Consider the following 246,390-nt stretch of genomic DNA (forward strand, 5'->3'; position numbering starts at 1 on the left):
TCCGTTTCTTTAAAGGCTCGTTGGCAGCGGGTCGATTCTCGGGGCCCCACGGTGGCCACACGGGAAGACATCATGAAGGTGCTGGCCAACGTGGAGGTGCTACTGATCCGGGCCTCGTTCAACTCCCGCATGCGGAGCTCAAGCCTCCGGGACGTGTCGCTCTCGACGGCGGTGCCCCACCGGTCCAGCAGCCAGGCACTGGCAGTCGAAGTGGAGCAGTGCACCTGCCCCCCCGGCTACAACGGGCTCTCCTGCGAGGTGCGCAAATCGGACCTCGTCTCGCTTGCACATTGTTTTAGTTTTTCTAGGCATCGTAGGCATGTGCCCATCTCGCAATACGCAGCTACCCCCTACTCTTTAAACATTTGTAATGCAAGTTCTCAACCCTGGGTTCCTAGGAACCCAGGGTTTTTTAGAGCACCCTCACGGGTTCCCCGAGCTCCTCGATTTTTTTTTTTAGCTGTCCCTGCCTCCCCCCCTTAAGTACACACTTTTCCAGTTCAAGCACTGCTTTAGCAGATCTGAGCAACCCATTGACGCATAGCTTTGAGCCGAACACTCCCCAGTAGGTGCATCACTGTTTACAAAGTCTGTAGTCTTCTGCAGTGCTTCGTTGCGTCGACACCGAAACCGGAAAGGAGTTTCTTGGCTGCAGTTCACGGGCACATAGCGGTTGCTCAAGATGGAAAAGTTTGAGAACTTCCGATTTGGAATGTGCGTTAAGGGCATGTAAAGTGGCCATGCCGGTGAACTTGCGAGGCCATCGAGCTAGCTTCAATAGTCCTCCACGTCGACTGCTTCTCCGAGCACTCCGGTGCAAAGTGGTGAAGCTTGGTACCAAAGTGCCAGCATAAAGTGGGCTTGATGGGAGTGGCGCAGCTGCTTCAATAATGAGGTGTTCCACCAGCTTTATACCCTTCCATTCGATCAAACGAGGCTCGGGCGAGGGCCCATCATGCCATGTGCCTCTTCTGCTTCTTTGCTCTTGGACCAGAAGGACACCCATCCTATTTTTTTTGTGGTTATCTCCAACTTTTGGGTGGGTGCTTTCTTGATATTTTACGAGAAGTTCAAACAATTGTGAATCTAGGCAAGACTGTTGTGGAGGTCTTGAATAGGAGCCCCCTTATAGGTAGGCTTGCAAATGTGGCAAAAGCATTTTTAACTTATAGGTAGGTTGTAGGCTCCTCTTTGCCATTTTATACATCTTTGAACTGCAGAGGGGTTACACAACCTGACTAAGATGCAGGCACATGCTTTTTTTTTTTCTTCAAAGATTGGTCTCTTACAATTAGTACTTGTGCATAACAGACATAATAATTTTTTTCTCCTTAACTGTTTTTGTAGCATTTGCCACTCTATTTTGTATGTTTTATTGATAGTGGTTTGTTCTATGCTTCCCAACAGAAAAAGTGTACATACATAAAGTGACACTGCTGGCACAAACCAACTGGGTCAGTTTTTTTTTTTCTCTTGGAATTGTGAGGCTTTTATGGTAACTACTGATTAGATGGAAGTGCTAATTTGAAACCCCCTCAAGTGGTAAACTCCTGTACCTGCCACTATGCTTTCAAAGTAATCTGCAAAAAAGTGCTACTATCATGTTCATGGGAGCAGAGTTGTATAGTAGTACAGTGTTCCTAAAGTCAAAGAAAATGAGTTTGTCTCTAACTTTTCATATTTCTATGCAGTGCAATCCACTTATAACGATAACGAGAAAACCCAGAATTTCGATCGTAATCTATTATTGTTGTATCTGGACTAGAAACCGATCAGTTTCTAGTCTAGAAACTGATCATTGTAAGCAATACAATGTTTTATGTGGTATCGTTATAATTGGATTGCACTATTCAAGTTGTGTTCGTAGAGTGAAATTACACCTCGCTTGACCAAGAACACTCAGCCGTACTTCGGAATTCGATTGTGCTACTTTAAGCGCATCTTGAAATGCGATTGTTATTATCCCTGCTATGCTTTTCAAGGGTGACCAATAAGATACTTTTCACGCAGGAGTGTGCCCCTGGATACATCAGGGACATTAGCGGACCCGGTCTCGGAAGGTGCACACGCTGCCGTTGCAATGGTCACTCTGAATCCTGCGACGCGGCATCTGGAAACTGCGTGGTAAGACAGCAGTTTCTTTTACTGTTGTTGTTAATTCAAAGAATTTGACGTATGCTATATACGGGTTCCCTGTGTCAAATGAAACGAGTGAATGTTCAAACGGGCTTCAATGTTTCCGTATAAATCGCCACCTTTCAGCGCTGTCGCCACAACACAGTCGGCGATTCCTGCCAGAGGTGTGCGGACGGCTTTTACGGTGATGCCACAAGGGGCACCCCGGAGGACTGCAAACCGTGCCCATGTCCCCACGCACTTCCTTCGAATCAGTGAGATGCTTACCTTTTCTTTTTTGTTCGACAGCTTTAGCTGCCCGCTTTGGGCTACGGTTTTAATGCTGCGGGCAAGTTTTCACAGTTCAAATCATGTTGCCAAAGTTTGGAATGAAAATGGCCAATGGTTTCTCTCTTCCTCCAAAGCTGTGAACTACGCTAATCACAATTCTGTTTGCTCATTGATTCTTGCCCATGGGAGATGGGACACACAGGCCCGCCATACTTCAAGTGGAGTGGTTTCTTTGCTCCTCTTTTATGAGGAGAAAGCAGATTTTTGTTTGCGATAAAGAGAAAAAAAATTCAAAAGAGATCTCGTTGCTAAACAGAAAAATGCTTGTTGGTGTAGCTGAAACTGAAATTGGAGAGGTCAAATTGTCTAGTCTAGATTTTGAGTCTTTTATTGATGAATCGGAAATGCTTGTTTCTGGCTATACAACCTGCCTGTTTTTCGCCTATTGGTACTCTGGTTGTAGTTATTTATTAAGAACCTGTTGACAAAACTCTCGAGGCATCTGAGCGTCTCCCAAAGCTTTCTCGAAGTCTCTTTGTAAGCTTCTTTTTGTCTCTTAGTGCCTTTCTTGCAACTGTTTGCCTAATAACATTGACATAAGATCTTACTATCAATAGAGATCTAGGAATATGAAACCTAACACTGCAGTAACCTGTTCTCCGAACTCGCAGGTTTTCCCCAACTTGTTTACTGGATACTGACAACAAGCCAACGTGCAACGCTTGTCCTCAGGGCTACACCGGGCGGAACTGCGAACAGTATGCATATAATTATTAATGTACAGCCTCTTAAGGAGTGGTTCATAATGAGTCGGATCGTTTGCTAATTATTTAATTTGCTAAATCGCGACAAAAGTGAACATTAATTGCATGGGCCCTTGAGGGGTTGTGCTTGAAAAAGGGTGAGTTGTAAAGAGAATTTTCCTGGCTACCCCCCCAAGGTAACCTTCATCCTCAGTGTCTTGCAGGGAGGGCCTATGAAACCTCGGTTGGATAAGCACTTATGGGAAGATCTCTCACAATCGAGAGGAGAATTAGTTATTCATTATAAAAGAGCCCACAAAAAAAAACGGACAAAAAACAAGATGAGCACTTGTCTGTTGTATGTGTCTTGTTTTGTCCCTGTTTTTGTGTGCTGTGTTATAATGACCAGTTCACTAGTTATCAACTGGTCTAGTTTGCAGCCCTTCTGAGAAGTAGTGAGCTCGCTTTCAGGGGTAAAATCTTGGCTTAGTTATCTATACCTATCCATGGTAGTAAAACTAGAGACTCGGGAACACAGAAGGGGACAAACACAACAAGTATTGTTGCCATCTATACCTACATCTGAATTGTGCATTTGTGTGGTCCATAACCTTCGTTTACAAGGAAAACGATGTTTCCATTGTTATTACAACACTGTCTCAAATTAAATAAAGGGTTTAGGTGTAAATAATTGTGAAAATGGGTACCAAAAATGAATTGTCATGTAAAACATTAATATTTTATGTTATGTGTGTGCTCAGAAATACCTTAGTTACCCTTTAAAAGTGAAGCTTTTGTAAGTTGTCATATTCATAAGTGCATCACTTTGTGTTTATTTTTATTTTTTCTATACATATTTGTGCGCTTCATTGCTCATTGACCTATGCTTCAAGAGCTTTATATGGGGCTGGAGGCCTTGTTGATCTTTGTAGCTTTTTGCCCATTCCAACAAAAAATTTAGGAGAAAAAAAAAAATTTATAAAATCATATTTTGCAACAGTTTTTGTTAAATTATCAGTATAATTACATATGCCACTGTATTATTTATAGCTCCTCAAATATTTGAGGGTGCCTTGTCCAGCCATCAAATATGTTAGGTCATGAGAAAATGTATGAAAATAAACTCTAAGTACTCACCAAGATGGTTTCAATATCTTCGCTTCTAAAACAGTAGGGTGTCTCCAAACCTTGCATGTTCTCCTTGTTTCCCCGTGCTTCATTTGTACATTTTCTTCAAGAGCATTTTGCGATGTCTCGCCTCTTCTAGGTGTGCTCCAGGTTACAATGGAAACCCTCTCCAGCTTGGTGGGAGGTGTGAGCCTTCTGGAGGTAACAGAAACACTCTGTCCTAATAGACTTGCCAAATGCTTCGCAATTCAAAGGAGGCAGAAGTAACCTCTGCCTTTAATGAAGATTGTCATGCGCTCGAGTTCCATAAAACCTGCGCGACAAACTTTCAAGCTGATGGTTTTTAGCTGAAATTCTTATTTAATATTGGGTTGTAGTGATATGTGCAAATATACTTGAGCAGCCTTTGTCTTATGAATTGCTAAAATAACTAAGGGGCTGTTTATACTCCAGCATTTGAATCGCTGCAAGTACCTTGCAGAAAGCGAAAATATGCAGGAGAGCTGTTATGAAACAACATAATTTAAACCCCGAGACGGAGAGAAATGAAATAACAAACATGACGACAAAATTTCAGTTGTGTCGTCTTGTCCATTATTTTATATCTCAGTGTCTCGGGGTTTAGGTTATGTTACGCTGCTCGTGCATTTTATGGGAAGCGTGGGCAGACACGTTAAAATAACATCGGGTCACGCTGTTACATGCATGTGTTTGGGCTACAGCTGGCTATTTTTGGGGCCTCGGTGATGGATCCAAGACGATAACGTTAATTAAGGGTCTGGTTTGCATAACTGATGATACATATGCAACTTGATTCGAATTAAAGATAGACATAAAATGGAACTAAGTATTAAAAAGTTGCAATACCCCAATAATATAGTCATGCACCAATAGTGAATTTTGAGAATAAAGCGAATAGGGTTTTTGGCGAATATCTTTGAACGTAATATGGAATAGTTTCTCAAAGTCTTTCATTACTGTTGCTCCATGCTTAAATGAAAACCCAGCCAAACTTCTGAAAATTGTTCCCAAGCTTCCACTTGTCTGTCTCTAAGATAATTTTAATCTAACTGTACTTATGGACTATGGCCTCAAAGTCCAATGCCTACTTTAAGATGGTAAGTAAACGACGAATTTAACATAAAATTACACCTATAGAGATGCCCAGCTATACCTAATCGAGGGAATTTATGAATTTTGCTATGTGCAAATACCCTTTCTTTCATCTCTAATTTAAAAAAGAAAAAGAATTGCGAAGGATGAACGCAGATTGTCAGGGCATCCCTGCCTAACATATACATGGCTTGCACGTGACGTCAGTCTGCTCTTCTGTCTAGTGGCCAGAAGCACCTCGTCAATGCTATCTTCTCATGCCCCCTTTCCCCACAAGTCCGCCTTTGTTTCTGGTGGCAAAAATTGTCTCATTAACGCAGTGGAAGCCGCCCTTTCACACGCCCTCTTCCTCAATATGTATGACTGAGTGACGTTGGTGCAAGCTGTGTATATGCCTGCATTATAGGCAAAGTTTAATTCTGAAAATTTTACTGCAATGCAGGCATCAACATTCACAAAGTTTGGTTATTTTTAAATACACATGGCGAGAGCGTGCACCATCCCACTTTGAAAGCGAGCTTTCCTCCTAAGCACGCGACTGTGAAATTCTTATTCGTTGGTTGTGGCAGGTTAGCCCCGTGTAACGGTCTGTTTGCTGATCACTTGTGCACTGCGAAAAAACAGCCGCAGGTCTCACCTCCGTGGATGTTGTTTCCCCACAGCGCACCCGCGCTCAGTGAGCACTCTCAACGGGGTTAGCCCGCCACGATCAACACCTTAAAAAAAATGTGAATATTAAAGTTTGTCTTGAGGTGAATATCGAGTAGCGTATTATTCGAAATTACTATTAAAAAAATTTCAATATTCGTACAACCCTAGTATATAACATTCGAAACATTATTAATGTGGTGCATTGTTTTTTTGCGACACTGCATCGTTCATCGCCATTGCAACCTCATCATCATTCGCGTACCAGGCATCAGCACCATCTCACACCAGCTCGTCTCGATAAACCCGAAGAGCACGCAAGCGTTCTCGGGCTCGAGGCTTGCCCTGACGTGCACGGTCAGGGGGTCCCCACCACCTGCACGCATAGATTGGATGCACGGGAGAACGCCGATCGACGCCTTCTCCTCAACTGAGTGGATCATCGAGTCGTTGTCCGGAGGACAGAGCCAGTTGGTTGTCCCAACGTTGAAGGCTGTGCACGCCGGGACATACACGTGCAGAGCCATCTGGCCAAAGCGGTCATTCCAAGAGGTGGCGCTCGTCGATGTGCTTGGTAATGGCCACTTTGCTGGCTGTGTGCCCCCGTCGGAATGTCTCTTCCTTCTTCCCCCCTCTCCGGCGTTGTCTCTTGACTTCTCCTGCTCCTCTGCTTCGTGTCGGTGTTGTGGTCGTCGACAGGTTCGCAGTCTTCCTCTCGACGGGCTTCACGGGTGGGACGAGTGTGCTCTCCTGTTTTCGTGCAGTTCTCTGGTTTCGTAAGAATTTTGAGCAAGCTGGGTACCTGACTGAATCGAAAGGAAGGTCTCACTCAGTACTTGGTTTGCTTATCTCGAGTGGTTGGAAACTTTTTGCGTGTGTGCATGGGGTGTTTGACAACTCCATGGTTCAGGAAGCATGTTCTGCTTAATAGTCGCTCATTCTGCGTACGCGTTTTCTGCCGAGGAAGTGTGCCGAGAAGAAAACATAGCATACAAGAACTTTTTCAATTTTGCATTGCTCACTCCTCTTTACCAGCCATTCTCTTCGGAGTGTTTTCCTCATCTTAATGAATAAGCTAACCCATGTCTCCATCTTTCTACCGTTATAATGTTTGGTTTATTCTCCTTTTGAATTCCTCTGTCCTATTGTTGTGCTCCCAATTTGTTGAGCCTCTTTTGCTCACTGCTTGAGAGCTAGCAGTATTGTAAATTGTGATTGGAGCATTAACTCACTCGGACATCTTGGCAGCTAGCCACTCTCAAACAGCACTTTTCAGTAGTTTTTGAGACTTCCCTGTGTCTGTTTCGTCCCTCAGAAAACACCAGTCTCGGGTAAATTCACCATGTTTACTCTTTTGTACCTGCTCTTCTGTTGAACTGAGTTGACGTTGGCATCAGTGCCCACAAAAAATGCTACGGTTTGATTCCCTTTTTCAACTATCACACTTGCATAGTACTACATTTGCCATCACAGTAATATGAAGCCGTGGTTCATGGATCTACCTTATATTAGGGTTGCATTTGGAGTATTTTCGTCTACACTGCCGGTTTTGCATCTCTGCAAGGCTTGCTTTTTCTCCCTATATTTTACGTTCAAGCTTTCCAGTCCTCAGTTCCTGCTAACAACCTTCTTCATAACATCACTAATGCCAACTTTGTAACCTTGCCCATTCAGAGTCTCATACTGCATTTTTCATTCCGATAATACCTGTAAATGTATCACGAGTATAGGATATTTTTGCTTCTGTGTCTGAAGTTTTATTGTTATGCCAGTTTGTTTGCAAGCCTTGGCTTGCTGGTAACTTTACCTTACTAGTATGTGCAGATATTCACAAATTCTTGCCATTATCACTGAAAAACACTGGCAGGATACTTAAGCTTTGCCTTTAAGAGTGGAACGCAATAGCTAAACATATAAACGCCTGCTTGTTCCCAAGCCGTGCAAGCGTTTCTGTGTGGCATATTCGGTAGCATTTTATGCTCTCAACCCAAGGGTCGTGGGTTCGAATTCCGCCTAAAATTGTTAAAATTTTTTCTTTAAAGCAAATTAATTACTTTATAAAGTGAAATCATTTGAGACATGTGGCAACCTTTAATTCAGATTATATGTGATGTTTTAATCACTTTCATTTCACACAAGACGTCACATTTCACGTGAACGTTGTGGGTTGTTTGAAATTCCCACTCAAGGCCATGTGGCCGTGACATCATGACCCTATAGGCCAATCGGGATTTTTCCATCATGACGCTGCCGGCTTTTCTGCGAGACGAGCTCCTTAAAGCTATCACGTTAAATTGATAGCCTTTGGCAATTCAAAAAGGTTCAAAATGTTTTTTGTTTTTTTCAGGTGGCTCTTCTCAGACCATGAAAGTGCGTGTTGAAGAACCGAGAGTGCAAAGAATTCCTGTGGGGTCTACTGTGACTCTGCGATGCACCGGACAGTCTCAGTCGAAGGTAGGGGCGCTATGCAGCCTGACAAAGCTGGCAGGTAGATGACTCAAATAGTTCACACAGTCCCGACAAACCTTTTCACAAAGGCTACAACTTTCACTGGAGGGTTGACATTTTGAACACCAGAGTGAATAACGTTGTTCACGAGTTCTGAGAGAATAGTCAATTTTTATGACTATATACTCAATTAGTACAGTTAAAACAACAAAGGGCATCTCTTCTTGTGGTCGTACTTCTTGCTTTGCGATTCATTGTTTGGTGCTGTCATTGGCTAATGCTGCAAACTCATTGGCCGTAGACTGTAGAGAGGTAAGACCTACAAACTTGCCACTCTGCATTTAATGAGCTGTCAGTGACTATGAACGAAGCTGCAAAAGTTCAAACTAAAAGCCTGGCATTATTATCTACATGCAATGAACCGAACACAAGACCAAATGATAACTAACATTTACCAGAGTTCTCTTTGTCCATCCTCTTGACAAAAGTGCCACAAGAAGAGGACATAAAGTTAGAGACACAGCACAAGTACTTGTGCTGTGTCTCTTACTTTATGTCCTTGTCTTGTGGTGTTTTTGTCAAAAAGATTAATGTACCAACTAGCCCATCTCTCACTATTGATCTCTTTGTTTACCATGCATGCGTGTCTTTGAATGTTTTAAACCTTATTCTCGTTTTTTTTTTATTATTATGCTGGGAATTGGAAACAAGTGCTTTAAGTATGTATGAAGTGGGGATGTGTGGAATGAGAGGATGGAACATTAGGATGCTTGCTACGGGTACTCAACAGATAGTATACAGTATTTATTTGCGTTATCGCCAGACCACTTATAAACGAAGCCTGCTCTTCCACTTTTCTGCAGAGCACGTAGACTGCTATTCGCTGCGACTGGCAGCTAGGAGTCCAGTGGCTTATGGGACAGAAGCAATGTCCTGGTGCCAAAGATGCTCTCTGCTGGTGTTTTGCGAACATTATTTTCTAATAGTGGCTTCGAATAATACGCTATTTGATATTTGCTTCGAGATGAACTGCGATCACTCTATTTTTTAAAGTGTTGATCGCAGCAGGTTAGCCCGTTGAGCGTGCTTCTTACCGAGCACCGGAGCACTGCAAAGAAGCAACGCCTGCGATGCTCGCTCCCGCGGGTGTTGCTTCTTCGCTGTGCACTGGTGCTCGGTAAGAAGCGGACTCAACGGGGCCAACCTGCCGTTATGGACGGTTAGAAGGTACAAACATTGCAGCCACGTGCTTATGAGAAAATCACACTTTTAAAGTGGGATGGCATGCGCACGCGCGCCTGGTTTATTTAAAAAGAATCAAACTTGATATCTACATTCCAGTAAAAATTTCAAAATTTATAACGCATGAGTAAATGTTACGCAGAGATGCCCTGACAACCTGTGTTAATCATTTGTGATTGAGAAAAGATATTTGCATATAGTAAGAATGTTTACAAATCCCCTTGATTATGTATAGCTGGGCATCTCTAAGTTTAGTTTTATGTCAAATGCGTTGTTTGCTTGTCATCCCAATGTATTCATTAGACTTTAAGAGGCAATAAAAAGAAATGAGAACTTAAAATTCACTATTTGCACATTACTACTGTCTGCGAAGATTGCTGTTTTTCAAAGACTAATTTTATCAACTTCTTTGTTTGTTGCATCTCTAATATAGAATATGATGATTAGCCATGTGGTGCTCTGTGGGAAATTTGATGTGCAGGACTTTGTTTATAAATAAGGTTACAATATTTTACCAAAGCTGGTCCCATGAAGAGCGGGCAAAGAATTGAAAAAATCGGAACTGGAACTGTTCTTTGATAAGAAAAATGTAAACTTTACGGGAAGAAATTTTTATCTGCAGTTTAATTTTGTGTTGACCCGAAATGCAGCTAGCCTGCACTGCTGCTGTTTTCTTCAGAAACCACACTCCTCCTTTTTCATTTTCTTCTTTTATCAATACTAGATGTTTTTAGTATTTGAGTCCCACGCATCTTCCCTGGAGCTTGTAAAGTCCCATGTCCGTATCCTGTTTCTTTCAACGTAACCCCTGATAAACGCTGAATTATTTTTGTTTGATGTCGAAAAGGGCCACTGAGAAACTCAGAATTTGTGGTAAAAAATAACCGCTCCCCCAAAAAGCGGTGGCAATCAGTTCATCAAATGACGCCTCATTGACGGCTTGTTTTATCGATAGGTTCCTGCAATCATTTTGGGAACACACTTTGCGGCGTTTCGTTGAAAGCTTCTTTCCGTGCACATTGCTTCGGTCGCGAAAATCCAGACGGTAGCCTAGCTTGCCGGACCCTTGGTGGTTCTATTGAGACCTGGTGCAAGCTCGGTCCTGGGATTAGTTTCCTCAAGTGGAGCAAGGGGTGTTCATGCATAGCATGGATTGTTTGAAAGCCTAGGATTAGGACTCAAGTATTTGTTTTTGCTTCATCAAAGCCACCTGGGCGATTCCGCTTTAGTTTCCGTATGCTTCCAGCAAACGAGATGAAGCCACAAATCCAGTCTACTTAGTAAAAAAAATATGTTGTTGACGAATTGTTGCAGTGGCATTTGTCCACGCAATGTATGTGCACAAAATGTATGTTCATAAATCGCATGTCCATGAAAAGTAGTCGATGAAACGCGTTTCGACAAAACGTTTGTGTTTCCAAGAAACAATAAGGACCCCCACAAAAAAGCGACCTCCAAATTCAGAGAACTAAACCCTGAAAATGCAGAACCCTATTTATTAAGATTCGGTCGACTACTCAAAGTAAATGCGATATTCACCCAAGCCCGTATTTTGTTCAGGCGCCGTTTTCCCTGGTCTGGACCAAGGAGGGGGGCAGCCTGCCTGCCCGAAGCACAGAGGCCAGCGGAATTCTCACCATCCCTGAGGTCCGCATGGGAGACAATGGGACGTACGTCTGCACTGGCTCGGACGTTTCCAGCGTGTTCCAAGACAGGGCCGTCCTCATCGTGGATGGTATGCAACTTGCCTCACTCGTTGTGGATGGTATGCAACTTGCTTCACTCTATCAGATTTTGGCCAAAATAAATTGTTGGGGCGCTTCTTTTCTTTAATCTTTTTTTTTTTTTTTTTTTTTTTTTTTTTTTTACTGCAGTTGTTGGTTTTAGTTCATGTTTTTGCCATTTGGGAAAGCTTGCCTAGGTTTACTTGCTGTTTCAACTGCCTTTCTACTTTTGGATTTGCCATGCGTTTCAGAAGAGGAGTGTCGGGTAGTTGCTTAAATGTGATGCTTCAATTTTTATGAATTACTTACCATCTTTGATGTATGTAAAACTTTTCATTTAGGAAAGCCTACCTACATACCTTACATTCTTTATGAATGCTTCTTTTAGCTGTGACATCTCTTTCAAAACGTTAAATCTCGAGAAATGAATACTCATTGTGTTTTGCTCTGGGCCCTGCTGCTTCAATTAATAATTATTAATTTTGGGGAGGTTATTACTAAATATCTAAGAGAGATTAAGATTTGGGCAATAAGGGTTTTGTGTCAAGAAAGTTTGTACCTTGTGAATCTGATCCAATTAAGCTAGTGATTACCAAAATTTTCTCGACTTGTATTTTTTAAATCTTTCATGAGATGGCAGACCAGGAACACCCCCAGGCTTAGTCAAAGAGTCAGGCCTCAGGTTTTTGGTCAGGCACTTGTCATTTTCCCAGAGAGGCAAAAGGTCTATTAGTGTTTGCATATGTCATACCAGGCTTTACTGTAGTGCCTACCTTCTGTGGCTCACTTTTCAAGCAAACCATCTAGCAACTTTGTGATGCTCTTTCTAGTAAAGCACGCTCAAGCGATTGTTCGGTACATTCTATAATAACCACCGTGGCCATGAGCAAGAAATAACTACGAAGACTCGATATAACTCGGCTACACTTTATTATAAATTATCAGTACATATTATTGTTTGTTGTTCAGACTGATGGCATGTTTAATTTATCTTATTTGGTGGAGTATTCATTGGGCTCACAGACTCATATATTCATGCCATCTAATGCTCGTTATAATAATTTCCGTAATATTATTATATATTGAAGACTTTGTTTGCATGACCAATTTGTTTCACAACTTATTTTGTGTTTGATTTACAAAAGATCTGAAAATTAGGTTTTCATAAATAGTGCCTTGTTTACAGCATCTATTTGCATTAGATTGTTGCATGGTCCTTGCAACTTCTAAACTGGACTTCATGATCGAACATAATTCTTCAAAGCATATATAGATCTAACAAAGCTCATGGTAAAGAACCGCATACCTCAGACTGTGGGACTATCTCTACCGAATTGCTGTATGGTTTTTGTCACTCATATACTTGCCTCAATCAATTTAGATGCCTCAAAGCAAACATATAAGAGAGTAGTTCCTGTTCACGTCATGCAGAAGAGTGTGCTCCAAAGCAATGTCGCTCTTGAAATGGCGGATTCTACGACTTCTGGGGTTTCATGTTCACAAAAAACTGCAGAACGGCACAGCGTAGTATCATCCTGTGGCTGCAGCTTTGGGTAAATGGGAGTTTTAACTTATCAACTGCCTCAGGGCAAGACCAGAAGTCTGCTCCACGGGCACGCATCGAGCCCCATTTTCTCGAGGTCAACGTCGGTCACCCCGTGGAGTTCCGCTGCCTCGCCGATGGCTTTCCGGAACCCAAGGTCTCTTGGACCGGGGGCCGGGGCGGCATCCTCAACCCGGAGTCCACCTTCATCGACGGCGTCTTCCGCATTCCAACGGCCCGCAAGACCGACGAGGCCGAGTACTTCTGCACGGCCAGCAATGCCATGGGCACAGACACTATCAGGACCGTCTTGTTCGTCAAAGGGGGCAAGTCTTCTGTCTCGTGTCATACATTCTGTTTTGACTGGGCGTGCACTTTGTGATGGGGAAAGGGTTGGAAAATAGTACGGCGAAGACTCCCAAAGAAGAATCTTGAGGGGAGAGGCACGCACTATTCAAACAACAAAAAAAGATTTTTACTTGGAGAAAAGGCTGGAAAATTGAAAAGGGTCTTCTTCATAATGTTGAAAGACCTCCAGATTATAGTTTTATGCATTTTCTTGTATTGTTTTCACAAAAGGTGTAATTGGAGCTTTTTTTTTTTTGTTTGGTTTGAATGAGCTTAACTTTATAAACTTTTCTATTTGTTTGATGCTTTGTTCAGTATATTTTACGGAGCAGTTCTGGGTGCAGTTGCAGGTTCCTGCCTAGCTACCTGGGTCCCTAGCCTAAAAGAAGATAAAACTTGTTGCAAATTTTTTAAGTTAATTGCTCATAATTGCATATTGAAGCCGCAGTGTGTGAAAGAAAAATAAAGATTGGTATTGTGAAAATTTATGCGGTTGGTAACCCGTTCATAATATATTACCTTTTTTCTGTCCACTCAGATGACTCCTCCTCTGGAGATGGTCCACACCTGACCATCCACCCTACGAGTGCGGATGCACGAAGGGGTGAAACGGTGCGCTTTGACTGTCGAGCAACTGGACACCCGACCCCCAACATCACGTGGTCCTTCTCTGGGGGACCCATGCCAGACAACGCCAATCAGGTCAGTTGGTGGCCCGTGCTCTCAGCTCGTGGGGTTCCTTGGGAACACCACGAGACACACGAGAGAGACTGCCGTTCCTAGGAAAGGTACAAATGTTTCTAATACTAAAAACTTTAGGTCAATAATGGTACTGTAAGGACAACTGTTAATTTTATATGCAAGACCAGTAGGTTGTCCACAACGTTTAAGTTGCTATAGTTGCAGAGCATTAGGATAATGTGTAAGGTTTCATCTGAAAAGTTTATTCCCAAGGTTCAGCTGCGATGTGTATGTGGCTGTGTAGAACAATATTTGTTTAGGTACTCGAGGGCACGGATTCTCCAACTGGGTTCATGGGAGGGTTCCACGGGGCACCTCCAGTTTAAGCACTATTTTAGCAGATCTGAGCCACCCACTGATGCATAGCTGCGAGCTCAACATTCCCTAGTATATGCATTATTATTTACGAGGTCACTAGCCTTCTGCACTGCTTTACTGGATCAATGTCGAAACTGGGAAAGGTTCCTCCGTTGCCATTTAGGGTAGGTAGGGGCTCCTCAAGATCAAAATGTTTAAGAACCTCTGCTCTAGAACCCCTACTTTCTCTGCACCGCTTGTGCCAAGCTTCATCGCTTTGCTTCAGAGCTGCCGTGTTAAAGGCCGACGGGCAGCCAGAAAGGAAGAAACTTTCCCCTCAATTCCTCTTCTCCATTCAAGCAAAAGGGAGATCCTCCTCTTTTCTGCAGGCAGTAGCTCAGATCCACTCCTGAGGGCAGAGGAGGAGGAGAGTGCGAGAGTGAATGGAGAGGGAAACGGGGAACCGATTATCTGCCTGGCAAAAGACTATTCTGTAGTTCGGCCTTTAAGCTGCTTTCAACCGGTGCCACATATGTCAGGCTTCACTACTTCACACCTGTGCCAGGAAAAGTAGCCATTGTGGGGGAGTTTCTCTGAAATCTTCGAGGTGTAATTTAGGCTCACTATTAAAGTTGACCTTTTTTGGTCACAATTATAGATTGACCCCTAATTTTAAAGAGGTTACAAAAACAAAATGTCAACCTATATTTGAATAAAGTATGTTACGGTAATTTTATTGCGGTGCAAAGGAAGTACAGGAATGCCTCTCTCCTGGCAAAACTGGCCTGCAATCTTCAGTGACATATTTGCATGTGCTGAAAATTTCTGGTAAATGACCGAGGGCATGAGGAAGGTGCAAAGTCCCTACATGCTCACTGAAACATAGGGTTCATGAAGGTAGGCAAAAATCTTATGCTGTGCTTAGCAATTGACCTCATCAAGATTTATTGCCTAGGTTTATATTTATTGTATCCTCATTTGATCAGTTTTTTTTATTGTTTATTTTAACAGGTTGGAGGTGTGCTTACACTGCTGAACGTCGACGAACAGAACCAAGGCAACTACATGTGTGTCGCTAGCAATCGTTATGGAACAGCCCAAGGACAGGCACCTCTGCAGCTGACAACACGTGAGTCCTGCCTTTGAGTTAAAGGGATACTGAAGCGAAACTTGAAATACACCTATTATGGTCAGAAATAGGTTCAATATGATCAATGATATTCATAAATCATAATCGCGCGTTTGTATTTTGAACGGATGGCTATATTTTTCACCCTGATGGGCCCGATTGGGCGCGCGCTCAAAAATCGGCCATCGGAGAGCGCGATGCGTCTTGGGATATTGGGCGCATTCGTGACGTCACTTGTGCCGGTCGGGAAAGGCTACGGCGTGAATGTTGTGGTTACGAGCGTTGCCACTTGGTGGCGCGTCGACGATTTACGACCTGTGACAACGTGGCCGTTTGAGATGTGCAAGGGCTGCACGCACGCTGCACCACGGGACCACGGCAAGTGGGCAACCACGGCAGCACTGACAAAACCAGCTCTGAGGCCGGATTCTCAAAGCGAATTCACGACGAAAAAAGTGCGTACGACAAATTTGAGAGAAAACCCGTGCTCTCGAAACGAAATTGTCGTAACCTTTGCGCAGGTTACGACAGAATCCTACGACAGCTCCGAAGCTGTCTTAGGCACTTTTTACGATCAAATCAACAAGGCCGACAGCGTCGCTCAGTTACTTGGTATCGGCCACCAACGGACATTTATTTTTCTTCGTGCTCTTCTCGTGCGTTCCGACTTCAACCAGCAAGAAAAAAGGAAGGAGTACTTAAAACAGACCACGACGATCAAGAACGCAGGATCCACAAACACACGAGAAGAGCTACAACAGCCACGATTCTGCCGACCGAGCGAGCTCGGCAGAATATAGTAGGCCTAGCAGCAACATCGACTCGGCGCACCGTTGCTCCGGCGGTCCTTGGCCAAGACCGTCTGTCCATGACCGGCTGGCCTGCTGAATGGAATATGCCCGCGCGACCCTTGTGGACCCTTACCGGATGAGTAGTTTGATCCCTGAACTAAATTTCAGAGGTCAATATTTTCCCCTTGTCATCTGGATCTCCTTGTTTTCCGAGACAGCGGTGACGAACGCTGTCGTCGAAAAGGGACTCTCATTGATTCTATCTCCTTGTTTTGTGTGATATAGAGCTCAAATAAACGCCATACGGATTACCTTGGCAATTCGGTATGTACACTCTGTTATTAGTATGCCATTTTTATTCTGACTCGACGCTACGTCAGTGTCGAGCTATAGCAGTTCGTGGGAGCTACGCGATGTCGGTCTAACCTTTCTTTGCCGAGTGTCATGTCAGTATCGAGTTGCAATCGTAAAAGATCGGTCCAGAAGCGCTTACCGAAACGCGGTCTAACAGAGCGAATCCAGCACTTCGATCAAACGCGCGTGTCCGCTCCGAGTGTGAACAGGTATTTGGCATTTGCGTGGCTCTTGCTGACACCCTTGTAGTTCAAACATATCCTTTTTAACGTCGGCTTGCAGCTCGCGACTCGCAGCAACTAATACCGGCCGTGCCAGAAGCATGCTCGGGCCGTGTCGTGCAAAGAGCCGCAACGAGAACGAGCTCACTGTGGCCAAATACGCTTTGGCTTTCTCCGCCAAGGCTTTGCAAACGCGTTCAGGCCTAGGCGAATTCTGCCGGCACGCCGTATTGCCGCAGAACGGCGCTGCTATTTTGGCACAAGTGATGTCACGAGAACTTCCCCCCATCCACCAGATGAGAATTTGAAATCGTTTAATTATGTTTAAAATTAGTTCTCCTGTGTTTTACAGCGCAATATTTATATTTCCGAGGTGGTGCCTGTCCCTAGCCCATATTTATGCAACAAGATCGGCGCTAAAATTTCGTTTCACTACCCCTTTAAAGTAGTTATGGTTCCTGGATATTCTGGTAGGTCATGACCTTCTCGCTTTTGAGTTAACTGCAAAATTTCTAAGCTCAAATCTGATTTTTTTTTCCAAGCTGCATTTTGGGGAATAAATGGATTATAATGCAATTACAGTGTAGACCGCATATAACGTATGTCGCGGGAGTCGCGAAAATCCGCACTATAAGCGGTACCGCGCTATAACCAAAACATCAATTTTTTCAGGCCAAAATACATGCCATGAGACAACGTACCTTTGTAAAACAATTTATTTTATATTAGATGAAAAATAAAGCTTAGTTTGAGGAAAGTCTTTATTTCACCAGACTGGTACACTTCTCTCTCAAGTGTGTCACACATTTTGAAAGAAATGAGCGACTTTTGCCTGGCGCAGCCTTTTAACGGCGTCGGGGGTTGCGGACGGACGTTGCGAGCGTTCAGGATTGCTAACCCTAATCACTTTTCTCCGGTGATGAGAATGCGTGAAAATTCGGATCCTTTATACGGTACGCGCATGAAATGCTCCAAAAAAGGCATGAAATGCTCCAAATAAGAAATCCGGGCGATGTTCGAAAACACGAATGCTTAGAAAGCACCACTGTAGTCGAAGTAAACAAACACGACGACACGGGCGTTTCTGTCGTCTTGAGAGTGCTGCCACGAGATTGCCGCACGAGTAGGTGGATCTTCCCTTCTAGTACGTGCTGGGTTATCATAGCGACACACAACGAAAATTCACAGTCAAGGATGGCGCTTTTATGCGGAACGATGAGCTTCGACTATGCCGTCGACGGCGACGATTACCACCGACGCCATTTTTCCGGATAGAAGAAGCCGGCCCGCCACCGGCATGCAACGCGCGCGAACGGCTGGTTGGGCTCGCTCCAACACCCCGCGCCGTGAACGACACTTGCGTGCGTCCCTCCGTCGCTATGGCAACTGAAGCCTCTCTCCGCTTCTCCCCACTTCTTCGAGCAACCTCCTTGCCATCCTTGTCCCCGCGAGTACCGTTGCGGCTAGCGCCATTATCTAGTCATCTAGAGTCGCACAGGGAAGCGTGCTCGCTACGCGGGTCAATCGGCGCGGTCGGCGCGCTGCTCCAGAAACCGCACTATAACCGGTATTTCCCTTCGCGCACCTGTATTTTAAGCGGTATGTAATTACATAGAGTTCTATGGGAGGCAAACCGGTGGTTTAAAAAAGCCGCGTTATACCCGGTCCTGCACTATAAGCGGTTACATTGTAAGTGGTCTATACTGTATTACAAGGGTGCGGGCGAGCTGGACTAGAATGACTATAATAATCCCTGGAGAAGGGGAACAAGGGGAACAAATCTCGAAGCACAAATCTACAAACGCAGCTGTGTGACTGGTGAGCGATCGAAAAAATCCAGCTGATCTTGGTATCGAACCAGGGACCTCTCCATTTCCAGTGGAGCACTCTACCAACTGAGCTAACCAGGGGTTAGATGTCAGTAGGCCAAACTAATTTTATCTGCTGCCACCAGACTAGGGGAACAGCCTGCATTTTTAAGGTTATGATGATAATGCAATTATTGCAAAGGTGCAAGTGAGCTGGACTAGAATGATGATAATAATTCCTGGGGAAGGAAACAAAGGACAAACATTTTTGTATTTGAAATATGGAAAAAAAGATTTGACCTTAACCAATTTGACATTTGGGGAGTTCTTTTGTTTGTATTGTCCAAGTGGAGAAATGCCTTTTTGTCACTTTTCAGGAAGGAACATTCCCTCTGTGCACATTGAGCCCGAGCGACAAACCGTGAGGCAGGGAGAGGATGCCAGGCTGCGCTGCATCGCTACTGGCACACCCACCCCCGTGATCACTTTCACCAAGGTTGGGGGAAACCTCACCCACAGGCACATTGTAAGTCTGCAAGCTTGGTGAACTTTGGTTGTATATAGGGTCATTCTCCCCAAGGGGAATCATTTAAGTTCATTAAAAGTTAATTAGGCAACATTGACTTTAGTTATCGATAGCTAAACTCATTTTTCATTTTCATAGAAAACACAGCCGAGCTCCCAGATGTTTGTTTATGTTGTTAACAACAAATGTTGTGGAACGTACTCGAGACAAAATGAGCAAAAGCTATTTCACGGCTCTTTTTGGGCTTATCAGTGTATTATTTTTATTTTGCAGTATTGATATTTGCAATAACATACCCATGCTGCAATTCACTCGTGACACAACTGATCGTTATGCCAATGGCTGTTATACAACTATTATGCAAGAATGGCCGTTATACGACTGACCACTAAACGACTGAACATTCGGGCAAATATCTTTTTTTATAAAACAACTCTCAGTTCGAATTAATAAATTTCACACCACAGAAAGGTATATATCTGTTTTTTCACTGGAAGTTATTTCTCATCGAGATATAATAAAAAAATAGCACAAAAAAGATCCGTTGCACCAAACATACCAAAAAGGTATGCCTTTATTCCTATTTATTTATAAGGTAGTAAAATTTTAGGTTTTTGCCCAGGGTGAATGGCTCTTGTTGTAAGACTTTCGATAAAACGTGTTAAACAGTCTGCATACTTACTAATTGAATGTGGTTGGCAGAAGTTTTTAAATAAATTTGAATCTATTTTGTTATAGTACCACTGACATTCAGGTCGGTCACACTTGTTTCTTTTAAAAAATTCATAAAAATACAAATACTCTAGTAGCACTGGATGCCGAGATTATATCATAAAGTGGAACTGATATAGGGGTTCGACTTTTTAAATATCAAACTTGTAAATGTTTATTTCGCTAAAACAGAAGTTCACTTCTTTGAAATTTGTGTCGTAGTTGGCAGATACAAAACAAATGCTGAAATTACACATTGGATGCAATCTAAACTCTGTTTTTTCTAAAAATAGTTACAATTATGAGAACATGCTCATAATTATGAGAACATGCAAATATTTGTTTTTAGGGCACCCAGATGCTATGCAAACTATATTTTAGGAATGATGGGAGGAAGGCATTCGAAAGTGACTTCACACTTACGTTAATGTTTAGTTTTCGGGAGGATGACCCTATAGCCTTTAAAATTTTAAATATTGTGCACGTGAGACTTTCCCAAGAGTCTGACAAGCCATAAAACCTCAAATATTTTTCGGACCTCACTGACAAACAAAATTCATTGCTTTTATTATAGTCCATTAAAGGGACACTGACAGGGTATTGATGCTTGCCGAGGTTTTGGGGGCGAAGCTCCTTGGGGTCTAGCCTTGTCCGGCGTCCGTGCTCACATCGATTGCCATCCCATCTGTCTTCTTAAAAAAAAGAAAAAATGTTTGCGCAGTCGACAGCATTCGAACCTGTGCGGGGAGACCCCAATGGATTTCTAGTCCATCGCCTTAACCACTCGGCCACGACTGCGGGACGAGTAGGGGGCTCTGAGATGTGGTAGTAACTCAAGAGCTAGGGATGTCATGGATGAAACGTTGCATGTAGCCACTCAACGTCTATACAGGATAGGGCACTGCGGTCAAATACTCAACTGCGGTGGTTAGTTTTATCGGCGCACTGGCGGCACGGATACGCAGCGCCATCTGGCGGCAATCATCGAAACTGACGCACGCAGCGGCCAATGGGAGCATCGTCGCCGTGCACTAGCCAATGGGACCTTTGGGATCAGGGAAACTAGGTGCCGTTTCCGCGCTTCCAACTGATGACGTCGGCTCGCTCCATGGGACAGTCAATGCTTTTGCATTAAAAAGTGCACGGTCGGGTGTACCCGCGTGATTTCCGCCGCTCACTCTCTCCTCTATACTTCTCTGACCTCTGTGCGCAGGTTTCAGTTTCTAGCAATTACGTTTTTTGGCTTTATTAAAAATATGCGTGACTCTGTAGCAAAATATTAATTGGGTAGTCTTCTGACACCAAAATAAATTGTCTAACAAAAAAAAAAAAATATTTCAGGAGCGTCAGTGGTTCTTTTAGTCCCTGTGTCAAGCAATCGTGTCATGCACATGTACTAAGTGCTGCTAGGCTATGGGGCTTCAGCCTGGATTGGGGAAAGGTGCATTGTATTCTTATGGTTTTATGCGATTCTAAACTGTGGTAGGATAGCAGGATGGAGAAGCGTTGCATTCATACATTTTCTATTTGTTGGTGAAGGGCCGTACACAAAAGACCAGCATGGTGTAGGCATATTGTGGTTTGCAAGGGCTTCACATTGATAATTGTAGATTCCCTAATTGTCGTGGCATGATGGACAGCCCATTCAGTTACTACTCGCTCAATTAATATAGTTAGCATCTAGGCATGTGCCTAGAACAAATTTACAATGAATTCTAAAGGCTATCAAAATGGAAGTAATCAACACTAGCCAAAACCATATTGATTTTTTTTAAGGTGCAAGACGACGTGCTAGTGATTGAACAAACCATCGTTCAAGACCGTGGCCACTACGTCTGCCGTGCTGAAAACAGGGAGGGCATGGCTCAGGCTACGGCAGTGCTGGAAGTCGATCGTAAGTTTCTTTTCGTTCGTTTAGCTGTGGCAGTTTCCCTTGGCACGAGTAGATTTCCTTGCCGTCCTCTTACTTTGCAGGCAGGGAAGTCCCCTTGGTGGAAATCTACCCCAAGACCATCCCGGAGATCCATCACGGAGACAGCGCCGTGCTTCAGTGCCGACCTACCGCCGGAATACCTACTCCGTCCGTAGAGTGGACCAGAGCCGATGGAAGTCCGTTCACACCGAGCACTGAACTGTCTAGCCCAGGAATACTTAGGTGAGACTGGATTTCGGGTTTTTCATAACAGAACCCTGATTTGTAACCAGGGGGGAGAATAAAAAGATGATTTAAAAATTGAGATTTAGATCCCAGCAGTTTTATTATGACGTTTTAAATCAAACCTTTCCTTCAAATATCATTTGCAAAAATATTGTTTTATTTAGTGTGTCTAACATTTTGTGCTTTCTGTGTGCATTTGTTTTGTACTTAAATCAAATAATCGTCAAGCGAGAATGATTTATAGTGGGTTGACCACAAACAAAAAGCGGTACTAGCAAATCGGCATTGTGCTTTTTTTGTACCTTCTTTGACTTCATTCGTCGGTTACATAATGTCCTCGGCAAACAAATCAGAATGTGAAAGAAACTAGAACATAAAAAGTAATGTCCTTTTGAAAGCAAATGAGAACATGAAAAAAAAAAAGGAAATTATAAGCTTTTTAGTTAACAAAAATGTTGTACTTCTTGTCTTTTAGATGGTGTAGTTCACATCAATAAAGTGTGTTCATTAAATTGTACTTTAAAAGTTTGATTTTACAGTCATATTTTTCCCCATAATCTCGGTATCCAGACAGGACGATCAATCAGCTTGCCATGTTTAAAAATACAGCTAGTGATAAATAATCACTTTTTTCCAGACTATGCCGATTTCAATCAAATTAATCTGATTTAAATCAAATACCCAAATCTGATTTGTTTTTCATTTTTTTTAAATCTTGATTTTTAAAAACTTTTGTTTGTAAGAAAAGTTTTGTATGTAGTATTTTAGTTAAAACGATAATGTTCAGGTCTTACTGGTGCTGCACACCCACAGTCCTTGCAACACCTTGATAATGAGGCCATATGGCACTGTACGCTGACGCAGCACTCGTTCTTGACCCGAACTGAGCGTGCACTTTTGAAAGGGGTATTATTTACTTGGCCTATTGGAGGCTCGTGTCAGCCACAGACTGGATGCGGGTGCTGCGTCGGCGTTTGGCTGAAAGTTGTGTCCTGGTTGATTGCAGACGAGTTCCAGAAAAGCGCCGATGCAACCCTTGCATTCAATCCGTGTCCCATGCTAGCATATCCGGTAGCCAACATAAAAAAATCTCTCCACTGCGTCCCTGCTGTCTAGGAGGGTCTCTGCTATCTCCACTCCCAAAGGGTAATGGAAGAGGGGGAAAAATTGAGAGGACACACTGGCTATCCAGAAAGAAGGGAGCGAGATTAAAATCTATTGGGGGAAAGGGTGAAGAGGAGAGAATTCGAGAAAAGAGGCAGTTAGCAAACGTGAGCAGTGTGAAGTGTACGCCGACTAGTACTGACGAACCATGTGAAAGTACAGTCTTTTTTTGGAGGGTTGCAGTTGGAGAAACTTGGGCCGAGATTTTGCACTGGGCATGTCTGCGTGCGCGAGGGAAGTATTGTGATCGCCGAGCCTGGGTTTCACCACAAACTCTGTACCTGCAACAACAGACACTTGAAGTGCAGTTTAAATGGCATAAAGAAACTAAGCGTTATTTTACTTGGGATCTTAAAAGAATGTTTGGCGAATTGTTTTCTTGTAGAAATGAACTTCAAGTCTCATCGCAGGTTTGATAAATGGGACAAACGAGTTATGCTTATACAAATGACCAATTTGTGATAGTGCTGTCTTTTCTATAAATATATAAAAGCCCTCGTTTGTGATGGTGCTGTCTTTTCTATAAATATATAAAAGCCTTCGTTTGAATTGTGTCAGAAAGTATGTTTTTTTTAAAGATTAAGCTTTCGGAAGCCAGTGACTGCACAGACATTTTTTGCACTTGTATGCTGTTCTACCTTAGTTTGTGCTGTTTCCTCACAGTCAGGGAGAGCAGTTCAGATTATCCCCATAGACACTGACATGAAAACTAAACCTTGCAGGCATCTGAGGGATTACAATTAGAAGCTCCATTATGAGTAATCAGACTGCCAGCTTTGTGCGCTATGTGCAAGGCAAATCATATGTAAACTTATATCTCACATTCTCAAGTGAGTGATTTACCTTATTGTAGCATTTAAGAAAAAATTAGAAGAGATGTCCGGTCCCACTCCCGAAAGATAACCCACCCTTATTTTTGGTATGATTTGCTATTTTTTTTTTTAAGAACACGAAAGATAGACCATTTCTAGTAATTGCAGGACGTTGTTCAATGGTGACCTTGGAAGAAATGGTGTTACTTCACGAAGATGGGATATAAGCGAACATTGCTGACTGTTCATTTTCCCTCCCTGCAATCACAAGTTTTGCAGGTCATAAAATCTAAAGCTAGCATTTTTTTTTGTACTTTTTTTTATTACACACTGAAAGTTTGCTTTCTCCTTATTTTCAGCCGATTTTTTTCTCGATTTTAGGTGGGATATCTCTCAGGATATTAGGGTAGCATGATGAAATTGCAAATGCAATCATGTATTTCAGGTTTAACAAGTTCACAAGAGAGGAAGAAGGCACATACATCTGTTCTGCTGAGAATGCAATGGGCAAAGTGACAGCCCAGGCGACACTGAAGATGAAAGGTAGGGCCAGCCCACCCAGTGTCTAGGAAGAATGTACTACTATAACGGTATAATATTGTTCACATGTACAAAGGAAAGCTATAAACATGGCCTTTTTATTTGAACACTTGTGCAGCACTCTATCAAGAACCATATTAAAAATGGATACAGTTTTTGAATATGCATAAAAAATAAAAGCCCTGTAAAAGAAAGCATTTTTAAAGTACTCAAATAAAACCATCGGGTGAAACAAAAAATAGAACTGTACTTTCTATTAAATTCCAGTTTTTAACTTCCTGGGAAAGAGCATTCTTATCTGAAAATATATTTTATTAATTTATAAAGTTTTATTGATCTTGCAGACTGATCCTTGATATGGTGGATGAAAAGGTGACATATTTTTAAAACTAACATTGAATTGGCCACAGGGGAATAAATGCCTATGTAATTTAACCAAGTGCAGTCTGGGGCCATACGAAAAAGCCTAAGCGAGCGCATGGCCTACAAGGCCTGCCACACTGTCGATCGGAAGAAAGCTCGACCATTATCACCGAGACTTCAGCGGCTGTTTAGCTTTTGTCGGCATTCCCCTCTTGAATGGCTGTTTCCAAGTTCATGTGAATTTCGCAGAATATAGAAACATTCTGGGGGCAACAAAAAGGCAAAATGAAGCGTGACCAAATCCACCAGGTCGACAGGTTGAGCGATCAGTTTTCGGGCATCTAATAACAAGTTTGCGGGATCAGTGACAACAAGCGTTTATTTTATTTTATCGAGCACTACTACTATTTATCAATATCAACTCGGCAATTGTTTGCCGACCAAGTGGGGAGTAAGAGCGAAAGTCGAACAGCTGCTCAAATTCCGCTTATTCGCGCAACAGCCTCGATGATGACTTTGCTTTTCCCATGTTAGACAGCACCGGGGGTCTTCAGAGCCACGCGCCTGCCTGGGCTTGTTCGTACCATCCACGGCTCTACATAATAATCGTTGCCCTTGCTTCTAATTGTGTGCCTTAAGGGGGGACATGGCCTCGGAATTCAAAATTTTCAGAAAAAAACGTTTTTTTTCAAAAATGATATGTTATATGCTTATTAACTTCCAAAGAATGGTTTCAGAAACTTTCATTTATAAAAATGCAGGATTTATCTCAGAATAAATTATTTTCAACATGTCGGCAGCTCTCCGAGTCAGCAGGGAACAAGTTTTTTGTGTTTTTTATTTAGCGCTGCTCATACTCATTTAACCTAGCCAGAACATTTTACCCTCACTGGAAGTGCCATTTACTCTAGATTTAGCCCGTAGAAGCTTTCGAAGTTTACAAGTATCAATGGCCAGGAGGACCCGATACATTGAAACAGAAAAAATTCTGAAAATTTGGTATGAGCAATTTTATTGGTTTAGATCTGAAACAAGGTTTACAATTGGTCCTTCCCGGTGACGTGATATTGTGTCGTCTTCAGTAAAGCCCCTTTACAGTATCTCCCATTTCAGATCCTATTCCTGCTTTGCTGCTCTTTCTCAGTGTGATTTGCCTCTTAGTCCTTGCCAGTTTATCTGTCAGGGAATGCCTGCTACAAAAGTTAGCGAGCCTACAAACAACACAAACTGGTAGCTATTGCCAGGGGAACAGGGAAGTCTCAAAGAGGAAGGTTCTAACAATGTGCCTGGTGAATTTTGCCTACCTCGGACCCACAGAAAAGAAAGAAACCTAAAGTTGAAACTTTAAATGCATTTTTCTCAGTTTCACTTTTTGGCAGGAAATATGGTGTGAGGAAATGTATCATTGGACGTTTTGAAAGTGTAAAGATTTCATTCAGTGCTGTCCTGGACTGAAATTTTCTAAGGTACTCATAATCTGAAAGAGGTAAATTCTTCATGACCAAAACTGAATATTTTAAAACTCAGAAATTTGTTAAAATCGTTTGTTCTTTTTGGCTGTTATTGTTTTTCTCTAGAGTTGCATTTTCTACAATTAATTTTTGCCTTAACTTGCACTATGGGTATTCTACTTCACATTAAACCAAACATTTTGTGGATTGCAATTATTTTTTTTCTTAAATACATTTCCTAATAAAGTAACTTTTTTCTGGAGCTTGTTAAGCATAGTATGTTGTAGAGTCGGCCGATAAGACTGAAACTTTAGATGTCATCACTCCTAATGGGGTTCAATTCACCCTGAAAGTTTGAATCAATTTGAGACATTGGTTCAAAAGTTGACCCTCCCAGGCCATGTCCCCCCTTAAAACCTCTCAAAATTTCCTATTACGAGAGGTCACACCTGGCGGTCCCGTACATTTCCAAATTTTTTTGCGCATCATTCTTTCTTTTTTGACTCAAAAAACTTTTGTCAATGTTATTAACGACCATTTCCAATAGGTAGTATGTACGGTTGACCTCGCAAATACAGCAAAACCTTCGCTCTAGTGAAATGCAGTTCCAGGGTCGCCGCATGGGTGGCGCCAGGGTGCCCTCTCGTCATAAAAGATTTGAAGAAGTTCTATGGCACTCACTCGGTCCTAAGAAGTTGCAAATGTGTGAATGGGCCTCAACATCTGAGCATTTGCTTCTGTAAGCAAGCGCAGTTCAGAGGCTTAAAACCTGAACATATCGGGTACAAACTTAACAGCATGGTTTCGAACGTGTTTCGTTTTGCCGACCCCATTTGCAGTGTTAAGAAACCAAATGGTGTTGGCTTAGGTAGTTCAGCGTTGGTTCCAACAAGTGTTTTATGTACCATACTTTTCCTTTTTGTAACTTCAAGTTTAATGGCTTTAATTATTATTGCTAAAACATTCCTCGAATCTGTTTTTTTTTTTTTGTTGTTTTTTGTCAGCTTTGTGCATTGACCTTAAAGGACAAAGCAAGGTTGAGACTTTTATGCACAAACAACTGGTGACAAGCAGTTACAATGCACTCACTCACACTCAAACGCAAATGTGTGAACCAAGCCTTAATTAAGCACTTACTGCTCGTGCATGTCGCATTCTTTCCTTGTGGCCGCGCCAGGTGGGCCGCCGCAGGCTGCTGCTGTCTTAGTTTTTGTGCACCGAAGTAGTTGCAGTGTCGTTTAACGTTGGAACCTTATCACTGCAGTTCAATCGCGGGTAGTTAGCACAACGTCAGTTCACTTTCGTAAGTCCCATCGCTTTTTTTTTTTTGCACGCACTTGAAATCCAGGCACACCGTTTGCACGCATCCTGCAACAAAATCCGTACACGGTGCGGGTGGGCGACCAGATTCGGCTGGACTGCATCTCGGAGGGGGACCCCAAGCCCTCGGTGTCGTGGAGGCGGCTCCAGCAGCCCATCACCACCTACTCCAGCACGGAGGAACTCCAGGGCGGAACCACCACGCTGTTCATCCGTCGCGTTGCGCCGTCAGACTCCGGCACCTACGTGTGTGAGGCTAGGAACCACGGAGGAGTTTCGGAGGAGAGGATACAGGTCGTTGGTGCGTTGTAACCACAGCTTTTGTTCGTAAAGTGTAGCTTTATGTTGCATCTTTATTTTCAATTAAATTTTTCGGTTAAAGAACTAAAGTGCATCTGCATATTGGTAGGATCTGAAAAGCATAGTACAATGATCTAATGTTGATGAGATTCACAATGACGATCGTGATAGTTTCAGTGTGCGATTGTTGCACCAAACTGCACCAAAATGCTTATCCCGCTACATCCTGCTACGTTTTGTCAGAATGTGAGCCCAGGAGGTACTTCCTAGCTGCCATTCGAGAGAAGTTCACTAAAATCAAATCATTTGAGAACTAGAACCTGAGCTAAAGTGAAGAAAGACGAAGATCTTGTGACTGGATGATTAATAAGCCTTCCTCCTGCACCTCATTTTTTTCTCACAATATCAGTCCACGGGGGCGAAGGCCATGTTCCCACATTGGTTGCAGACCAGAAGCTGGTGACTGCTTCCGTCGGAAAAGAGGCCGAACTGCGTTGCCACGTTGAAGGTGAGCACTTCCAAAACTCCGTTCGAAGTTTTCTGCTTTGCCTTGATAATCATATTAATAAAAAAATTAAAATAATGATTGAACGTTACTTTTTGAGTTACAGGTTGAGGGGGGGGGGGGGGGGGAACAAAAAATAAATTTTATCTTGACTGGGTCCCACCACCCTTGCACCATTGTAGATGCAGCTGGCTATAACGCAGGAGCGGGGGCCATTCCACGCTCCCAGTGCCACATGCTTTCCAAGAGGAATCACACTTTGCAATTCCTCTTGGAGATTAATTGTTCTTCCAGTTTGCGATCACGTGCCAACTTGGTCATCTGCGAGGCACAAGGCAGACGGCACCGAAGCACTTGGCGACGTTATAACTAGCTGTGTCCACGATAGTACATTGCTAAGCTGTAAAACAAAACAAAAAACAAGATTTAAAAAAAAAAATGGCACAAAGGACAAACACCTAGAAGTCCCCATTTTCCCCGCTAAATAAAACTGGGAAGCTGGAACTCATGGCATCCATTTTCCTGCTAAATTTAGCGGGAAAATTGTGTAACACATTTCTGATGCTTGTTTCCGACGCTCGTTTCTGACGGTCCTTCGTGACGTTCCTTTTTGAGTATTTTCTGACATGGAAACGACCCATAAAACATGCACTGTGTTATAACAACGGTATGTGCAGCTGCAATTGTTCACACACTACTCAAGGAAAGCTTTCGTAATAAAAATGCAGTTGAGCAGGCTTTCTTGCAATGCTATTTATAATTTGGTAGGAGGTAGTTTCACATTATTTTTAAGCGTAAAAAGGAAAGTAGCATATTTTGTCATTTGAATAATGGGTTGATTGTTAAAAAGTTGTGGTGTTTCATAGGCCTTTGCATGGGAACCATAATTAACTTGTATTTTGTGTTTAACATGTAATTAACTTCGCAGGTTCTGTTGCATCGTTGTTTCCCCCCTTTATTTAAACGGACCTCTCTTTGCAGCCACCGAGCGACCAATTATGATCAGCTGGGTCAAGCTGCACGACGGCAACATGTCCGAGCACACCGTTGAAAACGGGATACTGCACTTCCCGAGAGTCCAGGCATCGGACGCCGGAGAATACATGTGCTCCGGTTCCGACGAAGGCCACCCCATTTTCACCGTTCGTGTACGGCTGGCCGTCATCGGTGAGCTTGCATTACTATCTTCTGCCGATCTGTTTAGTTTTTTGGCAATGTTTCGCAGTACTAAATGTGCTGGATGCACTCTTGTTTTAACCTAGCTGAAAATATATTTATAACACTCGAATTTTGAGCCGAATAATTGTCTTCAGTCCTACAGTTCAGTTAGGTAGTAGTGGTAGTGTCCGAAACAGATATTTTACAAAACTGAGTATAAATCTTTATGGGGGATCGGTGGCCGAGCGGGCTAGCGCACACCGGCTCGAAACACGTGGAGCAAAGGCTCTCACTGTGGGTTCAATCCCCATCCCTGCCCGTTTCGATATGGAGGAGCATCGTACCGGCGTATGGTCGTGCATCACTACTGCGTGGTGCATGGTGAAGACCACAGGCTTGCTGTAGTACTGCACTTGCTAAATTCCTCTACAGCGTAAACCAGTGTCATTGCAGCTCAAAGGCAAACCGACCTTGCGTTGTATAAATGCAAACGTCATACTTTTGGGGGTATTTTTGAAGTTTACGAGGACGGACTATTAACTTGGTTGGGTACACTTTTTTGGTGGCATGGGTGCATTAAGGTGAGGCACCTACAGTAGTGGCGATAAGCGTCGCTTCCCTACGGTGCGGCGACGTTGGTAGGGACTCCCCTTTCCAAACTGGTTTGTGTGTGCGCATGCATCAGGTGTCTTAGGAAAACCAATTGCAGGTTATGTAAATGTTACAGATCTTTTATTCCAAAATGTAGAATTGCGGCCAATGTGAAGTTTTATCAGACATGCCACATTGTGCTGATGCATTGCTAGTGTAGGAACCCCAAAATTGTATTCAACACATTTAGGTGCAACTTCTGCAATTATATCTAAATAAGTTTCAGGGTGAATATGTGGGATTTAAAGCATTTTATAAATGTAACTTGGTCAGGAATAGACTACAATGTTGGCTGTATTTTTTTTTGGAAAACTATTTCAGAAACAATCGAGGGTTTGCTGCGTGTTGTGTTGTGCTGTCCTCCTTGTCCCCACTCTCCAGGGTTAAAATAATGGTTGCTATTTTAATGTGTTCTTACACGTGCAAAATACTACTATTCAATCATCAGCAAGTGAGAGGAGGTGGTTTGGGAACCTAACTAGGTAATAAATTGGAGAGGTTTTCATGCATCTTTATTGTTTGATAGAAACTATTAAATTAAATATTTAACACAAGTAAAATTGATTTGATGAGATTACTGAAAGGAATATTTTATTGATATTCAATTCTATCTCAAAGTTTTTAGTTCACACTCTTCCATTTGTTAGTCTCGATTTGGTTTTGTTAAGTCTCTACTGACCTGTGTAACCACTTTTCTCCTTGCTTACATCCAGGGATCTGGTCAAAAGGCAAGTAGATTGTTGTTTGTACGCCATTTTTAGTGTTTTTACTTTTCAGACCGATGTACATTGCCTCCTGAGCTTAGTCCCATAATGCCATTGTGATTTGTCAACTCTGCCCAGTTGCTAGAATGACTGGAATACTACCCCCCTCGAGTTGGGGACTGTGACCCAACTGGGCATGTCTTGTGACCCAACTGGGCAGTTTAAACGGTAGTTTGTGTCCTCTAACCTTTATGGTGCATGCAATGGCAGCAAGTTTGGAATGTACTCTGTGTTTGGGCAGCAAAGAGCAGCAAGCTTCACAGCTTACAGTCATTAGATTAAAAAGTTCTAAGCAATTTTCAGAAGTTTTTAATGTGGAAACGGGGCTCTTTTCTGATAGCAGACAACCTTCGCCTTCATGTATTTGCGGACTATTGCCTGCCATGTCCATTGAAAGCTTCCAAAAATTGCTCGTAACTTTTTGATTAGATAACGATGAATTCTGAAACATTGGTGTTGGGTCCCAATCGCTGTATATACTCACCTTCTGATGAAACACAGGGGACGTTGCGAGCCATAAAAGTCAATCCAATGCCATGCTAGCCTCTTGACCTTCAGAAGGGGTGCAACGATGGGGGAGGGGGGGTGTAGTTATGGGATAGATACACAACACCGAATTAGCCGGAATGGCTCATAGCATCCGCAACAATCCGTTGTAAGGCACACTGGAGTACAGCACTACATTGCGGTAGAGACTGAGTGTTCAACGACGCATAGTTCATTTTTGTAAAGAGAAACACTTTTTTTTTTCCAGGCACTTGGTAGTATACATTGCATGATAAAAAATGAAGTTAAATAAATGCTATACATGCTACACGGCACTGAAAGGGCTCTTTTTGTGTGTTTGCTGTACCTTTCCAGCTCCTCCCCGCATCCAGCTGAACCCGACCCAGCAGAATGTGAGGCCCGGCCACCGAGTGTTCATCCGCTGTTCAGCCGATGGCGAGCCCCCCATCAGCTACCACTGGTCGCGTGTCGGGGGACAGCTGCCCCCCAACACCGTGCAGACGGACGGCGTGCTCGAGTTCAGGGGCATCGCCCTCACCGATGCCGGCAGGTACATCTGCACCGCCGCCAACGCTGCCGGCAAGGCGGAGGGACACGCCGAGGTTCTAGTCAATGGTAAGTTTCCCCGTCTGGATGTGGATGGCGAAATTTAGAATCAGTACGACGGGTGTCCACATCCGAAATGAGAAAATTAACAGGCGGAGAATGAAGAAGACGAGAGGGAACTTTACGCGGTAATCGAGGTAATATCGGGTAGAAATTTAGATGTACAGTTGAACCTTGATTTAGCGAAGTCACCGGGACCCCCTAATTATTTCGTTAAATCGGGAGCTTCGTAAAGTCGAGAAAGACGTTCTTCGGGATAGGCTGCGCGGGGAATCCGAATTTGTTCGTTGCATCAGGAAAGTCGTAAAATCGGGTTTCCTTAAATTGAGGTTCAACTGTATTCTAATCCTATGGACACGGTTGAGAGACACGGAATGTGCAGGGTGTTTTGAGCTCCCCCGCCATTGGGGCGACAGAGGTTTTGCTTCAATACGAGTACAAACATACTGACACATACAATGCTTAATTAAAGCTTCTCAGCTAGCTCGGAGCTTTGGGTACTGGATCACTGAGCAAGAGGCCGGTCGTTCAATTCCCACCGAGGGAAACAATCTTTTGTCAAAACCATTGGCCATGTCATCATAATTTTCGTTGCAACATTTTCAATGCTCTAGACTTGGGTACCGGCCTTAAAACACATTTGGTATTAAAAACAAGCTGGCACAAGTACATAGCTCAATGTACGTGCAGGTCCTTTTTTCCTGTGTTAGGTTTTTGTAGATTTCTTTATAGTCTTCGATCTGGCTGGAAATTGACAGACTGCATCAATAACCCTTTCTCAACTATTAGCCAAAATCTTCTATAACGATGAAATTTTCCCTTCCTAACCCCCGAAAGTTGTATTTGTTTCCATCGGAGGGGGAAAACTCTAATCACCCTCTCGTGGCTTCCACAACGCCAGGTCAAAGACAAAAGATAAGGCAAATATTTACAGGAGGGCAAGACCCTCCTCCCGCATTGGCCGCAACGTCACTGAAATGATGGGACGCTATTGGATGCGGAGGTGGCGAAGGGATATATGAATCCCTTTGAGGGGCGTTTGCCATTACCTTCTTGACCTGTATCTTACTATAGGGAGAATGATGTTTCGGTTTCAGCAGCAAACAAAATGGCACTTTTTCAATTTACTAGACTGAATCTGGAGGAACGAGATAGCATTTCGGAATCGGGATGCCATCCACATTCAGATGATGCCTTTGGATTAGGTAGCTAAAAAAGTCTGCAGTTCCCCTTTAATTTTACTTCAAATTAGATCGAGGTGTCCAGGTATCAAATTTGAGTGCAAATGGGATATGAATACTGTTAACGACTTTATTTTCGTGGGCTCAAGATTTCGAGAATTTTCTGAAGTGTAGGTTTCGGGAGTGATTGGTAGGAATATGCTATGTTTTCGTAACAGTGGGATGACATAATGTACATGATAAGTTTTTTTAAGATATTTTTTTGTTATTTTAGACTTTGCTAAAATTAGGTCCTCATGAAAATTAAGTCATTTACAGTATACTAACATTTAACTTCAAATCTAACTCAAATTCTCTTAATATACAGATATTTTACATTGAATGTGAATTGAGCATGTATTTACGAAGGAATCTCAGCTGGAAAGTTCCTAGAAAGGATGCTCATGGAAAGCAACAGTTTTGTTAAGTGTGAAACATTTCACATACTTATATAATAATAAAATAAATTCCCTGATGAGGTAAGTTCTGTAATACATAATGCAACATGGAAAGCAAAGCAATGGCTACCTTTTTTATTTGGAGGTGAATTGAGGTTTTTCTTTCCCCCTTTTTCATTAGGTGAGAGAGCCCTCCCCTCGAAATAAATTAATTCACTTTCATCTTATTTGGCATTGTATTTTTAAGATGAGGGGTTGAACTATAATTTATAACCAAAGAAAGCTGACCTACAGTAGCAAGCAAAATTTCAGACACCATTGAGCAAACGGAGGTGGTTTTTCAAATAAGGTTGCCTTGAAGCTTGTTCGAAAAACTTGTATATTTAGAACAGTAAAGGTGCACAGTGAATTGAATCTAGTTGCAAACATACTTCTCAGTATTATTTGCAATATTGAATATTCTCACTTCTTTGTTTTAAATGTTTACAGTATTTGTTGTTAAAACAGTTCTTTCTTGAAGAAAGCCCTCACTTTGTTTTAGTTTGGTTGCCTCTCTTTGCACCAACAGCATACCTCATGGTGCTTTGCTGCATAGGAGCTGAATATCTGATGACTGGCGATCTAATGACTCTGTACTACACGGTTTTGAAGTGTTTGAGTACTGTTGGGTTCCCATGCAAAGGTACGGAATGGAATGGGAAGTTTTTGGAAACACACTTGCAGGATTCTCCAACTGGTGTCTCTTGTACATTTGTCTTCTGTGAGAAAGGTTTAGGCACTATGACCCATTTATCGTGTAGCACTTTACACGAAATTATACTTCAGCAAATGGGGTTGCTCACTCTCATTTCCTTGCTCTTTCAGAAGGCTCTGAAATTGGATCACTGCGGAAGGAAGAGACTGCCTTTGTTGGGTCCAACATTGAACTGAAATGCCCACTCACTGGATCTTCTCCTGAAAGGATAGAGTGGACCAAGGATTTCCGCCAGCTTCCCCAGAACGCCAGAGAAGTCAATGGTGAACTCTGGTAAGAGAGGCACTCGTGGCACACAAATATTTTCTAGCAGGTTTTACTTCCCTTTAAGTTGAAAGTCTTCAAATGCATATGATTATATCGGGGGTTCTCATGTGGGGCTTCATGTATTTCTTGCAAGGCATTTGTAGGAAAGGCCTCTGAGCCGTCTATCATCTTAAATGCCTTAATAACTGCTTTTCTTTAGCATGGTCATGTGCGCCATGGAACTGTGACATTGACAGATAGATGTATTGGAAAGTCGGGTAGTTGCTATATATTATTACCTTTCAGTGGCTTCTTTTGTGCGATAGTTCCACAAACTATGAATGTCACGTTTTTAAACAAGTATTTTTTTCTTGTTAAGGGAGGACACTACTTGAAATGGTCAACTATTGAACTTTTTGCGTAATATAAATTAAATTTACAGTACCTACCGTAAAATACCGGGCAAGGGCAAACGTCAACTCAAAATGTGGAAATAATCACAAAAAATGGGGGATGGGCGCTTGTCCAGTCATCAATTTTACGTATAAATGTACCATGCGTATTCACTCAGATCTTACAAATGTGGTAATGGGGTTTTAATGTGGAATGGGTGGATACGCGGTATTTTACGGTATATACCGGCAGTTGTGATGCAGAATGCAGTGCAAAGTATCAAACGAATACTTGAAAGGATAAACATCTAGGACAGGGACGAAAACGGGACTTCTTTAATTGAGCCAAAACATACGTGTTGCTGCTCAATGAGAGAAGTCATGTTTCCGTCCCCGCCCTACATGTTTTATCCTTTCAAGAATCCGTATCTATTCACCGACACGCTCGTTTTCAATTATTAAAGGTTTCATTGGTGTACATCAATTGTGAAAGAAATTATAGTTGTTTTTATCAAAAACACACTGACATAGTTTAGGAAAACTCGTTGGAAAACTAATGTAAGACCCTATATTTTTATTCACTAGACTCACAGTAGAATGCTGAAAAGTGTAACTGTGAAAACAAAATTTCCAAAAAGTATTTTATTTTATGCTAACATCACGCTGAATGGTTAAATACACTTTTTGCCTTATATGTCGTCGACAAAATCTTGTCATCTTTTATAAAATACATTTACAAAGAAAAAAAAAATGCCACAGTTGTATTGCTCATTAAATTTCAGTTAGGAAAAAAAATGAGTTTTTTTTTTTTGTCCCGTTACTAAACAATAGTTTTCCTAAAGTGAAGTTTATGCCAAAAAGTGGAATGGTGAAAACGCTTTCAAAGTGCTTCAACCTCTACCTTTTCTTTAGCATTGCTGGACCAAAAATAATTTATATAAACAACTATGCTGTGTAGACAAATGAAACTTTCTGGAAATACTCTCTAGATGTTGGTGGATATAAATATGGCATTCTCCAAAATCACCTTTTTTGGCAAAAATTTTTTTTTTTTTGTGTTTTTTTTAAACAGTGCCAAATTCATATGTACTAGCAGTAGAAACCCAAGTTTTGTCTTTGCTCATGAATGTGAAGAAGGCAATATTTTCAAGATAACCTTTGCACTTGTACAGGTCGACATACAGTTCACAGGGCATTTAAACCAGCCGTGAACTTTTAGCTCAATAGCAAGATTGTCAGTTGCTTTTTTTATATTGAAATTTACTATGACCCTTTAGTAATTGCTGAATCGGCTGTCTTTATCAAGCATGAAGACCTATGGTGTATGCAAGAGAGTACACTTTTACGTAGAAGTACCTTTCTTGGGAGTGTGCATTTTTTTTAAAAGCTCAGCCACTGATTGTAATTATTTATAAGCGAGTCTTTTGTAGACTTGTCAAGAGAATTGTTAACTTTGAAGCCCTGTTCTCTCGTGGGAAATATTTTTTATCATGAACTAACTAGAAGCCATTTAGCATCATGGCTTTTTTGGCTGGTGCAAGCTTTTAACTGAAAGTGATATTGACAATAGATTTGTAGCGGGTTCTAAGATGCAGTTATAAGTAAAGTTTAAGGATGCAAGCCTCAAAAATTTCAGGGACAGCAGCAACCGCCTACAATTCCAACGCTTTTTTCTTCCCGAGAGGCAGCCAATTGCGGCATTGTGCTTCCTAGTTGGGGGCGATGTAAACACCAACATGTGGAAGATGGGGACCTTTGCAGACCACCAGATGAGAATGCACAACTCCGTACCCTAAATTAGGGTGTTTTGCTGTTTTCAGGATCAAGGACGTTCAGCAAGGAAATCGAGGAAGGTACATTTGTGTGGCCAAGAATGGGGACAGTGTGACCTCTAGAGATGCCGTGATCCTTCACGTGAGAGGTATGAAGTTTTCTTGCATTGCTTCTAAGCTGTCCTTAGCATCTTTTAATGTCAAGTTTATAGTGGAATTCTGGCCAATTTCAGGGCAGTGGATGTAAGAAGAATGTCCTTAATTCCATATTTTGTAAATTATGCTCAATGACCTAAACTACAATTGCAGGGTTCCCGAATGCCCCATTAAGTGCAATGCAGTAGTGACTCAATGCGCACAATTTAATTGTAACGCAACCAGGGCGGACACAAGTATTTCCGGAGGGGAGAGGGTTCAGGTGTTGGTCAGCGTATCATATGTTTAAGAACTTAAATTCCCACTTTCCCATTGGCAGAGCAAAATGAGCAATAAATTCCCATTTGCTGCGATGCTTCATATTTCCAAGGAAAGCCACCCCAAAAAGAAGACCTCTTCCTGGCACTGCAGCCCGCGCGCCGGTAAAAGGGCGAGGGTGGTGCGAGTGGTGGCCGCCGCTCTTTCCACTCCCTCCCTGTGCACTACTGTATCACGTGTTGTATGCTCTGCTTTCAGCCATGTCGCGCCGCCCGGCCGGCCTCTGCAGAGGGCAGCAGGTGCGCTGCTTGTAGGAATGTGCTGCGTGTAGGAATGCGAAAGCATTTTTACACATAAGCAGTCTTAAGTGTCCTCCTGTATATTTTTTTAATCAGCGTCTCTTTTCGATAAACGGTGTTTCTCTAAACTGTGGCTCTGCTTTCTCTAAACCGAGCTTCGATCTCTAGAACATGTTTAGACGAAATGGCGTTCAATCAACCGTAGTAAACCCACATGAGACTATGGTTTTTGTAATTTCTCGCAGACGTTCCCAGCCTTTCAGTGAAAATTCAAGCGAGCAAGGAGTATGTACACATGGGAGACAGCTTGGACCTGCGCTGTCACGCGACTGGTGACGGTGCAGCGTCAGTTCGATGGACCAAGCTGTCCCACGACGGCCACTTCCCCGAGAATGTGCGGGTGCGAGGCGCCGTGCTCTCGGTGAACGGCGTTCGAGCCGAAAACGGCGGCGTCTACCGTTGCTCCATCGACAGCCCCGCCGGAACGCTGAACGACGACTACGTCCTTGCCATTGAAGGTACGACACGGCGGTCCTAGTCACAAAGGAACTACTTCTGGCAGTTGTCTTTGTTGTCCTTTGTTTGTTTGCTTTGGTTTGCTCGCTTGTGCGCTTCTTCAAAAGTAGTCAAAAAAAGATTGTGTTAAATTGTGTGGGCTTTTTCATTTTTAGGTGTTTGTCTGGTACTAGCAGATTTTTCGTTGGCATTGCTTTGTGTGTGTGTGGGGGAGACTCATGGCAGCTCGAGGTGTAGTGTAGATTTGACTTTCTTTTCTGGCTTAGTAGGACTGCTGCTTAAGTTGGATGTAGTGGAACTTTTAGATCTAGTATTTGAGGATCCCTAAAGTTTTTTCTTATGGCTTTTAATAATTATGTTTTAAGTTTTCACTGGCAGCATATTTTGTGCACCGAAATGCAGTGATGATCAAAAATCCATAAATAATGTCAGGCAGCTCGGTAGATGGCATATTTGTGTTTTGATATAATCGTCACTACAATATGAGGGGTGTTTTTATAACAAATGGTCATCTTCACTAAAGGTTATTTTTTCAAGCAAATGGGTGCAACCACATCTGGACTCGATATATTTTTTTATTTATATAAAAAGATTAGCTTAAGGTTTGTACTTCCTAGTTTGTTTTCTATGGTTTTTGCCTTGTGTTGGTCGTTGCCTTATTTATTTTCTCCGTAAGTTTGCTTCATGTTTGATTAAAAATGAATGTGCTAGCCTTGTTTTTACCGTTTGTTTAAAGAGTACATGTCATAAGCTGTGTTATCAAAAACTGTATGTCCTTGCTCTAGTCAATTTGTCATAGTTTTCTCAAGTCTAATTATTGTGCTCATTATTGTGCCAGTTTGTTACCGCACTTTTTGTTCCACTATGTGGCATTTGGAAAATGCTTCTTTCTTTGTAAAATTAAAATCATTCACATGTTGTCACTTCTGCATGTCGGATTTGCTACACCTAACATATGTACTAAACATACTAAACAGTTGCTGTTTGTCCTACCACAACATGTAACCAAAGCTTTTTTTGTGTGTGTGTGTGGATGTTTATGCTTCAAATGCTTCTGGGTTTTTTTACCATGTGCAAGGCTGGGGGGAAACCTTTCAGGAATAACCCACCTCCCAACTAACAAGACTTTGCCTTTCACGCAACTTCCGACTCTTGGCGATGCCGCCGATAACCCGTAAGTAACACGAAGGGTTCTCTGAAACAAGCCACTCCTCCTTCAGTGGATTCCCTTGTCTCGTCCTGCACAGAACCCTCTGCCCCTGCAGCAAACGAATGGTTGTGGTCCTCTTGGTCTCGGGAACTAGCGTCCCTGTTCCTGCATCTAACGACCGCATGCATCTCGCAGTGCCATTGTCACCGACGGGTCTAGACGGACTGGACGGATAAGATGTTCACTTTGCCTGCGATGCAAACGCATAATTGCAAGAGCTTGGACCAGGAATTCGTTTGACGAGTTTTTGCGCAGCTGAATCAGTCTGAAAGCAGCGTGCTCATGCTCGGCGTAGAGCCAGCTAAGCTCCGTCTTGTGCTTCTATGCCGGTCATTGACTCTGGCACTTGTTCGTAATGTCTGCACCAAACCTCCTGCAAGTTTTTCCCAGCACAAATAAGCCGCAACTTAAACTATATTTTTATGCGATGGAAGCAACACCAAATTAGAAAATTTCAGCATGTCTGTAATGAAGACCTGAATGCACCTCAAGCCAATCATTTTCACACCTGCACGAATTTCCATTTAGTATTAATGCAAGATACGTTCGTTTCTAATTACCAAGCTCACTAATATTAAAACAAATAAAAAAAATTATTCTGCATCATGTAAACGTTTGCATGGTACTAACAGCTGGAAAGAAGTGACACATGGTCTGACGAAAATTGATAAGAACTGAAAGCAGTTGGGCACTCCACAGTTAATATTTGGCAAAAGGAAAAGGGTGTAATAGGTAATATGAACTTAAATACCTAATCATTTGTAAACAGCTGTGTTTTATGGAATACTGGCCACATTGCTCCTGCAAAAAGTATGCATTGCAAATGCAAACGGTGGATGTTATATTAGACTTTGCTAAAGGGCCTATTTAGGAAAATAATGTTTGCTATAATTGAGTTCTTCATTACTTTTGAGTAATTAAACCTTTAATTGGTAAATTTAAAGATAGGGTTTCAATTAGAAACTTTCTTGGCATCGTGAGAAACCACTGAATTAGTACTCTTCACAAAAATATTAACCCTGCACAGCATTTCGTGGCATTCCAAAAAATGCACTCACTTTGGATGCACCTTTGATTTTTGGTTTCCTATCGAAACGCACCTCGACGCCAGCAGGCCTGCTCTCCTTGGCCAAAGCATGCTACTACAGCCCCTCCTCCCTTGTAGGAGAGAAAAAAGTTTTTGTGAATAGGTGAAATTAAACGGTGCTGTTTGAATGATGATACAAGAATAAGCTTAAGATTCTTGGGTTTACCTCCATCGTGCGAAAAATGTGTGGTGAACACGTTAGTCGTGTTTGGCCATTGGGGAGGGGGGGTGGCGGAACTGTTGGCATGAAAATGCATTATGATAGACGGTGCGAGGCTCGCGATTATTAAATTTTTCATTGCAAGTCTTATGTGAACATGAAATGAGTATGAAAATTTAACTGCAAATCACATTTAATGGTTATTGAGCATAGATGACGTAGTACATCAGAGCTGAGAATTTTTATTAGAAAGCTTATCTATGAAAGTAAACAGTTTTATTGCATGGGAAATATTTCACATACTTGTATAAGAACAAAAAGAAAAATGGCCTTGATGAGATGAGTTGGAGAAAACATAATGTAACATGGCAGTAAAGCAATGACTACCTTCTTTATTTGAATACTGATTGATGTTGTTTTCTTTCCAGTTCTTTTCATTAAAATTAAGAGTCAAACTATAATCGCAACCAAAACATAGGCTGACCCACAAATAGTGAGCAAAATATCGGAGAACATGAGAGTCCATCGAGATGCTCTGATCCGTAGGCCGTTCCCCCTAGCACGCCGATGCAAAGCGGCAAAGCTTGACGCAAGAAATCTGAGAATTCTAAAGACATTACAGTCAAACTTGGATATATTAAATTCAAATGGCGTCGTAAAATGGTTTGATATAGCAATAATTTGATATACAAAATTATGTTAAATTAAGCTCGAGTTGATATTTCCTGGTGTCTCTGCTAATATCAAAGGTCGCAACAAACGAGAGCTTAACAAATAGAGTATCCAAGAGCCGCTATAAATATAGTGGAGTGTAGTTGGCGGAGACTGCAAACACCACCGCGCTTACATGCACGCCTGGCTGGGACCTCCACGCAGCATAGTGACAATTTAAAAAAAAAAAATGGAAGAGCGAGACGCATAAAAAAATCTCTTGATCCATAGAAAAAAGTTAAGCAAGCAACAAAAAAGAAAGTTCACTAAATTCAGGTAGCAAAAAAAGAAGGGGGAAAAAAATGGGAAAAGCAATAATGGCAAAAGAAAAAGGTAAACAAGGAGAAGGCGGTTAAAGTGTGCTTGCACAACGATTTCAACTTGCTAAAGACTTTTTTTATTTTTTGGGGGGGGATAGGGGGTTGCGCAGCATCGGCAGTGCTCGGGGTAAGGGCGTAGGCTACCGTTCGCTTCCGACAGCGGGTACTCCCTACGCGTGCGTGACCTTTCCCTTACTTCTGCCATCCTCCACTTCTGTTTTTACAGTTAATTGTCTTTTTTTTCACACCCGTTCTTTCGCTACGTATCTTCCCACTTATCTTCCCGCATGTATAACACAAGCGATGCGGTGCCACCGGCACAATGAGATTGCGGGAAAAGCAACGGGCGGGAAATTGAATCGAATGGCAAACACTATTAGTGAATGTTTGGAGCATGGTGTAAGGTGCAAGAAACAACCGACGCAGGGAAGAAGACACGCACACAGGCACCACTCGCAACTATATTTGAAAAGTGCAGAAAGGAAAGAAATCCATATCTCTTCACCTTCCTCCCATCCATGCATGCGCTTGGCCGGGGATTACACAGCTTATGCTTCACAACAATAACCAACTAGCCCAACTACAGGTTCTTCTACTATTGGTGAATTATTCAAAATTTCAAATATTCATGCACCTCTAGTTCCAAAGTCTCGGCATGGGTCAAATTTGCAATTTACTGTACTCCACGAAAATAGGTTTGCAATATTCAGTCTCCAAGATCTCGAGTTTTTTGCATGTGCTTGTGCAGGGAGTGATTGCTATGACACATCCCCTCTCCTACACCGTGATCTTAATTTCTGCTTGCCCTCTTTACACCACCATTGTTTTTGAGAAGCCAACTGCATAATGACATGGTGGCATTGGAGCCTCTCAAAATCGTGTTTTGTGCATCATGCTAATCATACATAAGAACTTCAGTTTCGGAGTGGGCTGTTTTGTTCCCCACCTTAATAGGTCTTGAAAAAAAAAATACTTCTGACCATGAGAAATTTTAAGTTCTCCCATTCAGTCGCACAGGGTAAAGTTAAACTAAGACTACGTTTTCTTTCCGTTCCGGTGTTCTAAGAATTGGGTTTCATTTGAAGGTACACTATTTTTAAGATGAAAGCTGAGTAGTTTTTTTAAATCAAATATATCCAAATTGTGCAGTGCATAAGGTAAACGTTTTTTGTAAATTATGTTAATTAAGAAAGGGGGAAACTGGCAACTAGTCGTAGCTATTACATGAGATTTTTTTTTTTTTTTCAGAGGAGTGTGATTTTTAGCAGAAAGGAAATGGTAGATTACTCAATGTTTGGAAAAGCTGGATCCACCCTTGTGTACTATTGTTGTGCAGGTCCATGAGGCTGTTAGAGCTACAGTGTGAGCTTGAGCTGCTTAAATTTGCATAGAGCATGGAACCTCTTGCTATTAACCTCAACTTTTTAACTTTGTCTTTCGAGTTTCTTATGGCTAGAATGCATCAAAACGCGACACCAAAAAATTTACTGAAAAGTCAGCAATTCATTATGTTGTTGAATAACAAATTTTGAGAAAAGGCTGCTATAAGATGTCAAAAGGCTTTGCCTGGTCTAAATTATAGGAAGATTGAAGATGCAAGGTGGTAGCAATTTTGAAACTAGTTTATTACTAAGCATCTGGAAAGTACATAGAATAGTCATAAAATGCTTTTGATTGGGTCTTTTTGTAAATTGTATCTAATTTGGGGTGATCGTGTGGGCTTGCAGTCACAATTTTTGATTTAAGCGATTTTGAGAATTTTTAAAATTATATTACATGTATATCCCTGATATGAAATTATAGATTTTTGTTTTAAATGCAAAAGCATTTATAAGGCCAGTCTCGGGGACTTTGTGTCTGTGGCATGCAGCCTCGATGACATCAGTGTCACATGTCATAATTCCACGTGACACTGCGATGGCTTTATAAATTCACTAAACCCTCATCACGTGCCCTTCAGTAGCCTCCTCGCTTTGCCCGCAAAAGGACGAGCGCAAAGAAGCCCTTTAAATGCCACGCATTAATTAGTATGCTTTTGGGAAAGGCTAAAGAGGCAGCCAATTTTTCTAGCAAACTCCTCTATTTATGCGGTATTGGATCGAGATAAGATTAAGTAAAAAAAAAAATGAGATTCCAAGCAGGCCTCAACTTTTGAAAGTCATAAGACCATATTTAGTTTTCCCTTCTCCCCTTGTGGATAGTGAAGGGAGAAGAGGAAGGACACGAGGTGATTAGTGTTAAATGCTTGTGGCAGAGAACAGGGAAAGGGAGGAAGAGGCAACCAAAAGCTGAAAGCATACAGTATGTGCCAGTAATGGGGGACCTTTTTTTCCAGTAAGCTTCTGTACATGCATACACCCTCGTCCCTGGCTTAGCTTCCCGCTGTCCCCATTTTCGGAGTGCACCATCCTGTATGACCAACATTGTCAGCAGCTATCTTCATGCGCAATTCGTCTTTTCGACGATTCTTTTTTGAATGCGGTTAGTATGGAGCAAAACGAAACGATGCATTTGGCACAATGCCAATGTGTTTTGATAAGTGGCTGAGCATTTCCCCCCAGACAGTGCTCGTTACTCGAGAATGGTCTATTGAATGCTTTTCGAGGCAAGCTATAAAATATCTTGGCAACAAGTTATGATTACATTGCTAGTTCAGTTACAGGTGTCGATGAACCTTGTTTATGGTGCATTCTGGCTGACCTAAAGCACTGAAAAATCTCCACAGACTAGGAGAGTCGCAATGCGCGTTTATCTCGGACTTGGGGAGATGTCCGTATTAGTGTTCTCAATCATGGGCTCTGTAGGTCCTCAGTGAGTCTGGTCTAGTTTAATACTTTAGGTACTTGACTTGAGAGGTTTTACTTTATATTAGTTCACAACTTTCTTTTTATTAGGTAATTGGTTTTAATACTTGAGGAATCTTGTCTGTTAATAGCTTGCAAGAATCCAGCATGTGTTTTTTTTTTTTCTTGAGAGAAGCTTGTGGAGTGAGTGCCTGTAATTTGCCTTACCTGTTAATTTCTTTCTCTGCATGTTTAGTGGCAAAAGTTTACTTTTCATCTAGGACATTTCCAAATGCTCGCAAGGATGTACCATTCCTGAAGTGGGCAGATTTTTAGTTTCAGTTTCGATAATCAGATTTCAGTCTTTGCAGCAGAGTGAACATGTTCAAAAGGATTTTAATATTGCAACGGTTAAACCAGCTGATTTAACCGTTGTAATATGTACCACCAACTAGCTCAGCTTCTACCCCCTGCTGATTTTAATAATTTTGAACTTGTTTAATGATTTTGAAATTAGAAGTACTTCAGTTTGTTTACTCCAAATACACACAAAAGAAAATTGTTTCTTGGAGTTAAACATTTTTTATTTATTAATTAGGATTTAATGATGGCGACGTCTTTGTAGACAATTTTCTGACTTGGAAGATTTGAGACCTTTTAGTATTGGGAGATAAGCATACAAGCAACCTGATCATAAAAGGGATTTTCGCTTAATGTTACACAAAATATTGTTGAACGGCTAATTAAAAAAAAAAAGGTGTATCAACCAATGTTGAGGATTATTCCCAGTTGGGTTTATATTTTTCAAAATAGGACTGCTCATAGTTTCTTTACTTTTTTTACTTCCACTTTATTGAATTTTATATATAATAAAAAATATTAAATAAAATCAACAATATTGAATTTCATTTGTGAACAAAATAATATACAGTCGAATCTTGTTAATTCATACTCGAGGGAGACCGAAAATTTGTTGGAATAAAGCAAAGTTTGAATTACCGGGAGTTTCCTCCCATTAAGACGCATAGGCTGGGACCTGCATGTTAGTTTGAATTATCCACACGTTTGAATTAAGAGAGTTTGAATAAACGAGATTCAACTGTACTGGTGTCATCCATCGCGTAGCACTGGAACTTCCGATCTCCATATATTTTTTATGTATAACTTTTTTTAACAAGGCCTTGAAAGAATGCTGATGTTATAAGTAGATAATAGATTTTGCAATGTTTATTTATGGGGGAATGTGGCAGATGTTTTTTGGTCTGTATTTTTTAAATATCGATGGACCTCGGCGATTTGTCTCGGACAAATTCTAAAACGATAATTATTGGTGAAAAGAACATCTGAAAAGCTATGCGCTAAAGTCTAGGAAGAGAGGGCTTCAACAGAAACAGTGCTAGCTAAAAGAAATTTTCAAAAATCTGTTTTTTCGATTTTAGCTTATTTTCTATTTTTAGAACCAACAGTTACTTAACATTGTTTTTTTGGTCTTCTTTGATGTTGTGGTTTCGACACTGACATTTATTGGTGTCTTTTGGTCAAAACCATAAGGTCTACGGCCCAGTTGTTAGCAGCCATTTCCCATAGATGGTGTGCACGTTCGATCTCGTTAATATCCCGCATTACCTTCAGTCTAGTTATACGCAGGTCAGAAAGGTTAGACTGTGCCAGTACGTTTCCTCGTTACACTGAAACATGAATATATAAATTGGGGTTGAAACGCACCAATTCGGAAAGCTCGGAGAGTCCAATGCTGGACCGTAAATTCAAAGCATGGTCTCTCCTTTGGGCTGTTCCGGCACAGAAACTCCCACGGTGGCACCTAACGAAGTGGAGACGCGGACCGTCCCGTACGGGTCCACGGTGGTCCTGGACTGCAAGACGAACCTGGAGGAGCCCGTGGCGTACACTTGGACCAAGCAGACGGGCAACCTGCCCCATAAGGCCAAGGAGCACCATGGCAGCCTGACTGTCCCAGACGTCGGATCCTTGGACGCCGGCACCTACATCTGCACCGCCAAGTCCGAGCACGCCACCATCGAGATTCCGACCGTCCTCAAGGTCACAGGTGCGACCTGTCTCTTCCCGGTGTTTGTAGCCGCCTCGGTGGCTCCGACAGAGACCCATTGCCCGACCGAGATCTGACAGAGGCCTTTTGCGGAGAAGGTGCCGTATAACCGAGATTCGGGTTGTGCATCGGAAGATTTGCAGATGGTCGAAATGAGTCCTCCATTGGGGCGTGACAGATGCCCTCCGTTAATTAAGCACGCAAAAAAAAAAAAAAAAAAATTGACTTTGCTCGCAATTTGACGGAGGCTTATTGCGTAGAATGCACAGTGTAACCGAGATTTCAGTCGCGTGTAGAAAGATACCCGGGTGGGCGAAATTAATCTGCGGTCCTCTGCTGGGGCGTGCGCTAGATGCCCTTTGTTGGTTTGGCACGTAGAAGCCCAAAATTGTACTTTGTCCTCATGATTTTTTTTTATAGTCGCCCGCAGGGTGGGAAAGGCAGGGGAGTCCTTCGGCTGTACCGTCTACAACGCGAGATTCCAATCTTCAGTGATGCTGCGGCGTATTGCGAGCCTCAAGCATGCATTCGCAGCCGAAGCATGCCGGGGGGCACGAGCACATACTAGAGGTTGGGCATCCGAAGCAGTCATCCTGTTGTTGAAGGCTGTTTACGAGGGGAACCCCGGTTTTTGAAACGGCACCGCAGAAAATGCCAATTACTACACTGTGGAAACGAGAAGGACAAAAAAAAAAAAATGCGCAAGAAAAGTAGTTTTAGAATACAGGCCAATTTTATCTCGCAATCCTCGAGCTAAGATCCTTAGGCGAAGTAGTGATCCCTTGTCAAGTTCACAACTGAGGGTTTCATCCAATTTTTGCTCAGGTTGGTAGACATACTTTCGTTACCGACGAGACTGGTATGACAACAAATGTTGCATGTCTTTGATGTGTTTTGGACTGTTTGTTTGTTTTGGCAGGCTTGCTCCCGCGGTTCACCCAAGCTCCACTTTCGTACATGAAGTTGCCTACCATTGTGAATGCTTACATGGGCTTTGAAGTTGAGATCACATTCAAACCTGAAAAAGATCACGGTGAGTACCATTGTGCCTGGCGGTTCCCGGGCTAAAGCTGGCAATTCGGAGCGGCTCGTCCAATCCACCTCTTGTCCGCTCCAGGGCTACTTCTGTATAATGGCCAACAAGAGGATGGCGGTGGAGATTTCATTTCCTTGGGTCTGACCAACGGCTACCTGGAATTCCGCTTCGAACTGGGCTCTGGCGTGGGGCTCCTCAGAAGCCAGCGGCCAGTACAGATGGACACATGGCACACTGCCAAGATCAGCAGGGAGAAGAGAGACGGTGAGTGGGAATGTATGCGCTTCCCATAAACCGCCAGCATTCTCATCTTGCAGAAACCATGTGAGAGTACCGTCACGAACAATGTTAGCCGAATTGACCGAGTGACGACCGAAACCTACTGGTTGTGTTGCTTGACATGAAATGGTAAACTAGCAACGAGGTACAGCATGCAGACAACATTACGGTGGCCCTTGCAGTGCTGCTCGACCCGATCTTGCTTGAGAAGTGCGCGTTGTGCCTGCGCAGGTGCTGCTACTGTGCAAGTTTGCGGTTATTGTCCTTTTTGCTTCTTCATACATTTGAAGGAGGATTTCACCAGAGCCGGGACTATGCGCCCAGACCATGCGCCCAGATAATGAAGACAGCGTCAAACAGCAAAAAGTGGAGGCCAATCATATTAAAGTGCTCACGAAACTAAGCAAAGGAACAGGCAGAGTTGGTTAGCGGTGGCCACCGCACTCTCGTCCGCATGCCATCTTTTGTTGCTAGTTCAGCTTCTTGCATTGAGACAGTGCCACCGGTATCTTTCAGTCATCACTTGATCATTTCGGCTTCCGTTGCCCATGACTATGTATACTCGTTAAGACTTGTGGTGCAGAAGTATATGCATGTTGCTCTATGGGAATGTGTCAGGTGGATGTACTTTATATGCACATACCATATGCACACACGTGCAAATAGGGGATTTTGAGTTTAAAGTGAATAAGTGGTTTTTGGCCGCATATTTTCACTGCTGTTGTACTATGCTTAAACAAAAACCTAGCTAAACTCGTGAAGGTTGTTCCCAATCTTCCATTCCTGCACTTATAAACAAATTTTTGATCTAACTATATATATATATATACTGTATTGGATTTGTGACCTCAGAAAATCTGATACCTTTGGCTTTCAAGTAAGCGACGGATTTCACATAAAATCAAACCTATACAGATGCCCAGCTATATCTGATTAAGTGGATTTGCAAACCTTGGCTATATGCAAATATTATTTCTTCAATATCGAATATTAAAAAAAAAATCACGAATGATGAATAAAAGTTGTCTGGGCACCTCTACCTAACACATACTCTTGTATAACAGCCAGTTTAATTTTTAAAATTGTACGGCAATGTAGATAACATTAACAAAGTTTCCTCTTTTTTTTGTTTTTGGTTTTTTTTTAAGCACATTAGGTTTGCTTGTGCGCCCTCCCACTGCATATATTTATAATTTGCGAGTGTTGGTCGCACAGAGTTATTCCGTTGAGTGCACTTCTTACCGAGCACCAGTGCTCTGCGGAGAAGCAACACCCGGAAAGCTTGCTTCTATGGGGGTTGCTTCTCCACTTTGCACCCGTGCTCGATAAGCAGCACGCTCAGTGGCGTTAACCCGCCATGATTAACACTCCGAAAAATATAATTATTGTAGTTTATCTCAAAGCGAATGTTGAATAGTGTATTACCCGAAACAACTATTTGAAATTTCGAATATTTGCACAACACTAATAAATAGGATTCTCATAACTTCCACAGGCTTTCTTTGAATTTACACCAATTATTGTTTGTTTTCATGCACACTTAACTCGCTTTGTGCATTCTTTTAATGACTCACAGTGCAGAGTATTCTTTACGGTTGTAATTTTTATTAGAACAGTTTCAAAAAGCAGTGGCAGTGGATGGTGGGATAACAAGGAAATAGCCTTGTTTATTGTTGTACTACCAGTTGTATCCCTCCCAGTTTTTTTTTTTTTTTTTCTTATCTCGTTGGAATACATAAAAACCAAGGTTCATTACATTTCCTCCAAAGATTTTACTGTAAACGTTACTGGCAGAATGTTTTGACCTATTACAGGGCTTTGTGTGTTGGCCTGCAAACACTATTATATTTCAAGGTTTGCAGTATGTTCAGGGCCACCTATCTTAAAACATATCACGCTTTACTTGCAGCCAAACTTAAAGTTGACGATCAATCAGAAGTCACCGGATCATCTCAGGGAAAAATGATGGGACTGGACTTGACACAGCCTCTCTTTGTCGGAAGCGTTCCAAACTTTGACAAGGTCTCCCGAGAAAACGGCTACTCTGTTGGTTTTGTGGGTAAGTCTGATTGCCTTTTTAAGTTAATGGTATAGCTGCTAGGCTTCCGAAGAACTGTAAGAAATTTACAGGGCTTGCAGCAACAGGTAGCTTTTATTATTCGGTTTTGGGTGCCACCAATTATGCCCACGCAAAGTAAGATGGATGATGCCCCAATGCGGCTTTGGTGTTGACCACAGAAACAATAGCAGAGTAATTTTTAGAGAAACCTTCAGACATATTGCTTTCCATTTTGCCGGTAGAGGTTAGCGATGATTTAAAAAAAAGATTAGTGTGAAGTTTCAAAAGCATAAGCTTTGTATTGTTTTTTTATAATCCCTAGCTAGCACAATTTGGTGAATCCTTAGTTGTGTACAATTTTTACATTCTACCGCTTTTCTACGGTAAATGAATGTAAGTAAGAGTAGGACATGCACATACTGATCTGGGGCTGGCAAATGTAAGGTGTATAACCAACTTTTAGACAGGCATATGCCAAATATACTATAAGCATGAATAGCCATGACTATTTAATACTCAGCTGTTAGCATACCTGTAGACAGTTTGAACCATTCACACCAGGGTCACAATTTGAACATGAATATGCCAATGCTTCATTTTTTAAAAACACATGCTTCGACCACCGAAAAGAAACTGATCCTAGAGCTTTTTTTAATAATTGCACCTATTTTTTGCAGAATTTATTCTTTTAAACTTGCACAAAAAGCATGTTGCATCACTTTCCAAGCGCTTGGGGATGACGTTGCAGAATATTACAGTCTAAGCTTGTTATAACAGACCTTGATTTTGACCGAGATTTCGGTCTGTTGTAAAAGGAGTATGTTGGAGGCAGATATGAAGTTGAGTCAATCGCATATAGAGGAAACCCAACCAAACTTCACGAATGGGTATTTTATATCCAAATGTCTGTTGTAACCAGGTCTGTTGTAATGAGCTTAGACTGTAATGCCAAAAGTTGTTGCTGTCTCATGAGCAAGCCTACATTATAAGTAGGGTGTGTACTTTCCGGTGTTTATTTGTGAGAAAAATCGGCGGATGTTTTTCGGTGTTTATTTATTTTCAAAACACCGGTGTATTTCGGTGGAACGTCTTACGACGAGGCTAAAAACGGTGATTATCGGTGAAAAAAAGGCGGTTGATCACAGACAGAGAGTTCCAGTTTTATTCACATAGTTCATACACTTCTTCTCTAGGAAGCAGCTATTTCTCACACTTGGTTATTATAGTAGATGCAAGCATACTTTCATTCTTGCATCTACACGCAAGGAACGTGCTGCCGTCATGGCAGCACGTTCCTTGAGGTTTGGAACCCGCAATTATGAAAACGCACGCTCCTGTACGACACGGACGTTGGCAGTGTCTTCCAGGAACCACAGCAACCTGAATACATGGCTTGCACCAACATCACTTGGCCAGACACAATGAGGAAAAGGCACGTGAGAGCCTACCCTCCACTGTGTTAATTTTTCCGCAAAAGGGAGCCATGGGAGACACAATAGGGGAAAGGCGTATGAGAGCTTAGCTTCTACTGCGTTCACTAGACGCTTTTGACCCCCAGAAAGGAGGGCAGACTGGCGCCACCTGCAAGCCATGTATAAACACTGGAAGAATGCAGGATCCACGAGATAACACGTTTGATGAACCTCTACGGGGAAAGGGTTTCGCTAGGTCGGAAACTAGCAACGACCGGTGTTTTTCGGTTTTAACCAGGGCGAAAATATCCAACCACCGGTGTTTTTCGGTTTTAACCGATTTTATATTTTCGTCACCGACGGATGTTTATCGGTGTTTTTCGGTTAAAACCGGAGAATGCACACCCTAATTATAAGTAACACTGAGTCCCTGCAAAACCGTGCTGCTTGTTTTATTTGTTCTGACTACCCTCCATTTTCCAGTGTCACCGCATTAAAAAATCAAGCTGAGTCGCAAGACCTATCATGCCGCCGTAAACATGCTCATCTGTCATTATTTCACAGGCTCTGTCACTATGCATCACTTCACGACGATTTTTTTCAAACACCCCCGATTATCTTTTCACGTCGCACTCATTCAATCAAAGTAACGCATATCACATACAAATCATATGCTTAGCATTCTTTCTTATTCTGTTTTTATATTGCCTTTGTATGCTTGTATTTTTCTGTGTACTATATTTTGGTTGCCCCCCCCCCCCCATGTAATACCCTCCTGAGAGGGCTTTAGGGGTATTTTGAATAAATAAATATAGGCACAGCAAGCAGACAACACACTCGGTCGAAAGCAGATGATGTGATCGCCTGCTCGCTGCGCCTACAGGGAGATGGCGCCACAAGCACAACCCTCGATAACCTGGTCGTCTGCGTCGTCGTCCACCGTTGACTCTAGATTGTTAGGTTCATTCTTCTCGGGAAAGTATCTATGCCTTGAAATTTCGCAAGCTAAATACCGCTACTATAATACTCCTGTGTTGGAAATTTGTATTTCTACGTGCAGGTGCCGATTTTTCTGACCAATTTTAAAGCCAGCCTCAGGATTTTAGACACCCTGTACGTTGTGTTTATTTTTTATTTATTTTTTATTCTTTTTTTTTTTTTTTTAAGCAGGCAGTAAGTCGCAAACTAAGATGGTATATGCTTTGGCAGTGTACAGTTAACTGCGAGAAAGACTGAACTGTGAAAGGGCATTTTGTTGGAAGTTGAGATAGTAGACTGCAAATTCCTCTCGAATATAGTATGTACAAGCTTTTAATTTGAAACATTCTTTGGCTAGGTGCTTGGCATTTCGTGAAACCTAGATAAAAGCGTGGCCTCTAGGCTCGACACTGATTGGTTGACAGGTGGGAAAGGAGTGGGGTGCTCGACGATTGGTTAACGGGGAGGTCATGTGACCAGAGGTGTAGGCGAGGAGGAGATCAACCACCTGTGCGCACTGAGAGGAGCTTGCAAGTATGGAAGGCTCTGGAAAATTGCCAGGTTTATCAGCACCATTTAACGGTAGTATCTAGGGTTGTGCGAATAGCAGATTTTGATTTCGAATCGAATTCAAAGCGAATAGTGATTTTGGCCGAATATTTTCGAATTGAATATCGAATACTTGTAGTTCTAAAAATCTTGGCCGCAAAACGGCATGCAAGATAATTATTGCAGACGTGCAATTATTAAGTGGTCTGATTTGTGAGAATGAGACCCTAATTAATTTATGTGTAACTTATTTATTGGAATATATGGCACAAAGATGGCACAGGCATTGCTGGAGCTGATTGATTGGTTTCTTTTGCCCGTTTCAAACAAAGTTGATGAAATGACTACGATGAATATATTTGGCAGTTCCCTCCATAATATTTCTACCGTTTTGCTGAACGTGTGAGTATATTTTTGATTTTAGAAATCATTCCTTACGGATTTTTAGACAGTAAACAAACACGAGATACGAGGTTGTCAACACTTCGAAAAGCACGAATATTACAACTGCTCTCGAAGCGAATATTGAATAGCGTAATATTCGAAACTACTATTCGAAAATTCGAATATTCGCACAACACTAGTAGTATCGCTTCATTCTAGAAACCATCAAGTGTACTCATGCCATGCATTAAGCAATCTGATAAAGAGCGCCGTGAGCGTAGGCGTCCGACAACTCAGAGTATCGCTAAACGTTTGTGATGCTAGAACATTTCACGTATGCAACATAATTGCTTAGCAGTTTGCCATTCATTCTTTTTCTTTTTTTTTCAGATAGGCAGATAGGTGTAGCAAGCAGACGACCACCACTAAAATACACTTATGAAAATTTGAGATGGCTACGTGCAGGCACCGATTTTTTTTCTAGCAGATTTCCGAGCCGGTCCGAGCACTGAAGCCACCTTAGAGCATACGGTTCGGGACATTTATTCTTGCACTGTGGTCACTAGAAGCACCCTTGTTGCAGGTTGTGTGAGTGAGATCAAGTTTGGACCCAATGCGCTGGACCTGGCCAAGGACTCGGAGCAGGTGGGCACAACGCCGTGCGAGACGTGCTCGTTGAACCCGTGCATCCACGACGGGGTCTGCCAGGAGGCCCCCACGGAGGCCGGCTACCGCTGCATCTGTCCCCCGGGCTTCTCGGGGCGCGACTGCGAGAAGGTGGGCGAGGCCTGCTACCCCGGCCTGTGCGGCGAGGGCCGCTGCGTGAACAGGCCCGGAGGGGGCCTCGACTGCTACTGCCCCTTCGGCCGGACCGGACTCCGCTGCGAGAGGGGCAAGTCTTTCACTCTCTTTCGGTGGTATAGCCAGGGGGGAGGCTTATGGGGCTTCAGCCCTCCCCTCCCCTGAAATCCAGCTGACCCTATAATGTACACATGGATTTTGACCCCCTCTCCCCCCTCCGAGTCATGGATATTTGCAACCACCTCAGCCCCCCTCTGAAATCATTCCTGGGAACACCCCTGTTTCCCTTGGAGGGTCTCGCTGGAGTGAACTCAGTTATAAAGCATGAAATGCTTTGCAACAGAAGCCACTACTATTCACAGAAATTTGTCCGTTCGTGCGATGGCCCGACATCACACGTTGTGTGATGTCGGGCCATTTGATGTCATGGTGTGGTGTGACACAATGTTTAATGTCCCCTAAATATATTTCAACGGTCGCTCCTTAAATATTGCATTCCATGCAGGTCGCTGCCAGTTTGTCTATACTATATCGATCACCGTTTGTCTATATCGATCACCGTTAATTATTTGTTCGATTGGGATTGTGTCGCGACCTAATCTGAACATTCTTTTATTACGGTCATTAATGTTGCGTTTGGTTTAGACTGGAGACCACCATGAAAGAAGCGCAATAGACTATCTATTGGGCTTTGATACTTTGGTTTGTAATAGGGAGTTAACTTAGAGTGGGGGTCTCCAAACGTTTTGGCTTAGGGGCCGGATTGAAGATCCGTCGCAGTCTCGAGGGCAGGAAAAAAAATAACCCAATAAAAATAAATAGCTTATACAGTCGAATCTCATTACTTCAAACATGAGGGGGATCGAAAATATGTTTGAATAAAGCAAAGTTTGAATTACCGGGAGTTTCCTACTATAGAGACGCATAGAATGGGCCCTGCATGTTAGTTTGAATTATATCGGCAAGTCTGAATTAAGAGAGCTTGATTTAACGAGAATCGACTCTAATTAAAGAAACCTGATTAAGAATTTCAATGCAAAAACATAACTAGAGCGAAAATTTAAAAAAAAGGTAGCTTTACTTATAAATGTGCTTTATTTTTAATTCGACGTATTGTTAAATGTGACATCACAAAATAATTGACCCAGAAAACTCTAGGCATAAATCAAAGTGCATAGAAACTTTGGCGTATTCATATGGGCCAGAAGACTAACGAGAAGGCTAGATCTGACGATGACAATATGCAATAGTTATGGCACTCGGCACAATATGCATGCAGTGATGGAAGTGCCGCACCATTTGTGCCATATTGCGCCATGAACAGTAGTCTGCTACACCTTGCGCCAAAATGCCATTTTTGCTAAGAATGGAGTCAAACCTGCGCCGAGAGAGGCTTAAAGCAAATTAAATGAAAATATTTTATTATTGGTTCAACTTAATATTCAAAAAATTAAAAGGGATACAATGGTACAAATATGTTGTATTCCATGAAAATCAAAAAGTGCAAAGGACAAAGGCAAGTAGTAGAACAAGACAGGACAAGTGCTTGTCCTTGGTCCTGTCTTGTTCTACCATTTGTCCTTTGCGCTTTTTGATTCTTGTGATGTGTAACCAACTAGCTCAACAGTTCATTTGATTACGTTATATTTCACAGCATCTCTACTCACCATATAGTTTGTTTCATCTTAGGTCAGAGCACAGTCGAAGGCTCGAACACATACAACCACGAACGCACATACTAAAAGCGCAAGTCACGGGACATTCGCTCCACTTGATTGGTTTAGCCGATGAAAGAACATGTACAGGAAGATGGACGAATGTCGTGATGTTGCGCGTTGACACTGTTTCATTGGTCCCATTGGCTTGTAGCCTTGGCTGTAGCGTTGACTTAAGGTGAAACCAAGTATAGAGATTGCTCGTCAACTGCTCTGGTCGGTTGATGAACTGGCCAGTTGATCGCCTGCGGCGTCTAAATATCCAGACAATGTCAAGAACTAAGTCGCGAGAAAACATTGCATTGTAGTGGGATATAGCGGTTAGTGTGATAAGACAAAACCAGGGTATTTTACTCCCGATGAAATTGCTTGATCATCGTGTCTCCACCAGTGTGCACCGCCTCTTGCCAATGTGCACACATCAAGCTTCACCGCTTTGCACTGGAGTGCTAGGAGCAGTGGCCGACCCAGGGGAGCGCCTGGGTTTGCGCAATAGGCACCCAAGTTTTGCTCAGGATTATTACGGGTGGACCTTCTTTCTTGAATGTAGGTTTGTAAGTTGATCTCTGCTTCAAAAGAAAGAGCCAAGAAAGAGAGAGTAGGAAAGAAACACGTGGCTATATTTGGATACATACGGTAGTCACGGTAGTTCCCAAGCAGCTGTCGATCGAACGAGCGGCGAACTTTGACAGCACCAAGCTAAAGGCGTCATGCTGTTTGTGGGCACGTATCAAATAAATAAATAAATAAAATAAACTCTGGTTTCAACGTCGCTAAGGGGTATTCACACGGGGGAGAAATGCCCTCTTTGCTCCCCAAGATGCGCATCACGTGGTAACATCATGCTTTTGCACAGAGCCACGCTGGGACGTTGGCATCCCAGGGGGATGGGGAGCTTTTGCTCGGGCTGCAAAAACCCCTCGGCATGGGATCTCTTTGCAATTGGCGGTACTTCGTTCGCATGTCTGGCAACTGTACAGATTTTGCTCAGCGAGATATCGGCAGTGGCATCGAGATCGCCCGACTTGTTGTGGCTTGTGCTGTGGCACATGCCGTCCGAGCCACCCGAAGGAGTCTTCGATAGTCACCGATGCCATCCTGAGGCCTCTCCTCATACAACTGGTTTTTGATTTCACGTCCTTGGTGTTGGGTCTACCGATTCAAGAAGCATCTTTCTTTTAGCAGGAAGCAGTTCGTCATCTTCTGCATCTAACAGTGCTGTTGCCATAATCGCATATCACAGTTTCCTGTGTGCCTCCATTTGTCTACTTGCGTCTGGGTGCACAGAGCCCTGTTGTCGAGAGTGCAACCGCTAAATACGTCCGATAACACTGACATCCCTCTCGGCTCCCTGCCATTCGTGTGAATGCTGGGGTTGAGGAGGGGGTTCTGCTGGTACCTGCGATCACTGATGTCACGCACATCCCTCCCCGAAAAGCGTCCCTCGTGTGAATATCCCTTAAAGAGCAGTGTCACCTTTAAAGCGCAAGTCTTTCATAATATTTCTGGGTAGTTGTTTTTGCAGTTTATGATATTAGTCTTGAGTTTGTTAGGTTCATACAACTTGGGGGACGCGTTTCTATTGATGGACTTGTTAGCGGGTGTGCTGGTTCTTGCTGACATTTTACAGAAATTATATTTTCTTGTTAAATAAACTACCGAGTGTAAAATGGGGAGCGTAAAGTGGAGGGATATTTCAATCATTTCTTAATACTTATTTTAATTGGAACCTACGGTACTCTAACCAGAGCGTTTCTGTGTTCTTTTTGCTTCCTATCTATTCTTATCACAAAAGGTAATAAGTAATATGCTCCAGTATCAAAGTGGAACCCTTAATCATTACCATAGATGAACTCATTTAGAGATGCAATCACTTTTTCATTTTAAAGTGATATTCTAACAGATGTTGGCATCTGCTCCAAAAGCGTCAGTGGCTGCTCCAAACCAATATTTTGTCTACTACAGAATCTTCTACAAAAGTCAAATGTTGTGTTCTTCATGTACATGAGAACACAAAGGAATATTAGCATAGCTACATAGACTTGAAACAGGAGACTACTAATAGTGAAGCTCGTGATGACATTTAACATATATTAAATAATGGAATCTCATTAATTCAAACTCTTAATTCAAACTTGCGGATAATTCAATCTAACATGCAGGTCCCGTCCTATGCGTTTCTAGGGAGGAAACTCCTGGTAATTCAAACTATGCATTATTCAAACAAAGTTCTGGTCCCCCTCAGCTTCAAGTTAACGAGATTCCACTGTAATATGGCAAAGAACCCATGGAAAAACTGTTCAAGTGCAGGTGAGCTGGTGTAAGTTATACATGATGATTGAAACATGAGGCTGTGGTTTGTCGTGAAGGAGGAAGAAAAAGGGACAGACATCTCAAACTGAGACGTTGTCTGTCCTTTTTTCTTTCTCCTTCACGAGTTTCCGTTTTTCAAACCACAGTCGCAGCTTTCAATCATCATGAAGAACCCATGCTTTGATGCAGTTCTTTCTCACTCTTACTGACAGCTTTGTTTTCACTTTTAGAGCTAGTGCATCGTGGCACCATATTTTTGTTTTGTTTTGTTTTTGCGAGCGCTTATCTTTCCACGGGCCCGCTGGAATGCCTCTGGGCGAGGGTGTGGAGACCCTTGACATAGAGGATGGGTTAGAAACATGCGAACCTAGCTGGTTGTAAAAGTTGTTTGCTGAAGTTGGGCTTTACATGCATATAAACTAGATTTCCTTTTCTCGCTTACTACCGCTTTATGCAACAAAAGCAAAGGTGCGAGGCTGATAGTTCTAAATAAAAACATTGATTTTTTTTGTCTTTCAGAAATATCCATTGTGGAGCCTGCCTTTGCGGACGATGCCTTTGTTGCCTACCCGACACCCAACGGTTCCCTTAGTAGCTTGAAAGTGAACATGAAGATCAAGCCTAGGACCCTGGATGACTGCCTGCTTGTGTACTGTGCCCAGTACCCTGATCAGAAGGGAGACTTCACATCCATTGGCATCCGCAATGGAAGTGTGGAATTCCGTTTTGACACGGGATCGGGTATGTTCCAAAGTTTCAAAGTTACTTGAAGATGTAAACAGCCAGAGTTTACAGGGTATGCTTGATGAGCCTGGCCTCACAATTCCATTGATACTACGTTTTTGCTAGTGCAAGTGAAAATTCTGCTTTTCTCCCAGTCGAACTTGACTATTCGACTTTCTGTTTTGCATTAATGATTTGGTACTGGACACTTTTTCTTCAATTTCAAGTTTGGCAATTTCACAATCACGAGATAACCTGACATTTTTAGGTCTCATTTTGACCTTAATACATATCTGTGTGGTGATTTGTGGTTGATGAAACTAAATCCTGAAAATGTGGGTATATAGAATTGTGTGCCCAGCCTTAGTGCTAATATAACCGAGTTATGAAGCGTGGCAGAGGAGCAAGTGTGCGCTCTTCTATTGTGCTCAGTGACTTGGTGCAAGTTTCCTTTTGTGTGGAATTCGAAGTTAAGAGTCTCGAAACACAGCACGCTCGTGGTGCACACATGCATCAAGCTTCACCACTTTGCACAGTCGTGTGTGTGTGGAGCTTTTCTCTTTTGCGCCGCATCCAAACCGGTGACTGCAAAATGTGCGAAGCCACACAACCCTATGATGTGCGGCGGTCTGCTTCCATCCGTTATTTTTGCTGTGGGGAAAGCTTCTGTCTGCCGAAGTGTCCTTCACGAAGGCCTAGAGCAGTGATTCTCAACCATCGATGTTTCGCGGACCCCTTGTGGATCATTGGAGATGATGGAGGACCCTGTTCGTGTTGAAGGAAGGGGAAGGGTATAGGTTAAATATAATAATGGTTTAATAAATGGATATAACTAAGGGCTAATGCGAAGTAGACTTCTGCTATTCGCAACTCCAGCGCGCTGCTCGCCCTCCCGCGGACGAACGGAGAACCAGAGGACCGGGGACGGCAGCGGCGGCGGCGGCGCGGAAACGGTGGCAGGGACTGTCGGCCTTGATGCGCGAGGCCGTTTTAACAAACAAAAGTGAGCGCGTTAAAAAAGCAATTCTTGTGCTCCGCCTTGAAACAGCGTTGCACGAAGGACCGGGATGTCTAATTTCATTAGCGACTTTTCGTGTATCGCATACGCTGTGGATTTCTGGTCTTGTGCATGGCCGCCAGCTCAATCTGTGCTCAACGTGACTGAAGACGCTCCCGCTAATGATGAAGAACTCTATAGTACGGTCTACGAAAAGTCTATTCTTTGCCATAAGTAGGAGAAAACTCGTCGTGCAACGGTATGTCGAGCAACACAAATCGGGAATGGGTTCGTGTTTTAAGCCCGTTACAAGGAACATGACTATTTATTCCAAGCACTTTAAAAAGGCAGAATACCCGTACTTGCTTTAAGGTAATTACAAAGCGAATAAAGAAATGCTCGAAGCATTTTAAGTGCATCTGTGTTAGCCAGCCGTTCGTGACGAGAGCTTAGAACGCTCAGTTTTGGCCAGAGGGACCGCAATGTTGCAAATAACACGGTACAAAAATTTACGGTAAATTAAAATATTTATTTGTAATAGAGCAATAAATAAAACCCCTAAACACGCCGATTATGTTAATAGGCAGTATTCGCATAGCGTACGACATCCCTAAACTTCAGTTGGACGTACAGCGCACTGATGTTCAACCGGCGCTACCAACTTTCACGAGCGGCTTGAAAGCAGAGTTGTGCAACTTATTAAAATAGCTTAAGTAAGTGTAAATGACCGCAAAAAGAAAAAGTAGTCACTTTTTTTTTGCCCTACTGCAGAACCTCAGTGTTTCTTTTTGTTGTTGTTGTTTTTTTCGGTACATTTTGATGCGTACTTCAGCTGTTTAATATCTTATATTGCGCCGTCGTCAAGCCTCTCGTAAAAGTTGGGGCCGTCAGTTTGACGTCAGTGGGCTGCACGGCGACCTGAAGTTTTGAGGTGTCGAATTTGTGACAAGGGGTGTAAAAACTACAACATTTTTTTTTTAGACTAATGAGCACGGCAACGCTCCTGGAGCGCACTGAAAATAGTGTTTCAAAGGTGCAGCGTGAGCTTGCGGTGGTAATGGTACACCGCACGGTATACCGTGCGGTGTACCATTTTGTTACCGCAGGCTATAGCCCTGCGGTAACAAACTTTCTATCAATAACCATAGAGCAGCTTGATTATGTGTTGCAGTACACTAAAACCGAGACGGTGAGCAGCGAGTTGTGAGGCTGTGACGCGAAGACACCAATACAGTGAACGCTGCTCTTCCGAAGCTTGACGGTCACCGCTCGCGGCTCTCCTTTTAGAGCACTAATGGCCAGGCAAAGCGCAAACATATCTTCATCACCCACAAAAATATTTTGCCACAAACAGTAACGTGGCCGATGCCTAAAACACGCTCGCTCACCACAAAGCTTCGCAATTTGAGGTTTCTGCAACCTTTAAATAATAACATGCTCGTTTTCCTAACGTGCATTAGCATCTCCGTCACCTGTAATATGATCCCTCCCTAACCGCTTCACATTTGTGGACAAATAAAGCATTTTAAGCGCGCTGAACAGCGTCAGCGCGAGCAGGCGCCTGGGATATCCTGAAGAATCTATCCCCGTCTCGTCCGCCATCTTGGAACTACCGCCCCGCCACCTATAGGGCGTTGGAGTTGTGAATTGACATACACACTAGAAAGCTCGCCCGAAAACTGAAACATTTCTTCTCAATCTGAAAAAATGCAACTTTTATTGCCAGGCTTTACTGATGAGGCAGGGTTTTTCAGACCCCTAGAATGCCTTCGCAGACCCCCATTTGCGAACCACTAGCCTAGAGCATGCTCATCACATGGATCAAGACAGCCACTCGCACATTCTGTTGGCTGTCCGTCAATCGCTCAAGCCCTCTGCTGTTCTTGCAAGTCCTGAAAACAGGAAAGGAAAGTAAACGAGGGCGAGGCACGAGCAGAACAGGTGGACAGGCAACAGGCACACTATTGGCAGGTCACAGGTGACATAAAAAAAGAGCGGAGGAGGCAAGGAGGAAAGCCATGATGTTTGCCTGGTGGATGTCCAAACAGAAGACGGACAGCTTTCCCTTCATATGGCGGTGAAGTTTCGCTTCACGCGCTCTGAAGAATCCTGTTTGGACACCCCTTTCGGCGCAGCAGCTGACGCAGAGCAGCATCGGAGTTAGGTCGATCGGCTCTTGATTTGCGCTCACTCTTATATAAGCCAACATTCTTTGATTACGATTGTAGATAGACCCCTAATTTTAAATAGCAGTTTGCAGTGAAAAGTTTATCTGTATTTGAATAAATATATGATAATTTTTCGCTGCTGCAAAAGTCCGGATCAGTTGCTTCCTCTCTCAGCTGTAGGCCCCCAAAAGCGGTATGGCTTATTACGTTTTTCTAATCGTAGCTTCTACCGCACTTTCCTGAAAAAAAACTTTCAGCCTTTCCATTCTGGTGAAGAAGGAAGACTAGCGAAGCTGCACTATGGTGGGATGACCTCAAGGACGACGCCTAGAGGACGACATCTAGGACGACATCTAGGACGACATCTAGGACGACATCTAGGACGACATCTAGGACGACATCTAGGACGACATCTAGGACGACATCTAGGACGACATCTAGGACGACATCTAGGACGACATCTAGGACGACATCTAGGACGACATCTAGGACGACATCTAGGACGACATCTAGGACGACATCTAGGACGACATCTAGGACGACCTCAGGGACGACCTCAGGGACGACCTCAGGGACGACATCTAGGACGACCTCAGGGACGACTTCTGGGACGACTTCTGGGACGACTTCTGGGACGACTTCTGGGACGACCTCAGGGACGACCTCAGGGACGACTTCTGGGACGACTTCTGGGACGACTTCTGGGACGACTTCTGGGACGACTTCTGGGATGACCTCGAGGACGACGCCTAGGACAACCTAAAAAATGACTTCTAGGACGACCTCGAGGACAACGTCTAGGACGACCTCGAGGACAACGTCTAGGACGACCTCGAGGACAACGTCTAGGACGACCTCGAGGACAACGTCTAGAACGACCTCGAGGACAACGTCTAGGACGACTTCGAGGACAACGTCTAGGACGACTTCAAAGACATCTAGTACGACGCCTAGAGAAATTCAGCCTTTCCACTTTGGTGAAAACCAGAGTGGAAAGGCTGGAAAGGTTGCCGCCATCTATGAGCGAGGCTGGCAAGCCGGTTGTCTGGTTGCCGCCGTCGCTCATAGATGGCGGTAGCTGTCCAGGGTTTTGTGTCGACATTTGTTTGGTACCAGACACGATCCTGCAGAACCTACCCCTTAACAGCTCCGCTGTAAAACCTATCAAGGTCCTGCTCTAACTGGCATTTGGTTGCAGGTAAAAGATTCAGGGGTGGCTTAAGCTAATGTCCTTTGCTGAAGCATACCAGATGCCCTTCACTTGTTTGCAATTTGATTGGGCCATGTTTGGGTCTTAGCCCCCTAGAAAGCATGACTCGGAAAACCACTGAACGTCCCGGAGCCCGTGAAATGTCGATCCACCCTTTCTTGAGTTCCCGGTTTGAGGGTTTTTCAATATTAAAGGGACCATGAAATTACCTTTTTACTTTTTCCAGATAACTTTTACATTAAACCGTCAATGTTCACTGAATGCCGAACAGGCATCCGTTTTCGTCTCGGTTTTTTAACTTCTACACAAAAAATTAATGAAATATCGACTTTTTCTTTCTCTCACACTGACCGCAAAACAAGCCGTGACGTACGCTGTTTCCGGAACCGGAAGTTGTCTCGGCAGTAGGAGAATGGGAGCTTTGGCAACGACGAGTTGGGGTGCGCCGGTAGGTTTTACTGCGCTGATGTCGCCGACGTATTTTCTGAATCGGCGCCTAAGTGCAGCGAGTCTTCCGGTGAAGACTCCAGAAGTCAACCCGACTGTCATTGTTGGTAAAAGGCGGCTCGAGTCAGTCGTTTGCAAAGCGACGTAGATGGAAACAAAATGCCGCGGCGTTTTTTGCGGCCTCGGAGATGCAGGAGCGAGCCGACGTTAAAAAAGGTACGTTTGAACTACGAGTGTCAGCAAGAGCCACGTAAATACCTGTTCACACTCGGAGCGGACGCGTGTGTTTGATGGAAGTGCTGTATTCGCGCTGTTGGTAAGCGCTTCGGGACCGATCTTTTACGATTGCAACTCGATACTGACGCGACACTCGGTAAAGAAAGGTCGGACCGGCATTGCACGTATACCTCCCACGAACTGTTATAGCTCGACAGTGACGTGCAGTCTCTCAGAATAAAAATGGCATACCAATAACAAAGTGTACACACCGTGTTACGAAGGTAATCCATACGGCGTTTATTTCAGGTCTATATCACACAAAACAAGAAGATAGAATCGACGAGAGTCCCTTTTCGACGAGTGTTCGTCAACACTGCCTTGGAAAACAAGGGGAAGAGATTGACCTCACCTCTTAATCTAAAATTGAAGTCAACGATCACGCTATAATGCAAGAAGGGTCCACAAGGGTATCGCGCGGGCATATTCCATTCAGCACGCCAGCCGGTCGTAGGCAGACAGTCTTGCGACGAAGCAACGCTGCGCCAAGTCAGAGTGCCTGCTAGGCCTATATTCTTAGCAGCTCGCTTCATCGGAGTCGGTGGATTGGCCAGCGTTCTTGTTCGTCGTGGTCTGTTTTAAGTACTTTTTTTCTTGCTGCTTGAAGTCTGCACGCGCGAGAAGAACACATTGAAAAATAAACGTTCAGTCAGTCAGAGTTTTGAGAGGAAGGAAATCAAAGGAAATAAACGTTTGTCGGCCGTCGCGACCCAAGTAACTGAACTCGGCCCTGCCCTACTGCGCACGCGCAGTAGTTGCTTCGTTTACCACATGATAGATGGCGATTGGCTCTCAGCATTACCAAATTTGGCAATTTTCGCCACACATCTCTAATTATGCTACAAAATGTGGATCTGAATATTAACAAAACTTTTAGGAAACATTCGTCGGCTATTTATTGTTTACGATCGCGGTGCTGGTGAGGTAGGCTCTTATCCAATAGGCGACTTGGATTCGGCTGACGTGCCCCGTTTCCGCGGATGCATCGTAGTGAAAAGGCGAAGGAAAGAAGGCGCAAAAGAGTTTAGTTTTCTTTTAAAAGTTCTATAGCAAATAATTTTTCTTGGCTCCCTATTTTTGTGTTTTTGTGTTTCTTTTCACACCTTTTACGACGTGCGGTGGATGAAATTCGATTTTAAAATCATTTCATGGTCCCTTTAAGATGCGTGGGTGTAACACGAGCGGGTGCAAACATTCTTTCAAGCAAGGACACTAGATCCTGTGAGCTCTATTCAGCTACAGTCACCTAGATTCAGCTCCAGGGACACTGTTTTTGTGCCAATTGGGGCTTATGTTTCACCCGCAAGTTAGTACAAAAGAGCTTCTTCCCCCTCCTTCCTGCAGTGATTCAGTTCAGTTTTCTATCAAGGTAATCCTCCGATAGAGCGCACCACTTCTGCCAAAAGAGGTGGATCTCTTTCTCTCCAGCAAGGCTAGAATTAGTGGGGAAAACCCCTAAATCGGCAGCACTGTCTGGGCATCGGGGTTGGAGAACTGAATGTGTTGTTTTCACTTGCCAGGGCCTGCAGTGATTCGGCACCCGGAGAAGCTCCACCCAAATGAATGGATCACTGTGGCGGCATCGAGGGAAGCCCAGGACGGAGCCCTGGTTGTGAACGACGGCCACAAAGCCACGGGGCGTTCGCCGGGCCACACGCGGGGTGTCAATCTCAACATTCCCATGTACGTGGGGGGCGTCGACAAGCAGAAGATCAAGGTGCACCCAGACGCAGGCGTCTCGCACGGCTTCGAAGGGTGCGTCGCACATGTGAGTATGGCCTCTCATGCTTTTCTAGCGTTGTGGTACTGCTAAAACTTGAGATGCTATTAACTCCAGAATTCAGCTGTTCGAATGTTGTTTTTAGAGCATTGGTAGAAATGATCAATGACGTAGGCAGAGGGGGGGGTTTGGGGGGTCGGAACCCCTCCCGAAATGCCAAAGCTACCCCCTACCCCCAACGGGGCCCGCTCGCTCCCCTGCTCACGTTGTCGGTTTTGCACGAGGCACGGAGCAACGGGGGAGCATGGACCATCTCCAACGACTTTTGGAAAAATTGTTTGTGGGGTAGAAAAGGCTCAAATTATGTTCATTCGATGAGATGCAGAACTTGATCTCAGATATATATTTCAAAACATTTGTGGGGTGAAGGATGGCAATTTCAACGCAGATACAGTATGACAAACTTTCCTCACTGAAATACACTGTTCAATCAAACCAATGTGAACATGATAAAACAAACACACGGTAATAATATAAAACAATGTCAGTGATGTAAGGAATAATAAATGAATTGTAAAATAACAATCGCACTGTAAGCAACGGGTGGTGCTGCGCTCACGCACACCTTTCGTGATTAGAGATACGTGCTTTCGACTAAAAATTACCGCAAATAAAAAAGTAACTGTGACTAGTTATGTTAAAATGCAATTTACAGGTTCTCTTTATCATCTCATTTATGCCAAGCGCCTACACATTAAAATGAAGCCACCTGCGTTCACGGAAGAAATAATATCCCGGACGTCCTCCGCTAGAACTTTAATGTCGCAGTGAACATTCAAAAACGCTATACTTCGTTTCAGCTTAGGTCCAGACGTAGCCGATGCTACAAGTGCGAGCTCCGGGCTTTCAGCGTCCCTGCCACGCACACGCGCTCGTGCGGTGAAAGCACTGTTCAGGGCCACATGTTCACGTCTATAGGGGGAGTTCTAATCGAGTGGCCGTGCCTGTAGCATCGGCTGCGTCTGGAATTAAGCTGAAACGAAGTATAGATCGAGCAGTCGCTCACTCGAGGTAGAAGCTCTCGGGTATGCTTTCAACCGTCGTAGTGAAGAGAACGAGCGCTCAGCTTCCGCCGTTGTTAAGGGCAGAGCCACTAGGGTCTTGAGGAGATGATGGACGTTCTGAAATAGGGCCTCTGGACAGAGGGCGACCGCCTGCATACCGCAGACATGACGGGCGCTTCACGTTTCTCCCTCTTGCGTTGGGCGCCTAAAATTTCCCTAATTTTGGCGACGTTTCCCTCACTTTGCGAAAGTCGTCACTCACGGATGCGATGAAGTCCGTCTTGCTTTCTGCTTTGTACGTCAAAGTGGCATCCGATGCAGTCCTTTATTACTATTAGCTTAATCTCTTCGTTGCACGGAACATCAGAAACTTGAAGAGACAAGCCTTCATATTCTCACTACGCACAGGCGCAAGGCTAGTCAAGTTCCTTTCCACATTCGGCGTGTAGTTTCTTTGTGGTGCGTCATGACATTTCTTTGAGTGACAGAACGACGAGTTCGGACTGACGACTTCTCCTTACCCCGAGTATATGCTGCTGCTGCCTTTGGACCACGCTGCAAGATAAAACGGCTTAGCAAAGATAATACTCTTTCCTTCGGCATCTGGTTCTGCAGCATGAATTTGTTAAACCTTTAGTAGATAATAGATTTTGGTTTTGTGATTGTTCAGAATTACCTTCGCCCTAAATATGGGCCCCTGGTGTTTGTGCGTGGTCAGCTGCTCCAATTTTCCAGTGTCGAAAAAAAATGTTTTTCCTGCGTAATTTTGTTTGGTGTGTGTGAAAGTATAGCTATCCTTGGTGCTTTGTCTGGCCTTCACGCATTAAGAATGCAGTGCTGCTTCGAAAAGCGGAGGGAGTTGTGTGTTGTGAGGCAGATTTTAAAGTTGGTGGGCCGCAATTACGACGACAGTAGAACTGTGACCCACCCCGCCCGTATTCCTGTAAATGAAGTCTGCTCCGTTTTGAAAAATGACAATGCAGCGTTACCCGTTTCATCTTAACAGCGCCTCCCTAATTTTTGCCTGAGCATCCGTGTCTGCGAGCTGCACCCTCCGTCAATGAGGGGGGGGGGGGATATGCCGTTGAACCCCTCTCGAAATAAAATCCTGGCTACGCCACTGGAAATGATGGTTGCTTTTAAGATAACCTTTCAAATTATTAACTGAGGTTGATTTTGTTTATATGCCATCACGCATTCACTTCAAAGCAAAGCAAATTGGATATGGAATATTTAGACAATTAAGCAGGAGACACATGAGCAGTGAAACTGGGTGCCGCGCGATGCTCCGCATGACGCACCACCTGGCGAAACGCGACAACACGTGAAAGCAAAAGCCCATCGTGCGATGCACATAGTTGCCAGGTCACCATTTAGTACCAAACATAGAGCGACTGGGAGTACTTCGCTTTAAAACGCACTATTTATGCCCAAAACATAAATTAAAGTATTCAGATTAAAAATAGAACAAATAAAACTTGTACAAATGTTCTTGTGCTACCATCGTATTATTATTAAAGTAATAATTTCGAAGAAAACATTACCGTAAAACGTATGTTCACAACACTAGCAACACCGCGTTTTCTTTTCCTTTCTACCCTATCGAGCTGAAAAAAAATAAAAAATATTGAAGTTGTTTTAATGAATAATTGTGTAGACTGTACATTCATTTAAAAATTCAAATGCAACGTGTCCAACTTTGCCGAGACAACTGGAGGCGCACGGCGTGTCAGTCCTGAAGAAAACATATCGCTGAACGTATGCGGACCCCTGAACGAAGACGTTCAGGGGTCCAAAGAGGCCCACATTGAAAAGAAAAGGCTAGTGCAAATTACTTGTATGAGACGCGACCTGTTTTCATGACAGACTTGGCACTTTCGTTCCAAAGTACACGGAGATGCTTTGTCGACTTTATGCCAAGGAAGTCACACGGAACGCTATAATTATCAGGTGTTATGACATGACATTGAAATGAGCAGTGACAAAACATTATCCTCGAGCATGATAAAAACATTATGCGCGAGAGTAAATTCCTACCAACGCAGTCCAAAATACTAACCCAGCCGAGAGACTTCAAAACACGTTTCTTTGTCTCCCGGTGGCATCGAATGGCTTGCTCGACAAACCTGACTACATAAAAGGTCTCTCTGGTGCAAAGTGCACCGTGTCGGCATCCTTTTTACACCCCTCGTGTTAACTCCTTCATCGGCTGTGGCAGTAACATTCTGGCAAACAGATTTCCCACCTTGAACTCAAACCACTAACACCAAACCAATGTTGCTCTGAGTCATACCGCCATTTCTCGGCACCGTCGTTCTTGAAGACCCGCCTGTTGCTAGTTAAGATGGTTATTTCACAATGCCCTTGCCCCCCCCCCCCCCCCCCCAATCTCTGGAAATACCTGCGTCCCTCACGTGCCGCATCGTGTAGGCCGCGCGCAATGCATTGTGTGTAGCCAGCACAACATCCGTGTTTTAGAGTGCAGCTCTTAGGCGCCAGTTTTTGGGTTTCGCGGCGTCTCCATCAAGGTAAGCGCGCGAAATGTAGAGGAAAAGTTGATGTCACGTGACCTCAACACCAATTCAGTTTCCTAAATTTAGCGGGGAAATTAACGTCACATGGACTTGGTGTCACATCACTTGTGAACAGATTCAGTTTCTCCGCTGAATTTACCAGAAAAATTTTCATCACGTGACCTCAACACCACTTCAGTTTCCCCGCTAAATTTAGCAGGGAAAATGACGTCACATGGCTCTGTGTCACGTCGCCTATGAACAAATTCAGTTTCTCTGCTGGATTTAGCGGGAAAATTGATGTCGCGTGCTGAGGAGGGGGGGAAGATACGGAGGAGGAGGGGAGAGGAGGGGAAGAGCGGAAAGAAGAGGGAAAGGAGGATGGAGAGGAGAGAAGGAGGGGAGAAGGGGCATACCCTCCCCTCCTCCTCAAGAGCTGCGCTCTAGTTTTGTATTAGAGATTTGTAAATGTCTCATTTTTTCTGAATAATTCACAAAACATGCACTTCATTTTTCTGTTACCCTGTCTCCTGCAACAATCATGAACAACATCGGCGGAAGCCAGCAGTGTCTCCTTGAAGGAGAGGACTTGCTCAACTGCAATCATGTCATTAAGTGCAGCGTTGCACTAGAGCCGACGTTGGACAGTATTCACATCGTCACGTACGTGCTGCAGTCCTCCGCGCTGCATATCCCCGGTTCAAAAAGCATGCTTCGAGCAGTGCAGTACGCAGGAAGTGCGCACCATTCGATACAAACAAATATTCAGCGGGCGCGGAAACTATGCAGCATACGCTAGGTGAGTGCTGGCGTCGCAGCTGTTTGCCACACAGCAATTGTTTATGATGATGATGATGATGATAATGAAACTGCCCCCTATTGTTCAATTTCCTCGCCAATACAGGCCTACTAATCATAAGCAATTATGCAACGCATGAAACATTGGTGAAAGAGACAAATTTATTTATTTCTCAAAAATGTTCTCTATCGTGGACTTTTAGACAGCAGATGACACCTCAAAACAGAATCAAGTTTCTTCATCCAAAAAAGTTGTCTATTGTGAACTATCAGCCCCGTTCAGCGTGCTTCTGACTGAGCACCGGTGCACTGCGGATAAGCAACACCTACGGAAGCGAGCTTCGTGGATGTCACTTTTCTGCAGTACACTGGTGCTCGGTAAGAAGCACGCTCAATGGAGCCGCGAGAACAAAAAATATGAATTGCACGAAAACGCCATTCAAAGCGATTTATAAATACATTAAAAACATAGCGGGACAACCAAAACTTTTTTAATTGTTAGTATTATTGAAAGTTTACTGTATTAAGCTGCCTTAAGACATATATTCATAAATACAGAATAATAAGATTTATTAGACAATTTTTGTGACTACTGAAACACTGAAAGCGAGTCAATAATCAACTTCGAACGCAGAGTTGCTAAGACAGAAACGACTTGAGTAACTTCCACAGTCCGACGCCGCGCTTCCTCGCACTGGTCCACTGGTTTTGGTCTGAAGTGGTTTCTTTTCTAGCAAATATACAAATATGCAGTGAAAAAATAATCAGGTGCTATCTTAACACCATATTTTAACATTTTGTTCGATGAAAATTTAGATGATTTTTTTAGGGTGTCAAAGACTGTCTACTGGTTTTCTTTTCTTTTTTCTTTCTGATATAGCCTTTATCGAGAGTCAACTTCCATTTTGATATAACTGCTTTGTATACCTAACACTTGTGTTTCATTCATCGATGCACAAGCAGTGACAGGTGCGGCCTTATTTCACAACTCGGAGCATGCGAAGTGAAAGCTTGTGCTACAGAACTTGAGGATCTTGGGTTCACCCCCACCCCTGCTTGTTGCGATCTGGCTGAGCATTGTGCCGGCATGTGGTCATGTGTCACCACTGTGTAATGCGCATCAAAGAGCCGAGGCTAGCAGTCATATTGCGTCTCATCTGTAGCGTTAACTAGTGTCACCATGCCTCGAAGGTGGCCCAATTTTAAGCTGTCCAAATGCAAATGTTTTATTTCGTTTCTTTTTCTCAGATTGAGGTGAACAATGTGAAGATGGACCTGGTGGGAGCAGTGGTAGACTCATCCAATGTGGACGACTGCGGTGGCAGGGCCCCCTGCGAAAAGAATCCTTGCCAGAACCACGGCATGTGCCGAGAGAGGGGTCCCAAGACCGACGACTTCGAGTGCATCTGCAAGGCTGGATACAGTGGTAATGTGCCGAGACCAACGTGATTTCCATTCTTGCAATGCAAACCACACAGAGCTTTTGGGGGTACACTGGTCTTGGGGCTTTTTTTCCTATTTTTTTGGCCAATCCCAATGAAACAGCATAACCTTGTTCAGACTTTTGAGCTGATTTTAGATATCAGTTATTCTTTTTAATTAGCAGGTTACTCCCTAGGATAATTATAATGAACCAGAATTTGTTTCCAAAAACAGAAGAATCATTTTTAAAAAAGAATGTTTTAACATCTAGTCAGATACTACAAATGATAAAGAATTTAATGTTGGAAGTACTTTCTAGATTGAACCATTGTTAGTGACTTTACAACACATTGAAGTTCAATGCTCAGTGTGTATCTACCAAACAAAAAAACTTTATTTCAGTTAAAAATTTTCCTACACCAAATCAAAAAATCTGCTTCCAACATTGCATGCTTTGCACATTTAGTTACATACATGGTGCTAAAAAGTTATCTTTCTGTCTGCCCTGGATACTGAGACATCCCTCCTGAAAATTTGTATGGAGTCCAAAATTTGTGTTTTGAGGAAGTGTTTTAGCATCAGCTTCAGTGCAATTTCAGCTTATATAGATATTATAAAGTGATATTATGACTCAAATATTAATCTTCAAAATATGAAACTTGGCAGAATCAAAAGCAAAATACATGTAGATTTCAAGATCACTATTTTCCAAAAAACGGGGGTGGAAGCAAGCTTCAGGTTTTTGTAGCGGGTCTGAGAGCAGCAAAGATGTCCCTTTGGAGCAGCTTTGGAGCAGTAAAACCTCATTTGGAGCAGCTCGGGAGCCACAAAAGTCTACTTTCGTAGCGGCATAAGTAAATCTTGGATCTGGTCACCCAGGTCAAACTTGGGGCTATACACGTGGAGGTGTTTTTCTAAATACAAAAAAATATCAAAACAAAAAAGCATCTCAATGTAATGTTCCAGAACCATTTCCAAACATACCCTTTCCCTGAATATAAGCCATCCCATAGCAAAAAAAGTAAACAGCGTAATTGCAATTCATCTGAATAGCAGCTATTGAGAACTGTCCTGGTAGCGGGTTGGTTCCTCTTATGAATTTCCAATAGAAGGGAAAGTCAACAAAAGAAGCACAACTTAAGCCTCATGAAAACAAAACATTGTTCCTATTTAACGGTCCAAATCACAAGTTCCAGAAGTTGAAAACAAAACCATTTTAAGATGCTGTTGTATGGTACTATGTAATAAATCCCAATACTTACTGACTACATTTTTAATTTATTAGGATATACAAGTTTGTTCCAAGTCCCTGTTTAGCAAACACAAATGTATTTCAACACTCAAGTTAGCAGAATACAAATCTACTCTATCTGATAAAAGGACAAATGAAAAATATTAAAAACTTCATTGTATCATCCCTGCTCATACATATGCACTTGAATCCTTACTAGAACAAGCATGACTGAATAGAATAAAAAAAAAAAAAAAAAAAACTTGTTTAGGAGTTTGTGAGGAAAAGTGAGTGACAAAACGTGTGCTTACAAATGAAGCTGAAGAGCACAGAAGCGATCTCAGCGAAGCAAACACCCTAAAGACTAAAACAGCATAATAAAATTATGCCAAATGTTTAATTTTGTAGAAGAGTTGTCGCTCTTTCTAGAGATTGGATGATATGTGAACACATGCCAGTAAGCTTCTAGGTACCTTTATATACCGTGAAGTCCTAAAACAAAAATGCCCACTCAAAATAAAAATATATATAAACGGCAATAAATATGGGATAATATTCGGGGATGCGGCAGCAAATTTTTATTAAATTGGTGATAAGCACGCGAATTCTTTATGCACTCGGCTGTCACAGGCACGGCAGCCGATCGCGGACGCAGCTCTATCGCGCTTCACAGTGCACGCAAGGACCTGCTCCAAACTCGGATGTCACAGGAACAAACATCGCGTGCGCAAATCAGGGGGAAAAAAGTGCATTAAAAAAAATGTGGGAACGAGTTGGGAATTTTTCATTTCACAGGAACGGATGCCGCAGATTGCCAATGCTGCGGATTCACGTGTCACGGTGCGATAGACATGAGGGAACCTGCGGCGAACGTGCTTGTCACACGCGCCGATACTGAAGATCGCGCGGTTGATGTTTTGGAATATTTATGTTGTGGATATTAAGCCCGAAAAACTGGAGGGGCGATTTTTCAGGGACGGGCGTTCATACAAAACTTTACGGTATACGCGATTTAATGCATACGCTATTTCGAATACACGCGGCAAAGCTCAGCGCCACCGTGCAAAGAAAATAAGTAAATGATAAACTAATGTTTTAGTACTTCTGACAAAGCCACCTATGCATGTCTCATTTTCGGAGATCACACTTACACACCGTCTTGGGCTGAGCACTAACGGCATGCAGCAACGCGCTCAAACAAGTGCTTGAAAGGAGCTGGTACAGGGTGTGGAAATAAACGCACGACTTTTATTGTGTTGTTCATATTTGTCCAAATACAGTATATTTCTGAAAAACGATAAAATCGTTTACTTTTCCTCTCGTTTGAAACGGACACAACCAACTTGCACAATTCTCCCTCGTGCTGCTGGCTCATCAATATGAGACAGTGAAACGAAACGAAACACTGTTTATTTGCATGGTCTGGAATAAATTATAATCAGTCTCGTTGGATGAAAATGGGCACTTGGCGCCTGTTTTCATCAAACAAAGATTAACTGCTTTGATAGCCTTAAAAAAAAAGAAAAAGCCTATTTTTGGTTAGTTTTGGCGCAACGTTTGTGCTTCGGAGCAGGATGGCACAGCGAAAGTGGATTGGCACGCAATAACGCTATTAGCGCAACGCTTCCACCCCTGAAAAAAGTTTTCTGTGGATTTTTTGGTTCCAAGGACCCATGTCTCTCTTTAAGAAAAGCAGGGCCAATCTTGAGTTGGAAAATGAAACGTGACATTGTAGCACTTAGTCATCATGTTTTAACAAACTTTGTAAGCACGGACACACTTCAATGTATTCCTGTATTAATGCCGCATGCGATTCCTGAAGTTTGTCGGGTATAACTTAACCCCTTACCTGGGAAATTTTTAGACCAAAAATTATCTGTAAAATGGGGAGTTTCTTTTTGTTTTTTTTTAAGTGCTTTTAGTTTTTGAAGGTATAACAATAATCTCAAACCCTAGAACAAATTTATTTATATCAAGTTGGATGTGCACCCGGCACTTCCTATAATCCGAAATGGATCTTTCTCTGTGCTGGCGTCTTGCCAGGTTGCAGCAGGCCCCGAAGTTGACGGTGCTTCCATAAACAGTTGTTCCGCTGTGTCACCTTCAATTTTCGTGTCGGATCTTGGGGAGAATTCCATCAAATTCGAGAAATCAGCATCGCAGTCGCTGTCCTTGCGAGTATTTTGCAGCAGCTAAGAGATTCCTTCGTCGGCCAAGGGATGCTGTGGCGTTTGCTGGACGCCATTTTCCAAACAAAAAGTCAAAGGTGTCATACAGGAGTCTTCAACTTTTCTTTGTGCTACCATGTATGCATCGTTTTTAAAACTAAAAAGTTTCCGATACACGAGGATAGATGGTGCATCCTACCCACACGCTAAATTGATCGAGCGTTTAAGGACGCACTTCTCAACAGCACAGAAAGTACAGCAGTCTATAGATGCGCCCCCCAATCTGCAGTCAAAATTGACGAGTGTCTAAAGACTCGCTCCCCATTTAAGGGGTTAAGACCCTTTCACAGCGTCTTGAATTTATTCAACCCTTTTTTTAGGGGCGAAACTCCTTAGCCTTGTCCGTTTGTCCGTCCGTCCGGCGTCCGTGCTCACATGAAAAGAAAAAATGTTTGCGCAGTCGACAGCATTCGAACCTATGCGGGGAGACCCCAATGGATTTCTAGTCCATCGCCTCAACCACTCGGCCACGACTGCGGGACAAGTAGGGGGCTCTGAGATGTGGTAGTAACTCAGGAGCTGGGGTTTCTGTCATGGATGAAACGTTGCATGTAGCCGCTCAACGTCTATACAGGAGAGGGCGCTGCGGTCAATTGCGTATATAATCGCAATAAACTTTGCATGCATTGGCTCAACGTTTATAGACGAGATTGCGCTGCGGTCAGATGCTCAAATACGTATATAACCACGTTCTATACCACAGATTCTCTTTCTGACATGGACCGCTGACTTAAGTGGTGGAGATGCGTTCCCACGACTTCTAGCGGATCCAAGCTGATCCGCTAGAAGAACCACTGGCTCTGCATTTCACCGACCATAAAGCAGTAATAATGAAGTCGAAACGCAACCTTGAACTCAGCACTGCCTATGAGCAATAGAAACAAATCGGCAGCATCAGCACTACCTATGAACAATAAAATCAGCATCATCAGCACCACCAGAGCTTCGCCCCAATCAACATCATTCACCACGTGGAGATGCGGTCATTTTTTTCCCCCCATAGAAACCATTCATTTATTACCTTATTATCTAAAGGTCGATATTTTATTGCAGTTGTCCCCAGGTAAGCACACCTGTCCTATGGAAGTAGGAATGCCAGTGCTCCAAATGGCATATGTTTATGAGACCCCGTTATAAGCGTGACATGGAGAGCAACCTTGTCGAGCAAGGAGATAGAAAAACTTTAATGCATATTACATCCTTGTTTGGCAAAACTTCATGAAGAAAATTGTTTGTGACAGTAAAAGCTTCTCCACATTTACAAACTTTGTACCACACATTTTTATTCTTTGTTTGCTAAATGCTGCTTTTATGAGCGTTTTATTTAAAAAGATTAGTACTTTGACATGCTGCGTTTTGTACCTTTCTTCAGGTCGAAGATGCGAGATTGAAGAGGACTTCTGTTCGAAGATAAACCCGTGCCAGAATGGTGCCGAATGTGTGGGGCACGGCAATTCATACAGGTGCAATTGTCCCAAGGGATTCTCTGGACCGAACTGCGAATCATGTGAGTTCACTAAATGGCGCAATCCTTACGTATGTACACGCAGTCTCTCATTAACGTACAAAAGATGAGTCTACTTTTTATGTGCCTCGTCGATTGACTAGGCTATCGTAAAGTCAAAGTATAGACACTCCATTCCTCGATTGTCTCGTAGGCACTACCGTTTTGTCGCCTGCTTCAGGCGCAGCATCTGGAAGCTCGGGTGATATCCTGTAGCTCAGTCGCGGACTGCAAGCCACAAGGTGGCCGAAGTGTCATTACTTTGAACCATAGCTTATTCAGCAACTCGAGGCCGTTGTGCAGAACCGCCCGCACCTTTTCACTTGTCCATGACGTGGCATTAGGGCTTTGTGGACCGCAGTCCTCTCATGAACCGATGTCGCTCGCTGTGTCCGCAGTCGTCACCTTCGACGAGAACGCCAGCTTCCACGGAGATGGCTGGGTGGCGCTGAGCAGAGACCTGCTGCCCCACACTGCAGACAACTCGAGCGAAGTGATCAAGCTGAGCTTCTCAACAACGGAGCGCGACGGCCTGCTGCTGTTCCAAGGGCAGCCCAAGGGGGTCAATGCTCGCGGACAGGACTACATCTCCTTGGCGGTCGTCAACGGGCTGCTCGAGTTTAGGTATGATTCCTTCCTCGCCCTCGAGAGTTTAGGTCTGTTTGATTCGCCTGAACTGGCTTAACTAGTTCAGCAGTGCAGGAACTGGTGCGTTCGATTCAACCAGAAGTTGCACGGCCACTGCACTGGCGCGTTTGATTCATCCCAGTTCTGAAAGAGTTCAGAGCCAGTTCCTCAAAATCTTGCACCGGCTCCAGAGTCAATTCAGCGCCTGTGCAGAAGCATATGACGAAAGCAGACGACACTCCTTGTACGTGTCTGCTCGCTGTGGCATTTTTCGCTGCTCTTGCTCAGATGTCTGCAAAGTTTAACAATAAAACCGAGACTGAGGTTACAATTTCTCGTTCATGAAAATAACGTACTCTTGGTGGATGCGGAATCGAGAATTTAATCGAGGGTAGGAATTTGCTCGATTATAATATTCTTAAAGCGTTTTACGCATCTGCTCGCGCAGGTTTGGCTGCCTGTGGTATGCTGAAAAATTGGCTCACGTAAATTGTTCAAAGACACCCGTGTAAAGACACCGGAAAAGTATTGCCCTCGTGATAGCTCCCGCCTTCAGCTTCTCTTGGACGCATACTGACGACTCTGATACATTGCAGAGGTCTGGGATTTAGTAAATCGGCACTCGCATGCCCCGTAGGTGAACATAATACTGATGCTTTTTCTGCTAGCGTCTGTGGGCACCCCCCCTGGAAAAAATGCCGAGAATCGGCATTGGCTTGGTTGTTCCACGCGGATCTTTCTTGGGATTCGGAATAAACGCTTCAACTTGACGCCGAAGTGACGGTGAAAAACTATTTTGACCAAAACTCTCTCGTCAGGCCTTTGTCTTCGAAGTGACCGCTACTAACCGCGTGCTAACTTCCAAAGTGATTCCCAACATGAAATCATCCTGATGCTGCAAAGCTATGGTCGAAATGATATACTGAAAAGACTTGGAATGTATCTAGTGTTGCTACATGAATGTGAAGGACACGAACGCTTATGTAAATTATAGGAAGCGAACGGCCGTTTAAAATGCAGACAAACTCATTTCGTGCAGAAAACCTTTTTAGTACACTCGAATAAAGAAACATTCACAGAAAAAATTTATTTTCAATATTTTAAAACTAAAGAAACGCAAATGGTCTCATCAATGCGCAAATAATTAAATGTAGCATACGACGAGGTGTGGAGAAACAAGAGCCAGCAGACGACACCCTGCGCTTCCGCTCTGGACGCCTATCACAGCGCAGGTCCTAACGCGGTGCCTGCACTGGTTCTGTGCCGCCGCTGCACAACTCCTGCACTCCTCTGAACTCGGAAAGAACTAGTTGAGAACATTCTGGCCGAATCGAACAGACCTTATATGGTGCCGGGAGCGTGTCTCTGACCAGTGTTTACCACATCCTCGAGTGGTCCTTCGATTTTCGCCCGGCAAAGTCTCGGAAGTGTCGAGCTGTCGTCTACCGCGATCCTGGCAGTTTCACGCCGGCGGTGGTGGATGTGGCAGCTTCCCTCTTTGCTGCAGGTCGCCATCCAGCTCGACAGCCCACAGAAACTTGGGCAGCCAGGGGTTGGGACGCTTGCATTCCCTCGTGCTTTCTTTCGGACATTCTAAGCTTAACTGCCAGGACTGTGGCATCCAACAGTTTGACACTTTGGCTTTTGACAAGTCATCTGCTGGCACTTGGGGACCATTTTCGATGTAAGGGCAGAATGGAACACTAAACGCATCATTTGGAGACACATTCCAGGCACCGTAATTATAATTGGGGCTCAGTGTTTTCGGTCTCGGAACCTAAACCTAGCGTCAGAGCTGTCCTTTATTAAGAAAGACCCGAGTTTCATGAGAAGAAATGTTTGTGCGCAGCTTTATTTTGTGTGGATTCGGAACGCAGCCCGAATCTAACCGGACTGTCCCCGGGGCTACGGGAACCAAACCCTCTCTCCTTTTTTATTTTCGGTACCGGAAGGGTCTCGAAATCTGATTCACTCAAAGGTTCCCTGGAGGGTGAGGAATCCCATGCCCCCCTTCTGTTTTCTTTCAAATACGCCACCAATAAATGCAAATATATATTTTTTTTTTTTTTCCGACATTGAAAATGTAAAAATGGAACCCTCCCCCCCCCCCCCCCCCCCCTCCCCAAAAGAAACACCTCGAATTCAAAGAAAAAAGAACCCCCAAAACAAGGAACCCTAGTGATAAAACCTTGTGCTAATATTTCCTAAGTGATTTGTACGAGCAAACAGTGCTAAAACTCAAACTAAAATGGCCTTTTTTTGTTGTTTTGCAGCTATGAAATGGGGAGCGGGCCTGCCCAGATCATCTCCAAGCAGAGAGTAGATGATGGAGGTTTGCATACAGTCGAGCTGAGGAGGTGAGTTGGCTGCGGCATCTTTTTTGTAGTGCAGCCATGACAAATTAATCATGCTTTTTTCTCGCAAAGCAGTTTTAATGTTTTTTACAATTGATCAATTTTGGAAAACTGTGTGGATACGACAACGCATGTTATAGTGCCTCATGTAATTCAATATTCAAAACAAAAGGTGAACGTAATTAACCCTTTCAGTGCCTTGATATGCAGAGTTTGCCTGTATCCCATTCGGCATGTCAGCAAAAAATTTTAGTGAGTAGATAATAATAGGGATAATCTTTATCTTTTTAGAACGACCACAATGTTCTTTTGTTTGGTGTATCAACACAAAAAATGCAATAAGCGAGAAAAAAAAAAACTCGCACACATATTCAAAGTTGTTACTTCTAACCCATAAATAAATATATGATATGAGGTAAGCATGGGATTCTCTAATTGGTGGTAGTACATTGTAATTGATGCAAAGATGTCGAGGTTTTACAGACACTAGGAAAGCGGCAAAGTATGAGAAGGCAAGTGAAAGTCGAAGCAAATTAATTGTCACAATAGGTGGAATGGAACATGAAAGGTAATTTTGCTAAAGTGCCCAGAAGACTCCGCAACAGCCTTTGCAACCTTGTGCAAAAATACGAAATCAAAGTTTTTCTGGCAGACAAAACTATAAGCAAAAACATCTTTTTTAGTATATATTCAGACTTATAAAAGCACCTTTCAAAGAAACTATCGTAAATAACTTGACTCTTAACATTTTCTATGCTCATTGCATTAGCACTGAATAACAGGCCGAAGTTGAGCTAGTTGGTACATAATGCAAAAGAGAACGGTCAGCTAGGTATGTTGTCTATGTTTCTCCCTTTCTGTGTTTTCTCTATTGTTCTAGCTGACAGTTTTCTTTGCCACTGAATTCTGTAGGATGGCTCTAAAAAGAGACTCCACTGTGGATGTGCTCATGTGGCGAGGGCAGATTGTACTCACGTTTGCATATTCAAGTAGTAATGAAACCACGTTCACAAGTGTGCAGCTGTAGCATTGGAGTCTGGCAGATGACAGATTTCAATGCAAGGCACTGGTGCTATAACTTTCACTCCACACGAGGTATAAAAAGCTGAAACCTCACACTCGTAGCTTTCACTGCATTGCTACAACATTGCTCGCATATTGCTGGCAGGACTCTCTCAGACATTTTCGGGTGGTAGACGTTGCAGTGCCTGTGCGACAGCAATGCCCATCGCAGAGATTTGTACCCATTTGTGGTGCTTCGAGAGTCTGCCGGACACAGTGATCCGGCGCATTGTGCGTCCGAAAATTCGGCTTCGTCCAGTCCAGTCCAGTTGTGGCAAAATAGAGGTAGGCAGGACGTATCGTAGACGTCAGCTGGAGCTGCAGGTGGGCAGCAAAATCGCCGTCCCCCACCTTGGCAGGAACCCCCGAGTTGTTGGAGGAGCCACGCTCGTCTTTGGCAGTTTAGATCAGTGTAGAAAAATTGCATCCTTCAGTTTATCAAGTTTGTTTGTCTCTTCTCATACTCAGAACTGGAAGGCAGGGTGTTTTGAAGCTGGATGACAGAGAAGTGCACGGAGAGTCGCCGGGGATGCTCATCAGGCTCAACACCAAAAGTGACATTTACATCGGTAAGCTCTTGCACGCTGCGGGCATCGGTCCTGAAACCCCAGGAATCCAGGGGTTTTTCTAGGGTACCCCTTCCAGGGGATCCTTGGCACCTAATTTGCCTCGAGCAATCCCACCTTAGTAAAAAAAAAAAGTTGACTAGTTTCAGCTAAATTTGAAGGGAGCTGAGCTCTACATTGATGCTTGACTGTGAGCCAGGCAATGTTTCCTCCCTAATGTTTGTAGTATCTAAAGAATAGTGTGTAGGCTTCTGAACTCCTTCATTGCAAAACTGTTGAGAGAGCAGAAAATTTCTCGGCTCTTCTCACTCAAATTTCCCAAGACTGAAACGGTTGAGTTCCCATGCTGCAGGGACTTTGCACCTCTCAAGGTGCCCCAATGCCCCTTATAGAAATGACTGAAACGGTTTTAAGCTGAAAGTCTGGAAATGCATGATATGCAAAGGCAAGTAGACACAGGTTTTCAACTACACTCGTTTTAACCTCAAAAACCCTAGTAAAAAAGTCTGGCTTCTTGCAGAGCATTACTAATTTCCCCCTTTATGTAGAGAATAAGGATATAGTATGTAGGTCCATTTTAGATAAGAGAGACGTTATCTTATCAACACATACACACAATCGCATATTACTCCAACAACAGTCTTGTAAGACGTGCGGCGTACAAACAATGCGTAAAACATTCTTTTTTCTTGAAGTAAAACAAGTATAGCTACTTCAGCTGCATAATCTCCTAAAGCGAAAAAATCCATCTTTCAATGAAAACACGTAGGTATGCAGTTGCTTTTCAGCGATTATACTAAGTGATTTTCCAGGACAAAGTATGGTGTCATCTTTGGTGCAATTTTACTCTTGGTCTGCAGCAAGAAACCAAATGTTCAGCAACTGTGGGCGATAAAAAAAAAAGTCTTATGCAGAGGACATGCCCTGTGTATGTATCTTCGTAACGACCATCAGGCACAAGACAAGACAGATATTAGTGTTATCCGGACATTTCTTATAACAGACTTGATTTCGCTCGCGAGATGAGGGTGTCATATATTGCCGGATTCAAAATTTTTTGCTAAAAACTCGGTACATATGCAAAGCAAGACAGATGTGTACTTCCCATTTTGTGAACAAAATTTTATTGTGATGGACATTATATAGCTAGGGTCGGAAAAGAAAGAATACTACAGTCACTGGACAGGATGGGATCGAAAGGGCGTCTTTTTCCTATGCCTAGCCTCCAGCGCCTTCTCGTTACCTTCTTTGGTGCTTTAGCTCTGGACGCATGCTCCAGGCTCACAAGGTGCCCAAGCGATATCAAAGACAAAATGCTTGCGCTGGAGGCAAGACATCCAGAGGACGTCCCCACTGTTCTAATTCTGCCAGTGGCTGTAGCAGTGAATGCAGCACGGTCTTCATTTGGGCTGAGTCATTTCCTTTCCTTCAGGTGGTGCACCAGAACCCAGGGAAATGACTGCCAACAGGAACCACGAGGGTTTCAAGGGCTGCATCTTCAACGTCCAGATCCAGGATTCCGGCATTATTAACTTATACAAGGACTCAAACGAAGCTGTCAACACCGACCAGTGTGAACAGTGAGTTACTCAGATGAGTCTGGAAATGTTTGTAGCTTCGTTCCTCCGAGGCTTTTAATTTTATGTTATCCAAAAAGGAAGTGTGTGCTCTAATGTGACAACAGTCTGTGCAATGGAAACCTGACAAATACAGTTTAATGTATTGACATATGGGCATAGACACAAAACACCTTCAACGAGGTGTTTTCTTTTTTAGTCAGTCCAGAAAAAAAATGCAAATTGTAATACGATTTTTTTAGCACTGGGGCCAATTTGGTAGGCATTGCGGCCAATAGAAAAGTGGATAGATGGGTTAATTGGATAGCTAAATAATGAAACGGTTCTAATTAACACTATTCAATTTTCATGTTCAGGGATATAAAGTATTAAGAGAATGGATGAACCTCGGCATGATCCAGCAGTTTTGTGAAATTTTTATTAAAAAATTCATACTGGATGCTATGGGGTGAGAGATGTCGCATTGCTTCAAACATAAACGAAGTGGGCAAAACGTGGCGCTTGTACTTGTTTCAACTTAACAACTAAAGGGGAGATGTGCCAGAGGAAAACATTTTTTTTGTTTACAATATTGAAATGAAGTTTTCAGTTTATGGTGCTTATTCTCCTCTTTATAAATCTGGTGTTAACTTTAATATAGCCTGTTTTATGAGTTCTTGATGCACTGTACATGCAAAAAAAAAAAAAGATGTTCTTATGCACACATGAATTATGGCAACACACTTAAAAAAGACTAGCAAAATAAACTAATTTGTTTTTTTAAACCATTGAGTGCAGTGAACAAAAAGAATGTGTGCAATGCTTTTTTCATTCTCAAATAATTAAATATAGCAAAAAGGCCATTTCAAGGGGCTAACAAAGGTTTCTTATATTTTTTTTTATAAATAAAAAAATATACATTCTAACCAAACTTGGATAGTTGCAGTCTACATATTTTAAAGTATATACATGCCAAATTTGGTTATGATAGGACAATATTAAGAACATAAATTCTTGTGCACAAACTGTGAAGACGCCCCGAGACTGCATAAAAAGAAAAGCTCGTTCGAATGTTACCATAGATCTCTAGCTACGCTCTTTTGCGGTGTGGAAAATATTTTGTTAATAAATTTCCGTGAGAGATTGCAGTTACAGAAGAGTGCAACGGAGAGGAGATGGCTAGGCCTACTTGTCAACGTACAGGTCCCGTCAAAGTAAAACGGAGCGCCGGAGCAGCAACCGAACTGCACCGCCGCGCTATCTAGCAGCGCCGGCTGCAGCTGATAGGTGCCGTCTGCGCATGCGCGTGTGCCGTTCGCGGTGTCCTCCGTCTTTCTCGTTTGATCCTCGCATTATCGGCGTCTCGAGCTGCCAAACTCAGTTCCGATAAACACCGCTAGGTGTTCGGCTCGGGCTCATGCGGTGAGGTAACGCTGAAGGCAAGTGGGAGAGAGGGGCGAGTGTTGTTGATGAGCACCGCTCCTTGTGCTATCAGGCGTCGATTTTAGGAAGAGGGTTGCGCCGCTCGAACCACCAATAGCGTGTGGGTGGGAAGACGAAAACGCAGGCCCCAGCGGAAGGCACGTTCGCATGCGCGGATGTTGCCTATAAGTTTCAGCCGGTGCTGCTAGATAGCGCGGCGATGCAGTTCGGTCGCCGATCTGGCGCTCCGTTTTACTTTGACGGGACCTGTACATATGATAGCGGCGACGTCGCAACTTGAAAAACCACGCGGAGAAACACTACTCAAATTCATGCCGTTCTAGGTTGTGTGGAGCTTTTCAAATGTGTATTTGACTGGTTTCGCGATCATAACTGGCTCTAATTATTTTTATACATCAAATAAAGATTCAAACATATTAAAACACCATAAAACCCAAAAATCACATTTTTCTCAAAATATTGCAGTTTTTTGACCCGCATCTCCCCTCAAGTCCAGAGGCCACCGATGCTATTAGCTAATGGGACATATCAAACACCGTAAAAGGTGCAAGTCACTAGGCTTTTCTGTTCGATTGGTTGTGCAACGATAGAACACGTACAGAAACGCAATGAACTCCACAATGGTGTGCTTTTGACACTGTCCAATTGTTTCCATCAACTTCTAGTGTTGGCTGCTCTAAGTATAGTTTTGTTATGTGTGGACATTGCTTGGTTGCAATTGTAGATCGACTACCAATTTTTTAATATCGGTTCCAATAAAAAATTTTACTGATATTTGAATTTCTCCGCAACCGCGCACGTAAAATAAATTTCCGTGCAAGAGCAGCTTTCTGTCACATGTATAGACCCCTAAAGCATTGTCCGTTTTACATTTTCTGGGAATGTACCTTTTTTTTTATTGCGGTCCCCTGAAAAACACATTAGCGCGGTTTCGGTTACCTACTTGTGAAACCTTTTTGAATAATCTAAGAGATCCTTTTTTTTTTCATTTCCAGGCACTTCGGAAGTGGAGACTATCTGACAAACTTCGAAGCAATGAGCAACAAGTGACCTTCTGCAGTGCAGCAGTTTCTTTGAGCTTTCCATTTCTTTTTAAAGCCAGTCGTTTTTGTTGGTTGTTCCTGGCGCTAAAGCATTGGCTTGCCACCCAAGTAGTTGAAGAGCATGTAGTAATTTTGTTGTCCCAGAGCAGGGAATGCAGAAGCCCACAGTCATTTGCATCCTGCCTTTTTTTTTTTCATACTTTTTGCAGCTACAAGAGTTGCCATCTTTGCAAAGGCAGTCTTCTTTCTTTAGCACATTATTTTTTTCACTCTAGTCTCATTCCTTCTAATTATTGTTTGTTGAAACTGGCAGTAGCACCGCACTCGTGGCACTCTGATGTTCTTTCATTATATTTTTGTCACGTTGACTTCCGAGTGAATAGTATAGTTGGAAGATGTTACCGCCCCGTCTGACCGAGGGTTTGCTTTGTGTTTTTTGAGGGTTGCCTTGGATCTGTGCTTCATCTATGCATGTCAGTGTTGTCCCACAAACATAAAATGCATTTAATTCACTGCATACATCACACAACCCGCGAAACATGCAACTCTCGTTTGGAGAAGCTAGGCATTCAAAGGAATTTCGCATTGCCGAAAGAGTGTGTATATTTATGGTTATCTTTCGAGTAGAGTATGAAATGAGTTTACGGTTTATGTTAGTGCATCCTTCATTGGGGTTGGGGGATGAAACGACTATCATTGTCTTAGCTGCTGTAGCTTATGCGACCACACATTTTGATTTTGCACAAATGACACAGTGCCAAATTTTCTTTAGTGGAAATTTTTTGGAAACATGATGAAGCTTCTCGATTTCTTTTTTGGCACTTTGACAGTCTCACTTTGTACTTTTATCCTCGGCGAAGTGTGTACAACACGTTTGTGAAGTGAAGGAAGTGCCGGCAGCTTAAATTGCCGCACGTTGCGAGGAAGAAGTGTATAAGATGGCTTATTTATGACAGCAGAGCTTTTCTGCCTTTTTTACACAAATTTGCTACATTTGTTATAAGGTTGATAGAAACTGGTAAAAACACAGGCAGCATGTATGTTTTTCTTCTTCGTCCATTCTTGCGCTTTTTTGTGGGCATATATGGTAATACTTAGCGTAGACATGGTCCACATTTGAGGCTGCAGTCAGTTTTTGTCCTAAATGAATTGTTATCCTAGGTTTGGTATTTAAGTTTTGTAGTAGACTGGGAGCGACGGGAAGGATTTGGAGGAAAATGACCTTTATCTCACCTGGTGAATAATTTAAACATTTTCTTCTGTGCGCATGTAAATATTTCAGAGTGTTTGACTGCAGCTGTTGTGGTTTCACTGCCATTTACAATGTTTGTTTCCTGTGCTGCCTTTTCAAAAATGTGTGGCAGCTGTGCAAAAACTTAGTTGCTTATGATTTTACTGCTGCTATGGCCTCTTGAAAATCGAGATAATAAAGCTGATGTTTCTTGTTAGGCTTGGTGTGGTTGTCTGCATTCCATTTGGATCCGATTTTGTGTGCATTATGTAGATGCAGAGATTGCCAAAGCTACAAGATCCTAATAAAAGGTTTGGCAGAACACAGCCTAAAGCAAGAGTTGTAGAAAGTCTACAAGTGTTAAAGTGTTTTCAGCTAAATAGAAAGAAAATATGAAAAATCACTTGCTGGTAAAATTTTGTCAATTCCAGTTTAAATGCATAACTGAATTTAGAGGTCACAATGACAAAAAAGAAAGGCAAGGTATTTTGCAAACAAGTAAGGTTCAGTGGTCCTTAGTTGATCTCAAAAAGAGGCCACTCCAGTTTTCTTTCAAATTTCAGACTAATTGCCAAAAGGGGGTTTACTGCTTATTTAAGAACAAGCTTCCAAGGGACTAGGTCTAGGAATTGATTTTAAAGTGTCCACATTTATTGAAGCAACACTTGTTTGCAAGTTTTATAGTGGGACAGTTGTGCCAAATTCAGCTCCTGTAAGTATCCAATACAGCATACTTGGATAGTAATTCAATTACTGCAATTTAATTACTTTTACTGGTAATTTGTAATTGTAATAATTACTTTTAGCTAAAAGGAATTGTAATTTAATTCCTTTTACACGAACATTTTTGTAAACTAAAACGATTTAACGAAAAATTAGAGAAATAATTTGATAAATGAGGGCTACATTCACGTCGGTTTTCGTTCGGATTGCAGTTGAAATCTGTTTCTTCGTCTTGTTCGCTTCCTGTTGCTCGTGTTCCTTGGGGTCTCTCTTATTTCTCATTCCCATCAGGGGGCATCGGGGTTCGAAGTTGAGCTGGTTGGGCTCCGATATCACATCATCCGGTCGAGGCGGGGAGGTTGAGGTTCTCCTTACGCGTCTTCTTCGCTAGCATATTTGCTTACATATTTCAGTCAAGGTTGCGAGATTTTATTGTCCATGAAATTATTCTCTTTTCTTTATGAGTTCTTCACGCCCTTTTACTCTAGCTTGTCTGTTGATACCACTTACAGTTAGTGGTGCTACTCTAACATCGAGGCGAAGAAGCAGCAGGTCTCGTTAACACGACTCACCCCACTTTACTTCCAACAGTTGTTGCTACATTGCTCTTCCCTCCCCCAATCCTCGTCTACCTTTCTGTACAATTTTCATTATTTGCTGTTTGCTACAACAGCAAATAATGACCCTAATCTCTCAACCGCTTCTCAACCTGATTGGACGAGATTCCAAAACTTCACAAACCGCAGTTTTAGACTGTCAAAAGCCTGTATTAAAATAAAATAGAAATGTAATAAAAATATATTTTTATTTATTGAGAATATACGAATGCAGGAGTTCATTACCTCGAACTGTTACGTTCTATAATTCATTTAACAAATTTAATAAAAGAAAAGTACAATACGTGACATTTATACAGCGGCCATCTAACTCGTTTCAAGTTACATGGCCCAAGGTGGGTAGCTCTCAGAAATTAATAATTGTAAAGTAATTGCATTACTTTTTAAAAGTAATTCGTAATTGTTATTAATTAATTTCACATAGTAGTAATTTTAAATGTAGTTAAACTACCTTTGGAGCAAAATAATTGTAATTGTAATTAAATTACATTTTGAAAGTAATTTACCCATGTATGCAATACAGGCAAGTTCTTATAAATTTTTAGCATGTTTGTGCACATTGGATATTATTTATATTAGAAAATAGGGAACATAGCAGAATTAAACTCAGAATTTCGGAGAATCGCAGACCTAACAAAAATAAACTTCTGCCACCTAGGGTGGTGTCGTACATGTGCATATTTTCAACTGTCCAACTGTGACAAAAACAATTGGCCACTGCATCTTGAGGCTAAAAGTGTCACACTCTAGCCCACTTCGTGACAATACAAAGTGAGCTATGGGTTAAAAAAACTGTTTTCCCAAATTGTTAAAAATTTTTTGTGAAAAAAAATTTGCCCAAGTTGTGCAAATGGGGCTGGCCCTAGGGGGTGCGGCAACCTAAGTGGTTGTCCAGGAAGCCATGAATTTTCTTTTAGCATTGATTTATTTGAACATGGCGCCCGACACGACGCTATATGCTCGATCGCCGTTCATTTTTAAACTGAGGTTCCCTTCCGACAGAACGCTAGTGTTGGGCCACTACTCGCATATTTACTAAAGTGATGCCGTAACTAGTAGACAAGCGTGTAAAAAAAAAGGGGGGGGCACCACAATCAGAGTTTGCCCAGGGCGCTTGACGGTGTAGGGCTGACTCTGTGAGCAAATGAACACGAGTTTTAATTCTGCTGTGTTCAGTACATTTGACTACAGTATAGCAACACTATTCGAAAATGGCAGATGTCGTTCGACTAATCTCTAAACTTGTCAAAATAATGTGGTTAGTGCCAGTCGTCGTGCACTCTTCCATCCACAAAAGAGCACCACAGAAAAGGACTCTGAGTAGCACGGCGGTGTTGGGAATGCAGTTTCCTCTTGGTGCGCTGCAAAAAACATTTTTTTCCACGCTGATTACAGTGTGTGCATTTTGAACAAATTTACAAGTTGTAGCACTGGTTTACTACATGTTACAAAGTATCTTGCTCTAAATATTGAAATTGGACTGCAGATAACGCAAAAGTGTTAGACTTTGTTTCTCTAATATGCCACAAATATAAAAAACACCAATTTCTCTTTACAGAGAGTAGATACGCTAAATTAGGCTAGAACTAGGGGTGTCGCGAACCGGCCGAGGTTCGAGTTCGACCAGGTTCGACTTTTTCTAACTTTTAGTGGAAAATTCGATGAACCTTGTATTGAGGTTCGACTCGTGTGCGCATGCGCGACAGGCTAGCCAGTTGGCTTCGGATTGGATGGGGATGGCTAAGGAATAAATTAAGGACAGCGCTGTTCACTTAATACAGTACAAAAAAAAAAAAAAAGTTATCTTCTTCAGTGATTAGAATTAGTTTATTTTAATTGCAGCTGTTTATAAAATAAAATAACCCTTTTCTTTAAAAAAATTCTCTAAACCCAGACAAGCATGTATCAAGGTCTGGCCACAGTGTCCACAAAGTCGAACCGGTCGAATCTGGTGAAAAGTTTGATGGTTCGTCGAACCAACTCGACCCAGTCGAACCCCGAAAGTTCGACCTAAAAATCTGGTTCGATGAAAGTTCGCGACACCCCTAGCTAGAACTATGATTTTTTTTTTACTTGTCAGAATTTTTTTTTTTTTTTTTTTTACCAAATCACTTACTACGTAGCAATGATAACTAAATTCAGAGTTTTAAAAATTCAATTCTATATTGGCGTGGAGATGGGAATGTCCGATCAGAAAATTACTTGCTTTGGCTTTTACTTTTCACCCTGAAAAATATTTGGTATCAGTTGCCGATTTCATATACTATTCAAGATCTAGAAACTGGGTGTGAACAAAGAAAAAATTTTACCACTCAAGATTAGTGCCTCAAATTAGAACTTTCAGCAAACTGGTTGTTTTGTTGACCCTATTTCAATTCTAATGCCAGAGTCCTACAAGAGCGACGAACAAACGAACGACAGCGACAAGCCTCAAACCAGTCTTTTGCTATTTGACAGGCTTTGTAGAATAAAGGAGGCTATGCTCAAACACTAGCATCACGCACGCGAGGGTATCTTTGGCACACCTGCAATCACTCGTGCTTACTTCACAAGCACCGAACGACTAATTGCCTGCCAAAGGTGCCATCACGAGCATGCTGCATGTGTTTGAGGCTTGTCGCTATCGTTCATTCGTTTGTCGCTCTAGTGTGACTCGGGCATAAGAGAAAACCAGAAAAACTGGCAAATGCTTGTTCACGGTAGCTGTGTGTCACACTGTATGCTCTAAAGACTATAGTACAGCTAGACCACAGACCAGGAATTGCTAAGGACCTTTCAATATTTAAGGTGTTTCTGAATAAGATTCAAAGTTTGCTTAATGGCAGCAACACATCTGAAATGTTTTGACCCAGGTCACTCATGTATGGTTGGCACCAAATGAAGCACGAACAGCGGGTGCATGGTTTTTGCTAGATGCTGCGTTCCTCCACCTCCCCCTGCGCTAGGTGGATGCTGTGAAGGTGTGGCTTGTGCTTCGATGGGTCACACCCTTGTCCAGTGCGTCCCCAACTTCGGTGTTGTGCTCCTAGGCGACGCTGCATTAGTCAAAAGCCATGCATCCTCTATTCACACTTCGTACAAAAAGCTCAAATGACATTCCACCTTTTGAAACTTTAATTTGGCTGATGTTACTGGAAGCCCTCCACTTTCAAGAAGTATGTAGTATACTCAGCATTCTTTTAATGTTTCATCGCATATAACAATCACACATGACTTGGTATTTCAAGCTGTTGTGCATGCAGTAATTAACAGAAAGAGCTGTATTTGCTGTCTGCATACTGTTCTTTCAGACTGGAGAGAATCAGCTGCAAAATGGTGATTCTAGGGCTTACATGAGCTAGAGCTGGTAAAAGGTACCCCTCCCGGTAGAATGTGCCAACACATCACTTGGGACATTGATTAGCCAGGGCATTCTTAATGTGACGGTGGCATTTTTTTGTCCACTGAACAGAAGAGCAGCGGAGAAGACACTCCCCCCGCGCCTGCTCGCCAGCTCTGGTTCGCTTGTCCAGTGCCTAGTGTGATCAATTTTGTACCAGGGTCACTTTTAGATGGGTGCCATTTTTTGCATGGAAACTGGCATACACTGCAAAACTTGGAGATGCAGGTGTGACCTCTCCTACACGATGAGCTTCCGCTTCTTTTGGGGTTTGGTCTGGTCATTGCTATCAAAAAAGTTTGGAGTTAAAGGTGTAAATGTTGTTATTGCATTATATAAGAGAGCACACAGGCTAGTTGACCACCTAATCGTTTTTAGTTGTAAATTTCTGACCCTCAATTGCCTAATTTTTTTCCTCAAAATCAAACTTGTTGCCTTCAAAATCAGATTTCTGGCCACAAAAGGAATGGCAGCAAAATTTTAAAAAATTCTGTGATATTTGTTGGCACAGTCGCAAACTAAGCCATGGCTTGTAAAACATAGTTTAGCAAGACTTGTTGCTAGACTAATTGGTTCATGGTACTGAAAAACTTGTATGTGCAAACACAGGACAAACACGAAGGAGTGGACAAGGACAAGCGCTTGTCCGTGTCCACTCCTTTGTGTCCGTCCTCTGTGTTTGTGCATACAATTTTACCTTGCAAGACATGTTAGATTATTATGTAATCCCACCCCTTATGTAATACCCCCTTAGGGGATCCTTAAGGCATTAAAGTGAAGTGCGAGCCAGGTTCGTCCAAAACAGTTGAGTGCTTCAACTGGGGCAAGCAGACGAGACACGCTACCCCCTGAACAGTCTGGGGACGGCCCCCCATTGACGAGCTAGGCTTGTCCGAAACAGTTAAGGGTTTAAAGGGGCAGTGCAATAGCTATAATATTCAAAGAATTTACAGTTTGTATTTTTTATATGGTTTATCTAGGCACCAGCAAGAAAAAACGTGCCACCTTCCCCAGAAGAACTGCTATTCTGCCACGTAATCGCAAAGGAAAAAACAAATTATATTCGATCTGCAGCCGCGCGTGGCAGTTACAGGCACTGCAGGTGGCGCGTCACAGGGGGACACACAGAAGGCAACAAAACCTGTCCCCCTCCACTGCTACCCTTGCCGTCAGCCCCGTGGTAAACCGTCTTTTGTGTCGATTGCTTGCCGTGGCCTCCGGCGATGCTTATCCTTAAAAAAATGACAACCGCGGAGGAAACGGCTAGGGTCTTCGAGGACGGAGCCTAACGGGAAACCAGGTGGTCGATCAGAGATGTCACTCGAAAGACGGCACGAGAGATGAGGGACCTTTTGACCTTAGATTTATTTCATCTTTTTAAAATATTAAACCAGCACACGCATAAAAAAATGGTTTTCCGTTTTACAGGTGACACAGATGAATTCCTGCAGTTAACTGGCCGAAATCCAAGATCGTTGCACCGCCCCTTTATAAAATAAAAACTAGTGTGCGCAAAAGAAAAAATGGTGTTCTGTTTTTCGTTTTATAAGCGACACAGATTAATTCCTGCAGTGAATTGGCTCTAAAGTCCGAATATCGTTGCACTGCCCCTTCAAAAGCAAAACTGGCACCCTCCAATTGTTTTTTATAAAACTTTAGATTACAGTGTAGGTGTGTGTTTGTGTGTGAAATAAGGCACTCTGTGGCAGGGTCCCAGATTTGCTAAAAAAAAAATGAACAGAGCTGAACCAAAATCGGAGGTCCAGCAAGGTTTGCTATGTCTCCCTGTACAGACTGTGATGCCTCACTGCACTAGCTGTGATGCCTCACTGCACAGGAGTCGTGCGGAGCTAGTCCTTGCGAAGCACGAGGAGTCGTTTCGCATTTAGGTGCGCAATGTTTGTTTAATCAGTGCTTTTGGTCTTCTGGTAACCATAAAATTTACAATTTCATTGATAGTGTTCCTTAAAATAAAAAATGTAACAGATGGCTTGCAAGTTCAATATATATATGGTTCACAATGTCGTCCCTGTACGTGACCCTGCAAGGAAAAAAGCAAGAGGAGTCCTGATCCAGACCGACGCTTTTTGTACAGAAAAAAGGCTGATTTCTTATTTATAATTATTGCAACTACAGCAGTACAATGTGTGACTTATTGTTATGCTTCATAATGTTTACTTACAAATAACACAATTTAAAACCTTGAACCACCATGAACTTTAAGAAAAAAAAATACTACTATTAGATGGAAGCTACACACATTGGAGTGCTAATAGAAGCCGCTACCAAGTTTACATGTAATGTTTCTTCACTCAAAAAATCTATATTAGTGATATTCCCTCACTTATATTAGTACACTAGTGAAGAAAAAAAAAGACTGCAGCCTAGCAATAAAATATGCATAATACCAAAATACCTTTTAAATCTTTTATCCTGCGATGTCGTGGCAGAAAGTGATATCCCCATCATCCGCTTGAGAGGGTGACTCTGAGAGCATTCCAATTGTCTCGGAAACGAACTCCGTCGGTGAGGGAGGCTTTTCATCTGGGAAAGGCTCTGCCGCGTACGTTGTTTCTGCTTTTGAAGATCTCGCTGCTTGGTAAAGTTTTAATTCTGAGAGTAGCTGGGTAGCTGGCTCAGTCTCCAAAACCCTCCTTGGGTTCTTCCTCAGGTAGGGACCATTTCTTGGGGGGCAACACTTCCACGAAAAAGAGCTCTTCCTCGGAAGGGAATTCTGCCTCGGATGAGGGTTGCACGCGGCTGAACACGCGGTCTGTGGCACAGGCGATGTTGATCTGCCAAGCAATGGCCAGAGTTGCCTTAGAGCAGCTTGGAGTCGATGTCCTCAAGGGTTCAGTTTGCGTGCCACGACTGACTAGCACCTTTGGCACTGTGGCTGCAAAAAAAGCGACCATTTTTAGTCAAATTCTTTACCTCTCATATATCAACATCTATTTATCCCATACATACAAAGCGAATGAGGTGGTTCCAACTTGTTGGTTTGTGTTTTTTTAAAAGTTGTTGACACAAAAGCCCATGTTCCTCTGTCTCGAGTTCGCAACCTTTTACACACCTTTTCTGGCACCACCATAACCTAAAAGAAGGAAAAAAAAACAGGAAAAAGTGGTTTCATCTGATCGCAAAAGTCATATTGAGGAAACTATGTCTGCATTGTATGTCGTACATGAACTAACCATATGAAGTTCATGAGGTTCTGAAACTTTTTCAGGTTCAGACGTAGGTGCCGTGTAGCCAGCCTTGTCCTCCTGAAAACATACATTCAATACAACAAACAAACAACAAATTGGACGTTTAGTGTTTTATACAGCATATGGTTGGTCTGCCAGGATGGGCAACACTGGTTTACACTGTAGATGAGCAATTTTGCCAGTGCAGTACGACTGCTAATCTGGGGTCTGTAACGTGCCCACGCAACAGTGATACCTGACCGCACGCCGGTACGATGCTCATCCAGATTGAAACGGGCAGGGGTGGGGTTCGAACCCAGGATCCCTGGGTTTTGCAGCGCGAGCTTTCGCTCCACATGCTCCGAGCTGGTGTGCGATAGCCACTCGGCCACCGATCCCCTCTGCATTCATGCATTCAAAACAACAATAAAGATATGAAACCGAATAAAGCAATTTGTTATATAGAGGGTGCTCTGTTTAAGAGATTAATTTCCATTCAATTACATACAGAGGGCCTCAAAACGAGCTAGCCCACACATCGCCGGATGGAACGGGAGACTTTCTTTAGGGTGACCCTGGGATGCTGAGCTGTTTGGAGAAACCATTTGATGTATGCTTGCACTTAGACGCAATGGTTGCGGGAACTAAGCGCTTACGTGGGAATCTCCAAGTAGTGACGTACACGTGGCCGTGGCATCTGGCACGGATGGCTGACTTGTTGTGCCTTCAGAATCCTGAGAAAACAATGGAAGAAAACATGAAACCGGGAAATCTAATACAGCTAAAAGCTTTTGGATACAAATTTGGGGCTCGTAACGAGAGGAATATATTTTCCCCGGCAATCACTTCACTTCCGTCAGACAGTCCAATGAACTTACCCGAGATATAACGAACAACGTGACCTATGCATGCACTTGGTCGCAATGGCTGCAGAAAGTTATGCGTTTTGTATACATTTTCAGGTAAAATCAGTATTCTAATACATGCACAAAGGCAACAAAATGTTTTGTCATGGTGTTAGTTAGTCGTGTGCAGCAGCAATTATACACGGGAATTTTACTAAACATATTATTTTACTACCATTTCGAATTGCGAATTCCTAAAACAAAAAAAAGTGACGCAAGCTTCTGCGCAGCAGAGCAGCTGTTATGTTACAGGAGTCGCGCTGTAACGTCGTTTGAACTGAGTGCCACCCAATGCTGTAAACTGTCATATACTGTGCATGTGTCACTGTCCCAGAAAAATTCGTTACCTGATAATTCGATTACGATTTCGTGGAATAGTGATAGCACGTGGAACGAGCCTAACAGTTGAAGCAATGGGAGATGTGTAGAGCAGACGATCAATTCTGAGTTGGAGAGTTGGCAAACACGGCGACAAAACGGCATGCTCACCGAGTATAAATATCGTTAACCGATTAAAGAACGACTCACCTCTGTCCTTCGTCGCTTCACTACTGGTGGTTTAGTGATATCAATATCATCACGAGGAAAACATGACGGGGAGGCACCCCTCCGCAATTGTGCCTTTTTGACACCTGAAAACTCAGTGTAGTCCTCCTTCACGAAGTGCAAAGAGCATATAAATCGTGCAGCGTCCGGTTTCCGTTGCGCTCGTAACTGTCCCGTAGGAATTGCAGCCAGCCATTCGTCCTGATCCCGTTTATCTTTTGGAAACCTATGCAGGCTCGTCAGCACAGTGCCATCTTCGGATGCAGAACCTGTGGGGCAGTTCCGCACACAACATCTTGGAGGCATTTCTTTTAGGGACGATCACGGGCATTTACTACTCATCCTCAGCTCCCGTAGGAACCTAGCTCGTTGGTATGGTAGGAACGAAACACACAGTCACTGATCAGGGGCGTCAGTGTCGTCTCTGTGACTATGCCCGGGCCACACCGAGGCTCGGGCTCTGCGTACACCACGTAGTGCACCCGTTGCACCAATGTACGAATACAGTACCATGTAACGTTGGTAACGTAACGTTCGTACGCGTAGTACGCGCAGTACGCGCACGGCTCTGCAACCGTCGCAGAGATCAGTGGTACGCGTATATTGATGTCATAGCGATCAGGTGTCCAAGTGCCAGGTCAAGTCAAAACGAAACTCAGTAAAAAAAGAAATTACAACCACTAACATAAATGTAGCAGATAGCCTTAACATATTATAGTGATATAGTGAGGTGTTATATATATATATATATATATATATATATATATATATATACTAAACAGGATAAAGGAAACGAATAAAAGTAAAGTTCTGAACTTGCATCAGGTGTAGTAAAATGGGAAAGCAATTTTGGCCTTTTTTTTATGTTCTTTTTAGCTTTGATAATATTTCATTTGAAAATGAAGTTTATATCTAATTAAACAATTTTGCCAGAGCTAGTAACATCTTTGAGAACCTCAATCAGTCCGTGATAAGCAACGTTACTAAACCAACTAAACTGCTCTGAAAAAGTGGCCCCGATCTGTCCTCGAGAACTATCGAGAACCGAGCTAATGGCGAACAGGGCCGTAACCAGGGGGGGGGGGGAGGGGGGGGGGGGGGTTAGGGAGTTCTGACCCCCCCCCCCCCCCGAAATTTTTTTCTGGGTACGGCCCTGGTCGGTGCACTGGCAGCCAGCCGATTTTAATCTCCACCTCTGCGCACGCGCAGTGGCGCCGGTCGGCTACCGGGTACCAAACCGGGACCGGTTCTCCGGTTTGCTGTAACTTTCCATTATATGCCACCGATGCACATGATTTATAGACGAAAATAAGACAATAGACAATTTCAAAATGGCCGCCGTTGTCCCCAAAACCCCCTCCCGAAATTTTTTTCTGGGTACGGCCCTGGCGAACACAACGCCGCCATTTCTCCCGCAGTGGCCACTCGAGGAACTGCACGTTACTTCTAGTTTAGCTTTAATCAATCGGCCATTTTGGCGCCGAAACAGATACAGCGGAAGAGGTTACAGGGGTGCCACCCTATCTCCCCAGCGGACGCGCCACGTCTTACTACCGAAATTAAAATGCACACAGGTCGGTCGGGACGCGCTACCTGAAAGCACCGCTAAGGCATGGTTGTATAAAAACAGCTGCAAAACCTTGCAAACTAAAGATTTTAGAAACATCACGCGCCCCTTATTTTGTACTAAACTCCAATAAATTTCATACAAAAAGTCTTTTCCGTTTGTTTTTATGCAAAAGCATGCTTTCTAAAAGCTCAAGGCAACGACGTTGGCTCAAGGCATGGTAGGAGAGGGCATGACGTCAGCCGCGTGGCCTCCACAAGCGATGCTCCCTTGACGCCTCGCCTCTTTCTCATTTTCCTCCTTACTCTCCCCACTTACCACACCAACGTGACCACATCACGTGATCTTAGCTAGCCTTCGTCTAGCTATGGTGTACTAGAATACACCACAGTCTAGCCTTCGATCTGATAAAACCTACCGGACGGAGCGCGCACAAGCCTGCAAGGAATCCTCCTACAATCAACCATCCATCTCGCACGTGACATGTCACGCGCACCAATCGCCAGAGAGATCCACGGTCACGCTGGGCACAAAATCGTTTAAATAGGCTTCACCAATATTGCAACGTGCCCCCTCTTAGTACTTCTAACCTCCTTGGCTCAAGGTGACCACAGTACAGACAAATGATAAAGAGTGGCGCTGTTGTCGTATTTAGCTCGGTCTCGGTGGACGCCAGCGGCCCAGGTTTTGACGGCGAGTTTCCCAAATGAGTGTTTTAGTAACATTGGTGATAAGTGTGCTGCATCTATTCTTTAAATATCCAAAGTAACAAAACAAAACAAAAAAAAAAAGCAATTTTTTGTTACATTTTGTCTATTCATAATGTTTTTACACTTGCTGGAAGTTTTCACTTCGGCTGATTTAATAGAAGTCTGGTCCAATATGCGGAGCAAAAGTTTGTCTGCTTCTTGCACAGGGTTGCGATGGTGTCAGTGCCGAGATCTTATTGGCCGATTGAAAAAAATAGTGGGTAGACCTCAAGGCATCTAGTATTGCAGTCTACCCCCCCCCTTTCAATCAAAGCCAATCAGAGCTCGGCGTTGTTCTGACGTCACTGCAACTCCTGCGCAAGAAGCAGACGACTTGTTCTCTGCACAGACCCTTACGCAAAATACCGGGGACGTTGCAACTAAAGTCACTGGATCCTGGGAAAGTAGTGCCATTGCCTTCCCTACCTGCTAGCCGGACACAAACGGATACTAACATACAGACGACCAAAACCTTGCAAGGCGATTGGCTAATCGGCCTACGTTGCCATGGAAATCGCCATCTTGGTCCATTTAAATCTTCGAAGCTTTCAGGGGGTCGTTCTAAACCAGTTGCGCCAAGATCACCATGGAGCATCATCGTACTGGAAGCATTCCTCTTCAATATAAGTCGTTGGCACTTCGTATGCGATCAACTTATTAGTCAGGCCCATCTCCATGGATCTCTTACAATTATATTGTTCTTCTTGCGCATTTTAAGACACTAAACTTATTTTTCAGTGCCTCCAAGCACCGACACAGCATCTGGTGGTGGTACGAACGTGTACGCCTGTTTTGCCGGTGTGTGGTTAGCAAAATCTCGGTATACAAAAAACGACTCAGCTACCCGTCACCAGCGAATCTAGATAGGCTCACCAAGAACGGAGGGGTCAAGGAGAAATTGCTCATTTCATGGACCAAGATGGCGACCACACGCGGAGCTTGGCGTTACTTTCCCAGGATCTAGCGACTTTAGTTGCAACGAGGGGACTTGTGGGGCTCTTTGGATGTATGCTCATGCCAGCTCGAACATTTCTTATGTTCTGGTATCAGCACGATTCAGAACACACACATAAACGAAGTTCATCGCATACTCTGTTTTGCATTTCCTTCTGCCTTCAGATTTCACAAAACCAATGTCAACTTCTTTGCCTCTTGGATAATTTCCTGCGACGTCTGAATGTCATAATGAGTAAAGCAGACGCTGGGGGCACCAGATTTTCCAGAAAGGTCTGTTGCCATGTTTATTGGACGAGCAGAAATCTAGAGGACCAATGCAATTCTTTACTGAACAAATAGAAATCCCTATGGGTCCAATAAATTTCCTATAGGTTCATTAGAAATCTATCGGTCCAGTAGAAATCTCTATTTGTCATACAGAAATCTCTATTGGAATCCTTGCTAGGACTGCGACGAACTAAAACTCCGAGCGTGTCACCCACTTTTTGAAAGTGTACTTCATTTAGAAGTAGGGTGGTGATTTGGGCAAGTTAGTAACAGTTAAACATGATGAAAAACAGCCTCAGATAAACAGGAGCGAAGGACTGGTAAAGAATACGACAGAACAACGGCTTTATTTAGCAACTAAAGCTAGCAGTGCCGGCGCAGTCGGTGGTGCTCCGGCACATTTGACTTTTTAGTCGGCGTTTCAATGCTTAACAAATTGTGATTTGATCTCCAAACACTAGATATAATGATTGCAGAACATCATAGAGCACTCACCTTCAAGCAATGCATACAAGCTTCAATATTTATAGTTTTGTGTTTCTCTTGTAAACTTGTGTATTGCCTGGTGTCAAGCAATGGCAGCCAATGGTGCCACCGATGGGCTCCCGATCCATGATCCAGCCTACCAAATCGAGATCAGTGTCCACACCATGACTGTGCCCACACCTGCCCATGTTGCTTATCCAGACAGCTGCTGCCGGCCAGCATTTTAAGTTTCCAGCTGCTAGGCGGCGGTGGCGGCACCGCAATTATTTCGAGAGCTTAGATTGGAGAGGCATCCATCTCAAACCATAGGGAACATTTGCAATTTAATGACGAACCTCTCCGAAAGGAATTGGCCGCAAGTGCGCATGCGCCGCTTTGTCAGGTGGTGAAGACGGATAGTAGGAAACATTAGCAGATTGTCAACGCTTTTGCTACCTCCACGGAGTTTGTATTGCAAACGCGGGACATGAACCATGTGGCCCCGATTGAGCAGGTGGATGCTCTCTGTCATGGAGGTAGGAAGAAGAAGAGGCGACATACCTGCTCGAGCAAGCCAAAACGAGAAAATCCCAAGTGAAGCCGGAACTAGAGACCGCAGTCAATGGAAACGACCCCAAGGGTGACCAAAACAGCTGTCCTTTTCGTCCAGTAGCGTCTTTTGGTTTTGGTAATCATTGGCGACATGTCCCTCCAAACCAGAAGACTCCCCCGATTTCACCTCTGGTAGCATCATGTCGCCTCTAGAAGCTTCCTACCTCTATGCTCTGTAATGCAGGCTCTCTACAATTATCAAGATGGCAGCTCTGCGAAATCAAAAGAGCACCTAGTGGCTAGAGCAGAAAGCTTTTATGGCTGCTAGGTTCGCTCACCAGCGTACCTGAGCTAATCAGATTTTCACAGCACCAGATGCAGCCACGAAAGTGGGTTCAGAAACCCACAAGGAAAATTGCAAATATAGTACCTAGTTCTTACGTAAAAAGTTCTCATACAGAGCAGACCTTGGCAAATGCCTGCTTTATTAGCCCACAAAGAAGCTTATATCATACATAATTATTAACATATTCTATCATTCTCAAAATCCATCAAGTTTCATCGTAACTAACCATCTTAAAGCGGTCCGTACCACGTAAAATGCCAACTTTTAAACATGAATAGTAGGGCTGGGCTTCGGTTAAAATTTCTAACTGAATTAATCGCCACCCATCAATCGGTCCCATTCATCTTCATGCATACTATTTTTTTAAAACGTTGCATCCAATTTCTTTTTTTTTTTTTTTTTTTTTTGTATACGTGATATGTGGCACTATATGCAATCTTTATTATGAATTAACCTCGATGTATAGTTGAGAACAGTTCAAAAACACTCGCACTTCACAGATTCTTACTTCAGCTGCACAAGGCAAAGGGGTTTGTTGATATTCTTCGGCTACAGCGACGTCATTTGATTGCTCACAAAAGTCTCGAGTGCTAAACAAACACTCGCAGGGCGCTGAAGTGGCCAAGACATATGTAACCTTCTGCACTTGTCTGGAGTTACAAATCCCATTCTTAGTTTATTTTAAGTTAAAATTTCACCTAAAGCTTGCCCTTCATACAGGTGTACCCGTCCATGTCTGCACAGTGACACCGTTTAATTTTTACTTTTTGTTTTGTCAAACTTCTACCAATTAACCGGTTAAAAATTAAGTGCAATTATCCAGTAGGTTAATCAAACTATCACCCAGTGCTAATGTATAGTCTGGAAAAGATTATTATAGACCAGTGCAAGAGCACCTCATAACGATCCCAAACACTGAGCATGAATCTGTACCCAAGGTTTATTTTCTTTTGTCAAACATTGACGGTGTTATGTGAATGAATGTAACCAACTGTCTTCGCTTATTGCATTGTTGACTCTTGCTGATTGAATTGACTGCCGAATGTAACAGTTTAAAGGGTTTAATAAACGGATTACAAGGATTACGAACTGGTTAGAAGTTGTCCGAAAGTTGCTCTCAATGAACTTCTCTCTCGCCACGCAGCTCTCCTTCCCACTCTCCTTCGTCCTTCCGATGCCGGATGGCGCCACATGCCAAATACCATGTCAATATATCAACAAAAACCTGGCTCTTTGCTAAGATTTCTAACAATGCTAAAGGAGTCTGTAAAGTCCTTTAGCACCTGTTGATGCGATTGTGGTGCCAGACCGGGAGGTGTCCTAATCGCCATTTGCTCAGAAGCGATCTGCACAGATATTCACATCAACCATTCACATCATCACGTTTAACACTTCTCCAGCATTTTGCATTGACCTTCGTAACATACTCAATACTAAACACACTGTTTAATGCCCAGAAAACATAGACAATACGGTGTTTTTGGACATATATAATACCATTATTTCAATGGCATAACCTTGTCCACCGCCACAAAAAGGTGTTCTGGCTGTTGCACTAACCATTTTTTATTCATTTATTGATAAAACTAGCATAGATAAAAAACTAGCCATTTCTATCGCCACAATAACCAATTTGTCAGCTTTCAAATTCCATAACCTGCATTTCATTTTTTTTCTTTTATTAATACCAATTTGATGTATCTTTTCTTTACACCACTATTCACTTGTGAAACATTCTCTCGGCCTCGAAGGCACTGAAATATGCGTAAATAAATACATGCTTCTTTCAACATCAAATTCCGAAGGGACGAGCAATGTCAAAGCAATTTCCAATAGCTAATTACAATAGCTAATTGCAATAGCTAAGTTGTCATTTACCTCTCTTGTGCAGTCAGCACACCGAAGGGTTCTTAGCACCGTGAATCAAATAAATAATTGTACCATCAAGTTACCATCCAAGAACAGGAGATACAGCTGACATACTTTAAACTCGAAGAGCACAGAAGACGTACAAAAGCCGTATTGAGATTAGGGATTCCCTAAGACAGGTCATCCAAGTTTTTAGAAGGAGGATCAAAATCTGGTTTGCACATAATGATGTGGGCCAGTAAAAAAATCGAGAACACGAGGAAGTACATCAATCTACACATTGTTTTATTGAGAAGGCACTCAATGGTAACGGACGCACTGTTTCTTACATGTCTTCACACGTGTCAAGAGCACACGCTCTCAGACATTGAGGTTTTTTGCTGGTTGATTGGTCGCTCAACATAAATGCAGCAAATCTGCTCGCAAGCAAACATAGATACTCAAGACAAAAATTTACCACGTAACAAGATATTTTTTGTAGATTGAAAGAAGCTTGCTGCTCACGGCAGATGTTGACAAATGAAGTTGTCAACTTTTGTTGCGTTGCACAGAGAACTCTGATGCAACGATGAGCTCAAGCTGACATTTTGGGAAAAATATTGTGCAGCTTATCGTAACCCCATATAAATTTCCAAAACACCACGTGGATTGACCAAAAGATATATGCTCCCTCACTTTGATCCTATGGAAGATGTCTCAAATGCAGACCCGCCCTGTCCTCTGGTTTCGCCTAGCGCTGCACATCTCCCATGTGCGAGACCCCTTGACCTCGCCAACACTCCCCCAAGCTCCGACTTAACCTGCCAAGGCCCTCGGAAGGCCTCGCCCTCTAGTAACCTCTGCCCGGACATGGGCGGCTGAATAAAGGGTTTTTCTCTCTCCATCTCTCCCAAATCAGAACAATTTCACAAATGCTCGATGAGCATTAAGGCTGTAACAAAAGATAGGCTGTTAAAATAATAAAAAGATGTCAGATTAGGACATTCCAATGCACTAGTACCCGTTTGTATGTGCTATAAAAACACAAATGATAATGATATTGCACATATAATTCACAACACATAATTCATAATTTTATACGAGGGGCATTTATGAAGTTTGTATTATTGTCATGAGGGAAGAAAAATTCAGCAATGAAATTTGGGTACGAGTTCAAGTCTTTCTCTATGTATTCGCCACTCAAAAGTCGCACACTTTTGCCAGCAATACACAACCTGCCGAAGGCTATCCTTATAGAACTCCCCATTTTGAGTGTTCAGAATTCGCTCCACTTCAGCAATCACTTGGTCGTCGTCCTCAAAATGCTTTCAGGCTTGTTTAGCCACCCTGGAAACATCTGCACCTTTTAACCTCAGTGTTATAAACTGGGGCGTTGTCCTCAAACACCGCCACCAGCTTGAAATGAACCTCCTTGGCATTACTTCCCTTCAAATAAGAAAACAGATGAGTGCATGCATCGACCTTCTCGATGAGCAGTGCTATTTTTATTTCAACGCCCTAGCAGCGTTTGCACGCTTGCGCTGATGCCTCTTCTGTTCCCCTTTTTAAAACTTTTGGCGCATATAATACAAACTTTACGAATGCCCTTTGTACCATGTGGATTGCACTTTTAGCCAGTTTTTCTCAGCACTCATTGCGCTCCCTCTGCCCAACTTGAATGTCTCAAAAGAACAACCACTAAATCAACAACTTTAGAAAACTCACAAATGAGCTTATCCAAGAGAAAATATAGAGGCCTTAAAGGGGCCCTGCAATGACTTTTTTACTAATTTTTAATTTGCACCTAATCTGAGCGCACTGAACGTAGTAACTTAGTGAAACTTTTCTTTTCTCGAAATTCCCTTTAATTTAAAAGTTATAGGCAAATTAAAATTACAAAAACAAGCAAAAAATAACCTCCCTCGTGACGTCCTTGGTCGTTTGAGAGTGGCCGTGAACTAGAGGAGAAGTAGTGAGCTCATCGAGCGCTCACGGCTGCCGCACTCCGTGTCGACGGTGCGAGAGGGCGACATTAAAGCTTGTTCTGGATAGGCTGTATGCAGCGGGCAGCCAGAGCGGCTCTCATTGCATTTGCTGCACGATTAAATACTAATTCGGCATGACACTTCATTGGCCACAAACGACAGCAAACACGGGGTAAAGACCAGTTCAGAATGGGAGCTATACTTTGCGCTGCAATACCGCGAAACGGCCAAACCACAAGACAAAGCTTCTCGCCGAAGGCCTTCGGAACGCTCCTAGCTGGTCGGATCCTCCTGGCCATACGACTGCAGCGCCGCCGCGTACGTCCGGGGCCTTTCCGTGCCGGCGCCCGATCCCACTATTCCTTTCTAGTACGCGCCGCCTTTTCCACCGCTTGGTGGCGGGTATGTCGACGGGTCGTTTCTTGTTCCCATACTTTATGAACTGCATTCGTTTCTTTTTTTTATCTAAAATACTGAACAAAAACTACTTTTATAAATAACTGAAACGGTTCGCGCCACTTATATTTCGTATTTCGACTAAAAAGAACCTTCTAGCCGCTCTGACCAGTAGTAAGCCCAGGACCAAAGACGTCACATTTTGCACGTTTTCGGTACCGCGGGTCGCCCTCGTCGTTGGAGGAGGTTTCCGCGTCGTCCGGTTAAAATATGACGCACTGATATTTAGTTATTCTCTCCGTGCCCGCTGGCTTGCCCGAACCCCAAGAGACGTGGAAACCGCAAAAAAGGTAGACGCTTAAATATGATTGCAGGGCCCCTTTAAGTAGTAGAAAATAATCTGACCAAACTGTCCCTGTCTCACAATATCAATGCCACAATTAAGTAGAGCTCCAAATTAACATTTTTGCACAAGAAGTTGAATAGATGGAGACAACTTAAAAAAAGATTGTACTTCATTTGTGCATACCATTTATTCTATATCACTGTGGCACTGAGAAAATTATGCGTTCAAGAGAAAAACATCTTTTTTAAGTCAGTATTATTTTTATTTAAAGTATTCACTAGCGGAAACACAGTGCGTAAACTGAATTGGTGCAAAACAAACCGAGTGAAATTAAAACAAAAATAAGCTTGTTTATCATCTAAGACCACCCCAAAAGACCTAGCCAAAGTTTGTCTAAGCTACATCTCAACCCGAATGGCTCAAAAACAAAATAAATGCAAATAAAAATCTACTTGAATGTGCATGTCAAAAAAAAAAAAAAAATTGTGGTGACAACATTGGCGGGGTAAAGTAGCCATGGTACCGCAACTCCATGTTTAGTTGCCAGGTTTCTGCAGTAAAGCCACAGCATCTTGGAGATGCCTCACTGCAAGGTCAATGTCGGCGTGGCTGGTGTTCCTCCCGACGCTAAGCCGTAGTGTGCCACGGGCGCTGTCTGCGGGAACTCCCGAGTTGAGCAGAACTTCCGACGGCCTGTCAGAAAAACATCATGTTTGCCCCCCGTTGGAGTCTCCAGAAAAGTAAGCATTGGACCCAAAATAAGATAGCAAAGCTGCAATATCTCATCCAACTGTTCCAAACAAGGATCGTTGATGTTAAAATATTAAGGTGGGTTACTTGGTGTCCTCGTCTGTCCCTTGCACTTTATATACTAGAAACACATATAAGTTTGCTATGTACTTGTTGCAACACATAGCAAGAATCATTTGGTCACGAACACATGATGCACGAGGCACATGCTTCAAACAAACATTTATAGTGAACATGTAATCTTCTTCCTGAAGCCTGCAGCACTCGCGCACAGAGTTCATAGCAAGCCACAAAAAATATAGATTTTTTGTCATGACAAAGCATATATTCTGTTGGTTACTTATTTACCGGTTATGTACCAGTACTAGGAGGTGCCGTACTGCTCAATGTCACAAAGAATATACAGACATGTAATGTGACTAGCAACCAGAGGCTGGAAAAGCAACAAAAGAAGGAACACCATCGCAAGGACCAACTAGTATATGGAAGGAGATATGTCATCATTAGCTGGTCTACAAATCTGTATGGTTGAGTAAACAGGCATTACAATGACATTTATCAATGAGTACTATTTCCGATCCCAAAACACAAATGTTCATTGCATGCAAATTCCACAAGCAAAAGAAAAGAGAGATTAGCTGTGTCAATTCTGGTAAATATATACCTAACCACAAATAAGTTTTTTTTTTCCCATGGCGTTCCCATATCATCATGTAACAAACAGATCAGCAAAGAGAACTGATATGTAAAGAAAAAGTGCATTGACGGATAAAAGTGCATGCACAATTACATGTGCCTGCACAATTACATTACAATGCCTGAAATACTTGGAAGCGATGCCTGCTTCAGTTAATTTGGCCGACTGGAAAACGTCCGTCATCTCTAGAGTCTGTGTTTTCGCAATTTATTCTTTTGCATTTTTGCCGTATTGCCGTAAGTGCATTTTTGTTATATTTAAAATTTTTGGAAATTCTGAGTTTAATTTTGTCGTATTCCCAATTGTTCAAGACTAAAAAAAAAAATATATATATATATATAGAGAGAGAGAGAGAGAGAGAGAGAAAAAAATAAAACGTAGTGCAGGATGACGAAAAGTATATATGGCAGAAAAACGCACTTGAGACTGTCGGAGTTTTTAAAAACAAACTACGAATAATATGTTTTAAAAACTCCAACAACCGTCTCAAGTGAGTTTTTTGCCGTGCGTGCGTGCATGTGTATATATATGTATATATATATTTGGACATAAAAGTGCATACAGTTCATAAGAACTTGCTTGCATCAAGTTTTATTTCTCCTGCTGGACTCAGCATTGGAGCCCTTGACCTTGCTAACTGCCCGCAATAAAACTTAGAAAAGTGATGCTTCCCACTCCCCCCCTCTGCCTGCAGTGCTGGGTGGATTGCTGAAGTGATTTCAGCAACCTCCCCCCCTCTCCAAATGCCTCCTTTTGTGAGAAGCACAATAAGTAGTAAAGTTCAAACTGGAAACTGGAACGGTGTCTTTTTTTGCGGCTTGGAAGTACCATGACTTGTTGTCCTGAACGAACCTCAGAGGAGATAAACATTACACCTTCTTTTGTCAATGGTCCGAGATTTAAAAGGAGACTAATATGGCCTCTACTTAGGATCACCGACTCACCCTAAACCAAACCTATTTGCAGATCACCTTTTCTTTTTTATCATAGTGACCTCGAAATTTCGACTTCATCGGATAAATTCGAATTGACGAGAATTTGACCGGGGAGGATTTTTCTCCGTTTGGGGATTTATCTGAAAACATAGAACCCTAGCTATATCCAATCATGGCAGTCCATAAAAATCATTGAAAAAAAAAAAGTCGCACTCACTCGGCAGTGTGATGGCAAGCTGCTCCAGTGCTCGCTTGTACGAATTTCGCCTTGCAAAGAATGTTTGGACCTAGAAAAAGGCACTCATATTAAGATAATGAAACTACATAAAAAATTAAAAAGAAAGATACCTACAAAAAACACATTGCTCACCATTCATGCCTTTGAATGAGACACTGCAAGTGTTAGGCAGGGCAGCTGCTCCTTTCCGATGGTTGAAGGAAACCTTGGAGCCAAAAGCATCCTAGAAACAATTCCTTTGTTGTCTTAAATTGAAAACCAGGAAATGGGTTGGTACACTCCTACAATTTCCTAGCTCAGGGGTTCTCAAACTGGGTTCTGGGGAACACAGGGGTTCCACGAGCTGGTCTCATGGGTTCCGCGAACACCCATATTGCAACCCCCCCATGCCGCAGGCTGCATGGCAGGACCATGCAAAGCATCTCCATCTCACTTTATACTGACATTGTGATTCATATGGTGGGCATATATGGGAAGCAACACAAGCAAAATTGCCTACAATTGTGCATCTGTTGCATCTCAGTCAGCAAATATGGGGGGGGGGGGGGGGGGGGGGGGGAGTGGAGGTTCCGCGGCAGTTTTTGAGGCTTGCTGGGGTTCCGCGAGACCAAAAAGTTTGAGAACCCCTGTCCTAGCTCAATTAAAACTAAAGATTGGTTTGCGAAATACAATAAGGTTACTCCCAGAGCACAGCACAACAGCCAAGAGCAGTGTCGTGTCTCATTTAGGGCACTCTAAGCTGGTGGCGTCGCAAAGAGTTCGTGCAAGGAAACTGGCATTAGTAAAACCTAGTAATGTGTGAATAGTGAATTTTGAGTTTGAAGCAAATTTGAAGCGAATGGCGGTTTTGGCCGAATGTTTTCAAATAAAATATCACGGCCTTTTACTACTGTTGTGCCATGCTTAAATGAAAACTCAGCCAAACTCATGAAGGTTGTTCCCAAGCTTCCTCTTCTCCATCTATAAGCTAATTTTAATCTAACTCTGTGATAAAAGCGGCATTTGACCTTTCGATGCTAGAGCATATTACTTATTACCTCTTGCAATAAGAATAGATAAGGCACAGAAGGAACACAGAGCCTTCTTTTTAGAGATAAGGCTCTGGTAAGTAGGTTCCATTTACAATGAGTACTATAAAAATGGTTGAAAAATGAATCGTAGCGCAACACTTTAGGTAGAGAAAAGGCTTTCCTCCCCTCCCACTTTTACACTTTGTAGTTCATTTAGCGTGTAAATATAATTTCTGTGAAATGCCAGCCAAAACGAGCATATCCACTAAAACGTCAAAAAAAATGCTTCTCCCAAGTTTTATGAACCTACCAAACTCAAGAATCTAATATTAAAAATTACAAAAAACAACCACCATTATGAAAACCTACACTTGTGCTTTAAAAGTGACACTCCTCTTTAGTGGCATTGGAACCAGAGTGAAGTCAAGGGTCGCTGCTCTTTCAGTCGACAGCTGCATGGGAACAACCTTGACTACCGTATTTATTCAAATATAAACCGGCATTTCGTTTTTTTTTATCTTTCTCTGCACAGATTTCCAAAATTATAGAACAACCGGCAATCTACCGTAAAATCCCGAAAGATAGCCCACCTAACATCAAGGGCAGATTGGGTGAAAATATGGAGGGGGCTAACTTTCTATGTACAATCGAGAAAAGTTTAAAAATTGCTATTTTTAGGTCGTGCCCTTCCAAGCTTGTTTTGGTGGCGAGGGGCAGCGAAGCAAAGGTGACTGTAATTCCCAGTCAGCAACGTTTGCTTATATCCCGCCAGAGCTGACCAGCTGCATTTACGCCGAAGTGCAGCGAATGTCCCATGACTTGCGCTTTTAGTATGTGTGTTTGTGCGTGTTCTGACCTAAGATGAAACCAACTATATGGTAATTAGAAACACTGTAAAATACATATTTGTACCATTTTCCTTTCCTCCTACTTCTATGAAACTAGGGTCGACCAACAATAAAATATTTTCGTTTCTGCTTGGCGTAACCCCAGCTCGGCGCAGGTGTGGCACAAGTCTTAGCAAAAATGGCACTTTGGCAAGAGATGTAGCAGACCTTCATTCATGGCGCAATGTGGTGCAAATAACGCAGCACTTCCATCACTGCTAATTATATTTATGGACTGCGACCTCAGAGAGTGCAATGCCTTGGGTTGGCAAGTAAAGGATGGACTTAACGTAAAATTAAACGTACAGAGGTGCCCAGCTATACCTAATTACCGTATTTACTTGCATAATGAACGCACTCGCATGATTGCAACAATGGTTGTGCAATCACACTTTAAATGCCTTATCTTTGTTTAACTTTTTATTTTGCCGTTATTGCCTTGCCTGTTTTTTTTCTTCTTTTTTTGCTGCTTGAATTTAGTTAGCTTTCTTTTTTGTTGCTTGTTTGACTTTTTTTATGGATCAAGAGATTTTTTTTATGCATCTCGCTGTTCCTCCATTGGTTTTTCTTTCATTTTTTCAATTATTTTTGTGCTTTTGTTGTTTCCGCTGCATGGAGGTCCAGGCCAGGTGCACGTGTAATCGCGGCAATGTTTGCGGTCTCCACCAACTATGCCCTACTGTATTTAGCAGCTCTTGGATGCTCTATTTGGTAAGCTTCCGTTTGTCGCGACTTTCGGTATTAGCAGAAATGCCAGGAAACTTCAACTCGAGCTTAATTTAACATATTTTTGTATATCAAATTATTGATGTATCAAACTATTTTACGATCCCCTTTGAATTCAATATATCCGGGTTCAACTGTACAATTACTCTTTCTTCAATCTCGAATTTGAAAAAAAAAAAAAAAAATGCAAGTTGTAAAGGCATTTTTGCCTAAAATATACTCTTGCATAACAGTCATGGTTAAAATTTTCAAAATTTTACTGCAATGTAAATATTAATGTTCACAAGTTTTTATTTCTATTCAGGCACGCACGTGCACCATCCTGCTTTGAAAGTGTGCTTTTCTCCCAAGCATTTAATTACAATATTCAAACTTTTCCAAGTGTTGATCGCAGCAAGCTACCCAAGTTAAAGGGGTCATGAAACGCTTTTCCAACTTTTTCCTGTTTAGCTTTCCTCCTCAACTCATAAATCGCCCATTCCACCAAACAGTTAAAGAAGGCGAAAAGAAGGGAGGCCCCTCTCGCTCGGAATCTGGTTTGTGTAGTCGGACAGAGCCATTCTCCCCCTAGAAGATTAGCCCGTCCTTCAAAATTCAGACAAAAGTTGCTTTCCCCACTTTGTTCATCCCGAAGCTGACAGTGCTGTTAAAGCTACGTGCCCGTTGGGCCAGCCACACTTGCCACGTGAGCGTGGCAAATGTGGCTGCAGAGAATGAAGTCAGGTGAGGAAAGGGAGGTGGCTGATTGGTCCGGCAAGCGCGTAGCTTCCAGCAAAATGTCAGATTAGGGGTGAAGGGAAAAAGTGAGGTCCGGTTGCGTGTGACGTCAGTTTGGACCCGATGACGCGCTTTTGGGACAGCGGATGTATCACAGTGAAAAGGCAGAGAGGTTGCGAAGGGGAGGAGGTACGACATAGTCCGCTCTGTTTTCAAATTTTCGCACTGAAAGTCGGGCTTTTGACCTTCTACCTATTTTCTTTTGGTCCACTAAACGATGTGCTATTAGTAGAATCCCAATCTAAAATGATTTATCCCAACCCAAAAATCATTTCATGGGCCCTTTAAGTGCGCTTCTTACTGAGCATGGGTGCACTGAGGAGAAGGAACACCCACAGAGTTTGCTTTTGTCCAGAGCCATATTTACAGCGAGTCTGGCCATTCATTGGGAAGTATAGGAGGTAAATGAGGAGGGTGCCATTGGCCGAAAGCGGGCTGGGCGTGTTCCAGGGCGTCTTAACAAATTCGAATGTGGCCAACCAGAAGCAGAGAATAATACCCTGGCGTTGGTCGCGGGAAACAAACTTAATAAGTGCGTCGAAGTAACTCTCAATGGCTGAAAATACGGTGCACATGATGTTTTGATCACATTCATGCAAGATCATGGTGGAAGATGCGTAATGATATAGAAGATATAAAAAGTGTGCGCGACTAGCAGAACGATCCGTGTAATCCGTCTGAATGATCAAACTCCATCCAAACAAAACAGAGTTCGAGCAGCACATTCGTTTCTAACATCTTTTTGCATGATCATAATCGAAACATTATGTACACCATATTTTCAACCATATTTCCTGCTACTACCGCTAGGGGATTATATTTGTCTTCTGGATGACCAAGAGAGCCTGTCAAGCCCTTGTTCTGTGTCTCCTCCCATTGACCTAACTCTCTCTATGTACAGCTCTGCTTTTGTGGGTGTTGGTTCTCTGCAGTGCCCAGTGCTCGGTGAGTAGCGCTCGACAAGGCTAACCCTCCGTGATCAACACTTCAAGAAATATAAATATCGCAGTTCATCTTGAAGCGAATATTGAATAGTGTATTATTCTATACTACTATTCAAAATTTTGAATATTCTCACAACTCTAGTAGAATCTCTAACAGTCTGAAAATTGCAAAACAAACCCGATTTTTGAGCAAGCTAGCTAAGGTAGCTCTGGGTTAATAGGTAATCTCAAACCTTTCTTGACCTTACTATAAACTACTGAGCAAGCGCCCACTCAATATTTGGAGATAATCTTGAAAAACTAGAGGACTGGAGTCTCCTAGTTTTTAGGTACGAAAAAAATAGAGCAAAATCAAGATATAGCCAAAGACAAAAAGCATTAGACTGAAACAAGTGCATGTTATATTGCTGCGCGCGCAGCTGGCCAAGTAGGCAGCGCGGCCGTGGTCTAACAATTATCGTGCTTGCCTCCCATGCGAAAAGCTAGGGTTTGATTCCTGGGAGTGACGAGTCTTTTATTTATTCTTGCAATCTAGTGTCCTGATAAATTCGAGAATCCTGCTGCTTGTTCGAGGTCCGAATGTTCTAAGCGCCGAGCCTTCTACGCCGATTGTTCCTGAAGACAACGCGCGTACATAAGGGACTCCGCGTGGCAAGCCACATTCAGTCTCGCCCCAGCGTTCGATCCTGCTGTACCGCAGACTTCAATGCCCGCGACACTCTGTTGTTTTCCTCAGTTTCCTTTTTGGTTTTGGGCACAAGTTCACCCCATTAAACATTTCAGTTTCTTCAGTTATTCTTTGTTTTGTCGCCTCATCATTCGTGACAATATACCGTAAAATAATGCACAAGTGCCCACTTCATTCAACTGCCCACTATTAACATTTCTGAAACTCAGGAACTCTGAAAATTATACTTTAACCGCTTGACTTGGTTGGACGAATGCCCGATGTCTAGATTAATTCAGCTTTCAGTAAAAGTGGGGTGAGGGCACCCCCGATATTTTAAGGTACATCATTTTCAAAATCCATATATTGAGCGTGCAAAGTTGTTCATGCTACAGTACACTAAAAAACGTAGTCGTCATGACTACAATAAAAAAAGCGTAATTTTTAACGACAGATCTAACGGGAGTAGTACTTTGATGTGCCAACAACAATGTAATAACAGGTGACAAAAGGATCGCCATCACAAAAGGGAGGCTAGAAGATTTGTGCAAAAAGTTTAAGTGTGAAATTACCCACAAAATTGATGAGTCAGACAGTTTTATGGGAGACAGCATGTAGGGAAGAAATTAGGGGTGGGGGTAAATGCTGTTGGCTAAGCAGTGCAAGTCACTGCTCTACACAAAGGGCATAGTCACTACCATCTGCCCACTTGTATGTTTCTAAAGTAAAAGAAAAGAAATAAATTGCAAAAAAATTAACCTGAAGCTTCTTTTCCAAGTAGTCCCTGGATTCTCTCATGCTGCGCTGAAAGCCATCAAGGCCTTTTATGACCAGGGATGCTGCCTACGAGGAAGGGAAAGAATCTTGCTCAATCAGGTTCCTTAGACAACACAACAGGTCACTTCATTCGTTAAAGCAGTGGTTCTCAACCATTGACGTTTCGCAGGCCCTTTGTGGATCGGCAGAGATGATGGAGGACCCTGTGGTGGTGAGGGGAAGGTATAGGTTAGCTATGATAATATTTAATAAACAGATATAGCTAAGGGCTTGTGTGAAGTAGACTTCTTTTCGGGAGAAAACTCACCCGAAAATTGGGACGTTTCATCTCAATTTGAAAGAAAGACAACTTTTATTGACAGGCTTGACTAATGAAGCAGGGCTTCGCAGACCCCTAAAATGTTTTTGGCGACCCCAAAGGGTCCATGGACCCCCATTTGAGAACCCCTGCTTTAAAGCATGCCAAGTTGCTAGAAGGCTGATACAAACTCACAGTGCCAAGTCCAGCGATCATGCAGACATTTGGTGTGCTGAGGCCAAAAAGAAAAAAAAAAAAAAACATGGTTTGGAACACTATGTTAGTGAGCTGACATGTAAATCAAAAACAATACTGAGGAATATCTTAAGCCTGCCAAACTAATTAAGCAATTGCTCTTCTTTTCAACTTACCCTGACCTGTAGCCCCTCTCTTGGCCAGCCCCCAGAATGAAGGGGTACAACGGCTTGGTTTCCCTAAAGTACAGCGCCCCACTGCGAGGCCCGTAAAACTGCACAAAGCAAAAAAAGAAAAACGAATGGCTATTAAATATAGTTAAGTTAAAAAGCCCATTTTATGGGGGGTGAATTCGTAAGGTGTAGGGTTTTGTTTTCTCAGTTTATTTCTCTTCAAATCCGGGGGTGTCTTCTTTTCAAGGTTTTTCCTTTTTTTTTTTCCTTGCAGATTCAATGCTTTTCTGAGTCAATTTTCGGTAGAGGACAAAAAGGGGCATTTATGCTGTAATAAACAAGACATATGGATAGGATTCTCAAGCTTCCGGGAAACATGCACACGACCAAACTACTGTACATGGAAATCATCCTGATACTGATAAGAGAGGAAAATCATGTAAGAGTATGGTTCCTAAAGAAAGAAGCGGCCTTAAAGGGGTACTCCACCGATTTCATCATGGTCCCCGATTTTCTTGAAATTTTGCTAAACTCGCCAAACAACATCGCCAAAATAGTATCCCAAATATTAGGTCAAAATAAGTTTTTTTCACAAAGTTATTGAATTTACAATTTTGGTCCTCACCGTGTTTTTCAAACTGAAAGTCTCTACTGGCAACAATGACAAAGTGACGTCAGTGGAAGTGCAGGGCTTCACTCTTTGGACTGTAGAATTTGTTCCCAACTGATTTGAAGCAGTTTCATGGTGTCAAATGAATGCTTTGGAAGCTCGCTCCAGTCCCCGCGCTCCAGCACGGAACAAATGATTGGCATATTCTATTTTTTAGACTGCTCGCCCGACTGGCTAGCTAACCTTCCAATGACGTCACGGCCCTGAAAAGGGCGGGTATATTTGAATGTTTGTTTTTGCATCATTTTCATTTGCCGATTTCGCAATAACTATTATGAATTTCACGATACTAAACAGCATACCAGAAAGGGGAAAGGCCGGGGAGTCACAAAATATAGTTAGTTGAGGTAGCTCAAAAATTGGCGGAGTACCCCTTTAAAGGACGACCTACAGAACCGTCTTCTGGCAGGCAGAAAATCGGTTCCCAGTTTCCTTCTCTCCATTCCCTCTTGCACACTTCCCTCCTCCCCCCAGGAGCGGGTCTCTGAGCTACTACCTGCAGAAAGGAGGAGGGTCTCCCTCTCTCTCAAACGGAAACAAGGAATTGGGGGAAGTTTCCTCCCTTTTCCTCCCTACTGGCTGCTCATCGGCCTTTAAAGAACACATGCAAAGGAAAAAAACATTTTTTTTTAAACAGCTTATATGGAAAAAGGATGTCATTAAACAATTTTACAACGAAAAAAAAAATTTTTGGAGCTATGTTTACCACGCTATACGAATTTGCTATACGAATTTGTAGTTGGCGCCCGCGGGAGCCGCCGCTGATTACATGGTAGGCCCGCGCGCCGCCACGCTGCGTCGCTGCCGCCGCATGCTGAGCGTTGTGCAAACGCCGCTTCAACGCCTTTCTCCACGCCTCCGTCGCCGCCACCGCCGCCACACAAGTTTGTCTGCTTCGGGGCGCCGCCACCGTCGTCTGACCGGCGCACTGGTCTATCACGTCTGCTTGCGCTGTTTTAGGAGTTTCCTTTGGGCTCTAAAAGTTACCTATTAATCTTAGTATTTTGTTATACTTCAAACAAAGAAGAGTACACTACTTTTAGACGCCATACGAAGCTTCTGAAAGAGCGCAAGCACCATGTGATAAATAAGGGCCAGTCACGTGATAAATAAGGGCCACTTTTCCGTGGCGCCGGTGGGCGCCAACTACAAATTCGTATAGCGTCGTAAATATAGCTTTAAAAATTTTTTTTCTTCGTTGTAAAATTGTTTAATGACTATCTTTTTCCATCTAAGCTGTTTAAAAATTTCTTTTTTCCTTTGCATGTGTTTTTTAACGGACAGTTCAGTGCAGGCTGTGTTTTGGGTCAATGCCAAATAAAGCTGTAGTTAAAGATTACTTCCAGTGAATCCTGTTTTTTTTTTTTTTCATTCAAGGAAAGTTCCAAATCACGTTTCTTTTGGTTTTCTCCGATTTTAATCAAACTAGCTTGAGGGTCAATTTTTAGGATTTATCAGTAGTTGTCAAAATCATGTAACTCTAATCATAAGGAATTGTATGTGGTGTCACACAGCACAAACAAGGCTGTTGGTGGATAAAATTGTGTTTCTTTCATCATAGAAACAAAGCATGCACTGTCAAAGCTTAGGCTCTGTCCAGATATGGTGCTAGTAACCACTACCACTACATTTAGTCAGAGTCTGAGATGACAGCTTTTGAAATTTAATGTCATCCAATTAAAAAAGCGAAAGATATTTACGGAAATTGTCAATGAGGAAACGCTGCTTAACAGAGCCCGCAAACACATGGAGATGAATAAAGTTTGTTTCCATAAACGGATGTAATTTCCTCATAAAAAGTCAAAAAATTGCTTCCGATTTTTTTTTTTTTTACATTAAAGCAGAGTTTGCAAAAACTTGCAGATGAAAAGTGCCCACTTCCAGAAACAAACATAATTTTCTTGCTTGAGATGTTAATAAAATTGCTGCTAATTTTAAAACCAAACATGAAGTTACAAAATTTCGGCACTCTATTCCAACCACTGGCACTACATTTTCGCAGGGTCTGAGCTTTCGGAGGAGCATAGTTTGATTTCGAGGCAAAAGAACAAGGTTTATTTTTCTCAATGGACACTCTGTTGTTTAGAATAAGATTTTGAGCCTACAAAATATGATGCAAAGGTTTGCAGCTATGCCATGAACCTGAACATTTTCATCAAAACACATTTACTGAACGGCAGCGAGAAACTATGCTAGAGAGACAATCTAATATTGGTAAAATATAAATATAGATTTTTTTTTATTTAATTTTTTAATTGAACACATTTGTCATTTTGAATAGCCAGGGTTGTGATGTTGCTCAGACAGTAGCATGTGGGCAGAATTGCACATATTACCCAAAACAAGCAAGGACTTGGCTTCACAACTTCTCAACAAAAATTACAGATACAATTACTCTTTAATAAAAGTGACCATCACATTCTAAGGAGTTACTTTCAGTTTTCTTAGGGACAATTGGTGTAGGGGAAAGGAAGGCAAAATTAACTACCATGTCTCAAAATAACAGCGCAAGCAGGGAATTCACACAAATGCACGTCACCACAGGCCACAAAAACAATCACACTTAGGGACACAATCACAACAGACAAAACACTCACTACCAGTCCTTTTTTTATTTACGCAGGTTTTACTAATGAACGCATTGACCTCGAGAGTTTGTGGTGAGGGCTGCTTGCCTTTTACTTCTAGAGTTCAGAGTGAGCAAACAAGAAGCGAAGTCTAGCACTTTTTCTCAGCTTTCTTTGGGGGCAACACAGAAAGTTAGTCCACCACATTTGACCTCTGTGCGGAGTGAGCAACATCTATGAAGAGTGCACATTTCAATCACACATACCTTATGCCCAGCAATCGAAAGGTAGTCCACTTTAAGGGCGTCGACGTCAATCTTCACTTTTCCAATTGCTTGTGCAGCGTCTGTGTGGAAGAGGATTTCGGGAAGACTCTCCTTCTTCCGCTCCCTGTTGACCTCTTCCAGTAAAGCTCCTATGTCTCCAACTGGCTGCCCCACAAATGAAGGGATCAAAAGAAGGCCGTGAAATATCTCGGAGAAAACAACTGCTAATGCAAAATCTCAAGATAAAACAACGTACCTGTAAGATTCCGGTTTCATTCTGAGCCAACATCACACTTATAAAAATGGTATGAGGCCGAATAGCCGATATGATGTCCTCGGCAATGACGCTCCCGGAGGACTTGGAAACCGGAACGATTGTGAGGTCTGTCAACCAAAGATGTCAGTCGGTGTAGAGTCAATTCAGCTGGAACAACTCCAGACCGTACTGATTAACCCATTAGTTTTAAACAAATCTTGCAGTAACACTTAGTTTACCATTATTTTTTATGGCATGTCTGCATACAAAATGTCTTAGAAGTAGTGCGTGCAAAAAAGCACGTCAGAATAGTCACAACAATTTTGCAGACCGATTCGGTAATTCCTTCTCGACTCCAATGACCTCATAAAATTAACAGTAATTCTTTATCAACTCAGATAAGTTCATAAAATTAACAGTAATTCCTTGTTAATTTAGACAAGCTCATACAATTGAGGTATTTTGTGCAATTCTACAGGGTGATTCAAGGTGACTACAAGGGTGACCGCAAAATTCGGTTTCTTAACCTATCGCGTTACGACTTTGTGCAGCGTTGCCCACAGATGGTGCATTTTATTTGTAAAATTTGCAAAGAGCAAACTAACCTGAGGAAAACGTAAAGAAAGAACTAGGCTTAGCTCCTATGGAAACGCAGCTTTGGTTGGCGGCAGTTGGCGTTGCGACCGCTTGCGCCATCTCTTGTCTCGCGTGCGAAACGGCACCGTGTTGTTTGAAGACCGGTGGCTTCGCTGCGTTTCCATAGGAGCTAAGCCTTTTTCTTTCTTTACTTCTTCCTCAGGTAAGCTCGCTCTTTGCAAATTTTACAAAAAAAAATTCACCATCTGTGGGCAACGCTGCACAAAGTCGTAGCGCGATAGGTTAAGAAACCGAATTTTGCAGTCGATTTAAAGAGCCTGGCCTCTTCTTGAATCACTCTGTATATAGTGGCAACTACGCAAATGATTGAGATGGGAGTGGTCAGTGAAATTGCCAAGGTTCTTCCTCATTTTTATCCACTTCAAATGTCACATTTTTTGCCAAGACATCTATGAGGAACAAGATCTGCTGAGAGGCATCGATGAAAAAAGTTCGATAATGCTTTGCCTATACACCAACAATAGCCAAGATTATTTCAAACTTGTGTTTGCTATCGACATTTCACAAATGAATGCCATTTGTGATAGATTAAGAAAGCAGCACAGACGGCATTAATAAAACGTAACAAGGCAGCATATTTGAAACATATACCCTCTAGATTTCTTTTTACCCAGAATCAGCTTTCCCAGACAGTGCCACATCCCTGAAAATGCTCATTTTTCCTCTTCATAGATTTCACATTATATAGTTAGTGAAGCAATTCTAAGCCAAGTCAATGTCAACATCACATTTCTAGTGGCAGTGCCTCAAAGGCCAAGAGCACTGAGGAAATATGTGCACTTTTTCTGCTATATTAAGGCAGTACTCCAGCTTCTTTTACAGCAAAGCTGTTTATAGCTAGGGTCCCGTGGATTTTTCATGCGCGTGAACAAAAACTCCGGTCCCGAATTTGATGCTAAATGCCTGGTATAGTTATAGTAATATCACTATGATCTGCTGAGTAGCCGCTCCGCTACCCTCACGTAAACGTGAAGAATAACAAAAGTTCACACATTTCACGTGATTGCGGCTCAAATAGAGGACATACAACCAAAATATTACATTCCTAGATTGTTTTTTCTTGTAGTCGACTAATACTATATCTAAAATAATTTAAAAAATAAAAATTTACAAAAATAGGGTTTTTGAGAAAATCTACCTCAAACTTCCAACATTTGTTATTTCTTACAACGTTTACGTGAAAGTAACGGAGCGGCTAGTCAACAGATCATAATGATATTATTATATTTATAATGGACTTGCTTAGGGCTTTCTGTAGAGCCAAAGAAAGAAAATTTACTTTAAGTACAGACAAAGTAATGACCTGTCAAAGTTGACCAAAAAGCAACCGGAGTGACGAGTTTTACATTTTTTTTTAGAAAACAATTAAATTTCTAAAAATATTTGAATATGTCAAGGTATCTTTAGAATACCTATTAAATGAGGGGGAAAAGTTAAAAGGGTGTGGAGAAAACACTAGCACCAGCACAGGGAAGGCAAAAACACTAGTTCCTGCCACTGCGGCTTCTGCGCTTTGTAACTTGAGAACAAAAAATCTGGAGAACATGCGGTTTGCGCCCTCCTTCATTTGCGAGATGCCCCCATAACATATATCTTTTTCGTCAAAATTAGAAATTAGGCCCTTTTAGCCTGCCCAATTTGAGATGAAACCGTACCCGTATATATATTTCAACATGGACATACCCGTGTTCCCATTTTCTTTCAGGTATTTCAGAGGCAACAAAACAGACTTGTGTTCCACATTAGTCGTAATGCAGTGAGGGATGTCGTAGTGTGCCAGTGCGGCATAGTTGTGCTTGACTTCCTTGAAGTGCCTCACTGACGAATGCACAATCATGTTGTTGCTCTGAAAGGTTTGGTTCGTCGACAAGGAATACTAGGTAGAATCAAATGAGCAAAAAGGTGGCCCCATTCAGACGGAAAACAACAACAAACATACCTCAGTGCCTCCAGAAGTGAACACAATTTCTGAAAGCAAGAGAGGCACGCATTATTTATTGTAGAAGTATGCTGGAGTGTAAGAAAAAGCAGCTGTTGTAGTAATAAATGTTTGAAAACACACCAGCCACCCTCATTTAGCTTACAAAAGTATTCGATTACAACTTCGAAATTAACTGTTGTTAATAGTGTATGATTATACAGGGTGACTGTTACTAGGCTTAAGCCTAAAATAAAACATGCTGTAGAATCAAACGCACTATTAATTTCTTTAGGCTTAAAGCCCGACCTGGAAAAATTGATTCTTCCAGAAGATTCCCTTGTATCCTTCTTTCCCCTTCCCTATGCCTTCTAGCCTTTTTACGTCCTCCTCACCCACCTGCAAGCGTCCCCAGTCACCCCAATTCACCCCTTCGTCCCTACCGGGCATAATTCCTTGAACCCTTCGGATGTATACTGGATTACGCACTAGAACATAAAACAAGCCCCCCCCCCCCCCTTTCCCCCCAAAAAAAACACACTAACTCCTTTGTTAATTTTTTTTTTGCTGCTTGTTTTTTGGGCGATTTTGTGACAGGCCTATGGTATCTTTCAGGAAGATTAGGGTCAAGGCTGCTGAGCAACTAAGCTAGTTGCAATGCTTAATTTTTTTCTTTCTCTTTTTACCATACACCAATCGCAGTCTCAATGACGCATGTTCCTTGGCAGGATCGCAACCTGAAGTTTCTAAACTACCTCTTCCATTATGGATTCTTCCCTAGAAAAATCCTGGATATACCGTACCGCTCATTGCGAGAAATCACAGCAGAATTCAAAAGGGAGTATATATTTCTGAACCTAAAAATTTCATCAGAAAAGCTGTTGACGTGTACAGTGATGTGATTGGCCTAAGCCGTTTTGGAGCACCTTTTGGAGCAGCCAAAACAGTGTTTTGGAGCAGCAAAAGTCTCCTTTGGAGCAGCCAAAACAGTGTTTCGGAGCAGTAAAAAGTGGCTTTTGGAGCAGATTTTTTTATAAAAATAAAAATATTTGTTTTAAGTGCTGGACAAAGGAAGGGCACTTTGCTCGCAACAATAAACAAATTATGGTCAAGTTAGACGACCTGGGAGTCTTTCAAGTTGTTAACTGAAATGCCAATGACACAACATATTTTGCAATGCTTCAGTTAAATGACATATATGTACCCGCTATAGATAAATAAGAACCAAACTGCACATATTAAATTTATTTGAAAATGACCAGCTTAGCAGTAAATATGAAAGCATAAACTTCACTAGTTATATAATATAATAAATTGAAGCAGTATCCAACTGATGAAAGACGTAACTACTGCAATGCAATACTAAACTGTACATATAAAAAGGGTGCAGTACGACTGGTGGGTGCTTTTCCTTTTGCTTGTTGAAACTTTCTGCAAGGTTGCTGCAAGCCTCGCTTAGCTTTCAGCAAGTAATGAATGTCCACTTTCAATGTCTCCAAAGAGACGTTGAGACATCCCACAAGTGTACAGTGCTGTAGGCGTTGCCGAGCAACTCCAAAACGTCTCCCACCGTTTTACTGCTCCCCAACATGCAGATTTTAGTCAGAAGCAAGCAAATATAAAGCAATGGATTGCAAGCGTCCCGGCTGGTACCTCTGTCGTGCAATCATGTTCGCATGCAAGTGAGGGCAACTTCAGCAGCTTGCAGTTGCACGCGCTTCGTTATGCGAGCGGGGACGGCTGTTCGATCGAAACCGAAACTCTGCCACTCCGCTCCGTCGCCATCTGGTCCCCAAAATTGTATGCAAAATGTAACAATCCAGCATAAAAAAAAAAAAGAAAAACAGTCCAGCGGCGCATGCTTGCCAGGCCAGTATGCGAGGCACAAGCTAATTTAAAAGGTTAAAAAGCGCAAACAAAATAAGAACAATAAAGCTAATAAAAAAGAAAAAAAAAGAACCTGAGCGCATTAATGCAAGACATCGCGAGTCAGGGTCAAAAAGTTCTTGGAGCGCTTTGTGCAACAACTGAACTCAAGATAAACAAGCGCGCTGTGCCGGTTCAGCACGCAGACAGTGCCTTTTTTTGTTTTAGCTAACTTGTCTTAAACTTTCTTTTGTGACAGACTGTTTATGTGCCCGGGTCCCTCTCAAAAGAAATCCTACCCAGAAAACCTAGGTAAACAGTACTTCGACACAACAGTCTTTGAGCTAGAGGGATTTTTGTAGTAGCGTTTTATTGTATAGATTGCTGATTACCCTGCAGCGGTCCTTACGTTTCATTTTAGAAAGCGACAGGAACACCCGACGTCATAACCACGGTGACTGGTATAGGCAGGGACCAAAAAGAGTTTTGCCACGGCCGTTTCTTTCAGAAGCGAGTGCTTCAGATCACAAGCAACTCCCAATGCGCAAAAACGTGGTTTCGTTTTACAACATGACGGCATGGCTGGTACCCGGCAATCTAGCGTCGGGGCGTCTATATACGCATGCATCTATAGTTAAAATATTTTCAAGAGGACGCGAGACGAGACCCACGAGAGCGCGAAATGAGGAACGGCGGGAAAAACCATGCGAAACCGGATGGACGATTGATGCAGCATACTTTCTGTCGGGCGGTCGCTTGCGCCACCTAGCTCACGCATGCTCAATTATGGTACTCAGTTTAGTTTCGGTTTTGAAAGGCGACCGAAATTAGTCCTTTGGCGCAGGCTTGGCGCAGTTTACCCATATTTCGGCGAAATGTAGCAGGATGTAGCAGGGTTAGCCCCTTGGCGCAGTTTGGCGCAATTGGCGCAGCAATCACATCACTGCGTGTACTTTGTGGCTCACACAGTGCTGGAGTCAGCTGTACTACAGAAAGATTGAAGCAAGTTTTCAACTACATTTGCCACAATTAGTGAAGACGAATATATTGTAGTGTTTGCACAGTGATAGCAGAACGCTTTGACACCTGTGTATGCTGCCGAGCAGGCTGACGGCCGATACCCATAAACCCAAGGTTGTTCATAGCTACTCCGATATGGTCCGTTCCTTCATGGAAACAACTTTTTGGCGACGAAGATGCTGACAGCAACCCATGAGTAAGTCAAAGGACACCGTCAAGACAGAGGGTAACCAGCCCAGCATGCAAGGAACACCAAGGCCTGCCTCTTGGGGAACATCCAGGATGGCCGCCATCGGGCAAGTGGAACCTTTCAATGCATCGCTGCCAGATTGGGAAACGTACAAACAGTTGCCGGCTTCTCTTTTGTTAGGACGACACCTCAGAATGCGGCTCTATTTAATGAAACCTAACACAATCTCAGTGGTAGAGCAGAAGCAGATCGAACAGGCATGAGGTTGATGGGAAGTTAAAACATTCTTTGCTGTAGGGATGAAAGTTTGTGAGGAACTTGTGAGGTGACATCACGGTCCGGGCCAGCGTCCTATATGTTGCAGGTGACTACACCACGCAGAATCCTGGAATGGAAGCGGCATCAAGACCAGATTCGTCCAAGGAGAACTGTCATCCGACTAAAATCAGAGCAGCAGAAGCGAGGTTTCCTGGCAACAGTGGGAATCGGCAAATGAGGACACTGAACCGAATTCCTGGCACGGGCAAACAGTGTACGGGGAGGTGGAAGATGCAGGACAACCGCCCACTGGTGACGAGTCAACAGAACCACCCGGCTTGGAAGACGCATTTAACAATGCAAAATCTTCACGGAGTGCCACGAGCAGCGAGAGCTAACCGCAGCGTCGGTACCTGGCACGGAGGATATGGACCCCAAAGCGTACACACCAGACTGTGAAGCACCTGTGCAGCGACAGTTTCGCAAAAACATTCTGATCTATTGTCGTGTTCGAACTATTCCAATTAGGCATGTATAATGACAACATTAGTATATAGAAGGAAGAATGTAATTTTTGTGGGTAATAGCAGAAAGCTTCGTCATCTGTGTATGCTGTAGTACTGCCCCCTAGCTATTTAAGACAAGCGTAGGTGGTGTACCCTGCAGTTCTCGTTCAGCTGTCTGAGCAGGCTGACTGCCTATACGCAATAAACCCAAAGCTGTTGTTTGTTGCTACTCTGAAAAGGTCCGCTTGTTTCTGAAGACACAACACATATGTAGGAGCCCTGCGCGAATAACAGTTTGATCATTCGCATCCGCAGATTCCGTATCCGCATCTGAACCACATCCCCAATGTTTTGAAATAATTGTACCCGCATCCGGCCCTCAATCCATGAATTCAGTGTGTCGAACCGAAAAAAATACGGGTTCGGTTACGGTTCAGGTTGAGGTAAATTTATTTTGTTCCGGTTCCATTAATTCGATCCGCGAACCGGTTCGGGGCGCTGAACCGGTTTGCGAACCGGTTCGGAAATTATAAATGACAAATTCCAATATCAAAATAAATTACAAATAAAACATCTGAAATCAGCACATACGAAACGGGATACATCGTAGTGTAAGGCTCAGGGATTTCTACCAGGAATGGTTTCTTTATGTGCACTCAAAGGTTACCTCACCGACGTTTACGCATTCGGACCTCATTTAATTGGGTCCGACGCAGTACCTGTAAAATCCGCGACCTCCATACAAACCCACTTACAAGTAGAACTCGCTAACTATCCCGCCACCTCGGCGTGTAAGCAATTGAAGGAACAGTGGGGAGAAAATACAGCTTTCTTTATTTGAACTAGCCTTCGGTAACTCAAATTAGACCCTTAAAGGAGTTTTCATTAAACAAGATACGGAATATGAAAAACACTTCACCGAACGCAACGCCAGAAGGACGTAATACGATAAATATTAAAATAGAAGAGTTCGCTGTCTCACAAATATGTTAGCTTCTAAGTGCCTATACGAAACCGGATGCATTATTATCAAACTCCACAGCCTTTTCTTTTCTTATTCCGATGGAAGCAAGCTTCAAGAACTTGGGCGTTCTAGAAACGTGTTATGAAATGAGCACACAGCAGCATTTAGGATTTACGAGATTGTAGGAAAATGAAATCCCGTGACGCGATTTTTTTTAGAGCGCAGCTCTTAGGGGCCCGTTCCCGGCTTGAGCGGCGTCGGCGTCGCCGTTGGCGTAACCAAGGTCATCCCAAGGTCACATGACCCCCAAGGTCACTCCAAGGTCACCCCAAGGTCACATGCCCCCTTCCCCAAGGTTACGTGACACCCAAAGTCACGTGGCTCCCCAAGTCACGTGACCCCCGGGGTCACGTGACCCCCGATTACGTCATCAGTGACGTCACTGATGTCACCGGCATCCGCATCGTCATCATCACTGATGACGTCACCGGCATCCACATCGTCATTGTCATCATCACTGATGACGTCATCAGCATCCGCATCGTCATCATCGCTGATGACATCACCGGCATTCGCATCGTCATCATCGCTGATGACGTCATCAGTGACGTCACCGGCATCCGCATCGTCATCATCACTGATGACGTCATCAGTGACGTCACTGATGACGTCATCAGTGACGTCACTGATGACGTCACCGGCATCCACATCGTCATCATCACTGATGACGTCACCGGCATTCGCATCGTCATCATCGCTGATGACGTCATCAGTGACGTCACTGATGACGTCACCGGCATCCGCATCATCATCATCGCTGATGACGTCATCAGTGACATCACTGATGACGTCACCGGCATCCGCATCGTCATCGTTACTGATGACGTCACCGGCATCCGCATCGTCATCATCACTGATGACGTCATCGGTATCCGCATCGTCATCGTTACTGATGACGTCATCAGCATCGTCATCATCACGTGACCCCCCTAGGTCACGTGACCCCCACCCAAGGTCACTTGATCCCCCCACTACCCTTCCCTCCTCCTCCTCAAGAGCTGCGCTCTAATTCGGCGTTACAGGAAGTTGTAAACGGCTTTCACTTTTTTTTTTTTTTTTTGCACAGCCTTTTAATTTTTTTTCTTCCGTGCAAGTCGCGACCAGCGCAATACTGGTTCTTATGTCAAGATTCATGGATGCAGCGTTTGTCAAGATTCATGGATGCAGCGTTTATATTCCTAAGACTGAGTGGAGAAGAAAAATATGTAAGCGAGGTGTGTGTCAGTTGACGGCACTTAAAAAACAAACGGCATTGATAGCACATTCATTGTCGACAGCGCGTGGCCGAACCGTTTTGACATGAGCCGGTAACCTTTATTTTTTTTCCGGTTCAGTTCCGGTTCGGGTTCATCGCGATAACAATATAACGGTTTGGGTTCGGGTTCAGTTCCGGAAAAAATACCGGTTCGGTTCCGGTTTTCGGTTCCGGTTCGACACCCTGCATGAATTCATTTTATATCATCAAATCAAACATGAATAAAAAAAAAATCCATTTGCTTACTTTTGTACAAGGAACTCTCCATGTCACCATACGTGAAAATAAATTTATAAAGTCTTGTTTTATCGTATTAATGCAAAAGCATTAACTATCCCATGGAGCAGGCCAACGTCATCAGCCGTACCAAACGGCAGATAAATTCATGAAGCCGTGATCTCGGGCATCCTAGATTTGAAGCCGCGCAAAAAGGCAAATAAATGAAGCCGAAGCAGGCTGCCGCGCATCACAGCGCCACCCCATGGTGCTGCGTGCCCGCACCGCCAGCGCGCCAGAATCGGCTGGCGCGATCAGGTGCGGCCATGGCGCCACCCGAGTGTGCCAGCCGATTCCTGCAGCCAATGTCAGCGTGAAACCGACAAAGCGGCGGCACAGCATCACTGGAAAGATGATCGCAGTTATGTCTTGGGAGTCCGTGAAACTTTCCTTTTCCTTTTTGCCTTGTAACATCCACTTCAAGCAGATGCACATTTTATAAACATGAAAATTAACAAAGGGCGGACTAATAACATTGTGTCAATTTATCTAGGCCGAACAATCAAAGTGGAGGATAAAAGGCGCTCACTCATCGCAGCAAAGTACTTGTGTATATGTTGTAAGGTGCGAGTACATACCACTCGGAAAATATCACAATATTCAATAATGGCAACACCTCCTATTGGTTCGTCAGTTTTAAACAGTATCCCTCAACAACATGCCTTGGAACCGCATACTTAAAAACAACTCAGTGTCAACTGCCGAGGAAAAAAAAAAAAGTGAAAGCCATTTACAACTTCCTGTAACGCCGAATTGGAGCGCAGCTCTTGAGGAGGAGGGAAGGGTATTGAGGGGAGGGTAGACCCTTCCTCCTCCTCCCCTCATTCTTTAATAGGCTCCGGGGGGGGGGGGGGGTCACCTGACCTCGGCGGAAGGGGGTCACGTGACCTCGGGGAGGGGGCCACATGACCTCGGGGAGGGGGGCCACGTGACCTCGGGGGTCACGTGACCTCGGGGGTCACGTGACCTTGGGAGGGATCATGTGACCTCGGGGGGTCACGTGACCGGGGAGGGGGGGGGGGTCACATGACCTTGGGGGTCACTTGAACTTGGGGTGACCTTGGTTACGCCGACAGCGACGCCGCTCAAGCCGGAAACGGGCGCCTAAGAGCTGCGCTCTAAAAACACACACGCAACGTTTCACTTGCTGGGGTTGCTGTGTAGAAAAAACAGAATATCGTCAACATGGACAGATTCAAACTAGTTTGTTTTTATTAAATTAATACCCACTAATGAGAAGTCTTTTTCTATTGGTGCACCTGATGCTGCTGGGGTGGCATGGACGAACTGCGCTACAAGAATGATGTGCGGAAACTGGTGCTGGCGCAAGTAACACCACTCCACCAGGGGATTGAATTTAATCTCCTCAATCTACTTGTAGACGAAGAAGGCCCTTGCAGGCTTCTTCCACTTTCCTGTAGCAGGTCAGTTATGGGTTTCTTTGCAAAAGAATGTTTTCTGCTCTTCCCTGCCAAACAAGAGCACGCTTTCCCGGGACAACTGATGCTCCTGCATTATTTACTTTTCCAACGGACAGCATTTTTGGCGAGATAGAACATTCTAAATTCATCTTTGGTGAGAATCAAATCTTTCTTGACGTAAAGAAAATTTTTTTCCCCGATTGGCACCTTTTATCTAAGTAGTTTGCTCCCGCAATACATTCGATGATGCACTTCATAGTATCACCCACTTATTCACTGTGCGATCGTACACGTTTACAGGCCACCTGGCATCCACAACTGATCCGCAATCCGCCAAATCTGATTAATTTCTATCCGCATCTGGCAGTTTAATGCAGATATCCATGATTTATCTGCGGATATGCAGGGCTCTACACATATGCAGTGGCATCACTGGTGGGGGGGGATTGCCCCGGGTGCAGCACTCAGGGGGTTGGGCAGTGGAAGGGGGGGTCGCAGCGGACCACTGCCTCGGGTGCCACTGACCATAGAGACGCCACTGCACATATGGTTCCAATGAGAAACTTGCTGAGTGCCATTGAAAAACACCAAATTAGTAGATTATAGAAATATTCGAAGCACGCAAAAAGCACAGTAGTATGCTAAAGTTACCACTCGTGCAACAGGAGCAAAGCTTGCGGTTACCGCTCGTGAAACAGGAGCAAAGATGGCAGTACGAAAGCGCAGAGGAGAAATGTAAGAGATGGCTTACCCTGTGGTTTACCTCCAATGATGGTTGCAACATCGCTGCGAGCTTTGTCAGTAAGCTTTCGTGCTGCATCCCCTGGGCAGAAATTTTACATATTAATAGGCCATATCTAACACCCCATATATGTGTTGCATGATACGGGGTGTTACGAATCAAGGCTTTCACGCCAAGATCACCCGAAAAATCATCACCTGCATATAATGATACCAAATTTTCACAAAAGGTGTATTTTAGCGGTGCGTTTTACCTTGCAAATTTCAAGGCAAAGCTCCCTTCCTGCAAAAAAATCAGAGCAACACTTTTGACATTATCGATGGCAGACGCCATCGCGGATGACCAAGTTAAGCGAAGGTAGAGAGTCTAGGTTCGAGAGAGGGAGCAACCCAAGCTACGGAGGATGTTTTCTATTAAAGGGCAGCTCCGGTCAAATTTTGATGTTGAAAAAACAATGCAATCCTATGTTGTATCATCTGAAAAGCCTACACGTAAAATATTGTAACGCAATTCTGCTTAAAAGTTTATTAAACCAGCCAACAAAGCCGGGGCGGCTCCATGGTCACCAAAACCCGCCCAACCGGACGGGCGATGCGCGGTGTGCAGAGCAGCGCAGTCAATGCCGCTGCGTGGACACAGCCAACACTGCGCAGAACGTCAACAACTGTAAAATGTTTCCTACTTTTCGAGGCACGGAGTGTGAGGGCGAGAGAGAAAAAGAGAGTGTGGAGAAAAGAAACGACGCGCGACATTGCCACTGCACGACTGTACTGGGTCAACAACGCCATCATGCCGTCTGCCGCTTTCCTTTACGACATATCCGTCGTCTTCGTACCATGTGATGTCCAGTAGTTGACAAACAGAAACAATGTTGCCTGCCACGGAAATGGTTTCGGTTTCACTTTGGGATTTTCCTTTAAAAAAGGTTTGCAAGAAAACTACATAACTTTTCGGGAAACAAATAACATAGAACTGTTTTGTTAGTAGTTTTTAGAGGATAATCACCCGTAATCCCAGAATTTTTGGAATTGACTGAAGCTGCCCTTTGAATAGCGGTCCCCTTTAAAGCAGACTGGGTGCAGTTGGGGGTTGTGAGTATGTTTATACAGCCTGAAATTAGTCCTCCTCATTGGGCGACGAGTCTCCCAGCTGTAGATGAGAAATTTAGCTGGTGCAGTACAACTGCTAGCTTGGGGTCTTCGACGTGCATCATGTAGTAGTGATGGCCGACCGCATGCCTGTACGATGCTCGTCCAGATCAAAACGAGCGGACTGGGTGCATGCGCGCATGAGTGTGTTGTTGAGAGCACGAAGAGCCACGACAAGACGGAGACACTTGCACATGATACAACGCTGTTGCCTCCTCGCACCTTGTCTTACAAACGAAGCAAACAAACAATGCAACCGCGATTTAGTAATTGGAATCACTATGGAATCTAGGCACGCAAATTGATTGATAGTCGTGCTCGTGGCACCATCTCCAGACAGGCGCAGCAAGCAGACAACGGCCCTCGGTCAAAAGCTGATGATGCCGTCGTATGCTTATCAAAAGCTGACAATGCCGTCGTATGCTTACTGTCTTTTGGAAAATAGTGCCACAAGCACAACTCTCGATTGAAGAGGCTCTAGTGAGAGTGGGTACAACTCAAATCCTGGAGAGCATTTGAAATTTAATGGCTGCACTTGGGGAGAGGATTGGGAAAGGATATGCACCAGTGTTGCCCGCATAAGAGCAGACGCCCGCTCTGTTGCAACTCTGTTGTCCCATGCGCCTTTCCTCCTCTTGCCTCCCATTGCAAGCAATGAACGCCTTGGCGTAGGCTTTCTCGCTTCCTCTTCACTCCAGGAATTGCAAACGTCAAGAGGAGAAAGCAGGGTTGCCACACAAGCAGCAGTGTCCAAAATGGCGGAATTTACAATTTTTCGTGTTAAACAAATACTTAGCCTATCGGAACAAATCTGGTGGCCATAGAAAAGTAATCATTTATACCTTGCATCAATTACTCAAGCAGATCAATGGGCTCTTATGACATGAGTTAGGAAAGTTAGGCCCCAAAGACTCCCAGCAAAACTTAGCAATTAAATGGCGTCCATATCCCGTGATACCCGATCTAGCAGTTGCACCCACCCTCGCGTCAGCCTCCCTACTCTCGATTAGAGAGCCCCCTCGATTAACTCTGTCGTCTGTATCAGTGCCTGCCATTGACAATGTGAAGGGGTCTCACTTTTTTACAGGAAGGGAGCTTACGCCCCGAAATATCACGAGGTGAAAACAATTGTGATGATCGAGAATATGAGATCGCTACGTGCAGATATACGCCGATCAACAGTCAGCCGGTGTTCTGGTCGTTACTTTATAATTAATTCGGACACACCGAGTTGAGACTCGCACGTTTGGTGTCACTGTCATCACGAAGAGGCTCATGCTCGTCATTTGTTTCCTCTTTTTGAACGATTCGAAGGTGTGCGGTTTCTTTTCATGCAAGCACTGTTTATTCGGAAGTATATGTAGTTACCGGCAGCATGCGAACTCGTAGGATTTCCCCAAGCATTCTTCAAGGCGTCACAAATGGAGACTTGGACTTCGACTGCTGTTGGCGTCGTGGCATTGTAATCCAGGTACACTCTGCATCCCAATAAAAAGCGACGAAATCACGCACACCACACAAGACAGTCCGAGCTCGACGTTGATACCACTTTCTGCACTAAAACTGTATTTATTATTTATTTATTTATTTCCAATACTACTAACCCCATTCGAGGTTGTTGTAGGGTGGTTCAGTTTGAAATATTACAAGCAGAAAAAAAAATATTCAACACAAGATTTTCAGGTCAATATTCAAAGCAAATATAGAAGTCAAGAATGAAAAATTAGTAAACAACTTCAATACAATAGATACATTGCACTTTTAAAAACAGCATACAATATTAGTTTATGATGAAAAGTGGGCATCTACGTAATCGAGGAAGATTTCAATAGACGAGGAATGAACAACATTTTGAGGCAGGTGGTTCCATTTGTTAATGGTCCGGGGAAAAAAAGAGAATTTAAAGCAGTTAATATGAGCGACGCCTTCATCGTAAAGATTGCCATGGTTGTACCATGTTAATCGTTTGCTTGTATGGATAAGATCATTTTCTTTTGGTAGGTTGAAATGATTGTTGGCTAATTCGTATAGAAATTTAAGTCTAGCCATTTTTGCTCTTTTTTCTAAAGAGGAGAGATCCAGTTGCCTGCAAAGTTCAGAGAAAGAGACGTGCCTACTATACTCATTGCAAATAAACCTTGTGGCCATTTTCTATCTTATTGATGCCGGAGACTGTGTGGGGGAACCAGACGACGTTGGCGTACTCGAGCAAAGGACGTATTAAAGTTTTGTAGGCTAGTAATTTAGTGGCAGGAGATGCAAATTTTAAGACTCGTTTAAAGGGCCCATGAAACGATTTTTGGGTTGGGATAAATCATTTTATATTGGGATTTTACTAATAGCACATCGTTCAGTGGACCAAAAGTAAAAAGGTAGAAAGTCAAAAGCCTGACTTTCAGTGCGAAAATTTGAAAACAGAGCGGACTATTTCGTACCTCCTCCCCTTCGCAACCTCTCTGCCTTTTCACTGTGATACATCCGCGGTCCCAAAAGCGCGTCAACGGGTCCAAACTGACGTCACACGCAACCGGACCTCACTTATTCCCTTCACCCCTAAGCTGACATTGTGGTGGAAGCTACGCGCTTGCCGGACCAATCAGCCGCCTCCCTTTCATCACCTGACTTCATTCTCTGCAGCCACATTTGCCACGCTCACGTGGCAAGTGTGGCTGGCCCAACGAGCACGTAGCTTCAACAGCACTGTCAGCTTCGGAATGAACGGGGTGGGGAAAGCAACTTTTGTCTGAATTTTGAGCGACGGGCTAATCTTCTAGGGAGAGAATGGATGTGTCCGGATTACACAAACGAGAGTGCGAGCAAGAGGGGACTCCCCCTTTTCGTCTTCTTTCACTGTTTGGTGGAATGAGCGATTTATGAGTTGAGGAGGAAAGCTAAACAAGAAAAAGTTGGAAAAGCGTTTCACGACCCTTTAAGGAAACTCAGTTTTTTTAGAGCTTTATTAGTTGTGGAGTGAATGTGTGAGTCCCAACGCGAATTTTGACTTAGGTATGTTGAGGGCAAGGTATTTGTGTTCACCGACTTGTTCTAAGAGGTTATTGCCTATCTGGTAAGGAAAGGAGTATTGTTGTCTTTTATTGGTTATGGTCATAAATACAGTTTTATTCAAATTTATTTTCATCTGCCAATCATGGCACCAATTTATGATGTGTTGAAGCGCATTATTTACGTTAATCTGGTCATTTGGGTCATTTATTTGTGAATAAAGTATGCAATCATCAGCAAAGAGGCGAATTTTTATGTTCACATCTTTGACCAAGTCATTTATGTATATGGGGAACAAAAAAGGTGCCAGTACTGATCCCTGTGGGACTCCCGATGAAACTTTGCCTTTGAATGATGAGTGCGCATTAAGAGCTACGTACTGGTAGCAATATCTGAAAGACTAGTCTTCAATCCACCTAAGATTTTTTCCTTTTCTCCTATAGTATTGATTCTATAACTTAAACAATAGCTTAGGGTGAGATAGCTCGTCAAAGGCTTTTGACAGATCGATGAATATGGTGTCAACCTGTCGTCTATTGTTAATGACAGTGGAAAAATCGTGAATGCTTTCAACAAGTTGCGTCACTGTTGAAAGGTGACGTCTGAAACCGTGCGGATATGGAGTGAGCACTTGGTTATTCTCGATGTGGGTGGAGACATGCTTCAGAACAATGTGTTCGAGCAATTTACAGCAAGTTGAGGTAAGGGAGATGGGCCTGTAGTTCGCGAATGAGGCACGCGAATGAGGGTGTGCATTACCATTATCTGTTGCAAAGACCGAAAGAAAATAATCATTGAAGGCTTTCGCAAGATTTGCTTTGTCACCGAAGAGCGTTTCTGGACTTGATTTGTTTTTTGGGTTGGCATAGTTCCAGAATTTGACGGGTGAAGATTGAATAAACGATTGAAGAGTGATATTGAAAAAGTTGTATTTAGCCGACTTGATTTTTTGTCCAAGATCGCTGTTGAGTAATGCCATTTTGTTCTTATATAGAGGAGTTGTTTTCTTTGCATTCTTACATAACAAAAATTAACCCAGAAGCAGAAAAATCAAATGCCGCAGGATGTTAAAGGGAAGGACAGAAAACTTACACTTTGCCGTGGTTGTTTTCGGTTTCCATTGCTCGCTCGATGGAGTGCGCGGAGCGACGACCCAAGAGAGATACCGCGAATAAAAAGAGGCGCTGCAGGACACCTCGAGAGCGGTCGTTTTATCGCGTGAATGATTGCCCCTTACGCGAATCCGGGTGTGTCCGTCGTATCACAGCGTCGCGAACTGAGATGAATAAGATGCCGCTCTTGATAAATGTCCGCTCGTCCGAGGCATCCGAGGCACGAACAGCGTGACACGCGGCACCAGCGGCACTTCGTACGATCTTCGCGCGCGCCTGTGCCTGTGCGGCCAGCGCGGCCAGTGCGGCTGGCACGACGCCAGAAGGCGAACGTTATCAATCAAAATTGTATCGCGAAATTTAATTCCCCTTGAGATTATGTAATAAGGATTTAAAAATTTAATTTAGAATATATTACATTTTGTCGATGCGTTATATTTTTGTACCTGGAGGTTTACGAGGATTACCAATCTATCATATTTACTTTTACGTCTAGTTTCTCTATGTCAGCCGGATCCAACGCTATCCAATCCACATTTTGTTTTAGGTCGTTTTGGAAGTTTTGGGCAAATTAACAATCTATCACCACGTTTAAACCCGCTTCGAAGATGATTTTCGCCTGTCAGAAGGACAGTTACTTGCAGCACCTTAAAACAAAGGTCGTTAAGTGCGACGCGGCCTTCCTTGAAGTCCTAACCAACGGTAAGAAAGAAAAGCAGGCAGGTTACGAGCTCGTACTCGAAGATACCGTGCTCTTCCCCGAGGGTGGGGGCCAGCCCGACGACCGCGGCACGGCGAACGGAGTGCCGGTGCTGCGTGTGTTCCGAAAGAACGGCCATGCGATCCACTTCGTTCATTCCCCGTTCACCGTAGGGGAGGAAGTCGCACTCGAGGTGGACTGGACCCGCCGCTATGACCACATGCAACAGCACTCGGGACAACACCTCATCACGGCGGTGGCGGAAGACCAGCTCAGCTGGCGCACCACATCTTGGAGCCTGGGTGACGAAGTCAGCTTCGTCGAGCTCGACGCCCCAGCGGGGATCCAAGCCGCCGGCGTCCAAAGATTAGAAGCGGCGGTGAACGAGAAGATACGGGAGTGCGTCCCCGTTTCCGTGAAGCTCTACGAACATGGGTCTGAGGAACTGAACGGCGTGCGGACGCGGCTAAAACTTCCCGAAGGCGAAGGAGACTCAATACGCGTCGTCACGATAGCCGGCGTCGACTCCAACACGTGTTGCGGCACGCACGTGTCGAACCTGAGCCACCTCCAAGCGATCAAACTGTTGTACACCGAGAAAGGGAAGCAGGGAAAGACGAACTTGTACTTTCTGGTGGGGAACAGGGTCTTGGGGTATCTGGACAAAGCGGTGAAGAGGGAAAGGTCCCTCAACACGCTCCTCAAGTGCGGGCCGGAGGAGCATGCTGCCATGGCCGAGAAGTTGGCCAAGTCACTGAAACTCGCCAACAAGAATGCCCTGTCGGTGTTGAGGGACCTGGCTCTCGCGGAGGCCAAGCTTTTCAAGCAGCTCGATCCATTGCCCAAGTTCTTCTCTTTCCACCGGCGGGAGGCGGACGCAGAGTTCATGTCTATCTTCGTGAATGAGGTGGGCAACAAGGACGTCTTGCTTTTTCTGACTGCGGGAGACGAGAAGGGGAGCGGGCAGTTCCTGTTGGCCGGGCGCGACGATATCGTGTCTGCTTATGGGCCCAGGGTTTGCCAACTTCTGGATGGGAAAGGATTCATGAAGCATGGGAAGTTTCAAGGGAAGGCCAACTGCCTTTCAAAGAGGGGCAAGGTAGAAGACTTGTTGAGGGAGGTGATGTCTTCGAATACTTGATGGGAGATCGTCTAGAGAATATAATAATGTAGCATCTGCACCAGGCCCAACCAACAATATTTCAGAGAGCATAGATTCCTATCAGTACCTTTCACAATTGCAGTAAATAAATGCTTAGCGATCGGGCACAAGAGTGCCTATATTTCCCACTTTGACTTATCACAATTAATGGTGAATGTTGCAAAATTAATGTGTGGTTACAAATTCTGCCAGGATTCAGATTTCCCTGCTGAGCCGAAATCTGGATTGCCCAAAGCACGGTGGCAAAAGCGTTCAACGGGATGCTACAAACATCACTCGTATAACAATATATCGAACGGATGACCATATTTAAAAAAAAATGGGGGCGCATTTTACATATGTTTACGTCTTCTTTCTCCGAGAAGGAGAGGGAATGGCCTCGCGTCTTCTCTGCCTTGCCGCCTTGAGGGGGCGAAACGAAGAGAGGAGGAAACGAGATATCTTGATGTCAGGTTGGCCTCGTTCAATCTCCACCTTTTTTTTTTCCAAAGATACGGCTGTCAATTCAAGATATCGCCTTAGAAGTAGTGTTGTAGGGATTGTAGCGTCCCGCCTATAGCTCCTGCATTGTTTTCTGAAATCCAAATTTCGGTTCACCATCCCTTTAAGTCACCAAAATGAGGTTCTCGAAATGTGTATAGTGATGCTATTTTTTGCTCATGTACCTTCTCCATATCTTTTTATCCAGCTGACATACTAGTCACGGGGATTGTTAGCTTTAACTGTTTCGCTATTGTTGTTCAGGTTTAGTGACATCTTGGCCAAAGGCACAAAACATGGCCAGCTGTTTTGGGAGAGCTATGAGCCATCATAGATATTTGAGGCTTTTTGGCAGTTTCTAAAAGCAATGCCACAAAGTGTAGTGCCTTATAGGCAAATAAAAGTACATTGGAGGGTTAACATGTCAAACCCTGAAGGCCTAGGTTTCTTTGACATGCAATTGAAATATCAATTGCACGACACCTTCTCCGCAATAACTTTGCATCATATTTTCGAAGTTACTTGTCGGGGACGGGGAACATAGCCTGGCCTAAGACCCAGGAAGACCCAGGAAAGACCTGTGATTTGCTGAGATTTCTTAAAAACATTTTCCAATAAGAGATTCAGAGATTTGTTCATTTTATTACCTTTAGGAATATATTGAATGCTAATTGAGGCCACTCGAATAAATTAATACCAATTAACATCATTAATAGAAAATAATTTTTTTTTTAGAAATGGAATACCTTTGAGAAATGTTATTTGTACACTGAAAAATAACCCTTTTTCAGTGTACAGCCTGCCGCCTGCCCCCCCCCCCCCCCCCCCCCAAGACGGGGGGGGGGGGGGGGGGGGGGGGGGGCAGGCGGCAGGCTGAGATCTCCCGGGGGGAGGGGGGGGGGGGGCGGGGCGGGGCGGGGGTGCTGCATGCTCCCTTCTCGCCAGAACTGGAGATTCAAGCTAACAAAAGCACACTGGGATTCAATTTCCCATGTATTTTGTCAATAAAGGCAACGTGGACGTTATTTTGTTTACATGCCGCTACTAGAAGCTCATTACATAGCACGTAAACAGCGTCTCGGTAAGGATCATGGCCCGGGCCCAGCGGGGGCTCTGCCCCCCCCCCCCCCCCCACGATTTCACCAGGGGGGGCACGAGCCCCGGTGCCCCCCGCAGTCTACGCGTATGTGCCAAGGTACAGAACTTTTACCCTAGAGCAAGGGTACCCAAACGTTTTGGCTAGGGGCCGGATTGGGGACCTGTTGCAGTCTCGAGACTGCAACAGGCTTGCTGCCCTCGATTGAGGGCAGGAAATTAGATAAAACAATATAAATGTGGAAATACTAAATAAATTAGCCTTAATAAGCATTTAAATATGAAAATCGAAACTAGAGCGAAAATTCAAAAAGAAATGTAAGGTGTACAAATATACTACTTTATTTTTAAGTGTAATAGTTTAATATTTATGACATTACAAAATAGTTGGGACCCCAAGAACCCACCAGACATGAATCAAAGCGCATAGGAGCTTTGGCATATTCACACAGGGAGAAGACTAATGAAAATGGTGAATATCAGATAAGATCACTATACCCGATACACACGAGAACGCAAAGAAATTTTTTCATAGCTACGGAGACATGAAGCAGGGAACAACGAATAGTAATATTGATTATGACAATTTACAAAAAAATAATATGCCAAGAGAACCGGAGTTTTGAAGGCAGTTTTCTAGGCATGTGGCAAATAGTCAACTTCGAAGCGAATTCAAAGCGAATAGTAGTTTTGGCCAAATATTTCCGAATAGAATATTGAATAGTTTCTCCAACCCCTTCCCCCTTTTCACTCCTGCACCATCTCTAAACTAAACCCCAGCTGAACTCGTAAAGGTTCCACTTGTTCATATCTAAGCTATGTAAACTTTAATCTAGCTATATTTATGGACTGTGACCTCAGAAAGTCCATTGCCTACATGGGAATGGCAAGTAAATGATGCACTTGACATAAAATTAAACCTATAGAGATGCCCAGCTATATTTAATTGAAGGGATTAATTAATCCTGCTATATGCAAATATTCTTTATTATGTCTGAAATTTGAGAAATAATAAGACATCCATGAATGATGAACGTAGGTCGTCAGAATATGTCTGCCTAACATACACTCTTGCATAATAGCCACAGTTTAATTTTGAAAATGTTACTGTAGTGTATATCAACATTCCCGAAGCTTCCGTTTAATTTTACACACGCCACGCGCGCGTGCACCATCTCGATATGAAAGTGCCCTGCAACGACTTTTTGACTGGATATTAATTTGCACAGAACCTGAGCGGACTGAACGTAGTAGCTTAGTAAAACTTTTCTCGAAATTCGCTTTATTTTAAAAGGTAATGGCGAATTAAAATTACAAAAACAATTTTAAAAAATAAAAAAAACTCCCTCATGACGTTCCTGGTCCTGGCTTGGGTGGCCAATGGTAGAAGCAAAGTGACTGGCCAATCGGCTGCGGCTTACGTTGATGGTATGAATTTAACGGGTCTGTCGGAGTTGGAGCTCCGAATCCTCGATAAAAGTGCGGAGCTAGGAGTAGTACCGACGATATTAGGACCAACGAGGTAGAGGGGCTTAGAGTGATAAACCGGAAGTTCGGAGTCCCAGCAAAATTTAGCCATTAAATGGCGTCCATGTCCCGTGATCCCCAATCTAGCAGTTGCACCCACCCTCACTTGAGCCGCGCTTCAAATATGGCACAAATGACAATTGTCGAAAACCCGTCATTCTTCCTCGCTCCTTTGGGAATTTATTTCTTTAAAACTAAGTATGCGAGAACATTGAAATAAATGGCATTGTCTTTTGCAAGGAACGCGGCACCACATGTAAAAATTCGAGAAAAAAAATTTCGAATGTACTTCACTGCTTGAATTCAAATGAGACCGTCCGCCGGTCTTTCGAAGTTCGGCGAACTTTGAACCATTACCCTACAAGTTCGAAGTTCGTCGAACTTTTCACTTCTCAGGAATCGAAAGTTCGAAGCTTTTCGATTGTCTAGATAGATAAGTCTGATGGTTCGAAAATGATCGAATTCTTTAGCATAGGAGGTTCAAAAGTTTGAAAAGCTTCGAACTTTTTAGTTCAAGAAATTCAAAAGTTCGAAAATCATTGATTTTTTTGGTCTGTCAAAGTCGAAAGTTTGAAAACGATCGAATTTTTAAGCGTAATAAGTTTGACGGTTCGAAAAACATTGCATTTCTGAACGTGCAACGTTCGAAATTTCAAAAAGTGCCGAACTTCGTAGTTTAACAAGGTTGAAAATTCGACTTCCGTCGAATTTTTCGATATAGAAAGGTAGAAAATCAAAACCTTTTGACCGCTTGATTCGATCATCGAAACTTTGGGTCGAAAAAAGATTGCGGCATGCTCAGCGAGCACTCGCAGCTGCCGCACTCCGTGTCGACGGCTTGAGAACACGTGTTCTGTGTTCTGGATCTATTCTGGACGGTTCTGGATAGGCTGTATCACGCAGAAGGGGAATTTTGCAGCGTGGTCCAAAGGCAGCAGCAGCATATCCTCGGGGTAATGAAAAGTCATCAGTCCGAACTCGTTGTTCCGTATCACTTGGAGAAATGACATGATGCACCACACAGAAACTACACGCCGAACGTGGAAAGGAACTTGACTACCCTTGCACCAATGCGTAGTAAGAATATGAAGGCTTGTCTCTTCAGAGTTTCTGATGTTCCGTGCAACGAAAAAATTCATCAAATAAGGAATTTCATTGGTCGCCACCTCGACATACAAAGCAGAAAGTAAGACGGACTTCATCGCATCCGTCTGCGACGATTTTCGCAAAGTGAGGAAAACTTCGCCAAAAATAGGGAAATTTTAGGCGTCCAATGCAAGAAAGAGAAACGTGAAACACCTGAAACGCCCATCACGTCTGCGGTATACAGGCGGTCGCCCTCTGTCTGGAGGCCCTATTTCAAAACGTTCATCGTCTCCTCAAGATCCTAGCACCTCTGCCCTTAACAACGGCGGAAGCAGAGCGCTCGTTCCCTTCACTACGACGGTTTATTGAAGTATTTGGTTTATTTATCTTTCTTTCTTTTCTTCTAATCTGTCCCTCCTCTAACCCATTCCCCAACCCTGAACTGACTCCATTTTTAGGAGTGGCCACCTGTTCAGGTTTTCCTTTTCAATAAAACGCTTACTACTACTTCACTTTTGAAAACATACCTGAGAGCATAGGCGTAGACTACGGGGGAGCATCAGGGCTCGTGCCCCCCGGGCCATGATCCTTACCGAGACGCTGTTTACGTGCCATGTAACGAGCTTCTAGTAGTGGCATGTAACAAAATAACGCACACAGCGACGGACACATGGCGATATACATACGCTGTAAAATGTACCCTCTAAAGTAAACTACTGATAATTGCCGGTGTAAAATAAATTGTGCGGAAAAGCACCCCCCCCCCCCCTTCCCCTCCCCTGCAGAACTCCTCAGCCTGCCTCCCCCGGGAAAATGGAAAGTCTACGCCACTGCCTGAGAGCGTCCACTTTGAATGAGCCTGCTAAAGACCAGACGCAGCCACTGTCGAAAAAACAAGGCCAGTGCTGATACCGTACCTGCACAGGATGTTTCATAATTTAAAAAAAGTCGTAAGCTGCTATGAAGTCGGAGTAGTTTTTTCAGCACCGGAAAAGGAATCAGATTTGCCCTAGAGTGATGAATACATGCCGAGGGTACCACAAAGAATGCAAAGATTTCTTCTATGCACTTTGGGCGTCGTATACAAGGTACCACTTTTGTGTGGCAAGAACTACATACGCACAGTGGGTAGCTGCTTTAATGATCAACTCGTGAGCATGATTACTCCTTGAAGGCTACAGTGGGTGGACATCTTCCAATCCATTGTAGGGAGTGCACATGCAGACCTTCATTCGGCGAGACAAACATCTTGGGGAGGAACGATGAGAAATTTATCTGCGAAGTGCTGGAGGCTTTCCACATCCTGTGAAAACAGGGACTGTATCAGTTAAAGAATCCGTGACGCTGTCAAGCAAGGAAAGAGAATTCCTTCAACAGACAATAAAGGGCCCACACGAGCCTGGATGAACGAGCCACCAACATTCACGGGGCTGATGGTAGAAGCATGTGTCTGCGGTGGATCATTCCTTTTTTTTCCGTCAGTAAACATAGTTGCAAGTGGCGCTCTTTTCTGTATGGCTGTTCTCTCTACATTGTGCGCTAAATCTATGGTGTTCTTCTATGGTGTTGGTCGTACTTACAGCACTATGTATACTTGTTATTTAACGTACCTCAGGGAACTATCGTTGCAATGGGTAAGCAGTCCAGCAAAACGGCTTGAGGCAATTGGCTGAGCATCCTTCCTACTTCTATAAACTGACAGCAATCTAATCGAACACAACCTATGTCGTGATGCTTGCTAAAAAAAAAAATATACATATATATACAGGCACCTAGGCTTTCCGACAGTTCAAGGTTGAGGAGCATGCAGTCCATCAAAACTCTGTGGACTCCAAACCTTTGGAAATACAGCTGATCTTGTCACGACCGGTCTTATATCAAGCTCTCCACATTTCCAGCTTCTTGCATTTTTCTTTGATGAATGCATGATTCTCGTACACCAGCTCGGAGCACGTGAAGCGAAAGCTCGCGCTACAGATCCCAGGGATCCTGGGTTCAATCCCCACTCCTGCCCATTTCGATCTGGATGAGCATTGTACCGGCGTGCGGTCGTGTATCACTACTGAGTGGTGCACTAATAAGCCAAACTTATCTTCGAACGCCAGGTTCAAAAAAAGTTTGCAACCTCTCTAGTTTTCTGTATTTTCTTAATCATGGTTTGTGTCGTTAATTAAGTTATGTGGCTTGATAGATTGTAGACCGTAGTGTGTTCAAACCGAAGGCTTATATCGCGTGTCCCTCACAAGATGGCAAATATTTTTTTGCCATCTAAATAAATCAATAGAAAATTGATTTATTTGCGATAATGTTAGCCACCATGCTGGACTTCCTGCTGCGACAGCCAGCGTGCCTGAATAATCGTCCCGTGTCGGCATCCTTCTGCCGAGTACCATTGTGCTGAGACAGCAACGTGTCGAAATCACCGGTTTTCGGTGGCATCAGCGTACGCCCATTTAATCAGGCGGCGATTGTCAGGTTGTGTGAACGTCATTGGCTCTGGCAGTATGAAGCAAGCGCTTACGGCTCACGAGGCACGCAGTAGCAGTGGTGGCATGCTAGGCTGACAACTAAGCAACGTTTTTTTTGCCACTGCAGGCTGGTAATGTTTTGGTTTGTATACCCTTTTTTTTTTACTTTTTTCAATTGTTATTTTTGTATACTGCTGCTGCTGCTGCTGCTCTTTCTGTTGTTGCTTCGTTAATGTTGCGACTGTGAGGGGGGATCAGTGGCCGAGGGTACTAGCGCGCATGAGCTTGGAGCTCGTTGAGCGAAAGTTCGCACTGCAAAACCCGGGGATGCCGGGCTCAATACCCACTCCTGCTTGTTTAGATTTGGATGAGCATTGTACCGGCGTGCGGTCGTGTATCACTACTGCGTGATGCACGTTAAAGACCCCAGGCTACCGGTTGTACTTTTCCTGTAAACCTGTCTCTTAATGGCAGGTGGTGGTGAAGAGCTCTTTGTAGCTGACCCTAGCTTCGGCATTGCGACAGCACCCGCTGTTGTCCTGCTAGGCGCGAGGCTTCCTCTCCCTGCTTTGCAACTAGCTATCAGCCACCTGCCTTGCCACCTACAAGAGACCTGACTCTCCAAGCGCCCAACCCAGACATGCTCGCTGGCATTCTTGCTCCCTGGCCTCCCTCCCGCCGACCCTCCAACACACGAGCTGCCTGCTGTCCACCCGCTCGTTCCCGGTCAGCACGCTGCCATTGCAGCTCTTGCTGCAGCTCAGCCTCGTGCCATGGCTGCCCTGGTTCCTGTGGGCCACGAAAGGTCAGATGGAATGGTAAGAAATGCACTAGATAGGCTTTCCAGCATATTCTTCCTGTTTTGCTTCAACGGATAGATGTAACACCGAGGGTTCAAATATGGTGCCCGGTAGCGTCTCCGACTGGTGTGTTTGCCGCGTCAAACACTCCCAAAATTTGGTTTGATGAACAGTAGGCTTAGGTAAATGTTGGCTCGGAGAAATTTTGTTTTTCTTTTGAATCTTGATAAAAGTAATGTCATGCACTCAAACTTTCGCATTTTATTACATCCGCTAGCGTTAGATTCTCACGGAGTTTCAGCTTTCTGCAATGATTAGTTTCTCTATCCGGGTTGAAAAGCAGGGTATCATTTTCTCTATCAATTCCTGTATAATATGCTCGCAATAATTCAAACTCGTATATTTCATACTCCTGGGTAATTCAAACAAATTAAAAACATTTTGGTTCTCCCATTTTGTTTTCAATGTAATTAGAAGTCGCTTATTTCAAACGGTGTTTTCGTGCAATTCAGACCTTTTGTTCTCGCGGCACCGTTCAGCGCACTTCTTTCCGAGCACCAACGCACCGCGGAAAAGCAACACCGCGAAGCTCGCTTCTTCGGGTGCTGGTTCTTCGCAGTGCACCGGTGCTCGGTAAGAAGCGCACTCAATGGGGCTAAAGCAGGGGACGCTCGAGCGATGAAAACAGGTGCTGCGTGGCTGCTCGTATAGCAACTTACGAGGACGCTGTGACGTGGCGACATGGCATGGGTCCATGTCACTGCGCCCGCGCAAGCTACTGCACGGAAGCTACTGCACGGCACCCGTTTTTATCGCTCATCTGTCCCCTGCTTCATAGTCCACAATAGACAACTTCTTTGCTGGAAGAACAAACTTACATTTTGTTTTGAGGTGTTATGTGCAACCAAAACACTACACAATCAACATTTCTGACGGATGAATAAACTTATATGTCACCAATGTTTCATGTGTGGTACAGTATCTACTTATGACTTGTAGGCCTGTATAGAGGAAATCATGAAATATCTGCTTTGCATGTATAGCCATTCATACAGCAGATCATAACTTTATCTTGCATCATATTTAGGTAAATTTTTGATAATTCAAACTTCTGATAATGCAAACAAAAATTGTGGCTTTCTGGAGTTTGAATTAATGAAAGTCTGCTGTTGTTTGAGTTAGAGACATCAAAAGACAAGGCCAAAAACCTTTCCTGTAGTGCTTCCACAATGGTTTCAAAAAAGTAGTCTGTATCAGGCAACATCCACTGGTGCCAGGTAGGTTTTTAACCATGCAACAGTAAGTCAAGAGCGTGTCTGGATGCTTTTAATTGCTATATTTGAGTTCACAAAGAATTCGTACACCATTAGAGCAAAGTGAATCAACGCTTCGATGTTCACAATTGTCGGTTGTAAGTAGCTTGTGAACTGCGTTGGGCATCAGATCGCAACTGTAACAGTTCTCTAATGGGAAGCGAACCTCAATGGCTTAAAAAACACATGCCCACCAGAATACAGACCGAGGCAAAATGGAAGCGTTCAGCCAGCAGTGACGGTTTTGGTCACAGGTTCCAATTCGAATGTCAGTCTTCATGTGCACACAATTCAAATCTCCAGAGCAAAAAACTCGGCCATGTGCACGGTCCTCGCCACCCTTGGCTTACCGTTAAACGCAAAGTACAGCGAGTTTTAGAGTACTGTTTGTACGTAAACTAGGTTGCATTAGTCGCACAATGGATGAAATGCAACTTGGCTCACAGGCATCTTTACACAGTGCTATTAGATGAAAGCCTTTCCGGCGGGCAAATCTGACGACGCTCAAAGTGCGACGAATCTAACATCCCACGGCGAAATGCGTACTGGACGCGAGGTGTCGTAGATTGCCAATGAGATGCCGCGTCCCATTCGCTGCACCTGTTCCTCTAACGCAGAACCCATGTTGCTCGTAAAATTTCAACTCCTTAATTGCTCGACGGCGACAAACGTCCCTCCCCGAGTCGCGTTTCTTGGCGAACCAGACTCGGCTCCGGCTGTCCCACGATATACAAGGTGTGACGAACCGACACTCAAAAGCTCTCGGCATGTCAATTTGCGATGCGACGCTGCACGATGCTCCGCAAGGCCCTCGAAACACTTCAGACAGCGTCCCTCGCCACTGAGATGCGCAGGGGCCTCGTCTTCCGCTCCGACGCCAGCGAGCGGCTCTGACGCAGCTTCTCCAGCTTGGCTCTCAGATCCGTGCCCGCCGTACCCACGCCAGACGACGACCTCCGTCCCGGAAAGTCCTCGCGGTCCGCCTCTCGGCGCGGCCTCTCCCCATAGTCGTAGCCGTAGCCGTAGCCGTAGCCGAAGTCATCGTCCTCTTCGGCCGGATCGTAGTCGTCCCGGAGCCTGGGGTCATCCAGGTCGACGTAGCGCGAGCGATGCGGGGGGGGTGGCGGGCTTCTGCGCCGGGGCTCCGTCGCGAGTGCGCGTCCTCCGGAGAGCCGGTCCCATACGGTGCCGGAGCGGGGCTCCTCGTCCGACGGAGGGGAACGCCCTGGCGAGGACCACGGGGTGGGCGCCCAGTCTGCGTCGCTTAGTGTTGCCTGCTTCCTGCAAAGACCGACGGGCGTCGGGGGTGGGGATAGTGGTATCGGAACACAAGGAAGTCAGCCACACCCCCAGATATTTAAAAAATTTAAAGTAAACAATGTGAGGAAAGCAAATATCTCCTCCCCCCCCACCCTTCCCCCATTTGTCAAGTAAATTGCTAAATAATTGGCAGTGATACTTAAATAATGCTAAGTCCTACTGCTAAATGACACTGTACAGCTTTTCCTTCTCCAGCTGCATGTCATTATCATGATCATTGTTGTTTCCATTTTGCTTTGTTCATTCGCCATTGCAGTCATGGACTTGCGCCTCTCATCTCAATCTCCTCTCAGCGAATTGTTTTCGAACTATGCTGGTTTGGACGTCATTGCCCCACCTGTTCTTCCACCGCCACGATGTGTCGCTAAGAAGCGCAGAAAGTACTCTAGCATAATGCTAGAAAAGAAGGCAGCGATTCTCAAGCTAATAGAAAGTTCCTGAATGCGAACAGGGGCATAACCTAAAACAGCGTAATCGACGCCTAGCAGACCGAGCAGGAATTTTCCGAATCCTCCGCCCCCCTCCCTCCCCCTCCAACCACAACTCACCTAGTGGCCGCGCACGCGCCACCCTCTCCCTTTTATTGGCGCATGGGCCGCAGCACCAGAGGAGAGAGCTTCTCTGCGGGGTGGCGTTTCTTGGAACTATGACGTGTCGCGGCCACTTAAACTGCCGTAATTTAGTGGCTCATTTTTCGCGCTCACAGACAACGCCGGCTGCACGGCTGCACTCCATGGGACAGCTAATGCTTTCGCGTTAATAAAAGTTTGTTTCAATTTTTGCTAAAGCTCACCTTTGTTCGTAAAAAAAAAAAAAAAAAAAAAAAAAAAAAAAAAAAAAGTCGACTTATGTTTGAATTATTTTTTTCTTAATTCTCGGCGAGTTTAATATAAAGGCATCGACCTATACTCGTGGTCAATTTATATTCGAGTGAATACGGTAATTGATGATAAGGCGCTCCTGATGACAATGAGAAGTATGTAGCACTCATTGCATACGTTTCCCGGTAAAGATTACTCTTGCTCAAGCCGCCGCGGCAACCGCAGCTTGAGACGTGGGGAGTGACGTCACCATTATTTCATGTATGAAACATTTTGGTACAGTGCATTTACTTTTCTTTTGTCAATCATTTGGTATACAGTCGCCGACCGATTTCTCGGACTCCGACAATTCGGACTTGTTCGATAATTCGGACTGAGAGGAGGAACTGTGACTTACTCCATCGAAATACTGTATACTCACGACCAATGTTTTGGACAGCTAGAAGTCCGAAAGTTCAATTATTCGGACAAAATCGTCGCGAGCGGTCAGCAGGAAATACCACCAAAGAGCGGCCATTTTGAATTCTATGTTGTCTGCGAATGGAATGGCTTGGTTTGGCAGCGCGATTTGAGTACCCCCGAGTTCTACCGCCAGGTGACGCTATGCTAGCCCTTTTTTTTCCATTTAGCTGCACGTCGTCATCATCATTATCATCATTTTGCTTTGTTTCCTTCCACTTTCGCGTCGCCATTTTGCGCCTCGCATCTCATCTCGTTCCTCGGATCAGCAGAAAATGAGACTGACGACGACTACCGCCCGCAGCCATTGACAGCGGACATTACGAACGCATTAACATTGCTGTTGAATGTGTACGACGAGAACACGACGCTCGCGCAAATCCAAGCAGACATCATCGCGAGCAGGCGTAACACGAAGCAAGCCACTATTGACGGCTTTTTAAAGCCTGCTGGGGCGTAATAAAGGCAAGTCTTTTTATCTACCGAATTTTCAGACTGCTTGATTATACGGACCAAGTCCGAATAATCGGTCAGCGATTGTAGACCCTTTTGCTGTTTACAAACATGAACTGCCTCCTGCGTCCCAAGGAATTTCTGGTCGCTTCGTCTTTGCAAGCCTGTATAGCTTGCTTATGTCACCGGTGCTAGAACGCATAAATGCTACAGATACATCAAAGCAACGAGGGCCCTCGGCTGGACAATTTATTGTCTTGGAGGAGGCAAGTTGGTTTACAAGAATATTTGAAAATTTTTAACAAATCTCGCGCCTCTTCGTTTTTTTGGCATTCACCTGGAAAGTTGGTGGTTAAACGTTTCATTGGCATTTTAAACAGTGGTTTTAGGGGGGCTTTGTACATTCTTTTTATGAACCGGAAGTTCTCTGGGACGTCAGCACCGCCTGGTGGCGTTTGCCATGAAAAGGGCCCATACTGCAGTGGGGAATCGTTGCAGGTGATACCACAGCTTTGCTGGCCAACCACCTTTACAGCGTGGATTGGATTCCCAATTTCTTTTTAATCAGTTGTTTCTGGTGTAAAATGTCAGAACAGGCACTGTTACATAGATGAATGTAAAGGAAAAAATGCCTTCAAGAGTGTATTTGTTCGTTATATAAAAAAAGAAATTGCAGAGCTCGTAGTAAAGTGTGTGCGCAACCGTGGCACGACGATGAACTGCTCCTCGCTAAGAAACCGAAACTAGAAACTCATAAGTGTGCGTTGCGCTTCTGCTGAGCCCCGATTGCGTCCTCCCCTTGGGGCAAAATGGAATCGGCCGAGGCGGACGCAGTGCCCCGGCCAGCCCGTCTCGGCCATGCGCTTCCAGCGGGTCTTTCGTATTGCAGGAGACTATATTTTATCTCGATGCCCTGCCCTGGTAAAAATAAGTGTGGGCGGCTTGAAGCTTGTTCAAATTTTAGAGTTTAGGCTTCAAGTCGGGTCCGTCAATGCTTACAAATTGTTATTATTTTCCTATCTAGAGATCGAATTGAGTATTCATAATTTGTGAGGACTACTCTGGACTATATTGACCTCAAAATGATGAATTTTGAAAAATAGCATTTTTCGTGATTTTTTAAATTTTAAGATTCGCGTCCCCCTTTTAACATGTCGGAAAATGAGTAAACCTGCTACGCAATCCTCGAGAGCGAAATCACTAAGTGTGACGGCAGAGATTGATGACGCTGATGAGCTGCCTTGGGCCTCTGTTTTAGGTGAAGTTATACAGTTGCTGAATATTGTCCGCATTTTGTGGAATGTAACGGCGGTGACTTTAAAATGTTGCGCCTAGTTAGCCCCTTCTTGAAAATATGACGATCGATGTTTTGCTAATTACAGAATGCGGCATTCCCATATCGCCGACTACTTTGGGTGATGTTCTCTTCTTTTGACAACTCGCTTCGAAGAAAATGTTTAAAAATATTTTCCAAAAGGCGAAACTCGCAAAATGTTGAGCCCTCGAAAATAGTCATTTATAGTAGTAGTTTATTTTTATGTAGTAAAGTTTTCATTCTGCCCCCGCCCCTGCCACAGCCAGTTCCCGACATTCCCCCTGGCATTTACGAGCCGACTAGAGTCTCGAATAATTGTGGGATTCCTCGGTCATAGACAGCCCGGAGCTCTCCCGGGAGAGGAGGGACAGGGGAGCAGGGGAGTAACGGCACTCCCCGACCGTCTCCGCCGGAAGGGTAGTCTACGGCACACCCCGGGAAAGCCAAACATGGGCGACCGGAGAACAGGTCCCCGTGACGGGCGCTCACCTGCGCTGCAGCCTGTCTTCCTCGTCGTCAGCGTACATGCGCATGCGCTTGGCAACCCGCTGCTGGCCGCTGCCCCTGCCTGCCTCCCCTGCAAGCCGACAATCGGAGTAAAGACGACTGGCCAGATTGGTGGATCGTCCGTCTTAGTTTGTCATGTTATGCCGAGAAACACAAAAAAGACAAAAGAGTGAGACAGGACGCAACATGCACTCGAAGTCACCTCTCCCCGTCCCCAAAAGAAGCGAAGTTTAAAGGATGCTCGTAACACTGGTTCTGGCATTTGAGCTACTAATGTACCGCAAAATACCGAGCAAGCGCCCATCCAATATTAGGAGATGCTCGTCAGGTCCGAGAGCAGAAAAGCAGAAGGGACACGCGGCAGCGTAGGCTCCCGTTTGACCCAATGGCACAGGAGCAGCTAGAGGGGTCTTGTGGAACCTTTCATTTCTAAAGCAGCCAGGGCACTCTTGTCGAAGCCTGCTTTGTGCCGCCACTCTCGCGTCGAGCTTCACCGCTTTGCTCTCCCCCCCCCCCCCCCCCCTTTCTGGGAGGAGCATTAGCTGCGGAGGAACACCTCGGTTAGCCCCAAAGTTTCCAGGGGAGAGTGCCTGATACATCCTTATATTTCACATATTTCAAAAGTAGGTGGTGGGCACTTATTAGGGCATTTTAGAATGGCGCAAGCTAAAGCTTTGCATACGCGAAAAACGGCGTCGTCGCCACTGCGCATGCGCCAAACGCTAACCAAGCTTCGCACTTTGCGTGCCTTTTCTTTTTTTTTTGAAATACACTTATCCCTTGTTATGACAAAGTCAACGAAATGCCCACAAAATTCGATATAAGTGGTACTTCGATAAAAGTGAGAGCCATAAAAAACAGTGACAGCAGCCTTAAAGGTGGACAAACATCCATTCTCCTCAAAATTGCTCTGGGCATCGCAAGAACACTGTCACCGCCGCTGCGCTCCACTTTGTTTCGGAGCAGCAGTAGGATGTTTCGCGTCTCCGCAGTCGTCCGTGTTTCCCAAGGTGCCTCTCCGAAATCGCTTCGTGTTTTCCCGGGCCGCACGCAAGTTCCACAATCGCAGCATCCATGACAGGAGCAGCAATGGGAACGTCCAGATCGACAAGCACGAACGAATCAAAGTTGCCCTCGATGGCTTCGCCAACATGATTGCACACACTCCTGTAGAGATCTTTGCAGCTCTAAGAATGGGTGTCGGCTCGGCAAGCATCTTCGCGAGAGAAAATCCGGCATGCACAAAGCAGTTGGCGATCTTCCATCTTCGGGTTACAGGTGCGCTTTCTTTTGCATGAGAAACTTATCGAACCCTTCCAGTACGCCTTGCTTGTTCAACAAAATGGTGGACAGCGCCGAACCGCCGATACCGAATTCTTTGTAGATTTCAGACTTGGGCCGGCCACTTTTCACAACCTCGAAGACATAGCCGACCTTCGGTACACACTCCAATGCTTCCGTACGACGCGTGTGTACACCGCGGGTGCACGCTTCAAGGGCTCTCGAAGGGATGATCTCCTCCGAGCTCCATCGCTCCCTTGACCCGGTTCCAACAGGAGTCTGAAGAAGTCGGTAGCGGGCACGTGGTTAGCGTCGGAACGTAGATGCTGCTCCCGCAGCTCCCTGGCCGTGTCGGCGCATCAACACCAAAATGGGCGCTCTGCACGTCACCCGTTTGTTGTTTTCTTGTTTGCCATTTTCCAAGTTTGCTGTTTGCTTCGGTGAAAAATGGGGAGGGAATGCAAGGTTCTCCGTGTGCCCCCGTGTAAGCTTGCATGCTTTAGCCCCTTTGGCCTTTGAAATCAGCATGGTCAGCCGTTGATACACTTTGAATAGTCTAGTTCAAAATATGTGTGTTTCAGTTGGGACCACATTCAACTGCGATAAAAGCGATAATTTGAAAAAAGTGATTTCTTTGTAACGTAGAATTACTGCAACATGCACACACCAAGAGTGTGCATTCCTCCACGGAGGATTCGTGATGCGCGAGAAGTTGGCCAAGACGAGCACAGTTACAGTTAGAAAATGGCGGCTCCCAGGATTGTGGCTGCAGCCACTTTGGCGGTCGTCGTGAGCGCAATGTCGCTGGCATCCTGGCGGCTGCTATTTTCGATATAGGACGTTATCGCACTCCTATGAAAGGTGCACATCACAAACGTTTTGGAAGACCGGCAAAGTAAGCCCTGATTGTCGGCAACTTACTGCTTGCAACAGGCTAGCATTTCTCGGCGAAGGTCAGTACACGAGACCTCTCTTCATGATGCGATGCAAGTGGACACGATCGGTCGAGTCACATTCTTATATTTAAACAAATCGAAAATGTTACTCTCGATCTATAGCCTCGTTTCCTGTTTCTTAAAGTAATGCATTTCATTTCCGAAATAAAAATTTTTTACTGCATTTTGGTGGCGTCGCAACTGCGAGAAGCTTGGATTTTGCGTTGTGACGGAGAAACGCTTTTCTAAAACTCTCTTGCGTAGCGAGACCTGATGCAAGTGCCAAGTTTCGTGCTAGTGTTATTATAAAATTATAAAACGTTATTATAAAACTTCCTATTATAACGGGGGCACATGCTCCGCATTTCACTGTAGAAAGACACTGATAAACTTCAATTTCTTCCTTAAAGAATTGACTCAACTACAGAGAGACCCTCCCATGCTACCAACGTTCCCCTCACCGTGGCTTTCATCGTCACTGTGTGAAGGATCCCTGGAGGCAGCACCACGCCGCATGCGCCGCTTGCGGGAGCCGCTGATGAGTCCTGTCATGCCTGCGAGACAATGACATTGCAGAATTTTGTCACTTAAAGAGCAACGATGCTTGCAAGCATCACTTGGTATACCAGAATGAGAAAGAACGCCGATCGCAGAGTGAAAGGCTAAGTTCCAGACGGAGTCAAATAGGCAGTCGAGGTGGTAGGTAAGAAACAACATAAAATCCGTCAAACTATGGTTCTGACATGGTACACTAACACCACCTGAAAATCGGCGATCGAGAACTGGCTGGTTTGAGTTGCACATAGACCAGGAAGCACTCTGTGCTTTCTCTGCATAATTATCAGCATAGAGTCTTATTGTGGGACTCGCGGGCTGGACAGCCGAACTAAGCGGACTAAGCGAAGGTGGCGGACAAAGGGCGTGGGACCTCCACTTCAGAACTGTTGTTCGCGATACCGGCGAATCTGTCTAGCTTCGAAAGAGAAGTCTCCAATCAAAACAATTATGATTTATTCTGTACGACAGGCCCGACCACCAATCTGATACGCACAAAGACGTCACCGAGTTGTCGCCCCTTCTCCCGGTGCTTGCCTTACGAACACGAATTGGTAAGAGCTTGAAAAACGCACAAGCGCCAAGCATGAAGTGCTTGACTTTTGCGTTTTTTAGGCAAAGTGCGACGTGCACATTTTTTGACTGCTTCAGAGAGCCAAAAAACGAAGGAAAAGAAAAAAGAAAGAAAACGCAAATGGGTGTATCAACGTGACTTCCACAACTCTCTCCTCTACGTTTCTTCTTCCTCCCCAGTCCAGTTTCGGTTTTGAGCAATTGCATTTTTTTTACTTTATTGCAAATATATACGACACTGTAGCAAAATATTTATTGGGTAGTCTTCCGATATCAAAATAAATCGCCTGGCAAAAAATAAGAATAAAATTTTTAGGTAGTGTTAGTGTCCCTCTTGGCATCCATGGTCAATTCAAATGAAATGTAAAATATTTGTATCCGATTTGCAGTCAAACTCGGCTATTCCTATTTGACACACAATCAAAAACTTGGTGCTCGCACACCTCTGGTTAAATGTACCCAAAGCCTGAGAAAGCCAAATTTAAAAGAAGGAAGTGTTTCATGGCCCTTCGCTTACCTCCGTAGTTGGGGTTGCCATACTTGCGGTAGTACTCGCTCTGCTTCTCTGCACCGGGCCCCTTCCTGTCGTCTGCAGGGCATCGACGGCAGATCACAAGTGGGCAAGGGAAACAGCCTTCACTTATTTGCCCTCTTTCTCAATGCTGGTAGACTTGGACCAGATCGGCAAAAGGGGAAGTCCCCTTCGCAAGCCACGTGCAGAGCCGGCAGAAGCCAAAATGCACACTGCGCAAAACTGTTTACACAGACAAGCAACAAAACTTGAAAGTATAAAACAGAGAGGACGAGAACAGGACATCTTTCTGAAAGATGTCCTGTTCCCGTCCTCGTCTTCTCTCTTTTATACTTTCAATTTTTGTATCTATTAACCAACATGCTCGTTTTCAATTGTAACAGACAAGTAATCACTAGTTTTTGTCTCTCACTGCCAAAGGAATGTCGTCAAAACTATTAAAAGGGTAGAAAGTAGTCATCTGGGGCACCAGCCTAAACGGTAAAGGGGGCCTTCTTTGAGCAACAAGTGCCGTTTGGCGTTCTGCCTGCAAACTACTAAAGAAGGGCAGCCCACGTGCCTTCGCTTGTCGGTTTTCATTGTGTTTTACGCGCCATAAAAAAAAGATAGTTAGAGAAGACGAAACATGCACAAAGATTGGTGCTGACGAAGTCGGTCGTGTGGGACGGTACCCCCCGAAAATGACAACAATGGGAGGCAAGGTTGGGGGCGGGTGTGCACGCATACGCAGGAGCTTACCGGAAAGAGGTCCATTTCTTGTCTGACAATAACCTTCCGAAATACAATGGAAAAAAAAGTGCCAATGTCACGTTCGTGCCAACAGTGTTGCGCAGTGTACAAGTGACATGGCTCTGCACGCGCTGGGGGAGATGGGAAGTCGAAGGACCGAGGCCTTCCCCAATTACGAAAAGAAAGCGCAATTATCCCACATTTGGCCAGTAACATAACTGGTTTGAAGGAGGCTGTTCCCTGAGTGGAACTGGTTTTCCTTTCCTGCAATCCGGAAGAGTTTAGCACTCGCGCAACACAGGACAAGCTAATGAATGTGTCCAGTTTCCTTCATAAAACGGTAAACTCTCGTCGATTTTTGTATGTCAACCTATCCGTTCTGCTTATGTTCCAACACCGTCTGTACCACTCATGTAACGAGCAAAAGGCCGGCGGTGCAAAAGCACGGACGATACAATTATCATTCGTATTTTCGCACTGCCGGTCTTGCACGTTGCATGGGTGGTAACTCTACTGCATCACCAAGCTTACCGCATGGTTATAAAATTGACGAATTTAGTGGTTTCCCATGACGCTCGGCAAGCTTGTAATTGGAACCATACATTGATTTCCACTAACTAAAAGTTAATTACCAAATATTAGTTCATTATCCGACTTTCCGTGTCAATTAGCCCCTACATTTTGTCTCCCCCCAGTAATACATAAAACTCACCTTCCGAAATTGCATGCTGCACCTTTCGTTACATTACTTTTTTATAAATCTGTTCAAATTACGTTTCCGCTCCCAGACAGATGGTACCCGTGCCATTACTTTGGCAGCCCCTGCGTGGCCCAGCACTCACGCTTGGAGGAGAAGCGTAGCAGCAGCATTTTGGCCTTGGGGTGGTCGGGGGTGGCCTTGCGCCACTGGCCGGGGGGCAGGGGCACCTCCAGCTCGGAGACGTCCAGCACCTCCTCCTCCTCCTCCCCGGGCAGGTCCTCCTCCGACATGAGCACCACCTCCTCCTCTGCACGAGAGGAGCCAGGGTCCCCGTCGGATCGCCAAGGCCACGCTCGGCCAAATTTCTGCCCAATTCGTGGCCTGTAGAGCCACTGAATAGGCTATGGTTTAAAGTGACGACACTTCAACCATCTCGGTGCTTAAAATCACAGTTGCCAGTTATCCGAAGCATTACCTGAAATCGCAGAAAACAGATTTATGTCCTCCAGAACTGTCAAAACGGTCCGCAACAAAGCAAGACGATATTGCCCGAGCTTCCCAACGCCGCGTCAGAAGCTCGAGAAGCAGCACTTCGAAACCACAACGAACGCCAATTGCGTCCACTCTGCAATAAGCACCAAAATTGTGGCACCCACCATACGATTGAGCAATACCGCGTCAATACTCCAATCGAGCAATGGAGTGTCACTAGATCAGCGTAGCTTATTTAGCGACTCTGGTGGCTGTCATCAAATCTAATATGATGGCAGAAAGTAGTCGCTTAATGCACCAGCCCAAAAGGTTCTCAACTACCGATCTTTCAGGAACTCTTGATCGGCAGAAGTGATACGGGTCCCTATCACTGAGGTGGAAAAAGGGTATTGAATGGTTCCAATGACAAAGGTTAAATGAAAAAAACTATGCTTGCAAACCAAATTTGAAGCTCTGAAACAGAGAATCATCAACCCCTCACTCAGCGCACATGGTTTGGTATATGTGGCTTCTTGGTCAATGGCTCCCACAGGGTCCGCACACCCCTACTTGAGAACCGTTACACTAACCTAGAGGCTGGTTCGCACAGCCCTGTTTTCTTACATTACATTACGTTACGGGAGCTTACGACGAGAGCTGCCGGGACCTCTGTACTGTTTTAGAAGAGCAACTTTGCACGCGATGGACGTCCTGAACTCGTAACATAACGTAAAAAATGTAAGCAAATGTGCCTGTGTAGTAGTAAAATTTGGTACCCGACAATACCCTCTCGGAAAAAAAAAAAAATTAAAAAAATTGCGGAGGTTACGTTTATGCTAACAGTGTTGCGCGGCAAACCTCCAGGTTAGGTACCCCTTGGTCCAAAGAGCTTCCCTGGAGTTGCAGTGAGGGGCGTCGACTGTTGGAACCTTCACGAAAAGTGACGCATCACAGGCAGGTCGGACTTGGCAAAGAGACGAGCACCTTTCATTCTCTTTGAAAGAACGGTTTAAGGCCCCATTGAGCAAAAGTCTGTTTTTTGTTTGTCGATGCGAACTCTTTCTTTCATTTACGTTTGTTGACAAAAAATTTCCCCGTTCCGTGCCGTGTCCTGCAAGTGAACTGTGCGAACAACCGAGCACTGTGCTCTTCTGCATGCATCATGCCACAATGTTTCGATTTAGCCGACATCCATCTTGTTAAATTTGCCAGACAGTGTTCGTGTGACACTAACGTCCCGTGGCAATGTGACAGCGCGCAGCCCTAAATTCCGACTAAATTTAGCCGATAAATTTTCAATTCAATTTAGCCGCGCATTGTGCCGTTACATTGTGACGTCGGATGACGCAATGTCGCATAGACATAGTTAAATCGTGATGTCACTGTTAGGTCAAGTTACATCTTGACGCAGCGTCACGTCTCAATTTCGCCACTAAGTTTAGCAGGAAGCCCTTCGAGCGACGTCTTACGAAATCGAGGCAAGGCTTTGCCGAAATCTGCCGTGAAGCCTCGCCTATAACCTTTTGCCGCCTCAACCGTGTTAAAGGTGCTACTCCCATGACGAGACCAAAGGTACCAAGTTTCCGGCCCGTGCCGGCAGAGTGCAACGTGCGAGGGGTGGGCCGGGAACCGGGCGCGCAGTGGATGGCCTTGCCTTCTTGCCCAGTCGGGTCCGGGGCTTCCCGGGGCGGAGGCCGTGCCTTGGGACGTCGCCTGAGGCGCAGGGGCCGGCTCAGGGCCAGGAGAGCACGTGCAGCGTCTCTCGGTCGCTGCCACACCACGTTGCCTGTGGGAAGACCCGAGGGTTCACGGTTGCCGTCGGGCAGCCGAATGACGAGCGAGGCGGCCCTTCCGTTGACGTACAGCGTCTGGAACGCGTCTCGGATCGACATGTTCCAATGACGGTCCAAGACGCTTCGGCGACGGCATGACAACGGAGGTGTCGTGGCGTTGCCGGTCGCAAACCCAGCGGCGTCCCGACAGTCGTGGTAAATGCAGCAGAAGCCCGTTCTACTGCAGGTCACTTTCCGGTTTGACAGTCCCTGGAAGCTTAGGCAGCCGGGAGTCGGGATGCCGCGACGACGGCTACGCTCGCATTTGCTCAGACTCGTGTAGAGTAGAGGGGTCGCGATGGACCTCTTTCAAAAGTTTAACCGTCAAGGTATGCAGTATCGAGGCATTCTCGAAACCGAATATCTACGGGTGAGTATGCATGCACTGTTCGGCAACTGTGGAATTGGTTGCTCGAATCTCTACCATCGCAACCAGGGCTGTCAGACGCTCGCGGAGGTGGCAAATAGGCTGCTGTGGAGAGGAACAGCGGCAGAGGGCACTCACAAGCATGGTCGTTGATCCAGTCCACGGAGCTGGGGCCGTATTCCCGGAAGAAGTGCTCGACGTCCTCGGTGCTCATGTTGCTTACGCCCCGCACGTGCAGCGTGTTCAGCCGTGTCCCTGGGGTACGACATGCAGCACGTCAAGGGATCACACAGTGCCTACCTCGTGTAGTGCATATAAAGAAACCCCCTACACCTAGAAATCAGTCAGTACGTCCAAGCACATACCCCAAGGTGCTTAGGTAGAAAGGCATACCAACACGGCCAGTTTGGTTACTATGAGATCATAAGCCAAACAAAGCATACAAGCGTTAACCCAGAATTAAGCCAATATGTAATCATCACCCACCAGGTATTAAACGCAAAACAATACACAGCTCTAGCTTTCCCATTTTCTATGTGCATTGGCTAAGGTGTACATCCTATGTCTCCTATTACAGTTAACACATGCCAAATACTCTCAGCAGTGCATGCTGATGTTGTAGGAGTCTTCTTTACTCTCCGAAATGACTCTTTCATGTCTTCGAGACTCATTTAAACAATCATTCCTTAAAGGACACATTAAAAGAAAAAAAGCATTTCTTTTAAACAGCCTAGATGGAAAAAGAATGTCATAAAATGAATTTACAACGGGGGAAAATAAAGTATAGAGCTATATTTTGGCGCAAAACAAATCTGTAGTCGGTGCCCGCGGGAGCTGCTACTGGTCATCTGGTAGACCTGTGCGCCACTAAGTCATGCCACCATTGTATGCTGAGCATGGTGCGCCGCCGGTTGAATGCGTTTCTCTATGCCGCCACCATCAATTTCTGATTGGCGTACAGGTCTATCCCGTGAATGAATGAATGAATTTGGGGTTTTTTGGCGCAGCAGCAACTCGGGTCATAGTGCGCCAAACACATGGTGAGTAAATATCACAAGACTCAGCAGCTAAATTATACATTGCTAAATTTCCTGCTAAAGGCGGTTTAAAATACCAATATTTTTTAAGAAGTTGAACACTTGTGTATGTGGGACAAGAGGCTCGTCTCCGAGCAAAAGTGCCAGGTGCAGAGTGTCGAACCGATATTTTTATCGGTTCGGTTCGGGTTCGGGTTCACGGCTTTCGGTTCAGTTCCGGTTCAGTTCCGGGGCGCAAAAATAACGGTTCAAACCGGTTCGAACTGGTTCGAACCGGTTTGAACCGCTAAATTGAGAATATATTTTCTGCGTTGTTCTGTCAATAGGCACTATTTAGGCCATGAAACTAACTGCTGTAAACAATCTGATTTTTGCGAGGACCTATTTTTGAGAATTTCGCGAATCGCCTACAATTCGCGAAAAATGGGTCCCGCGAACAATTTCGGTAAAATGTAAACAGATTGAAATTTATAGTGAGATTCCACCGCGTCGAGAAAATTACAACCCACAAATTATTCCAAAACTTCAGCTTTGACCTAAATCGCGAAATACTAAGCCCACGAAAAATAAGTCGTTTACAGTATATAGTTTTCTTTTTTTTATCGTTTGTTCAATCCAGTTTTATTTTCAGGTACAAAAATTATAAAATTCTGTTATTTATACCTACACAACAAGAAAGGAAAATCTCCATTAACATACCAAACGTCGTGTTTATACGACTCAACCTCCCTTCGTTTACCAGAGTCACATACATTGTACCTGAATCGAAATGTTTTCGCGAAGTGAAGTAGGTTGCCTAAAATACCCGTGACAGGTACAACTTTGTATCGCAGTATTAGATGTTGAATCGTGGTTTTGCCCTTGAACTAAGAAATTAATTACAGTGAATAAAATCATGAAATGGGCACCTCGTCGCGATATATACCATAAAATGTGTTTTACGGAATACATTTCACAATATATATATGACGACGAGACGACTGATCTTAAGGCAATATAATTTTTAAAATGTCACGAAAGTCACGGGACAAGTCCTTCCACTCTATATTTTATAAAAACACTAAGCGACAATCGCAATGCTTGTTTTTTCTAACTAGCATTGTTTGCTCTCAGCACCATGATGCGGGCGACGAATCATGCGAAAAGGAGTGGCTGAAATTGTTCACTCTAACCTATGAGCACCTTCGTACTGAGATCGAATCTGACCTAAAACAGTGCTTACCCATGCGAACATTTTCTATATTGGATAAACTGGCATAGCCTGGTTCTGAGGTTTGCTCTTGACAAAATGCCGGTCAATTTAATTTGCAAATAAGTATCACCCTCTCTAATTGATGATTTTTGTGAAATAGAACAAAGTGGGATTTCATGCTCTACTCAATTCGGAAGCTACTTAATTGGACGCTTTCTGAGAGTTTAAGTGTGCAATCGTCATAATTCCATCATTCGTTCCAGTAAAAAAAGGCGATAATAAAAACACATAAAAAACGCAATAATAAACTTCTATATATTTGAGAAGTTATATATGCGTGAGGAACACATATAGTTATTTAAATTAGCTTCAAAATAAAAAAAACCAACAACATTATTTAAAGCTTTTCCAAATCACCTATAATGTGTCTATAGAGGAGAAAAGCTCCGAAAAAGATTGCAGAACATCTTTCAGATAATTTAAAAGTGCATTTACATATATATCTTTGAGGTGAGGATCTTCTATTTATGCAGCCAAATCTTCAGACAGAAATTAAGTATATTTGTATTATCATCGATAAATTTGACTTTATGAAGTTCACATAACCGCCTGAGACCGACACGGAAGGACGATACTCGAAAATACGCCAGCTGTTGAGACTTCGGCAACGTGCTTTTGTTAGCTGTTTTGCAGTTTAAAATACTGGGTTGCAGGGTATGCCAAAAAACACTGTGGTCACATGATATATCGCAAGGCAAATACACGAAATGTGCAGAAATAAGGAGATGACACGCAATTTTTTCTAAATAATCCCTTACACAACGCTTTACTGCAAAAAGAGATGCATAGAAATGCATAAAATGATATTCCTAATTAAACATAGATTCCTCGCAGGGCAAATGAAGATTTTTAGAATCCTAATATAAGTCACTTTTGGGCATCAGCTTGCCTCAGCTCGAAACGTCGCGAGATACTACTAATGTTATCTTAGGTTTTACGTGCACTTGTTTTGGGACCTTACTTCACGACTCTGTTCTTTATCAGTCATGCGCTGCAACATTTCATTAGGCTGCCGTATATCATCGCGAGACTGCTATAAATACTACACAACTTTACACCTTGGACGTCTACTGCTAGTGTTGCGAACGTCGCACTTCACCAGAAAGCTGAAGTATTTAACATGGTTTGCACGTGACGTAATCGCACTAGATACTGGTTGTCATTGCGAGTTGTTCTTGCTGAGAATATCAAATCCGATGGGGCAAAATGCACGCTGCAAATTTTTCGCGCTCAGTGCAAGCTATGTATTTGAGAGGCACACATTTTTCTTGTTGGTGCATCGTCGTTAGACACGGCGCGAGTATCTGGCGCGGCGAAAACGTTCTTTCTGGCAAGAGTGTTTTTACAAATAAAAGTTGTACCAACTACCCATCTGTCACTATCGTTTCCAGGCCACGCTTTCTAGTCTGCGCCGAAAGTGCGCGGTAGAGGAATCTTTACGACACAGTATGCTTTAAAACTACCCCCCTCCCCACTCCCTTTTTTTTAGTTGCTCCTCAAGATACTTTTTATTCCTCAGGGATTGCCTGCTCCGTATTGAGTGGTGTTCACTCGACAATTATATTTGTGTCACTCGTTAACAGTAATTCTTCCTTGCTTTTACTTTGCACCAAACTGTGAAGGTTAAACAAAATACAGGGCGGTCGAAACTTGGAGAACTTGAGAACGACACTCCTGTGAGACTTAGAGCGGCTGCCAACGTTTGGCTATCCCCGTGAGACCACTAGGATCTTTCTTTTCAGCTATACCTCACGTACACACTAATAGTTCCATGTAACGTCGGACTAATACGTCACATTTAGACCCTTTAACATTTCTATTCTCGGTACAACTTTCTGAGGCAGTTTAGCAATAACGAAAACACGTTTGGGAGCCTCAATGGTGTGCATACATGTAAAATGGGCCGTGCAGCATTTGTTTTACCTTCAGTTCAATAAATACCGCCAAGTTGTAATCCCTGACGTTGATAACTTGCAAAAGCATCCATTAGTTTGTTCCTCCGAGAAATGAGAGACAGTCGAAAGAAAGAAATGAAACAGCTTTCCCCTCCTCAACTCGCAATTAGAACTATCAGCCACGTGATCTGATCCTAATATATGCAGCGTCAGTGTTTATCATAGTCATAAGCAGGGTTGGCAAAGCGAAGCATGGGCTAATCTTCAGATATAGTTTTAGTTGGGCTATAATGGGGCCCGAGCCCCACTAAAGCGACAAACACAAACAAACGACAGCGGCTAGCCTTAAACCAGAGTATTTCGCGATTTGACAGGCTTTGTAGAATAAAGAAGGCTATGCTTAAACACGAGTATCATGCACACGATGGTACCATTTGCAGGCTTGTAAACGCTCGTGTTAACTTCGCGAGCACCGAACAACTCAAAGCCGTATAAAGGTACCATCGCGAACATGCTGCATGTGTCTGAGGCTTGTCGCTTTCATTTGCTTCAGCTTCTAGCTCTAGTGGGACTCGGGTCCATCATAATCTTTGAGTTGAACACGAGCCGTTACCCGAATCTTTGGCGATACTGGTTGTCATGAACCAGAGCATTTGACTCGGGATCATGACAATCGGGTACATCATGGTGTCATGAGACTCTCAGTGCGAGGTTGTGATGTCATGTGACGTCACGGTATCAACAACGTTAATAGATCTAGCGACGTCCTCAATTTGAATCGACTTTACGCGGTGAGTCAAGTGACGTCACGGGGTCACGTGATGTGACATTACTTGACAGCATGTCTTGACATTATGACGTCACGTGACGATGTGACATTACTTGACAGCATGTCTTGACATTATGACGTCACGTGACGATGTGACACATGGCTATTCATAGTGCCGATAAGAAAGCGCCGCAAAAAACCAGGATTTATTATACATTGGAATTCTGTATATGACGATTTGATCAACACTTAGAGGAATTAACGTGCCAATTTTTATTCCCAAATAATAAATTTGTAATACTAACAAAAAAAATTACCGTGAACCGTTTTGAACCGGTTACCGTTATATTTTTTTCCGGTTCCGTTCCGGTTCAGTTCCAAGATGGCGGCGAAGATTTCGGTTCGGTTCAGTTCCGGTTCGGCTAAAAATAACGGTTCTGTTCCGGTTTTCGGTTCGGTTCGGTTCCGGTTCGACACCCTGGCCAGGTGGAACGGAATATGCTCTCTAAAAAAGATTGGGAAGTAGGTGCAGCGTTCATTATGAAATTGCGGACATACTAGAAGGATGTGGAGTACACTTAAAGTTTCAAAGCAGTAATCGCACACTGGAGGATCTTCGCTTTTTAAGAGGTACCCGTGAGTTAGGCGTGTGTGTCCTATTCGCAGCCGGCACAGAATAACTTCGTAAAACCTTTCCCGATGTCTGGCACTGCGCCATTCACTCATAGTAGGCTTAACACTATGGAGCTTATTGCAACAGTCAGAGCTCCACTCCACTTGCCAGGAACGTTTTATTTTCTTTCGCAGAGTAGTTCTATAGTCAGTCGCTGGAATGGCGTGGGTTTCAATTGACGTGTTTATACATGTACTTGCAGCTCGGTCAGCCTCCTCATTGCTGTGTATTCCTATATGACTGGGTACCCAGCAGAACTGAATAACAATATTTTGCTTGCGGGCCTTTATTATCTTACCACGGAGTAGAGAAATGAGGGGGTGGTTCCAGGATGTTGCTGAGTCAAGTGCAAGGAGGCAACTAAGCGAGTCTGAAAATACTATGGATTTCCTAAACTTTTGTTTAATTATTTGTTCGACAGCTAATATCAGCCCTAGAAGCTCAGCAGTGAAAACAGATGCCTCGGGGTAGGTCTATCCCGTGGTGCTTGCACTCTTTCAAGAGCTTCCTTTGGTCTCTGAAAGTTACTTATTAATCTTTGTTTTTTGTTGCACTTCAAACGAAGATTTAACTTCTAGAGCCCACATCAAGCACCCAAAGGAGTGCAAGCACCACGTGACCATGGCGGTCAGTCACGTGACCATAGCGGCCACTTTTCCGCGGACTCCCGCGGGCGGCAACTACAAATTCATTTCGCGCTGCAAAAAATAGCTGTAAATTATTATTTCTTTTTCTGCATTGCAAATTTCTTTCATGAATTTTTTTCCATCTACCTTAAAATACCGGGCAAGCGCCCACTCAAACTTTAGAGATAATCCCTAAAAAATGGGGGATGGGCGCTTGTCCGGTCATCAATTTTACGTATAAATGTACTGTGCATATTTTCTTAGATCTAACAAATTTGGTAATGGGCGCTTAATGGGGAATGGGCAGATGTGTGGTATTCTACGGCAGGTTGTTTAAAAAATATTTTTCCCCTTTGCATGTGTCTTTCAAAAGACAGATGCAATTTCTTTTTTTTAAACAGCCTAAATGAAAAAAGAATGTTTACGGTCTGAAACAAATTTTAAGTTGCCGTCCGCATGAGCTGCCACTAGTTACGTGGTAGACCTGTGCACCGCCGCAAGTTATGCCGGGGCCGTTCAGTGCCGCTGCTGAAGTCCCAAGAACCCCTTGCCGCCGCCGCACACTGAGCATGGCAGGCACCACTGTCGTCAATTTCTCACGCTTCTTCACGCTGCCGCCGACAATTTCTGACCGGCGCACAGGTCTATTACGTGGTGCTTGCGCTCTTTCGAGAGCTTTCTATGAGCTCTAAAAGTTATTTATTCATGTTCTTTTTTTGTTGCACTTAAAATAAAGATTAATAAGTTAACTTTTAGAGCACATAGGAAGCTTCCGAAAGAGTGCAAGCACCACATGACTATAGCGGCCAGTCACATGGCTATAGTGGCCATATTTCCACGGACTCCCGTGGGCGTCAACTACAAATTCGTTTCGCACCTTAAATATAGCTCTAAAAATTATTTCCTTCATCGCTAATTAATTTTTTTACTTTTTTTTTCGTTTAAGTTGTTTAAAAAAATTGTTTTTTTTTTTTTCTTTAGCATATGTCCTTTAGCTAGTGAACACCAAAATATTCACGAGGACTTAATTTTTGCAAATTTTGCAACTCGAAAAGTATTTAAAAAAATGTATTGCACAAATATATTACCCCATGGTAAGGAATAGACAGCATACTACCACTCTCAATCAAGAAATGTCGTGGCCGCAAAATATTACCCCAAACCAACACTCCGAAAAATTCGCGGAAGTAAGCCCGCGAAAATAAAGCCATTTACAAAATACCACGCATGACTTGGGGATAAAGGAAACCACTATTTGTGCGCACAGGCCCTCAACATTCTTCCTACAAGAGCCCCAATCTTGGCCGGTGAAAAACCGAGGAAGACGGCACTTCAAATCCGCCCCGAAACACCACTTGGACCAAACAACAGACGGGCCCCAACCTTCAAGGTTTGTCTGCAACATTCTCCATTGATCACAGTTCTCTTCTCTGTCCACACCCTCACCTTCTGATCAATGCTCTCCACCCCAGTTAATCAACCCGTACCCCTGATGCCTGGAACGCGTCTCCTGGTGTGATTACCGCGTCCTAAAAAGTGGTCCCCTCGACTACCGTCCGATGACGCCATAGATGTTATTGGGACGGCTGGGAACCTGGCGGTGTCACAACGTCAAAGGTGTAAGTGGCAGACGCCTCTTCTGCCACAGGTCGCTCTTCGGCTTGACAGTCCACAAAAGCTTGAGCAGTCGGGAGTTGCGACGTGGCAATGACAGCGACACTCATGTTTGCTCATGCTTTTTGCCGTCTTCTGCAACGTCGTTCGTTGCACCTTCGGGACCACTTCCGATGGGTGGAATAAGATGCCAGACGCAACAGTCGAAGACGCGTCCAGGCACTGTAAACCCCGCAACCAGAACAGGCCACTACAATCCCACGCAATACGGAGTGAACAATACAAAGCCCCCGTTACTTGAGTGTGCGACTTCTGCTCTGCTCAGGCATTCCGCGTGATCGGGGCAACCTTGGTCGGTAAGGACATTGTACATTTTCTCGTTCACCAGCAGCAATTCTTTCTTCAGCATAACTGCATAGACTTTAGCGGTCAGCCTTCCTACCTCTCTCCTCCCCCTCCCTCACCCCCCCCCCTTCTAATGTCTTCCGACGGATGCATTAGCTGCCTACTAAACTATAAAGCGTTGTTCGCACTCTTGCGACTGAGTAAGACCGAGAGAGACCAGACCGGTTTTTAATCCTCTTGCGACTTCTTAGGACCGGGTGCACTGCAGCAGAGCTGGTCCTAAGAGATCACAAGAGGCTTAAAAACCGGTCTGGTCTCTCTCGGTCTCACTCGGTCGCAAGAGTGTAAACGGCGCTTTATCTCTATGTTTTAGTATTGCACCCTAAAAGGCCGGCATAGCATTTGTATGATTCCGGTGCTTCGTAATAAAGATGCTTTATGTTCCTGCTTTCTTTTGCTTCGATTTACCTGGTATTAAGAAATACAAAAAAAATTTTGCCTGCCCTTTTTACAACTAAATGGCTTTGTTTCTCTAAGCCCGATTGCATATCATTTGAAGATATAACAAACCAACTAAACACTCTAATATTTATTATTTTACAGCCGCAACAGTATATAATTCTAGTCCAAGCCATAACTGCTTACTGAGCACCCAGTGATGCATCCGGCAATGCCCGTGGTCGAATCTCTTGCGTGTGCTGTTTCAATTAATTTTTTGTGCATAAATTGTAAATTATCACGTAGTATCTTTTTGTAAATCGGCAGTTGCTGTCCATTATTATTTTCGGCATGCACGAGCGAAAAAAAGCTCCGAATCACTACATCCGTCTGCTCAATGCATGCCGTGAGTCAGTCTATGTTAACCAGATCGCAAGACATCAGACTATTATTTATATTGCATGTATATATGTCGTAAAACGAGCAGCAACATGCCAAACTTGTTCATCGATCTTCTCTGTTTGGGTGCACGTCGTGCACATTTACATTCAAAAACCTAGAGGAACGACTTATGCCTCTTATTTGACAACACCTCGCTTTTACACATACTAGCTTGAGCAAAGGAGCACGTGCAATAAGCAGCCAAGAATGAGAAAAAAAAGCCGTTGTTTTACCTTGCAGCCACAAGCTATGTTGTACCATGCCAAATGAGAGTAGCTTGCACAGAAATGGCAATGTCGGGAGGAAAGCAGAAAGCTGCCACGATAAAAAGGTCAGAAAAAGGGGTAGTTGCATTGCTTTTTCCCAATCAAGCAGCTGCCTAAAACACCGGCTAGATGGTGCAAGCTGCCACCCAATTTAAGGAGTTTGGTCGTAAGCATCCATCCATCAATCCCAAAGGCACATGCTGTAAGCCTCCTTACAGTTGCGTTTGAGACAGTCAGGGGTGGGAAAAGACTGTAAATGAGCACAGCATTAAGCACACCTGCCGGACGCTTGGCATCCACCTTGAGACTCTGGTAGAGTTCTTGCAGCTGGGCTGCAAAGGCAGGGTCGTCTTCCGGATCATCCGCGTCTTCGGCGGCCATCTCCTGTCGAGGTAATGCAAGACCAAGGTTAAAGACCCTGTCCCAACCGAGTCGCTCGAGCGTTTCATACCCCTGGAAGGAGACGCTTTGCGATGAACTCCGAAGAAACTGCGGGCTTTGCTCAAATCAGGTGTTTAAAGATCGAGAGGTTTGATCACATTCAAACCTGCCGTGTCAACTGGTTTTGTGATTCGCAAACTAGTAGAAGCTAGAAGGCGTAAAACTTTACTGCAACGATGGTTTCGACAGACTTCGAGTCGCACCCGTATATTCGTTTTGTGGATTTCTGGTGGCACTGCGCAGTCTTTGATAGCCAAAGCACAAACACGATAGCGGCGGCAGAGCGAGACGGGCTGCATCACCTAAGAGCCTAGCTTTGGAAGCAAGAGCAGGCTCCTCCCGGCAAAGACCAGCATCTGCTGCACCCTTTCAGGACAAGTGGTGACCACAGATGTGATCCTTCCTAACCTCGGGTTATTTGCAGAAGAGTGGGAGGCAATCAAGAACCACTACCGGCGAGGCTTTCCTTGTTTGCATCCATGTATTTTTGTACCACGAGGAATGAATAAAACGAGCAGAGTGCATGGTCTTGAACACATGCTGTGCTACCTAGATGCCCCTAAGAACTGATAAAACTTGGTGGAGAGGGGAGCTACGAGGGTGCGTGCTCACTCCGATGAGCACACCCTCGCAGCCCCCTCTCCACTTTGCAGTTCAGTTTCAAAGGCCTCTAGGTAGCGCAGCACGTATTGATGGCTATGTGCTCCTCCGTTTGCGTTTCACTTGTACCCGATAGTACATAGTGTGGGAGCACGTTTTTTCCCCCAACTTGCCTTACCCCCCATTCACACAGGAAGCGGATCCGCGTTCACGAAGCGGTTGCGAAAGCGGTTGTATAAAGATCCAGTGCAATTGCACGCGCATTTGATGTCATCGTGTGCGCGTGCAATTGTACTGAATCCTTATACAACCGCGTTCGCAACCGCTTTGCGAACGCGGATCCGCTTCCAGTGTGAATGAGCCCTTAGTGCTGCCCTGATGTCACTGGGGGTATGCGACTCACACGGGCGCAACACCTTTTCCTGGTCACTGACAGGCCGAGCAGCAATGCGAACGATGAAGCAAAATAAATACTATTGCCGTCACGAAGTTGAGAGAAAAAACGTTTGAGTAGCAAGTCAGCTTTCCAGCATATACGAATACGTGACGGCCTGGGAGGAAACTGCGTATGTGTCGGTCGAGTGAGTGCATAAACTGCCTATACTTCTTTTGCCGTGCCGGCCACTGGCCAGCGATGGCCACCGACCGGCTCTTCTGACGCCGGTTGCCGCTGTCCTCTGGGATTGGTGGCCGGGCATGTTAGCGCACCACAGCTTGGAGCACGCATAGCGAAAGCTCGCACTGCAGAACCTGGGGATCCTGGGCTCGACCCCTGCCCACTCCGACCTGAAAAGAGCGTTGTACCGGCGTGCGTGGCGTCGCTCAAATTTCTAATTTACTGCAGAGATGCCAGACGCTCATTGAGGCCGACTTCCCGTTGTCTAAAAAAATGCGTAAATTAATTTACGACCATCCCACAAACGAGCCTACCGGCGTTGCACGGATGCTGGCACGCTGCGATCCACCCTCGGACTGCGATGCACGCCTGCAGTCTTTCGGTAGGCATTGGCTGAGCCATTGTTGCATGGTGGCACGAATTTGCCACCTAGCCGCTGCCACCGGGCCCCCTGTGGCTGGATCGTACCTATCCTCGGTTTTACGGATCTCGAGTCGCGTGGGTCTCCCATTAGCCAGCCTTGAATAGTAACGCGTTACTGTAACTTCGTTACTTTTTGGTAACTTGTAACTGTAATGAGTTGCTTTTTAAAAATGTAACTTGTAACTGTAGTTCTATTACTTCTTTCTGAGGTGACGATGAAAGTAACGACATTACTTTGGTCGTCACTTTCCAGTTTATTTTATGAATAACATAGGATTGAATGAGTACAATCTAGCTATTCTTGCAGTTTCCAAATTCTGTTCCGACATTTCGAGTGTAAAGTTGGCCATGCACAAACTTGTGAATACGTTCTTTCTCATGAGTCACAACCCGAATATAGCCACGTGTAAATGGGATAAAAAAAAAAAAAAAAAAAATCTAGTTATCTTTATGCACGCACGTGTACTTTATGACTAAACATTTACATCTTAGTATTTTGAAGCACTATCTATACTTCGGTTGTTCTTTTTTCTGCGCAAACACTTTTTAATCGGGTGAAACAACCGTGAAACAATAAAACAAACGAAGGGCACTGCGAATGTTTTGTATTTTGATTAGCGCCACTGCTCCGCACTGCGCATGTTTCGTATTTTGATTTGCGCCACTCCGACAGGATGTCAACAGTCGAGGCAAAATTTACTGCTGTTTGCCCAAGGTTTGCTCGTTGCTCTGGTTGCGCGGGGTCCGTTCAGCAAGGGCAGGGACATGTTCGCCATCAAACAAGGGAAACTTTCAGTCACTAATTTCGAGAAGCAACTGCTGCTATGATACAATATAAAGTAAAAAGCATACTTTTTTTACTTTTATTCAATAAAACTTGATGAGGGGCGTTTTCAAGTATTTCCTAAATTTTTCGTGTTATAGAAAAGTAACTGAAAAGTAACGTCGTTACTTTTTAAAAGTAACTAACTGTAACGAGTTACTCTTTTGATGCGGTAACTGTAACAATAACTTCGCTACATTTTTCTGAAGGTAACTAACTGTAACGAATTTCTTTTTAAAAGTAACTTACCCAAGACTGTCATTAGCCCTCCGTGCTCGGACTCGACGACACGAGGCCTCCCTCTTTTCATAAGCTGTGGGCACTTGCGTTTCTCTCTCTAGGCGCATGTGCCCGCCTTTGCGTCTGACCACAGACGACCTTGGCAGTTTCATCAGAAGTATATCGCATGCTCTTCTGCACCTATTCGCCTCGAGATCGAACCGTGCCGCCACTGTGCGGCCGAAATTGGAAACGCGCGAAAGCGGGGATACCGCCGTGCGTCGTCTGCTACGGGCGCACGCTCAGAAGCATGGACCTCGACGACGCAAGCCCGTTTCCGGCTGAGCTTGATATTCCTTATTAAATTCTTTATGTTTTTGTTGCCGTTTCTTCTTACTAAAGGTTGTGTTGTATCGTTTGCCATGCGTAGAAATTCAGCAAAGCGATTATTATTAAGTCGGAAGCTTCCATAATCTTAGTGTGTTGTTTTTTATACAATCGCTGGTCCCACGTATTTTTGTTATCTCGCACAAACCGTGGCTTTCATAAAGCATTGAATGTTGAGTGGGTTTGTGGTTTGATTAGAAAATTAACCCGACTAATCGCTATCCTTAAAATAGACTAATCAATTAATCCGTACGTTGATTTTTTCCCGGTCATATTGCGTGAAAGACGTTAAAACTACATATTTTGTACTGGTTTTACTATGTCACAAATGGCATATTGCATTCCCATTCTAGACTTCACGCTGTGAGTCCTACATAAATATGATCACGGGAAGCCTTTTAAAATAAAGTATTTCTTAAGTTATTATTTAAACAGTATAATCACCCTCGGCAAAATGACAAGCACGCTGAAGTGGTTTACCGTGCAAGCTAGTGTCACAAAAGAAATAAAGACGTCAAAAATATTGAAGCCGGCATATTTTACTGCTTGCTGACTTTCTCCAGTACTAGACTCCAATTGAATGGCAAAAAAAAAAAAAAATTAAAATTAAAGCATTACTTGAATAATCTAAAAGTTAATCGATGAACTGCCCAGTCCCGATATAGGTTAGGTGAGGGCGGAGGGAGATCGGAAAGTCTCGTGAAGGTCGCTAGCCCTCATCAGTAAAAGAGTATCACTGCGGCCGATGCTGTCTGTGTCGTGGTGCGCGTCGTTTGTTGGGGTTGCAGAGTCTACTGTGTTTGAATACAAGATTATTTAGCCAGAAATGTATAGTATTAGCCTCTTGACATCCGCGGCCCTCACCAAGAAAATTGAAGGGGGTGAACCCACACTACCGAGAAAAGCATTTAATAGCAGGAACATTGTTGCGTTGCTCGGTTACACTCGTTTATTACAGTCACGGCAGATATATTAGAACAGTTTGTTTCACTTGTTTCAGTTGTCCTGCCAACCGTGCAGTTTGCAGATTTTAACTAGAAGAGGCACTCACTCCTCATCGCAACGCAGTAGATTTGTTTAGACTCCAAAAAATTTACCCACACTATGGCACAGTAAAAGGGCAGAGGAACTCAATAGCATGGTAATTTCTAATACAACGCTAGCTTATCTTCATTCTGAATATTTATATTACTGCAAAAGCTTGACGTTAAAAAAAGCATAGAAGCTGCGATTTCACAGCCCACAGTACCAGTATTATGTTAACTGGGTCGGACTTTATTTTTATTTTTTTTTATTTCCACGTTGATGAACCGATACATCCATTTTAAAAGAAACAAATATTTAACATAAATATTCCAGTTCAGCCGGAGACAGGCATCAGTCGTGGTGATCCATGCTCTCCAAAGTCTGCCTAGAGCAGACGACGCACCCACAGAAGCGATTATATAAATTTGGGCCGCACGCTGGTAACACGATTCGATCTTCACTGAAGCACCGAACAGTACTGCATCTTTTTCCGCTAGAATTGTTTTCCCACCGATAGTATGCGACAAAATAAACGGAAGAATCTACGCCGTCTCGCGCGCCGACGTGGAGAGCCTATGGGGCGGCCGTTCTCCTATCCCCGCTTTGATGATGATGATAGCGCGACCGTAGCGCCACCTCTAGGTCGATCTCGAGGCGAATAGCCACATCATTCCTTTTGTTTGTAAATTTATTTGTTTTTCATTTCTTTATCCTTCTTTATTTAATTTTATTTTTTGTGTGCTCAGGAGGCTGGCAATAGTCAGTGGCAAGTTAATACTCAAATGGAAGCTCCTCCCACCTCTTTCCACTTTAGCACAGCAAACGCTGGAGAGGAGGTCGTGTTGCTCCTGTCCAGCGTTCACTTTTCGAAAGGGGAGAGAAGTAGGAGGTGCTTTCACTTTACTCTTAGCCTGCCGCAAACTTCAGTAGGCGCCCCTACAAACGGGTTATAGACCTATCTGCTAGCCAAGCACGCCTCCTGCGTTGCCGCCTTTTCTTTTGTGCAAATAAAAGATTCAATTCAATTCATTTATTTACTCCCATCATACATATGGATGACGGAAACAGGAAAAAAAAAAAAAAAAGAAAGCTGCAAAAGGTGCAGCTTGACGAAGCCCCTGCTCCCTAATGGCAGGTCGGCAGGCACGAAAAGTAAACACAACATTTTGAAGAAGGAAAGAAACAGGCAGTGCTATGCAGGAGGAAATTTTAAAAGTTAGAGGTGAAAATTTTGCGTAATGTTTTCTTATTAAGCGCATCAAAACAAGCATGTTGGTCTTTTAAAAAGTTTAATTTGAAGCCCATAGTTTGCTCTAAGACGAGGTACTTTCAGGGATCCGGCGCTACGTACTCCGTATAGCAAATTTTTAACACTTAGTCTAGATTGATTGACTAGCGTTTTCACCCCCCGAAAGCGGCACGAGCTATTTGGGAGAATTTTGTTCCGACTATCGACACCGAGCGCTACGGAACCCCCGTGTCGATCGCTCAAGAGGAGAACTCACGTCGCCGGCGGCGTCCTTGGCGGCCACCTCGGTCTGCTGCTGCTCTGCCGGTGGTGAGTCGCGCCCCGTCCTGCTTTCGTCCATGTCCATGCAATCGTCGTTGTCCACGGCCACTTTCAGATTGGGCAGTTCCCGCTCCAGCAGAAACTCTGCCATATTGGTGCAGGGTTCCGCACTGTTCCGCACTAGCCGTCCGGCGGCCGGTGCCGAGATGGTAGCCCCTACTGATGAACTACGCTCACCACGATTACCTCTTCCCTGATAGAACGGCCAGTGGGCTTAATAAACGTGCCATGGGTACGCGGGCCAGGCGGCCAGGTTTGTGGACAAGGAACTTGGGACGGCACAGCAAACTCGGCAAAATTATGCACACGCAAAAAACGACGGACGAGACAAGCGAGACAACGAACGACGACTCGAATGACTTTTGGATTGGATTGTTTCTCGCTTCGATTATCTAAAGGTGATATTTTTTATATATATATTAACAGGTGACAATGTGTATAAATTTATTTAGTCATTTTATTCAAAACAATAACATAACAAAAAATGTTTTTTTCTAGTTTTATTTTTTCAAAATTATTGCCAAGAGCGAACACGAAAAGTCAAAATATCTTATGGAGCGTCTGAAGTAAGTACTAAGCCGAACCAGCCGAACCAAGCCAAGTAGTAGTCGCATATGTTTGAGCAGTTCGCGTTCTTGCTCAGTGTTCATCTTATAATCATTCTTTTTAACATTTTTCCGGTTCGGGTCTCTCGGTAAAAATTTAATGGCAGAAAATAAATTTTAATTTAGCGTCAGGTGCGCGCTAGCCCGGCCAAATGGCAAGGTACGGCTCCGATCCCGGCGCTGTGCTTCAGGAACTTTTGAAGGCGGCCAGCGGCGAACTCCTCATCAACACGCTCAAGTCCGTGAGTACGGTTCTGCCGATACGCGTTGTCAGTTGCCATTGAAAATGTCGGGATCTCGACCACAGGTAGCCAGGTTACCTGTTGGAGTGTCGCGCGAGAGCGCTGTGTATGTGGGCTATTATGAATACAGGGACTCGCTCTAAAATCAGCCGGAAAAATCGGCGCCCGCCCGTAGCAATCTCAAATTTTCACCGGAGGTGTATTTTACTGGTTCATTTCACCTTGTGAAATTTCAAGACCTAGCTTCTTTCGTGTGAAAAGTTAGACAAACAGTCCTGCAATTTTCAACGACAGACGCCGACGCCAATGCCTCCTGTATACTCTATGCCTGCCGGCAGCGCTGAGGCCCTCGTGTTTATCCCGTACGAAAATGTCAGAATGACAAAAATGTCAGAATGACGCTGAGGCCGGAATGAGATATGCCGGGTCCGCCTTTACCCAAAATTGGGGCACCAGTTTGTATCCAGCCTGGAAATCGTAATCGTAATCGTAATCTTTATTGGCTCAGGAGAGCAGTTCCAGACAGGGTACAAACTGGTGCCCCAATTTTAGATCCAGGCGGAACCGGCTGGTTTCAGTGGTGTTGCCCCAATTTCAGACCCAGGCGGTGCATCGCCGGAATTCCCGCTGTGCTCACCATTGGACTCTACAAAAATATTTCGCGCGACGCCCTTAGCCGTTACAACCGAGAGAATGTCGCAGTTTTAGACTCAGGTGGACTAGGTCTGAAATCGTGACGATCTCTCGCTTGTAATGGGTAAGGGCAGCGCGCGAAATACTTTTGTAGAGTCCAGTGGTCAGCGCAGCGGTAATTCCAGCGGCGCACACGATCGTCCAGGCGTCGCCACCAAACACGGTGCACGGAACACACACACAGCTTGCACAAGCACAGTATCCAGTGTTAAGTGCATCGGGAAGTTCCGGCAAGCAAGCGGTATCCGAGTTGTCCAAGTATTGCCACCAAGCACACCAGCGTTAAATGCCGAGCCAAAGTGCAATGGGTCGGCAGCTTCACACTCTATGAAGATTCAAAGCCGAAATCAGTGGGTATCCATCGAGGTCAAACGATGGGCGCGTCAATATCCGTGGGCTCGCAGCGCAAACGTCGCCACCGGGCGAGCGCCGACTGACAGTTTGACGAGAGAAAACAACCTAAACTCTTAGAGCGCTGCCACCAACTGCAACAGACAAAGCGAGGCGCGCGCACGGCGAACGCCCGCTCGCAGCGCCTGCGTAGTGGATGTGCCTGTCCCTAACATGTGACCTGCGAGAGACCGCGAAAGTTCCCCGCCGGGTGCAAGCCATGTAGGGGAGTACCATATTTTCCGGACGATAAGTCGCTCATCCGTATATTGAGCCGTTTTCGTGGAAAATTTGGTATATAAGTCACACTTTTGTATAAGTCACACCCTTGTGTAAGTCGCACCTCTTTGCATGGTTCACGCAATGAGTATTTTAGTTTATGTGCATTGGTATTGCGAAACCTGAGTTTCGCACAATCGGCTAGCTCGCTCTTACCGTTTGTTGTGCAAATGCCCATAGCATGGCACTCTCTGGCGGGGGCAATCGAGTGTTTTGCAGCAAAAGGACGTAAAAGATGCAAAATGAAAAGGTAGTCGGCTTTATTTGAGCGAACACATGCCGAGCAAATGAAAGTTATTGAGCTAGACACTCGTGAACCAATCTTTAGACCACTAGGCCTAGTCCAGGCGAAGTCCCGAAAAAGATGCGAGCATCGATGCGCAGGCAGAAAGATAAACCCTGACATACTCTTTTTCAATACCTCTAAAAGATTGCCTGGGCACAATTTTTTCTTTTACATGTAGCAACACGGCTAGAGCATGGCAGAAAAAAACTGCTCATCAAACGGAAACTAAGATAGACTCGAGAAAATATTGTGCGATGCGTGTATACCAGCCCACTTACCTTTCACTTTCAGTGTTACTGGACTGAAGCAAAAGAATACGGAACCATGGCTGAATTAGGCAACGTCTATGACATGCTGTAAAAGCTTTATTCTCACTATCTTGCCTATCCAGATTGAGCTGCTTCGGGGGAACCATAAAATTTCTCGCTTTTCGAGTAAGTTATGAAAAGTGTAGGAGAAAGCGGCGACAGCAGTTCCTCTTGAAGGGGGCAACACCACCTATTGCACATAGTTACGGTGCTCTACGAAAGATGGCGCGTGGTGCATAAAAAAATGGCGTCGCAACGTGAATGGAAAAAAAATGTGTATATGATGCACCAAGAAAATTGTTTGAAAAAACCTTGACTTATACACCAGAAAATACTGTACACACAGCCCGGCGAACGCCGTTGAGACACACAAGTAGGGTCAATGGCAAAGCAGTGTCTAAGCAACAAGCGTAGTGCGAGTGTCAAGTCCTGCATGACGTAACACACCCTGGAAATGACTTTAAAAAAAGCACGTCTCCCATAGAGAAGTGTTGGAGACTGGGCCCATCACAGGCTGCCATTAACTGCATATCGAGGAGCCATCTGGTGGTGGCGTTCCCTGCAACTAAGGCAAGGAGAGAACTTCATCTGTTAGCCAGCTGTGATGCGCGCGATGTCTGCACCTATATATATTACAGCATGCTCGAAGCATTGGTGCACTCAGAGGTAGTTGTTGCTATTGGCATGACAATAACAGCGTTCTATTGTTGTGCAACAGGGGAGGGGTGCGGGGCTTGTAGATAGATTTATCTTTTCTGATTTCCACGGGCTTTTGTTTGTTTCCGAGATTAATTGCCTTTGTAATGTCATGAGACTTTCAGCTTTGATAGTGATGGTGATATTATTTATTGCAATTTACGGTTCACTTTCCTTCCCTCGGAAACCAGTCCCGGCTAGAGATTTCCATTAGATCCAATTGGAATTCCAACTGGCTTATTGTAACCAATTGGTTCCAATTGCTAGGAATGCTAGCAGCCTGAGGACGCCATGGAGCCCTTTTCTATTGCAGTACCTGGCCCAGCTTTTTATAATATCCTCTGAATGTGAACTTTGTCTATATGTTAAGCAGTGCTGCTCGAGTCTCTTCTTTGTAAAGCTTACAAGCCTCAAACAAAGTTGCGGAGTGATCAGAACTGAGACGACTACCAGATCCTAGCCACAGTGTAGCCCCTGTTTGGACTAGTAGCTTGTCGGACCATTTTTTGACATTATCACTTTGCATACGTGGGTATCCGAAAATTGCTATTATGATAAAGCGGTCCAACGACTGCTTTGCTTGTAGCCAGTGCCACTTAGTGGGGCAGGTCCTCCTTGGCATCAGGTCCCTCGGGTCTTGCCCTGTGAATGTGTGTGGCTTGCTTGCATAATTCCCACAAGAGGGAACGATAAATATCTACCCTGCACATAATTTTAGCCTGCCACAGAGAGCTTATGTCTATTTTCTCGTAAGTGCCCTTTATTGCCGGAGGGCAGGGGAGTGCAGTTACGCGAAAACCCAGAAGCCGAGAGGGGAGTGGAAGCTATGGGTTTGCTAGATCGGTCTTACATCTATCTTTTGCCACATCATCACGCTCTCGCCCCGTACCTGCACACAGGGACTGGAGTCAGGTAATTAGAGGGAGGTCGTTGATTGGTCCGACAAGCGCATAAATCCTGCTGCAGTGGTTTACAAGTGACTGGAGCTTAGCTTGTCCTCCGGCAAGTGAGGTCTTGCGTGGAGGGCCGCAAATACCCAACGCAGGATTCATTGTTTTTCGTCGTGGTGTGCAGATTGATGGAGCGAAGGACTTGGTCATTGAACCGGACCTCATCCACCCGATGGACCAGGTTGCGAGCGTGGGGCGCATCAAGGTAAGGCTCTTCGTTGGAGCGTCGGGGCCAGCAAGCAACAGGGTCCCCCTAGAGTAACTGTTTATGCTTTCCTTGGGGAGCAGAGTCTTGCAATGGCCTCCCCTTTTCTATCCAAGTGTTGCAGAAAGCGACCATAGCTTTTGTGGGACATGCAAAAAAGCGCGACTTTGGTTTATGTTGGTGTGGCATCGGGAAGACAATAACTCTTTCTCAGTAGTGCACCCGCACGCACCGTATATTTGTTGTCCGCTTGTCCACGCCATTTTAAAATGGCGCTCGTTATAAGAAGAATGCATTTGCATGCCATATAACGTTCGAAGGTTCAAGGAGCTCCCTGCTCATCGAGTCCTCAATGTAAAGTTTACGTTTCACGAGTGAAAACTAAAAAATGTCTTTTGCTCGAAACGAGGTGCTCCGCAAAGCGTGTTCTCCGCAAGCACTTTGGATCAGTTTTGTTCGTGTGACCTCATCTCTGCCTATGGGTAGTTAGTGGTGAGAGGAAGAGGAATGTGGCTTTGTCATTTAGTCACTCCAGGGGATGTGCCTGGGGCACGTCTACGACTGTTGTATTTACCGTCTTATAGCGCCTGTGCGTCGAAAGCGACCATAGCCTGTGCGTCGAAAGCGACCTGCTGCCAAGTGGCAGCAGGCAAGGAGAGCCAGGCGTGTCATGCTATCGGACGTTGCAGTCCTGAAGGTTGGTCGTAGAAGTTTCGGCTAGGGGTATGCTAATGCTCGAGTTTCAAATTCGAATCGAATAATGATGGTCCGAATAATTCTGATCTTATTTCAAATTCCTGCTATTTGATTTTTTTTTTTTTTATAATTCAATACCACTGGCGAATTTTCGGGATTATTGGGGAACGTTTTCATGTGGTGAAATAGACTTCACATGCCTATGTTCGGTCAAAATGAAGCTTGCACTCTGAAGCGTTGATTAGCAAACCATTTTGACATAAGGTCGTTGTTTCTGGTGTTCCTCAAACAAAAAACTCGTGCTCCCAGCTTCTTGGATGCGCTTAACGGAAACCTGTAAACCACATCTGTCTCTATTTATAATTGAATATGTTTCGTCGCCTGCAGCCAGCTCTGTGCACTATGAGCCTATTCTTGGTAGTTAATTGATAATGTGACAAGTGATTATCAAAATGGCAGCGATAATTGAACCTAAGTCTTCCTCTAACCTGTCACTCTCTGTGGTGTCAATTGAGGTGCTAGGGTTTGGTGCAAGACATCACCCAGTTCAAACAATTCAGCGATATGTGTCCATTCATCCAACACACTGCATATCCACATGTGAATGAGTGACACATCAGTACGCTGTGTCTTAAGTTTATTGTTAAAATGTGGTCTCTAACCCCTTAACCGTTTTGGACGAGCCTGGCTCAACAACGTGGATCCGTCCCCAAACCGTCTTGGACGAGTATAGCTCGTCTGCTTTTCCCGGTTCACGCACCCAACCGTTTTGGACAAACTGGACAAACCAGGCTCACTCGTGGCTTAGTTTGTGACTGTGCCAACAGATGGCATCTTTGAATATTCCCTGAACTTTGCTGTTATTTCATTTGTGGCTAGAAATCTGATATCGAAGGCAACAACTTTAGCTTTGAAGACAACAATTCGGCAGTTGGGCGTCAGAAATTCACAAAAAACTAAAAACGGCTAGGGGTTAAAGGGGTTAGGACACGAACATCAAATGGGACTTATTATTCTTGAAATGGATTGCCCATAGGCTACTTAATATAAACAAGTTTCGCGATTTTTAGAGCTTAAGTAGATGAAATACCCAATTTATGAATTTTGATGATATTCATCTGTCAACCAGGCAACACTGGCCAACTTAATCACACCATGGTGCCCATAAACCATGTGATCATGAATGCTCTCTCATGCTAGGCTCCCCCATGCTGAGCCAAGCTCGTCTCGTCACAGTACAATCAAAACCTAGCTCTCACGCGACACGGCTACTCCATTGCTACTCTCGCTCTGACCCCCGGCCTTTTGACCCTTCACCCTGCATGCACGTGCAAGATCGTCGCGAACGACGGCGACCACGGCGATCTCGTCGTCACTGGAACTGATTGCCAGCAGGTCGCATTCAAAATGACCAACTTCCAACATCTCTCGATAACAATCACTCTCATCAGTGCTGCGATCAGTGTCGAAGGCCCTGACGAAGCAAGCGATGCTGTAGATTAAAGATTAAAACAGCGCAAGGACACGGACAAGAACAAGAAGGTAGACAAACAAGGCGCTGTTTGTCTTGTTTGTCTACCTTCTTGTTCTTGTTTGTCTACCTTCTTGTTCTTGTCCGTGTCCTTGCGCTGTTTTAATCTTTAATCATGAAATACCAACTAGCCCAAACTTCTACTTTGACGCTGTAGACGTAATCGTCGCAAACTGCACGCTCGAAACGCAGAAGCTGAAGCTTGAGACGCCTAGATAGCCAAACCTGCGTGCAAGGGGCCACCGCGTGTTGAGTGAATGACGTGACCGATACGGCAAACACGGTGGCCTTCCCAAATGGGGTGGATCTGAGTGTCTCGCTCATACCTAGGTCAATTATCCACGAAACTATTGTGTCGTTTTCAATACAAATTTAGCAGAAAAATATAAACATACAATCGGTCCTAGCAGTACGGTTATCTCATACCTTATAATTGGTGTGTCCTAACCCCTTTAACGCCGTGTTTATTCGTGCTAGCTTTCTTCGTTCCGCATGAGGATTTTCTGGTTTTTTTTTCTCAGCCATGCAGCTTTTTGTGAACATTTAGAGTAAAATGTTTGGTACTACTCATATTCGATTCAACGTTCAACGTTTTGGCCACTATGCGGCACCGTTCAATTTGAATTTGATTTGAATCGAAATTTTACCGTTCATAAAGTATGAGTGAATGCGACTGTTGCCGTCGTCGCGGCGTCCCAGTCCCTGGCTGCTGAAGCTTTTGTGGACCGTCAAGCTAGAGAGGGACCCACAGCAGAAGGACCATCTGCTGCATCCACCACTGCTGGTGTGCCACTGCCAAGATCACATTGGGCAACAACGTGACGCTATTAAGACATCATTGAGGGACCACTTTTTAGGACGCAGTAGACACGGTAAACACTCCTGTCGGGGACGCATTCCAAGCACCACACCTCCGCTTCCGTGTCTCTGCCAGGATCACGACAAGCAATGGCGTGACACTTCCACGACATCACGAGGTAGAAATCGAGGGACATTATTTGAGGACGCGCCAGTTACACTGGTTGGAAACATGCTCTAGGCACCATACTTGAGGTGCCCTCTCCCCGCAGAGCCAGGGTGGCGTGGACAAGATCTACAAGCTGGAGGCCAGAGGACCTACCTGCCCCAGCGGACGGTGAGTGGACCTGCTGTCTCCCTCCGGTACAGGCACGGTCTTGAGGTCGTCTCTTACAGGTGCGTCTACCTGGTGCGTGCCACGGTGCCCAACGTCAAGCTGATAGCGGACCACGTCAGCCTGGACAAACAGCGCCAGAGGCACTGCGCCTACCACATTGTCTGCATCCCCAGAGCGGCAAGTTGTATTACGGGCTGTCCTCACTAAACGTGATTTGTGGTGTGTGCGACAAAAACAAATTGAAAGATATTTACAAATCTCTTGAATGCGAAATTCGAGCGCAGCTCTTGAGGTATTTTGATTTTGCGATATACCGTGATGGGAGGGTACGGAGGAGGAGGGAGGGGAGAGCATTGAGGAGGAGGTGGAGGGAGGGGGGGAGGAAGAGTGGGTATGGACGACCCTCACCTCCTCCTCCTCCTCCTCCGCTCCTCGTCATTTCCCCCGCAAAATTTAGTGGGGAAAATAACGTCACATGACTTTGTGCCACGTCACCTATGAATAAATTCAGTTTCTCCGCTAGATTTAGCAGGAAAATTGACGTCGCATGGCCTCAACACCAAGCCATCCCAGCTGAAAATTCCCATTAAATCTAATTAGAGTTCCAACTGGTTTTAACTGGAACCAATTGATTTTTGTGGTTTTCAACTGGAAGCACACTGGTCAATGGGTTTCACCAAATAGACCGATCTCACCAGCCAGTTTGACTATGCTACCGCTGCCGCGATGTATGGAGGGCACTTTAGTCTTTCTGCACATGTGACTACCTCGCTCGAGCTCTGCGCGTGTAGAGCACGACCCGAACCCTCTTGTGCACTGCTGTCTGCCTTCAGTGAACTCAAGTTATGGTGGCATTACGCATGCGCCCAACGTTTAGTCAGATCGGTTGATTGGAATTATTTTTCCAGTTGGAGCCTGAATGGGTTGTAAATGGTTCCCATTGGTTCTCTTTGGTTCCCATTGGCAGTGACCACTTGGTTGTTCAAAAACCCCATTGGCACCATTGGGTGAATTCCAGTTGGAACTTAATGGGAATTTTCAACTAAGATGTGACGTCATTTTCCCCGGTAAATTTAGCGGGAAAACTGAATTGGTGTTGAGGTAATGTGACCTCAGTTTTACTGCTAAATTTAGCGGGGAAACTGAATGTGCAATGTTGCATTATGGGACTTCACAAACCTAGACACCAATTCAGTTTCTTCGCTAAATTTAGCAGGGAATTGAATTGCTGTATAGGTCTGCGACGTCCCATAATGCAACATGCATGGTTACGCCGATGGGGACGGCGCAAAACACGAGAACACGGGCCTAAGAGCAGCGCTCTAAAAACATGTTTTATTTTTAGAAGTTATTTTCACTTAGGCTCGCACATACGATTTCGGCGAGGACATCAACTGCTTGTTGGGCACGGAACAGCACGATTCTTAAGGGACGTCAACAGGTCATCAGACACGCCAGGCCATCGTCTCTTTTTCTTTTTAAATTTTTGGGAAGGACAGCAGTTAAGGGGCGTTGATTGACAGCCAGCAGAAGGGGCAGTGGGTCGTGCCCAAAGGCCCACGTCAAGAGCCTATATTATATGGAGTTTCTAACGGCTTGGTTGGGTCCATGTAATTTATTGGCCGTGTACAATTGCAATGCAAGCTGTGAGGAGCTTGCTGCAGCATTGATCGTCTGCAAGCATCTCCGCCTTTCCGCTTGATTTTCTCCTCATCACGCAACAACACAACGCGTGCCGAATTGATGGTAGACGTCTCTGTGGGAGACACCCCACCATTAAATTGCAAATGCTCTCCTGGGTTTTAGTTGTACCTTCTCTTCAACACGAGTTTCTTCTAAGAATGCAAGCGAATGCCCGCTATCCTCTTCGACAAAAATCATTCCTAACAACACAAGTTGGAGCGATTAGTGTGGAGAGCCCTTTAGCTTTCCTGCATATTTGCCCTGGACAGTTTCCTAATTCCAAAAATATCAAGGGTCCCCTTGGGATCACGTTCTGCGACACCTTTAGCACAAACACGACAGCGACGTATTTTACTTTAAAAGGGCATTGAAAGGCCTAAAATTTTACCATTTAGGTTAGTGCACAACATAAGCACCTTGCGCCACACAATAATAGTTTTGATGACCGTCCTTTCATTCTAAGAGAAAAGCAGGCGGAGAATAAGGAAGACAAAGAAGTGTCTTGATGTGCGGTAATAAAGAAGGCGTCAGAAAGAAATTGAAGTTTATTACTTTGAATAAAGTCTGGAGGCATGGAATGTGCAGCTTGCAGTGATGAAAGTGCTGCGTCATTTGCACCAAATTGTGCCACGAATAAAGGTCAACTACATCTTGCGCCAAAATGCCATTTTTGCTAATAATTGTGCCACACCTGTGCCAAACAAGTTTCAACTAAGATTAAGAAAAAATTAAATGATTGGTTCACCCTAATGTTCACAGAAGTAGGAGGAAATGAAATTGGCACATATATACGGTATATTTCACAGCGTCTCTGCTACCATATTGTTTGTTTTAATCTTAGGCTCGAACAGATAAAACCACAAACACACTAAATGTGCCAATCACGGGACAATCACTGCACTTGATTGATCTAGCGGACAAAAAAACACGTGAAGGGAGACGACGAATGCCATGATTCTGCGCTTTGGCACTCTATAATTGGTCCCACTGGCTCATACAGCGGTTGTACTTTGACCTAAGGTGACACGAAGATTCCTTGTCAACCGCACTGGCCGTTTGATTCCCTGCCCTGTTGATCGCCGACATTGTCTACATTTCAGAGGACGTCGGCCATGTCTGGAGTTAAAAGTCGCGAGGAAAGTTTGCAAAATAGCATGATGGCGGATACCGCAATAAGACAGAACCAGAGTCTTGTACTCCTGATGAGACTGATCATCACGTCTGCCACATGCCTCTGTGCCGTGACTACAGAGCATCGTGGCACTTGCGCCACTTGCGCCAGCCTTCGCTGCCTCTCACCAGAGGGCACACGTCGAGCTTTACCACTTTGCACCAGAGTGCTAGGAGCAGGGGCTGACGTGGGGGAGCGCATGGCTTAGCACGGTGGGCTCAGAAATTGTGCTCAGTGCTATTACGGATCTACTTTCTTTGGCCTTGATTGTAGGTTGACCTCTAATTTTAAAAAGATGTGCCGAGAAAAAGAGAAAGAAACAAAAAGAAACGTGGGTTTCTATTTCAAGAAAGAAGGCGGTCAAAGTAGTTCAGTGCAGCTGTCGATCGAAAGAGCAGTGAACTTTGACTCAACTCTGGTTCTAACGCTGCTAAAGAGTAGTGTCACATTTATACCTCAAGTGTATACTCTCATAATATCTGTGAGTGATTGTTGTTGCAATTTATGATATTAAAGTCTTGAGTTTGGTAAGTTCATAAAACTTGGGGTATGCATTTTTACTGATAGACGTCTAGCGGATATCTTCGGTTTTGCTGTCACTTTAAAAAAAATTATATTTACGGGCTATATGAACTATCGAGTGGCAAAGAAGGTGGGGAGTGAGGCTTTATCTAAACTAAAGTGTTGCACTATTATTCATTTTTCAACAATTTTTAATACCTATTGTAAATGGAACCTACTCTGACCAGAGCCTTATTTCTAAAATGACAACTCTGTGGGCCTTTCGCACCCTTTTTATTCTTATTAAGAAATGTAATGAGCAATATGCTCCAGTATGGAAGAGGAAGCATGTCATTATCAACAATGAACTCCTTTAGCAATGCAGTCACCTTGTTTTACTTTCAAGTGATATGCTAACATATCGGCTCCAAAAGCGTCAATGGCTGTTCCAAACCAATATTTTGCCTGCTACAGGACCTGCTCCTAAAGCTCAGATGCAGCTTTCATCGCTGGTGTATTCACAAATCTAAGATCACCCCTCAAAAATCTTCAACCAATGTTGTGAAAAAAAATAATAATAATAATAATTATTTAGAGTGTTACCAAACATGGGATGAAAGAAAACTTGTGCACAAATTGTGTGTTTGATGTGTGTGAGGAGTTTCGTTGTCTGGGAGTACAGTCATTTTCGAGTTCTCAAAACCTTCCCTTTTCCCAGTGCCTTGGAAAACGAGTCCAGTCTGAAGTCCATGAACAAAACATATGAGAACAGGCAAGGGAACTTGCTCTCTTCCTCTGAGGACGTAAGCCCTTTCATAGGTTGCAAAAAATACTGTTTTTGCGTTGGACCAATCTTTTTAATTTTGCAACGTTGTCTTTTATTTGTTTCCTAAGGAAGTTGAACTGGCGAGACAAGTCCAAGAGGGTGAAGTGACTGCACACTCCGCCCAGTTTTTTAAAGTTGCTCGTACGGTGACTGCACGTTTGTGCAAGAAGTCTGGTGTTTGGTGCTTTTGTGGTCACAGGCAAACAATGAAATCCATTACCAACGCCAAGCAGTCTCTCGCAGTCTTAGAAAGGAAACAGGCTTTATGTGCATTGATATCTTTGTGCCTGGCTGCTCGTAGAATATACTACGGGCGACTTTTGGCTCTTTTGACCGTGAGAGAGAGGGTGTTGTGGAATAGGTGAGCGGAGTTTGGGAACAGCCGCAAAGCACAATGGGCATTATTCACTTCCGGTTCGTAGCTAGCGGCCGACGCACCACCATGGCGGTTATGGAATCATGTGCGGTTATCGAAGCCCATCTATTTGAGCCACCTCCCTCTGCTGCCAGGTTACTTACGAATTTCTGAGCATCTGAAGTTACTTCTGCGGATACATATGTTAAGTAGGAATGGGTGCGCTGTGAAATATTAGTATTAGTATGCGGAAGCATCGAGGAGAACAGCCACGAAAGCGTGGAGCGAGTGCGGTTGGCGGCAAGTTGCACTGGCTCCGTGCTTTCCAAATCTTCGCGTGAAAACTTGGGCTAGGTTAACTATTTTGTTTTCCTTTTGAGCCAGCATTCTTCATTGCCTTTTATTTTTAATGGTTAAATCAGATTACATCACCAACTGAAATAGGAGCGAATTTACACCGTGGGACACGGCTAGCTGAAATGTCCAATTTCTTGCACGATCGAAAAGACACTTCCTTTCAAAAGTTCCTTTCGACAACATAGGATTACGTGAGAACCCTTGCTTTTAAAAATATATTGTACTTCAATTAGGTTGTCCACCGTAAGCCATGTCTCTCTCCCTGCACATTTTGAAAAAATTTTTTTTTAGGATGTTGAATGATAAAGCACACAGAAACATGCACCGGTTTTGATGTGCAGGGTCGCACGACTGCTTTCTTATCCGTCAAGATGTAGGCTCTGCCTGCTTGCTTTTGCTTATTTATAATGAGCTGGGGATCAGGTTTATGTGGTTGATATCCGTTGTTCGAGTTTCAATGAGTACTCTTTGGTTATTCCACATTGTGAAAGGTGACCAGGCTATCTTGAGAGCCCATACACAGGAATACATCCCAGAGCCACTGCTGTCGATGAAACGGTCTGTCGACGAGACATAACCCGATGGACTGATTGCCTGTGAAGATCGCAAGTAATCTGACATCTGCGAGATTGCATCCCACGTTCTCGCCGATGCCTTGTACAGCAGTCCATGCTCAGCCACTCGCAGGTTAATCGAGACCTTTTTCTGGGTGTCAAGAGTCTCTGTTCAAAATCGTCCTTTCACGCGGCCCCAACCTGAAGAAAGAGAGAACACGTTGTGCTGAGCTGTGACAAATTGGGCCGCGCAGAAAACGGGCACCAATGCAACGACTTATCACTGCTTCCGTTCTTCGTTCCACGGAAACCGGAACATCTTGTGCCCTTTATGGCTCGCGTTAGAACAACGTGAACCATTTTCACCGCGAATACAGCCCGGCCACCATGACTAGAAGGGCTCATCATTGCAGCTGGACGAACCACGACTGGCACCAGACGAACCGGAAGTGTGAATTCATGTGACGCCTCATCTCAGATGACGAAACTTCTGGCTCAAACGCCGGTAACCTATTGTAAAGGGTGCAGTCGGAGAATACTGGCAGACATCGGGAATAGCCAAGAGCCCAGCGGGGTGCTGGCACGTGCCCCAGTGTAAAGTGTCCTCTCTCGGCGTCCAGGTGCCCGTGTGCGAGCAGGTGCTGGAGAGCGAGGGCGTTCTGGGCTCGGTGCAGCTGCTTGACCTGCCCCTGGGGCTGATCCCCCTGGACACGGACCTCTTCTCCCTCGAGCTGCCGGGCTTCTTCCCAAAGTTCTTCCTGGTGCGTGGCCATGCTGACCCACTTTCTCTTTTCCCCCTTCATTCTTCATGATTGACGTCTTCTAGATAACGAGGGTGCCGGTGTTTCCACGTCACCTTCCAGAGGCCATTGCAAGGCACACATTGCCGTTGGGCAAGGACTCGAGTGCCGGCCAAATGCCGATGCAGCGTCCTGTAGGTGACGTAGGAAAGTCAGCATTCTGGGCACCTAGGAGGTGCTGGTTTGGTGTCCTCCCATTTGAGTGGAGAGCATGCAGAGTCTTATTTTCCTCTCTTTGCCCTCCCTCCGCAGACCACGCAGGTTGCGAATTAAACCGTATGGAAGTACTCTCAATGCACACATTATTTTTGTGTTTGTTTTTGGGATTGTTGTTCCTTCATTAACCACTGTTTAGGCCACCAGTTCATTGTTTGCTGTGCCCTGCTCCTTTTTTTTTTGGTGTTTTAAGATTTTGAGACAGATGTTGTCAGTCCTGAAAACGTTTTGAGATAAACAATGAGTAAATGCATAGTGCCTATGGGAGTTCATTCGATGACAAGGAAATCCTTCGACTTAACCTATATTTTGAGATAGCCGAGGGATTACTGTAGAGATGTTCAGATTTGTCTAATCAAATGGATTTATAAATCTTGCCATATGCAAACATCCTTTCTTTCATCTCAAATTTAAAAAAAAAATGACAATCACAAATGGTTGATGCAGGTTGTCAGGGGACCTGTTTAACATATACCCTTTCATAGTAGCCAGTTTAATTTTTAAAATTTTAATGCAATGCAGATAATAACTTTCACAAAGTTTATATTTCCTTTGAAATACCTCAGGCACACGAGTTCACCATATCGTTTCGAAAGTGTGCTATTCTCGTAAGTACACGACTGCAATATTTGTACATTTTGAAGAGTTGATTGCGGCGGGTTAGCCCCTCTGATTGGGCTTCTTACTGAGCATTGGTGCTCTGTGGAGAGGCAACACCCGCGGAAACGAGCTCTGCGAGTGTTGCTTCTCCGCAATGCACAGGTGCTTGGTAAGGAGCACGCTCAATGGGTTAACTCGCCACGATCACCACTTGGAAATATATGAAAATCGCAGTTCATCTAGAAGCGAGTATGAAATAGCATATCATTCGAAACTACTATTGAAAAATTGGAATATTCGTGCAATCCTAGTGCCGAGTCTACAAACCGTTAAATTTGACTGTGGTGGTGTTAAGAGTAGAAACTGCTTAATTCTGTTGCTAACGCTGGCATCCCCCCAGCGGGACTTTGTCTGTGTAAGTAATGAAGCTGAGGAGGCAGTTGTTCTCGCTACTCATGTCGCACACATCCCTCCGCGGATTTCTCCCCCATGCAAATGCTGCATGATGTCTCTGTGGCCCAGGAAGGTGACTGCTCGTGGAACTTCCTGGTGGCCCAGTCGATCCTGCAGCTGGAGCAGCTCTGTGGGCCCATCACGGAGGTGTATGGACAGGGGGCCTGCGCCCAGGTGGGGTCTCGACGCCGATTTGTACTGGCCTGTTTACCAATTGTCCAAGAAGCTTTTGGCCTCTTTTTTTATTATTTTGTTTGCATTCGTCTTTAGAATTCTACTAAATGAGAGAGAGAGAAAATAAATTATTGTTGCAGAGAGACTGGCAGCCTTAAATATGCCTACTGACTGCTCACATGGCACTATTTATGTTGTGATGTGGAGATTCAACTTCGAGTAACGAGGAATTAATATTTTACAAGCGAACCATTAAAACCCAATTCAATGCTGGTTTTTCTTTTTTTTTCTTGTAGAGCATATTTACAAATATATGTGCATCAGGGACCCGCATTAGGCAGGACAGCCACCTATCTTGATACCGGCATTACTTCAAAGGACAACGGCTTGCTCTCCTAACTTAAATAGATGTTCACTGAGTTAGAAGTGCCGCATCATAGTATGAGTCATCGCTTTCAACCACTATCAGTGTGATAGAAATCCCGATTTGTGATAGGCAACATGTATGGTTAGCTGCACCGTAGTTGGTTCTAAAACAAGTAAATGATGAGGATAGCTTGTGTAAGTAAGCAATTTATATCTATTTCCCATCCATAGAGAAAAAGATGAAAGTGTTGGCCGGTCGTCATGTTGCATGGCATTGATCTACACAAAGCACTTGGTGTTCAGAAGCAACCAGTCTCTAGAAGATGGCACGTTCACTATTTTCGTGGCTAGTCTTTTACGTTTCAACGTTTCGCTATCTGCCCGCGCGACCTCCGTCCCTCAACCTCACATGTACTTGATTCTACTTTGTGCTGGCAATGTACCGCCAACACGGGACTGCGTGTTACTTGTCCCCGCTGCTACAAGGGTTTACGACAGCATGGCAACATCACAATGCGACGAATGCAACGTCTGACTCCACAGGAGATCTGAGCAGCTCTCACTGCATGCCTATTGGCACCGATCGAAATGCACGGAACCGTGGTACTGCGGCGTGTGCCAGCCGCCATCGTTCAGCAACAGCCTGTTCCAAGCACCGAACCGGCCTGCACTAATGCCAATCGCACCACCTACCACCGTTAAAGACAATCCAACAGCTTCCAGTACCACGGAAAAAAGAAAAAAAAGTCCGAGGACACCTAAGCGCTTCTTATGAGTAGTGAATGCAAAAGCATGAATGTCATTCTTCCGCTCCCTTAGTTTGTCTGCGGCGTAGTGGCATGAGCAGCCACGTTTCAGTACTGCCGATGTAGCTGCCGACGGTCAAGCGCGCGCTATTGTGAGCCGCACTGAGCTCTGTTGTACAACCTCTACCGATTTCATCCAAGCAGGCTCTGTGGCCAGGTGGCCAGGTTCGCACCACCGCACCTCGCCGGGCCGTCGCATGCTCTGCGCTGCCATGGAGAGGGCTTCTCTGGTGGCGGCTTTTGGAACCCCGTTGCACGAGAGCCAATGGGAGCCTCGTTCCTTGATGATGCGCACCAGCCAATGGGAGCATAATCCATCAGAAATCGGCCGCGCTTCGCTCCTTCTGGAGAGGTGAATTTATCTGCCGTTTTGCACGGCTTCAAAGCTGGGATGCCTCAGATCGAGGCTTCACTTCGCTCCTTTGGGACGGAAAATCAGGTGCCGTTTTGCGTGGCTGATGACGTCGGCTCGCTCCATGGGACAGTTAATGCTTTCGCCTTAAAGACAACCTGAATCTGGTTCTCTAAATCTTGTATCCGTCAAAAACAAGGTGCCAGAGTTCCGGGTGGTCACTGAGTCCCTCCCCGACACCACGTTTTTCATATGTGAGACTTGACTGGACAACTCCATTTACGACAGCCAGCTCTTCAACAAGGCACGGTTCAAATTCTACCTGCAAGATCGTAGCAGATCTGGTGATGGAGTTTTCGTCACCGTACGTCGTCAACTACACGCACTAGAAGATGCAACCTGGACTGGGGCGACCTCGAGGTCATTTTCATGGATCTTCATGCAAAACAGGAACTTCTACATCTCTGTGTCGCATACCACCCCCCAATCAAGAAATCGGAAAGCTATGATTTGTTACGGTCATCACCATTCTCCGTCACCCTTTCAAAAAAGAGTACTCCAACGTACTTGTGATCAAAAACTTCAGTGCACACATTAACTGGTCAGTCGCGAGCGCTCCCATGCCCACCGGACCATCTGACACTCTCCTCCTCGACCAGATGGATATACTCGGTCTTACCCGAGTGTGCTGCGAACCAAGTTACAGCACCAGCGATAATCAAGTCTCTTTCCTTTGCCTTATGTTTGTTTCTAACCCCGCACTCATCTCAAGTTGTTTCACGGAACACAGCCTCATGGGCTTTGACCACAAAGCAGTAACTACGACCACATACCATCACTTACTTAAATCTGCACCCCGTGCCAGACACTTCCATAACTTCGCAAGATTAGAGACCAAACACCTAAATTCGCTTGGGGCATGGTGCTCCAAGACAACCACGAAGATTTGTATGATATATGGCTCGACTTAATGCATGCCTTCGAAGCTGAATGAGTCCCCTCCAGAAAAAGACGAAATGAACCCCGAGCGCCGTGGATAACGAAGGAGATACCGCTCCAAGCCCAATTAGTGTCAGTTGTTCGCACATGTAAAGTGAAACAACTGTACTGTTACATTTCAGGCAGCCCACACCCTCCAGAGAGACCTAAAGAAATGCATCACACAGACGTACCGGGACTGCGCTTTGGACATGGCACGGCAGACCAAAAGAGATCCAAAGATATTTCGAGCCTATGTAAGGCGCAGCAAGCAGAACTTGTCTGCTCTAAACACGTGCCACGACGGCAAGGCCCTAAGCGACTTGCAAACCGCAGAACATATGAGTAACCACTTGGGTGCAGCATGGACACTGCCCAGTAACCCCTTATCACAACCAGAAACCCATCACCACCGCAGCTAGCTCTCATCTGACTAAATCTGTCACAGTCGCTCGGTCCTGACGGCATCCACCCTGCGCTCCTAAAAGCAAGTGGCCAACAGCTAGTTGTATAATTGGCTCGACTGTTCCAGCAACCCTTGCACACTGGGTGTGTCTTCGCCCTATAGAAGCAGACTGATGTCACTCCCATCTACAAAGGAAATGGTTCCCTAGCGTACAAGCCAGAATCCTACAGACCAATCTTCACAACATCAGTTGTCTGCCATACCATGGAACGAGCGCTAAATTCTGCCCTACACAGATAGTTAAACGACCACACTCTTCTGTCTCCAGCGCCACATCACTTTAACTCCGGTCGAAGCTGTGAGACTGCCCCAATGACTGCTGTTCACCAGATCAATGACAACGTGGTCACCGTACAAACTGGTGCAGCTTAGCTTCACCAAAGCCTTTGATAAGGTAAACCAGAAGCTCCTGATAACCAAGCGGCAAAGCACGGGTATCAAGGGTCTCTTCCTCTACTGGCTATCTAACTTCATCCTGAAGAGGCAACAAAATGTAACATTCAACTAGTCAAGGTTCCAATCTCGAACGATTCATTCCGGAATCCCCCCCAGGCACAGTATTTGGTCCGACCCTCTTTTCAATTTTTATCAGCGATATTGTCGAGGTTATAGACTCTGCCGCCATCATGTATGCAGATGACCTCACCCTCCTTCAACTGATTCAATTTAAGGAAGACAATAACGAACTGCAACGAGACCTTGATCAGATATAAGCCTGGACCTTCAGAAACAAACTACCACTGAGTGCTTCAAAATTGCCTACAATTCACTTCACCACAAAAAGAAGAAGCACAGAATCCACTAGTGATATTAACTAATAACGGAACTCCAATTGAACGAAAGGAAATAAATACTCTGCTGGGTGTCACCCTCGACGGCAAACCAGACTTTACTGCACATGTCCACTCTGTCGCCTCACGTGCATGGCGGATGCTGGGATGTGTGCAAACTATTAGCAAGGGTCTGGGGCCCACTGTGCTCACGCAGCTGTACCCTGTGCTGGTCCTGCCCCTATTAGCGTATTGCTCACCCGTCTGGTCGCCACAGGGAGTTTCGACCCACGTGACATCAGAGACCATCCAGCGGTGAGCAGCTTACTGCATCTATTGCCAAGCCTCTTCAAGTCTTCGCCTCTTGTCACGTGACCGTCCCTACAACCCAGCTCCCGAGAGCAGCCAAGTGGGGAGCACTATCCCACCGACAAGATGTAGCCAATCCACCGTTGCTGGCTCTAGCGATTGGTTCTGGAGTCCCACGCAAGACTACTAACTTCACTCTGTACCCAGCGCAACAAACGGACCGGACGCATTGACCCTCTATTTGCATGGACCCAGCAGCACGACAACTTGTGTCTCCTCCGGGGTGTGAGACTTTGGATTTCTGCCTGACGCCATCACCAGCCTACCTCTCATAGAGACAAGGTGACACGGCTCTGTGAGGCAGCGGCCAAACACCTCTACACCAACACCCACAACTGTCTTGTGTGCCTCATCAAACTTCACTCACCATGCTTTTCACCCTGTTCAACATCCCATTAAATCAGCATCCCACGCTCGCAACTCCCTCCCCCCCTCCTCCCTCCCGGTCAGATGAGCACTTCCCCAAAAAGAAAAATGAAACGTGTTTTAAATCGAAAGACAGGTAGCACTTTGGTAGTCTTATGCTACGGCTACCTTACATACAGTTGGACTGCTTTCGACTCGGATAGATTGAAAGTAGTTCGAGTTTCGTTTTTTGCTCTAGACATAAGTTTGCCCCCCCCGCAGCTCTTGGAAGTTTTGTGGTTCTGTTTGCGGCTCTTAGGCCGGTTCAGCCTGGCCACCCCTGGTCTACATCTAGCCGGCCGCATAGGCACTAGCCGGCCAAATAGGCATATGTGTACGAGCGGCAACGCCTTCTATATGGTGTGTACTTAAACATACAAATAAATATTTATCTATCAATCTATCTATCTTTCTGTCTGTCCAGCTTAATTGCTCGCAAATATGCCATCAAAGCGATGGGAGTATGCCTAAATTTTGCAATGTACACCTGTTCCAAACTACCGTAGAATACCGCGCATCCGCCCATCTTACATTAAGCGCCCATATCCAAATTTCGAAGATCTGAGAAAATATGCACAGTACATTTATTTGTAAAATTGATGACCGGACAAGTGCCCATCCCCCATTTTTTCGCGATTATTTCTAAATTTGGAATGGGCGCTTGCACGGTATTTTACAATAAATGTTTCAGGCATCGTTTTTTTTTTCAGTGCTTATTGTTATTGTTTAAGGGGGACAGAAACCCCACTTGAAAACTTGTAATTTACCAAATATATAGTTGAATTTAATGAGAATAAAGTGGTACCGAGAGTCAAATTTATATTTTTATATCCAACACATGTTGTAAAAGTACACATAAAAATCGCTGCAAGCTGAACGGCAACATCACATGGCAAGGTTGGCAATCTGAAATGCACCTTTAAATGCTTTCATGTACACACTGTGGCAATGAAGTTAGGACCGTACTAAATAGCAACATCACGTGAATACTGCTCGTCGTTGGTGAGTCTGCTCATTCTGGTTAATCTTGGTGCACTGTCAACATGTCCTAAGCACTTGCAGTCCTCACGGTTTTCAGTTTTACCTTGTACGAGTTTGAAAAGAAAAAATTAACAAGTGCATGTTATGGATCTATGGGGAAGGGTCCACCATTTTTCAATTAAATTCAGCCGTCTCAAAATGACGGGTTGTGGAAGAAGGGGTAGGTGGTCCCAGTGAACCTAGATTGCTGGTGAGCTAGCCTTTGATAAATACGAGGCAGTTGCAAAGTATCGCTTTCCGGGTCGGATTCTAATCTTTTCTAGTTATTTTTCAAGTAAACACCTGTGCCGCATGCTATTAAGGAAAATTAAAGTTGACAGTGAATTGAAGAGCTTGATTGCATCACGGCAAAATGAACAGGCCTAACCTTTATGTGCTTTTTTTTTCCCCAGTCTTTTGCCGCCCTCTTTTTACAGCCAAGCTGTAAACCTCTACCAGCCGAGGAAATTTTCGTGTCGTTGGCGTTGTAGGCAAAAAACTCCCGGCAAACAATTGAAGGCAAAACAGCATATCTCCTTTGAAATCAGGCATACAGCATACAGCTCAGTAATCTGTTTCACTAAAGAAAGCCACAGAATAAGCATCAAAACCACATGATGGATGATAAGGCACATGTGAACAATAGCTGGGGACACCCTCCCACGCGTTCCGGTAAAGATTAGGTTTGCAGCTGCTTCGAAAGGGGTTGACGTCATTCGAAGCCCTCGTGTGAAGTACAAACCGCATAATGGATGACAACGGTGCCTGCGAACAACGCGAAGCACGTTCCTTCTCCCCGCGTGTGTTTCCCAGTAAAGATTACGGTTGCGTAAGCTACTCCGAGTGGAAAAGTACCCAGCAGCATAGAAATCGTGTAGTGACGTCACCATGCTTTTCAAGTGACGTTGCAATGGGTAATCGTTATGAATGTCGTTTACAGATTTGCTGTCTAACCACCTTCACAGCGTGAATTGGAGGCACAGTTTTTTTGTTCATTGTCTCTGGACCTCTGATGCCAGCGTTTACGATTTGGTGCACTCCACACCTGCCTTTGTCCCCTGGTAAAATATGTATAGAAATTCCAGTAGAAAAATGGCTTATGCAGGCGTGAAGTCTCATTTCTTGCAAGCAAAATGGTGGTGCATTATGTCCTCTGTTTTCCGTTCTGCAGGGGGTGCTACGGCTGATGAAGCTCTTCCCGAGCAACCCGGCCAAGGTCCAGCAGACTTCCCTGCCACGCATCACTCACCTCTTCCTCTTTGACCGAGGTGCATAGTTTTGCACGCTGCTGTTCCTGTTGATGTTATCTTAGCCAGTGTGGTACATTTAACGGCATTTTAAATAGCGATTGTTGCTCAAACAATTGCTTCATCTAAAGACACCTTAGCAAGCATGCCAATCCTTGTCAGCAGTTTGGAGAAACTGTCTTGTCAGGCTAAATTGTTACCATCGCACGCTAGCTTTTGGCAATTTTCTTCCAGGCTTGTACTGCCAAAATGCCCTCCGATTTGCTTCGTCTAACTGGCACTTTGCCTAACATATTCTAAGAACCTCGAGCGCAATCGCAATTCAATAAAACACTTAAGTATGGTCACACTCATACTTAACTGGAGCAAATGCTGTGCTTGTTCTTGCCAAATTTTTTTTTTTTTTTTAAGCTCTCGTTTATGTTTTTTTTGCTGGTGTCGAGTTGTTTGTGAATTGTAGATCCCATTACGTATATGCTGTATCACACAAATATGGCCGAGTACTGTTACGCTTTAGTTTTTATTTCTGCATTCAAATTCACCCCTATGCTCTATTTAAATGTGATCGTGACTACATGTTGCCTTTCAGATGTGACAACTCTCGTGCAAAGTCGTCGGTCACCTCCACACATAAACGTCATTTGCTAAAGTGACTGCAAGCATTCACACATTGTTTGGGAAAACACTGTGTTAATGCAGTGTTTCATTCAGTGAAGCGTTGCTTGCGAAATGAGCTCCACTCTGCAACCATGGTGTCTAAAATCAGCTATCAACAATTTACAACCTTAAAAGAAAAAAAATTATTTCGGTCAGTAGCGTTTCTTTTATACTTACAGAACCTTTATCTTTGACCAATTGACCATAGCGACACAAACTGATGTGGAATTTTACTGCTCAGTTCAAAAATAAAGTTTCCATCTTAATATCCATGAAATGTAAAGCATGCCACAAGGCGGGAGCATGACTATGAGGTTCTACAAAGAACAGCGGTTACGGGAATCTTCTATGTGCCCGACTAGCACTTTTAATAAATTAAATGCATTACTGGGACCCAGGTTTTATCAGTTTGCAGTTCCACAAAGTACAAGGAATTTTTATCCACACTTTGTAATTGAAGCATTGGACAGCATGGAATGAATTTCGAATGTCCAACAGAGATATATGCCCCCCGTGCTTCTGCCCCCGCAGACGTGGACTACGCCAGCGTCCTGCTCACTCAGCTGACCTACGCTGGACTCCTGGACGAATTCTTTGGCATCAAGAGTGGTGCGTGACACTTGTTGGTTCCTTCGGCGATACAGGCCATGCTCCGTTGCTCTATAAATGTGTGCGAAGCAACATGCAAAAGCATGTTGTCTTGATCGATGCTTGCACTGCAGGGGAAACGTGCCAAAGGAGTGTAGCTTGCACATTCTGTAGCGAAACAAAAGCTACCATAGAGCAGTGCAGTCTCCAGAAATGATGCAGCCTAAGCACAGAAGGTTTTTTAATTCTTTTGTTTATCTAGAGCAGGGTGCCTCAAACTTATTTGAGGGGGGGGGGGGGGAGGGGGGCAGATAGCCCACTTCCAAAATGTGGAGGGCCAATCTAAGAGGTAGGGGGGTGTCGAGAGATTTGATGAAGAGGAGACCTTGTGCTTTCTGCTTTCTGTATACTCACAGTTTTGCCAGTGACAACTTTAGCTTTGATTTGGTTATGGGACAACTTTGGGTCTTTACCTGATATGACAACAGATATTAAAATGGCACCACCCCAACAACATGCTGGCATTTTGAATAGGACAAGAGAGTGAGCACACTGTCATTCCCTTTGCTCACTTCACTCGGAAATTCTTCCAACTCAATGTGTCCCCAAAAAAAAAAAAATTTTTTTTCATACGATAGTTTTTGCTTTCCTGGTGATCTGTATTCACTTCTCCAGCTTGTTGCTCGCCCTCTTGTGGCAGAAATGGGAAGCGCTCTGGTGAGGGTCTCCCGACTCTCCTGCTCAGCGGGCACGGCGAAACTGCTCGCGATCGTGGCTCGCAAATTGTAATTTCTGAATGCAAACAACACTCTTCACTGTCCCAACGTAGTGCTGCAGGCTCTTTGGGATTGTTCCTTATTAGGAGAGTTTTAGTATTCCGTATAGAAGCTAATGCAAGCGCTTTGCTTTTGCGTTAGAGTTGCGTGCTCCACGTTGGGGCATGCGCGTCATCGCCATGCGCCAATCCAGGACCGCAATTTTGCGCTCCAAGCAAGCGCAGTGTGGCACACGCAAAGCTAACACAAACACATGGCGCTTGCATTCGCTCATATACGCAATACTAAAACTTGCTACTGTTTCACCGGCTTCCAACGCCAACAAAACGTGCTGCAGCCTAGCAGACGCGCAAGCAGGTAGGCATTCCTTTGAAGTGGAAAGGCTGAAATTGGCAAAACGACCGCGCATAAAAATAAAAGGAACTAAATGTTATAAAAAAATTAATAACTGAAAAACAAAGCAACAAAAAAAAATATACCTATAATATATTTTTCTTTTTTGGGGGGGGGGGGGGTGATTTTAGTTTAGTTTGGTAGGATATTGGCGGCTACATTGGAAGTTTTGACAATTGTCAAAAGTTGCGACTTTGATAGCAGAACCATATGCTTTACTCTCAATTAATGTAATTTTCCATGGATTTCTCATATTAGCCAGAATATTTTATTGATTTTAGACTATACTTATTTTATAACCTGGTAATTAAAAATGGTGCAATTGGCACCAGTGATAATAATTAGCACAGTTTTGATTGTTTGAGATGAGATTGTAAGTAACAAATAGTATTAGAGCCTGAAAAATTATGTATTAAAATATCTTAATTTTAATATTATTATTACTAATACAAATCGCGGCAACTTATGCCCCCAGTTAACATATCGATCACAAGAGTACGCCATTTAACCATTATAGCCTTTCCAGAAAGGTCTCATTTTCTTTTCTTTTTAGCATATGAAAATCTGACATTGTTATCAAGATGGACAAATAGCCAAGTGTCACGCGTTGCTTTAAAAACATACACACTTCAGCTGTCTGACTCGGATTACGTCTTTGGTATTTTGTGCTGAAAACAGCGTTTCTTAATTTATGCGTTTTGTGAACATATTGTAAAAATTGGATTTATCCTGTTATTCTTGCACTGGGAATAATGTTAAAGCAATTAATCATCTAAATACCCAAAACCCCTTTAAAAGGGCCGCAGTTCATTATTTCACAGGACAATTATCTGAGCAAGAAAAGGCAGCCAGAGTGCACAAAATTCAGCACCGATTTTTTCAACAACTGCAATATTATATGTTACCTCTAAGGTGTATGAAATACCCTGTCTTTAAAGGGACACTGACACCCCCCAAAATTTTTTTTTAATTTTTTGCCAGGCGCTTCATTATGGTGTCGGAGGACTACCCAGTCAATATTTTGCAACAGAGTAGCGTATTTTTTTAATAAAGCCAAAAGACGCAACTGCTCGAAATCGAAACCGAAACCCGACGGAGGTCGGAGAAGTGGAGAGAAGAGAGTGTGTGGCGGAAGTCACGTGGCTACACCCGACCGTGTTTTTTTTTTTTTTTCTCCTTCCCGGTAGCAGACGACATGCGGCGTATGGGAACTGGTTGCCGTGGGATTCTTTTGCAGTTATTTATGTTCCGCTCGTTGTTCTGTACTCCAAGATGAGTTGTTTTGTACATTGAGGAGTTGGAGATGAGTAGTGAGTGCCCGTGGTGGATTTTGATCGGCTCCGAAAAGAATACACCCAAGACGTTGCGTGAAGAGCTGGCTCACATGTCCCGCGCGCGAAACAGAAGTGGCATTGTGCGACAGAGTTTCCGAAAGATCAACGGGATCGGGACCAATGGCTGGCTGCAATTCCTGTAGACCATTTACGGGCACCTCGGAAAGCGGACGCTACCTGATTTATATGCTCCTTGCATTTTGTGGAAAGTGATTACATTGAGTTCGCAGGTGTCAAAAAGGAAATCTCATACCATTTAATTCAGCGACGTGTCGTCCACAACATTTGTTTCTTATATTGTTTTTTTTTTTTTTGTTTCTTCAGTAATAATTGTAAAAAAAAGAAAAAAAGAAATGTAAACATCAGAGAATATTTAAAAAAAAAAAAAAAAAAAAGTTTGACGGGGGATCAACCCGGTCCTACCGCGTGTGATGGGGACGTCTTCCCCACTGCGCTACTGGGGCATATCAAACTGGGGTATCTCTTTCCTTAGTAATAATTCAGCCGATAAACTGTAAGTGGGAAAGTTTGCTGCCGATTTTCCTCTAGCAAAAGCACTCCCGGGTCGAACGACATTCTCACCTAGTAAAGAAATCGTACGCGTGCATATTCAAGTCGAAGTAGACACGTCGCGCTTGACGTTTGCGCGAGCGATGTCTTCAGCCACAAGAAGGGAGCGACGGCTCGGCGACGTCTTCGTGCAAATCGGCTTGGTGGTCGGGCGTGTCGTACGGGATGAATACCAATTCTTTTGACCAGTCCCAAATTTCTCTTTTAAAGGCAGACAAAATTCGCCGGTACCACGAACGACAGTTCTGAAATAGAGGTCCCACGCCCGTCGTCCGCTGCCATCGCCGTCCCTGCGAGTCCCACGATACGCGAAACGACGCACGCACAGAATGCTTCCGGTTGTCTGTGGAACTTTTTTTTCAATCAACGTATTTGCAGCTTTTTAGAAGCCACAAAAAATGGGTTTCATATTTTTTTTCTATTTTTAATATTGAGTGTGTGCTTTCAGTGACCCACGACTTTGATTAAATTTGGTGGTCGCATCGATACCTTAGAAAACGGCCCGTGACCGCGAGAAAGAGAGTGAGCGAGACTCGAACCGGCCAGTTCTTGATCGGCGGTTTTCGGGCGGAAAGAAACCGAATTTCGAGCCGCAAATTCTGTTCTGGGTAGTTGAGCTCTCATATGTCACGTACAAATAAAAACCTCGGCGAGCATAAATACCCTGTCAGTGTCCCTTTAAAGGGACACTGAAATCTCCAAAATGTTTTGAAGTGCCTGGATCGAACACCTATGTGTCACCAAATAAAGTTTCTGCGAACAACTTTTTTGACTAAAAAATTACGATGCGAGACACATCTTGAGTTATGAAAGAGTCCGTAATTAAGACGTATACTGAGAGATTAAATCCAAAATAGAGGTTAGTTTCGGTTTCACTCTCAAATTAAAACGTGCCTCCTGGCGTAAATGTTATGCTAAAGGCCGTTTTTGTTTTCAGGATAAAGAGGAAACCTGCGCTCGTAACACCCTAGCTTCCTCGTATTACCGGAAATCATTTGTGTCGCTGGGTGAAGCCAGCACACTAGACAGGCTGAACAGCGGCACATATCTCCGACCCTCATTATACCGGCCATATTGGAAAACAAATGGCGCCACCTATAGTGAATTGGAGTCGCGAATAGCAGCAATTTGAGAAAGTACTTCTATTTCTTTGGTGATATTTTTTTAAGGCGAGAGTCTTAAAATCGTAGTATGTTTATCATTGGTAGTTGGTCCTGCTGAACGAGAGTTTGTACAGTCGAGGTGCGTCCTTGAGCGAGGAGCTCAATTTCGCAGCTTAGAATTGTTGTACTACAAGTGATTAACATGACAGAACGTTGGGAAGCAAAAATTAAAGCAAAACATGAGGCAAATGAAAACAAAATAGCATAAATTCATTATAAGAGCAGAGCAGAGCTTCGAGCGGAAATGATCGGTGACATGAGATCAATATGGTGCACGCCAGTTATTGGAACGAGTGCTTGCAGCCAGTTGCCTGCAGGCCGCGTCTTAGTGAGTTGCGGGGGAAAACGGAACAAATTGTCCCGGAATAAATGGTCTCAGAACTAATGGTCCCTAATACAAACTAGGAAAAAATGGTCTCGGGTAAATATCGCCAATGTGGCATCTGCGTTTTCTGATAAATCCGATAAAATGCATTTACAGTTGCCGGTAAACATTTTACAGTGTCCAATTTATAAGAAAAGCTCAGAATTTTGAGGCTGCCGGTTGTATGAACTCGACAGGGGTTTTACATTTTGCTGGGAAGCTCGGAAATGTTTTGCGCTATGGAAACCTAATGCACGTATAAAGGCATCGAGCTCTGCTCGTTATGGTGTGCTACCACCACGCGTCATAAAGAGGCGAAAGTAATTCGAGTTTCATGGCTTCAACAGAGGAGGCACTCACTTGATCGAATGACGTTTTAGCGAATGTCGCCGAATGACACTTTAGCGAATAGTCTATGGGTGGGCCAAGTGGGTTCACATTTCACAGCGGAGCTGTTAAGGGCTAGGTTCCCCAGGATCGTGTCCAGTACAAACAAACGTCGACACAACACTCTGGTTGCCACCGTCGCTCATAGATGGCGGTAGCTGTCCAGAGTGTCGTGTTTGCCGGTTATCTGCTTGCCGCCGCCGCTCATAGATCGCGGCAACCTTTCCAGCCTAGGCAACCAGACAACTGGTTGCTTCCATCGCACGTAGATGGCGGCAACATTTCTTCAGAGGAAGAGGAGCGGGAAGAGAACGAGCAGTGATGTGCGCAGCAGCGCGAATGGTTCTGCAACCGCCGCAAGGCCGCTATTGCCTAAAGTTCCACTTCGTCGAGCGCTTCAGATTTCCTTGCGAAAGAAGAGCAGATCGCTCGCCTGGAAAGCCACCGTTGAAAACATAAAACAACTGCTCCGCTGCTCTTCCTTTTTCACCAGAGTAGAAAGGCTGAAAGTTTTTTTTTGTAATGAGCCGCCGCAGACTGTTACCGCGAAGATGCGTAAGCGGGGGGGGTTAAAGGCCCGTTCACACTCTTGCAACCTCTTAAAACTGGGTTCCTTGAAACCTCTTGCAACGAGAGGACTCACTGGTGCCATCTGTTGGGTAGCAGTGTAAACTTGGCGGTCCGGCATATTTTCTATATCTCTCCCTCATTATCCTTTCTTGCTTGCCTCGAAAAACTTTTCTCAATGTTATAAACGAGCCTTTCTTATAGGTATTACACACATTTGAGCTTGGAAATCCCGCAAAACCTTCGCTCATGTGAAATGCAGTTCCAGGGTCACCGCATAGATGGTGCCAGCGTGCCAGTGTGTTCTTTCGTCCTAAGAAATTTTAAGAGGTTTTAACAAGTCTCGTCTCTCGGTCGTACTCGGTTGCAAGAGTGTTAACGGGCTTTAATACGTTCTCCCGTTATTCACTACAACGTCAATTTTCGCTGTTCGCTAAAATTTAGTTTGCTCATGTGATATGGACCCGCTTCAAGAGTATGACTAGAGGTACTCATTTTTAATTTCAAAAGAGCCTACTGATATAAATATTATAAAGCCCCTTATATGAAAATAGCAGTGATGTGATTGCTGCGCCAATTGCGCCAAACTGCGCCAAGGGGCTAACCCTGCTACATCCTGCTACATTTTGCCAAAATATGGATAATCTGCGCCAAGCCTGCGCCAAAGGACCAGTTTTGGTTGCCTTTCAAAACCGAAACTAAATCGAGTACCGTAATTGAGCATGCGTGATCTATGTGGCGCATGCGGCCACCCGACACAAAGTACCCTGCATCAATCGTGGCATTGTAACTTTGGAGCCGGGGAATAGAAGGGACGTAGGACAGGCACAAAACTCCAGTGTCAGTATTGAACCAGCTCACCTGCACCCTTGCTTTAGTTACGGTACATCAATCGTCCATCCGGTCTCGAATGCTTTTCTCCCGCCGTCTCTTCTTTCGAGCTCTCGTCGTTTCGGGAATCTCGTCTCGCACTTTTAATTTTTCAACGATAGATGCAGGCGTGTGCCGTCGCGCTGTGAAATGAAATTACGTTTTTGCGCGGCGGGAGTTACGTCTTGAGATGAAGCACTCGCTTCTGAAAGCAACGGCCGTGGGAAGCTATTTGGTCCCTGCCGGCCAGTCCGCATATTCATCAACATTCCTGTTCTTGTTTAAATCATACGCTACTACAAAAATCCCTTTTTAACACGACGACTGCTCTGTGGAAGTATTTGTTACCTAGGTTTCTCTCGGTTGGCTTTCTTTTGAGAGGGACCCCGGTACATGAAAAATCTGTCGCGAAAGAAAGTTGATGAAGAGAATTGAACCAAAGCAAAAAGGCAATGTCTGCACGCTGAACCCGCACAGCGCGCTTGTTTGTCTCGAGTTCAGTCGTTGCACAAAGCGCTCCAAGAACTTTTTGACCCTGGCTTGCGATGTCCTGCATCGATGCGCTCAGGTTCTTTTTTTCCGTATGTTTAGCTTGTACCTTACCTCCGGCCTTGCAAGCACGCGCCGCTGGACTGTTTATTGTCGCATGCTGGGCAGTTACATTTTGCATACGTTTTTGGAAACCATTTGGCGACAGAGCGAAGAGGCATGGTTTCGATCGAACAGCCGTCTCCGCTTGCGCGACGAAACACGTGCAGCTGCAAGCCTGCCGAAGTTGCCCTGACGTGCATGCAAGCATGATTGCACGACAAAGGCACCAGCCGGGACGCTTGCAATCCACTGTTTTACGCTTACTTTTGACGAAAATCTGGCACGTTGGGAATCAGTAAAACGGTGGCAAGCGGTTTTTCAGAATTGCTCGGCACGCGTACAGCACTGTACACTTATGGGATGTCTCAATGTCTCTTTGGAGACAATCAAAGTGGACATTCATTACTAGCCTAGGCCAAAGCAAAGCTTGCAGCAGCTTTGCAGAAAGTTTCGAAAAGCAAAAAGTACCCGGTAGTTATAAATTATAATGCACCTTTTTCTTGTGTGAATTTTCGCATTGCACTGCTGTAGCTATGCGTTTCATCAGTCTGAGACTGCTTCCATTTATTATATTACATCACTAGTCAACCTAACGCTGTGATATTTACTACTAAGCTGGTCATTTTCAAATAAATTTCAATATGTAAAGTTTGGTTCTTATTTGTCTATAGTGGGTAGATATATATGTATAATTTAACTGAAGAATTGCAAAATGTGTCAGGTCATTGAGATTTCAGTTTCACCTTGAAAGACTCCTAGGTGGTCGAACTTGACCATAATTCGTTTATTTCGGTTGCAAAGTGCCCTTCGTTTGTCCAGCACCTAAAACAAATATTTTTATTTTTCTAAGAATATCTGCTCCAAAAGCCAGTTTTGCTGCTCCCAAACACTGTTTTGGTTGCTCCAAAAGCCACTTTTGCTGCTCCAAAACATTGTTTTGGAGCTCCGAAAGGTGCTCCAAAATGGCTTAGGCCAATCACATCACTGAAATAGTAAGAACTCCTAAAATATTGTATAGGGTCACTAAATTAACAGTTAGGAGATAACTGTTTGACAGTATTCATTTCAAAAATATTCTGACGATATTGAATAAAATTAAGTTCGATACCCGACCGATTTCTTCGAGTAATTGGCCTCAAAATATAGATGAAATCCTTCATTTCACCAGGAAATTACTGATTGCATAATGGATGAAGTATATTGCATGGTATATCTTAGTTTCAAAACAATCTTACGGGACCATTTTCTCCTACCTTGGACTTAAAGGGGCGGTGCAACGATATTCAATTGGAACGTTTTTCACTTTACACGAGCTTACTGGCACTAGTGGGACTCAAGGATACTCGCACGCAACGCCGCTGGCCAAGAAACTCCTTTGTTTCGCTGTAATTTTGAGGACAAAACTGAGTGTTTTCATTCAATCTCTCCTTCGCTAAACCTGATGACGTAGCTGGGCAGTAGCAGTACCGCCCAGTGACGATATTTGAATGCGGCTCATAGATTGGACCCGACCACTGCGTGGACACTCGATTTGGGCTCGTGATAATCGATAGCTCGAGAAGCATTCGGGTAGTGTCCCCTGTCCAATTGCTGCAATGACGACAACAGCCGAACCATAACAATGTCTGGAACTCAGCGCGTGTCCTGTGTCTTGCCAACCCCAGTGCATGGCTATGATCAACATTGGCGGCATATAATCGGCTCCACATCACGTGGCGCTTGTTTTGGCTGCGAATTGAGGGGGTGAACTCTGCTCGTTTTTCTTTATTTTTATCTGCGACTTCAATCGCATGTGGTGAAAAACGAACGGGTATTTCACAGGTCATTAACGTTAGGGATCCGTTCTAATCGGTACTTGCGCAAAATACAAAAATCGTTGCATCGCCCCTTTAAGACCATTAGTTCTGGGACCATTTGTTTCAGGACCATTCGTTCCAGGACCATTTGTTCTGGGACCGTTGGTTCCGGGACCATTTGTACCGGGACCATTTGTTCCTATGCCCAGTTGCGGGCCACGTGTTGAAGACCCTTGATTTAGACCAACTTATGTTGCCATTAGGTGTTATTATAGGGGGAAGGGTTAGAACAACCAAAAGTTCATCAAAATAACTAGTAAAACACACACTATCTGTGTCATAAAATGGCTTCAGACAGGTAAGGGAAATGAAAGATTCAAAAGTGAAAGTAACAGACTGTTTCCAAACTCAGCTGTCTCCCACTTTGTTCCTCAATGAATGTCAAAACCTTGTACGATAATATCTCAAACGAATGCCGATCATAGAAAGAATGCCTATCTCATTTTTGTAGCTAAATATATGATGCAGGATGTAAAGTAGCGAAACATGGCCCACCCCTCGAATAAGTGTCATACTAAATGGGACTACTTTCTCCAGCTTCTACTCTCGCAGTTAGAAGATAATCGGCTGGCAACTGGGTAGGCTAGAAGAGCAGGATCGTGTGAAGCAACATCTTAGTTGCCTTTTTTATCGCCTCCTTTCTCCAAAATATGGAGAAATTAAGAATTTGAATTTTTAGTACTGTACTATGTATTGACCATGCCTCCAGCGGGATTAAGTTCACTTTATTTTACCGCATAGTGATAAATATATGTGAAAGGAAGAACTGATTGAGGCATGTTTCCAAAATCTTTTATTTAGCTTTTCATATGTCGAACCATTGTCTGTAAATGAGAAAATATAAAAATTTCAAAGCAGTAAAAACTAGAAAACTGGCAGAGCATGTGCAAATCGACACACCCATCTGATTGCATGTACCACTGTATGTTGCACTGCAGCTTGCACCACCCAGCTGAAGTCACTGGATCCTAGGAAGGTGGTGCCATTGCCTTCCCTACCTGCTAGCTGAGCACAAACAAATATTAACATACAGACGACCAAAACCTTGCAAGGCATTTGGCTAATCGGTCTCCGTCGCCATGGCAATCGCCATTTCAGCCCCTTCAAATTTTCGAAGCTTCGAGAGGGTTGTTCTAATCCAGCCGCGCCATATCACCGTGGAGTGTAATTATACCAAAGGCGTTCCTTGCCAATATGAGTGTCTTTGGTGTCTTTGGCACTGTGTATGCAATCAACTTATCAATCATGCCCATCTCCACAGATCTCTTACAATTATATTGTCCTTCTTGCATATTTCACAATAGAAAAATTATTTTTCAGTGCCTCCAAGCACCGACACCACATGTGGTGGTGGTACAAAGATTTACGCTTCTTTCGCCGGTGTGTGAATAGCGAAATCTCGGTATACAAGAAACCTCTCTAGAAAGCTACGTGTCACCAACGAATTTAGATTAGCTCGCTAAGAATGGAAAGGTCAAGAAAAAATTGCTCATTCAGCAGCTCATTTCATGAGCCAAAATGGCGACCATACGGGGAGCTTGGCACCAGTTTGCCAAGCTCCCCGTACATGCCTTTTCCATTGCACAAGAGTTTACCACTGTATCAAGCTGTAGCTTGTACCACCCAGCAAATGGTGGTGAAAACATGCACCCTGCATGCTTTTTGCCGCTGCACAAGTGTTCACCACAGTATCAGCGTGCTGCTTGTACCATCCATTTAACAGTGGTGGAAGCATGTGCCCTGCATGTCTTTTGCTACTGCAGAAGTGTTCACCGGTGTATTGGGCTATAACTTACAACACCCAGCTAACTTTGGTGAAGGCATACCCTGCATGCCTTTTTCCAATGCACAAGCGTTCACTGTATCAGGCTGCAGCTTGCACCACCTAGCCGACAGTAGTGGAGGCATGTGCCCCTCATGCGTTTCGCTTCTGCTGCCATTTTTTGCTAGAGGGTGTAAGCTTTTGCCCAAGTATGCACCACTGTGTCGGGCTTCAGTTTGTGCCATTCACCCGACAGTGGCAGAGGTGTGTACTCTGTCAGTACATGCCCCTGCCCCTGCCCTTAAAATTCAAAAGCAGACAGTCCATTTTGTTTCCTGTACCGATACTGTGAGAAGGGGGCTGGCCATCAGTTACGGAAGGATTGGTGACATACGAGCTTGCAACTACCCTTGATGCCAATCCCAGAGCCAATACCCTCCACTTCTTCTCAAGGAGCAAGCGTGCTGGTGACATCTGTTGTCATTCCTTGTCCCCACACCCTTCAGCGGTCAACAGTCTCGTCGATCTTGGAAATCCTTCTGCTCGTGGGCCTTGTCAAAAATAAGGCCCACTCATAGAGGCACAGCAGTTCAAATGCGATGCTAGCATACTTTGGCGGTGCCGTCTCCAGCCATTCCCTTTTGATGTCACGCTTAGAGGCAATACAGCGAGCAAGTTGACTAAACTGCATTTCTTCGCACGTTGGAGGCTCAAAGAAGCGAGACTAGCAGGCAACGTCGGAGTTTGTCACTGTCACTGCGCAAGGAGCAGACAAACTTGCTTGCCATGCATCTGCGTCCGCTTACCTGTAAGCGACACCACTCATGCCGACAATGTGTCGCCCACGTGTGCCACAGGGAAGGTGACCTTCGGCAAGGCAGTGACCGGCAAGGACCAGGATGTGCGGCTCCCCGTCAACAGCTCGGACGTGGTCGGTCAGGCAGCCGGCCCCGGCGGCGCACCCCCCGTGCTCACTTCCGGCTTCTGCAGGTCTTCCGGGACATCCGGGACTGCCACTTCTCTAGCGTTTTTGCTCTCCTCAAGGACAAGGCCCAGCATCTCCAGGCACGATACGACGTGAGTGTCAGCCGCTGCCGCCGCCCAGAACGCGGAGCTGCCTTGGGCAGTGTAGGAAACGCAGACACTTTCCAGTATTCCTGTTAGGTGAAATCGCTGAGGGCAATACGTTAGTTAAGCGGTGCAACATTCTACCACGATTTGCTCGGCTACCGTAGCCTCGTGCCGCGGCGTTTCTGCCAAAGCGAGACACCCGCGCCTTTTCCCGCAGGAGAGGCACGGCATGAGCATCGGGGACATGAAGCGGTTTGTGGCCAACGAGCTCAAGTCGCTGCAGCAGCAGCACAACTCCCTGGCGCTCTGTGAGTAGGCTTCCCGACCCCCGCTGGGCCCCGGCCGTACGTAGCTTGGTGCCCCTTGCAGACATTGGCTCGTGCGAGGCCATCAAGAGCTCCCAGACCAACTTCGAAGGGCAGCTGAGGACGGAGCACAGTGAGGAGTGTTCTCGGGCCGGGAAGGGGATTCGACTCGCACCAGCTTTTTATCTTTCCAGACCTCCTGGAGGGTCTGGAAGTCAGGGAGGGGACCAACTTTATCGAGGAGTGCATCCACAGGCAGGTGAGGGCCTCCAAACCAACCACTCTGGTGCATCTGCAGACAACCACGGAAGTCTGGATCAGCAACATGTAGAATACTTCTTTCATGGTTGTCTATTTTTTTCGAAAAATAACGCTTTGAGAGCATTTGTTTTACTGCACTGCTGAAGAGGACAGGGAAGAATTTTTCATCTATTATCTTTGGGGCCTAAGATAACTTATAATAGGAAAAAAAGGGAATGTTTGAGGAGCTCAGTTTAACTTACTGTGATTTGATAGAACCAACAGGATCCAGCTTTGTTGCCCAAGGTTCTGTAGTGCACTCTTTCTGCCAGGTACACTCTCAAACCAGTGACTTGGCATAATAGCAGACTAGACCAAGTATCAGCTGCATCCAAAATAAGCAGTTCACATTTTCTCGTAATCAAATCCTATTGATGGAATGGACAAAAGCAAACCAGATGGTGTGTGTTTGTTTGACTAGGAGAGTGCGTGGACAAGGGTAGATGGGAGACGGGGTGCAAAGACTGTTGCGTGCGCAGTACCCTGCGCTGAGCGTCCTACGGCTGTTGTGCCTGCTGTCCCTCACCCAAGACGGTATCCCTGCCCGAGAGCTCAGGTCTCTCACCCAGCAGTTCCTCAACGTGAGTCACACGAGCTCTTTCTTTCTACGAGTCAATCCTGCTTCTTTCGCATGATTGATTGATTTGTATGAATCAATCAGTCATGTGAGCATGTCCTTCACCTGAGGTGATCACATGATCTGTCTCGTTGTGCGATTCAAGCGCGTGAGCAGCTGCTTTGCACGAGTCAATCACGTGAACAGTTTTTTCAATTAATTCATTCATGTAAGTAGTTCTTTCAAATAAGTCAGTCACAAAAGCAGTCCCTTGACGTTAACCATAGCACATGGCTACAATAAACATTCGTGGCATATAATCAGTACTAGATCATGTGTCTGCCTTTTCTGCAGCTATACAGCTGAGGGGTGGTGGACACTGTTAGTTTTGTTCAAATTTTGTCTGCGACTGCCATTCCATGGAGAGAAATTTCATGCATGCTTTTGTAGCTTTCAAATATGTTAAGAATTAATTCTAAAAAACGGTATTTACTGAAAGCAAAAAAGCCATTGCATGGCTTTTTTATTTGATTTCTAGGATATTGTCAGTCACTTATTGATCCCAGTCCACTTTTGGGCAGTGCACCATGGCCGACGTTTGGCTGCAAGCGCTTGCTTCACACGCAGAGCTTTGGGGCCCACCACCTGTGCACCTTTCATGGACTGCGTAGGCTGGGGTTGTGCCAGGAGCAGGGGGGTGGGGCTCCGGGAGGCCCCGCCCCCTCCCCTCTGGTAGTCGGGTCCCCCGCCCCCACCCTGGCAAGCAAGGTGGCAGCCGCCATGGCAGCCCTGCCCAGGGGGACACGCTTCAATGCCATCACCAAGAGGCTGAACCTGGTCGGTGTCTTTTCTCTTAGTTGTAGGCCTGCAGAGATGTCGGGGAGGAGAATTCGGTACCTACAGAAGAAATATGTGCTAGCCTGATCAAATCGCCCTGCAAACAGGTCCAGCATCTGGGTTTTTTTGTTACTCAATGTCTTCCAGACTTGATAAAGCCCACTTCGTTGCGCGCTGCTGGGGCAGCGGAGTCTGTCTGCTAGCCGTCGTAATGTTGCCTTGGTAGAAGCAAGTGCCACGTCTACCCAACTCTAACGTGCACCCTACTATTTGAGAATAATTATACTAGCATACTCCCAATTTGTTTTGTTTTTATCCGATTATAATGCTCAGGTGGGTTTTGAGGTATATCTTGCTCAAAAAAATGTGTGCACGAGAATCAGATAAATAGGGTAGCAACACAGTGAGATTAAAACGTCATACTCAGAATAATATTTTATTATTAACACGGTCAACGCTCAAGTTTAGTATCAATCTTTTTGGCACGGGCCGACGCGTCTTTTCGAAACATTAGCTCGGTGCCTTTTCTCTTCTTTGCTTTTCTGGGACGAGAGCGCATGAACTTTGATGAGAAAGTGCCGTGTGGGGAAACTCGTAACACGTCAACATGCGATGCATGCGGACATGCATAGCTGGTTTGCAGGGCGAGTGTTTGGCGGGCGACCAATTCTCTTAGCTTCGATCTTCCACGCCACGCCATGCCGTGCCAAGCGCCCACACGACGCTTGCGAAATTTAAGTTAGCTTCCGCAAGAATGCAGCTCTAAATTAAAACAAGGGGAGGTTGAAAAGAGTTTACCAAACTTTTTTCAACAAAACGGCCACTCCCAATTGGCGGTGCGAGTCTCGAGATGCATTGCAGCTACTGTGAGTGAAGCAAACAACTTGCTAAACTGTCTATTTTTTTTTTTTTAGTTGCTAAGGTTTGATTTGATAAAGTGACTATTCATTGCGGTAATGCTGTCTGGTGAAGCACAGTGAACCCCGTGCAGATTCCGGCTGATGCTGGGGACAACTATGACCTCAGGAGTCCCAAGGACCCTGGCTATGTGTTCAGTGGCGCCTACGTTCCAATCGCCTGCAGGCTCGTCGAACAGGTATGTGCTTACTCACCGCTCGCCAATGGGAAAACTGGGAGTCCTCGGGAGGGCTCTAACAAACTTTGGAATACCCGATGTGCTCGCATGCAAATAGCACCACAATGAACATAAGCCATTGTTAGTCATACTACAAGATAATTCACCGACCGATTTTTCAAACTTCGCAGGGACCGAAAAAATGTCCAAATAATAGAGGAGTCTCAAAAATTGGCGGATTAAAGAGCTTGCCTTTATTATGTCTAAGCGGGCTCGAAAAAGCCGTCAATAGTGCCTTGCTTCGGGTCAGGCCTGCGCGCCTTGCTTCAGGTTACTTTTGTAGCGTGAGCTACACTGGCTGAGGTTGAACAGTTTCGCGTGGCTCGCATAATGGGCCGTGCTCCGTGCTGCGCAAGCGCGAGGAGCAGTGACATCACACGGCGCACAGCTGGCGCGCCAGAGCCGCCACCGCTCGTACCCTGCCGGTCTGCACATTCCAGAGGAGTGACGTCATAGCCGCGGCAGACGCACTGGCGCCGCCGCGTGCCCAGCTGTGTGCCTCCGTTGCGCAGTAGCCAACTCTGACGCTGCACCGGAGCTGCTTGATAGCGCCTCTCATTTTGTGTGCATAAGCTCACGCTACGTATATCCTGGCATAGCCGAGCTAAGCCACCGCAATTTTTTTTTTTTTTCGTTTGCGTTTGGCCAGTTTTTCTTAGCTTGAAAATCGCTGCCTTCTTTTCTAGCGTTATGGTCGAGTACTTTTCGCGCTTCCTAGAGACACTTCGCGGCGGCGAAAGAATGGCTGGGGCTATGACGTCCGAGCCAGCGTAATTCGAAAACATGATTCACCAAGACAAGATGGGAGGCGCAAGTCCACAACTAACAGCAAATAAACAAAGCAAAATGATAACCATGACGATGATAATGATGCGCAGGTAGAGAAAAAAACTCTTTAGCATAGCATCACCTAGGCTGTGTTCTAAATCCTACCCCAATGGATCCGAGTTGCTCCAGCTCGTCGTGTCACGTGATAACACATATATAGAAAAACGCTGGATGCGGGTAGGTTTTCGAACGCCAAGGTACAAAACCCTTCTGCTGGAGTAAGAACGAGTAAATATTGGAACACAGCCTTAGTGGTAGGACTTAGAAGTACTTGAGTAGTGCTGCCAAACCCCAAACCAAGCCAATTTATGTGCAGCCAACATAAGATCTAAAATGGCAGCTTCTCAGTGGTGTTTCCTGCTGATCGCTTGCAACGATTTTGTCAGAAAAAGCAAACTTTAGGGCTTCAAGTTGTCTGAAACATTGGTCGTGAATATCTGCTATTTTTATCGGGTAGGTCACGGTTCCTCCTTTAGGTTGGAAATATAGAACAAGCCCGAATTATCAGCGTCCGAAAAATTCAGTCGGTGACTGTAATTGAGTAGCAAAGGTTATAATTAAAAGGGGGGGGGGGTCTGTGAAAGCATTTTGGGGTTCTGCAAAGCCTTAGCTCGTCAGTCATGTCCAGCACTAAAATTTGTTTCATTGCTATACGAGAAACATTACTGTGGTCATTAGTTCACGCTTAAAGGCTTACGACGCAAAGAGAGTTCTCGTGATCTACACTCTCTATACAACACACTAAAACAAAAACGTGTATATCACAAAATATGGCACCGAACAAATTACCGTATTTACTTGAATGTAACGCGACCACGATTGTAATGCAAAAAATAACTTTTCACAGTGCAAAAAAAGAAACACAAAAAAACACGAATGTAACGCAAGTAAAGTAAGGGAAAAAAAAAAAAGTGAAAGCCGTTTACAACTCCCTGACTTCTGCAACCGCCTCTTCACCTTTGTCCGTGAAGGCGCCCGACGTTCGTCGATCGGGTTAGTTGCCCCTCGACGGGCTGCGGTTCCAATCTGCCGGCACCTTGAAGCAACTCCTTTAGGACTAATATGGTAGTTTATTACATATTTACAGCAAGAAGCATGTTGAGTCCCGCTCGGGGTCTGTCCCCCTGACAAAAGAGTCCCCTGCTTTTATAACGTTCAGCCAAGGGCGAGAACGAGACGTCAGTCACGTAGGCCGCGTAGCCCGCATGCAGCTAGAGTATCCGGTGTCGCCGGAACGTGCCACACCGCTGTTCGGATGAGGCGCTCGCGGACCGGAGCTTGGCCGTCCCGACCGTAGTCCAAGGTCGAGGAAACGACGGGGTGTGTCGTCGACCGCATCCCGTATGGTAGGCCAAGGGCGCAACGTGATGCCGCGCACGTAGCACCTCCAAAGACTACACCCGCATTCCCCGGCGTGTGTGCGGTTGAGGTCATCGCCGTCAGTCCTTGAGGTTTTCGCCGTTGCTCGGTGTTGCGTCGATCCCAGGTGTTCCGCCGCCGGGTGCTGCATCTTGAGCAGACGGCTTGAGCACAGCGTGATGGCCTTGTCTCCTTCAACCATGCACTCCATCCGTGCCCGGAGCTCTGTACATGCGCAGTTGAGCCCGACACCTCCCTTCTGACTGTGATGCACACCACATTGGGATGCATCACATCACCACGAGGAGCTCAACATCTTCGCGTCCGGGTGTAGACTGTACCCCCGCTCCCGCGAACACAAGTCATGACAGAGCCTTGAGTACTGCGAATTGCCCGCTCCGCCTGTGCCCTCGGGCCCCTACTGCGTTTCTTCATTGGCACCCACCAGCCTCGACAGTGCATCGGCGTTCGCGTTTTCGACTCCCCTTTTGTGCTCAATGGTCAGATTGAATCTCTGTAGCGCTAGAGCCCATCGAGTCAGCTTCGCGCTGTGCGGACTGCTCAGAGTCAGATACTTTAGTGGATTGTGGTCAGTCACCACGCGGACCTGTGCGCCAAAAAGCCAGACCTCCAATTTATCCAATGCCCAGATGATTGCGTAGGCCTCCTTTTCTATCGTGGCCCAGCGAGCCTGGGTCGGACTGAGTTTCTTACTTAAGAATGCAACCGGACACTCCTTGCCCTGGTCATTGCGCTGCGCAAGACACGCTCCGACTGCATAATCGGAGGCATTGGTGGCAAGGATGTACTCGCGATTGGGGTCTGGTGCGTAAAGCGATGCCGCGCGCCTGAGGCAGTCCTTTATGTTTCAAATACGTTCTGCGCCTCGGTATCCCAAGGCAGCTGTTGTGATGTTTGCCTATTGGTCAGATTAGTGAGAGGCAGCACTATGCGGGCGTACTCCGGAACGTACTGCCGGTAGTAATTGGCTAACCCCGAGAAACTCCTGAGCTCCCTTTTTGTCTGCGGTGCAGGTATTTCCTCAATTGCCTTGACCTTCGCTGGGTCTTCGCTGAGTTTTCCGGAGCCTACAACATGCCCCACAAACTCAACCTCTGGTTTCGCGAAACGACACTTTGCTGCATTCACTCTTGTGAGATCTTGCTACCAACACAGGTACCGATAGAGTAACCAAAGGATTGTCTCAACAGCGGCGATACCTCAAAGGAGACGTCAAACCTAGTAGCGCGGTCCCCACATCTCCGCGGCAATATAGACGAACGTTTAGGGCTAGATTACCGCGGGTCGGTTCGATTAATTACCTCCGTCGGTGCCAATGATCGTCTACCTTGTCTCACTCTCTCGAATATAGCGGAAGAGAAGACACACGTACCAGAGTAAGGACAGAGTCCAAGAGCATTTATTGGAACACTCTTAAAATGAACTGCAATGTCCCCATCCAAAATGCCCCCCGCGCCGGCAAGGCAAGAAAAGGTCCTTACCTGGCCAGACGCGGGGTTCCGGAGAGCCAAGACCGGGGAAGCATCGGAGAAGTCGCTGACACACGTCCTATCTCTTTCGCGGTCACCCGGACGAGTCCCTTTCCCGAAAGCGGGAAAACAAGAGGCGAAACCTCCTCGCCTGTCAGCAGTGATCCGCAACCGAGCGGGGGGACGGAAGAGGTCCCCCCGGGAGAGAGTGAGAGGAGAGCCCCCCAAGCCAGGCGGCCCTCCGCCCCACGAACAGGTCGGAGCTCACGGCGAAGAAGGCCGAGCGTTCCGACCCGCGGCCGTTATCACAGCCATCGGGGAAGGGAGACCAGAGGAATCCCCACATCCCCCCCTCCTTAAAACGGTAGGTGGGTCTCAAGAAATAATAAAGGAGGCCCACCTGCTCTCATAAAATAATATATCTCTCTGCGCATCCCCAACGAATACACGCGACACCCAGCGCGCGTCTTCACAGTGTCCGCCGTCAAGATCTGGCCCGCAGGACCGAAGACCTGGAAAGTTCAAGTTCCGAGCACTTGACAGTCGTCGCCACAGCACCGCAGAGCATCACAGGCACCATTTTGACGCCGCTGGACCCAGGTGTCGCGGTACAAGCTGGCCTGCAGTGGGGGGCAGTCAGGCGGTCGTGAAGGCGGCAGCACCAAAAGACCAACGACCGCCGCCCACCGGCGGAGACCAGCTGGGGAAGTCCCAGACACGCTGCCCAGGGGGTTCGGCGCCATCTCGGCCGCAGTGGGCTGGTGAAGGGGGGGTGCACGACCTCGGAGCAGACCTGCGAAGTCGTTTTGCGCCAGCAGCCAACACGCCCAGAGCCGGCCATAGACCTCCCCAAAGGGAAGAAAGGGCGCCGCCGCCTCCAAACGAGGGGACGCGCGCAACCGACGCTCGCCTGCCTCAGGCCGCAAAGGCGGCAAAACGGGCAGGGGCAAACGACAAACAAAAACCACAAAAAAGGTGGCCAGTTTGTCAACGGTGACAGGAACATGCCAGAGTGACCCGATTCGACACCGGAAGAAGCCATATAAAAGGGAGTCCCTCCGTTCGAAACGCGTCCACATACCAAGCAAGCTAATTGAGTTCGCTTAATGTGGGCACCGGGGAGAGAGCTCTTAGGAAAAACGCCGAGTTCTCAATCCTTTGCGCAGGCAGCTAAAATAGGCTGCCCACACTACCCGGTTTTATAGTTGCCGGAAGAGTCCGTAGACTATAAGTGGCCAAAAACAGATAACAGTCTGCAGCTGGCCCGTCTTCGGAAGTCGAGGTAAACGGATACGGGGACTTCGAAGGGGCGGATAGAAACAAACCGCCATGCAAGCGCGTCTGCGAGCGGGGAAGATGCAAGTTCCCGCGCAAAATAGCCGCCATCTTGCTCCCCAGGGAGGAAGACAAAAGGGGCCGCAGCTCACACGCTCAAACCTGCTAGTTTCGCCAACTATTTGAGCTAGCTAGCTTACCGAGGCTAGAAAAACATGTCTTGCACCCGATACGGCTTGATCAAGGGCTCACAACGGTGTGGATCCTTCTTTTGAGGCAAGGCCAGGTTTCAGAGCGACGTAACTGCTGAGATTCTTAGAGTCACTCTTCCACCTGGATCACGCGAGTCTGACAGATATCGCCAAAGGGCGCTCTGGCTACATGGCGCCTGGGTTTCAGAGAAACATAACCTCCGAAAGTCTTGGAGTCACTCGTCCACCCAGATACTGTCACAGCGCGCCTCAGACCGCGTAGCGCCACCAGATAGGACGTGCGTCGGCGACTTCTCCGATGCTTCCCCGGTCTTGGCTCTCCGGAACCCCGCGTCTGGCCAGGTAAGGACCTTTTCTTACCTTGCCGGCGCGGGGGGCATTTTGGACGGGGACATTGTAGTTCATATAGAAGAGTATATTAATAAATGCTCTTGGACTCTGTCCTTACTCTGGTACGTGTGTCTTCTCTTCCGCTATATTCGAGAGAGTGAGACAAGGTAGACGATCATTGGCACCAACGGAGGTAATTAATCGAACCTACCCGCGGTAATGTAGCCCTAAACGTTCGTCTACCTTGCCGCGGAGATGTGGGGACCGCGGGCTACTAGGTTTGACGTCTCCTTTGAGATATCGCCGCTGTTGAGACAATCCTTTGGTTACTCTATCGGTACCTGTGTTAGTAGCAAGATCCCACACTCTAAAGCCTGCGGCCGCGACTGCAGTGAGCACCTTCTCAAGGTGCTGGAGGTGCTCCTCCCATGTCTCGGAGAATACAGCGAGATCGTCAATATACGCGCACGCGTATTCCCTGTGGGGTGCTAGCACGCCATTGATAATTCTCTGGAACGTGGCGCTCGCATTCTTCAGTCCAAATGGCATTACCCTCCAGGCGTACTGCCCAACTGGTGTCACGAATGCCGTGAGAGCTTGTGCTTGCTCATCCAGTGGTATTTGCCAATATCCCCTTAACATATCAATCAAGGTTATATACTTCGCCTTTGCCACCTGCAGCAGCAACTCGGAGGGTAGACTCATTGGGAATGCGTCTGGTTCGGTGATGCTGTTGAGCTTACGATAATCGCAGCACAGCCTCAGCCCTCCATCCTTTTTGCTTACGCATACGATTGGATATGCGTGCGGGCTCTCAACAGGGTATATCAGGTCCCACGCCAACAGCTCCTCTACTTGCTGTTCGACTTCCTTTCGGAAAGACATTGGTCCCTTATACGGATGAACGGGTTGTCGCGCCGCGCCCTCCTTGATCTTTATTTTGTGCATGCCAACTGTGCACCTTCCTGGCCTGTCCCCGAAGACCTGGCCGTGCCTAGTGATTAGCGCGACAACCTCAGCACGCTGTGACGGCTTCAAGTGACTCAACGCAGCGAGCGGTATTCGATGGTTTCGTTCACCCTGCGTTGGGAATGTTTGGTTGTCCCCAAAATCACTGTCACCCTCGAAAATCAAACCCACGGCGCCAACCCGGGCGTGGTACGCGCCAAGCTTGTTTGCGTGTACTGATCGAGATGTTCCATCCTCCATTTCAATCAAGTAACTGTACGGCCGTAACCTGCGAACCACCTTAGCCGGTCCTTTCCACTTGGCCACTAATTTGCCCTCGCCCTCTTTCTCGAGCCATAAAACCTGCTGCCCCTCTCTAAACTGTTTGTCTGTCGCCCGCAGATTATACCTGCTAGCGTACCTACATTGCTCCACCGTAGTACTGTCTTCGGCCCTTGCGTTAGCCTCGATTAACCTTTCGCGCAAGCGCGATAGGTATTCCTCTGCGGACACACCCAGAGTGTCCGGGACAGCCCAATCGCCAGACCATGTCTTTTGAAGTATCGAGAGTGGCCCCACTGGTACCCTCCCGTACATCAGCTCAAACGGCGATTTACCCGTTACGTTCGGGACCTCTCTGTAAGCCCAAAGCAGGAACGGTACAAACTTGTCCCATTCCCGTCCATGCTCCCTCACAATGTGAAAAAACATCGACTTGAATGTTCCATTCCAACGTTAGACGAGTCCGTTACTCTGTGGGTGGTCCGGCGTGAAGAATCTCGGGCACACCCCTAGCTTCGACAGAAGCTGCTGGGTCGCCTTTGCAGTGAAATTTGTCCCCTGATCACTACACACCACCTCGGGGACTCCCAGACGCGCGAAGATTTCCAATAACGCATCACACGTGGCCTTTGCTGTCAGTGTCCTGAGGCACGCTACTTCTGGCCATCTTGTGTTAACGTCTACTACGCACAATGCGTATCTGTGACCACGCGCCGATGGCGGGTCAATCGGACCGATGCAGTCCATGTATACCACCTGAAAAGCGGTTTCCGGTCTGGCCAGTGGCGTGATTAATGGTACGCGGTCCAGCGTACGAGCTGGGGACCTCACCTGACACGAAGGACACGAGCGGCAGTATTCTCTTACGTCCCGCTGTCACGGTTCGGCCGGAGACGTTGCGAATGCGATAGAGGCGATGCCGAAAACGAATAATTTACAACCTATTATATTTACAAAAGGAAGACAAAGATGTAACGGAAAGCAAAGGAGTATGTACACAGAAAAAGGGGAAATAATACACACACACGCTTAAGCACATCTACAGTTCCAAGAAATGACGCAGTTCAGAGAAGGTCTTACAGTTTGAGTTCGTTGCGGCGACGAACCGTGGTGACATGCCAAAGGCAGCAAAGGCCCTTGTCTCCTAGGTGTCTGAAGGGGAGTGCGAAACTCTCGCCGCGACAGCTTGTGCACAGCAAGGGTCGGGCGCGTCCTGGAGCGTAGCCATGGACCCCATCCGCCGCTTCCTCCCGGTCTCAGTCTTCGATTCTAACTCTCACGCCGTCCTCTTCTTTTTCTTTTTCCTCCTAAAATCGTTGTCTCACGTGGCATCATCTTCTTTCTTCTTGCCCCCTTCAACTTCCTTTTATGTCATGCCTTAGAATCATGACATTACCCCCCGCGAACGAGAATTTCATAACATGAAGTTCTTTCTTGAGATCTTCATCTACAGAAGGTGCTGTCTTGCGGTCGTCGATCACCAAGCACAATGGCTATCATCCACAGCTACACTTTCACAACACAGGCTTCTTGAAGAGCTTTCCACTCACAAATCATTGCGTCCAATCACAATCGTTCAGGAAACACACCGTGAAAAAATGAAAGCACGATCACCGAGCGCTGCGATCATCTCAAAACTGAATAATTCCGTATAGAACAAAAATCACCGAATGAATGTGCACCTTTCCGAAAATCAAAAACTACCATGTGCCGAAAATACCACAAAGTAATTCTTTTTCAATGTTCAACCTCCTTTCATGCTGCACTTTTGTAGTACAAGCCACGAATACAAAAACACCCCTCCTCGTGACGAAAGCACTTCAAAATTGCCAAACAGATTCTAGAGATACAAAGCAACTTAGAAATATCAGGATTGACGTTTGCGAAAAAGGAAAAGACCCAGTCTAATCGTTTCAGCCAGGAATGGAATCAAATCATAGTGCTCAGCTACCCTCCCAGTCTTGGTCTTTTGGCCGTCCAGTCCACCAAAACGCTGAATAGCATCTCAGGGTAACAGCTTAACTTAGCGCGGTCAATCGCGATAGGGTAGATCGCAATTCCAACGTCAGCACAGCGCGCGCTTGGATTCTTGTTTGGCATTTTTACTCCATTGCAGACACTGTGACATTTCACTTGCGCGCCAATTCGTGGCCTCTTAAGCTTACCGTTGCACTGCCCTAGCAGCGTCTTTTGAGCGTTCAACCGGGGTCTCCACTGAGCACACCGGTGAACCACACGTGCCAGATGTTTTCTGCTCTTTACTTTCTGACCAGCGGAAGTAGCCATCCGTACTTTAGCCCTCCTTTTGCTTTGCTGGGCCTTCTTCAGTACGACCATGGGCCGCATCATCGCCTCAGCATCTCCTTCACTTGCAAGGGCTGAAGCTTCAGCTTCCGCACCAGCTCTTAAATGGGGATCCGAGTCTCCGAAGGACCCTCTCTTACTTTTCATCTTGTCGTTTTCTGCGACAAGCAGACAAGCCTCGTCAGAATTTCCCGTAAGCTCCGAAGCTTTCCTCCTTTTTGGACCTTCTATCTGCAGTGAGACGTCATCCTTCGACATTTCCGCACCATTTTGTGCCTCCTCTGCAGCTTCCAGCAGCGCTATCATTTCCTCCAGGTGGTTGCATTCCGTCTTTATGCGTGCCATTTCCGTGGCGCTTTCTTCTCTCCACTCTTGTTCCTTTCCCGAGGCAAAACGTCCCCGCTCGCCTTCTTTTTGTAGCAACTCTTGCCACTTTTGCTCTTCTCTCAGGTCAGCCTTTTCTGCCTCGAGCAAACCGTTCAACCATTCTTTCAGTGCGATCCCTTCTAGTCCTACAGCGTTTCCAATCTCTTGCACTTTACACAGATCCATCTCATCACCTTGCACTACGAGCGTTATTTTGAAGGAACTTCCATGGCCCTGAAATAATGAGACTGGGTCCTCACTACCGGCACATGTTTTACGTAGTGATGACTCGCTCTAAATTACACTTCTGTGTATCGGCATATCTCTATCAACATTCGCGCATCTCGGACTTCGTAATATCAGGATGTTAGAAGTATTCCTGGCAAGCTCGCCATTGTCACGGTTCGGCCGGAGACGTTGCGAATGCGATAGAGGCGATGCCGAAAACGAATAATTTACAACCTATTATATTTACAAAAGGAAGACAAAGATGTAACGGAAAGCAAAGGAGTATGTACACAGAAAAAGGGGAAATAATACACACACACGCTTAAGCACATCTACAGTTCCAAGAAATGACGCAGTTCAGAGAAGGTCTTACAGTTTGAGTTCGTTGCGGCGACGAACCGTGGTGACATGCCAAAGGCAGCAAAGGCCCTTGTCTCCTAGGTGTCTGAAGAAGAGTGCGAAACTCTCGCCGCGACAGCTTGTGCACAGCAAGGGCCGGCGCGTCCTGGAGCGTAGCCATGGACTCCATCCGCCGCTTCCTCCCGGTCTCAGTCTTCGATTCTAACTCTCACGCCGTCCTCTTCTTTTTCTTCCCCTCCAAAAATTATACTTGGCCAGAAAAAGGAGCCCTTTATACGTTGCAGCGTTTTCCGCTCACCGAGGTGCCCCGCCCACGCCAAATCGTGTGCCATCTTCAGCACCTTTGAGCGGCGATCTGACGGTAGCGCGAGTTGACAGCACTGATGTCCTGCGATCGGTTCCTGATGGAACAGCAACTCGTCACGTATTGTCATGCCATGCGTCCCCTCCCTAGCCTGCTCCCATGCCTCACGCAACGCCTCATCTGCCAATTGCGCCTCGCGAAACTGTTGCCGCGTCGTTCGCGTCTGCGCGCTACCGCCCTCCAAGCTCTCAGCCTCCACCGCGCAAGACAGTGTATTTTCGGTGTGTTCTAGTTCGTCTAAGCTTTCTTCCTCTTCCACTTCTTCACCACGCATTTCTGTGTCCTCCTGAACTTCGCATCCCACTCTCTCCTTGAGCAGCTGGTCGTAGTCCTCGAGAGTGATCAAAACATCCACTCCCGTGACTAGCCTGTCGGTAAGCGCACACAAGACTCCTCGTTCTGACGGATTGAATGACACGAGCGGTATGCCCTCTGTCACCGTTAATGGAACGTAGGCCAGCTCTGCAATGACCTGTTCTCCAAACGCACCAGTCAACTTTATGATCGACCCTGCATTCTCATATTTCTGACAAGCTGCCTTTCTAACAACTGTTATGTCCGCCCCTGAATCAACTCTTGCGCGTAATGTTCGACCTGCGTTAGTCAGTGTTACTCCTCTCGTACCGACGACCTTGCTCACTTTAGGTAGTCCTATTCGAGCTTGGGGAGCTTCCTCCTCATACTGCGGAAAGGCTACCCGAGCAACGACAGACCTGCCTCTGCCCTTGACGAGGCATGCTTCCGTGGTTTCCCTCGTTGGGCACTGCTTAGCTATGTGCCCCGTTGCGTGGCACTTGAAGCACTGTTTCCTTATACGTGCGTCCCAGTTGGCTTTCTTTGCTTGCGACCACGCCACAGCCTCGCCTGCCGTCAAATTCGCAACCGGCGCACCCGTGCTAGACACCACAGCAGGCCTGTTCTTACGGCTTTCGTCGTAACTCTCTGCTAGCTTCACTACCTCGCTAGGCCTGAGGAAACCCGGTTTCTCATTCAAAATAACATGCGCCCGCGCTTCCGTAGTTAAACACTCCCTCAAACGGTCTGCTACCGTCAGCTGTTTAAATTCTCGCAGCGAGCTCACTTTGCAACTTTCCAGGTTGTAATCAAGGTAATTTTCTAACCTCACTGAGAATTGCTCCCAAGTTTTCTTCGCTCCTTTCGTCGACCCAGAAAACAAACGCTTGTATTCAGCCGCGGAAAGCCGCAAACCATCCAAAATTTTGCTTTTCAGAGCAGCGTAATCTCTTCTCTCTTCCGAAGAGAGCCGCGTGAGAAGACCCCGTGCCCGCTCACTAAGCCGCGGCGAGATCAGTCCGGCCCACCACTCGCGTGGCACCTCGTACGACTCAAGGGTGGCTTCTACATCTTCGAACCAGCTGGGCACGAGTGCCTCCTGGCTCGGCATTGGCACAAGAACACCTTTTAATAGACCTGCAAATTTCAGCCATCTATCCTCGTCCGCTTTTACGCCCACCGCGAAGCTGCTGTCAACCTCGCCAGGCTCTGCACTCCTTTGTGATTGCAGCCGCTGGACTTCCAGCTCCATTCGCTGCCTCTCTCGTTCTGCCTCAGCAATTTTTAACTGTAACTGCAGCAGCATAATCTGCTGCTCCGACGCCGCCTCTGATGTGGTATTTGCTCCTCCCGTCTGACCTGTGAGTGCCAACTCATCTCCCGCCCCATCCGCCATTTCCCCTGTTTCCTTAGCGATATCACTCCTCAAAACCCAAGGCTTTGGCATAACATGTGCCCAACAGGAACCAAGGGGGTACTCGCCTAGCTACCGAAGCGCTGCGCGGCCCTCGGTGCCCCGGCTGGTCGGATTAGCTTGGAGTGTCCGATGGCTCTCCATGGTTCAGCTTGAGGTCGCCGCCTTCACCAGTCCCGGTCGTCCCTCGTTACAGCGGAGTTCTTCAGCTCAGCCTAAGCAGATCCTGCCGACTGCGCCACTTCTGCAACCGCCTCTTCACCTTTGTCCGTGAAGGCGCCCGACGTTCGTCGATCGGGTTAGTTGCCCCTCGACGGGCTGCGGTTCCAATCTGCCGGCACCTTGAAGCAACTCCTTTAGGACTGATATGATAGTTTATTGCATATTTACAGCAAGAGGCATGTTGAGTCCCGCTTGGGGTCTGTCCCCCTGACAATAGAGTCCCCTGCTTTTATAACGTTCAGCCAAGGGCGAGAACGAGACGTCAGTCACGTAGGCCGCGTAGCCCGCATGCAGCTAGAGTATCTGGTGTCGCCGGAACGTGCCACACCGCCGTTCGGATGAGGCGCTCGCGGACCGGAGCTTGGCCGTCCCGACCGTAGTCCAAGGCCGAGGAAACGACGGGGTGTGTCGTCGACCGCATCCCGTATGGTAGGCCAAGGGCGCAACGTGATGCCGCGCACGTAGCACCTCCAAAGACTACACCCGCGTTCCCCGGCGTGTGTGCGGTTGAGGTCATCGCCGTCAGTCTTTGAGGTTTTCGCCGTTGCTCGGTGTTGCGTCGATCCCAGGTGTTCCGCCGCCGGGTGCTGCATTTTGAGCAGACGGCTTGAGCACAGCGTGATGGCCTTGTCTCCTTCAACCATGCACTCCATCCGTGCCCGGAGCTCTGTACATGCGCAGTTGAGCCCGACACCCTGTAACACCGAATTAGAGCGCAGCTCTTGAGGAGGAGGAGGGAATGGTACTGGGGGGGGTGAAGTGACCTGGGGGAGTCACGTAACCTTGGGGGGTGACATCACTGATGACGTCATCAGTGACGATGACGATGCGGACTCCGATGACGTCATCAGCGATGATGACGATGACGATGCGGATGCCGGTGACGTCATCAGTGACTTCACTGATGACGTCATCAGTGATGATGACGATGCGGATGCCGGTGACGTTATCAGTGACAATGACGTCATCGGGGAGGTCACGTGACCTCGGCGGGGGGGGGTCACGTGACCCTGGGGGGTGTTCACGTGACCTCGGGGGGTGTCACGTGACTTGGGGGGGGGTGGTCATGTGACCTCAAGGGGTCACGTGACTTTGGGTGTCACGTGAGCTTGGGGGTTACGTGACCCTGGGGGAGGGGTCACGTGACCTTGGGGTGACCTTGGGGGTCGCGTGACCTTGGGGTGACCTTGGTTACACCGACGCCGCTCAAGCCGGGAACGGGCCCCTAAGAGCTGCGCTCTAAAAGACTTAAAAGTGCCTTTATTGGTTGCACATAGTGGCCAACACCTGCCAGTTTCTAAAAATAAAATGAGTTTTGCTCACTCGTCGCTTTCGCCATCGGTGATCAAGTGTACCCCCCGAATTTCACTCGTCCCGTTCATTGTCATTGTCGCCGGTGGTTGAGCCCTCTTTGCTGCTTTCTTCCTCCCAGATGAAGTCATCCTCCGTGCCATCCAGGTAATGCGATATAAAGCACTTCTTAAACGCGCAAACCACCATGTCGTGCGAGAGGCTGTACCACGTGGCGGACACCCACGAGGTCCGCGAAAGCCATTTCGGCCGGGCTCACACTTCAAGAGCGCTTCACGCTGGAGCCTTCATCCATGGATAGTCGATTCTGTCACATCTAGCCGTCAAGCCGCGGCAGAGTTTCCGATTTCCTCGACCATCAGAATTGCACTTCTTTTAAAGCAGGCATCGTACTGAGCTCGTCACGTTGCCATTTGCTCGAGTGCAAAGTCGCGGAAGGACAAAATAGCAGCCCGCAAAACACGGGCACAAGGGCGCAATGAGTCGCAAACACGTCGCAAACAAGAATAGGATTCGATTGGATTGGATGTTGCCAGCATGTATATGTTGCCAGCACAAGATTGAAAGATCGCAAGATTTTTTGTAGCCAGTTTAAAGAGTATGTGCAGCGACACCGCCAAGGCAAATTTTGAGGCGTTTCGATTATAACACGAACCCCCAAATTAGGTGAGGGAAGTTTTGAAAAAAACTCGTGTTACATTCGAGTAAATACGGTAACAGCTTATATAATACAGAAGAACAACCTAAGTAACAGAGAATTTCAAATGAAATGGCAAAGTCTCAGAGTTTTGAAGAGACTTGACGTCGACTGGTGCTTAGAAGACAGGTGCGATTACAGATCACGGTCCAATACATTGGCTTTGTCCTGCTCCAATGCACTAGTGGAGCTGCATTGAGAATTCCTCGGATGTGCTGTCTTCGGGGGCGGACGACATGGAGCATAGATGCGGGTCTCCTCTGTCTCTGTGAACTTGGTGGTGGATAGTTCAGAGGGAGAGACCTCACGTAAAGTTGCAAGCCTACCCCATCTTTCTGATGCAGAGGCATTGCGCTTGCTTCCTTTTCTTTTTCTGGCCACGGAACCCCTCAGATGTCGTAGATGAATAGACTACTTCCATAAACCCCTGCATGCAACACTGCGCGCGCTGCACTCTGGGAACTAGTTGGCCAGGGAGGAGAATGGCATGGTTTCGGTTTCAATTGACATGTCGACAAGAGATCACACAGAACTTAGACTATTAACGGCCGTTATCTCATGTTTTCTGGTCCCGAGAGCGTCATTTTTGATCTCTAAACTAACCTAAATGGCCAGACCTCGAAGCTTTAGCACAAGCCCGAGACGTATAGCTTGTCTTAACACATGCTTATTGTATTTTTGTACTCGAGCCTTTCTGTTAACGTTTCAAGGTATGTGAACGAGCCAGTGCTGGGAATCTCGACGCTGCAAAGCTCGGGGATCTTGCTTGTGTATGAGTCAACAAGTTGTAACAACAAATAAGTATGCATGCATCGAGCTCGCACCTTTACATTAGTGTTGCTCATCAGGAAGTTTGTTTGTTTTGTGCGTCTATAGACGAAATATAACTTTTTGCAATTACTGTTTTCCTTAATACGCCTGAGTATGCAAGGTAAAACTTGGAGGCGCCATTGAAAAATCTCAATTTGAACACTTCTTATTTCTTAAGTGTACTGACCCGCAGCACTGCACGAAGCGAAGTCCCCACCCGCTTGCATTCCACTAATATTCAACATCACGTATGCGCATAAAGTTATCCTGCAATCATATAAGCCCATTCGAGCATACAAACCGTTTTAAAAAAGCAAAAGTCGAGCATTTGTGTGAAGATTGTCGCACCGTTCGCCAGAAGTGCTCCAGACGGGCGTGAACCCCTATGCGGTGCGCCAGGCGAACTAAATTATTCAAAGTGGATTTGACGGTTGCTATTGGCCATAATATTTGTTATGTGTTTGCTTTCTTCCTGACTGAGTATGCCGAGATAATTTCAGACAGACCGTTCAAACAGATCTGGGGCGTCAATAAAAGCTTGTTCAAAAAGGCTTCACGAGGAGTAGGGGATGCTTGTTAGGGTCTCTGTTGTAGCTAGCCGATCTCAGCGTTTGCGAAAACTTAATCTCCTATCAGCATATAATTTGAGCGGGAGATGTATGACGACACGGGGAAGACATCATAGTAACTTTTGTGCAGTAGTAAGGTCGAATTTATCGTGTTTCCTTAAAAGTTCATGCATCAACGCTGGGCTCAACTTTGATACTCCTGTGAGAATGCGGCTTGCTTTTCGCCCAATGGAGTATAACAAGAAGCGGACGTTTGGGAAACAAAATATGTGTAAGGCTCATGGTGACCAAATTTCAGTTGTAGTTCACTGGTACTAGACAGGATTATGGAAATCGAACTCAAAGATGCACTCGTGGGGTGAGGCGACTAAGCCACATCCTACTACGTTTGCATACGCACACACAATATCCAATGTTTCGGGAACCAAGGAAAGTGCCCCGGTCTTCGTTTTGTATCGCTCGAGACTGAGTGTATTGTACATTCGTGAAAAGTCAGATAATCGAAAACGCAAGCAGCGCATTCGATCACGGCATGATAGCATGAAATGAAGCTGCTCAATCGAAACTGAAACTGAGTGGCCAACTAATTCCCAGAGTGCACTGCGTGGCATTTAGCCGCGATGGGGCGCTTCGATTTTGGAAGAAGTCTATTGCCACACGCGTGTGCTCGTAACTTTGGCAGCATTGTTTGTTAAAGGGGTACGGAAACAAAAATTGAAATATTCAAATTTCGTTCGGAAATGAGTCAAGCATGACGGATAATAACCGCAAATGGTAATCACACGTTTGTATTTTGAACGACTGGCTATATTTTTCGTTCCAGACGGTGCACTCGAGCAAGCGCTCGAAGAGAAGCGAACGGAGAGCGCGATGCGTCATGGAATATCCGACGCCAACAAAAACAGAAACAGATTCGTGACGTGGCAAGGCTGGCGTGGTTATGAGCTTTGCCATTGGTAGCGTTATCAGCGTTGTGGTAGTGTCAATAGCGTCAACACGTTACAACCGAGCCGTTCGAAGTACCCAAGAGGTGACGAGCATGTGGCTGGCCCAAGGAGCACGTAGCTTCCACAACACTGTCAGCTTAGGGCTGAACGGGGTGGGGAAAGCAACTTTTGTCCAAGTTTTGAGCGACGGGCTAACCTTCTAAGGGGAGAATGGCTGTATCCGGGTGCAGAAACAAATGTCCGAGAAAGAGGGGAGTCCCTCCTTTTCGTCTTCTTGGACTGTTTGGTACAATGCACAATTTGTGAGTTGAGGAGGAAGAAAAAGAAGAAGAAGAAAAACGTTGAAATTCCATAGAGCGGCGCTGCTCCGATGGAACTTTCCACGTCATGACTATGTAGCAAGTTCCCCAATGTTGCTAGACTACCTCCCATATAGGCTCCACATGCATCCACCAGGTGCACATCGAAAGATTGTTTAGTTAGCTTTAAAATTAGTTTGCTTGTGCCTTTCAACGAAAGACTGGTATTTTTGAGGTTATGCTGCTACATGCAAGACATTAAAGCTTACAGTGAGCGCTGGAATTTCGTTTCCGTACCCCTTCAAGATGTAACCCCACCCTTGGTTATGGCGAATTCGAGTGGTTAATCGTCGGCAACTTATTTTGCCGGAAAACCGGCAGTAGTGTTCGCGTGGTCAGTGTCCGGCTGGCGCGCACTGTTCGGGTGGTGGTCCTCCGGCAAGCATCGGCAACTTCCCGGCGCTTTTTCCGCCCGAGCTCCAAACGGCCGGGCGAGTAGGCGCCAGACTGTATCCGGTGTCGTCGCTTCCGAAATGGGAGAGAAGGTCAGTGAGAAAAATATGAACGAAAGAAGGAAACTAATCTGAAGTCACTTCAGCAGCCACTACTCGAGTCAATTCAATCCGTTGGGACTTGGGTGGCGGCGGTAACGGCGGCGACAGCCTCTCGCTAGCGGTGTCGCGCGGTCAAGAGGCGAAGTAAACTGCCACCGTCTGGCGTTTTGTGTTCGGGTGGTGAGGGTCACGTGGTGTGCCGCCGGCGCGGGTCTGATTGCCGGTTCCGCCGGCTCGGTCTCGTTGGTGATTGACCACCCGAATTCGCCATTAGTGGGATTGTGAACCAACAGATGCCGATGAAATCGCCGCACCACGTGCTCGCTTTTTAGTCATCTATTTTTTTCCTAGTCTGCTCTTTTTTCTTTTATTTTTCTGATTCCTTGTCTTTATCAGCACAATCACCCTACTGCATAATGTTTCTTCACTGCGCAATGGTAAAGCAAGTTCATTTTCTACCAGTAATTGGTTGTACTATCAATTTAGTGTGTCTTCGTCGTAACTCCTCACTTCGCTGCTCTCCAGCCCCCTCCGTTGCTGTGGACGAGGGAGTCTCCCATCACTTCGGCCGGTCCACAAGAGGTTCCCAAAACATTGATGGTCAAAAATCACTGGATAGCACACTGATATTGTTACATTGTTAGAGAGAGCAATACCAACAGAAGGACTAAAATGGATAAGGTAGGATACAGCACAAAAGGAATTGCCGAGGATGCATTTTCAGTGCCGATGTTGCAAAACCGCACTACCATGGTTCAGTTTTGGAGAACACAGTATGCAGTGCAATCTACTAATAACGATACTGAGAAAACCCAAAATTTCAATCGTTATAACTGATTATCATTGTATCTTGACTAGAAACTGATTGTTTCTAGCCTAGAAATTGATCATTATAAGCGGTGCATCGTTATATATATAGTATTGTTATAAGTGGATAGCACTGTACTGCCTAATATTACCTGATGCAAGGGGCCACGAAATTGTGCTGGGGAATAGAATGCTTCTCCTCTTCCCCATGGGGTTGCATTATTGTGAAGTTGTTGTGACCTTAGTTCTGATGAGGCATCCTGTGACATAGGTGGCTTTCGGAGTTGTTTTTTCACCCATTTGGTCACTTAGGGGGTTCCATGACCCAGTGTAGTATGTCTACCATTACCCCCCAGCTTGCATGTCCAGCGAGCTCAATCGATGGTATCATTATTAATCTCCGAAAGATAATCCTCCTTATGTCAGTATGTTGTTGGGTTGCCTGGGACTTGTTGCAGGCGTCTGAGGACTAGTTTTCGGCCGAAAAAGAGTTGAAGAATGATTTCTACCTGAATGATTTCCCAATTGCAAAACGTAATGTGTGTAAACAAATATCTAATGTGTTCTAATTCATAAATTCCTACCGTTTCTACCTGCACCGGCCTTATAATTTTTATTTAGAAGTTGGTTCAGACGTGAGCCCAGAAATGACAAACTAGTACCGGTATAGCAAACAGACCTTGCAAAACTATTAAATTTGTTGTTGGTACATTAGAATCTGCAATCCTTTAAAGCGTAGACTAGTGGAGGCTCCAAATAAGAGTATTGTTTGGTTTAATGGTCCCTCTAAGCAATGCTCTGGCATGCCCGTATTTGCACGAATATAAAGCAAGATTTTTATTCGAAATTACATGCTTTGAAACATACATTGTGTTATATTCAAAATCGAGCTCGACCATGAGGCGCTTGAGTTGGGAGAAAGCCATCTCTCCGACTCATAGTTAAGAGAGATGGCAGTGGCAAATAAACTTCCATTCATCGCCGTTTTGTTGCTTCTCACCAGCTATAACAGCTTCTGCACACTGTGAAAAAGGGTGGACAGCATGGCACAGTGGACTAGCGTGAATTCCATCTCGGTTAATTCTTCTCGTTTAATTCAATTGCATTCAAAAGTCCAGGCAGGCACCAATACATTTCTAGGAGGAAAAAAAAAATTATAATTCGCGCAAGGATTTTTTTTTCTTTATTTTTACTTGGGGTGTGCTTTTTTGGAGTCATTGCACAGAGGATCGTTTCCGCCTTGTTTGCACAGTGGCAGCAGTGCCACTCACCCCTTTCATTGCCCCCAGCAGGGAGCGAAATGGGCGGAAGTATGGATTACTGCATACTTCTTAGCTCCGTCGTGCAATGTTTTGCATGGAAGCGCGGTCTATTTTTGCAAGAATATTAGTCGCCATTGAACAGAAAGTGCAATGGCCACACGAGAGAGTGCGGGAGTGGAGTCTGTGCATTTTTGACAGGACCAGCTAGGGCTGCAGCTCTGCATGTCCTCAAGCTAAATTGTCTTGCGACATCAACTGCTTATGGCATCACACGGGAAGTACATCTTGGTTTTCATCGCTAGACGACGGCTATTATTCAGGATGTTGCCAAGGGTGATCTGTCAAGAGAGGAGATCAAAGAAAACGCTGGCACGAGGTCCACCGATGCATGTGCCACCGACATGGAGCTGTCTTGCACCAGAGACTGGTTGGAGTCTTCTTCGTGAATGTTGACAACGGCATCGAAGTCTGCGGACCGCTTGCAGATTATGACATTGTAGTTAGCGTGACCGGCTATGATATGAAAGCGAGGACGACAAGGCCATCGAAAGCACTTCAACCGAGCACCCTCCAGAGCATGCTGTTCAACGCACGTCTTAGGCGTAAACGGCAAGAAAACATCACTACTTCCGATAAGAGTGAGACCAGCCAAAATCGCTTTCCGTCTATCTTTTAATTCAATCTTTGGAGAATTCGTCTGAAATTTTAAGGTCCCACCAGGGTCAAATGTCGAATTAACACAAGTTTACTGTAGCGGTTCCATGCTTGTCGTGGTGTCTGGCACATTACGTGCTGCTAGAGATGTCCCTGGCAGTGGTGCAAGGCTGTTCTCATCCTGTGCAGATCATGCAACGGGAAGGCATCCATGGCTATGAGGACGCCCTCAAACTGCTTCCTGGGCCGACGTCAACGTTCACCCTTCCTCAGTCCAGGGGCGCCTCCAGAGGTACCTGTTTGCGCACGTCTTGTTTCAGTCATCAATCAACTGTGGGACGAAGCTCTTGTGACCTGAAAGTTGATGTTGTGATCTCTGGGCCCCTCTAAGGGGCCCAGAGATCACCAACATGTTTTGCAAAACTTAGATTTGTTTCAAGTGCAATAATGCAATCCTCTAACCATGGACTAATGGAGGCTTCAAGCACAAGCCTAATTTTTTGTAAGGTTCCAGGACCTACCTCTAGATTGTCGTCATCAACGAGGCTTTGCACCTTTTATTCTCCCGATTGGTCAGAGATTGTTGGTTAGCTAATCAGAAAAAGGGAACTTAAAAATTGGGGAATTTAGCAAAGTACTTACCGTAAAATCCCATAATAACGCCCTCCCCCGTGAGATCCGCTCACATATCACTAATATAAAAATTCCTAAACATCGCCCTCCCCTCAATTCCCGTCGTTGATGTCTGGCGGGAACCAGGATCGGCACGCGTGATTTCGTTTTCTCTGACACTCGAGTTAATCACGTGTGTATATTGCATTCTGAAATGCGAGCCTGCTGCATTTTCGATCTGCGGTATTCGTTCCTGTGACATGCGGGTTTGTAGCGGGTTTCCGCATTTCCGTCTGCGATTTGCGCGCATGATATCAGTTCCCATGACACGCAAGTTTGCAGCGGTCTTCCGCTCGTTCATTGCACCATAAAACTCGAATCTGCTGCGTCCGTGATCTGCTGTATCCATTCCCGTGAGATGCGAGTTCGTGGCGGGTTCCCACGTGTCTTTCGCACCGTGGAACATGAATCTGCTGCGTTTGCATTCTACGGTCTCCTTTCCTGTTACACAGAACGTTGTCGCAAATTCTCGCGTGTTTATCGTATTGTAAATTTGCTTCATCCGCGGTCTGCGGTATCAGTTCTTGAGTAACATGGTTTGTAGCGGGTGCACCGGTGTTTATCTTTAATTTTTTACAAAGTTTTGCTGTCGCAGCCCCAAAGATAGCCCACCCCCATGTTTTTTACCATTCATCTTTTTATTTTGGTCGGGTGTTCTTACGGGATTTTACATTATAATAGAAACTCTGATCCTCTCCCCTCATGATTGCATATTAGCCCAGGTCATTAATGCGCTTCAGTGACGCGATCAACGAGTTCATTAATCGCTTTATAGTCTGGCGAATGAGTATCGTGGCGACATGTTTGTGCATGAAAAGCAGGGTTCCATGTTTTTGGCACATAATGATAAACCCCAGAAAGTAACCCCCTGGCTGGTTTTATTAATATTGGGCAAACAGGAAAAACCTAATAGGAAAAACACAAGCTTCTCGGGAAGAAGTGTTTATCTGCAGCTTTATTTTGCTTTGCCCCAGAACACAGCCTGCACTGGACTGTCTGCGAGGCTGCCACTTTCTTTGGGAACCCCTTTTTGTTATCATTACACCAGGACGTTTTCCAAGTATTTGGGTCAAGCACATGTTGTCTGGCAGTTGTGGGATACCACAGCCATCTTCTGTTTCCTTTAGCATAAGCTTCGACAAGTGACAATTTTGTGTCTGACACCAAAAATGGACGTTGAAAGAATAAGCACCGAAAAACCAGCCCCAAATTCAAAGAAAAACAAACCGCCAAAACGTGGAACTCGTGTTGCAAGACGTCATCGAACGGGCACAAGCTGGACGAGCACGCGTAAAACAGTCGGTGTCTCGTGTGTGGTGCAGAACCTCCTGGTCTGGTGCTGGTCTACTTCCTGGGTGGAGTCACCTTCGCCGAGGTGTCTGCACTTCGCCTGCTGGCCAGGCTCAAAGGTGGGTGCCTTGCTGCTGCCACCACCAAGCACGAGGGGTGGACTTCACCCCAATATAACTCTAGGAAGCAAAGCACTATACAGAGTTCGAAGCATACTGTAAAGATAATATTGCTGCGTGAAAAAAGTGCAAGTGTAATTCTGGAGATCACATTGATTAGAAACGCTTTTCTCTATCTGCCGTAGCATCCCGAGAGACGCCCCAGCCCTATTTTTGGCTTGATTTGCAATTTTTATTACACACCTAAAGATAGCCCATTCCTAGAAAGTGTTGGGCTCGAATCAATGATAACCTCGGCGTAAATGCGGCTAGTTGGCTACAGCGGGATATAAGCAAACATTGCTGACTAGGAAGTATAGTCGTCTTTGCTACACTGCACCTTGCTGCGATAACAAGTTTGGCAGGGACGGATCAGTGTTGGCAGTAATATGTTACAAGTGACGGTGTTACCCGTAACACATTTCATTTTGCAGTAACATAGCTAGTGACATACTCGTTACTTTTTAGAACAGTAACGGGTAACATACTTACGTTACTTTTTTCAAATAACGCTAAAATAGTTACGTTACTCGTCACATCTTCTTCCCAAGGCCTGAAAGGAATACACTTAACTTTCTTTTGTGTTTCTGTTCTTTGTTTTACCTTAACTCCAGACGCAGCTGACACTGTGAGCTGATGGGGTCCAATCAGGCAGCGTCAAAAGGTCACCATCATGGTGTTCGTCATGTTTCTGTACAGGTTCTATGATCATTGAACCAATCATAGACAAAGAAGGCCCAGTGACTTGTGCCTTTCACACGCTTGATTGGTCCCATTATCTCGTAGCATCGGCTGCTTTTGGATTTAAGCTGAAACGAAGTGTATGTGCCAAGTCATTAATTACTTCACTCATTCCACATACCATCAAAATTTCTCCTCTTTTTCCCCACACAAAAAGTCCCACTTTAGAAAAGCTCCAACGCCCATGCCCTTTGTCCCATTGTCGAAAAACACTGTTACCGTCAATTTATCAATAAACAGTAATGCAAAAGTAACCTGCATTACCTTTCATTGGTCACGGTAACGTGTTCCTTTTATTCTGAAGTAACGTAGGTCTGTAATGCGTTCCTTCTTTTTGCAAGTAACGTGTAACATATTTAGTTATTTTTGTTTGGTAATGCCTACAACACTGGGACCCATATACTAAAAATAGCATTTTTTCAACTTTTCTTGATTGCACTCCGAAAGTTAGCCCACTGCTCATTTTCACTCTAGTATTTGCTTTCGATTTTAGGTGGGCTATCTCTCGGGATATTATGGTATGTTCTTAATTGTGAAAAATGCTTTTTCTTATACCTCAATAACTGATTTAAAAGGATAACTATTGCAGCATTATATATATTTTGGCCTTATCAAACAAAACTGCCCTTAGTAAAGGAGGCAGCGTCCAAGGCGGTTCAGAGTCAAGCCTGTCAGCTCTTTGCCAGTCTCTTCGAACTAGGTAACTTCTCTTTGAATATATACATAAACTTCCAAAAACTTGCTTTTCTAACCCAGGTAGGTCATTTCAGCCTTTCCTGAAGAGCATAAGTCTCGGTGAAGCATCAGATGCCAGCCCAAGGCTTCCTAGTGGGTTCACTTTGAACTCAGCTCAAAGTATTTAAATCTAAACAATTAAAAGGCCCAATGAAATCCCACGCTGGTTTGTTTCGACGGACGCGTAGTGGCCGGAATGGAAGCTGCTGTTAAAGGGAAGCTACGGAGCTTCTTGAAAACAATTAGTTAGAAGCGAATCCTAGTGTATTTTTACCCCGTGATCCCGAATACCCAAACCATTTGCTGCGTAAGTATTGTTAAACGCGAGAAAACGCGAAAGACAGTCGCTGTATGTGACGTCATCGACGGATGTTTTGGCTGCCCAAGGCTAGGGAGGCGGGGCTTCAGCCCTATTCTGAAATTGCTCTTATGGCACTCCGGCGCATCGCATTGAAATATAATTGTGATATCTGCTATTCTAAAGGCCAAATGAATGCAATTCAAGTGTTTTTTCTCAAATGCAGAAGTGCCCCATCTTCCCTTTAAGTGCTTAGGCGTCAGGGTGCCTTTATGCTGCTGCCCTCGCAGGGGGCGCTAACTCTGTCGTCTACTAGCAGATCCCTTATTTTGGTTCCTACTTGATGCTTTGGGTAAATGTGGAACACCTTGTAAACAGCAGTGTATAAGCATTGTTGATGTAGATATGGAGTGCATTCAGTTGAAACAAAAGGGTAACAAATCTAAAAACACATGCCCCATGCATTGTGCCAAGTATGCATTTTTATTTTATTTGAAATTACATTTTAGCCTGTATATAGGTTTGGGGGTAAGAGTTCAACAGCCACTGCTCATATTTCGATCTTCATCTTATAGATATTGTCATTCCGAATAAGTGAGTTTGGTGGCATCCGTTATCAACTTGTTTGGCACCTTTCAATGTGTGGCTTTGCCTTGAACTGAGAAAATTAAAACAAGTAACGAGCAATTTTGGTTGCTGTTCACTAGCAGCAGCTGACCCACCATGATGGCTCACCAAAGCAATGTCAATTATTTGTTTTGGTTGGAGCATAAAATGGAGTTGCCCCGTAATGCGAGACCAGTGGTAGTACCTATGTTCGCACCTTACACGTGCCTCTCACCGTACTCTGTGCAGGTTATCAGGTCCTTGTGGCGGCCACGGCTACTGTAAATGGCAACACCCTGCTGGAAAGTGTGATCCCTAAGGAGCACTGACAGCTGCCCTTGGATGTGTCGCATGGTCCTTACTCGCACAGTTAATTCTTAAAGGCGCTACGCAAATGAGTTGAGCAAGTATTACGGGAATGAAGATGAGCGTGAAGTGCTTTTCCCAACACAAGTAGTATTCGGCTTTCACGTTTTGCTCACTAATGATGAATCACACGAGAGTGTGTTGGGATGGGAGTTTATGGTGGAAATCTCCAGGAAAGTGTTCTTTCAGACCATAATAAAGGCAACATGTTTTGGAGTTTAGCTAGGTTTTGTCAGCCTGGGCCGATGCTAGTGTTGTACGGTGCCTAGCTGCATTACGAAAGGTCTCAGTTAGACTGCAAGCACGTCGACTGGGACTCACACCTGCTACCTGCAAATCCCTATTAGTTTCTGTTGTCAAATGGACTGGTGCTCTGGAGCTACCAACTCGGCAGGGTGATGGTACAACATCGTCATACTGCATCAAATAAAAGTTATTTTAACACAGAATGTGTTTTATCAGCTAGAAGACCATCATGAAGAACCATCACGAATGACTGTGATGTAACATGACACTATGATGTCATCGTGACTCGCTGTGACGTCATGGTAACATGATGTTGTGGTGATGTCATTATGATGTCATGCAATGTTATGATGATGCTATGATGACATCATAATAACGTCATGACATGCAGCGACGACGACGTGACCCTATGATGTCAGACACATGACGTGCCCAGCTTGCTCACAACACATTTTGTGCTCAGTCTTTGTGCATGACCAAGCTGTCATGTGATATTTTAGTTGTCTCTAGTACACTAATGTAATATTTAGATCAGTATTAAATACAAATAATATCAGAAATTACATCCTGTTTACCGTGATAGTGATAGCATGGTAGAAGCTTCGACACTTCAGCACCAAAAGCATTTGCTTAGCACAACTATATGCATGCCACACCTTTAAACATCAATTAAATACATTCCACCAAATAAACACAATGGATGAAACTGGTGCCGCCGCATTACCCGAAGAATGCATGAAATGAGCTGACGAGCCGAGGAATCTGTGTCGTCTGCTGGGTGAGTCCTACCCGCTTCATCACAAATGATGGTGATGATGCTAGAGAGGCGCTTCATGTAGCTCATGCGTGCCGCCTATAAAACATCTTTCGGAATTGCTCCTAACTCGGAGTAAGCGTTGCAACATGAATATTCCGCTAATTTCTTTCTCAAGAAAGGTTATTTTTTCTAAAATAGCTATCCTATCCAGGTACTTCACAATGCTTTGGGAGTTCAATGTCCTTTTAAATACATGTCGCATTATATTGATGTAGAGGATACAGCTCCTCTACTGAGGCTCTTTTCAAGTCTGCATGGAGCGGTGTCATTGTCATATATGGGGGCAATTAAAACTTTGCTTTATCAAAACTTTTATTTTACATTTTTCTTCTATATTGACTATTAATAGTTAGAGGAGAAGCTAACACAATAGTGGTTTATATCAATTTCAATGAATCTGAACCTCCAAAACAATTGTACTAAAAATATCGTTTATTCTAAATTTAGTTACTCCTTCAGTCACAACATGAACTACTGATAATGGGTATACCGTAAACCATTCTGCTCTTCCAAATAAGGCAACCTTACATATGTTTTAAATATTAGTTAATATACTTAATTTTCTTATAATGCATTAGCATATCAAATGATGAGCCATTTTATATAAATATTGAAGTTTTGTGGAGACAACTTTAATTTTATCTAAATCTGGACTACCGATGCCGCACAAGCATTCACTCTGAGCAGTGCACTTTCATCCTGAAATGATTCCTACCAGCGAAGTTCGACATAAATAAGTGATGCTGCTCAGTCAAATTTATCCTTGACAGATTCGTGCCAACATTCTTGCTTAAAGGAGCTGTGCAACAATTTCAGTGCTTTGCTTAAATAATTTGGGAGTTAGTGTCTCGACCTTTCTGAAGTAAAGAACAAATAACCGTTTTTGCCTGCATGTCCTAGTTTTTCTTCTTTAAAATTGACAAAGATCGAGGTTTCCGGCACCTCTGAACTCCTTCACCATCATCCGAATCGCGTGCGTTGTGACGTGAAAGGGGAACGCGCGAAGTTCCGGTGAAGCTCTTTCTCTAGAGCTATCAGTGAGCAACGAGAACTCACCCGCTCGCGACACGTGACCACGTGTTTGCTTAGCGCGATCAGCATGGCGAAAGTCTCGTCCGGGTCCGGCCATCAGGGCCGTACCCAGGGGGAGGGTTTCAGGGTTCGAACCCCTCCCCCCCCCTATCACTGTCGGCTGGGGAAGGGAGGAGCGATACGGGGTGCATTTCGAATGAGGCCCGTGGTGGCCTTGATTTCGTTAAAGTCACTGGATCGGGAGACCCAGTGGGGGACCCGCTGGAGTTCCAGCGATGCTGTTAGGGGTGCACGTGTGCCTGTATATACAACGCAGCACTCCTTACTGCTAACCAGAGGCGCGTGAATTCCAGCGCGTCTTCGCCGCGCCCCAAAAACCGCAACGCACTCGGCCCACGACCGGTCTTTTCGGAACCACTCCGATAGCGCCCTGCTGTTTTCCCCTCTCATCCGAGTGCCTGGTGCCACTCCCTCGGCAGAAGATCCCCGGGCGCCTCGCTTCCCCATCCTCATGTACCACACTCCGTTCCACCGCACAGTGGACCGTAGCGGATGCTAGAGACCGTCTTCGCCAATCGAGGGCTGAGAGAGAGAATCACATGCCCTTGAGCTTCGCATAGCACACCACAGAGGGTAAGGTGACACTCAGAGCTGGATTGGCTGGGATAGAGTTCCTGTATAGACCGTTTTATCGTGGGCAGCGCCATTTTGAGAGCGAGAGAGAAAAGGGGAAAGGGCTACCGGCGCTTTCCCCCTTTCTGATTGTGTAGAAAGAGTGTAAGTCCCGGATGAGAGGCTTGGCCGGTGTTGGGCGTCTGCAGTGCCCCAACTTCGTTCGCGCTTTCTTCTACGTTTCAAACTTCCAAACTTAATTAGAGCCATGGTCTTCGATGGCGACAGTCCCCCGGTTATCGGCACACCATTGCTGGGTGATAGGGTGCACGAATAACGACAGAAAGCGTCGAATACTGTCCGAGGACCTATGTAGCTTGCATGCAATCCGGCAAGGCAAGTACGGCTGGAATATTTTTAAGCTCCATTGCTTTCCGCATGACTGGAAATGATGAACCATTTATACATTTTTGCTTGCAATGGGCCTATTTCAACGTAGCCGCTTTTAGTTGTAATCAACAAGCGATACACGAAACGGGAACCTCAATTAACTTTGTAAACGCCCGGAGCTGCTACATCTCGTTTTGCTGTGCTGTTTTTATCTTCGTGTCCCTGTTCTTATATCTCCTTGTGAATGAACGACGAAGACGCTCTAGATGTACTTTTATCGAACCGCAGAAAGCCTCGAAGCAGCCACGAATTAGTTTACTATTTGATGCATTATTTTTAATACTCACCTCCAATTTCTATCGCTGGCACGTTCGCTGCCGCTGTTCCCCCCGTGGCCACACTGGCGGATGCCATGACTCAAACAAAGAAACGTGCACACTGGGCTCGAAAACGCAGATCGCAACACACGAGACGTTCCTGCAGCGACTATCAAGCGCCTCAAAGCGCCTTAGTCAACGGAAACAACCCACCAGCGGCACTTCAAGGAGCGCTTTTGCCGGCTCTCTGGTATCGCGCAGGAGATCGCGATTAAAAAACAAACAAACAAACAATAGAACTACGTTTTCAACAATTTCCAGCTTCACCCGGCGGTGGAAATGAGCCTTCAACTAAGTGTTGTAGATGATAAAATCGAGTCAGTCAGCACTGCAAATTATCACTATTAAGATAAATTCAGTTAGGAAATTTTACAAGCTGAAACAGCAATTATCACGAGAAAACTGGCACGCATCTTGCGAGCGTACCCCATGTTTATCGGCGGTACAGAGTTCGGTGCGCGCTTCATTCACAAGCTGTTCCGAGCACAGTCGAGAAGATGGTGTTGAGGAAATGTCTTTTCGGTTTACGAACGCAATCCACTGCCGCCAAGATCGGGGTCATGTGGAAAGCGATGGAGCTTAAAGACATTGCAGCCGCTCTCGCCTTGCCGGATTCATTGCAAGCTACATAGGTCCTCGGACAGAATTCGACGCTTTCTGTCGTTATTCGTGCACCCTATGACCGAGCAATGGTGTCCTGATGACCGGGGAACTGTTGCCATCGAAGCCCGTTACTCTAATTAAGTTTGCGAGTCTAAAACAGAAAAGAAAGCGCGAGCGAAGTTGGGGCACAGCAGACACCCAACACCGGCAAAGCCTCTCATCCGGGACTTTCACTCTTTCTACACAATCAGAAAGGGGGAAAGCGCCGGTAGCCCTTTCCCCTTTTCTCTCTCGCCCTCTTTCAGTAAAACGGTGGCTCCCTACGGGAGCCAGAGTTGCGCATTTGTTTTCCCCGCGCCGCCACGCCGCTATTCGCCGAGATCCATCACGTGAGGAGCAAAGCATCGGTGGTGTGCAAGAAAGCCACCTTTACGGTCGCTCCGCCGACGTTTCTCTTGCCCCGGCGTATGTTTCCCTGCTTTCCGCCTCCTTTTCCTCCTCTCCTGTTTTCCATGCGCGGCGACGCGCGCGGCGCCGCTATTCGCCAAATTTAGTCACGTGAGGAGCAAAGCATCCAGCTCGTGCGGGAAAGCCGGCGCTACGGCCACGCGCCGAGGCTGAATGCGCAACTCTGCTACCGTAGGTAGCTATACAGGAACTCTAGGCTGGGATGGCTCGTAGCGCCCTCTGCGGTCCATTATAAGGTGACACAGAGGAAATGTTCGCTCGAGCAATAAACACGTACGTTTGAGGGAAGCTCGTATCGGTTCTCTGTTCGTTGGTCCAACTTCCCAGAACACCGCGAGCGTGCGACGCCTGAGGGCCTTTGGGGGGCCTGCCGAGGGTATGGGGTGTTTTGCGCGGTGAAAAGACGATGGGAAGAGAATGACGAAGATTCGTTTTGAACTGTGTCAATAGTCGCAGGGGTTCCGAGTGTCACCGGACCCTGCGGAGGATGCGCGGGGCTGCGGTTAGGGAGCTGGGTCAAGTATGGCTGTATATATTTTCCTTATTCTCTTACCCCCGGTTCCCTCTCACCCAAGTCATGTTTACTGGGGCGGAGTTTGGGCAAATAAATAAATTTTGTCGTAAGCTGAAAGTAAGCTTTGAAGCAATTCACTCCCGCTGTGGTGGTGCATGTGAAACATTTTGTTGCTCGCTACTGTTAATTATAGACCGATCACATGCTTCTGTTTTTAAAAAAAGTTAATACAAAAAACAGCCATTCAAGATGGCCACCGTGTTCCAGACGTTCCAGAACCGCCCCCCCCCCCCCCCCCCCCCCCCGAAGAGGACGTCATTTCCGTTGCCCTCCAGAGAAGAGGGGAAGAAGGAGCTCCCGTCTTATCAGGATCCTCCTTTGTGCCTCCCGGATTTGTACAGGCGTCGCTATTCTCCCCCCAGAAGATTATAGAAGATTAACCTGTCACTCAAAATTCTTACAAAAGCAGCTTCCCTCTCCTCCTTTTACTTGGTGTTCAAAAGTGCGCGATGTGACGTCAGTGCAAGGAGCCTATACGGCCATACGGCCCAGGGGGGTAAAGGTGGGTGAGGAGGAGTGGCAAATCCCGTGCGCCGACATCCTGGGTCCCGAGTGAACGAACGCAAAAGAGAGCGACAGAACACGAGAGAAAGAAAGCAACGTTGCCATGGTAACGCGAAGAGTGAAAACTCTTAGCAATATAAACAGTGATAATTTAACGTTGTAAACTAAATTATGAGCTATTCTAACGCTTATAAAAAGCAATAAACTCATTACGCTGCATTAACTTCCCTTCTGTCGAAGAAATCTCGGAAATCTGGTGGTTGCGCAGTTTCGTATTCCTCAACCGCGCCCAGCCGCGCCCCACTGGCGAAGCCGGGTATATGGTTTAGTTTAGCGTTAACGCGAGGCCGTACATCTGCGCGCTTTTCAAAAAGAAAGCTTCGAAAGGAACGTGAATATCTTTCCACCGGTAAGTTCGTGAATTGTTGAAGTTCACGAAACTGCTCTGATGATGTAACCGTGTTTGGGACCCAGAAGGTCTGCCTGCATGATCCGCCGCTTGCGGCAGCCAGAATGTATGGGAAAATGGCGGACCTTTTCCTCTAGAGTTAGTATGTATGATCTCTATGATACGGCCCTGCCGGCCATCCCCGTCCGGCTTCTGGCGACTGCTTGCGGTAGCAGATAGAGCTGACAGTTTTGTTGAGTTCGGATAAATGGCACCACTAAAACTCCGTATATTAAAAGCTTTGTCGATGGTACGAGGTTTTTGACGCATTTATATTTAAGTTGGAACGACAAGATTTATAGAAAAATTACCTTTTAATCGAGCAGGTAGTTGCACAACTTCCTATTTTTTTACAAGTCCCCCATTGACGTCACGCCGCGTGGTTCTCATGGCCGCCGCTCGCGGCTGCAGGTCGGGATATATTAGAAGTTTTGCATCGAGATTACGCGGCGAAATTGCAACATTTCGAAGGAAGATGTTTTCTGTCCTCTGTAACAAAATAAACAATGTCAAAAGTAGAAGATGCAAGTTCTTTCAACATTAAAATAGGGTACTTATGCTCGCCGAGGTTTTTAGTTGTACATGACATATGAGAGCCCAACTACCCAGAACATAATTTGCGGCTCGAAAATCGGTTTCTTCCCGCCCGAACACCGCCGATCAAGAACTGGCCGGTTCGAGTCTCGCTCACTCTCTTTTCCGTGGTCACGGGCAGTTTTCTAAGGCTTCGACGCGGCCACCAAATTTAATCAAAGTCGTTGGTCACTGAAGGCACACTATTAAAAATAGAAAAAAAAAAAAAAATACGAAGCCCATTTTTTTTTTGTGGCTTCTAGAAAACTGCAAATACAATAATTAAAAAAAAAAAAAAAGTTTAACAGAGAACCGGACGCATTCTGTGCGGGCATCGTTTCGCGCACTGGTTTCGCGTATCGTGGGACTCGCGGGGACGGCGATGGCAGCGGACGACGGGCGTGGGACCTCTACTTCAGAAGTGTCGCTCGCGGTACCGGCGAATTCTGTCTGCCTTTAAAAGAGAAATTTGGGACTGATCAAAAGAATTGGTATTCATTCCGTACGACACGCCCGACCACCAAGCCGATTTGCACGAGGACGTCGCCGAGCCGTCGCTCCCTTCTCGTGGCTGAAGACATCGCTCGCGCAAACGTCAAGCGCCGCACGAAGGTGTACTTCGAGTTGAATATGCACGCATACGATTTCTTTACTAGGTGCGAATGTCGCCAATGCGTGGTGCTTCCCGACTACGACCCGGAAGTGCTTTTGCTGGAGGAAAATCGGCAGCAAACTTTCCGACTTACAGTTTACCGGCTGCATTATTACTGAGGGAAGAACTACCCCAATAGCTCAGTGGAAAGACGTCCGCTTCACACGCGGCAGGACCGGATTCGGTCCCCAATGATAGCGTACCTTTTTTTTTTTTTTTTTTTTACATTTTGCGATATTTACATTTCTTTCTTTTTTTCTTTTTTTTTTTACATTTTGCGATGTTTACATTTTTTTCTTTTTTTTTACATTTTGCGATGTTTCCATTTCTTTCTTTTTTCTTTTTTTTACAATTATCACTGAAGAAAGAAACAAACAATAACAAACAAATGTTGTGGACGAAACGTCGCTGAACTAAATGGTATGGGATTTCCTTTTTGACACCTGCGAACTCAATATAGTCACTTTCCACAAAATGTGCAAACACCATATAAATCGGGTAGCGTCCGCTTTCCGAGGTGCCCGTAAATGCTCTACAGGAATTGCAGCAAGCCATTGGTCCCGATCCCGTTGATCTTTCAGAAACTGTCGCACAATGCCACTTTCTTTCGGACGCAGGAAGTGTGAGCCAGCTCTTCACGCAACATCTTGGGTGTATACTTTTAGGAGCCGGTTACGGAAATTCACCACGGGCACTCACTACTCATCTCCAACTCCTCAATGTACAAAACAACTCATCTTGAGGTACAGAACAGAGAGCGGAACAAACATAACTGCAAAAGAATCGCATAGCAAACAATTCCCGCTACGCCGCCACGCATGTCGTCTGCTACGCAGAAAGGAAAAAAAAAAAAAAAAAAAGCGCACGGTACGGGTGTAGTTACGTGACTTCCGCCACTCACTCTCCCCTCTCAACTTCTCCGACCTCCGTGCGCGGGTTTCGGTCTCGGTTTCGAGCAGTTGCGTCTTTTGGATTTATTAAGAATATACGCTACTCTGTTGCAAAATATTAATTGGGTAGTCCTCCGACAACCATAATAAAACGCCTAACAAAATGAAAAAAAAAAAAAAAAAATTGGGAGGTGTCAGTGTTCCTTTAATAGTAGGTGCAAGGTAAAAATAAGCGTTTTCATAGAAAGTGCCGAATCGCGACGAGTCCAAATCATAATGAAAATGTTGACACATAGTTCTTTTCCCCCGAAGGGTCTGATATAAAGGAAGGCAGAAATTTCCACACGATTTAAAGCGTGATTTAAATTATAGTTTAAATTATCGTGATTTTTTCTCTCCCTGGCTCAGAACGCCCTGGCTTCAACTTTTAAGTTACGCATCTCGCAAGACGCAGTTTCGAAGACAATAAAATATGAACTCAACATACTGGGTGAAAATTGATATATACCTCTCACGTTCAGAAATAAGTTAAAGATAATCAACCAAATCTGTTAATGACAATCGCACGTTTGTATTTTAAACTGATAGCTATATTTTTCTTTCCAAACGACCAATTTGAGCAAGTGCTCGAAGAGCAGTCATCGGAGAGCGCAATGCGACTTGGGAGATCCGGCACCTCCAGCACGTTCGTGACGTCACGTTTCCCTTCACGTTCAATGCTACCGGGAGGCTTGCGTGGTTGTGAGCTTCGCCACTTGGTGACATCAACGCGTTACAACTTGGCCGTTCGAGATGCCTGATGACTGGTTTGGCAAAGCCAGCAGGGATAAAAAATCGGTTCACCTGAGCCTCAAACTCCCCTCTCCCCGCAGGCAGAGTCGTATATATACAGAGTTTGGCCATTCGTTGGGAAGTATAGGAGACAAATGAAGCGCCATTGGCCGAAAGTGGGCTGGGCGTGTTCCAGGGTGTCTTCAGAAATTCGAATGTGACCAACCAGAAATCGGAAATAATACCCTGGCGGTGGTCGCGAGAAACAAACTTGATAAGTGCGTCGGAGTAACTCTCGGCGACCGATGAGAAGTCGCCAGGCGCCCTGGTCATAGACCACATGGAGACCAACGAGACCCCACAAGTTAAAACCCTGCTGGAAATGGACCAAGAGATCCGAATTAGCCATTGCTGGCTCACACACTCAGTTGTATTCATTTATGGAAAAAAAAAACTGTGCAGTTATTGGCATAAGGTACTCGATGCCCATTGGTCTAACTCTGTATGCATTTATGGCACAAAAACCTT

At 44.9% G+C, this 246,390-nt stretch overlaps 6 protein-coding genes across 15 annotated transcripts in view; 3 read left to right on the plus strand and 3 right to left on the minus strand.

Annotated features, from left to right (window-relative positions):
- The window catches only part of LOC8039553 (basement membrane-specific heparan sulfate proteoglycan core protein), a 430,543-nt gene extending 344,047 nt beyond the window's left edge, over positions 1–86,496 (plus strand). For 4 of the 5 annotated variants that reach the window (XM_040222261.3, XM_040505271.2, XM_040222262.3 and 1 more), the window contains 35 exons: positions 16–258; positions 2,011–2,124; positions 2,263–2,390; positions 3,078–3,164; positions 4,417–4,478; positions 8,386–8,492; positions 11,289–11,493; positions 13,040–13,321; positions 13,882–14,045; positions 15,393–15,510; positions 19,062–19,210; positions 21,698–21,815; positions 21,896–22,076; positions 24,501–24,598; positions 27,758–28,030; positions 28,439–28,537; positions 29,516–29,701; positions 31,969–32,229; positions 34,703–34,865; positions 37,051–37,151; positions 37,961–38,233; positions 46,307–46,570; positions 47,490–47,603; positions 47,688–47,870; positions 49,795–49,944; positions 53,851–54,159; positions 58,616–58,837; positions 65,438–65,685; positions 71,261–71,438; positions 76,266–76,400; positions 76,796–77,021; positions 79,298–79,381; positions 80,909–81,009; positions 82,439–82,586; positions 85,001–86,496. In XM_040222261.3, the coding sequence (XP_040078195.1) occupies positions 16–258; positions 2,011–2,124; positions 2,263–2,390; positions 3,078–3,164; positions 4,417–4,478; positions 8,386–8,492; positions 11,289–11,493; positions 13,040–13,321; positions 13,882–14,045; positions 15,393–15,510; positions 19,062–19,210; positions 21,698–21,815; positions 21,896–22,076; positions 24,501–24,598; positions 27,758–28,030; positions 28,439–28,537; positions 29,516–29,701; positions 31,969–32,229; positions 34,703–34,865; positions 37,051–37,151; positions 37,961–38,233; positions 46,307–46,570; positions 47,490–47,603; positions 47,688–47,870; positions 49,795–49,944; positions 53,851–54,159; positions 58,616–58,837; positions 65,438–65,685; positions 71,261–71,438; positions 76,266–76,400; positions 76,796–77,021; positions 79,298–79,381; positions 80,909–81,009; positions 82,439–82,586; positions 85,001–85,055 (5,829 nt within the window). In that variant the 3' untranslated portion in view covers positions 85,056–86,496. The remainder of the gene's footprint in view (positions 1–15; positions 259–2,010; positions 2,125–2,262; positions 2,391–3,077; positions 3,165–4,416; positions 4,479–8,385; positions 8,493–11,288; positions 11,494–13,039; positions 13,322–13,881; positions 14,046–15,392; positions 15,511–19,061; positions 19,211–21,697; positions 21,816–21,895; positions 22,077–24,500; positions 24,599–27,757; positions 28,031–28,438; positions 28,538–29,515; positions 29,702–31,968; positions 32,230–34,702; positions 34,866–37,050; positions 37,152–37,960; positions 38,234–46,306; positions 46,571–47,489; positions 47,604–47,687; positions 47,871–49,794; positions 49,945–53,850; positions 54,160–58,615; positions 58,838–65,437; positions 65,686–71,260; positions 71,439–76,265; positions 76,401–76,795; positions 77,022–79,297; positions 79,382–80,908; positions 81,010–82,438; positions 82,587–85,000) is intronic. The other variant, XM_040222263.3, reaches the window with a different exon arrangement.
- A 1,367-nt stretch (positions 86,497–87,863) lies between these two features.
- LOC8039557 lies at positions 87,864–96,204 on the minus strand. Of its 2 annotated transcripts, XM_040222258.3 has the most exons (7): positions 95,996–96,204; positions 95,620–95,963; positions 94,843–94,920; positions 94,193–94,264; positions 93,969–94,092; positions 93,415–93,894; positions 89,707–93,039 (listed from the first exon to the last, which is right to left on the minus strand). In XM_040222258.3, the coding sequence occupies exons 2-6, from the start codon at positions 95,941–95,943 to the stop codon at positions 93,635–93,637; spliced, it is 858 nt and encodes a 285-aa protein (XP_040078192.1). In that variant the 5' UTR covers positions 95,944–95,963; positions 95,996–96,204; the 3' UTR covers positions 89,707–93,039; positions 93,415–93,634. The 2 variants fall into 2 exon arrangements, with proteins under 2 accessions (XP_002413543.3, XP_040078192.1); XM_002413498.5 differs by lacking the exon at positions 89,707–93,039 and adding an exon at positions 87,864–88,980 and having other exon boundaries at positions 95,620–96,204.
- A 5,268-nt stretch (positions 96,205–101,472) lies between these two features.
- On the minus strand, positions 101,473–135,406 carry LOC115319183 (selenocysteine lyase). Its single transcript, XM_029979044.4, has 13 exons — positions 134,325–135,406; positions 131,598–131,707; positions 129,091–129,162; positions 120,545–120,573; positions 120,289–120,451; positions 117,949–118,076; positions 117,693–117,857; positions 114,193–114,290; positions 114,017–114,053; positions 113,506–113,589; positions 107,868–107,958; positions 107,715–107,784; positions 101,473–105,808 (listed from the first exon to the last, which is right to left on the minus strand). The coding sequence occupies exons 1-13, from the start codon at positions 134,351–134,353 to the stop codon at positions 105,652–105,654; spliced, it is 1,233 nt and encodes a 410-aa protein (XP_029834904.2). The 5' UTR covers positions 134,354–135,406; the 3' UTR covers positions 101,473–105,651.
- Positions 134,895–144,246, plus strand: LOC8039559 (alanyl-tRNA editing protein Aarsd1-B). Of its 2 annotated transcripts, none has more exons than XM_029979047.3 (2): positions 134,895–135,951; positions 143,337–144,246. In XM_029979047.3, the coding sequence occupies exons 1-2, from the start codon at positions 134,953–134,955 to the stop codon at positions 143,358–143,360; spliced, it is 1,023 nt and encodes a 340-aa protein (XP_029834907.2). In that variant the 5' UTR covers positions 134,895–134,952; the 3' UTR covers positions 143,361–144,246. The 2 variants fall into 2 exon arrangements, with proteins under 2 accessions (XP_029834907.2, XP_029834908.2); XM_029979048.3 differs by having other exon boundaries at positions 143,388–144,246.
- Positions 144,247–144,966: 720 nt separating this feature from the next.
- On the minus strand, positions 144,967–173,667 carry LOC8039560 (nuclear cap-binding protein subunit 3). Its single transcript, XM_029979042.4, has 9 exons — positions 173,222–173,667; positions 167,460–167,565; positions 157,964–158,080; positions 157,281–157,412; positions 155,298–155,462; positions 153,712–153,783; positions 152,528–152,620; positions 149,833–149,920; positions 144,967–146,256 (listed from the first exon to the last, which is right to left on the minus strand). Exons 1-9 carry the CDS (start codon positions 173,375–173,377, stop codon positions 145,797–145,799), a joined length of 1,389 nt encoding a protein of 462 aa, XP_029834902.2. The 5' UTR covers positions 173,378–173,667; the 3' UTR covers positions 144,967–145,796.
- Positions 173,668–173,866: 199 nt separating this feature from the next.
- Positions 173,867–237,354, plus strand: LOC8039561 (vacuolar protein sorting-associated protein 33B). Of its 4 annotated transcripts, none has more exons than XM_029979040.4 (19): positions 173,867–174,133; positions 177,860–177,940; positions 181,238–181,302; positions 181,362–181,479; positions 187,370–187,510; positions 188,888–188,992; positions 195,696–195,792; positions 196,960–197,037; positions 208,507–208,580; positions 208,640–208,726; positions 208,938–209,028; positions 209,090–209,158; positions 209,220–209,284; positions 209,805–209,906; positions 210,509–210,718; positions 211,710–211,814; positions 232,229–232,331; positions 234,034–234,120; positions 236,789–237,354. In XM_029979040.4, exons 1-19 carry the CDS (start codon positions 174,044–174,046, stop codon positions 236,866–236,868), a joined length of 1,848 nt encoding a protein of 615 aa, XP_029834900.2. In that variant the 5' UTR covers positions 173,867–174,043; the 3' UTR covers positions 236,869–237,354. The 4 variants fall into 4 exon arrangements, with proteins under 4 accessions (XP_029834900.2, XP_040078189.1, XP_029834901.2 ...); XM_040222255.3 differs by lacking the exon at positions 173,867–174,133 and adding an exon at positions 176,466–176,659; XM_029979041.2 differs by lacking the exon at positions 173,867–174,133 and adding an exon at positions 176,666–176,755.
- Positions 237,355–246,390: the final 9,036 nt, after the last annotated feature.

Source organism: Ixodes scapularis, unplaced genomic scaffold (genome assembly GCF_016920785.2).
Source record: "Ixodes scapularis isolate PalLabHiFi unplaced genomic scaffold, ASM1692078v2 PGA_scaffold1__304_contigs__length_218370807, whole genome shotgun sequence".
Lineage (NCBI taxonomy): Eukaryota > Metazoa > Arthropoda > Arachnida > Ixodida > Ixodidae > Ixodes > Ixodes scapularis.

What these genes read in the sequence shown, in the direction of transcription:
- LOC115319183 (XM_029979044.4), bottom strand. Translation starts at nt 134,353, where the DNA reads ATGGAAACCGAAAACAACCACGGCAAAGT. An exon ending in GAAAACAACCACGGCAAAGT is followed by an intron (nt 131,708 to 134,324) that starts GTAAGTTTTCTG and finishes ATTGGGATGCAG; the next exon opens with AGTGTACCTGGATTACAATG. An exon ending in CATTGGAGGTAAACCACAGG is followed by an intron (nt 120,574 to 129,090) that starts GTAAGCCATCTC and finishes TCTTGCTTTCAG; the next exon opens with AAATTGTGTTCACTTCTGGA.
- LOC8039557 (XM_002413498.5), bottom strand. Translation starts at nt 95,943, where the DNA reads ATGCCTCCAAGATGTTGTGTGCGGAACTGCCCCACAGGTTCTGCATCC. An exon ending in CACTACTTGGAGATTCCCAC is followed by an intron (nt 94,265 to 94,842) that starts GTAAGCGCTTAG and finishes GTATGTTTTCAG; the next exon opens with GAGGACAAGGCTGGCTACAC. An exon ending in AACCTCATGAACTTCATATG is followed by an intron (nt 94,093 to 94,192) that starts GTTAGTTCATGT and finishes TCCTTCTTTTAG; the next exon opens with GTTATGGTGGTGCCAGAAAA.
- LOC8039560 (XM_029979042.4), bottom strand. Translation starts at nt 173,377, where the DNA reads ATGGCAGAGTTTCTGCTGGAGCGGGAACTGCCCAATCTGAAAGTGGCC. An exon ending in CTGGATCAACGACCATGCTT is followed by an intron (nt 157,413 to 157,963) that starts GTGAGTGCCCTC and finishes GTCTTCCCACAG; the next exon opens with GCAACGTGGTGTGGCAGCGA. An exon ending in GCTACGCTTCTCCTCCAAGC is followed by an intron (nt 153,784 to 155,297) that starts GTGAGTGCTGGG and finishes GATGCCCTGCAG; the next exon opens with ACGACAGGAAGGGGCCCGGT.
- LOC8039561 (XM_029979040.4), top strand. Translation starts at nt 174,044, where the DNA reads ATGGCAAGGTACGGCTCCGATCCCGGCGCTGTGCTTCAGGAACTTTTG. An exon ending in CGAGCGTGGGGCGCATCAAG is followed by an intron (nt 177,941 to 181,237) that starts GTAAGGCTCTTC and finishes CTCTCCCCGCAG; the next exon opens with AGCCAGGGTGGCGTGGACAA. An exon ending in ATTCTTTGGCATCAAGAGTG is followed by an intron (nt 197,038 to 208,506) that starts GTGCGTGACACT and finishes CGTGTGCCACAG; the next exon opens with GGAAGGTGACCTTCGGCAAG.
- LOC8039559 (XM_029979047.3), top strand. Translation starts at nt 134,953, where the DNA reads ATGATTTTCGCCTGTCAGAAGGACAGTTACTTGCAGCACCTTAAAACA. An exon ending in TGTCTATCTTCGTGAATGAG is followed by an intron (nt 135,952 to 143,336) that starts GTGGGCAACAAG and finishes TCTTAATGGCAG; the next exon opens with GTGGTGGTGAAGAGCTCTTT.